Source organism: Enoplosus armatus, chromosome 10, assembly GCF_043641665.1.
Source record: "Enoplosus armatus isolate fEnoArm2 chromosome 10, fEnoArm2.hap1, whole genome shotgun sequence".
NCBI lineage: Eukaryota > Metazoa > Chordata > Actinopteri > Centrarchiformes > Enoplosidae > Enoplosus > Enoplosus armatus.
In genome coordinates this window covers 11,506,537-11,727,347 of record NC_092189.1, presented here as the reverse complement: position 1 = coordinate 11,727,347, position 220,811 = coordinate 11,506,537, and the positions used below count along the sequence as shown (strand labels likewise).

Here is a 220,811-nt window from a genome sequence, read left to right as displayed (position 1 = left end):
ATTAGTAATGGATCATAATATAGCTATCCTATCACAATTTCAGTCACGACAAAGTCAACAGAGATGGGGTGTGTTATTGAAGCTGTAACGGTGAATTGACAGTAATCATAGTAAGCATTGTACAACATGAATCACAGTGTCTCTCTTTAGCTGCAGGGAGGAATGATCAGGGTTTGTTGGTGTGTGTAAGAGAGGTGTGAGAGCGACTAATAGAAATGATGAGAGAAACAAACAAAGTGAAACGATGTGTGTCTGTGTATGAATTTCATTCACATATAGTTTAGTGTAGCTCCGTGAGAACGTCAGGTGTGTCTTTATTCTATATTTTAAAAACATCTAATTCAGCAAAAGGTTGTGATAACAGTGGCACAGTCATGGTTTACTTTGCACCAACAGACCATTAATCAAAACTGTCAATAAACAGGATGTACAACAAGCGTTGGTAACAGCAAAGGTACCTGATTGGTTAGCTAGAATCAATGTGACTGTTATGGACACTCTGATTGGCTGAGCATTGTGCCTAGAGACAAAGGCAGTGTCCGATAGATCACTGCTCTCACAGGGAGCACCCATAATTGATTCACTATCTCCCCTCTTGTATCCATGGTGACGCAGATGCAGCCCCCGTCAGTGCCCCTCCCTGCACACCCCTCCTCCGCACCCCTCTTTGTGAGCACTCAGTCCATATGCCAAGGACAGGGCATTTGCTTTTCCATAATCACAACCATACAAACTGTAAAAAAATTGTTATGTTTGACTGGAATCCATATATTTCCACATGTGCACATTCACCCATTTGATACAAACATTTAATACAACAGAGGACACACACAGTCTCTGAACACACCCTATATCTCTTATTATCTTTCTCTGTCTCCCACTCACACACAGAAACAGTCTGAACCAAACAATTTTTTTGTGGGATTAAGAATAAATCTAGCTTTATAGTCAGGCATGGATAACCTAGATTTGTCAATCAAACACTTCACTGGGGAAGAGGGCATGGGCTGTGTTTTATCAGATTGTAAAATGGGACAGGACCCGCTATCCGTGGATCAATACTGACACAGAAGCTCAATAACAATACCAGTCAATACACTACCACATACAGAGTGGCAACATGCTAAATAATTGAATGTATTGACACACAGACACACATACAGCACAAAAGAAGTGGCAAATCATTCCCACTTTTTGCCACAAGGGGGAGCTTTTTCACCCTTTTCTTTGTTCTCGAAAGCAGTTTCCACATGCACAGACAGACACACACTGATGACAGTGGCAGGCAATGCTATAAAGCCTTATATTAGATTAGCACCCTCACACACTCCAAACATTGTATCAGTGGTACAGATACACTACCAGCCTTGGTGTCTGCCACATATTTCCTCTGCCTGCGGAAATTAAAATGTCAACTCTCTCAGATGAGAAAGGAGATGTGGATGTATCTAACAATACCTGCACATTCCCACCCAGCCTGATACATATCAAGACAAAGAGGGAAAGACAGAGAGATAATACCACAACTGAAGATTATGCATAATATACAGCATCCTTTTATAGAGCAGTTACATATATTGTAGTTTACATCATTCACATACTAAGGACACATGCATAACTTTAAAGCATAGTTTATCCACACTTTGGTGTATATTTTTCATAAATCAGCAAATTATACCTGCAGATATCAATGTAGCATTGTGTAATGTCTATTTTTACTTTCTTATTAGTCATGCAGTAGTGAATGTGCAGCAGCAGTGCTGCATGAAAAGTGCATTGCAGGTGCAGGCCTGCTGCGCAAGGGCTTGGCCCATTTCTTTAAATATAAAAAAAGGTCTGAATAATAGAGGAGAGTGCTGGCCTGCAGAGAATCTGATGGTGGAAACGGTTGAAATGGTTTTGTGAGGTTGCTCCACTTTCCACAGAAAATGAAGATAACTATTTATATAAAAATGACTTGCCTACCAATCATTTAAGCCTGGGCTCTGTTGCTGCCGCTCTCCGAGAATAGCAAACACCGTCTTCCACTCTCATCAGCATCAAAACTTAAACATCTACATGGACATCACCCTAGCATGTGTGGCCACAGAAGCTTCTTGTAATGTGGTGAGGATGCTACAGATATAAGTGCAACATGAGTGTGCAGTTTAGCTTGCATGTGTGTGGTATGTTGGTTGAGTGTGTGTGTCTGTGTACTAGAGTGAGGTAGAGGGAGTACACACTCAGTTACCAGTTTACTACAGCCCTGCAATAATTCCTGTCTTCATGATGGTTATAATGTTCAGTTGTTGTTGAAACTATTTTACAGGGGTGTTGCTTTATCTTAATGGTCTTGTGGAGGCTGTAGTTTGTGGTGATGTTGAACTGTATTGTTATTTGACCACTCCATTTGGTGGTTAGTGTAAGTATTAGAAACGTGCAATACAATTCAAGAGCACCTCAAACTACAGCCTCCAAAAGACTATAAAGTTAAAATCAACAGTCCTCTCACTGGGGCATACATTGACTGGAATAAATTGCCACTGACAATAAATCATACAGCAAATATAAATACAAACAAAATACATTCATCTAAGAGGTGATAGAATTTAAAAAGATGACAGACATGAGAAATGAGGGTTAATAATCAGCTTTGACTTTAACAACATTAAGGTAGACAGCGCCAAAGCAAATACACAACAACAATAATAGGACATAAAAAATAAAAAATAAAAAGTTGCCTGGACATTAGCCTAGAGTTTAAGGGTGAGTGGCAACTTAGCTTACTCTCTGTGCTGTTGCCTTTTCAAAGCTACGCTTCATCTCATCATTAAGATGATTCCACCTAATCGCATTAGAAGAGCAACATAGTAGAATTATTACTTTACACACTTTACAGAGGCCTTAATCCAGGACAGCTGGGGATACTGACAGCAGTGGCAGAATGGAAAAGAGCCTTTGACAGGAATTTCCTATTTAAAACACCTGAAGGAACAGTGATTTTAAATAATTTGGTAATAACAAATAATTACTTTCCATACAGTTCATAGAGATCATATATATTGTTTCACAAAGGTAATATTTACTGCAGGGATACATTGCATTGTACAGGTGTGTAGTGTATTTTTTCATATACTTAATACATTATATGTTATAAGAAGCACCATCAGCACAATTGACTATTCCTGTTCTGAGTTAGAGGACAAAGCAAAGTGAATCAGGATTAAGACGAACATTAGGGAGTAAACAAGGGCTTAGGGAACAATTATACTCCGGTCTTATTGCAAAGACCCCATTTAAAGTAGTCTGTAAACAAGCAGACCAAACTCCTTGTTATTTTGGTATCATGTTTTTTAACGCCTTTCTTGTCTTGGCTTTGTTTTGCTCCTCTTCTCACATTAAACAGATTCTCACTTCATTATCTGTAATGTGATGCACAGATTTTCCAGCCCAGTGTCTGTTGTGGACGGTTTACTAGTTTTGGTGTGCATGAAAGATTTAGTTTATTCCATGTATCATGTGATACCTGATTTTGTATTCTATGGATTTTATCTGCTATTAAACCCTGCTGATATCTAAACTTTCAGAATAAACACAGCAACATATGGTGTGATACACTAACAGCGATGCACTGAGACCTGCAGATGCTACATGAGCCACATGAGATGAGATCCACAGACTCAGAAAGACGCACAAGGACAGCACAATTAATGTCATGTTACCGCAATTAAGATCCATACAAATCTGTGTATATTAAGCATTGGATTAAGGATTCGTTACATCTGCCACCACCCTGACAGTGTAAGGTATCAAACACTGTGGCTAATCACAGTCTTTGAATGTGTCACATGCACTTATATGACCAAAACTAATGTTAAAATGCTGGAAAAGTCGACGTCTGAAAGTAAGCAACCTTAAATGAATCATCTTTAGAAATTGTAACAAGAAAGCAGGCCAATAATGAAAACATCAGCGAGACAAAGATAGTCCTCCTGCATCTGAAACTTTGTGTTATTTTATTTTTAGTTCCACAAAAAGCATCATCCACTGACCTTCAGAGACACGCTTTAAAACAGATGATTAGAAATAATCTTTTTTGTGAAAATGGATATAGGATTGTACTTGAGCCCCAAAATAAGAAACCACTAATTATCTATCAATTAAGTTGATCCCAATTGCTGAGTGCATAGAGCATGGCATCAAACCAACAAAGGTTAGGGGCCAGATTGCAACCCATAGTACTGAAATACAATCAGCCTTATCTAAAAAAAAATCCCTTTTTAAAATAAGTGGTTGATATGAAAAGGAGGGGACCATGTGGGGTGGGGGGTATACATCACAACAAACCCTAACATCAAGCAAAAAACATACCCTAATCTGAAACAGCAATTTTCCTAACCTTAACCCCAGTAAAACTAAACTCAACTAAACTAAAAAGTTGTAGTATCATTTTAATACTATTGGAAGAAAATTTAAATATGCTGTCATTTTACAGAAAGTAGGTCACATTTCATTATGTGTTTATTTTATGGACGCACACACCCAGACAAACAAACTTTAGTCACATTGTTTGTCTTATATTCAGTTATATATGTTACATATATGGAAGATTTAAATGTGAAATTCTTGCCATCACATTTGTAAGACAAATAGGGGGGTGAAAAGCCTATTTAATTTATTTATTTAATATAAAACCATGCCTTGTCAGTATGTCTGACAGTTCTCACGCTGCATATAAAGTAGCCATTTACAATTTACAAAGCCAAGTCAGTTCAACAACAAATAGAGGAAATAGTCACTCTGAGTTCATATACAAGATACACAAACACACAGTAACAGAGTATAGGTTCAGATTCTTTTGACTTTGGCTCCAGGCCTGAGGCCGTGAAGAGGTTTGGTAGTGCATCTCATCTCCCTAGTTTTGCTGCAGTCATAAGGATGAGAGAAAGAGAAAGGTGCCCTGACATATTCAGCTCTACTCACAGCTCCAGTTTCTACAGAGAAAGGAGCTACTCGAAAGAGGAGAGGCTGTCTCTGTGGTCAGAAAGAGAGAGAGGAGAATGGAGGGTGCGTGTTGAAATACAGACTAATGGACAAAGCTATGCATTCCAACAGCAATTAGCAACCCACAAAGAAGAACAGACTTAAATGAAAAAGATAGGTGAGCGAGACTGAGGGAGAGAGTAACCCAACCTCCGAAAGCTGTCAGCCATTTTCTCTCCGCTTGCAGTAACATGGAGAGACAGGAGGGGGCATAAGAGAGAGTACCAGCTAGAGGAAATCAGGATGCGTAGGAGGAGGAGGAGAGGGGTGAAGAAAATGAGAGAAAGAGATTCTTTGTGTAAGGATGAGAATGAAGAGATATTAAAACAGAGAGATTGACTAGAGAAATGAACTAGCAGAGGAAAAGAAACCAGTGAAAGGTGAAGGAGGAGGAAAGCACACGAGGCGGGAAAAGTGGGGTAGTGATAACGAGAACAAAGGAAGGGGAAGAGGGAGAGCCAGTCGGTGGGAGGAGAGAGTGGGATATGAGTCAGGCTTACAGCATTAACACTCATCTTCCACACCCATGTCTCATTGTTTTATTCATACCCTGCACCCACTAAATAAGATGGCGGGAAACGTGGAAGGACATTTAGCGATGTTATATGTAAACACACACATACACACCCTAACCTCAGCTGTGTGTGGCTACAGCGCATCACATAACCAAATCTCCCTGATGCCATGATAGAATAATACTAGCACTAACCCTAAACGCCAAAGTTCCTGATTTCATTTATTTTTTATTTTTTATGACAGATGGTTCACCTAAAAATAAACACAGCAGACCAACTTCACAAAATGAAAAGCTACATGTGGGATGGGATGACTCACCCACTGTACAGAACAGCTCGCTGGTTCACACTCAGAAAGAGGACCAGAAGGAGGCAAATGATGGAGAAGAAAACTAATAAGACGTTTCAGGCTGTAGCTTTAATCAGTGTTAAAAACAGGCTTTCTCTCTGTATCCACATAACCATTTCAATGTCATGTGATCACACACACACACACACACACACAAACACTCTGGATAGCAGCACAGTGACTCCCTGTGCAGTCCTGACAGACCACAGATCAATTAATTATATTTCTGTAAATACATAAGCTGCAAATTGACCACATGTACCGTTTTTTTTAAATAGCTATTTTGTTGTAAAATAATCCATCACTGATGTCAGGTGTAAACTTGCACCTTTAACATTTTAGCTTTCAAGTAAAAATAAAAACAAAAATGTATAGTTATATACATATATATATACTATATATGTATAGTTTGACATTCAGGCTTGTTTTTTTGCTTTGAGATGCAGAATCAAAACATGAACCACCACCACATTTGGAGTCGTTATTTATATCTGACAGCGGCAATATGCTCTCTGCATGACACAAATATATCCATTAGCTCACATTGGCAAGTTATGCCCTGTTCGACCAGAACCAAAACAGATGAAACCTACTCTAAAATATAAACCAAGTTGCTTCTGCATTCGTTTTCAGACAGTTTCGTTCTAGTTAAAGCCTTGTAACTGAACAAACACACACATCACAGACAATAGCCTGCAACTGTCACTCTGCACTCCTGGCTAATCATGTAAAAAAGTCAGGACAACAATAATGTGTTGCAGCTACATTAAATAAGTCATAAACACACATAAGCTTGACTATACAGATTTATAGTTGTGAAGATCCAAACAGGCAACATTCAGAGAAATAAGAATGCACTGCAAAACAAGGCTGAGCAATTACCCAAGATGCGTAGTGGGGGCACTAGGCAAGGGCAAATAGCCACAGGGGAAAGAGGAACCCTGCAGCTAGAGACTGGATCCCTCTAACAGCCAACATCTGATCTCATCCACGCGTGGCCAGAAATAAATACAACATATGCTATTAATCAGACAAGTGTATGGCAATTGTGGCCATATACCCCATCTATCCCACAGCGAGCAGTGCAGGGACACTGCTGTAAGAAGGCAATCCTCTTAACAAGGCTGCATCCAATGTCGAAACAGCTGACACTCGACTTCCCTCACCCATTCATGCATTCTTTCAATCAGAGATCACAACCCCGCCCCGTAAATCTAGATCTCAGGACACTGGACACTCTTAGGTTAGCAACAGGTTGAACTTAAAGGGGATTTTCAATCAGTATTCACTAGTTCCCCACTTAATAGCTGGCTGTCTTGCACGCAGCCTTGCGCTGACCCCTTAGTCAGTTCAATCCTCCAGCCTGCAGTGATGACCTGAGCACAGCAGCAGATGTTGTGGCTGTATGAGCACTGATGCCAAACAAGAGCAGTGCAGACCCACATCTGTTCTGATCTCTGTTGATTCAGAAAAAAAAAGCGATTCAAACATAGCACAGAGCTAACTGCACCTAACAAAGCTATCAAGCACTGGTTCTTATATCAGACAAACAGATGCAGGTTGTTCAGCGCTTTTATTGTGTTAATATTGCTATTCCTGGTAAATTATTACATTGTTAACAGATCGGTTCATTCAAAAACAAAGCAAGAGAGCACGCCAGCATGATGCAAAACCCCGAGCAAAACTCATATCATCCAGCATGGATTTAAAGTGACACATAAAGACAGTGTGCACAAATGGTTTTCATTAGTGCAATGTTGTTAATGCTCATAGAAGTAGACCCGGTTAACACCCCAGAGAAAGGCCTCAGTGCCTTGATGCAGCTGCAGTGGAGTGATTCTAAAATGAGAGTGGCAAAGTCCAACCTATAGGACTCATCCACACAGCCATGAGTCAATGGACTGAGACATAATGAAGCTGAGGGCTTATATAACTGAGTGGTGGAAAGGAGAAAGGGTCAGACCTGCTCACCAGAAAGAGAGAGGGGTGAGGCAGAAAAAGAATTTACAGATTTTTAAAGAAATGTATTATTTATCTTTACTATTTGCTAAGACACAAAGGTAACCAGGTCAGGCTTTCTGGACGAGCTCACAAATATAACTGACATGTCTCTATCAACATGAAGAACCAGATTTGACCCATATACTTAAGAATACTGACTAGCCTGGGCCAATTTACATCAAAGCCACACATGGCTCTGAACCAGTCTCGTCATGTTCTAGGACAAATGACAAGAGCGAAAGGAGCTGTGCCAGGGAGTCTTGGCCCACAGTTGTGAATGCAGCCCACAATGAATTTTTTGGCCCACTGACTCTGATGTTGCCCTGTTAACCCAGAGGCAAAAAAATGTAGTACATCTGTATGTTGTGTTGTTACTAGTTAATTTAATGTCATTGCCAAATAGTCCCCATTAGAAACATAACATGGTTTCAAGTGTGGAGTAAAGTCAAAATGTATATGCTATAATACTGAGGAATATTAATTTATAGTTAGTCTAATGTGATACAGAGAAGAGACATTTCACGTCTTTGTCCCACCCTTCTCTGCCACTCTGCGTTTAAAGTACAGCACTACACAGAGATACACAAACAGCTTATTGACCAAATACTCTATACGCTGCACTGCAGCAGTGCCTGTCCTTGCTGACATTCACAATAACAAATTCCTGATTCACTAACACCAAATCACCTGACTGGTCTGCAAAGAGGAAAAGCTGATTCAAACACACACACACACACACACACACACACACACACACACACACACACACACACACACACACAAACACACACACACACACGCACACACACACTGACCAGCACATGAACAAACAGGGAGAGTGCATCTAGGATCAGCCCAGATAACAAAGAGTTCAGCAGCATCTGGACAGCCTGAAGTCTATGTGGCACAATACAATAGAACCTAATACAGCAAATGTGAATGTAACTATTAATGAACACAATGCTAATATAATAGTCAACAACCAAAGTTGATATACCACTTCCCTTCCTCCATCCAGAGAGACACATCAGCTTAATCAGTTAAAAATAACTCTCCAGTCAACTTTGTCAACTGTAAATGACTGATGATAAAAAAAATCAATACTCAGTGACACAGAAAATATAAATGCTTACTGGCACTCTGAACTAACCCAGTATGGTGTTATGTTATCAGATGTTAAAACCAAGCAAAGGACAAAATGGAAAAGCATTGCTCTAGATATACAGATATAATTGCCATTGTTTAAGTACTATTCAGTGAGTATTGTTGCACTGCCAGACCTAACTCAGGGCTATTTGGAGAAAATATACAAAAATATCAGGGTTGTTTCTTAAACCAGTCAGTATGGTCAGTGGCAGGCCTAAGCTGCTATACGTTACATTATATACATTGCTAATTACCTGCCTCCACAATTCAGCTGTATCAACGTTTTAAATCATGCACTGTGCTTTTTAGCCACACTGAATGCTTGTGGTTGTTTTTTCTGATAAGAAACTGCAACAAAGATGGGAAAAGAGAGCGTAGAGGAGCAGAATCTAATAGTCAAGTGGTGGGAGGGCTTATCTCAGTGATCATTGAGTCCAGCTGTACAGTAAGTGGCTTTAAATTACTGACCTGATCGAACAAAGGAAGGCAAGGTTTGCAGGAGATAGAAATTAATAGAAAGATATTTCACACAAAGAGAGAGAGAGCCAACAGAGGAACAGAGTATATAGAAACGTCAAGTTTGCAAACTAACACAGTTGAGAGAAGGGCACAGATAGAATAGTTTAAACTAACATCTTGGATAGAACAACCATGCATTAATTTAATGTGGTTTACAGAATACTGAACAAGAGAGAATGAGCATTGAGATACAGAAGCTATAATTAGTTCCACTATTAAACATCATTAAACAGCTACTCAGTGACATGAGCCTGTGTTATTGTTTGGTCAATTTTGCATGTTTGGGAGCAGTTGTCTGTATTAGTCTCATCTCGGTGGTGAAGGTTTGAGATGGAAGATTAAATGTATTGAGAAGGAAGTTGTTGGGTACAATCTTCATGTTGCATAACAGAGGTTACTGAGAAGAAGCTCTTAAACTGTGAAAAAAAGACACATCTTTATGATATTTTAAGACATTACATCTTCAGTCATTGCAGGATATCTGATTTTTTGTGATTGATATAATTGTCACAGTGGATGTGTCTTTCTTTCTCTCCGCGAGTAACAATATCACCAAGGGAGCATGCTCTCCTTATGCTCTGTTTTCTTGCTCTCTGCATGTCTTCCCCCTCTATCCATCCAGCCCCCTTTATGCTGTGAAAGTGCCTTTCTGTAAGGTTAGGTAAGGATTAGGCATATGTGAGTATGTGCGATATGGTGTGTGTGAAGTGTGAACATAAAGATATTAGATGTTTTCGTTGTACCCTACTGTGTGTGTAAATTTGATTACCATCAATGCTGCTGACCTCAATGTGAGTGGCGCCACAAAGCTGGAGCAATAAGAGAGAATGTGCCCTACTGACACACAACAGCACATGCAGCATCCACAGCCACAACCCTACAGGCATGAGGCATAGCAACACACAGCTAAAGAGCATGTGGCAGAACGACAGAGAGAGAGAGAGAGGATAGACTACAGAAAGAAAGACAGAAAACGATAGCGAGACAGAAAGGGGTGGCATATGAAAGAGGAAACGAAGGACAAACATAAAAGCGGGAAAAGGAGGCCAAGAGTGGGATGGGGGAGGGGGAAACTGAGAGTGATATCAATATGGAGGGTAAAGAAGGAGGAGAGGAATAGTGTGGAGACAGAGAGGGAAGGAAAAGCAGGCCACAGCATGAAACAGAACAGAGCAGAGGCAGAATAGAACAGGGAGTGCTACAAGGAATGGTTTCTTATAGAATGACATTCATATTGTAATCTAACAAAAAACGGCAAAGATGGGGTATGCAGTTTGTCGAGGGGAGTCGAGAATGGACAGTGAAATAAAAAGGAGATAATGCAACAGAACACGTTTTGAAAGGTTTACATCAAATGTGGGTAAAGGGGTAAGGGAGCTGGATGCAGATAAAGTTAGAAAGCAAAGGCAAAGAGTGGATCACAGGGAGACGAGTTTGCTTGGGAGGAAGCTGTCAGCATTTTTGTATGTGTGAATGCAAAAGAGCTGCCAAATAAAATAAGGCAACTTCTCTCAAGCGGCTGAAATAATAGCACCTACAGTACATACAGTCTTGTTGTAACAGCTGTCTCCTCTATCTCTGACATTTAGCTTGTCCTCCCTATGACACTGAATACGGTTTAATGAGGAAAATGCTCTCACCCACTTAACAAAGACAACATACACAGACACACAAAACACAAGGGTCATTGCACTGTGAATGATTTTCAGTGCAGACTCTCGGCATGCAAACACAATTGCACTGATCTACTGAGCCAGCCAAGCAGACATACAAAGCCAGTGGAGCAAGCAGCCACACCCCGCTTAAGAGAGCATACAGAATGAAAGTATTCTGTGATAGACATGCTGTACTCAGCTCATAGGCTCCTGTTTTTATAGTTCATGTTTCAGATCAAAATCAGGATCACAGTTACAAAACAAGAAATCCTAAATTGTGTTGATTGTGCCTGCATCAAGGCAAAAACAATTAGCATGACCAAACATAACGTCGTGATTCATCAGTTGACCAAGACACATCCCATACATTTCTGAATATAGCTCATGACCCCACTTGCAATTCATCCACTCCTCCTCGCATCCATTTTTCTCTCCCAAAAATGCCAGGGCAAAGTACAGTGATATACAGTTCAGTAAGAGACGAGTCTTTCTCACAAACGACCAGCTCACAGTGTAACCGAACACAACCCTGTACTTTTTATGTTTAATGAGATGCACCCATTTTTAATCACATCAATAAATCTTTTCTGGGCATCTGCTGTCCAGGCACAGCTTAGCACTGCTGCTGTATTGCAAAACACCCAATGCCTCACACACAAACATGTGCACATAAAATATGCAGACATGCGCACATACACACTGAGAGGACGTTATTGCTATCCAGCAGAGCACTTAATAAAACTGGACAGAGGAACTGCAGAGAAAGTGTGTTCATTCTCTCCTTCATGAAGCCGAGCTGCTGCTTTACTCTGAATCTGAACTGATACTCTCCCTTCTTGCATTCATACTCCACTCTGGCTTACTGCTTTATTTCACATGATGATCAGCTTTGAACAAAGACAAACTTAATGACAGTCTTAAAATACATGTTTTTCTGACAGTCATTTTCTAGGTAGGAAATCTAAGGTTGACCCAGTTGTTTGAAAGAAAAGATTATCTCCATACTATAAAATATCTAATTAGAAGCTCAACTATTTCCACCTTCACTGTTGCCTCCATATCTGCACCATCTGTTGCCTGATTTACAATGGAGATCTCCCTGACATAATCCATGTGTTTCTATCTAAATAAACCCATTTTCATTAAATATTGTGAGACGTCTATCGATGAGCCATACAAAAGCCACTTCCCCTCCCCCCTCCTCTGCTGCTCTCTCTATCCCTCCCTCCCTCCCTGCTTCATCCTCTTCCGCTGCTGTTGCTAAGACCGCTGAACGCATGCTAGTCTGTGGAAACCAGTAGACTCAGAGAGGTGGATCTCCTCGTGTGTTGCTATGGGCAACGCACAGTGTTCGACAGAGAATCAGCCCAGAAGCCAAGCATGCAGACCTTCACACATGTGGTAAAATATGACCTATTTTTTAGTCAGTCAAAAGGGCTCATCTGCACAGAAGCTTGTATAGTATATTATAATATATGACTGTATGCACTGTATGCACTCTTTTACACCACTGCCTAGTATTTTTCAAGTCCAAAGCACAACAAGCCAAACAAATGAAAAATGGTAAAAATATATGGCTTGCTGCTTTGCAGTCCTGTAATGAATGGAGATCCCTGCTGAAGCAAAGTGCCCCAGCCCCACCTGACTGGCTGTACATTGTGATTCACTGCACACCAGCCGCAGGCTCTCTCTCTCCCCCTCTCTCTGTCGTAGCTGCAGCCATTCATGGACCACTGAATCACCTCAACTACATCATCGAGCACAGACCTCAAGTAACTCTGTCTGTCGGTCAGTTACTCTCTTTACACACACGTAACAACCCTAATAGATAGGCGCACAGAGCAAAATATAGAAATAGTGCAAAAAAAACCCAAAACATAAAGCGTGTAAAACACACAGACCTCTGTACTCTCAGAGTTAAACACAAATTATATCTTTTAACATGTCTTTTTCAAATGACTATCTGGAAATGTATTTACTGAAAGAACATTATATCAGACGAGGAAGGCCAGATGCAGTAGCTCAAATGATGCGGATGTTAGGACAGTTACTGGAATAAACTATCCTTCATTGTGTGAAGGCATTTGTGAGGCATTAATTAGGTTTCAAAGCAAATTCATGATCTACTATGACACAAAAGCACATGGCCTTAAATAGGCACATTTAAACGTTTAAATAATTAATAGTCAAACTGGGTCAGTGCACTGAATACAAAGTTCTCAAAGGTCTGAAAGAAGTCAAATGTGATGAAATACTAAATAGACACAATATAACAGTTTAGAGGCATTCATATTCTGAAGGAAAGAGTGTGCTTTAGATATGTTCTCTTGTTCTTGAAAGCAACTGTCTCTTCAGTGTCACAAGAAAGCGTATATACTGCTATTTATGGAAACTTTTAAGAACTCATTTTACCAATATTTCACAACAATCCACATAACCAACACAAAATCTATATATTTTACACGCTTGTATAATTTCTTGGAAAATTTCATTGTTAAGTACATAGGGACAACACACAATTAAGGTAACAAAAACACAGCAAACTAATTGCAGTCCAATGTGTTATTTACTTATCAATTAACACTCTGGGCTGTGTGAGAACCAACCATACCACCACCTGTAAACTAACAACTTAACTCAGCAGTCTCATACCAACACATAATCTCCTCATTTCCCCCAGAAATTAATTTTAGGTCTGAGGTCCATTTCTATCCAGTTATTAGGAATAGGTGATGTGATTCAGTACTTTTGGCAATCATTGGGATCTGTATCTCCTCTATCACTGGCATTCATACCAGAATGCCTTGAAATAAAGTGACCTTTCTTACCTCTCCAGATGCCCTCCTCCTGTCAGGGAGCACCAGTGTATTCGCATGGCTGCCCGGGACTATAGTAGATCCTATACTCATTCTGGGTCCAACTAGCATGTACCGTTTGTCTCCAGATCTGTACTGGATGCTGTGACACAGCGTCCCGTCATAATTAGGCTCTTGTAGACATTTAGAAGTATAGTCTGTGCTTTTGGAGCACTGCATTGCAATCAGCACGATGATACTGATGAGAAAAAGTACTGAAACTGAGCCCAAAGTTATCATCAGGTAAAAAGTCACATCAGTCCCCTCCTCATCCTTTGTTGCACTTTTGACATCAGAAGCTGCAAAAGCCTCTTTGGGCTCCACAAGTTTGACAATCACAGTAGCTGTTGCTGAGAGCGAAACGTTGCCATTGTCTTTCACCAGTATGAGCAGTTTATGCTCAGCCTCGTCTGTCTCTGTGAATGAGCGAAGTGTTCTGATCTGTCCTGTATAGCGGTCCAAACCAAAGAGACTGTGGTCAGTAACTTCCTGCAGTGAAAACAGTAACCAGCCGTTATATCCTATATCAGCGTCATAGGCTCTGACTTTAGTCACCAAGTGCCCTGCGTTCACATTGCGGGGAATCTCCTCCACACCTTCAGCAGAACCGTTAGAGCTGACTGGATACAGGATGACTGGAGCGTTGTCGTTCTGATCCAGAATGAACACGTTCACTGTGACGTTGCTGCTGAGTGACGGAGTTCCAGAATCTGTGGCAACAACTTGGAACTGGAACGTTTTCAGAGTTTCAAAGTCAAAACTTTTCAGCGCCAAAATATCTCCATTTTCAGAGTTGATGTTTAGAAATGATGTAAATTGTTTGTGTTCATCCCCATTTCTCACAATGTTATATGATATGAGAGCATTATCACCCTCATCACAATCATGAGCACTCACTGAAAATAAAGAGGATCCTGCAACATTGTTCTCTATTACATAAAAAGTATACGGATTTGTTGAAAACTCTGGTCTGTTATCATTCACATCTGATACAGTCACACTTATTGTCCTATGAGATGACAAAGCTTGTTCACCAGCATCTTTAGCAATTATTGTTACGTCATACTTGGACTGATGCTCTCTATCCAGCAGAGATTTTGTGACTATAGAGTACATATTTTCTTGTAAAGACGGTGTTAATGTGAAAGGTACATCCTGACTTATATAACAGATTACCTTTCCATTTACACCTGAATCATTATCATTAACACTTATCAATGCTACTGTCGTTCCAGGTTTGGAGTCCTCAGGAATTGCACTTGAGAAGGATGTCACCTCAATCTCAGGTGCGTTGTCATTCAGGTCTACAATAGTTATTATTACACTTTTTTCTGTTGCTAGGGGGACTGGTCCTTTATCAGAAGCTTTGATGTCAATTTCATACCTGTCTTTTGCTTCGAAATCTATCAGTCCTTTAACAATGATTTCACCAGTATCAGCGTCAACTTCAAAAAGTTTACGTAATTTATAATTTACATTATCGCCGAACGAATAAACCACCTCCCCATTTAAACCGTCATCTAAATCCGTGGCATTTAATTGCATGATGGTTGTGCCAATAGGTGAATTTTCATTAAGCACCGCAGCATATGAGTCTTTGGCAAAAACGGGCATGTTGTCATTTACATCCAAAACATTAACAATAATTCCCAAGGTTCCTGATTTAGCAGGCTTTCCTCCATCAACAGCTGTCAGCAGTAATCTATGACTTCTTGCAGCTTCTTTGTCCAGCGGTTTATGCAAATACAAAACAGGAATTTTCCCATCTTCTCCTCTATCTTTAACCTCCAGACGAAAATGGTCATTATGACTGAGCTTATACAGTTGAATAGAATACACCTCGCTGTCTGGATCACGCGCGCCTTGTAGTTGAAATCGTGCCCCAGGTAAAGCAGATTCTGATATCTGTAAATTCGTCTCGTTTTCGGAGAAGGTGGGAGAATGATCGTTTACATCCAAAACCTCAATGGCGACGTAATGCACCTCTAACGGGCTCTCCAGCACAGTCTTTATGTTGACAATGCAGGTGCTGATCCGTTCGCACACCTCTTCTCGGTCTATTTTTCGGTTAACAAGTAAGATGCCATTATTGTTCAGTTGAAACAGGGGTTCGGTCGATCCGGAAACGATGCGAAATCCTCTAGCACTCAAAGCGCTGATATCCAGCCCTAAATCTTTGGCGATATTCCCAACAACAGCACCCACCGTAAGCTCTTCAGGAATAGAGTATCGTAGCTGTGCCGAGGCAACATTAAAAGTAAGATTCAAACAAGCAATGAGAGCGACCAGGGGCTCCAACCATGCTCTGCATCCTCGTCGAGCCATGTTGGATTAAAAATAAACAAAGCAAAACGATTACGAACGGTTAGAAATTAAAATGAGACTACACAGGAACTCCCATTTCGACCAAAATAACAATAGCTCGATATAAGAAAAATGTTGGTGAATGAGTCAAAGATTTGAAGCCCTCGCCCCAAAAGCACAAGTGCACCGTGTCGAGAAATGGCACAAAACTACTGACGTAGAGGATGTTCAACCGAGAGTCGTTCATTTTCACAAGCAGTGACACCATGCGAGCTGACGTTACAGTGCAGATAACTTTCAATGACAAAAACTTGTTTTTAAGTGGCTTTTGCAGTTCTTAAACGTTTCCATTGCCTGCTGAGGATGAAAGGAAAAAGGTCCAAACCATTTCAGAATATACAATAATTAGACGTGATCTTGAATGGATAATTAAAACCTATAATATGAAACGTATAATGAATAATAATAACTTTCATAGATCCATTAATTGGCTATAGCAGTTTTCTTACCTCTCCAGATGCCCTCCTCCTGTCAGGGAGCACCAGTGTATTCGCATGGCTGCCCGGGACTATAGTAGATCCTATACTCATTCTGGGTCCAACTAGCATGTACCGTTTGTCTCCAGATCTGTACTGGATGCTGTGACACAGCGTCCCGTCATAATTAGGCTCTTGTAGATATTTAGAAGTATAGTCTGTGCTTTTGGAGCACTGCATTGCAATCAGCACGATGATACTGATGAGAAAAAGTACTGAAACTGAGCCCAAAGTTATCATCAGGTAAAAAGTCACATCAGTCCCCTCCTCATCCTTTGTTGCACTTTTGACATCAGAAGCTGCAAAAGCCTCTTTGGGCTCCACAAGTCTGACAATCACAGTAGCTGTTGCTGAGAGTGAAACGTTCCCATTGTCTTTCACCAGTATGAGCAGTTTATGCTCAGCCTCGTCTGTCTCTGTGAATGAGCGAAGTGTTCGGATCTGTCCTGTATAGCGGTCCAAACCAAAGAGACTGTGGTCAGTAACTTCCTGCAGTGAAAACAGTAACCAGCCGTTATATCCTATATCAGCGTCATAGGCTCTGACTTTAGTCACCAAGTGTCCTGCGTTCACATTGCGGGGAATCTCCTCCACACCTTCAGCAGAACCGTTAGAGCTGACTGGATACAGGATGACTGGAGCGTTGTCGTTCTGATCCAGAATGAACACGTTCACTGTGACGTTGCTGCTGAGTGACGGAGTTCCAGAATCTGTGGCAACAACTTGGAACTGGAACGTTTTCAGAGTTTCAAAGTCAAAACTTTTCAGTGCCAAAATATCTCCATTTTCACTATTTATGTTGAGAAATGAAGCCAATTTATTTTCTTTGCTTCCATCTCTGAGAATATGATAGGAGATAAGAGCATTGTCGTTGTCATCACGATCAAAAGCTTTCACAGAAAACACGGAGACTCCTGGCTCATTCGCTTCAGTGACATAGAAAGTATAGGGACTCAGTGAAAACTGTGGTCTGTTGTCATTTACATCTGACACCACGACGCTTATTGTCTTTTCAGATGATAATGGAGGTTGACCAGCGTCTTTCGCAGTTATTGTCAGGTCATATTGTGACTGTGTCTCTCTGTCCAGAGGCGACTTGGTGACTAATGAATACATTTTGTCTTTTAAGGATGGTGATAAAGCAAAAGGAACATCCTCATCTATGGTGCAAATAACCTTTCCATTGAGACCAGAGTCCAAGTCATTTACACTGATAAGGGCAACTGTAGTTCCAGGTCTGGAATCTTCAGGGATGGAGCTGGAAAATGAGGTAATCTCAATCTCAGGTGCATTATCATTGACGTCAACTATCTTTATTATGACGCTTTTCTCTGTAGTTAGCGGAGCGAGACCTTTATCGGATGCCTCGATTTCAATTTCATACTTGTCCTTTTGCTCATAGTCTATAAGATCTCTGACAATTATTTCGCCTGTTGATGGATTGATATCAAAAAGCTTAAATAACTTATTACTCACACTGTTACCAAATGAGTAATACACCTCTCCATTTTGACCGTCATCCAAATCAGTTGCATTCACCTGTACGACAGTGGTTCCCACTGGGGCATTTTCAGATAGCGTAACAGAGTAAATATCTTCAGAGAAAATAGGTGTGTTATCATTTACGTCCAAAACCTTAACTCGAATTTTCATTTCGCCAGATTTTGGAGGTTTACCCCCATCCAGCGCCGTCAGCACTAAGGAGTGACTTCCAGCTGCTTCCCTATCTAAAGATTTTTGTAAAACCAATATTGGTATTTTACCATCTTCTCCTTTATCCCTAACTTCCAAACGAAAATGTTCGTTGTGGCTGATTTTGTATTGCTGCACCGAGAAATGTCCACTGTCTCGATCCCGTGAAGGTTTCAGCTGAAATCGTGCTCCGGGCAACACTGACTCAGAAATTTCCAACCGTTTCTCTTCCTCTGGGAAACTGGGAGAATGGTCATTTATATCCAACACCTCCACTTCAACATAATGCACTTCCAGTGGGTTTTCTAGCACGGTTTTTAGATTCATTAAACACGTACTGCTCTGCGCGCACACCTCTTCTCTGTCAATCTTTCGGCTCACATACAGGACGCCGTCGTTTTGATTTACATGGAAAAGGGGATCCGTGGTGCTAGAAACGATTCGATACTTCCTGTCTTTTAGCGTGCTTTTATCTAATCCCAGGTCTTTTGCAATATTTCCAACCACAGTTCCTTCGTTAACTTCCTCAGAGATGGAATATCGTATTTGCGCCGAGGCCACGCTCCACAAAAGCAGAGCAACCACGCAGCAGACCAAACATCCTCGCGCTCTTCGTGTCTCGTATCTTCTTTGTTCCATGGTTAAACCCGAAATCATCGGTAATCATTCACAAGATTAAAACTGCATTGCAATGATCGAATACAATAGTCCCATGTGTGAAAATATTCGTTCTCTTCTCACAACGACAGACATGAGGGCAAACAGACTATTTCCAAAAGCAGCAGTGAGCTCAGAAACGACTGTTAACAACGATCTGGGGAAGCTATCAAGAGGTGGAACCAAACTGCACTGACGACAACCACATGTAATGCTGACTTTTCCTATTACACTGACACCATGCGATCTAAATTCTTACTACAGAAAATCAAAAGCCCGTGGCACTTAAGCTGAATGGCATATGTTGTCTGTGTGTTTAATTATTTTGTATTTATCTCAAAACAGTAACCAAAAACGGTGGGGTGAATGGAAATAGATGAGGAGGCTGCTCACTCTTAACACAAAGCCTCCTTCTAATAAACAGAAAAAAAAAACCTTTCAAAATTTTGAGAATATTCTACCCAACACGTGGTAATATGTTTACTTCATAAGATTAAGTTTTATGAATTCAAACACTGAGATAAAGTCACTGTGGATTAATATAATTTATCAGCACTTACTGGAAAATGAGAGCAAACATGTTCAGCACCATAGACAGCGATTACACCAACCTCCCTTCTGTCCAACTTCATTTTGTAATATTATTCCCTGTCAAGTTTGCTTATAATGTATTATTGAAACTGGCTTATTTAACTTTTTCCATGCTGTCAAACCTTATGCATATTTATTGTTGCCTATGGTTGACTGTGGGCTAGGTATAGTAAAGGCGTGCTGATGGAGCACACTCATGTATCTAAAATCAGTCAGCTCTTGTTTTTTTGAAGAATGACTATCCTCATCTAATTACACCTGAGAAAATATGGTTTCAGTCAGTTATACCCGCAATTTTTAAATATCCTCCAACTGTAGAAAATGAGAATTAGGTAGAAAGACAGTATGAAAAGAAAGACAATGAGAGTTTCAGTCTGTTTCGCTGTTTATATTAACGTAGTCCAGGTTCATCTCTATATCATTAAAGAAAATGTGTCCTTAAACGACATAAGATCAAACTTGCCAAGAAAAACTCAAGAGTTGCCAATGAATCCAGTTGTTTTCAAAACCATACCAAGGCCCCAGGAAAGCATATAGTACAGTATATGTGCAGTGAAAAGATAATAAAATGGTCATCAGACACGCCACTGCTATCATAGAAAATAATAGAAATTGTGTTCAAAAGCAACTAATCTGAAATATGAAGTTAAGTTCACTTTTAAGTAATCAAAAGCTTTCTCTCCGCTTAATACAGATCATGATGTTTCCACTGTCATGAGTTTGATTTGCTTAAACAACTTAACCATGCATTAATTCTTTACTTTCTCCATTCATGTGTTGGAAAAAAAGTGAAACATGGACAATTAAAACTTTTCAGAAATGTACATTGTTACCGTATGGCTAACAAGTTTATTTGGCAGATATTGTTTGTTGAATATGAAGGTTTTATCTGGTACATTAATTATAAACACGTGGGTTTCCCCAAGATATATTTATTAGTGCCCAATGCTTAAATATAAATGTAATTCTTTGGAAAAACAAATGCTTGTTTAAATATGCCTTACCTCTCCAGATGTCAACCTCCTGTCAGGGAGCACCAGTGTATTCGCATGGCTGCCCGGGACTATAGTAGATCCTATACTCATTCTGGGTCCAACTAGCATGTACCGTTTGTCTCCAGATCTGTACTGGATGCTGTGACACAGCGTCCCATCATAATTAGGCTCTTGTAGATATTTAGAAGTATAGTCTGTGGTTTTGGAGCACTGCATTGCAATCAGCACAACGATACTGATGAGAAAAAGTACTGAAACTGAACCCAAAGTTATCATCAGGTAAAAAGTCACATCAGTCCCCTTCTCATCCTTTGTTGCACTTTTAACATCAGAAGCTGCAAAAGCCTCTTTGGGCTCCACAAGTTTGATAATCACAGTAGCTGTTGCTGAGAGTGAAACGTTCCCATTGTCTTTCACCAGTATGAGCAGTTTATGCTCAGCCTCGTCTGTCTCTGTGAAAGAGCGAAGTGTTCGGATCTGTCCTGTATAGCGGTCCAAACCAAAGAGACTGTGGTCAGTAACTTCCTGCAGTGAAAACAGTAACCAGCCGTTATATCCTATATCAGCGTCATAGGCTCTGACTTTAGTCACCAAGTGTCCTGCGTTCACATTGCGGGGAATCTCCTCCACACCTTCAGCAGAACCGTTAGAGCTGACTGGATACAGGATGACTGGAGCGTTGTCGTTCTGATCCAGAATGAACACGTTCACTGTGACGTTGCTGCTTAGTGACGGAGTTCCAGAATCTGTGGCAACAACTTGGAACTGAAACGTTTTCAGAGTTTCAAAGTCAAAACTTTTTAGTGCCAAAATATCTCCATTTTCACTATTTATGTTTAGAAAAGAAGCCAATTTATTTTCTTTGCTTCTATCTCTGAGAATATGATAGGAGATATGAGCATTGTCGTTGTCATCACGATCAAAAGCTTTAACAGAAAACACGGAGACTCCTGGCTCATTTGCTTCAGTGACGTAGAAAGTATAGGGACTCAGTGAAAACTGTGGTCTGTTGTCATTTACATCTGACACCACGACGCTTATTGTCTTTTCAGATGATAATGGAGGTTGACCAGCGTCTTTTGCAGTTATTGTCAGGTCATATTGTGACTGTTTCTCTCTGTCCAGAGGCGATTTGGTGACTAATGAATACATTTTGTCTTGTAAAGATGGTGTTAAAGCAAAAGGAACATCCTCATCTGTGGTGCAAATAACCTTTCCATTGAGACCAGAGTCCAAGTCATTTACACTGATAAGGGCAACTGTAGTTCCAGGTCTGGAATCTTCAGCGATGGAGCTTGAAAATGAGGTAACCTCAATCTCAGGTGCATTATCATTAACGTCAACTATCTTGATAATGACGCTTTTTTGTGTAGCCAGAGGAGCAAAACCTTTATCTGATGCTTGAATTTCAATCTCATATCTGTCTTTTTCCTCATAATCTATCAAACCTTTAACAGTTATTTCACCTGTTGATGGATTAATATCAAAAAGATTTAATAACCTACGATTTACAATACTGCTAAATGAGTAAACTACCTCTCCGTTCGTGCCGTCATCTAAATCAGTTGCATTCACTTGTATGACTGTTGTACCTACTGGAGCATTTTCATTTAGCATCACAGAATACACATCTTTAGAGAACACAGGTGCGTTGTCATTAATATCCAAAACATTGACTAGAATATTTATTTCGCCAGATTTTGGAGGTTTCCCTCCATCCAGTGCTGTCAGCACTAATGCGTGGCTTCTTGCTGCCTCCCTATCCAAAGATTTTTGCACAATTAATAAAGGTATTTTACCATCTTCTCCTTTATCCTTAACTTCCAAACGGAAGTGGTCATTGGTGCTGAGTTTATAGTGCTGAACAGAGAAAGGACCTCCGTCTGGATCTCTTGCGGGTTGTAGCGGAATACGTACTCCAGGTAACACGGACTCGTAAACCTCCAACGTTTTCTCTTCATCTTGGAAACTGGGAGAATGGTCATTTACATCCAGAACCTCCACTCCAACATAGTGTACCTCCAGTGGATTTTCTAGTACCGTTTTCAGATTTATCAAACATAAACTGCTTTGCACACACACCTCTTCTCTGTCAATCTTTCGGCTCACATACAGGACGCCATCATTCTGATTTACATGGAAAAGGGGATCCGCAGTACTTGAAACAATCCGATACTTTCTTTCTTTCAAAGTGCTTTTATCTAAACCGAGGTCTTTTGCTATATTTCCAACCACAGTTCCTTCGTTAACTTCCTCCGAAACTGAATATCGTATTTGTGCCGAGGCTACGTTCCACAAAAGCAGAGCAACCACACAGCCGACCAAACATCCTCGCGCACTTCGTGTCTCGTATCTTCTTTGTTCCATGGTTAAACCCGATATCATCCTTAATCCGTCACAAAAACGGTAACTGCGTTATAATGTCAGAATCCAACTCTTCCATGTGTGAAATTATTCATCCTTTTCTCACAGCGACGTACACGAGGGCAAACAGAGTATTTTCAAAGGCAGCAGTGAGAACAGAAACGACTGTTAACATCGAACTGAAAAAGCCAGCAAGAGGTGGAACCAAAATCCACCGACGACAAGCACATGCAATGCTGACTTTTTCTATTACACTGACACCATGCGATGAAAATTGTCATTGCGGAAAACCAAAAGCCAGTAGCAGCTTAGCTGAAATGTATATATTTATATTTTTCTTTTATCTAGAAATAGTGCCCACATAGTCAGCTGAATGAAAATGGATGGTGTGGCAGCTCGCTGACAACACAAAACTTCCTTTCAATAAAGGCAGAGAGCAAAACTTTTCAAAACGTCGAGAAGATTCTCCGCAACACGTGAGAATATATTGATATCATAATAACAAGTGATATGAATTAAAACAGATGACGTAAGTGAGTGGTTTGCTATATCGTTTACAATTAATGAACACGCACTGGGCAAACAGAGCCCTCACGTTCAGCACCATGGACAGAGATCTCAACGAACTCTACTCCTGTCCATCTACATTTGGTGATAGTATTATTATTCCATTGCAAATGTATTTGTTAACAATGCATAGATTTTTCCCATGATGCCTTACTTCTACCATGCGTTTCCGGAAGGGTTTCATTATGTGTTGCCTATCGCTGAGTATGGTATGGGTAGTAAAGGCGTATTATGCAATGCACAAGTGCATCTGATTATGGTCAGCTCATTTTGCTTGAGGCATGAGTCACCTCATCAAATTACGCACGAGCAACATTACTTCAATGGTCAGTTCAATCAACTCTTTAAAAATAACGTGCAAGTGTAAACAAGAGAAAAAGATGAAAGGTCATTAGATAAAGAATGTTAATTAATGAAAGCAAAACTTACAAGCATTCATCACTGGTGCAAAAGAAGATGCAGACAGGGAACCAGAGCGCAGAATCAAGTGTTGTTGAAGACAAGTCAGTATACTGATTGGACTTTTCAAACGAGTGACCAACCCAAGCAACTTCTAGAACTATTATATAAAATAATCTTTCACTGGTTATGCCATCCTTGTCCAGGTTCACTTATTATAGGAAAATGTGTCATTATGGGACAGCACACATGCCACAACTTCCATAAAAACATAAGTATGACGGGAAAAGCTTTATTTGAAATTCCTTACCTCTCCAGATGCCCTCCTCCTGTCAGGGAGCACCAGTGTATTCGCATGGCTGCCCGGGACTATAGTAGATCCTATACTCATTCTGGGTCCAACTAGCATGTACCGTTTGTCTCCAGATCTGTACTGGATGCTGTGACACAGCGTCCCGTCATAACTAGGCTCTTGTAGATATTTAGAAGTATAGTCTGTGCTTTTGGAGCACTGCATTGCAATCAGCACGATGATACTGATGAGAAAAAGTACTGAAACTGAGCCCAAAGTTATCATCAGGTAAAAAGTCACATCAGTCCCCTCCTCATCCTTTGTTGCACTTTTAACATCAGAAGCTGCAAAAGCCTCTTTGGGCTCCACAAGTTTGACAATCACAGTAGCTGTTGCTGAGAGTGAAACGTTCCCATTGTCTTTCACCAGTATGAGCAGTTTATGCTCAGCCTCGTCTGTCTCTGTGAATGAGCGAAGTGTTCGGATCTGTCCTGTATAGCGGTCCAAACCAAAGAGACTGTGATCAGTAACTTCCTGCAGTGAAAACAGTAACCAGCCGTTATATCCTATATCAGCGTCATAGGCTCTGACTTTAGTCACCAAGTGTCCTGCGTTCACATTGCGGGTAATCTCCTCCACACCTTCAGCAGAACCGTTAGAGCTGACTGGATACAGGATGACTGGAGCGTTGTCGTTCTGATCCAGAATGAACACGTTCACTGTGACGTTGCTGCTTAGTGACGGAGTTCCAGAATCTGTGGCAACAACTTGGAACTGGAACGTTTTCAGAGTTTCAAAGTCAAAACTTTTTAGTGCCAAAATATCTCCATTTTCAGAATTTATGTTGAGAAAAGAAGCCAATTTATTTTCTTTGCTTCCATCTCTGAGAATATGATAGGAGATAAGAGCATTGTCGTTGTCATCACGATCAAAAGCTTTAACAGAAAACACGGAGACTCCTGGATTGTTACCCTCGGTTACATAGAAAGTATAGGGACTCAGTGAAAACTGTGGTCTGTTGTCATTAACATCTGACACCACAACGCTTATTGTCTTTTCAGACGATAGTGACGGTTGACCACCGTCTTTTGCAACTACTGTTATGATATATTGTGACTGTGTCTCTCTGTCCAGAGGCGATTTGGTGACTAATGAAAACATTTTGTCTTGTAAAGATGGTGTTAAAGCAAAAGGAACATCCTCATCTATGGTGCAAATAACTTTCCCATTGAGACCAGAGTCCAAGTCATTTACGCTGATAAGGGCAACTGTAGTTCCAGGTCTGGAATCTTCAGGGATGGAGCTGGAAAATGAGGTAACCTCAATCTCAGGTGCATTATCATTGACGTCAACTATCTTGATAATGACGCTTTTTTCTGTAGTAAGAGGAGCGAGACCTTTATCGGATGCCTGAATTTCAATTTCATATTTGTCCTTCTCCTCATAATCTATTAAACCTTTAACAGTTGTTTCACCTGTTAATGGATTGATATCAAAAAGACTTAATATTTTTTTATTCATACTCTTGCTAAATGAGTAAACTACTTCTCCGTTTGCACCGTCATCTAAATCAGTTGCATTTACTTGTATAACTGTTGTACCTACTGGAGCATTTTCATTGAGCATTACAGAATAAATATCTTTAGAGAAAACAGGCACATTATCATTAACATCTAAAACATTTACTAGAATATTCATTTCACCAGACTTCGGAGGTTTCCCTCCATCCAGTGCGGTCAGCAGCAATAAGTGGCTTCCTGCAGTTTCTCTGTCCAAAGATTTCTGGACAACCAATATTGGTATTTTGCCATCATCACCTTTATCCCTAACTTCCAACCGGAAGTGATCATTTTGGCTTAGTTTATATTGCTGCACGGAGAAATGTCCACTGTCTCGATCCCGTGAGGCTTTTAGCTGAAATCGTGCTCCGGGCAACACGGACTCTGAAATCTCCAACGTTGTCTCTTCATCTGGGAAACTGGGAGAATGGTCATTAATATCCAGCACTTCCACACTAACGTAGTGTACCTCCAGTGGGTTTTCTAGCACGGTTTTTAGATGTATTGAACACGTACTGCTCTGCGCGCACACCTCTTCTCTGTCAATCTTTCGGCTCACATACAGGACGCCATCGTTTTGATTTACATGGAAAAGGGGATCCGCAGTACTAGAAACAATCCGATACTTCCTGTCTTTCAGTGTGCTTTTATCTAATCCCAGGTCTTTTGCAACATTTCCAACCACAGTTCCTTCGTTAACTTCCTCGGAGATGGAATATCGTATTTGCGCCGAGGCCACGCTCCACAAAAGCAGAGCAACCACACTGACGACCAAACATCCGTGCGCCCTTCCTGGCTCGAATCTTCTTTGTCCCATGTTTAAACCATTAATCCATCACAAGAACAATAACTTCGTAGTACAGATGAAATCCAACACGTTCCGCACTTTAAATATTCATTCACTTCATATATATCCAGAAATTTTCCAAACGGACCATCGACACAAAACCAGCACAGAAATGATCCTGCCAGCATCGAAATGAAAATGTTGTCAGGAGGTGGAACCACAGATAAATGACGACAAGCTCATGTACGCCGACTTTTTATATTACACTGACACCATGCGACCTCATATCTCACTGCAGAAATTGAAAGGATGTACTTCACATTAGGTCAAGCATAGTTTGGTTTTATGCCATAACGAACCTCTGAGCAAAGTTAGTCGAGTGTATGGAAAGAGATCAGGGGGCTGAGTCTGTAAACAAGTGACCATAAAACCGCCGTCAAAATGTGTTTTGAAGATCGTACACAAGACTAGTTAGTATTGTTTGTATACTATGGTTATTATTTTATGAATTAAGACACCGTGATCAGAAAAGAAATCTAAACACTTTCAGCACCAAGGACAGCGATCGCGACGTTTTTCAGTACAGTACACCCATTTGATGAAGGCGTTGTCACATCTTTTCAGTTTTTTGATAGTGCGAAGTCGACGTGATCGGGTTTGTCAAACTGTCATACGGCACTTGCATTTCTACGGGGTGCTATAGCGTCCTCTGTCATGTGTTGTTTCTGGTTAAGTGAAAGACTATACACACACACCAATCGGACATAAGTCAGCTTTCATTTGCTTGTCAGCCAATTTAAATGATCAATCTTGTTTAAGGAATGGAAGAAGGTTTTACGCGTGTATAATTAGACAAGATACCACATTAGCATAAAGTAACAACAAAATACCAAAGCAAAATAAAAGAGCTACAAGCATTGTTCATACTATTTCTCAGGGGAAGGATGTTAAACCGGCCACTGAGTCAGAATTGTTCTGATAGAGTTGATGAAGACATTGACAGAGTATGTAACTACGAAAATTTAGTCAACCTAAATTACTGTGTATTACTAGAAATAAGTAGTTAAATAAGTTGTAAAAAAAAAAAAAAGACAAAAGGTCATAATTGCAAGAGAAAATCAGGGAAGCCGACACACATCCTGTGCCATGCTATACAAAACAATACCGAGGGAGGCATAGTTGATATGTTTAGTAAACAAACAATACATTTAGTCACCATACAATTTGCACTTAAATATGCCTTACCTCTCCAGATGCCCTCCTCCTGTCAGGGAGCACCAGTGTATTCGCATGGCTGCCCGGGACTATAGTAGATCCTATACTCATTCTGGGTCCAACTAGCATGTATCGTTTGTCTCCAGATCTGTACTGGATGCTGTGACACAGTGTGCCGTCATAATTAGGCTCTTGTAGATATTTAGAAGTATAGTCTGTGGTTTTGGAGCACTGCATTGCAATCAGCACGATGATACTGATGAGAAAAAGTACTGAAACTGAGCCCAAAGTTATCATCAGGTAAAAAGTCACATCATTCCCCTTCTCATCCTTTGTTGCGCTTTTGACATCAGAAGCTGCAAAAGCCTCTTTGGGCTCCACAAGTCTGACAATCACAGTAGCTGTTGCTGAGAGTGAAACGTTCCCATTGTCTTTCACCAGTATGAGCAGTTTATGCTCAGCCTCGTCTGTCTCTGTGAATGAGCGAAGTGTTCGGATCTGTCCTGTATAGCGGTCCAAACCAAAGAGACTGTGGTCAGTAACTTCCTGCAGTGAAAACAGTAACCAGCCGTTATATCCTATATCAGCGTCATAGGCTCTGACTTTAGTCACCAAGTGTCCTGCGTTCACATTGCGGGGAATCTCCTCCACACCTTCAGCAGAACCGTTAGAGCTGACTGGATACAGGATGACTGGAGCGTTGTCGTTCTGATCCAGAATGAACACGTTCACTGTGACGTTGCTGCTTAGTGACGGAGTTCCAGAATCTGTGGCAACAACTTGGAACTGGAACGTTTTCAGAGTTTCAAAATCAAAACTTTTTAGTGCCAAAATATCTCCATTTTCAGTATTTATGTTGAGAAAAGAAGCCAATTTATTTTCTTTGCTTCCATCTCTGAGAATATGATAGGAGATATGAGCATTGTCGTTGTCATCACGATCAAAAGCTTTAACAGAAAACACGGAGACTCCTGGCTCATTCGCTTCAGTGACATAGAAAGTATAGGGACTCAGTGAAAACTGTGGTCTGTTGTCATTTACATCTGACACCACAACGCTTATTGTCTTTTCAGATGATAATGGAGGTTGACCAGCGTCTTTTGCAGTTATTGTCAGGTCATACTGTGACTGTGTCTCTCTGTCCAGAGGCGATTTGGTGACTAATGAATACATTTTGTCTTGCAAAGATGGTGTTAAAGCAAAAGGAACACCCTCATCTATCGAGCAAATAACTTTTCCATTGAGACCAGAGTCCAAGTCATTTACGCTGATAAGGGCAACTGTAGTTCCAGGTCTGGAATCTTCAGGGATGGAGCTGGAAAATGAGGTAACCTCAATCTCAGGTGCATTATCATTGACGTCAACTATCTTGATTATCACACTTTTCTCTGTAGTTAGCGGAGCGAAACCTTTATCGGATGCTTCAATTTCAATTTCATATCTTTCCTTCTCCTCATAATCTATTAAACCTTTTACAGTTATCTCACCTGTTGATGGATTAATATCAAATATATTCAATATATTTTGATTCATACTGTTGCTAAATGAGTAAACTACATCTCCGTTAGTGCCGTCATCTAAATCTGTCGCATTCACTTGTATGACTGTTGTACCTACTGGAGCATTTTCATTTAGCATCACAGAGTAAACGTCTTGGGAGAAAGAAGGCGCGTTATCGTTAATATCCAAAACATTAACGAGAATATTCATATTACCAGACTTCGGAGGTTTCCCTCCATCTGCTGCCGTTAGTACCAATGAATGGCTTTCTGCAGTTTCCCTGTCTAATGATTTTTGAACAACCAATATTGGTATTTTGCCATCGTCTCCCTTATCCTTAACTTCCAAACGGAAGTGATCGTTGTGGCTTAGTTTATATTGCTGCACGGAGAAATGTCCACTGTCTCGATCTCGTGAGGCTTTTAGCTGAAATCGTGCTCCGGGCAACACGGACTCTGAAATCTCCAACCTTTTCTCTTTCTCTGGGAAACTGGGAGAATGATCATTTATATCCAGCACTTCCACACTAACGTAGTGTACCTCCAGTGGGTTTTCTAGCACGGTTTTTAGATTCATTAAGCACGTACTGCTCTGCGCGCACACCTCTTCTCTGTCAATCTTTCGGCTCACATACAGGACGCCATCGTTTTGATTTACATGGAAAAGGGGATCCGCAGTACTAGAAACAACACGATATTTCCTGTCTTTCAGTGTGCTTTTATCTAATCCCAGGTCTTTTGCTATATTTCCAACCACAGTTCCTTCGTCAACTTCCTCGGAGATGGAATATCGTATTTGCGCCGAGGCCACGCTCCACAAAAGCAGAGCAACCACACTGACGACCAAACATCCGTGCGCCCTTCCTGGCTCGAATCTTCTTTGTCCCATGGTTAAACCCGAAATCATCAGTAATCCATCACAAAGACAATAACTTCGTTGTATAGACGGACTCCAATACGTTATTTGTAAAAATTCATAACGTGATATATATTCAGAAATTGGGGAAAACCGACCATCGACACAAGATGAGCACAGTAACAATCCTGCCGGTGTCGAAGTGAAAATGCTGTTAGGAGGTGGAACCCAATAGAAATGACGACAAGCTCATGTACGCTGAATTTTTATATTACACTGACACCATGCGACACTATATGTCACTGCAGAAATTGAAAGGATGTACTGCACATCAGGTCTATGGTAGATTCGTTGTCAGCCATTGCGAACTTCTGAGCAACGTCAGTCTGGTTTATGGAACTAGATCAGGAGGCTGCTGAGTCTTTAAACAAGCGACCACAGAAAATGAAATATGTTTCGAAGATCGTAGATAATACAAGTGAATAATTTATCTACTATGATTATTATCTTACGAAATAATACGCGATAACGTCTATAGTATCCGAAAACGAAGCCAAACCCTTTCAGCACCATGGACAGGGATCACGACGTTTTGCAGTTCTACATACCCCTTCGATGAAGGCATTATCACATCTCTTCAGATTTTTAATAGATTTTCACATTGTCAGACTGCACTTGCAATTATACGGGACGGTAAAGCTTACTTTTTCATCATGCCCAATGTGACAAGAGACGAAATTAACATAAAACAACAACAAAATACCGCAGCTAAATAAAATGGCTACAAGCATATTTCATATAATTGCCCAAGAGAAAGTGCAGAAAATCCAACCGGCCTTGAAGTCAGAATTACTCCGATAGGACTGGTGGAGCTATTGACAAAGTAAATGACTGCGAAAATTAAGAAATGAAGTGCTATTTAACTATTCAAGTCAACCTAAATTACCTTTGCCACAAATAAGTCCTAAAAATGACAGAGGGTCATAATTGCAGGAGGAAACGAGGGAAGCCAACACACCCTGTGCCGTGCTTTGCAAAGCGTTACCCAGGGAGGCATGGTTGATATGTTTAGTAAACAAACAATACATGTAGTCACCTCATAGTTTGGACTTAAAAATTCCTTACCTCTCCAGATGCGCTTCTCCTGTCAGGGAGCACCAGTGTATTCGCATGGCTGCCCGGGACTATAGTAGATCCTATACTCATTCTGGGTCCAACTAGCATGTACCGTTTGTCTCCAGATCTGTACTGGATGCTGTGACACAGCGTCCCGTCATAATTAGGCTCTTGTAGATATTTAGAAGTATAGTCTGTGGTTTTGGAGCACTGCATTGCAATCAGCACGATGATACTGATGAGAAAAAGTACTGAAACTGAGCCCAAAGTTATCATCAGGTAAAAAGTCACATCAGTCCCCTCCTCATCCTTTGTTGCACTTTTAACATCAGAAGCTGCAAAAGCCTCTTTGGGCTCCACAAGTTTGACAATCACAGTAGCTGTTGCTGAGAGTGAAACGTTGCCATTGTCTTTCACCAGGATGAGCAGTTTATGCTCAGCCTCGTCTGTCTCTGTGAAAGAGCGAAGTGTTCGGATCTGTCCTGTATAGCGGTCCAAACCAAAGAGACTGTGGTCAGTAACTTCCTGCAGTGAAAACAGTAACCAGCCGTTATATCCTATATCAGCGTCATAGGCTCTGACTTTAGTCACCAAGTGTCCTGCGTTCACATTGCGGGGAATCTCCTCCACACCTTCAGCAGAACCGTTAGAGCTGACTGGATACAGGATGACTGGAGCGTTGTCGTTCTGATCCAGAATGAACACGTTCACTGTGACGTTGCTGCTTAGTGACGGAGTTCCAGAATCTGTGGCAACAACTTGGAACTGGAACGTTTTCAGACTTTCAAAGTCAAAACTTTTTAGCGCCAAAATATCTCCATTTTCAGAGTTGATGTTTAAAAATGAGGCTAATTTATTATCTCCACTTGCTTCTCTAAAAATATGATATGAAATGAGAGCATTGTCACTTTCATCACGATCAGAGGCTTTTACTGAAAACACTGAGGCTCCAGGGCTGTTATTCTCCGTGATATAAAATGTATAGGGGCTTGCTGAAAACTCTGGACTGTTGTCATTTACATCTGATACTACGACGCTTATGGTCTTTTCATTTGAAAATAATGGGTCACCTGTGTCTTTAGCAATTATTGTGACATCAAATTGGGAAACAATTTCCCTGTCCAACTGTGATCTGGTTACAACAGCGTACATGTTTTCTTGTAATGATGGAGATAAAGTAAAAGGGACATCTTCTTTGATTGTGCAGATGACTTTACCATTCATTCCAGAGTCTAAGTCACTGACGCTAATTAGGGCCACCGTGGTTCCTATCTTTGAATCCTCCTTGATAGAGCTAGAAAATGATGTCACTTCTATCTCAGGTGCATTATCATTAACATCAATAACAGTTATAATTACACTTTTGTCAGTTGTTAAAGGAACTTGTCCCTTATCAGACGCCTGAATGTCAATTTCATAACTTTTACTTTCCTCAAAATCTATCTGACCGGTTACTTTAATTTCACCAGTATTTGGGTCTATGCTAAAGACTTCCATTAATTTTGAATCCACTTCGTTACCAAATGAATATATTATTTCGCCATTTGCACCCTGGTCCAAATCTGTTGCATTTACTTGTATCACTACAGTGCCAGCGGGAACGTTTTCTTTGAGTGTGGCGGAGTACACCTCTTTGGTGAACACCGGGGAGTTGTCATTAACATCAAGTACATCCACAATTATTTCTATAGCGCCAGACTTAGCTGGTTTTCCTCCATCAACGGCTGTTAGACGAAGCTTATGTTTCCCGGCTGTTTCTCTATCTAGCTGCTTCTGCAGAACTAAAAATGGTACTTTGCGGTCCTCGCCTCTATCCTTCACTTCTAATCTAAAATATTCGTTATGGCTGAGTTTATATTGCTGAATGGAGAACTGGCCTACATCGAGGTCGCGCGCAGCTTGCAACTGAAATCTCGCTCCTGGTAAGGCCGACTCAGAAATCTCAAGCCTTTTCTCTTTCTCCGGAAAAACAGGCGAGTGATCATTTATGTCAAGTACTTCCACTGCCACGTAGTGGATCTCCAGCGGGTTTTCTAGCACGGTTTTCAGATTGATCAAACATGGGCTGATCCGTTCGCACACCTCCTCCCTGTCTACTCTTCTTTTCACATACAAGATACCGTCGTTTTGATTCACCTGAAACAGGGGTTCAGCTGAGCCTGATACAATGCGATATCCTCTGTCTCTGAGTGCACTCTTATCTAGTCCCAAGTCCTTAGCAATATTCCCGACGACGGTTTCATCTTGAACTTCCTCAGATATCGAATATCTGATTTGTGCAGAAGCTCCGCTCCATAGAAAATCCAAAACAACCATGAAGGCAAACCAACACTGTCGCGCCCTCCATGCTTTGTATCCTCTTTGTTCCATGACTTGAAAGCGATAAAGAACAGTCCTTTTAACTACGTCGTGATATCAGTGACACTTAATCGGTCATGTCTGTAAACGATGCTCAAGATCTGTTTTTACAAAAACTGCTGAGTATAAAACACACTCGTTGTTGCCAGTCACGAGCTTACATTTCAGTATGCTGTTTGAGGAAAACGCAAGGGCTCTGTCGAAATAAAGCTCGTGACGTAAAGTGCTGCCAGATGCACAGAATCACTGAACTACACTGACACCAAGCGTTGGAATTGTTACTTACACAGATTACAGTAGTAGTCATTTAAGATATGAAAGAGAATCTTCCAATGTTCAGATGCATGATTTCCCCACATGTCAAAGGCTTTAGCACATGTTGCAACTTTGGTCTTTTTATTTGTATTCCCATTGAAGCCATGGGACAATATCACTTTAACGCTCGACACCGTGAATCACAGTTGTCAGTACATTGTAAAAGAACACATGATACGAACACCATTAAAAGCACATGATTAAAAATGGCATAGGAAATGCACCACGATCAAAACAAAAAAATCTGCTTTCAAATATGTTGCAATACAAAGTAAAGTGAATTATAAAGTTTGTAACAGTTTAAAATGCTGATTATGAGGAAAGTGTAGCTTTCCTGATTGACGATGAAAACTTTTCACACAAGTGTTAAGTATGCAGGGGACGGGAAAATCAAAAACATCCAATGCATTTATCTTACCTCTCCAGATGCCCTCCTCCTGTCAGGGAGCACCAGTGTATTCGCATGGCTGCCCGGGACTATAGTAGATCCTATACTCATTCTGGGTCCAACTAGCATGTACCGTTTGTCTCCAGATCTGTACTGGATGCTGTGACACAGCGTCCCGTCATAATTAGGCTCTTGTAGATATTTAGAAGTATAGTCTGTGGTTTTGGAGCACTGCATTGCAATCAGCACGATGATACTGATGAGAAAAAGAACTGAAACTGAGCCCAAAGTTATCATCAGGTAAAAAGTCACATCAGTCCCCTCCTCATCCTTTGTTGCACTTTTGACATCAGAAGCTGCAAAAGCCTCTTTGGGCTCCACAAGTTTGACAATCACAGTAGCTGTTGCTGAGAGCGAAACGTTCCCATTGTCTTTCACCAGTATGAGCAGTTTATGCTCAGCCTCGTCTGTCTCTGTGAAAGAGCGAAGTGTTCGGATCTGTCCTGTATAGCGGTCCAAACCAAAGAGACTGTGGTCAGTAACTTCCTGCAGTGAAAACAGTAACCAGCCGTTATATCCTATATCAGCGTCATAGGCTCTGACTTTAGTCACCAAGTGTCCTGCGTTCACATTGCGGGGAATCTCCTCCACACCTTCAGCAGAACCGTTAGAGCTGACTGGATACAGGATGACTGGAGCGTTGTCGTTCTGATCCAGAATGAACACGTTCACTGTGACGTTGCTGCTTAGTGACGGAGTTCCAGAATCTGTGGCAACAACTTGGAACTGGAACGTTTTCAGAGTTTCAAAGTCAAAACTTTTTAGCGCCAAAATATCTCCATTTTCAGAGTTGATGTTTAGAAATGGAGCTAATTTATTTTCTTCGCTTCTATCTCTGAGAATATGATAAGAGATAAGTGCATTGTCGTTCTCATCACGATCAAAAGCTTTAACAGAAAACACGGAGACTCCTGGCTCATTCGCTTCAGTGACATAGAAAGTATAGGGACTCAGTGAAAACTCTGGTCTGTTGTCATTCACATCTGAAACAACAATGCTTATGGTATTTTCAGATGACAAGGCGGGCTCACCTGCATCTTTGCAACATATTCTTACATCATATTGAGCCTGATTCTCCCTGTCCAGTGTAGTCTTGGTAACTACAGAATACATACGATCTTGCATTGACGTTGCCAATGCAAAAGGGAGATTGTCATTTAAAAAACAAATCACTTTCCCATTTAGGCCAGAGTCCAAGTCGTTGACACTAATAAGCGCTACAGTGGTTCCAATCCTGGAATCCTCGGGAATTGTGTTAGAAAATGAAGTGACCTCTATCTCGGGTGCATTATCATTAACATCTATAACTTTTATGAATATGCTTTTATCGGTTGTGAGGGGAGCAGATCCTTTATCGGATGCTCGTATATCTATCTCATAGGCTTGGTTTTCTTCAAAATCAATTTTGCCTTTAACAGTTATTTCTCCTGTTTTCTGGTTTAATCCAAATAGGTCCATTATATCACTATCAACCTCTTTTCCAAACACATATATGACCTCTCCATTTAAACCCTCGTCTAAGTCAGTTGCATTAATCTGAGTCACTGTAGCACCAACTGGTGTGTTTTCACTTAATGTTACTGAGTAAAGATCTTTCGTAAACATGGGAGAGTTATCATTCACATCAAGTACCTCTACATTGATTTCTATTGTACCCGACTTTGCTGGCTTCCCACCATCCACTGCTGTCAGTAACAGTTTGTGCTTCACAGCTGTCTCCCTATCTAACTGTCTCTGTAAAACAAGAAAGGGGATTTTACGGTCTTCTCCTCTATCTTTGACCTCTATACGAAAATGTTCACTTTGACTCAGTTTGTACTGCTGAATTGACAATTGCCCACTGTCTGCGTCTCGTGCAGCTTGAAGCTGAAACCGAGCCCCTGGTACGGCTGATTCTGATATTTCTAAATGTGTTTCTTTCTCTGAAAAGGCAGGTGAATTGTCGTTAACATCTATCACCTCCACAGCCACATAATGGATCTCTAGGGGGTTTTCCAGTACAGTTTTCAGGTTGATCATACACGCGCTGTTTCGTCCACATACTTCCTCGCGATCCACTTTTCGATTAACATATAGTATGCCGTCGTTTTGGTTTACCAGGAAGAGGGGCTCGGTGGAGCCAGACACAATACGGAAATTTCTATCCTTTAAGGTGTTTTTATCAAGTCCCAAATCTTTTGCTGCATCTCCGACAATCGTCCCTGCCTTACCTTCCTCAGAGATGGAATATCTGATTTGTGCGGAGGCCCCATTCCACAGAAGAACAAATAAAGGCATCACCGCAACCCACCCGCGTACTTGCCTCCACGCTGGAAAACCTCTTTGTTTCATTTTTTGTTATTTACAATAACAAAACTAAAATAATCATCCGTTCAAGGACTAAAATCCCATTGTCTTCTACACACACTCCATAAAATGTCCGGAAAATGCGTTAATCCATGAAAAACAATGTTATTGATACAGGTAAAGCCACTGATGTGATGCCTGTTGTCGACTGATTCAGGCGAAGGCTGAATGACACGTCGGCAAAGGGGGAGGGACCACGAAGATAAACGGAGGTTCTGTCCCTGTAGTCACACACTGACACCATGCGTTTTCTTCTAAAAATTGCATTGCTTTAAAATATTCAAACTGAAGACGTTTAAAATGTTGATTCATACTGTTCAAGCAGTAAATATTGTTATCAAATTGTATTTCAATCATAGTTGGTTGCTAAGAAACATGACATTTTATACCACTCTCATCTATTCAAGATTTTAGCTGCAGTTCCAAAATTTCGCACCTCTGACAGCGACGACACTATTCTGAATGCGATGTCTGATCCAGTGCTTTTGGCAAACTTAAATATGCATCTCATCTATTAAGAGCATTCACACCAGAACTGCCTTGAAAAAAACAAACAGTACTGCACTAAATAATGAACGAACACGTGAATAATACTACCAGCGAAAGCAAGTCAAGTTTTTCACACAAAAAAAAAATCCTTACCTCTCCAGATGCCCTCCTCCTGTCAGGGAGCACCAGTGTATTCGCATGGCTGCCCGGGACTATAGTAGATCCTATACTCATTCTGGGTCCAACTAGCATGTACCGTTTGTCTCCAGATCTGTACTGGATGCTGTGACACAGCGTCCCGTCATAATTAGGCTCTTGTAGATATTTAGAAGTATAGTCTGTGCTTTTGGAGCACTGCATTGCAATCAGCACGATGATACTGATGAGAAAAAGTACTGAAACTGAACCCAAAGTTATCATCAGGTAAAAAGTCACATCAGTCCCCTCCTCATCCTTTGTTCCACTTTTGACATCAGAAGCTGCAAAAGCCTCTTTGGGCTCCACAAGTTTGACAATCACAGTAGCTGTTGCTGAGAGTGAAACGTTCCCATTGTCTTTCACCAGTATGAGCAGTTTATGCTCAGCCTCGTCTGTCTCTGTGAATGAGCGAAGTGTTCTGATCTGTCCTGTATAGCGGTCCAAACCAAAGAGACTGTGGTCAGTAACTTCCTGCAGTGAAAACAGTAACCAGCCGTTATATCCTATATCAGCGTCATAGGCTCTGACTTTAGTCACCAAGTGTCCTGCGTTCACATTGCGGGGAATCTCCTCCACACCTTCAGCAGAACCGTTAGAGCTGACTGGATACAGGATGACTGGAGCGTTGTCGTTCTGATCCAGAATGAACACGTTCACTGTGACGTTGCTGCTTAGTGACGGAGTTCCAGAATCTGTGGCAACAACTTGGAACTGGAACGTTTTCAGACTTTCAAAGTCAAAACTTTTTAGCGCCAAAATATCTCCATTTTCACTGTTAACGTTTAGAAAGGAGGTAAAAAAATGTTCTCCGCCTCTATCCCTTAATATGTGGTACGAAATAAGGGCATTACTACCCTCGTCATGATCACGGGCTTCCACTGCTAAAATAGACGCTCCCGGGTTGTTGTTCTCAGTTATGTAGAAAGTATATGGATTCTGTGAAAACTCTGGTCTGTTATCATTCACATCTGACACAACAATGTTTATAGTTTTGTCTGATGTTAATGATGGTTCACCTGCATCTTTAGCAACAATTGTTACATTATATTGCGATTGCTGCTCTCGATCCAAACGGAATTTGGTTACCAGAGAATACATGTTATTTTGTAAAGATGGAGCGATTGTAAAAGGAAGCTCTTGGTTTATATAACACATAACTTTTCCGTTGAGGCCAGAGTCCGAATCTTTAACACTAATCAAGGCCACTGTGGTTCCCGGTTTTGAATCTTCGGGGAGCGCATGTGAAAAAGACGTCACTTCAATCTCTGGTTCATTGTCGTTGACGTCAACAATATGTATAATAACGCTTTTGTCCGTAGCCAGTGTCGCCGCAGCTTTGTCTGATGCCTGGATGTCAATTTCGTATCTGCTACATTCTTCAAAATCTATAGACCCTGCCACAGTAATTACTCCGGTCATTGAATTTAAATTAAAGCGTGCACTTGCCCGTGCATCCACGTCATTGCCAAATGAATAGACAACCTCACCATTTGAACCGTCATCCAAATCTGTTGCATTAACTTGAATAATAGTTGTACCAAGAGGAGAATTTTCTTTCAGTTGCACGGTGTAGGAATCCTGGGTGAAAACGGGGGGGTTATCATTGACATCAAAAACATCAACAATTATTGTCATGTTACCGGATCGTGGAGGTTTACCTCCATCAATGGCTGTTAGAAATAACACATGGGTCTTGACAGATTCTCTGTCGAGTGGCTTTTGAAGAATTAAACTCGGAGTTTTACGGTCTTCACCACGATCTTTCACCTCCAAACTAAAATGTTCATTATGACTCAACTTGTACTGCTGAACGGATAATGAACCACTATCAGCATCACGCGCACCTTTTAACTGAAATCTTGCTCCTGGTAGTGCAGATTCAGAAATCTCTAATCTCTTTTCATTTTCGGGGAAGCTTGGTGTGTGGTCGTTTACATCCAGAATCTCCACTGCTACATAGTGGACCTCCAGTGGGTTTTCCAACACGGTTTTTAGGTCGATTACACAAACCTTGCTTCGGTCGCACACTCCCTCCCTGTCAATTTTTCGGTTCACATACAAGATCCCGTCGTCTTGATTTACTCGAAAAGGAGGCTCTGTCGTGCCGTAGACAATACGGTACCCCCTCTCTTTCAGTGTGGTCTTATCAAGACCTAAATCCTTAGCAATATTTCCAACAACAGTTCCTTCTTTCACTTCCTCGTGGATTGAATATCGGAATTGTCCTGAAGCTCTGCTCCCAAACGTAACCAAAACCATCACACAGGCAACCCACTTTGTCTGCTCTTTGCATGTCTGGCGTCGTCTTTGTTCCATGATGTGAAGGTGAAACATTTAAAATAAAAACAGCTTTCAAAGAGCTATACTCATATACTAACGTAAAATCCTTCCGTCACATTCGTTGTCGTAATCGGACCATTCTCCAACACGAGATTATTATCTTTTTAAGATAAATTGTGTATTGAAGCCGTTAGCACGTAAAATGTTCTGACAATGATGGTTTTAGAGGAAGGGGATGGGTCTAGTTGCTATGACGAAAACATGTGGAAGCATTAGTTGTTTTTATACTGACACCAAGTGATCGAGAATCGCACTGCAGAACTGTATTTGAAATAACAGCAGAATTCAAAATTGGACTTTGCACGAAAAAGAAAGCGTTTTTTGACAATAAAGAAAAGCTGCTTGCCATATTCCCACTTATAAAGCACAGAGGAAGAAAAATGCCTTTACACCTTAAATTAACAGGTTGTCCATGCAGACATTAACTCTTACTTTGCGTCATATTACCGATTATTACCATGTTTCAAATAACCAAGTCGCGTTTTGCCAAGAAATAAGAGGGATTTGCTGAAGATTATTCAGCACCGCGGACAGCGACAGCCTGCACTCAGCTAAACTACCAGCGCATTTTAGACGTACACTATATGGAGATGTATAAGATTGCAATTGTAAAAATATATTTTTTTCTGGTACAGATATCATTATTTGATTCAGAAGGAGGTTAAATAGAGAGACGGAGACCGTCCAGCCATCTGTCACACCAGTGGGCAAAAGACATCCAAAGCTGTGATGCAACAGAAACTCTCCTTAATTGCTGGTATATTAATACTCAATTTGCACCCACATCTTGAAATGAGATATTGAAACTTGCCAGTCAATCTCACTGATGCACACCAACTGCCCATAATCCATTTTCCCAGTATCAGTTTTGTGTCAACATTTAAAAAAAACAAAACAGAAACAAATAGTTGGCTTGACTAAAAAGTAAGTTTTATGTAATCGGCAAAAGAGGAGCCTGATAGTTGTTTTAAAGCATTATCTTCCAATTTATCTTATAAGATAAAGCAAGTCAGGAGTGCTTGCTTTATAACCATGGCCATTAATCAATTCGATACCGCAAAAACAAACCAGAAAACACATTACATCAGTGATATGCGCACAAGCTTCAAACTCGAGAGCATGAAATTAAATTGAAATTTATAATCTGAGCTGTGTTATTTACACAAAATTAGGCAAGACAAACTTACAGGAGAGAGAGTCAAACTATTTATCTTACCTCTTCAGACGCACGTCTCCTGTCTGGGACCATAAGAGTATTCGCATGGCTGCCCGGGACTATAGTAGATCCTATACTCATTCTGGGTCCAACTAGCATGTACCGTTTGTCTCCAGATCTGTACTGGATGCTGTGACACAGTGTCCCGTCATAATTAGGCTCTTGTAGATATTTAGAAGTATAGTCTGTGCTTTTGGAGCACTGCATTGCAATCAACACGATGATACTGATGAGAAAAAGTACTGAAACTGAGCCCAAAGTTATCATCAGGTAAAAAGTCACATCAGTCCCCTCCTCATCCTTTGTTGCACTTTTGACATCAGAAGCTGCAAAAGCCTCTTTGGGCTCCACAAGTTTGACAATCACAGTAGCTGTTGCTGAGAGTGAAACGTTCCCATTGTCTTTCACCAGTATGAGCAGTTTATGCTCAGCCTCGTCTGTCTCTGTGAATGAGCGAAGTGTTCGGATCTGTCCTGTATAGCGGTCCAAACCAAAGAGACTGTGGTCAGTAACTTCCTTCAGTGAAAACAGTAACCAGCCGTTATATCCTATATCAGCGTCATAGGCTCTGACTTTAGTCACCAAGTGTCCTGCGTTCACATTGCGGGGAATCTCCTCCACACCTTCAGCAGAACCGTTAGAGCTGACTGGATACAGGATGACTGGAGCGTTGTCGTTCTGATCCAGAATGAACACGTTCACTGTGACGTTGCTGCTTAGTGACGGAGTTCCAGAATCTGTGGCAACAACTTGGAACTGGAACGTTTTCAGAGTTTCAAAGTCAAAACTTTTTAGCGCTAAAATATCTCCATTTTCAGAGTTGATGTTAAGAAATGTTGTCACTTTATTTTCATAAGCTGCATTCCGGAGAATGTGATACGAAATAAGCGCATTGTCTCCCTCGTCACAATCGGACGCTCTTACAGAAAACACAGATGCTCCTGGGGGGTTATTTTCGATGATGTAGAAAGTGTAGGGGCTCACTGAAAACTTGGGACTGTTATCATTCGTATCTGACACAAACACGTTTATAATCTTTTCGGATGTTAAGGCTGGTTCACCTGCGTCTTTAGCGACTATTGTAATATCATATCTGGTTTGTTGTTCCCTGTCAAGCCCTGACTTAGTGACAACAGCAAACATGTTATCTTGTATTGATGGAGTTAATGTAAAAGGGCTTTCTTCGGCGACATAACTGATTATTTTGCCATTCATTCCGGAGTCTAAGTCAGTAATGCTGATAAGCGCTACGGTTGTTCCTGGTCTAGAGTCCTCTGAAACAGCACTTGACAATGATGCCACTTCTATCTCAGGAGGATTATCATTTGTATCTCCAATTTTAATGATAACACTTTTATCTGTTCTGAATGGAATGATTCCCTTATCCGAGGCCTGTATGTCAATGTCATAGCTGTCTTGATCCTCAAAGTCTACACGGCCTTTCACAATTATTTCTCCAGTAACAGAGTCGATATCAAACAGCTCTCGAATTTTACCTTTTACATCACTGCCAAATGAATAAACAACTTCCCCATTGGGACCGTCGTCCAAATCGGTTGCGTTAACTTGGATGACCGTTGTGCCGATTGGGGCGTTCTCTTGTAGCACTGCTGAATATGTTTCTTTGGTGAACACTGGCATATTGTCATTAACATCTAGTACATCTATGTATATTTCAACTGTGCCCGTCTTTTGGGGATTTCCACCATCTACCGCTGTCAACACTAATTTATGGCTTCTTTTGGCCTCTCTGTCAAGTTGTCTCTGTAATTGTAGAATTGGAGTTTTACCATCTCTCCCCCGATCTTTAATCTCTAAACGAAAATGGTCATTCTGACTGATTTTATACTGCTGGACGGAGTTTGTGCCACCATCCGGGTCGTGGGCATTTTGCAACTGATATCGTGCCCCTGGCAGCGCAGACTCTGAGATCTCTAGCCTCTTTGTTTTTTCTGGAAATGTGGGAGAGTGGTCGTTCAAATCTGTTATCTCCACGGTGACATAATGTACCTCGAGTGGGTTTTCGAGAACAGTTTTAAGGTTAATTAAACATACACTGCTCTCCTTACATACTTCCTCTCTGTCTATTTTACGGTTTGCATAAAGGACCCCATCATTCTCATTTACCTTGAAAAGAGGTTCAGTCGAGCCGGACATAATACGAAATCCCCTCTGCTTCATCAAATTCAGGTCTATTCCCAAATCTTTAGCTATATTCCCAACAAAACTTCCCTCTTTGAGCTCTTCAGATATAGAGTATCTCAACTGTGCCGAGGCAGCTCTGAAAAATAAAACCAAAACCAAAACGGCGAGCAAGTGTGGTCGCTTTCGCCATGTCTCCCATCCTCTTTGTTTCATGTTTTGAGGTAAAAGTACGAATCCAAACGCGTCCATCATTCTCCACTTGTCTAGATGCGTGTCTCCATCGCAGCATGAAATATATTTTTGTCTTCTTGGAATGTATTTTACAAAACACAAGAACAGTCACCGTGTGCTTATTCCAAATCTGCGAGCTAAATGTTGTCTAACCAGACAGTAGGGGCGGACTCATGTGTCCCCTGCGCTGAGACGCTATTAGGCGTTATACTGATAAGGTACTGCCACCCTGTGAATGTGTGTGATAATGCATTTTATTATCTATACTAACTGGTACTATGTATGTTCAAGTGTTTTGAATGAGAAAGTTCCTCATGTGGGTTCAGTTAAAATCCGATTTCAGCACCATGGTTGAGGGCGGTAATGACAAAAGAAATCCTTAAATAAGCATATATAGCCAATATAAACAATGACTCACCTCTCCAGATGCCCTCCTCCTGTCAGGGAGCACCAGTGTATTCGCATGGCTGCCCGGGACTATAGTAGATCCTATACTCATTCTGGGTCCAACTAGCATGTACCGTTTGTCTCCAGATCTGTACTGGATGCTGTGACACAGTGTCCCGTCATAATTAGGCTCTTGTAGATATTTAGAAGTATAGTCTGTGCTTTTGGAGCACTGCATTGCAATCAGCACGATGATACTGATGAGAAAAAGTACTGAAACTGAGCCCAAAGTTATCATCAGGTAAAAAGTCACATCAGTCCCCTCCTCATCCTTTGTTGCACTTTTGACATCAGAAGCTGCAAAAGCCTCTTTGGGCTCCACAAGTTTGACAATCACAGTAGCTGTTGCTGAGAGTGAAACGTTCCCATTGTCTTTCACCAGTATGAGCAGTTTATGCTCAGCCTCGTCTGTCTCTGTGAATGAGCGAAGTGTTCTGATCTGTCCTGTATAGCGGTCCAAACCAAAGAGACTGTGGTCAGTAACTTCCTGCAGTGAAAACAGTAACCAGCCGTTATATCCTATATCAGCGTCATAGGCTCTGACTTTAGTCACCAAGTGTCCTGCGTTCACATTGCGGGGAATCTCCTCCACACCTTCAGCAGAACCGTTAGAGCTGACTGGATACAGGATGACTGGAGCGTTGTCGTTCTGATCCAGAATGAACACGTTCACTGTGACGTTGCTGCTTAGTGACGGAGTTCCAGAATCTGTGGCAACAACTTTGAACTGGAACGTTTTCAGAGTTTCAAAGTCAAAACTTTTTAGCGCCAAAATATCTCCATTTTCAGAGTTGATGTTAAGATTGAATGAGTGGAGTTTGTTATTCTCTTTTCCATCTCTGAGAATATGATATAGAATATGAGAATTATCACCCTCGTCGCGGTCTGATGCCCTCACAGAAAATAACGAACCTCCTGGAGAGTTGTTCTCAGTAACATAATATGTATAAGGGCTCGCTGAAAACTCTGGTCTGTTGTCATTCACATCTGATACAACAATGCTAATGCTTGTTTCAGAAGACAACGATGGCACACCTGCATCTTTTGCAACAATTGTAACATCATATATGGACTGCTTTTCTCTATCTAGTGGTGATTTTGTGACTATAGAATACATGTTGTTTTGTGTTGAAGGTGATAATGTGAAAGGAACATCTTCCTTAAATGAGCAAATAACTTTGCCGTTGAGGCCAGAGTCTTTGTCAAGAACACTGATTAATGCCACAGTGGTTCCCAGTCTTGCATCCTCTGTTATTGCCCTTGAAAATGATGTAACTTCTATATGAGGGGTATTATCATTCAAATCAATAATGTTCACCAACACACTTTTGTCTGTCCTCAAAGGAGCCGATCCTTTATCAGACGCCTGTATATCAATTTCATAACTTTCCTCCAATTCAAAGTCTATTAGATCTTGAACAATAATTTCACCTGTATTTGGATCTACACGAAAAAGTTCACGAATTCTGCTATTCACATTCTTGCCCAATGAATACATAATCTCGCTATTGGATCCTTCATCTAAATCAGAAGCATTTACTTTTATAATTGTTGTGCCAATGGGAACATTTTCTTCCAAAAGTACAGAGTATGTGTCTTCGTTAAAAACTGGCATATTATCATTGACGTCTAAAACGTCAACAGTAATTTCAGCTGATCCAGATTTACTAGGTTTCCCTCCATCAATAGCTGTAAGAAACAACTTGTGACTTTTCTTTGTTTCCCTATCCAACGTTTTCAGTAAAACTAATATCGGTATTTTCCCATCTTTTCCACGATCCTTGACTTCCAAACGAAAATGATCATTAGGACTAAGTTTATACTCCTGGACCGAAAACTGACCAACATCAGGGTCGTGTGCTGCTTGCAGCTGAAGGCGCAAGCCTGGTAAAACTGACTCTGAAATTTCGAGACGTGACTCTTTAGTTGAGAAGGTGGGAGAGTGGTCGTTCACATCCAGCACCTCTACAGTCACATAATGAATTTCAAGAGGGTTTTCCAGCACAGTTTTTAAATTAATCAAGCACACACTACTCCGCTCACAAACCGTCTCCCTGTCAATTATATGGTCAACATATAAATATCCATCGTCCTGGTTTACATGAAAAAATGACTCTTTTGAACCCTCAACAATACGACATCCTCTTTCTTTCAATGTCTTCTTCTCTAATCCCAAATCCTTCGCTATGTTCCCAACAACAGTTCCTTCTTTGACTTCCTCAGCAATGGAATATCTTATCTGCGCGGAAGCGCTGCTCCAAAGAAAAATTAATGAAACAATGAAAGCGATCCATCGCCATTGCTCTATCGATGCTCCAAGTCCTTTCTGCGCCATAACCAGCAGATTAAAATGTATCCCGATGATTCAGAATAAAGACTCCTTAATTAAATGAAAAATAGTTAGACCTAAAATAATATGTACAGTTTCCAGTGTATTGTCAAAATCGCAGATGCTGAATATTCGCTCTGCGAGTGCAGGATGCATCCAGGACTGAAATGTGAAAACCCATCCCACAAAGGGGAGGACCCATATCTCTGACAAAAGGCTTCTTTTGAAACACTTTTCTGAACACATACTGACACCAAGTGATCACTTTCCAGTTAGTTTGTTCCTCCACAAATATAACACAGTTTAAGGTTTAAATAATTTGAAGTAATATTAACGATTTCATTACGAAGCATACAAAGTGTAATACAGCTCTACGTGAGATTTCAGCACAATGGATAGCGACGTTATCACTCAGACTCGCCCGTAGATTCATTTCCCAAACAAAATAGTTTTAAATCAAAAAACAAACGAGAAGTGTGTGTGTTTGTGTGTCTGTACCAGTACCTCAGTTAAACCGTGAACGTAATGAAGAGACATATTATGGATTAAAAGGTAAACCAAACATTCGGCCATGCAAACAAGCTTACATCTCCAAATGCCCTCCTCCTGTCAGGAAACACTAGTGTATGCGCATGGCTGCCCGGGACTGTAGTAGATTCTAGGCTACCAGTCAAGTGTCCTACTTCACAAAACTATATTATGATGCCAAACAAACAGTACTGCACTAAATAATGAACGAACACGTGAATAATACTACCAGCGAAAGCAAGTCAAGTTTTTCACACAAAAAAAAAATCCTTACCTCTCCAGATGCCCTCCTCCTGTCAGGGAGCACCAGTGTATTCGCATGGCTGCCCGGGACTATAGTAGATCCTATACTCATTCTGGGTCCAACTAGCATGTACCGTTTGTCTCCAGATCTGTACTGGATGCTGTGACACAGCGTCCCGTCATAATTAGGCTCTTGTAGATATTTAGAAGTATAGTCTGTGCTTTTGGAGCACTGCATTGCAATCAACACGATGATACTGATGAGAAAAAGTACTGAAACTGAACCCAAAGTTATCATCAGGTAAAAAGTCACATCAGTCCCCTCCTCATCCTTTGTTCCACTTTTGACATCAGAAGCTGCAAAAGCCTCTTTGGGCTCCACAAGTTTGACAATCACAGTAGCTGTTGCTGAGAGTGAAACGTTCCCATTGTCTTTCACCAGTATGAGCAGTTTATGCTCAGCCTCGTCTGTCTCTGTGAATGAGCGAAGTGTTCTGATCTGTCCTGTATAGCGGTCCAAACCAAAGAGACTGTGGTCAGTAACTTCCTGCAGTGAAAACAGTAACCAGCCGTTATATCCTATATCAGCGTCATAGGCTCTGACTTTAGTCACCAAGTGTCCTGCGTTCACATTGCGGGGAATCTCCTCCACACCTTCAGCAGAACCGTTAGAGCTGACTGGATACAGGATGACTGGAGCGTTGTCGTTCTGATCCAGAATGAACACGTTCACTGTGACGTTGCTGCTTAGTGACGGAGTTCCAGAATCTGTGGCAACAACTTTGAACTGGAACGTTTTCAGAGTTTCAAAGTCAAAACTTTTCAGCGCAGTAATGTGTCCATTATCAGAGTTTACATTTAGGAAAGATGTTACATCATTTCTTCTGGCAATACGGTAAGAAATTGCTGCATTGTCATTAACATCATTGTCCTTTGCGTTTACAGAGAATATTGACGTTCCAGCAACATTATTTTCTGACAAGTAAAACTGTAATGGATTTTTCTCGAAATGTGGACTGTTGTCATTTACATCTGATATCTGAATGCTCAGAGTTTTAAACGTAGATAAGGGAGGTTCACCGCAATCGGTGGCTTGTATTGTTATTTCATATTGTGACACCTCCTCTCGATCCAAAAATCCCTTTGTGACAACTGAGTACGTGTTTTCCTTATAAGACGGTTTTAACTCAAAAGGGACTTCCTCGGTTATGCGTGAAATGATTTTTCCATTGACACCGGCGTCTTTATCCGTCACACTGATGAGTGAAATAATTGTCCCAGGCTTTGAGTCTTCAGACACTGTATTTGACAGTGATGTGACTTCTATTTCCGGTGGATTATCATTGACGTCTTTTATCTTTACAATGACTCTACACCTGCTTGTTAATGGAGGCGTTCCCTTGTCCGACGACTCAACATCTAGTTTATAAATCTCTGATTCTTCAAAATCCAACGCTCCTTTCAATTTAATTTGTCCACTTAAATTATCCAATTCAAAGATGTCGTAAATCTTACGTGCTAATGTTTTACTGAGGTTGTACTCTATTTCCCCATTAGTCCCTTCGTCTGGATCTGTTGCATTCACTTTTGTAACAGTAGTACCAATTGGGATGTTTTCATATACTTCTATTTGATAAGTATCCTGACTAAATATCGGACGATTATCATTAATATCAAGAACAATAATGGAAACATTAAGTGTCCCTGATCTTTGAGGTTTTCCTCCATCAACTGCTGTTACAAATAACACGTGTTTATTCTTTTGTTCTCTGTCTAACGACTTCTTTAGCACTAAAAATGGTATTTTGTCCTCATCACTTTGACTGATTTCTATTTCAAAGTGATCGTTTGGCGTTATTGTATATGTACGGATAGAATTCATTCCAGCATCAGGATCACGGGCCGCGTGCAGGTCGAATCGCGTTCCCGGAGATGTATGTTCTGCTATTTGAAATTGCTGTTCCTTCTCAGGAAAACTGGGGGAGTGATCATTCACATCTGTAATTTCCACAACTACATAGTGTATTTCCAAAGGGTTTTCAACAAGGATTTTCAGCTCCATTAGGCATGCACCACTCCCCTGACACAGCTCCTCTCTGTCGATTTTCTTACGGATCTGTAACGCCCCATTGTCCGGGTTTACCTCGAAAAAAGCACTCTTAGATCCAGACACAACACGGAACCGCCGATCAATCAAAGAGGTTTTGTCCAGGCCAAGATCCTTCGCAACATTTCCAACAGCAGTTCCTTCTTTCATCTCCTCTGGAATAGAGTATCTCAATTCAGCCAAAGTCTGCTTTCCGAAAATCAGCAGTACGGAAATATGAAAAACAAACCAACAATAGTCACTTGATCGACATCGTCTTTCGCTCCCCATCGTTATCCACCAACACATATACACACAGGAGCCTGTTTCTGCAGTAAGTCAAATGTGTATATCCGAACCGTTTAGTATTGCATGTTTAGAAAACACACCACATCGTCTCATTCGACTGGTATGCTCAAATCAAATGTATCCTCTGCTGTGAGGTATCCAACAAAAGCTTTGTTAGGGGAGGGACTGAATCCTTTATGGCCTTATTGATGTAACAGTGACACCAAGAGGGCAACATTTTAGACGATTTCAAGTAAAAAAGATAACATACCAGGTATACCTTGATCAGGAAATCCACCAGCTTGTGAAGAACCAGCATGATCACATAATGCTATGACCAGGGCTCTAACAACCTTTGGGCTATGTAGTTGTTATTTGCTCTCCCTGCTTCACACAGAAAAATAACAGTATGAATTAGTGAAATGCCTTGCTCAGCAAAAATAGTGAAGACTTCTAAGTTGTAATACAAATGACTTGTGAGAAAGTAAAACCACAAACCTATTTATTATGTGTTTTTCAGCTTTGCTCATATTCTTCCTTGAAAACAATAAAGCCAATGCATTTCAGCACCATGGATAGCGACCACGCGATAGAAAATTGCAGCCGTCTTATCCACTTCATTTGTACCTTTAATTGTTTTGCCTTTTGCACAATGATGACAAATACTTCCAACACAAATAACTAACAGCATATCAGTCTAGGCAGGTATTGTTTACAATTGTTTAACAATTATTGATGGAAGGTGGCAAAGCCCACATGTTCCCAAAAAGTGGCTACATTTAAGTAAGGCATTTGCTTTTTCTATTCTCTCACTGGGAGAGAATGGTAATTTATTTTGTTATATAGAAACACCTCTGGTGTTCAACAATGACTTGGAGAGTGTATAAGTGTGTTCAAGAGAGTCTATAAATGAGAGGAGCTAAGATAAAATTGTGTACCAGAGAGTAGCTATTGTCAACAGAAGCAGGAAGCTGAGTCCAACGTCATAGAAAGCTGACAAACCTACATCTGTTCTTTCTGGAAACAGAGGACAGCAGTTGTCTCAAACATTTCTCAACATAGTTAAAACACGTCCACAAACCTCAAATGATGTAATCCACATCTAAATAGAAAACGCCACACTTGCTACATATTAATGTCTTACCTCTCCAGATGCCCTCCTCCTGTCAGGGAGCACCAGTGTATTCGCATGGCTGCCCGGGACTATAGTAGATCCTATACTCATTCTGGGTCCAACTAGCATGTACCGTTTGTCTCCAGATCTGTACTGGATGCTGTGACACAGTGTCCCGTCATAATTAGGCTCTTGTAGATATTTAGAAGTATAGTCTGTGCTTTTGGAGCACTGCATTGCAATCAGCACGATGATACTGATGAGAAAAAGTACTGAAACTGAGCCCAAAGTTATCATCAGGTAAAAAGTCACATCAGTCCCCTCCTCATCCTTTGTTGCACTTTTGACATCAGAAGCTGCAAAAGCCTCTTTGGGCTCCACAAGTTTGACAATCACAGTAGCTGTTGCTGAGAGTGAAACGTTCCCATTGTCTTTCACCAGTATGAGCAGTTTATGCTCAGCCTCGTCTGTCTCTGTGAATGAGCGAAGTGTTCGGATCTGTCCTGTATAGCGGTCCAAACCAAAGAGACTGTGGTCAGTAACTTCCTGCAGTGAAAACAGTAACCAGCCGTTATATCCTATATCAGCGTCATAGGCTCTGACTTTAGTCACCAAGTGTCCTGCGTTCACATTGCGGGGAATCTCCTCCACACCTTCAGCAGAACCGTTAGAGCTGACTGGATACAGGATGACTGGAGCGTTGTCGTTCTGATCCAGAATGAACACGTTCACTGTGACGTTGCTGCTTAGTGACGGAGTTCCAGAATCTGTGGCAACAACTTGGAACTGGAACGTTTTCAGAGTTTCAAAGTCAAAACTTTTCAGCGCTGAAATATCTCCATTTTCAGAATTGATATTTAAGAATGCAGTTATATCACTTTCGCTTATTCCTCTGACAACATGAAAAGAAACGGCTGCATTCTCGTTCACATCTTTGTCCGTTGCGCTTACAGAGAATATTGACATTCCAGCAACATTATTTTCTGACAGGTAAAACTGTAATGGGTTTTGGCCGAAATGTGGACTGTTGTCATTTACATCTGATATTTGAATGGTGAGAGTTTTAAACGTAGATAAGGGAGGTTCACCACAATCAGTGGCTTTTATCGTTATTTCATATTGTGACACCTCCTCTCGATCCAAAAATTCCTTGGTGACAACTGAATATATGTTTTCTTTATAGGAGGGCTTTAATTCAAAAGGTACGGCATTGGTTATGAGTGAAATTATTTTGCCATTGACACCGGAGTCTTTATCCGTCACACTGATAAGTGAAATAACTGTCCCAGGCTTTGAGTCTTCAGACACTGTATTTGACAGTGATGTGACTTCTATTTCCGGTGGATTATCATTGACGTCTTTTATCTTTACAATGACTCTACACCTGCTTGTTAATGGAGGCGTTCCCTTGTCCGACGACTCAACATCTAGTTTATAAATCTCTGATTCTTCAAAATCCAACGCTCCTTTCAATTTAATTTGTCCACTTAAATTATCCAATTCAAAGATGTCGTAAACCTTACGTGCTAATGTTTTGCTGAGGTTGTACTCTATTTCCCCATTAGTCCCTTCGTCTGGATCTGTTGCATTCACTTTTGTAACAGTAGTACCAATTGGGATGTTTTCATATACTTCTATTTGATAAGTATCCTGACTAAATATCGGACGATTATCATTAATATCAAGAACAATAATGGAAACATTAAGTGTCCCTGATCTTTGAGGTTTTCCTCCATCAACTGCTGTTACAAATAACACGTGTTTATTTTTTTGTTCTCTGTCTAACGACTTCTTTAGCACTAAAAATGGTGTTTTGTCCTCATCACTTTGACTGATTTCTATTTCAAAGTGATCGTTTGGCGTTATTGTATATGTACGGATAGAATTCATTCCAGCATCAGGATCACGGGCCGCGTGCAGTTGGAATCGCGTTCCCGGAGATGTATGTTCTGCTATTTGAAATTGCTGTTCCTTCTCAGGAAAACTGGGGGCGTGATCATTCACATCGTTAATTTCTACAACAATATGGTGCATTTCCAAAGGGTTTTCAACAAGGATTTTCAGCTCCATTAGGCATGCACCACTCCCCTGACACAGCTCCTCTCTGTCGATTTTCTTACGGATCTGTAACGCCCCATTGTCCGGGTTTACCTCGAAAAAAGCACCCTTAGATCCAGACACAACACGGAACCGCCGATCAATCAAAGAGGTTTTGTCCAGGCCAAGATCCTTCGCAACATTTCCAACAGCAGTTCCTTCTTTCATCTCCTCTGGAATAGAGTATCTTAATTCAGCCAAAGTCTGCTTTCCGAAAATCAGCAGTACGGAAATATGAAAAACAAACCAACAATAGTCACTTGATCGACATCGTCTTTCGCTCCCCATCGTTATCCACCAACACACATACACACAGGAGCCTGTTTCTGCAGTAAGTCAAATGTGTATATCCGAACCGTTTAGTATTGCATGTTTAGAAAACACACCACATCGTCTCATTCGACTGGTATGCTCAAATCAAATGTATCCTCTGCTGTGAGGTATCCAACAAAAGCTTTGTTAGGGGAGGGACTGAATCCTTTATGGCCTTATTGATGTAACAGTGACACCAAGAGGGCAACATTTTAGACGATTTCAAGTAATAAACATAGCATACTAGGTATACCTTTCTCAGAAAATCCACCAGTTTTGAAAAATCAATATGATCACAGACGCATAATGCTATGACCAGGGCTCTAACAACCTTTGGGCTATGTAGTTGTTATTTGCTCTCCCTGCTTCACACAGAAAAATAACAGTATGGACTAGTGAAATGCCTTGCTCAGGAAAAATCGTAATAGTTAACACTTCTAAGTTGTCATATAGATAAAATGTAAGAGAGCTGAAATACTAACCAATTTACTGTGTTTTTTTTTTTTTTAGCTTTGCTCATATTCTTGCTTGAAAACAATAAAGCCAATGCATTTAAGCACCATGGATAGTGACCCCAAGCAGACTTGCAAATTCCTTGTCTTATCCACTTCATTTGTATCCTTAATTATTATGCCTTTTGCACAATGATGACAAATACGTCCAACACAAAAACTAACTAACAGCATATCAGTGTAGGCAGATATAGTTTAGAATTATGTAACAATTATTGATGGAAGGTGGCAAAGCCCACATGATAGCAAAAAAGGGGCTACATTTAAGGAAGGCATTTGTTTTTCTATTCTCTCACTGGGAGAGAATGGCCATTTCTTTCATTATACAGAAACACCTCTGGTGTTCATAATGACTTGGAGATGGTATAAGTGTCTTTAAGAGGTTCAACAAGTGATAGGATCAGATAAAATTGTACACAGAAGAGCGGCTTTTGTCAACAAAAGCAGGAAGCTGAGTCTAACATTATAGAAAGTTGACCAATTTACATCTGTTCTTTTTAGAAACCTCTCTTTCAGCATCTGTCTCAAACACTTCTAAAAGTAGTTTAAACACGTCCAGAAACCTCAAATAATGTGATAAACATCTGAATAGACAACGCCACACTTGCTACATATTAATGTCTTACCTCTACAGATGTTCTCCTGTCAGGCACCACCAGAGTGTTCCCATTGCTTCCAGGCACTATAGTAGATCCTATACTCATTCTGGGTCCAACTAGCATGTACCGTTTGTCTCCAGATCTGTACTGGATGCTGTGACACAGTGTCCCGTCATAATTAGGCTCTTGTAGATATTTAGAAGTATAGTCTGTGCTTTTGGAGCACTGCATTGCAATCAGCACGATGATACTGATGAGAAAAAGTACTGAAACTGAGCCCAAAGTTATCATCAGGTAAAAAGTCACATCAGTCCCCTCCTCATCCTTTGTTGCACTTTTGACATCAGAAGCTGCAAAAGCCTCTTTGGGCTCCACAAGTTTGACAATCACAGTAGCTGTTGCTGAGAGTGAAACGTTCCCATTGTCTTTCACCAGTATGAGCAGTTTATGCTCAGCCTCGTCTGTCTCTGTGAATGAGCGAAGTGTTCTGATCTGTCCTGTATAGCGGTCCAAACCAAAGAGACTGTGGTCAGTAACTTCCTGCAGTGAAAACAGTAACCAGCCGTTATATCCTATATCAGCGTCATAGGCTCTGACTTTAGTCACCAAGTGTCCTGCGTTCACATTGCGGGGAATCTCCTCCACACCTTCAGCAGAACCGTTAGAGCTGACTGGATACAGGATGACTGGAGCGTTGTCGTTCTGATCCAGAATGAACACGTTCACTGTGACGTTGCTTCTGAGTGACGGAGTTCCAGAATCTGTGGCAACAACTTGGAACTGGAACGTTTTCAGAGTTTCAAAGTCAAAACTTTTTAGCGCCAAAATATCTCCATTTTCAGAGTTGATATTAAGAAATGATGTCACTGTATTTTCATAAGCTGCATTCCTGAAAATATTATATGAAATAAGAGCATTATCTCCCTCGTCACGATCAGACGCGATCAAAGAAAATACCGAAACCCCTGCAGGGTTATTCTCAGTAACATAAAAATGATACCGGCTCATTGAAAACTCTGGACTGTTATCGTTTACGTCGGATACAACAACTCTTAATGTCTTCACAGATGATAAGGCTGGTTCACCTGCATCTTTGGCCATTACTGTTACATCATACATTGATTTGTTTTCCCTGTCAAGCTGTGACTTTGTCACGACAGCGTACACGTTGTCCTGTATTGAAGGTGTTAGTGTGAAAGGGACATCGCCTTTTACAAAGCTGATAACTTTTCCGTTCACCCCAGAGTCTAAATCGACAATGCTGATAAGTGCTACCGTAGTTCCTGGTCTTGAATCCTCTGAAATTTGATTAGACAGTGACGTTACGTCAATTACAGGTGCATTGTCATTTATGTCTTTAATCTTTACAGTTACGCTTTTGTCCGTCCTTAATGGAACAGCACCGCTGTCAGATGCTTGTATATCTATCTCGTAACTGTCATCCACTTCGTAGTCTAATTGTCCTTTCACAGTTATTTCACCTGTGATCGGGTCGACATCAAACAGTTCGCGCACCTCATTATTCACATTACCAAAGGAATAGCTGACATCTCCATTTAAACCATCGTCCATATCTGTAGCATTTACTCGTATGACTATTGTTCCAATTGGTGAATTTTCATTTATCTCTACAGAATAAACATCTTTTGTGAAAACTGGTGCGTTGTCATTCACATCTAAAACATCTATTAATATCACCATGGTCCCTGTTTTAGGAGGTTTACCCCCATCCAGGGCTGTAAGCAGTAGCTTATGGCTGCTTGAGGCCTCTCTGTCTAATGGGCTTTGTAATTGTAAAATAGGCACTTTACCATCTTTCCCGCGATCTTTCACTTCCAGACGAAAATTATTATTTGGACTTAGTTTATACTGTTGAACGGAATTCACACCGCCATCTGGATCGAGAGCAGCATGCAATTGAAATCTGGTTCCCGGTAAAGTGGACTCTGAAATCTCTATCCTTTTGTTGTTCTCCGGGAAAGAGGGCGAGTGGTCATTGACGTCTAACACTTCCACTGCAACATAATGGATCTCAAGTGGGTTCTCTAACACAGTTTTAAGGTTTATCAAACATACACTGGTCCGCTGGCATATTTCCTCTCGGTCAATATTACGATTTACGTATAAAATCCCATCATTTTGGTTTACCTGGAAAAGGGGTTCAGTGGAGCCTGAAACAATACGAAATCCCCTTGCTTTTAATATATTTGGATCTATTCCTAGATCCTTCGCTATATTCCCTACAGCAGTCCCTTCTTTGATCTCTTCCGGTATAGAATATCTTATCTGTCCCGATGCCTTGCTGAAAATCAAACTCAAAGCCACCACGAAGGCGACCCATTTCCTTCCTTGTTGCCAGGAGTCCTGTCCGCTTCGTTCCATTGTCTGGTATCAATAGATATATCCAGTAAATACCAAGTGGTCTACAGACTCTTTACATATCCATTAATTGAAGAAAAAAAATCCACGTCTTACAATGCGCTCGGTTCTTATGGACGAGAAAACTATTGAAACAAAATCACATTCGCAGGATAACGGTCTGCCCTCCTGAATGCTTCAGAGGCAGTCTCACAGACCTTTGTATGGAAAACCGACGTGATGCTCATTTCTGGTTGTTTAGTGCCACCATGCGATTCCACAAAGACGGATTTCTCTCAACTCATACTGACAATATAATCTTACAACCCAACACTGTACATGAGGAGGTGTTTCACTGGTTATCGCACACGATAACACGTCATTTGGACTCACACTCACAAATGATTAATCACAATATTGTATATTTCTTACTTACTCATTTTATATTGTAAGGTGAAATACGAAAATACGAAAAAGTATCAATAAAATATTATTCGTCCAAACACCTCATAGCATAGCAAAAAGGAACCAATGCTTTCTACTATATAAATAAAGGGATGGAAGTAATATATGTTTGTAATATGACACCCATTGTTGAAACAATGTTGAATGAGGAAAAGCTGATTTGTATTGATTCAGAAAGTGTTCACTGTCACTGAGATGGCCGAACAATTTGTATTTTTATGAATGAGATTCTGCACATCACCCTGAAAAATAATATTTAAACATGTCTTACCTCTGAAGTCGCAGACCTCCTGTCAGGGAGCACCAGTGTATTCGCATGGCTGCCCGGGACTATAGTAGATCCTATACTCATTCTGGGTCCAACTAGCATGTACCGTTTGTCTCCAGATCTGTACTGGATGCTGTGACACAGTGTCCCGTCATAATTAGGCTCTTGTAGATATTTAGAAGTATAGTCTGTGCTTTTGGAGCACTGCATTGCAATCAGCACGATGATACTGATGAGAAAAAGTACTGAAACTGAGCCCAAAGTTATCATCAGGTAAAAAGTCACATCAGTCCCCTCCTCATCCTTTGTTGCACTTTTAACATCAGAAGCTGCAAAAGCCTCTTTGGGCTCCACAAGTTTGATAATCACAGTAGCTGTTGCTGAGAGCGAAACGTTCCCATTGTCTTTCACCAGTATGAGCAGTTTATGCTCAGCCTCGTCTGTCTCTGTGAATGAGCGAAGTGTTCGGATCTGTCCTGTATAGCGGTCCAAACCAAAGAGACTGTGGTCAGTGACTTCCTGCAGTGAAAACAGTAACCAGCCGTTATATCCTATATCAGCGTCATAGGCTCTGACTTTAGTCACCAAGTGTCCTGCGTTCACATTGCGGGGAATCTCCTCCACACCTTCAGCAGAACCGTTAGAGCTGACTGGATACAGGATGACTGGAGCGTTGTCGTTCTGATCCAGAATGAACACGTTCACTGTGACGTTGCTGCTGAGTGACGGAGTTCCAGAATCTGTGGCAACAACTTGGAACTGGAACGTTTTCAGAGTTTCAAAGTCAAAACTTTTTAGCGCGGATATTTGTCCATTATCAGAATTTACATTTAGGAAAGACATTATGTCATTTTGACTCCCTTCTCTCACAATATGATATGAAATAGCTGCATTGTCATGCAAGTCTTTGTCCGTTGCTCTCACAGAGAATATTGAGTTTCCCGGAACATTGTTTTCTACCAGATAAAACTCGAAAGGGGTTTGCACGAAATGTGGACTGTTGTCATTTACATCTGATATCTGAATGCTCAGAGTTTTAAAAGTAGTTAGGGGAGGTTCACCACAATCGGTGGCTTTTATTGTAATTTCGTATTGTGACACCTCCTCTCGATCCAGAAATCTCTTAGTGACGACTGAGTACGTGTTCTCCTTATATGAGGGCTTTAATTCAAAAGGTACGTCATTCGATATGTATGAAACAATTTTTCCATTGACACCAGAGTCTTTATCCCTCACACTTAGTAGTGAAATCACTGTGCCAGGCTTTGAGTCTTCAGACACTGTATTTGACAGTGATGTGACTTCTATTTCCGGTGGATTGTCATTTACGTCTAATATCTTGATAATGACCCTACACTCACCTGTCAGTGGAGGTGTTCCTTTATCTGATGCCTCAACATCCAGTTCATATACGTCATTTTCTTCATAATCCACTACTCCTTTTACTTTGATCTCTCCAGTTAATCTGTCCAACTCAAAAATATCATAGACTTTCCGCCTTAAGGTTTTACCAAGACTGTATTCAATTTCGCTATTGGTGCCTTCATCGGGATCCGTTGCATTCATTTTAAATACTTTATTACCAACTGGAACATTTTCTTTGATTGCAATTTGATAAATCTCCTGACTAAATATCGGACGATTATCATTACTGTCAAGAACAATAATAGAAACATTTAGTGTGCCTGATCTTTGAGGTTTCCCTCCATCAACTGCTGTTACCACTAGGTTGTGTTTGTCCTTTTGTTCTCTATCTAATGATTTCTTCAGAACTAAAAATGGTATCTTTTCCGCATCGCTTTGACGGATGTTTACTTCAAAATGTTCATTTGACGTCAACGTGTATGTACGAATAGAGTTAATTCCAGCATCGGGATCACGAGCAGTGTGCAGTTGAAATCGCCTTCCTGGTAATGTTTGCTCAGCTATTTCAAATGTCTGTGCTCTTTCAGGAAAACTAGGAGAGTGGTCATTTACATCAGTAATTTCGACGATCACGTAGTGTATTTCCAAAGGGGTTTCAACAAGGATTTTTAGTTCTATTAGGCATGCACCACTACTGTGACAGAGCTCCTCTCTGTCAATATGCTTGTTGACGTACAATGCCCCATTATTCTGGTTTACTTCGAAAATATCGTCCTTACTTTCAGACACAACACGGAACCGTCGATCAATCAAAGAGGAGACGTCAAGGCCAAGATCCTTCGCAACATTTCCGACAACAGTTCCCTCTTTCAGCTCCTCTGGAATAGAGTACCTTATCTGAGCCAAAGCCTGTTTTCCGAAAAGCAGCAGTAGACCCAAATGAAGAACAAACCAGTAGCAGTCCGTTGTTCGAATTTTGCTGTCGTTCCCCATCGTTGTCCAACTACGTATTTACAGTACACACAAGTCTGTTAATGCGACAAACAATTATTTACATCCATCCCGCTGATTATTGCATCTTTACAGAACGCACAACGTGGTTTCATCGGCTGATGTGCTTGATTCAAGTGCTTTCTCAGCTCTACTAAGATGACAAACAAAAGGTTCCTGAGGGGAGGGACAAAGTCGTTTGTGGTTTCCCGATGTAATAGTGACACCCAGAGGTAATTACTGAGAGCAAACTTCACTGCATAATCGCTTTTTGACAACAAACTTTTTTCTAGAGGCGTGAGAACAGACATTGAGGTGTAACGTGTCTTGAAAAAAAATGTAGAATTTTAGCATGAACATTTAACATTATTCTATCTTTTGCTCTATCTTTCTCTCTGTGATGGTTTGCACTTACCAATAGGCTGATCATTAAAATAATACCATTCAATTTGGTCCTTTAACATTGCATTACTGTTTGACGTGTTCATGCATTCCAGCACCATGGACAGTAATCACAGGTCGCAGCATAGCCTTTCCCACTAATAAATAAAAAAGTTGTTCAATATTAAAACAACCAAGTCCACTCAGCTCAACAGAATCACTGCAACTTTTCAGTCAGTTATTGGTTAGAAGCTGGAATATTCTGAGACCCAACTGTCAAAAAGTCACTGCCCACATGTTCCCAAATACAGACTGTAATCACTCTATTTTGCTGGAAAAAAGTAAAATGTTCATTTCAGCACCAGGGACAGTGGTCACAATCATGGGCAAAGACTGTCCTCTTTACAAAAGATGAGCTATTTTATGTAATTCAAATTAATTCGTATTAATCATGAACGTGTATGTACATGAATAGAAACAAACAGTGAGACAATAGCAGAAAAGATGGTTGTTGATGGACCTGTTTAGCTACATCAAGCATTTTGCTACCCTGATTGGAATTTTTACATATCATCCTATGTAAATGAACTCTTTGTGTGATGAATGAGACAGTAAAAGACAATAGAAACTCAAACAAACCTATTAGAATCCATACAAGAAAGCAACACGCTTTACAAGATGTATTTGAGTTTGTCATGACTTATATTTGCTAATGTTCTCTCTGCAAAATGTTTTCAGAAGAAAACTTTGCGCAAAATACAAACAAATAATTGTATGCTTATAAACATATTGTATAAAACTTTTAAAAACTGTTTTTAGAGTCTTACCTCTACAGATGCCCTCCTCCTGTCAGGGAGCACCAGTGTATTCGCATGGCTGCCCGGGACTATAGTAGATCCTATACTCATTCTGGGTCCAACTAGCATGTACCGTTTGTCTCCAGATCTGTACTGGATGCTGTGACACAGTGTCCCGTCATAATTAGGCTCTTGTAGATATTTAGAAGTATAGTCTGTGGTTTTGGAGCACTGCATTGCAATCAGCACGATGATGCTGATGAGAAAAAGTACTGAAACTGAACCCAAAGTTATCATCAGGTAAAAAGTCACATCAGTCCCCTCCTCATCCTTTGTTGCACTTTTAACATCAGAAGCTGCAAAAGCCTCTTTGGGCTCCACAAGTTTGACAATCACAGTAGCTGTTGCTGAGAGCGAAACGTTCCCATTGTCTTTCACCAGTATGAGCAGTTTATGCTCAGCCTCGTCTGTCTCTGTGAATGAGCGAAGTGTTCGGATCTGTCCTGTATAGCGGTCCAAACCAAAGAGACTGTGGTCAGTAACTTCCTGCAGTGAAAACAGTAACCAGCCGTTATATCCTATATCAGCGTCATAGGCTCTGACTTTAGTCACCAAGTGTCCTGCGTTCACATTGCGGGGAATCTCCTCCACACCTTCAGCAGAACCGTTAGAGCTGACTGGATACAGGATGACTGGAGCGTTGTCGTTCTGATCCAGAATGAACACGTTCACTGTGACGTTGCTGCTTAGTGACGGAGTTCCAGAATCTGTGGCAACAACTTGGAACTGGAACGTTTTCAGAGTTTCAAAGTCAAAACTTTTTAGCGCGGATATTTGTCCATTATCAGAATTTATATTCAGAAAAGATGCCATGTCATTGTGACCGCCTTCCCCTCTAATTATACGATAGGACACTGCAGCATTGTCGTTTAAGTCTTTATCAGATGCACTCACAGAAAATATTGATGCGCTAGGAGCATTGTTTTCGATCAAATATAATTCCAGGGGACTGTGTGAGAACTCTGGCATGTTATCATTCACATCTGACACTTGAATACTCAAAGTTTTGGATGTGGAAAGTGGAGGCTCACCATAGTCGGTAGCTGTTATTGAAATGTCATAATGTGACACAGTTTCCCTATCCAGTGTTTCTTTTGTCACTAATGAATACATGTTTTCTTTAAACGATGGTTTTAATTCAAATGGTACATTCCCTGTCAGACTGCATGTGACTTTCCCATTCAGGCCAGAATCAAAGTCTGTAACACTTATAAGAGAAATCACTGTCCCATGTTTTGAATCCTCTGGGACTGTGTTAGATATTGATGTCACTTCTATTTCTGGTTCATTGTCATTGACATCTTGGATCTTTATTATAACTCTACAGTCCGTTGTCGTCGGAGGCTGACCTTTGTCAGAGGCTTGGACGTCTAACTTGAAAACATCAGCTGTCTCGTAGTCTATTTGTCCTTTTACTCGGATTTCGCCTGTATTTCTGTCTAGACTAAATAGCTCCAACATCTTAGAATTAATGTCACCTCCAAAGTCATACTCGACATCCCCATTAGTTCCCTCGTCGAGGTCAGTTGCTTGGACTTTTATTACAACCGTATCTAAAGCAACATTTTCTTGTAATATTACAGAATAAACCTCTTTCGAAAAAGCAGGTCTGTTATCATTGATATCGAGAACATTTATGGTGAGATTAAGATTTGCTGACTTGAGCGGTGTCCCTCCATCTATAGCGGTTAAAATCAAGCTATGGTTTTTCTTCTGCTCTCTGTCCAAGGGCCTCTGTAACACTAAAAAGGGGATTTTATCCTCTCCCCTATCTCTAATTTCAAGTTGAAAATGATCGTTTTGACTAAGTTTATAACGCTGAACGGAATTTATTCCAATATCGGGATCACGGGCGCCTGGTAATTGAAATCGTGCTCCTGGTAAAGTATTTTCTGCTATTTCTATTACCTTTCCTTTCTCGACAAACGTCGGTACATGGTCGTTGGCATCGGTTATTTCCACTGTGACATAATGGATTTCAAGTGGATTTTCAACAACGATTTTTAGATCTATTAAACAAGCTCCATTTCTATCACACAGCTTTTCTCGGTCGAGGTTCTTATGAACATACAAAACCCCATTGTTAGGGTTTACCTCAAATAGCGCATCCTGAGCCCCAGACACAATACGAAAACGCCGGTTCAACAAGGTACTGACATCAAGGCCCAAATCCTTTGCAACATTTCCAATGATAGCTCCCATTTTAACTTCCTCTGGAGTCGAGTATTTTATTTGAGCTAAAATCAGCTCACCAAAGCAAAATAGCAGAGAGAAAAGCAGAGGACGCGACCAAGACATCATTCTGCTTCTTTAGCCTTTGTCTCCTTTAGCGTAATCATTTGAAATGGCATCCACAAAAATCTTCCACGTTAAACACCTCCTGTTGTCCTGAGATTATATTTCAGAAAACCACAGTCGCGTAGGAAAGGTACCGATCCAAAACCGAAATGATGACATTCTTTGTGTTCGAGCTGAAATACACACGTTGAAAGGGGCAGAGTCTAATTCCAATGAAGCCTTAGAAATGCCCTACTGTAACACTGACACCCAGTGGACCATCCAATGTTTTCATTTGGTATGAAGAAGAAAGCGAATATAAAATGTGATTCACTGAACAGAAACCGCTACAGTACGAAGTTTCGTCTCTCGAAATGCTCCTCAGTCAATTAAATTCAAGTCGCTCTACATATTATTATGAGGCGAAAATATCGCTAAGCAGCCAGCACCAAAGGAAACAACCAGTTTGTAATAGCTTACTTGCACAGAAGCCCTTCTGTCACCGACCACTTAAGTATTAGCATTGCTACCGGGGACTATGGTAGAATGTAAGGTGAATGTTCAGCACCATGGATAGCGCAAGACCCTTGATGTTATTGTAGTAGCTTAACTGAACGAAGTAACTTTCCACGTGTCATTAAAATAAGAAAAAGCTCTCTCCAAGTCTAGATAATAAAACCCGATTTGAAAATCTCCACAAGTTGACCAAAATCACCAAGACTAGACTTCAGTATCATAGACAACGGTACAAACATATGTTATGCTGGTAATAGCGCTGAACTAAATAACCATAACACCTTTTAGAATTTCAAGAAAGGAATAACATTGAACATGGATAAAACCACGTAACAACAATTCAGATCTTTCACAAATAGCAAAAATGGCGTTTTAAAAACGAATCACCTTATTGACTTTGCAAGAAATAAGGAAGCCAAAATGAGTTACTATATGAAAGTGATAGATTAGCTATTAAGATCAGACATGGGTTCTTACCTCTCCAGATGCCCTCCTCCTGTCAGGAAGCACCAGTGTATTCGCATGGCTGCCCGGGACTATAGTAGATCCTATACTCATTCTGGGTCCAACTAGCATGTACCGTTTGTCTCCAGATCTGTACTGGATGCTGTGACACAATGTCCCGTCATAATTAGGCTCTTGTAGATATTTAGAAGTATAGTCTGTGCTTTTGGAGCACTGCATTGCAATCAGCACGATGATACTGATGAGAAAAAGTACTGAAACTGAGCCCAAAGTTATCATCAGGTAAAAAGTCACATCAGTCCCCTCCTCATCCTTTGTTGCACTTTTAACATCAGAAGCTGCAAAAGCCTCTTTGGGCTCCACAAGTTTGACAATCACAGTAGCTGTTGCTGAGAGTGAAACGTTGCCATTGTCTTTCACCAGTATGAGCAGTTTATGCTCAGCCTCGTCTGTCTCTGTGAATGAGCGAAGTGTTCGGATCTGTCCTGTATAGCGGTCCAAACCAAAGAGACTGTGGTCAGTAACTTCCTGCAGTGAAAACAGTAACCAGCCGTTATATCCTATATCAGCGTCATAGGCTCTGACTTTAGTCACCAAGTGTCCTGCGTTCACATTGCGGGGAATCTCCTCCACACCTTCAGCAGAACCGTTAGAGCTGACTGGATACAGGATGACTGGAGCGTTGTCGTTCTGATCCAGAATGAACACGTTCACTGTGACGTTGCTGCTGAGTGACGGAGTTCCAGAATCTGTGGCAACAACTTGGAACTGGAACGTTTTCAGACTTTCAAAGTCAAAACTTTTCAGCGCGGTAATGTGTCCATTGTCTGGATTTATATTGAGAAAAGACATAAAGTCACCTTGATTCCCTCCTCTAACAATATGGTAAGAAATGATTGCATTGTCGTTCACATCTTTGTCCGTTGCGCTTACAGAGAATATTGACGTTCCAGCAATGTTATTTTCTGACAGGTAAAACTGTAATGGATTTTGGTCGAAATGTGGACTGTTATCATTTACATCTGATATCTGAATGTTGAGAGTTTTAAATGTGGATAAAGGAGGTTCACCACAATCAGTGGCTTTTATTGTTATTTCATAATGTGACACCTCCTCTCGATCCAAAAATATCTTAGTAACAACTGAATATATGTTTTCCTTATAGGAGGGCTTTAATTCAAAAGGTACGTCTGAGGTTATACTTGAAATAATCTTTCCATTGACACCGGAGTCTTTATCCCTCACACTAATGAGGGAAATCACTGTGCCAGGCTTTGAGTCTTCAGACACTGTATTTGACAGTGATGTGACTTCTATTTCCGGTGGATTGTCATTGACGTCTCTTATTTTAATAATGACTCTACACTCACCCGCTGATGGAGGTTGTCCTTTATCTGATGCCTCAACATCTAGTTTATAAACGTCGTTTTCTTCATAGTCCACTACTCCTTTTACTTTAATCTCTCCGGTTAATTTGTCCAATTCAAAAATGTCGTATACTTTTTTCTTCAGAGTTTTACCAAGGCTGTATTCAATTTCGCCATTGGTGCCTTCATCTGGATCCGTCGCATTCATTCTAAATATTGAAGTACCGACTGGAACATTTTCTTGTATTTCAATTTGATAAATCTCTTGACTGAACATCGGACGATTATCATTACTGTCAAGAACAATAATAGAAACATTTAATGTGCCTGATCGTAGAGGTTTCCCTCCATCAACTGCTGTAACCAGTAGCTCGTGTTTGTCCTTTTGTTCTCTGTCTAATGACTTCTTCAGCACTAAAAAGGGTATTTTATCCTCATCGCTTTGACGGATATCCACTTCAAAATGTTCATTTGACGTTAAAGTGTACGTCCGAATAGAGTTAATGCCAGCATCGGGATCACGAGCAGTGTGCAGTTGAAATCGCCTTCCTGGCAATATTTGTTCACCTATTTCAAATATCTGTTCTCTTTCGGGGAAACTAGGAGAGTGATCATTTACATCAGTAATTTCTACAACTACGTAGTGTATTTCCAGAGGGTTTTCGACTATGACTTTTAGCTCAATGAGGCAAGTACCGCTGCCATGACAGAGCTCCTCTCTGTCGATTTTCTTAAGGACATAGAGAGCCCCATTGTCCTGATTTACCTCAAAAAATGCATCCTTAGATTCAGAAACAACACGGAACCGTCTGTCAGACAAAGAGTTGATGTCAAGGCCAAGATCCTTCGCAACATTTCCAACAGCAGTTCCATCTTTCACCTCCTCTGGAATAGAGTATCTTATTTCTGCCAAAGCCCGTTTTCCGACAAACAACAGTAGAGCCAAATGTATAGTAATGCAGGAAGAGACCCTTCTTCGAGATTGTGTTTCGATCCCCATTGTTATCCAACAGCACATTAATACTCAAAAACCCGTTACTGCAATCAATGTCTATATCAAACCCGTTGTGTGTCGCAAAATTACAAAATGCACAACACGATTCCATCGAGTGGCGTGCTCGATTCAAATGTCTTCTCTGCTTTTTTCAGGGTGCAAACAAAAGCTTTGTAAGGGGAGGGACAACGTTTCCTATGGTTTCTCGATGTAATACTGACACCCAGAGGTCTTTGGGAAAGTACAAGGCTATATACTTAAATTTAAAAACAAATCTACCCAATGTACCATTAACCTTTCAGCATTTAAACATCTGATCAAGGTATTCACTGTCTGTGGCAAACAAAATGTGGCAAAGGCGTATAAGTTGAAGTTGTTAGAAATAGTGTAGTTAATGGACTCCGTGCACAAAGAAATGTAATTAAAGAAATTATGTTATTTATGAACAAAAGAAGCAATTGCGTTTCAGCACCATGGATAGAGACGGAAACACCTGCGACTTCAAACTGTCCTATTAGTTGTATATTAGGATTTGAATGCATGTTTATTGAAATATCACAGACACCCGGGCAAATATAGTTTGCAATTCGTATATGCTGTTATCTTTGGGAAGAGTAATGCCAGATCATTACTGTACCATCGACGACGGTCATAATCAGGCAAAAACTATGGTGTTTGAAATGGATGATGGAAAATTAACGATTTGACCTATTTTAAATGTTTGGTATTCATCGGCTTACATGGAAAATGTCAAACAAGGGGTGAGTGAAGTATGGCCAAAACTACGGAGCCTCTTGTAGACACAACAAAGCAAATAAACTAAGCATTTTAGTTCACTGTCTTGAATCCTTTTCCTATGGAAACGACGAACACTGTCCGGCAAAAACAGAGTCTCAAAATGAAGTCAGACTAACCGGTAAGGATGCAAATAATAAGCATCACACCTAATCCGACATGTAATCTGATCGAGTTTGTACTAAAATGTTTGGTAGTGTCGGTTCTTTACTGCAGTGTGTACTAGGGCCGCTAGAAAGTGACAAAAGAAAAAATGCTATTGACCAAAAAGCAATGACAGAATGGAATGCATATAGACATTTTGCATATCATATTGTTTACGAGCTCTTACCTCTCCAGATGCCCTCCTCCTGTCAGGTACCATCAAAGTATTCGCATGGCTGCCCGGGACTATAGTAGATCCTATACTCATTCTGGGTCCAACTAGCATGTACCGTTTGTCTCCAGATCTGTACTGGATGCTGTGACACAGTGTCCCGTCATAATTAGGCTCTTGTAGATATTTAGAAGTATAGTCTGTGCTTTTGGAACACTGCATTGCAATCAGCACGATGATACTGATGAGAAAAAGTATTGAAACTGAGCCCAAAGTTATCATCAGGTAAAAAGTCACATCAGTCCCCTCCTCATCCTTTGTTGCACTTTTAACATCAGAAGCTGCAAAAGCCTCTTTGGGCTCCACAAGTTTGATAATCACAGTAGCTGTTGCTGAGAGCGAAACGTTGCCATTGTCTTTCACCAGTATGAGCAGTTTATGCTCAGCCTCGTCTGTCTCTGTGAATGAGCGAAGTGTTCGGATCTGTCCTGTATAGCGGTCCAAACCAAAGAGACTGTGGTCAGTAACTTCCTGCAGTGAAAACAGTAACCAGCCGTTATATCCTATATCAGCGTCATAGGCTCTGACTTTAGTCACCAAGTGTCCTGCGTTCACATTGCGGGGAATCTCCTCCACACCTTCAGCAGAACCGTTAGAGCTGACTGGATACAGGATGACTGGAGCGTTGTCGTTCTGATCTAGAATGAACACGTTCACTGTGACGTTGCTGCTTAGTGACGGAGTTCCAGAATCTGTGGCAACAACTTGGAACTGGAACGTTTTCAGACTTTCAAAGTCAAAACTTTTTAGCGCAGTAATGTGTCCATTGTCTGGATTTATATTGAGAAAAGACATAAAGTCACCTTGATTCCCTCCTCTAACAATATGGTAAGAAATGATTGCATTGTCGTTCACATCTTTGTCCGTTGCGCTTACAGAGAATATTGACGTTCCAGCAATGTTATTTTCTGACAGGTAAAACTGTAATGGATTTTGGTCGAAATGTGGACTGTTATCATTTACATCTGATATCTGAATGTTGAGAGTTTTAAATGTGGATAAAGGAGGTTCACCACAATCAGTGGCTTTTATTGTAATTTCATAATGTGACACCTCCTCTCGATCCAAAAATCCCCTCGTGACAACTGAATATATGTTTTCTTTATAGGAGGGCTTTAATTCAAAAGGTACGTCTGAGGTTATGCTTGATATAATTTTTCCATTGACACCGGAGTCTTTATCTGTGACACTAATGAGCGAAATCACTGTGCCAGGCTTTGAGTCTTCAGACACTGTATTTGACAGTGATGTGACTTCTATTTCCGGTGGATTATCGTTGATGTCTATGATTTTTATAATGACCCTACACTCACCTGTCAGTGGAGGAGGTGTTCCTTTATCTGATGCCTCAACATCTAGTTTATAAACGTCGTTTTCTTCATAGTCCACTACTCCTTTTACTTTAATCTCTCCGGTTAATTTGTCCAATTCAAAGATGTCGTATACTTTTTTCTTCAGAGTTTTATCAAGGCTGTATTCAATTTCGCTATTGGTGCCTTCATCTGGATCCGTCGCATTCATTCTAAATACTGAAGTGCCGACTGGAACATTTTCTTTTATTGCAATTTGATAAATGTCCTGACTGAACATCGGACGATTATCATTACTGTCAAGAACAATAATAGAAACATTTAGTGTGCCAGATCTCGGAGGTTTCCCTCCATCAACTGCGGTAACGAATAGCAAGTGTTTGCTCGTTTTTTCTCTGTCTAATGACTTCTTCAGCACTAAAAAGGGTATTTTATCCTCATCGCTTTGACGGATATCTACTTCAAAATGTTCATTTGACGTTAAAGTGTACGTCCGAATAGAGTTAATTCCAGCATCGGGATCACGAGCAGTGTGCAGTTGAAATCGCCTTCCTGGTAATGTTTGTTCAAATATTTCAAACGTCTGCTTTCTTTCTGGAAAACTAGGAGAGTGATCATTTACATCAGTAATTTCTACAACTACATAGTGCATTTCCAAAGGATTTTCAACTAGGATTTTTAGCTCCATTAGGCATGTACCACTACCGTGACAGAGCTCCTCTCTGTCGATTTTCTTGTGGACACACAGAGCCCCATTGTCCTGGTTTACCTCAAAATATGTCTCCTTAGATCCAGACACAACACGGAACCGTCGGTCAAACAAAGAGGTGATGTCAAGGCCAAGATCCTTTGCAACATTTCCAACAGTAGTTCCTTCTTTCACCTCCTCTGGAATAGAGTATCTTATCTGAGCAAAAGCCTGCTTTCCGAAAAACAGCAGTAGAGCCAATTGAAACACAAATAAATTGTACTCCCTCGTTCGACTTTGTCTATCTGTCCCCATTATTACACTACAACTCAGCAGAAACACAATGAACGATGTTACTGCGACAAAAAGTGATCTATGTCCAACCCGTTATGTATCGCATAGTTACAAAATGCACCACATAAATCCATCGGCTGGCGTTTGATTCAAATGCCTGCTCTGCTGTAGATGACAAACAAAAGCTTTTTCAGGGGAGGGACATAGTCCTCAACCGTTTCCCAATGTTACAGTGACACCCCGAGGTCTTCAAAGGAACGTAATATATGTATATGTATCTATATATATATATAGATATATATATATTTTTTTTTTTTTCAAGGATTTACTATGTCTTTTTGTCCAAATCATCGTTACTTCCTGTCGTAAAATTAGTATGTAGACACTGCAAAAGTATATTTTACACGGCGAGGTAAAAATGGTTGGATAGGATCATGAACGTAGAACACCATTTTAACATTTCTACAGTATTTGAGTATTTGTTGCGCTCTCTCTCTCTCTCTCTCTCTCTCTCTGGAAAGTTTCCAAAGCTTACTTGCTTTTAGGCAAGATTCTTATTCGCCCAAATTTTCCATTTCTAATATAGGTGTAGTGATAGTAAAAGTTATTTTGTTTCTCTTACATTATTATTGTGTATTATCTTTTGTATATCGAATGTGCTTCAGTAATCATGGAAAGCAATCACAATCAGGCTCACGTGTTGTGTGTTTTAATTCTAATATAGCGCAGTATTAATAGAGGAAAGCCCACACAAACTACTCGCACAACTCAATAGAAACAAATGCACACCTCCCAATCAATTGATAACAGAAAAGCTAAAGTGTTTCAGCACCACGGACAGCGGTCACATCCAAGAAAAGGGTTGCTTTTAGATCTTACCTCTCCAGATGCCCTCCTCCTGTCAGGGAGCACCAGTGTATTCGCATGGCTGCCCGGGACTATAGTAGATCCTATACTCATTCTGGGTCCAACTAGCATGTACCGTTTGTCTCCAGATCTGTACTGGATGCTGTGACACAGTGTCCCGTCATAATTAGGCTCTTGTAGATATTTAGAAGTATAGTCTGTGCTTTTGGAGCACTGCATTGCAATCAGCACGATGATACTGATGAGAAAAAGTACTGAAACTGAGCCCAAAGTTATCATCAGGTAAAAAGTCACATCAGTCCCCTCCTCATCCTTTGTTGCACTTTTAACATCAGAAGCTGCAAAAGCCTCTTTGGGCTCCACAAGTTTGACAATCACAGTAGCTGTTGCTGAGAGTGAAACGTTCCCATTGTCTTTCACCAGTATGAGCAGTTTATGCTCAGCCTCGTCTGTCTCTGTGAATGAACGAAGTGTTCGGATCTGTCCTGTATAGCGGTCCAAACCAAAGAGACTGTGGTCAGTAACTTCCTGCAGTGAAAACAGTAACCAGCCGTTATATCCTATATCAGCGTCATAGGCTCTGACTTTAGTCACCAAGTGTCCTGCGTTCACATTGCGGGGAATCTCCTCCACACCTTCAGCAGAACCGTTAGAGCTGACTGGATACAGGATGACTGGAGCGTTGTCGTTCTGATCCAGAATGAACACGTTCACTGTGACGTTGCTGCTTAGTGACGGAGTTCCAGAATCTGTGGCAACAACTTGGAACTGGAACGTTTTCAGAGTTTCAAAGTCAAAACTTTTTAGTGCGGATATTTGTCCATTATCTGAATTGATATTTAAAAATGCTACAGTTTTAACTTGACTACCTTCCTCTCTAAGTATATGATAAGTTAAAGCTGCATTTTCATTCAAGTCTTTATCCGAACCAGTCACTGAAACTATTGGGTGTCCTGGCACGTTATTTTCTATCAAGTAAAGTTCAATTGGATTTTGCAAAAATTCTGGCACATTATCATTCACGTCTGATACATCAATACTCAAAGTTTTGAATGTAGACAGAGGCGGCTGACCGCAGTCTGTAGCTGTTATTGTGATGTCGTAATGCGAAACTGATTCTCGATCCAAATTCTGTTTCAAAACTAACGAGTACATATTGTCTTGAAACGATGGTTTTAAATCGAATGGCATATTATCTGAAAGACTACATATTACTTTACCGTTTAAACCGGCGTCTTGGTCTGTAATACTAATTAGAGAAACCACAGTCCCAGGTTTTCGGTCTTCAGATACCGTGTTTGACAGAGATGTCACTTCTATTTGAGGTTTGTTGTCGTTTTTGTCGAGCACTTTGATGATCACCCTGCAATCAGTGGTCATTGGAGGCTGTCCTTTGTCAGTTGCATGGACGTCTAACTTATACACGTCAACCTTCTCAAAGTCAATTTCTCCCTTAACTCGAATTTCACCAGTGTCTTTATCTAAGCTAAACATATCATATATCTTCCGGTCAAGTTGACCACCGAAAAAATATTCAATGTCTCCATTTGCCCCTTCATCCACATCAGTTGCCATTACCTTAATTACGCTCGTCTCTGTATCTACATTTTCAGGTATTGTTACTGAATATACTTCTTGGCTAAATGTCGGATGGTTATCATTTGAATCGAGAACGATGACTGTGACATTCAGCTTCCCTGATCTCGGTGGATTTCCACCGTCAATTGCTGTCAGAATTAGTTTGTGCTCATGGTGTTTTTCCCGATCCAGAGACTTTTGCAGAACTAAGAATGGTATCTTGTCCTCTCCTCTCTCTCGAATTTGTATGCTAAAATATTCGTTTTGATTTAATTTATACACACGCACAGTGTTGGTGACAACATCTGGATCGTGCGCAGTCGGTAACTGGAAACGTTTGCCAGGAACAGTGGACTCAGAAATTTCTAATATTTTCTCCTCCTCTTGAAAGCTCGGTGAATTATCATTTACATCTATGATTTCAACTCCCACATAATGTATTTCCATGGGGTTCTCGGCTACCATTTTGAGGTTCATTAAACATGGAGAAACGCTTTCACATAGCTCCTCTCGATCGATGTTCTTATGCACATACAACACGCCATTGTTCTGATTTACTTCAAACTGAGCATCTTTACTTCCCGAAACAATACGAAACCGTCGTTCTTCCAGCGAACTGATGTCCAATCCTAGATCCTTGGCGACATTTCCAACAACAGATCCCACTTTTACTTCCTCTGGAACTGAATATTTAATCTGAGCTGAAACCCTTTCCAAGCAGCTGAGCATCAGAGAAACACGGAGGGCTAACCACCAGGACTGTACTCCTCGTCTTTGTCCCCCGGCTCCCATCGTTTCAGTTTTGATTAGTATATCCACTCACAGGTCCTCGGGAAAAAGTAAATTACCTAAGCTACAAAATATAGTGTTGAAATGTACCTCATATTTTCGATTTATCGATGTACAAATGCAACAACGGCAACACTCGTTTCGGTTGAAGGTACTGTCTCTCGTCTGTCGACCTGAACAAAACCTCTCTGGAAGGGGCAGGGCCAACACTATAACACAACAGTTTATGCTGATGTGACACCGACACCTTGTGGACTGGGCACATCATGACCTCTTTTTAAAGCAAACCGCGACATAAACTACGATACCAGTGTGTTTGCAAATTGTAGCTCCTTAAATACAAATGATTCATGTTTTTATTGACTATTTTTGAATGCAGGTTATACTGCTTTAGATTTGAATGATGTATATTCATTTCATATCTGTATAGTATGACAATCTATGAACAGACTCCGAAACTTGATTACGTTGGGTAATGTTTGCCTGTGTTGCCAGTATAAGCTAAAATTCAAACCACAGCTTTAGTCCTTGAAATCCATGAATGACATCCATAAAGTTTTAAAACCACACTTACATTCTGACTTGAAAATAAACACAATATGACCAAGCGTGACTGTCAGCACCATAGACAGCGCTATGAAATATGCCATTATGTTGGTACAGCTTCCCCCGAGGAGAAAGTATTCCTTAATCTGAAACTAAAATCCTAACTTGAAAATCACCACAATGTGATAAACACACTACGCTTCAACACCTTGAACAGAGCTAGGATGTAAACCATGGATAGCGCCACGAAATATGGTGTCATTTTTGTAGCCTGAACACTCATTTGCTCATTTCAAGAGAGACATAAAGAGATATTGATATGGCTTAAATGAAAACGGCATGAAATGTTTAAGATCTTTTACTGTGCATGGTGAACTTCTTTATTTTAAACATGTTTTCAACGGTCGTCATATCTGTCAGGAGAAGATTATTTCAATGTAATCTGCAGTAATCTTTTGAGTGCATGAAAAATAGCTTTGATTAAAATCTAAATATGACTCACCTCTCCAGATGCCCTCCTCCTGTCAGGGAGCACCAGTGTATTCGCATGGCTGCCAGGCACTATAGTAGATCCTATACTCATTCTGGGTCCAACTAGCATGTACCGTTTGTCTCCAGATCTGTACTGGATGCTGTGACACAGTGTCCCGTCATAATTAGGCTCTTGTAGATATTTAGAAGTATAGTCTGTGGTTTTGGAGCACTGCATTGCAATCAGCACGATGATACTGATGAGAAAAAGTACTGAAACTGAACCCAAAGTTATCATCAGGTAAAAAGTCACATCAGTCCCCTCCTCATCCTTTGTTGCACTTTTAACATCAGAAGCTGCAAAAGCCTCTTTGGGCTCCACAAGTTTGACAATCACAGTAGCTGTTGCTGAGAGTGAAACGTTCCCATTGTCTTTCACCAGTATGAGCAGTTTATGCTCAGCCTCGTCTGTCTCTGTGAATGAGCGAAGTGTTCGGATCTGTCCTGTATAGCGGTCCAAACCAAAGAGACTGTGGTCAGTAACTTCCTGCAGTGAAAACAGTAACCAGCCGTTATATCCTATATCAGCGTCATAGGCTCTGACTTTAGTCACCAAGTGTCCTGCGTTCACATTGCGGGGAATCTCCTCCACACCTTCAGCAGAACCGTTAGAGCTGACTGGATACAGGATGACTGGAGCGTTGTCGTTCTGATCCAGAATGAACACGTTCACTGTGACGTTGCTGCTTAGTGACGGAGTTCCAGAATCTGTGGCAACAACTTGGAACTGGAACGTTTTCAGAGTTTCAAAGTCAAAACTTTTTAGTGCGGATATTTGTCCATTATCTGAATTGACATTCAGGAAAGTTGTCATATCACCCTGCAGCCCATCACCTCTCACAATGTGGTATGTTATTGCTGCATTTTCATTCAGGTCATTATCAGCAGCACTTACAGAAAGTATTGATGCGCCCGGGGCATTGTTTTCTACCAAATAAAGTTCAAATGGATTCTGACTGAAAATTGGTCTGTTGTCGTTTACATCAGACACATGAACACTCAAGCTTTTTACAGTAGAAAGTGGAGGTTCACCACAGTCCGTAGCTGTTATTGTGATGTCATAATGGGACACAGTTTCTCGGTCTAAACGCCCCTTTGTGACAAGAGAGAACATGTTTTCCTCAATGGATGGCGTCAAATCAAACGGAACGTTATCCGAGATCTTACAAATAACTTTCCCATTAAGCCCCGAATCTTTGTCCGTAACACTGATGAGAGAGATAACAGTGCCAGGCTTTGAATCTTCTGGAACTACGTTAGACAATGATGTTACTTCAATGTCTGGTTTATTGTCGTTCACATCTTTAATTTTTATCACAACTCTACTTTCGGCCGTCCAAGGTGGCTGGCCTTTATCTGACGCCTGCAAATCTAGTCTATAAATCTCCGTGTCCTCATAGTCCACTTTTCCTTTCACTCGAATCTCACCAGTGACGCTGTCTAATGCAAATGTGTCATGCACTTTTTTCTTTTGTGTTTTTCCAAACGTGTATTCAATTTCGCTGTTCGAACCTTCATCTAAATCTGTAGCGTTTAATTTTATTACAAGACTTCCTATCGCGGCGTTTTCTTCCAATGACACAGTATATATCTCTTTGCTGAACACAGGGCGATTATCATTTGCATCTAGCACAGTGATAGTTAAATTAAGGCTCCCAGATTTCGACGGACTGCCCCCATCAAGAGCAGTTAAGACGAAATGGTGCTCTGCCTTTTGCTCCCTATCCAAAGGCTTTTTCAGCACTAAAAACGGTATCTTGTCCTCCTCGCTGTCTCTGATTTCAGTAGCAAAAAATTCATTCGGACTCAACTTATATAATCGAACTGACTGTGCACCGACATCTGGGTCTCTAGCCGCATGAATTTGGAAACGAGTACCTGGAGGAGTATGCTCTGCTATTTCCAGTCGCTGCTCGCTTTCTGGAAAAGTCGGTGAATGGTCATTAACATCCGTTATTTCAACGCCCACGTAATGTATTTCCAGTGGGCTTTCAACCACAATTTTCAGGTTTATCAGACAAACCTTTGTTCCATCACAGAGCTCTTCCCGGTCCATCATTTTTCCAACATACAACACTCCATTGTTTTGGTTTAACTGAAACAGAGCATGATTGGGCCCCGACACAATACGAAACCGCCTGTCTGTCAAAGTGCTGATGTCAAGCCCTAAATCCTTTGCAACATTTCCAACAGGGGATCCCACTTGTACTTCTTCGGGAACAGAGTATCTTAGCTGAGCCAAAATCCGCTCGCCAAAGCACAGCAACAAAATCCCGGCAACCCACCAGCAGTTCCCTCGACGCCTTTGTCCTCGTTCTCCCATTGTGAAGGAAAGAAATCAAGTCTTTATTTGAGGCAAATACTGTAATCCAATTGCTCACCGAACTCGTCCAATTAGATCCATTTCACGATTCTCAATTAGAAGCTCTCATACATAAATATCAACCGCTATTCATATTACTTAATACATAGCCTACGATGGGTACTCCGTCAGCATACCACCTCCATCAGATATGATCCAGAGATGGGCAGGGCTTGTTCAGAATGAGCAACACAAGCATTAGGCCACACTGACACCATGTGGCCAGTGGGCTGCAATACGATACTGTATCACACCTGTTTTGCTTCACAACCTCCTTCTCTCGGGACTCATATTGCAATCGAGGCATATAGCCTCCCTGCTGCCCATAGTCCAGTAGTAAAGGACAAACAGTAAATGAGCAGATTAAAACGCGCCCAGAGTCTCACTCTGTTGCGGTTGCTCAGGTCTGCCTCTTCCAGCAACAAGTTTTGTATTATGTTTCTCAGCGTCAGCAGTGCGACTCATGTGTGGTTATTGGACAATTAATAGGACAAACAATAACAGCTGTAATTGTCTGCACTGTTAAATGATATGTAACCCCATCAGCTTCGAATTATGTCAGTAATGCAATCGAGGTAGGATAGACAGAACAGGAGACACACATTGTAAATCTGCTCCACAGCTCTATTTTGTTCAATACACTATGGATTCACTTTTATTACTAACAAACATGTGGCTGGACATAACGATACTAACTGAATGAAGGATACAAACTCTATTCAGAGCAACAGGTTGAGTGATTATTCACTTATGTCTACCCGCCATTAGCTGTATTGCCAAATCTAAATATTTTTTAAATTCAGCACCATGGACAGCACCACTTCCCACCAGCAGGGTTGAAACAGCAAATAAAAGCAATAGTATTTCTCCAGATGGATGGTGATGACAAAATCGATCCTTAATATAGCATATACAGTTAATATAAATATTTACTCACCTCTCCAGATGCCCTCCTCCTGTCAGGAAGCACCAGTGTATTCGCATGGCTGCCCGGGACTATAGTAGATCCTATACTCATTCTGGGTCCAACTAGCATGTACCGTTTGTCTCCAGATCTGTACTGGATGCTGTGACACAGTGTCCCGTCATAATTAGGCTCTTGTAGATATTTAGAAGTATAGTCTGTGGTTTTGGAGCACTGCATTGCAATCAGCACGATGATACTGATGAGAAAAAGTACTGAAACTGAGCCCAAAGTTATCATCAGGTAAAAAGTCACATCAGTCCCCTCCTCATCCTTTGTTGCACTTTTGACATCAGAAGCTGCAAAAGCCTCTTTGGGCTCCACAAGTTTGACAATCACAGTAGCTGTTGCTGAGAGCGAAACGTTCCCATTGTCTTTCACCAGTATGAGCAGTTTATGCTCAGCCTCGTCTGTCTCTGTGAATGAACGAAGTGTTCGGATCTGTCCTGTATAGCGGTCCAAACCAAAGAGACTGTGGTCAGTAACTTCCTGCAGTGAAAACAGTAACCAGCCGTTATATCCTATATCAGCGTCATAGGCTCTGACTTTAGTCACCAAGTGTCCTGCGTTCACATTGCGGGGAATCTCCTCCACACCTTCAGCAGAACCGTTAGAGCTGACTGGATACAGGATGACTGGAGCGTTGTCGTTCTGATCCAGAATGAACACGTTCACTGTGACGTTGCTGCTTAGTGACGGAGTTCCAGAATCTGTGGCAACAACTTGGAACTGGAACGTTTTCAGAGTTTCAAAGTCAAAACTTTTTAGTGCGGAAATTGTGCCATTGCCTTCATTGATATTTAAAAAGGAGGTTACAGAGGGCCCCGGACTCTTACGGTTGAGTGAATATGTGACTGCTGCATTTTCACCCCCATCAGCATCATTCGCGAGCACTGAAAAAATTGATGTTCCAGCCTTGTTGTTTTCAGGCACATAAAATGTATACGGGCTTTCAGTGAACAAAGGACGATTATCATTAACATCTAGCACATCTACCTGTATCACCTTCGTAGATGACAGAGAGGGGCTCCCTAAATCCTTGGCCGTTATTGTAATGCTGTACAGATGTATTTTTTCCTTATCCAGGTAGTCCCTGGTGACTAAAGAGTATGACTGGCCGTCAGGGGATGGCTTTAAGTCAAAAGGTAAATGACCGGGTATACTGCAGACCACCTGTCCGTTCACACCTGAGTCAAGGTCTGTCACACCCATCAACGCCACCACCGTGCCAGGAGGCGCATCCTCTGGAATGCGACTTGAAAGGGATGTGATGTCTATTTCTGGTTGGTTATCGTTCATGTCATCCACTCTAACAACCACGTTGCAGTGTGTGGAGAGAGACACGGCACCTTTGTCCGCAGCCAGTACCTTAATCTCATAGACTTGCTTTTCCTCGTAATCAAGGCCTCCTTTCACCGTTAGTTTGCCTGTTTTACTATTCAAATCAAAAGGCTCAGATGAGAGTCCTCTGAGTTTACTCCGTAAAGAATATTCGATTTCGCCGTTCGCCCCCTCATCCGAGTCAGATGCATTTACTGTCAGCAGAAATGTTCCTGCAGGTGCGTTTTCCTTTATTGTTATGGTGTATTTCTGTTTATCACACACTGGTGAGTTGTCATTTACATCGGATACAATAACAGTAATATTAATAGTACCAGATTTTGATGGTTTACCCCCATCTGTAGCGGTTAATAGTAACCAATGTTGAGCTGTGTTTTCCCTATCCAAAGGTCGCTGCAATATTAGGAATGGAACCTTTCCATCGTCCCCGAATTCTTCAGTTTCCAGGCGAAAATACTGGTTATGGTTTAACTTATATGACTGTAAGGAATTCAAACCAACGTCCAAGTCGTGTGCTCCTTCCATTTGAAATCGAGATCCAACTATGGCGGACTCCAGCACTTCCAATGTGTAGTTTTCTTCAGGAAATTTCGGCGGATTGTCGTTTACATCGATTATATCTATTATTACTTTGTGCATCTCGAGAGGGTTTTCTACAACCGCTTTCAGATTTGTGATGCACGGAACAGTTTTTGCACACAGCTCCTCCCTGTCTACTCTCTGGTTCACTAACAAAAGTCCATCTCTCGGATTTACCTTAAACAGATCCTGCTTTGTTCCTGACACGACACGAAGATTCCTATCCGTCAATCTTCCAAGATCTAATCCAAGGTCTTTGGCTACATTTCCAACTGCCGTGCCTAATTTCAATTCTTCCTGAATGGAATATCGTATTTGAGCAGAGATTCCTTCCAAATTAGACACAATCAGCACAGCCAGACAAAAAGAAATCCACACATCCAGCCATCGTCCTCTGATGTCCGTTATCGCCATTTTTTGGCAAAAACCTTTTGATCAACAGTCTTAAATCCCTCCACAAAATTCTTATGGAATCTTCAGTTTCCTCGTACGGATAATAAACAATAAAGGTCTGCGGGAACCATTATTCTGGCAGAAGGATGAAGTCTATTTAGTCCGTTCTTTCAACCCGTCTCTTTGGGTTGTTACCGAATGCACATGTGAAATAGATGCCCCCTCTGACACACAACCACTGTGGTGATATATAGTGTAACAGCACCACCCATTGTCACTGTTAAGATGGTGCGGTGACGATCATACGCTTCCTTCCGGTTTAGCCCACAGTGTGATTTTACTGAAATATTACCCCGCATCTGCATTTAGGTTGTGGACGCTCTCAGTAGGAGTAGACGTTATAATCACTCCAGTTATGAAAAGATTTTGTTTTCACATTAGTGTGTGTGTGTGTGTGTGTGTGTGTGTGTGTGTGTGTGTGTGTTAGAGATTGGGTCTTACGATGGTATCCTGAAAAACACAATGAATATTTCCAATCGGAGAGCGAGGCATCGCTTTCCAAAATGTCTCGAATACCCTTTTTCAAAAATCATAAAATTACAAAATCACTGCTGTCAAAACAGTCGACCTTTAATTTTGTCACAGTTGATGTGAAACGTAAGCTCTCGTTATTTTTTAAGAAAGTAAATACCAGAGTTATTTTCTCTAGACATTTCAGAGAATAACTATTGACAACCAAGTGTGTCGAGATGGAAGTGGCCAATTAGAAAATCGGTATCGGGACAACAACAACAACAACAGTATAAATGTTCTCCCAAAGCTATACTAATTCAATTATAGTGAAAAGGGGATTTCCCTGAAAGAAACGTTGAACCCGAACCCAAATTAATCATTTATTTACACTTATATATACTTACACACAATTAATTGAAAATGACGGACCCGTAGAATGTAGCGTTACCTAATTGTTTATTGTGTTGGTTCTAATGTAGGTAAAGCTGTTGACATTCACATGCTGTGTGCTTAAACTCTGTGTGATCTACTCAGCACACTCCCACAATCTTTCTCCTATTGCAGAGGTGAGCAGTGACATCTCATGGATTAAACCTGCAAGTGCAGCTCTGATGAGTCCACTCATACTGTATGTCGTTATGTCGTGCTCTACATTGTTCATATGTGATTGTGTCTTGTGCCGTACCACACTCAATCAGTGCCTGGGATAATTAAGTATGATAGAAAAGAAAAAAAAAATACGATCACACCAACAGCAACGAGGAAACAAATCGACCTACATAGTAAAAACCGCAAATCACCAAATCACCGCACCCCTCCCACGTGGTACGGCTACGTATTGGTTCTGGAATTAGGCCAAACATATACGTGTACGTGCACGAGCGCTGCCGCATTCTGCAACACCTCCTCCCATTTCTCCATCGTTTCCCCCATGCTGCATCAATGCTACCAGATTGTTTCAAAGCACCTAGCTCCCTTTATTATCAGCCCTTGTAGGCAGAGGAGGCAGAGGTAGCGATAATATTTGAGAGAGAATGCTCATCTGATGTCTGCAAGCTGCGGATGATGCACTGCGAGGGGGAGAGAGGGGGAGGGGGGGGGGGGGGGGGGGGGAGTCTGAATATTAAATTACAGGCAGCTTCAGAGCACACCGCGAGCTCCAGCGAACAGACAGCACGTCGTCATGGCAACGCAGCTCCAATAGGCAGGTCGCTGTCCATGGTGCTGAAAGCAAGCAGGCCTCAGCAAGGAGGAAATCAGAGGGGGAGGGATGCAGGAGCTGTGAATGCTGCAGACAAAGAAAGTCGGCAACAGCCACATGCCCTGATGCTGTTAATTCTCTAAAACGTGTAAGATACATATTCCCCTCACAGTAACTCCCTTATGGCTTATTTGCAGGAATTATTTTGTAACGAAGGTATCAGGGAGCAGGCATGTACTTGCAGTCCAGATAATACTTGTTAAAGAAACACGTATAAAATATCACTCTTAAAATCAAAATGTTGTCTTCAGATAATTATTAAATGATGCATAGCAAATAAGACCCCAGATATATACTAATACATAAAATACATTGCAGCATGATGTATGGTGCACATGTGTTAGCCTACTCGTGCCAGCTGGTGGTTGTTCTTGTGTTTTGTTCCACGTTGGTGCATTGTTGTGTCATGTATCAGTGTGCTAGTCTGCCAGTGGACCACAGCAGCAGACAACAGGCAGTGTGAGAGTCTCCTTTCAGGGTCAAATGGTGATGAGAAAGGAAACTGAGAAATGTTTCTTGTCTCAAGCTGGTTCTAATCTCACTTTGCTCAAAAAAAACCCCACAATAGTATAAAAAACATATAAAAGCCTTTATTTGTGCTGTATTTAAAATACATTACAATGGCACACACCTCCTGAGTGCTAAAAAGTGCTGCTACTAAAATGTTTTGAGTATAGGGGATATTAAATCAAAATAAGTGCCTGAATGTCAAGCTCTCCTGCTCACAGATGACCTCATCCCTCTGGGGAGATGAGGTCATACACAGAGACAGACACACTCATTATTCCCTTGCAGAAAGACAACCCTGCAAACATACATTGTCTGCAACAGTATTAACACAAACCAACTAACAAGTTTTTGTTTTAATAAAATGTATTTTCATGCACTAACTATACACTCCTTCAGCTCTAGCACAAGTAATTTATTCATATATTTAGTGCTTCAGTTGAGACATAATGTGATTGCTCTTTTACAGTAAATGTTAGTTATTTTTAACATTGTGTTTCTTTTGCAGGATAAAGATAAAGATGGTCATGATGTCCTCACACATGGTGGATGTTCTGACTGTAACCAGTGAAGACAGCCCTGAAGGGGCACTTAGCCGGAGCCAGTTTCCACTGCCATCATACATCAGAGAGGTATTGTCATGGATGTTCTCAAATGCCTGCCTGTGGAAATGTCCCTGTTGTTTTGCCTCACACATATTTCGCACTTGAATTTCTTAAAATGTTTTAAAAATAATTTGATTCAATTAAAGAGGAAAGCTACTGGACTAGAACCCTTGGCCATTACGTAGTGCAACCATTAGTAACCCTCAATCTCAAGAAATGGATATGGATGGGAATAAAAACTATATAATAAGTGAATGCCTTTTATGAAAAGTGAAACTTTTCTGAAGACAGGATGTCTTCTAGTCCTCACTGGCTTACATGTCTGAAAGTGAATCAGAATAATGAAAATATATTAGTTATAATTCATACAAATACTTATATTATTATTTGAATGCATAGACGGTGAATAATTTTTCACACAGCACTATTTGGCTGAAGAGCACTTACAAAGGTTGCACTCTGGTGCACTTATTATTACCACACTGAATAGTTACATTAAGTGCAGTGTTACTGCAATGACACAATAGCATTGGGGTTGTTACAGCGCGTGCCACGTGCTCCTTCGACCGTTAGGTGGAAGCAGAAACAGAATTTTAAGCCTTTGTGTAGATTGTTACGCTTTGGTTTTTCAGACACAAAGATACATTTTTAACTAAAGCCAACTGACTATTTTGCTAAAATAGTTATAGAAGGTAAATATAATAACAGTCACATTATTAAGAATAATTTATTGAATTTGCCTTGCAGATATATTTTCATTATCATACTGCACTTTGAATTCAACATTGTAGGATGCAGCAGTTAGGTAATACAGTTCAGTTAAGCAATCAGATAGCACAGACCAGTAATGTGTGTACAATATGCAACAATACTATACAATATAGTATAGATTCCCATTGCCTTTATTATTTATGTCTTATATATCAAACTATGAAAGTTTCATTTGAATCAATACTTCAAAAAGTACGTAAGGGAAAGTCCAGAACGACTACTTGTGTTCTTGCAAAAGTGTGGCTGTAGAAGAAAGGCGGCAGCCACTTATGAGGCAACCAGTCTCTGCAATAGAATCCTTGGCTGTATGGCTGATAAAATGAAGCCTTCAACCACAAACACTATTTCAGGATACGTCTTGAGGAAACTAAGCTCTCACCTTACACTTGAGCCTACAGGGAAAGATCAATTACATCAGAGTTAACTTATAATATATGAAATACTATCATACAAACATATTTTAAATAGTGACGCAGTTCAACATTTACTGGTTCAATCAAGTTATGGCAAACTTATATTCATTTAGCAAAAGTAAATTATTTACCTATTTTGAATGTTATATCTTCAAATATCTGAAACCTTATGACTGTAGGTGCAAAGTATTTACTCTAGTATTGTCCTTGAGTACAATTTTAGGATACTTGTACTTGAATATTTAACATTTTGTGGAACATTTATACTCAGAAGGAAATGCTATACTTTGCATTATATCTGTCTATTTTCTAATACTTTTTCCTTCCCTCCTTGCTTCCTCCTCGTCTTTTATTTATCTCTCCACATTCTGTCCTTCAAATCAGTCGTACCTTTTATCCTTATTCATTCCATCTTTTATCCTTGCTTTAGTAAAACTGCTGTGCTGTTCCAAATGATCTAAAAACTTGAAAATCTCCGAAAGTCGAGATGCAGGGTCCAACCTGTGAATTCTTCCTCACCATGAATATATTTACTTTTTATACACAAGTAATGTTACATTTTACTACTAACACTTTGTGTTCATGAGTTGATGATGCGAGCTTGCAGTACAGCTGTCATTAACTCAGTGTGTGAGCCGGATGATTTTCAAAGGGCTCGAAAGCTGATGAATCAGCAAAATCAACAAATCTCCAACATTGCCATTTCCATACCTGCGATTCCAGTTGCGCCCTGATTTGTTTTAGAAATTAGCTAAATGTTTTTTAAACTGACATATCAAGTGAAGTAAACTTTAGCAAGTTAGTTAACTAGCTGACAAGGGTGGGACAAGCATTATAACGAAGTAAAGTAAGTATTTAACTTATTAACATTGTCATCACAATCCCTTGGTTTATATCCATTAAGATGTCAACACAACATTTCTTTTACAATAGTGCCACTGTGCCAAAGAAATTTTAAGCCTTTTGATGCAAAACTCAAGAAATTCAGACGTTCATCATTAAGTTTGTTGTTCTATTTAGTTTTTGTATTTAATAGATCATACACACCAGACCATAGCATACAGTAAGCTCATTACACAAGTTACTACATATTGCACCATAAAAGTACCACTGTACAAAAGCACTGACTGTATTTGTTTGCCTGTAAAATGTTACAACTTTTTGCAAGTAATGCAATGTGAGCTGTGCTAAAGAGTTTGACTACATGATGTCTGATTATGTTAATGTTTCACATACTAGTTGGCCCATAAATCTGATGGCACAAGAGTTCCACTGTTTTTGTTCACCTTAAAAAGTTCAGCAATGGTATTGAAAGAGAAAGGCATATTTATAGATACAAACATGTGATACTTGTCAGTCATATCTGTATCCCTATGTATGCGTTGCATATGCAGATACATACAGTAGTCAGTAATACACATGAGCACAGCTTTCATTGAGTGAAATCAACCACAACTAAGTGGTTTCAGTATTGTAAAGTAAACATTAAATCTTCATGTTCAGTTTTCAACTTGTTACACAACCTCAGAAGATGTTGAAGTTAAGGAACATCCATAGTTTGGCTTTTAAAATAAAAAAAGTGAAAGTACATGGTCAAGTTTGTGATGTATATACAGTAGTCATAAGGAGATATTAATCAATCCATTCTCAAAGAGTCACTGCATTCACTTGTGTTCAGTCACATCCCCTAGACTCATACTCCCCAGTAATATCCAGGTTAAGATAACATTCAATCACACTGTACACTTAAATTTAAACTGACTAACTATCTGAATTCACAGAAATTTCCCACTGCTGCCAGCCACTTTCCTCTTGCCTACAAACTAGGAAAAAGTAATGAGATTACAGATCTGTTGACTCTCAGTGAAGATCTTAGGACAGAGAATGAAAGTAGTATGCTGTTGTACTTCTTCAGTGCGGTCCCATTAAAATGTAATCTTCCATCTTGTTTTGAAAAATACTAAACAGTGAAGCCTAAGTACAGAAAATGGATTGCTCAATATCATGAAATATCTAAAGTTGTCAAAGTACTTTGATTATCCCATGCAAAAACAACTGAAAGGCAGATACGTAATAGCTAAAGGCCTCACATTTATCTGTTTTATGTACTGGATAACTTAATTTAATCTAATCTCTTTAATCTCTTCACTCTCATTCATATACTTAGGCCTAGCACACATATAAAGCACAAAGTCAAGTACAAAACATAAAACTGCTAAAAGCTACCACATTAATAAAATACTGATTCCCTTATGTTTCATACTTAAAAATCGTACATTGGTGCTTTTCTGACATTTAGTTAATTGTGCTGTTTCACTTCTGAGATAACTTGTATATTGTATACATCAATGCTGTTATGGAGAAAGACAAAGCACAGAGGTTAAACATGTAATATCCAACATGTGTTTCATTTTTAGAGAGGGAAAACAGTCTCTTAAAGGCATTTCAACATTGCTGTGTCCCCTCTAATAGTCCTTGTTGCGGCTTCTTTTGAATATCCATAGGTGTAATTCTTTTGTACAGTCTGTCTCTTTGTGAGTATCCATTCTTGAACATTTTTTTCTATGAAGGTCTTGAAGTGTGGTTGAAGCCATGCAGTCTTATCATGCATATTGAATGGACAGAGAGGCATTGTTGATTGGCTTTTCATGTGCTTAAAGAAAGAGAGGGGGAGGGTTGAGTCCTTGATTAGCCACCAGAGTCCATTTGGATTTATAGCATGACAATTGCACACTGCCAGGAACAAGGATCAGGTTGAGCAGGATGGACATGGGGTGGGGGGGTTTCTCCTTTCCACCGTGAAGCTTTCCTGTCAGCGTCAATCAAGGTACGCAGCTGGGGGTGTGGCCTTATGTGGAACTGCTGCTGCTGGTGGTGGATGCCTGCCGACGACACAAGAGAGTTAGATAAATCTGGAAAAGAACCCTGGCAGCCTTGTGACTGGCCAAACTGACATATCTCATGCAGCAGCCGAAGTCTGTCACTCAGACAGGGGCTTCAGGCAGAAGACAGAGTGGGTGGAGGGGTTGGGCACATCCTTGAACATGTAGTGGTGAGGTGGCAGGTCTATCAATGAATACCATGCTCCATGATTATGTGAAGGAGAGTGGTTGCTAGGTAACTGGGTGACTGGTTTCACTTTGCGCCTCTCCTGCACAAAGAATTAGGTCACAATTCACACTACAGCAGACAGGAAATTCAAAAGTGTTATTCTGTGTCTGTGTGAAGGCAGTAACACTAGAATTACAGTTTTAAATGACCAAATCATACAGAAACAGCACAGTTTTATACCACTTATAAACATTCAAAAATAGGATATACTCCTAATCTATTAGTGATGGGTCAGTAGGGGATGAACACAAATTAATCTTCACATGCACAGGATCCTTTTGAGAACATAGTGATTCAATTAAAGACATGTCAATATTTTCTTTATGTGCGTAACAGCAAAAGCCAGATTGTGAAAAAAGCAAAGCCAGCAAATGGCAACATTTAGTTAGTTGAAGTGAAGGATTTTTTTTAGAACTGTGATCAATGACCTTCAGGCAGAGCAGCATGTTGATGTCATCATTTTGTATTTAAAAATGAATTCTCTATGAGTCGAGAAGACACACATGTGGCTCATGGACCGGCTATACTTTACTCTCACTTTGTTCACCAAAAGTAATGACTCGGACAGGGATACTGTTTTAATACAACTTCATCTGGATCACCACTTTCACTTGTCTGCAATACTGACCACAGATTGCCAGACTCAGTATATTATCCATTATGATTATTGTGGCCTAATGTCTTTGTCCCCTGAGGCCAATCAAAATGATAAGGGCCTTATTAGCCTTAGGCCTGTCAAACTGTATGAAAAACTTAACAGAACATAATTCTGAAATACTGACAAAAGTAGTGTTCATTTCTGTGGTAGTTAGATTGCATAGATGCATTTTAGTGGGCTTTAAGGATGAGACTGTAATATTTAGTAACAGTAATCAAAATGTGGGCAGGAAGAAGTTAACACAGGAGATTTGACAAACTGCATGTGATGTCAACTGAGTGACCCTTTGCAATTAAAAAAATCTCTTTCTCCAAAAGAAATTAAACAACACAAAATCATTTTAAAAAATCCACTGAGAACAAAACTAACACAAAAAACATTTCAAACACTAAGTTCTGTAACATCACTCATAAAAGGGAATCCGGGGCGGGGGAGTGAGACTCCTGCATACCTCCAGCTGCAGAGTGGACTTCCCTCATTTAGGGTACTTTAGAGTGGGGAGAAAAAAAAACAAGCAATTCAACGGTCAGGTCATTACAAGCACAAAAAAGGATTATTAGTGTATGTATCCTATGATGACAGAGTTGGTGTCGGGGCACTATGAATTAAATGTTATCTTTGAACAATACCACAGACTTACGCATGGTTAGTGTGACCCTTTATAACAGATACTGCAGCTTGTTACAATCCATTTTTATAAAAGTGGGTTAACACAGTCTTATATTTAGCTATACAATTGTTCGTTCCTCCAGCAGCATACTTACCATCTTAGATAGATAGATAGATAGATAGATAGATAGATAGATAGATAGATAGATAGATAGATCAGCAGGTCAACATTCATGGAATCAACTTACATTAAATAATCATAATTAAATAATCTGCTGCTGGAAAAAAAGGTCACTTTAAACAGTGGGTTCAGCATTCTGCAGATATGTACTGTGGTGATGCAGCACAATGCTACAGACTCTGCTCAATCCTTAACTACTGACAGGAGATCTGCACCACACAGGTAGCTGAGCTCATGTGTGCTGAAATGTAAGACAAGGAAAATGTTGATTATTATATAGACTTGTTTTCATTTGCAGTGAATGAAACAATGAAGGCACAACCATTCCACTGATATATAGGCCACAAACCGAAGTCACACACAAATGTCTCTGAAACAGTTACAATTTAAAAGCCTCTTAAGCAAGTGCCACCCTGTAAAACAACAGCAGGACATTTTATGAAGCAGATGTGTCATTTTCAACCTTTTCTTCAGGTTGGTTGCTATTAATTGTTATATTTGTTGTTTTACTGGTGATTCTTTGCTGCCTATTTAAATAAGAAATGTAATGTCTTATTTTTACTTCCATTTTCAGATAACATGGTCCGCAAAGGTATGACTTTTCCACTGGTTGAATGTTAAAGGTGATATTGGGTGACGGGCTGTTAATTTTATTTTTAGGTGATACATGTAAAAATAAAAACGATAAACATTTTAAAGACATTTTTACAGTATCATAGAAAGAGATTGATGGGTTGTAATGCTGTTTAACAGCCGGTATGTAAAGACGTCACACACACACACACACACACACTCACACACACACACACACACACACACACACACACACACACACTTAAACCATTAGGTTTCCTTAGTGCAAAAGGCAAACACAGACAACATCAGAGATATAGCAAAAATTATTTGTGTGGTTCTACACTGTGCACCAACCTAACTTTTGTACTGATTTAGTGATTTTATTGTTGTTTTTCTGTTTGTTTAAACTGCAAAATGTATCAGGATTTTTCTTTTCTCCTTTTTACTTGCCTCAAACACTATTTACTATTTACCAATACACCATTAATTAAATAGTGCAGTGAGAACTGCTTTAGAAATGTTTCTTCACAAAACTAAAGTTAGGAATAAGGGTTTCTTTAAATTGCAGTAAAGTGAGCTGCCATTTGTACCTGCAGAGTAGAAGCTGCTGAGTCACTCGTGTCTGTCAGTCCTGTGCCTCTCGGTATACTGGACACGATGTATCTGGAGCCCTTTGGCACAGGCTGTCTAACCACCAGCTTTCCTTTCCTGGTTTCTGCCAGAAACAGACTGTACCAGTAGGCATCGTTGGAGACCAGAGTGGAGTCAGCGATGGTGGAGTTCCTCTCACTGATCACGCTGTTCCTGCAGGGAGGAGCCGCTTTGCTGGGCTTTGGTTTCTGACACTTGAGCACGATGGTGACCAATATGGTGATCAGCAGGAGAAATGACACCGAGCCCAGACCGATGACCAAATACAGGTTCAGGTCTGAAAAGATGTCGTATTCTAGAGGCACCTCAGTCAAGTCAGAGTAGGCCTTAACGGCAGTCTCCACTGTGGACAGCTTGATGGTGACTGTAGCGGAGAGAGCAGGCTGTCCGTTGTCCTTGGCAACGACAACCAGTCGCTGGTGGCGCGGATCTCTGTAACTGAACATCCTCATAGTCCGGATCTCTCCGTTGTATTGGTCCAGACTGAACAAGGTGGCGTCGGTCACCTGTAGAAACTGGTAGGTAATCCGGGAGTTGTGCACCGAGTCGGTGTCCAAGGCTATCACCTTGGAAACCAGAGAGCCTTTATCGGTGGATCTGGGAATCTTTTCCTCCACCACCGAGCCGTGCGCGCGCCACGGAGAGACAATAACCGGAGCGTTGTCGTTCTGGTCCACAATGATGATGTGGACGGTCACGTTACTGCTGAGTGGAGGAGAGCCAGAGTCTCTGGCCTCGATGTGGAAAAGAAACTCCTTCTCGATTTCATAGTCAAAAGTCTTTAGTGCGTAAAGATTACCGTTCTCTGGATTGATGGAGAACAGCATGGACATGGAGGTGTTGGCTATCTCCTTCTCTAGGATGAAATAAACTAGATACTGGTTTTCATGGAGGTCAGGGTCAAAGGCAGTGAGGGAACTGAGCAAGGCCCCCGGAGCGTTATTCTCCATTACACGTATAGTATAAAACGACTGAGGGAACTTTGGAACATTGTCATTAACGTCCAGCAGTTCTAACGTCATAGTTTCATTGTCAGATAAAGGAGGAGAACCTCTGTCTGTCACAGTGAACGTGATGTCATATTCAGGAACCTTCTCACGGTCTAATGGCTCTGACACCACTAATTCATAATAGTTATCAGAGGACTCCCTCAGTTTGAAAGGCATATTATCTGGAACATGAAGATCAACCACTCCGTTGTCACCTGAGTCTTTATCACTGACACTAACTACAGCTATCACTGTGTCTATCGGTTCATTTTCTTTTATTGGACTTTGAAATGACTTAATAGATATTTGTGGGTGATTGTCATTCATATCTGTCACCTGTATTGTCAGTTTACACTGTCCAGATAAGGAGTTAGGCCCCTTATCCCTGGCAATAACCTCCATTTCATAAAGCTTCAAATCTTCATAATTTATCATCTCTCTCACTCTGATTTCACCATTTTCTGGATTCAAGTTAAACATCTGTTGCGTTCTCTCTGATGTATACAAACTATATGAATAAACAATGTCGGAATTGGACCCTTCATCTAAGTCAGTGGCGTTTAGTTTGATTACTAGACTGCCAATCGGTGAGTTTTCCATCACATCTACGACGTATTTGTCTTTGTCAAATGAAGGGGCGTTGTCGTTCACATCGAGCACGCGAACAATGATGCTGGCTGTACCTGTGCGCGTGGGAACTCCACCGTCCACAGCAGTGAGTATTAGATTATGAACACCCTGCTGCTCTCTATCTAAAGCTTTTTTCAGAATCAAATCTGCAAACTTTGACCCATCTCTCCCGGTCTGAATTTCGAGTCCAAAGTGTTCACTTGAGCTCAGATGGTAATCTTTCACAGAATTCGTTCCAACATCTGGGTCTGCAGCATTATTCAATGAGAATCTCTCTCCAACGGAACTTGATTCAGAGATGTCCAAATGCATCGTTCCCCGCCGAAAATTAGGAGCGTTGTCGTTAATATCCGTGATTTCCACCTCAATATTAAACATTCGTATTGGGTTTTCAATTGTAGCGTCTAATTTAAGAAAGCAGTATGAAGTTGTTTTCGAAGGGCAAAGAAACTCTCTGTCGATCCTTTCCAAAATGAACAGCTCCCCTGTGTCTTTGTTGATGTCGAGATATTTTTTATTGGCTACAACGTCTACGCGCATTTTCCTCCCTTGCAGAGTCTTCACGTCTAATCCCAAATCCGTCGCTAAATTAGCAACAATCGAGGCTTCCTCCATTTCTTCGGGAACAGAATAGTGGGTGACGGTGGACACCGTGTTCATGATGGCAGAAAGAAAGAGAAATACGAAAACGTACCCTGTCCAGAAGTACAGTCGGATATGATGCGCCATAGTACAGATTCCGTATGTAAAGCCTTGAAAGGTGCTGAAACGTGGATAAACTGTCCTCTTGTTGAGTGAAAAAACGAAACGAGGATCTGAAAAGAAAGCGTTTCCTCAGGTTTAGACCAAGAGTGACGTCGGCGCAATACAATGTCTGACTCTCCTTCCTCCAATAAACTACCGTGAGAACGATGACCTCATCAGTGAGTGTCTTTTAGTGGAGAGCAGCGACGAAAATAGCCTTGTTTGAGCCTTTGCAACTTTTTAAAAACTAAAAAATGCTCTTATTTTAAACTAAGGAGTGCGAGTGGATTTAATCACAGTTTTAGAAACTAGAAATAAGTCTTTTGGTGACGTTTTCATTTCTGACTTCTAAACTTTTCTTCCCTATTAGGAGATGGAATCCTGGTAACCGGAGTAATTATTTTCTGCTTTCGTTCATTGTATAGGCCTATTTGCATTTGTCTAAAAACGTTTAGTTTATTTTTATCACACGTGTATACAGTGATTATGAAGGCATGTTTGACGATGTCATCTTTCCTTCTTGTTCTGTGAGTTTTACGCACAGTTGTCAGTGCGTAAAAACAGAGCCAAACATGATGAAATCAAAAGTGTCCGTGTGTGTATGATCAATAATTCGTACTGACAGTTACTTTTTATTCAATATGATATTAATGTGCGCCACATCTTGCCTAAATTCTCTTCCCAATACAGAATGTTTTCAGAAATATCCAGAGTGAAAAAACAAGAAAAAAACGATTTAGGAAAGAGAGAGTATACATGATTTATCAAATTGCTTGTTGAAATTCATAAAATGACATCAGTATTTAAAGAGAAACTAGATACCAGCCAGAGTGAAAAGACTTATCTAATGTTGTTAATGTGCATAATTACAATTTTACTTGTGATGCATGGTTCATTTTAGGTGGTTGTTAACTCTTTATTCTAAATAACTTCAAATAAGTGAAAAGAACAGTAAAAAATCTCAAGGGTTGACATGACAAGAAGGCCATGACTACTATGGCCACTTAGGAGTGGACTTGATGAATATTCACCTAGTGCATCTATTTGTAACACATTTAAATAGATCGTCTTCCCATACCTGCAGAGTGGACGCTGCTGAGTCACTAGTGTCTGTCAGTCCTGTGCCTCTCGGTATACTGGACACGATGTATCTGGAGCCCTTTGGCACAGGCTGTCTAACCACCAGCTTTCCTTTCCTGGTCTCCGCTAGAAACAGACTGTACCAGTAGGCATCGTTGGAGACCAGAGTGGAGTCAGCGATGGTGGAGTTCCTCTCACTGATCACGCTGTTCCTGCAGGGAGGAGCCGCTTTGCTGGGCTTTGGTTTCTGACACTTGAGCACGATGGTGACCAATATGGTGATCAGCAGGAGAAATGACACCGAGCCCAGACCGATGACCAAATACAGGTTCAGGTCTGAAAAGATGTCGTATTCTAGAGGCACCTCAGTCAAGTCAGAGTAGGCCTTAACGGCAGTCTCCACTGTGGACAGCTTGATGGTGACTGTAGCGGAGAGAGCAGGCTGCCCGTTGTCCTTGGCAACGACAACCAGTCGCTGGTGGCGCGGATCTCTGTAACTGAACATCCTCATAGTCCGGATCTCTCCGTTGTATTGGTCCAGACTGAACAAGGTGGCGTCGGTCACCTGTAGAAACTGGTAGGTAATCCGGGAGTTGTGCACCGAGTCGGTGTCCAAGGCTATCACCTTGGAAACCAGAGAGCCTTTATCGGTGGATCTGGGAATCTTTTCCTCCACCACCGAGCCGTGCGCGCGCCACGGAGAGACAATAACCGGAGCGTTGTCGTTCTGGTCCACAATGATGATGTGGACGGTCACGTTACTGCTGAGTGGAGGAGAGCCAGAGTCTCTGGCCTCGATGTGGAAAAGAAACTCCTTCTCGATTTCATAGTCAAAAGTCTTTAGTGCGTAAAGATTACCGTTCTCTGGATTGATGGAGAACAGCATGGACATGGAGGTGTTGGCTATCTCCTTCTCTAGGATGAAATAAACTAGATACTGGTTTTCATGGAGGTCAGGGTCAAAGGCAGTGAGGGAACTGAGCAAGGCCCCCGGAGCGTTATTCTCCATTACACGTATAGTATAAAACGACTGAGGGAACTTTGGAACATTGTCATTAACGTCCAGCAGTTCTAACGTCATAGTTTCATTGTCAGATAAAGGAGGAGAACCTCTGTCTGTCACAGTGAACGTGATGTCATATTCAGGAACCTTCTCACGGTCTAATGGCTCTGACACCACTAATTCATAATAGTTATCAGAGGACTCCCTCAGTTTGAAAGGCATATTATCTGGAACACGAAGATCAACCACTCCGTTGTCACCTGAGTCTTTATCACTGACACTAACTACAGCTATCACTGTGTCTATCGGTTCATTTTCTTTTATTGGACTTTGAAATGACTTAATAGATATTTGTGGGTGATTGTCATTCATATCTGTCACCTGTATTGTCAGTTTACACTGTCCAGATAAGGAGTTAGGCCCCTTATCCCTGGCAATAACCTCCATTTCATAAAGCTTCAAATCTTCATAATTTATCATCTCTCTCACTCTGATTTCACCATTTTCTGGATTCAAGTTAAACATCTGTTGCGTTCTCTCTGATGTATACAAACTATATGAATAAACAATGTCGGAATTGGACCCTTCATCTAAGTCAGTGGCGTTTAGTTTGACTACTAGACTGCCAATCGGTGAGTTTTCCATCACATCTACGACGTATTTGTCTTTGTCAAATGAAGGGGCGTTGTCGTTCACATCGAGCACGCGAACAATGATGCTGGCTGTACCTGTGCGCGTGGGAACTCCACCGTCCACAGCAGTGAGTATTAGATTATGAACACCCTGCTGCTCTCTATCTAAAGCTTTTTTCAGAATCAAATCTGCAAACTTTGTCCCATCTCTCCCGGTCTGAATTTCAATGGAGAAGTGTTCACTTGAGCTCAGATGGTAATCCTTCACAGAATTCGTTCCAACATCTGGGTCTGCAGCATTATTCAATGAGAATCTCTCTCCAACGGAACTTGATTCAGAGATGTCCAAATGCATCGTTCCCCGCCGAAAATGAGGGGCGTTGTCGTTAATGTCCGTGATTTCCACCTCAATATTAAACATTCGTATTGGGTTTTCAATCGTAGCGTCTAATCTAAGAAAGCACGATGTAGTTGTCTTCAAGGGGCATAACAACTCCCTGTCTATCCTCTCCAGAACGAACAGCTCTCCTGTGTCTTTGTTGATGTCAAGATATTTTTTATTGCCTACAACGTCTACGCGCATTTTTCTTTTGTTCAGAGTCTTTACGTCTAATCCCAAATCCGTCGCTAAATTAGCAACAATCGAGGCTTCCTCCATTTCTTCGGGAACAGAATAGTGGGTGACGGTGGACACCGTGTTCATGATGGCAGAAAGAAAGAGAAATGTTGAAACGTACCCTGTCCGGGAATACTGACGAGTTTGACCAGCCATTGAGGAAATCCGTATTTAAAACCTTGAAATTTGATGTTTGATGGAGAAAAGAGAAACCGTCCTTTCATTCAAAGATGAAAGTCAACGAGGGTCTTCAAGGAAAACGTTTCTTTATGCTGATATCAGCAGAGATTTGCGTGTAATATGTCTGCCTGTTCGGCTTCCAATGAACTATCGTGAGAGCGATGACTTCATCAGTGAGTGTGTTTTTGTGGAGAGCAGCGACGTGAATAGTCCCTTTTGAGCCTTTGCACCTCGTAAAATATCGAGGATTTCAAGGTTTCGTTACACAAAGTTAAATAATGTCTGAACATTTTTTTAGTTAAAAGAAAAAGTGTAATCAATTATTTGGCTTATGTTTTTTCCTGGTTTCTGATCTTGATTTTTCTTTGAGTGTGTGGGCAGGAACTACAAGTTTTCTTTCGGTTGTATTGTTTTTATAAGTGTGCACTGTTATTTTGTTACATTTTAATTACAAACATGCCACATAATATTCTCTCAGTGCAAAAATATAACGCCACAGCGCTCAGGTTTCACTTTTACGCGCCGATTTGTGTGCGTAAAATCATTCTAATGTGGTAAAAAAAAAAAAAAAGTGGCTTGAACGCGTATTGAGTCTCCATTTTAATGCATTTGCTAAATGCTCTCAGTAAATATTTTAGCTGTTTAAGTGATGTTGCCACACGCAGCACACACAGTTGCCTCATGACCTTTGCAATATCGAATTTAAGTCGAACCTAAATACCGTGTGCGAGAAAAAGTGATTTGTGGAAATTGCAAATGTCCAGTGGTTGCTCTAATGTTAAAAAAAAAAATAGTATTAACGTTTAAATGATATCTGGATGTAAACTTTGATTACAATCAGTATGGAGAATGTATAAATGTTTCTGTAGTTTACTCATTTAGAAAAAACTAACGAAAAAATGTGTATACCTACAAACTTTAAAGGTCCTGAAAATAATAAAAAGTTGGAAATCTTCAACATTGCAAGGTCAAACTGTGACGGTTATAAAATGTAGGGGTTTGCACGTTCATTTATGGTTATATTTGATGGACATTTTCAGAGAATAACATGCATATCACATGTTTAATTTAGGTTTTCCCATACCTGCAGAGTGGAAGCTGCTGAGTCGCTAGTGTCTGTCAGTCCTGTCCCTCTCGGTATACTGGACACGATGTATCTGGAGCCCTTTGGCACAGGCTGTCTAACCACCAGCTTTCCTTTCCTGGTCTCCGCCAGAAACAGACTGTACCAGTAGGCATCGTTGGAGACCAGAGTGGAGTCAGCGATGGTGGAGTTCCTCTCACTGATCACACTGTTCCTGCAGGGAGGAGCCGCTTTGCTGGGCTTTGGTTTCTGACACTTGAGCACGATGGTGACCAATATGGTGATCAGCAGGAGAAATGACACCGAGCCCAGACCGATGACCAAATACAGGTTCAGGTCTGAAAAGATGTCGTATTCTAGAGGCACCTCAGTCAAGTCAGAGTAGGCCTTAACGGCAGTCTCCACTGTGGACAGCTTGATGGTGACTGTAGCGGAGAGAGCAGGCTGCCCGTTGTCCTTGGCAACGACAACCAGTCGCTGGTGGCGCGGATCTCTGTAACTGAACATCCTCATAGTCCGGATCTCTCCGTTGTATTGGTCCAGACTGAACAAGGTGGCGTCGGTCACCTGTAGAAACTGGTAGGTAATCCGAGAGTTGTGCACCGAGTCGGTGTCCAAGGCTATCACCTTGGAAACCAGAGAGCCTTTATCGGTGGATCTGGGGATCTTTTCCTCCACCACCGAGCCGTGCGCGCGCCACGGAGAGACAATAACCGGAGCGTTGTCGTTCTGGTCCACAATGATGATGTGGACGGTCACGTTACTGCTGAGTGGAGGAGAGCCAGAGTCTCTGGCCTCGATGTGGAAAAGAAACTCCTTCTCGATTTCATAGTCAAAAGTCTTTAGTGCGTAAAGATTACCGTTCTCTGGATTGATGGAGAACAGCATGGACATGGAGGTGTTGGCTATCTCCTTCTCTAGGATGAAATAAACTAGATACTGGTTTTCATGGAGGTCAGGGTCAAAGGCAGTGAGGGAACTGAGCAAGGCCCCCGGAGCGTTATTCTCCATTACACGTATAGTATAAAACGACTGAGGGAACTGTGGAACATTGTCGTTAACGTCCAGCAGTTCTAACGTCATAGTTTCATTGTCAGATAAAGTAGGAGAACCTCTGTCTGTCACAGTGAACGTGATGTCATATTCGGGAACTTTCTCACGGTCTAATGGCTCTGACACCACTAATTCATAATAGTTATCAGAGGACTCCCTCAGTTTGAAAGGCATATTATCTGGAACACGAAGATCAACCACTCCGTTGTCACCCGAGTCTTTATCACTGACACTAACTACAGCTATCACTGTGTCTAATTCTATGTTTTCATTGACTGGACTCTGAAAGGATTTAATAGATATTTCTGGATGGTTGTCATTCATGTCTTCAACCAGAATCTTTATGGTACATTGTCCTGACAGACTGTTGGCTCCTTTGTCAGTTGCTATAACTTCCATATCATAAATCCTGAAATCTTCATAATTTAACATTCCTTTAACGGTAATTTCACCAGTAGAAGGATTCAAGTTAAATGTTTCTTGTGTTTTCTCTGATGTATATAAACTGTATGAGTATGTAACATCAGAATTTGACCCCTCATCTGAGTCTGATGCATTGAGATGAATAACAAGGCTCCCTATAGGAAAATTTTCCATTATTTTAACACTGTATATTTGTTTGTCAAATGTAGGTGCATTGTCATTGGTGTCTAAAACATGAACAATAACACCTGCAGTGCCAGAACGAGCAGGTGTGCCTCCATCTACAGCTGTGAGTATTAAATTATGAACAGCTTTCTGCTCCCGATCTAAAGTCTTTTTCAAAATCAAATCGGCAAACTTCGACCCATCTCTTCCAGTCTGAACTTCAATAGTAAAGTGTTCATTTTCACTTAGGTGGTATGTTTTCACTGAATTGCTTCCAACATCAGGATCAACAGCATTGCTTAATGAAAATCTTTCCCCAGCAGGCGTTGACTCAGATATATCCAAATGTATGGCGTCTCTTCGAAACTGTGGGGCGTTGTCGTTCATATCCAAAATTTCTAGCTCAATGTTAAATATCCGCAAAGGATTTTCAAGTATTACTTCCATTTTCAAGTAGCACAATGTCAGTGTTTTTGTACAAAGGTATTCCCTGTCAATTTTCTCTACTACATAAAGCTCACCCGTCTCTTTGTTCACGTCCAAATATTTTTTGTTGGCGATAAGGTCAAGACGCATCTTCCTCTGATTCAGTGTTTTGACATCCAGGCTGAGATCGGCAGCAAGGCTGGCCACAACTGATCCTTCCTTCATCTCCTCGGGTATGGAATAATGAGTGACTGATGCAGTTCCATGATGAACGAAAGAAAATAGAATAACAAACGCCACGCACCTTTTCCATGACTGCATTGTTACGTCGGACCGCATTATCGCTCTTCTTTTCACCGCTTGTAGCACGCCAGTCGATATAAAGCGCATGTCCGCTGATTTACAACTTCGCTATTAAGATCTCCGTCCAGCACGTTTTGTGGAAATTTAAATCAGTGAAAATTTGGACGTGTAAAACACCGAAGACGCTTTCTAGCCTTAAATGTGACTTTCAGCACCACGGAGCTGTCCGGCTGTTTGAAAGCTTTTCCGTTTTTACAGTGATTCAGTGTCATGGCGACCGTCTGTTGGTATTTTATCGAGTGAACAGCGCCACTCCTTCCAAATTGCAGAATGATGTATTTAAAATGAGGTAGCGTATTAAAGGAACCATATTTTAAAGTCTGAAGTTGAGCTCAAGATGAATGACTGCTGCATATATTGTTCAAAAGAATTATGTTGGTGAATTTTCTTTTGTCAACATTTTTTTCATAACATTATATACTCAGGTAGTATACATAATGTATGTAAATGGGAAGTTGAATGACAATAAACACCACAACCTACGGGAGAAGATTTAATTTTGGTCGTACCTGCAGAGTAGAAGCTGCTGAGTCGCTAGTGTCTGTCAGTCCTGTGCCTCTCGGTATACTGGACACGATGTATCTGGAGCCCTTTGGCACAGGCTGTCTAACCACCAGCTTTCCTTTCCTGGTCTCCGCCAGAAACAGACTGTACCAGTAGGCATCGTTGGAGACCAGAGTGGAGTCAGCGATGGTGGAGTTCCTCTCACTGATCACGCTGTTCCTGCAGGGAGGAGCCGCTTTGCTGGGCTTTGGTTTCTGACACTTGAGCACGATGGTGACCAATATGGTGATCAGCAGGAGAAATGACACCGAGCCCAGACCGATGACCAAATACAGGTTCAGGTCTGAAAAGATGTCGTATTCTAGAGGCACCTCAGTCAAGTCAGAGTAGGCCTTAACGGCAGTCTCCACTGTGGACAGCTTGATGGTGACTGTAGCGGAGAGAGCAGGCTGCCCGTTGTCCTTGGCAACGACAACCAGTCGCTGGTGGCGCGGATCTCTGTAACTGAACATCCTCATAGTCCGGATCTCTCCGTTGTATTGGTCCAGACTGAACAAGGTGGCGTCGGTCACCTGTAGAAACTGGTAGGTAATCCGGGAGTTGTGCACCGAGTCGGTGTCCAAGGCTATCACCTTGGAAACCAGAGAGCCTTTATCGGTGGATCTGGGGATCTTTTCCTCCACCACCGAGCCGTGCGCGCGCCACGGAGAGACAATAACCGGAGCGTTGTCGTTCTGGTCCACAATGATGATGTGGACGGTCACGTTACTGCTGAGTGGAGGAGAGCCAGAGTCTCTGGCCTCGATGTGGAAAAGAAACTCCTTCTCGATTTCATAGTCAAAAGTCTTTAGTGCGTAAAGGTTACCGTTCTCTGGATTGATGGAGAACAGCATGGACATGGAGGTGTTGGCTATCTCCTTCTCTAGGATGAAATAAACTAGATACTGGTTTTCATGGAGGTCAGGATCAAAGGCAGTGAGGGAACTGAGCAAGGCCCCCGGAGCGTTATTCTCCATTACACGTATAGTATAAAACGACTGAGGGAACTGTGGAACATTGTCATTAACGTCCAGCAGTTCTAACGTCATAGTTTCATTGTCAGATAAAGGAGGAGAACCTCTGTCTGTCACAGTGAACGTGATGTCATATTCAGGAACCTTCTCACGGTCTAATGGCTCTGACACCACTAATTCATAACAGTTATCAGAGGACTCCCTCAGTTTGAAAGGCATATTATCTGGAACATGAAGATCAACCACTCCGTTGTCGCCTGAGTCTTTATCACTGACACTAACTACAGCTATCACTGTGTCTAATTCTATGTTTTCATTGACTGGACTCTGAAAGGATTTAATAGATATTTCTGGATGGTTGTCATTCATGTCTTCAACGACAATTTTGAGTTTACATTGTCCTGACAGACTGTTGACTCCTTTATCAGTTGCTATAACTTCCATATCAAAAATTCTTAAATCTTCATAATTCAACACTCCTTTTACAGTAATTTCACCAGTGTTTGGGTTCAAATGAAACGTTTCTTGCGTTTTCTCAGACGTATACAGACTGTATGAGTACATTAAATCAGAATTGGAACCTTCATCTAAATCTGTCGCATTGAGATGAATAACAAGACTTCCAATGGGAGAATTTTCCATTACACTGACGTGGTAGCTCTCTTCTTCAAATGCAGGGGCGTTGTCATTTGTGTCTAAAACATGAACAATAATGCTGGCAGTACCAGAACGAGACGGAATACCGCCATCTACAGCTGTGAGTATTAAATTATGAACAGCCTGATACTCTCGATCCAAAGTCTTTTTCAGGATTAAATCAGCAAATTTTGATCCATCTCTTCCAGTTTGAATTTCTATTGTGAAATAATCACTTCCGCTCAAGTGGTATGTTTTCACTGAGTTTGAACCAACGTCTGGGTCAACTGCATTGCTCACAGAAAATCGCTCACCAGCCTGCGTAGCCTCTGAAATATCTAAATCTATCGTGTCTCTTCTAAAATGAGGCGCGTTGTCATTTATGTCCATTATCTCTAATTCGATATAAAATATTCTTTTGGGGTTTTCGATTATAGCTTCCATTTTCAGATAGCAGGATGTCTTGGCGGGACATAGAGACTCTCTGTCAATACGTTCAACAATGTACAGCTCCCCTGTTTCTTTGTTCACGTCCAGATATTTCCTATTGGTAATGATATCTATGCGCATTTTCCGTTCGACCAATGCTTTCACATCTAGTCCCAAATCTCCAGCTAAATTTGCGACGACAGAGCCTTCTTCGAGTTCCTCAGGAACAGAATAGTGTGTTACAGCTAACGTGGAATGTAAGGTGGCAACGATAAGAATAATTGTCCACACATACCTTTTCCAATATTCAGAACAGATAAAACCTTCCATTGTTACCCCAGATCTTTGTTTTCTTCAGTGTAGTCTGAACCGCTCCGCATAGGATTTAGTACTACTGTGAAAATTCAGTCAGATTCCCAAACGTAATGAAAGTACAGACGCTGAAAAATCCTTACAATCCAAATGCATTCGGCACCAGGAGCTGTTCATTCGCCTTTCCCTCCGCTTCATTGAAATGAGGACTGTCATGGCGACTGTGATGTCACATAAGTATGTATGTCTGGGAAACAGCGACGCTGCGTCCAAAAAACAGACCCTCTCATCAATGTTTGTAATATGAAAATTTAAATTAGACCTACTGTTGTGTACCATGAGCCAGCCTCAACCATGACACATTGTTTAGTATATTGGGGAAGTTTTTTTTAATCGTCTTATTTAACTGGTGTGGAGTGTGGTGAGTTTTAGTTTTTTCTTAAACCTTTAAGTTCTCTCTGACGTTGGTTCTTTGACTTTTTAACACGATTGTAATCAAATGATGTTGTTCTGCCTCAGATAATTTAGTGGGTTTTTTGTAGGCTTATTTCATTTAATATTTTATTGATATGCTGAATGAGTAGTAACCATGTGCCCAAACCTGAATAATATATTGTAAAGAACGGCAGTAAGGAATAATAGTTTTTAAAATGTTTTAAAAAAAACTTTTAATTGCTTCACTTTAAAATAATTTATTTATACACTGGGGTTTCTATTAAAATATGAATTAAATGTCAGGACATTTATTATACGATTAAAAGTAAAAACGAATACTTTAATTGTTTATTACTTTTACGCGTATGTTTCCTCTGTTGCATAAAACAAAAGAAAGAGGCGTAGGTGTGTCTTAAATGAGCACCTATTTGTTCTCAGTTACAAAACTAACAGAGAAAACAAAATTCAGAGAAAGTTTGCAAATACCATCATCCCATATCGAAATACAGAAAAATCCGTAAATGAACCGAACAGATCTCATATGGTATTACAGCCGATACAGGTGTTGGATTATGAGTGGACTTTATAGTTATTCACGAAGTATATCTGTGTGTAACTCATGTTAAAGTAAATATTGTTCCCATACCTGCAGAGTGGAAGCTGCTGAGTCGCTAGTGTCTGTCAGTCCTGTGCCTCTCGGTATACTGGACACGATGTATCTGGAGCCCTTTGGCACAGGCTGTCTAACCACCAGCTTTCCTTTCCTGGTCTCCGCTAGAAACAGACTGTACCAGTAGGCATCGTTGGAGACCAGAGTGGAGTCAGCGATGGTGGAGTTCCTCTCACTGATCACACTGTTCCTGCAGGGAGGAGCCGCTTTGCTGGGCTTTGGTTTCTGACACTTGAGCACGATGGTGACCAATATGGTGATCAGCAGGAGAAATGACACCGAGCCCAGACCGATGACCAAATACAGGTTCAGGTCTGAAAAGATGTCGTATTCTAGAGGCACCTCAGTCAAGTCAGAGTAGGCCTTAACGGCAGTCTCCACTGTGGACAGCTTGATGGTGACTGTAGCGGAGAGAGCAGGCTGCCCGTTGTCCTTGGCAACGACAACCAGTCGCTGGTGGCGCGGATCTCTGTAACTGAACATCCTCATAGTCCGGATCTCTCCGTTGTATTGGTCCAGACTGAACAAGGTGGCGTCGGTCACCTGTAGAAACTGGTAGGTAATCCGGGAGTTGTGCACCGAGTCGGTGTCCAAGGCTATCACCTTGGAAACCAGAGAGCCTTTATCGGTGGATCTGGGGATCTTTTCCTCCACCACCGAGCCGTGCGCGCGCCACGGAGAGACAATAACCGGAGCGTTGTCGTTCTGGTCCACAATGATGATGTGGACGGTCACGTTACTGCTGAGTGGAGGAGAGCCAGAGTCTCTGGCCTCGATGTGGAATAGAAACTCCTTCTCGATCTCATAGTCAAAAGTCTTTAGTGCGTAAAGGTTACCGTTCTCTGGATTGATGGAGAACAGCATGGACATGGAGGTGTTGGCTATCTCCTTCTCTAGGATGAAATAAACTAGATACTGGTTTTCATGGAGGTCAGGATCAAACGCAGTGAGGGAACTGAGCAAGGCCCCCGGAGCGTTATTCTCCATTACACGTATAGTATAAAACGACTGAGGGAACTGTGGAACATTGTCGTTAACGTCCAGCAGTTCTAACGTCATAGTTTCATTGTCAGATAAAGGAGGAGAACCTCTGTCTGTCACAGTGAACGTGATGTCATATTCAGGAACCTTCTCACGGTCTAATGGCTCTGACACCACCAATTCATAATAGTTATCAGAGGACTCCCTCAGTTTGAAAGGCATATTATCTGGAACACGAAGATCAACCACTCCGTTGTCACCTGAGTCTTTATCACTGACACTAACTACAGCTATCACTGTGTCTAATTCTATGTTTTCATTGACTGGACTCTGAAAGGATTTAATAGATATTTCTGGATGGTTGTCATTCATGTCTTCAACCAGAATCTTTATGGTACATTGTCCTGACAGACTGTTGGCTCCTTTATCAGTTGCTATAACTTCCATATCATAAATCCTGAAATCTTCATAATTTAACATTCCTTTAACGGTAATTTCACCAGTAGAAGGATTCAGATTAAATGTTTCTTGCGTTTTCTCTGACGTATATAAACTGTATGAGTATGTAACATCAGAATTTGACCCCTCATCTGAGTCCGTTGCATTGAGATGAACAACAAGACTTCCAATGGGAGAATTTTCCATTATTTTTAGATTATAACTCACTTTGTCAAAAGTAGGAGTGTTGTCATTAGTGTCTAAAACATGAACAATAATGCTGGCAGTGCCAGAACGAGCAGGTGTGCCTCCATCTACAGCTGTGAGTATTAAATTATGAACAGCTTTCTGCTCCCGATCTAAAGTCTTTGTTAAGATTAATTCAGCGAATTTCGACCCATCTCGTCCCGTCTGAACTTCAATATTAAAATGTTCACTTTCACTCAGATGGTATGTTTTCACTGAATTGCTTCCAACATCAGGATCAACTGCATTGCTGAGAGAGAATCTCTCCCCTTTCGGCGTCGCTTCAGATATATCTAAATGAATGGCGTCTCGTCGAAACTGTGGGGCGTTGTCGTTCATATCTAACATTTCTACTTCTATGTTAAAAATTCGTAATGGGTTTTCTAGTATTACCTCCAGTTTGAGATAGCAAGACGTTGACGACTTTGTAGGGCAAAGGTATTCCCTGTCAATCTTCTCAACAATATACAGCTCACCAGTCTCTTTGTTCACGTCCAGATATTTCTTATTTGCAATGATGTCAAGACGCATCTTCCTCTGATTCAGTGTTTTAACATCCAGGCTGAGATCAGTAGCCAGGTTCGCTACAACTGATCCTTCTTTCATTTCCTCTGGTATTGAATAATGAGTCACTGAAGTCGATATGTGTTGAACGAAAAAACAAAGAATAACAAGCAGCACGTACCTTTTGCAAGACTGCATTGTTTCAGAGGACCGCATTGTTGTGCGTGGGTTCACCGAAATTCGTGCAATATAATGTGCATTTCCAGTAATATTCAAAAAAATTTCACGGCCCTGAGGTTAAACATATTTTTATCATTTTAATCCCGAGGATATGTCGGCGCAGAAACAGAGCGATCGCGTTTTCGGCGAAGCGTTTCAGCACCACAGAGCTGTCCGGTTTCTTCGACTTGCCCTAATGACAACGATTCACTGTCATGGCGTTCATGGGCTGTTTTTTTATTAAGGAAACAGCGCCACCTTTTGCATTTTGACACACCTTGTGTTGAACATGAAGCACAGTGGAATGCATTTTAAGTATTAAATGTGGTTTTAAAATGACTTATTTTTTCAGATTTTGCTAGAGAGAATCATCAGACTGATAAAGATTTGTAATCTCAAAATGTCTATGATGGGACATAAAATGTCGCCTTAAATTGATAGATGATCAATTCAAAACCAAATGCACATTGGACTCTTACCTGCAGAGTAGAAGCTGCTGAGTCGCTCGTGTCTGTCAGTCCTGTGCCTCTCGGTATACTGGACACGATGTATCTGGAGCCCTTTGGCACAGGCTGTCTAACCACCAGCTTTCCTTTCCTGGTCTCCGCTAGAAACAGACTGTACCAGTAGGCATCGTTGGAGACCAGAGTGGAGTCAGCGATGGTGGAGTTCCTCTCACTGATCACACTGTTCCTGCAGGGAGGAGCCGCTTTGCTGGGCTTTGGTTTCTGACACTTGAGCACGATGGTGACCAATATGGTGATCAGCAGGAGAAATGACACCGAGCCCAGACCGATGACCAAATACAGGTTCAGGTCTGAAAAGATGTCGTATTCTAGAGGCACCTCAGTCAAGTCAGAGTAGGCCTTAACGGCAGTCTCCACTGTGGACAGCTTGATGGTGACTGTAGCGGAGAGAGCAGGCTGCCCGTTGTCCTTGGCAACGACAACCAGTCGCTGGTGGCGCGGATCTCTGTAACTGAACATCCTCATAGTCCGGATCTCTCCGTTGTATTGGTCCAGACTGAACAAGGTGGCGTCGGTCACCTGTAGAAACTGGTAGGTAATCCGGGAGTTGTGCACCGAGTCGGTGTCCAAGGCTATCACCTTGGAAACCAGAGAGCCTTTATCGGTGGATCTGGGGATCTTTTCCTCCACCACCGAGCCGTGCGCGCGCCACGGAGAGACAATAACCGGAGCGTTGTCGTTCTGGTCCACAATGATGATGTGGACGGTCACGTTACTGCTGAGTGGAGGAGAGCCAGAGTCTCTGGCCTCGATGTGGAAAAGAAACTCCTTCTCGATCTCATAGTCAAAAGTCTTTAGTGCGTAAAGATTACCGTTCTCTGGATTGATGGAGAACAGCATGGACATGGAGGTGTTGGCTATCTCCTTCTCTAGGATGAAATAAACTAGATACTGGTTTTCATGGAGGTCAGGGTCAAAGGCAGTGAGGGAACTGAGCAAGGCCCCCGGAGCGTTATTCTCCATTACACGTATAGTATAAAACGACTGAGGGAACTGTGGAACATTGTCATTAACGTCCAGCAGTTCTAACGTCATAGTTTCATTGTCAGATAAAGGAGGAGAACCTCTGTCTGTCACAGTGAACGTGATGTCATATTCAGGAACCTTCTCACGGTCTAATGGCTCTGACACCACTAATTCATAATAGTTATCAGAGGACTCCCTCAGTTTGAAAGGCATATTATCTGGAACACGAAGATCAACCACTCCGTTGTCACCTGAGTCTTTATCACTGACACTAACTACAGCTATCACTGTGTCTAATTCTATGTTTTCATTGACTGGACTCTGAAAGGATTTAATAGATATTTCTGGATGGTTGTCATTCATGTCTTCAACCAGAATCTTTATGGTACATTGTCCTGACAGACTGTTGGCTCCTTTATCAGTTGCTATAACTTCCATATCATAAATCCTGAAATCTTCATAATTTAACATTCCTTTAACGGTAATTTCACCAGTAGAAGGATTCAGATTAAATGTTTCTTGCGTTTTCTCTGACGTATATAAACTGTATGAGTATGTAACATCAGAATTTGACCCCTCATCTGAATCCGTTGCATTGAGATGAACAACCAGACTTCCAATGGGAGAATTTTCCATTATTTTTAGATTATAACTCACTTTGTCAAAAGTAGGAGTGTTGTCGTTTGTGTCCAAAACACGAACAATAACACTTGCAGTGCCAGAACGAGCAGGTGTGCCTCCATCTACAGCTGTGAGTATTAAATTATGAACAGCTTTCTGCTCCCGATCTAAGGTTTTTGTTAAAATTAATTCAGCAAACTTCGACCCATCTCGTCCCGTCTGAACTTCAATATTAAAATGTTCACTTTCACTCAGATGGTATGTTTTCACTGTATTGCTTCCAACATCAGGATCAACTGCATTGCTGAGAGAGAATCTCTCCCCTTTCGGCGTCGCTTCAGATATATCTAAATGTATGACGTCTCGTCGAAACTGTGGGGCGTTGTCGTTCATATCCAGAATTTCTACTTCTATGTTAAAAATGCGCACTGGGTTTTCTAGTATTACCTCCAGTTTGAGATAGCAAGACGTTGACGACTTTGTGTTGCAAATGTATTCCCTGTCAATCTTCTCAACAATATACAGCTCACCAGTCTCTTTGTTCACGTCCAGATATTTCTTATTTCCAATGATGTCAAGACGCATCTTCCTCTGATTCAGTGTTTTAACATCCAGGCTGAGATCAGTAGCCAGGTTTGCTACAACTGATCCTTCTTTCATTTCCTCTGGTATTGAATAATGAGTCACTGAAGTCGATATGTGTTGAACGAAAGAAGAAAGAATAACGAGCAGCACGTACCTTTTGCAAGACTGCATTGTTTCAGAGGACCGCATTGTTGTGTGTGGATACACCGAAATTCACCCAAAACAATGTGCATTTCCAGTGATATTTAAAAAAAATTCACGGCCCTGAGGTAAACCATATTTTTATCATTTTAATCCCGAGGATATGTCGGCGCAGAAACAGAGCGATCGCGTTTTCGGCGAAGCGTTTCAGCACCACAGAGCTGTCCGGTTTCTTCGACTTGCCCTAATGACAACGATTCACTGTCATGGCGTTCATGGGCTGTTTTTTTGTTAAGGAAACAGCGCCACCTTTTGCATTTTGACACACCTTGTGTTGAACATGAAGCACAGTAACATGAATTTCATAGATTAAATGTGAATTTAAATGTACTTCTTTATTTTGGGATATTGCTTAACGAATTACTAGATCGGAAAAGAGTTGCAGACTTAAGATGTCTATGATGGGGAAAAAATGTCACTTAATATTGATAGATGATGAATTTAAAACCAAATGCACATTGGACTCTTACCTGCAGAGTAGAAGCTGCTGAGTCGCTCGTGTCTGTCAGTCCTGTCCCTCTCGGTATACTGGACACGATGTATCTGGAGCCCTTTGGCACAGGCTGTCTAACCACCAGCTTTCCTTTCCTGGTCTCCGCTAGAAACAGACTGTACCAGTAGGCATCGTTGGAGACCAGAGTGGAGTCAGCGATGGTGGAGTTCCTCTCACTGATCACACTGTTCCTGCAGGGAGGAGCCGCTTTGCTGGCCTTTGGTTTCTGACACTTGAGCACGATGGTGACCAATATGGTGATCAGCAGGAGAAATGACACCGAGCCCAGACCGATGACCAAATACAGGTTCAGGTCTGAAAAGATGTCGTATTCTAGAGGCACCTCAGTCAAGTCAGAGTAGGCCTTAACGGCAGTCTCCACTGTGGACAGCTTGATGGTGACTGTAGCGGAGAGAGCAGGCTGCCCGTTGTCCTTGGCAACGACAACCAGTCGCTGGTGGCGCGGATCTCTGTAACTGAACATCCTCATAGTCCGGATCTCTCCGTTGTATTGGTCCAGACTGAACAAGGTGGCGTCGGTCACCTGTAGAAACTGGTAGGTAATCCGGGAGTTGTGCACCGAGTCGGTGTCCAAGGCTATCACCTTGGAAACCAGAGAGCCTTTATCGGTGGATCTGGGAATCTTTTCCTCCACCACCGAGCCGTGCGCGCGCCACGGAGAGACAATAACCGGAGCGTTGTCGTTCTGGTCCACAATGATGATGTGGACGGTCACGTTACTGCTGAGTGGAGGAGAGCCAGAGTCTCTGGCCTCGATGTGGAAAAGAAACTCCTTCTCGATTTCATAGTCAAAAGTCTTTAGTGCGTAAAGATTACCGTTCTCTGGATTGATGGAGAACAGCATGGACATGGAGGTGTTGGCTATCTCCTTCTCTAGGATGAAATAAACTAGATACTGGTTTTCATGGAGGTCAGGATCAAACGCAGTGAGGGAACTGAGCAAGGCCCCCGGAGCGTTATTCTCCATTACACGTATAGTATAAAACGACTGAGGGAACTGTGGAACATTGTCATTAACGTCCAGCAGTTCTAACGTCATAGTTTCATTGTCAGATAAAGGAGGAGAACCTCTGTCTGTCACAGTGAACGTGATGTCATATTCTGGAACCTTCTCACGGTCTAATGGCTCTGACACCACTAATTCATAATAGTTATCAGAGGACTCCCTCAGTTTGAAAGGCATATTATCTGGAACATGAAGATCAACCACTCCGTTGTCACCTGAATCTTTATCACTGACACTAACTACAGCTATCACTGTGTCTAATTCTATGTTTTCATTGACTGGACTCTGAAAGGATTTAATAGATATTTCTGGATGGTTGTCATTCATGTCTTCAACCAGAATCTTTATGGTACATTGTCCTGACAGACTGTTGGCTCCTTTATCAGTTGCTATAACTTCCATATCATAAATCCTGAAATCTTCATAATTTAACATTCCTTTAACGGTAATTTCACCAGTAGAAGGATTCAAATTAAATGTTTCTTGCGTTTTCTCTGACGTATATAAACTGTATGAGTATGTAACATCAGAATTTGACCCCTCATCTGAGTCCGTTGCATTGAGATGAACAACAAGACTTCCAATTGGAGAATTTTCCATTATTTTTAGATTATAACTCACTTTGTCAAAAGTAGGAGTGTTGTCGTTTGTGTCCAAAACACGAACAATAACACTTGCAGTGCCAGAACGAGCAGGTGTGCCTCCATCTACAGCTGTGAGTATTAAATTATGAACAGCTTTCTGCTCCCGATCTAAGATTTTTGTTAATATTAATTCAGCAAACTTCGACCCATCTCGTCCCGTCTGAACTTCAATATTAAAATGTTCACTTTCACTCAGATGGTATGTTTTCACTGAATTACTGCCAGCATCAGGATCAACTGCATTGCTGAGAGAGAATCTCTCCCCTTTTGGCGTCGCTTCAGATATATCTAAATGTATGACGTCTCGTCGAAACTGTGGGGCGTTGTCGTTCATATCCAAAATCTCTACTTCTATGTTAAAAATTCGTACTGGGTTTTCTAGTATTACCTCCATTTTCAAGTAGCACAATGTCAGCATTTTTGTGCAAAGGTATTCCCTGTCAATCTTCTCAACAATATACAGCTCACCAGTCTCTTTGTTCACGTCCAGATATTTCTTATTTGCAATGATGTCAAGACGCATCTTCCTCTGATTCAGTGTTTTAACATCCAGGCTGAGATCAGTAGCCAGGTTCGCTACAACTGATCCTTCTTTCATTTCCTCTGGTATTGAATAATGAGTCACTGAAGTCGATATGTGTTGAACGAAAAAACAAAGAATAACAAGCAGCACGTACCTTTTGCAAGACTGCATTGTTTCAGAGGACCGCATTGTTGTGTGTGGGTTCACGGAAATTCGTGCAATATAATGTGCATTTCCAGTAATATTCAAAAAAAAATTCACGGCCCTGAGGTTAAACATATTTTTATCATTTTAATCCCGAGGATATGTCGGCGCAGAAACAGAGCGATCGCGTTTTCGGCGAAGCGTTTCAGCACCACAGAGCTGTCCGGTTTCTTCGACTTGCCCTAATGACAACGATTCACTGTCATGGCGTTCATGGGCTGTTTTTTTTTATTAAGGAAACAGCGCCACCTTTTGCATTTTGACACACTATGTGCTCAATATGTAGCGCTGTCGAATTAATTTTAAATATTATATGTGGTTTTAAAATGACCTCTGTTTTGCATATTTTGCTGGACAGAATCATCAGACTGATAGAGATGTTCAATCTCAAAATGTCTATGATGGGACATAAAATATCACTTAATATTGATTGATGATCAATTCAAAACCAAATGCTCATTGGACTCTTACCTGCAGAGTAGAAGCTGCTGAGTCGCTCGTGTCTGTCAGTCCTGTCCCTCTCGGTATACTGGACACGATGTATCTGGAGCCCTTTGGCACAGGCTGTCTAACCACCAGCTTTCCTTTCCTGGTCTCCGCTAGAAACAGACTGTACCAGTAGGCATCGTTGGAGACCAGAGTGGAGTCAGCGATGGTGGAGTTCCTCTCACTGATCACACTGTTCCTGCAGGGAGGAGCCGCTTTGCTGGCCTTTGGTTTCTGACACTTGAGCACGATGGTGACCAATATGGTGATCAGCAGGAGAAATGACACCGAGCCCAGACCGATGACCAAATACAGGTTCAGGTCTGAAAAGATGTCGTATTCTAGAGGCACCTCAGTCAAGTCAGAGTAGGCCTTAACGGCAGTCTCCACTGTGGACAGCTTGATGGTGACTGTAGCGGAGAGAGCAGGCTGCCCGTTGTCCTTGGCAACGACAACCAGTCGCTGGTGGCGCGGATCTCTGTAACTGAACATCCTCATAGTCCGGATCTCTCCGTTGTATTGGTCCAGACTGAACAAGGTGGCGTCGGTCACCTGTAGAAACTGGTAGGTAATCCGAGAGTTGTGCACCGAGTCGGTGTCCAAGGCTATCACCTTGGAAACCAGAGAGCCTTTATCGGTGGATCTGGGAATCTTTTCCTCCACCACCGAGCCGTGCGCGCGCCACGGAGAGACAATAACCGGAGCGTTGTCGTTCTGGTCCACAATGATGATGTGGACGGTCACGTTACTGCTGAGTGGAGGAGAGCCAGAGTCTCTGGCCTCGATGTGGAAAAGAAACTCCTTCTCGATCTCATAGTCAAAAGTCTTTAGTGCGTAAAGGTTACCGTTCTCTGGATTGATGGAGAACAGCATGGACATGGAGGTGTTGGCTATCTCCTTCTCTAGGATGAAATAAACTAGATACTGGTTTTCATGGAGGTCAGGGTCAAAGGCAGTGAGAGAACTGAGCAAGGCCCCCGGAGCGTTATTCTCCATTACACGTATAGTATAAAACGACCGAGGGAACTTTGGCGCGTTGTCATTCACGTCCAATAGATGCAGAGTTATTGTTTCGTTTTCAGATAAAGGCGGCATCCCTGCATCTGTCACAATCAGTGTGATGTCATATTCAGGTACTGATTCACGATCCAAGGGCTCAGACACTATGAGCTTGTAATCCATGGGTCTTTCTGATGACTTGTTAAGGATAAAGGGCAGGTTCTGATTTATGGACAAGCTTACTTTTCCATTATCGCCAGTGTCTCTGTCACTTATTCCTACCAGAGCAATGATACTTCCTACTGGGATGTTCTCATTAACTGTGTTTTTCACAGACTGTATGGTTATTTCCGGATAATTGTCATTCATATCCTTCACGTGGACAACTACTTTACACTGCCCCAGTAAGGGATGCATCCCTTTGTCTCTGGCCTCAATGTGCATCTCATAAAACTTCATATCTTCATAGTCAATAGTTCCCTTCACGGTTATCTCCCCTGTGTTAGGATTCAATGCAAAGACACCTTGTGTTTTTTCTGACGTGTAAAGGGTGAATGAGTACACTGTCTCTGAATTCAGACCCTCGTCAAGATCCGTAGCGTTCAGCTTCGTCACCAAGGTTCCGATAGGGGAATTTTCTGTCATGTTAATTGTGTAAGTCTGCCTGTCAAACCGAGGGGGATTATCGTTTGTATCCTGTACTCTGACAATAATACTGGCAGTGCCGGAGCGCACAGGGACCCCGCCGTCCACAGCAGTCAGTATCAAATTATGAACAGCATTCTCCTCTCTGTCTAAAGACTTGGTCAACACCAAATCAACGTATTGAGTTCCATCACTGCCCGTCTGGATTTCGATGGTGAAATGATCGCCGTCACTGAGTTTGTATGTTTTAATTGTATTTATGCCAACATCTGGATCCACAGCATTCGGCAGGGAGAATCTCTCTCCCGGTGTTGCCGACTCTGAAACGTCGAGCTCTACTCTGTCTCTTCGAAAATGTGGAGCGTTATCATTTATGTCCGTTATTCCAAGTTCAATGTTGAAGATGCGTAAGGGGCTTTCTATGATAACATCAAGCTTTAGAAAACAGGAGGTTGTTTTCGGACAAAGATATTCCCTGTCCATCTTTTCCACGATATACAACTCCCCTGTCTTTTTATTGACATCTAGATATTTTTTGTTATGGAAAATATCAAGTTTTACCTCTCGTTGTGCCAAACCTCCAGGTTCAACTCCCAAATCCGCAGCGAGATTAGCCACAACAGAGCCTCTTTCCATCTCCTCGGCTATAGAGTACCGTGTCACAGACAAAGCGCCGGGCCACACAGCACACAAGACAAAGACTGTGGCCCAAAAAATCATCCTTCCGTCTGCAGGAAACAATACTCCAGTTTCTTAAAACGTTTGTTGTTTTTGTTGAGTTTCAAGATCTGACAAAATGTCTTAGGACATGTCGTGGGGTCCTGTAGTTAATTTAAACATAAAAAGCATATCTTCCAGAAAGCTGTGTCCTACACCCTTTATAAATGGGTGTGTCATGACTTCTAGGAGAGAGATGCATTATGCAGTAGTGGTGAACAGTGACACCATGTGACAGAGAAAGCACATATTGCAGTAACTGCTTTAGAATCAATTTTGTTGGCAAATATATATTGTATGTACTTTATTTTCTGACTAATAAGTTCAGTTTTCCCCCAATAACAGGTTCAATTTAAAGGCATGATAAAACTGATCCCTGTCAGGAAAAATGCCATGTGCTTCCTAATTACAACGCATTTTAAGGTAACCATATTTGCTTGTTTCTTGGTGAATAGTGACGAGATTAGTGGCACAAAAACCCAGACAGCAAGCAAAAGTATACAAGAGATTAGAATAAAACACATATTTGTGGGCAAAATCACAAAGAAAACGTGTCATTTGTGACATATTTTCTAATCCAATTTTTTGGGCAAAGAACATACTTGATTCTATTTGTATTTCAGATATATGACAGAACTTTGGGGTCAATTTGCAATGATCCTGCACTGTATTTTATCACGTTGCCATGGATTGCATAATATGCTGCTGTATTTCTGCAGCATACTGCCTCCCCAAGAGTAAAGCCATGCCATTTACTAGGAGATGTGAGGGATCCTAACCTTCACATCTCACCTTGTCCACCTTGGATACATGACAGTTCTGTCTTCTTTGAAAATGAAAGCTACTGCTGTGTTAAGTCATGTTGTAGCAAATATGGAGAACTGGAACAAAAACGATCCAACCTCATCTTATTAATTTTGCCGATGTCTACTCTTGGGGATGCCCCCAATTAACAAACTGAGGCCTAGGTAAATATTTTGTTAAAAACAGCAGCAAAATAGAGAAGAGTGAGCGTGAGGGTCTTTAAATAGGCCAACCATTTATTTTTTCTCTTTTAGATTTTTTTTACTTGATGACTTCTTACCTAAGGTTTCAACAACACATTTTCTCTTTTTAATGTAAGGGTGATGATTTTGTCAGCATCTTGTGGTGACAACACTAAAAGGTACACCTACAATATAATGCAATCCAATAACACCGAAATCTACAGAATCAAAAACTGCTACAGAGTTCAACCAACACCTGTTTGACACAGCCTCAATAAAGTGAATATTTTAAGCTTCACAAAATATTTAATTATTGACTGGATGGTTGTGGCATTGAATCATACATTGTAAGGTGTTACTATTTAATTTCCAAAACCTCTGCATGCAATTGTAACCCAGGTTATTTTCTGTAGCCCCAATTTACAGATGTTCCCTAAACGGCTCGCAATCCTCAGCGCACGCAGCTCAGGCAGGTGTGTGACAGAAGTGAAGTAAGAACGTCAGCGGAAATTCTTAGGTAAGATTTCCAAGAGGTGGAAGAGGGTGGAGCTGGTAGTATCGCCATGCGGGGAGAGAAACTGCTCAGCCGTAGACTTTCTGCTGAAAGAGACGTTACCGTCGGGACGAACTGACGAACTGGCGTTTCTTTAAGTTAAACTGAATATCCTGGTGAGTTAGCTGCCTAAAGCTAGCTGGTTAGCATTAAGACTTCGTTGCAATGGAGTTGAATCGTGTGTTATTTCACTTTTGAGAAATATGGTAAAGCAAAACGAGTCAGGATGTAACGTTTTGTGTGACGTGAAGTAAATCGGGTTGTTTGTAATGAAGCTAAGTACATGCAACATAGCTGCTGATCTAGCTCTAGTAAAGCACAAAAGGTCATTTGTGTGTATTTGATGGTGGTGGAATGTAACTAAGTACATTTACTCGAGTACTGTACTTAAGTACACATTCAAGGTACTTATACTACGAGTATTTTACTTTTATGCCACTTTGTCTGACAGCTTTAGTTGCTAGTTTCAGATTACAAATTTTCATACCTGTCCTGTTCAGTGAAAACCATGTCTCCAAATATGGTGATTTTGATTTTGATTTGTAGAATTAAGTTTACATACAATACTTATTTCATTATCATTTATAGCACTTTTAACTTTTGCTTTATTTATATATTGTCATGTGTAACATTTAAGTTGCTATTTCATGCCCACTCTGCCTAAGGGTCATTTTAGCGAGTGTAACAGACGTAGAGTAACACGTGCAACAGTAAGATAGAATCTGCTGTGAACCCTGAAGTTGTGTATTTGGGTACACTTTCTTGCTGTGTTGGTGTTGAAGAAATTGTAGCCCACTTATTACTCACAGGCCAGAAGGACTGGGGAACGCTTCCAACCCAGAAAACAGGATTACACTTTTATGCTTTTACTGAAGTAAGGTTTTGAATGCAGCACTTCTGAATATTAAATACCACGAGTGGTATTTGAAGTGTGGTTAAAGCTCATGTGTATGTGCTATAAAAAATGTAAAAAGGCCAGATGTGTATTATTTTGAAATTGAGATAGCAAAAGTGAAAAAAGAGACAATTTAGTTCAGAAATGTTTATTATAGTTATTGTAAAGGATTGTTGATGTACATTCTGATATGTTGGAAACATATATAACTGTTCTGCACACTTTGTTTTTGAGGGAGGAATCTTTCCGTTGACAACGAGCTGCCTCGTCTGCTGTCTGGATCGTCATCACTGCTCGTGGGTGCCTTCATCTTGTCTGGAGGGACAGGTAGGAACCAAATCAAAGGATATTTAACTAAGGAGGATTCAATTTGACTTGCCCTTTTATTCCTGAGATCTCAGGTTATCTTTTTTGTGGGGCTCAAGACTCAAAACTCAAACAGGGGATACATTTAATTTTCCTGTAAGGACAAAACATGTGGCACAGAGAGTTGAACATTTTCTCTATTCAGCCTTAATTTGTTATTAGTGTATATATTTCTTTGATTGTACATTTATTTGTTTCTAATTATATTTCCATGGTATATTTGAGTTGGTAAATGTGAGTCAAGTGGAGCTAATTTGGGTTCTAAAAAAAGAAAACCTTTATGAATATATTTTTCTATTATTTTTCAGTCAGTAGTCGTGTGTGTTTGATGTGTGCTGGAGCTCTTAGTGCTCTTATGTAGAGTCTGCTACTGCAGAATCTTCTGACCGAACCAAGTGAATTTAGTGAACCTAGAGAACCAAGTGAAGCAGTAACCAAACAGAACTGTCTAAGATATTCTGAAGAAGCCCAGATATTGATACCTTAGAAACTAAACCCGGGATTAACACCGTAGAATACACACGCACATGCGCACGCAATGCATTTTATTATCCGTTTGTCATGTTCAATAATGAAGTGCCTCAGTGGGTAGCACTGTCGCCTCAAGAGTCCAGCCCAGCAAACAGTGTTCTTTCTGTATCTTCATGGGTTTCCTCCGGGCGCTCAGGTTTCTACCTACAGTTCAAAGACACGCAGGTCAGGTGAATTGGCCACTCTAAATTGCCCATAGGTATGAATTTGAGTGTGAATGTGTTGCCTGTCGATGTGTGTTAGACCTGTTATGGACTGGCCTCTTGCCCATTGCACGCTGGTAAAAGTTTCAGCTCCTGGATAAGTGATGTAGAAAATTGACTGGGGGATGTTACATATTGTAATTGAGTTTTGTATTCATTTAAATTACGTGACAGGCTTTACACAGTGATTGCTTTTTAGAATTGAATAAGTCAGATGCCCTTGTGTAATCATGCTTAAAGAAATAAAAACATTAAACAACACATAAAAAACTTGAATTATTTTTTTGTATTTACCTGAATCCCTTGCTTGTTGTTGTTTTGTGAAAACAGGGAGGGAGATATATTGCATTTTGAGGTTTATTTTTTACACTGTTTGATTGCATTCCTCTCGCTTGGGGTTTTCTCTGCTGCTGAGTGTGCACATTTATGTATAACAGAGGAGCCAAAGGAAATTAAAAGTTGGCTAATGGCTACTGGCCAATTGTTACTTTAAATCCAACTGGAGCAGAAAACAAAGATAGTTGTTACAATACAAATTAATAATGGAACTTGAAATAATGGAATAGTGGAAGTTGTTTTCACCTGGACATATGACCTGATCATTGTGAGTATCAGCTCAGCCTAATTCTGACAATCTGTATGAGGCAGCCACTTTGACTATCTCATTGAACTAATCAACAGCAAATGAACAATAATGCTCAAGTGCAAAACTCTGCAGCTTTAGCCTCTGAGTACCAGTGAAAACCACCCTATATGCAATGCAAATGAAATTCAGTTTAATCTACGAAAATGCAGTATTACTTTTAAGCCTTGTGATCACAAAATATGTATGTTGCATGTTGGTTTTGACAAAGCCTAGTTTTTATGAAGACACAAATAGCAAAATGTATTCCTCTAAATAACTAAGTAATTGTTCCACTAACTCATTTTTCAGGTTGCCTTTGAGTATCAATTCATATAGTTTTTTACACCATGCTGTGGCCTGCAAAGTGAAAAAGTCATAAGTCAAATAGTAGTGGAGGTCAAGTATAAAGTAATATAAAGCATCCGCATAAAGTGCGATTATATCAAAATTGTGCTTGCGTGTTAATTCAGCTTGTGTGTGCAATGCCAGCAATTAAAGAATGAGACATTATTGAGACAGTATTCTTTAGTTTTGATTTGTTGATGCCAATTTAGAAACAGCACTGGAAATAGTAATTTGGCTGATCCTACAATGATGTCATGCCCCTACTGTATAGCTCACTGCAGTGCAATTTACTCTTGAGCCTGATTTTAGTCAAATTCAATTGATTGAGAACACATGATTTAAACGTCCAGTTGGCACACTATACTCCGTTTAATACAAACAAGGCACAACTTTGTAGTTTTTAATTTTTCAAAAATATAGCAGGAAACTTCCAGGGGATAATATTATGGGTTGAGAGCAGTTAACTAATTCATCAAAATCAAATTAATTACAAATAAAACAAACTCTTCAACTATATCCTGAGTTTTATTATCTTCTCATGTCACTTAGTGGGAACAAAGCACCAGGGTTTTTTTTGTTGCTCAGCTAAAATCATTCGTTACACTGTCGGCTAAAATCATCAGGGACAGAGGTTCTAATGTTTTTATGCCAATGAAACCCTTCAGAGCCTCTGTGTTGTTTTTCTAATGTTATGAATCTGAATACTCTTGTACACCTTGAACACAAACATTTGGCAATATGTAACTTGCTAAGATACTGTAAGTCGGACACACGCACACACCCATACCAAGAATAAAACTGTGTATGCGGTCTTTGTACACATGATCTGGATATTCATGTGCAAGAAGTGAAGTAAATTTGGCTAAATATTTCTAGATGTCTGTTTTATTTTCATATATAACAGAAACAGAGCTTTGATTTGATGACTGACAGCCAACACTACTAATGTGCTACTATGCTGTTGTATGTGAATTTATGTGTATCTTTCTCAAAAGAGAAAAGAAAGATAAGTTCCTCTGCCCCTCCTGCCTCCACTCGGTTGTTTGTTTTCTCTCTCTAAATGTGTTCAGCCAAGCTCCCTTTCTTTGTCTGACATTGTTTTGAATTACGTCATTGTAACCTCCCAGCCCCACACTCCCTGAGTTTACAAAGTAAAATGACATTAGTCTTCCAACCCAAGACTGTTGTGTGTGCAATGATTCTTACTCATTGATGCCCTCTGCTGGAGAAATCTGCTGCCAAGCCAGTGTTGGAAGACGGTACAAATGCTCATCATGGGCGCATTTATTGTGAAAGGTATGAATTATAGATTCAATTTAATCCAGTATTTAACTGCCATATAAGATAAAAACCAGAGTACACTGTTGTTCATGTGGTATACCTGTATTTATCTACAATTTCTTATGCTGGGATCTAAATGAGATTCCACATAGTATTTATTCTTTAACAAGCCCAAGCAGTAACATCAGTTTATAAAATATGATGCATTATTATAAATGAAAGTGCCCAACCATTTATAAAATAGTTAAAATGACTTCTACCACAACCAGCTGCAACATTCAAATGCCTCTTGCACATAAATACATCAGTAATCCAGTAATATGTGTAATAGGATAATAATACTCGTATTCATATACATATGAATTGCCATTTGTCTACATAATGAGCACTTTTACTTTTTATATTTTCTGTGTGGGTGGGCGGTGGATAGGAAGGTGAAGAAGAAGAAAACATTAAATTCAACATACTGCATCAGTTTTCATTGAGTGGTATCAGACGCGCCCTCTGGCGGACGACTAAAGAAATTGCAGCTGGCTAGAGAGGAAACAGTGGTCAAAACAATTTCAGCACCATGGTCATGGACAGCTCCCAATGCAAATAACCAACATGGTTAAAGGATGTGAAGTGACACAAGCTGCCCAGTGCTGCGCATCATGTTGTTGTACCGGGACAGACTGAGATAGAACTATTTTTCTTAACTTTAAAGTCATTCTGGCAGAGAGTAAGAACAATCCTACTCCTCTATTTTAGGAACAGAGCTCTATTCCACACTCATCTGAATGTAAGCCAAGCTGACCTAAATACGGCTGCCCCTTCAGCCGTCCCTATGGATCACCTTACCGCAGAGAAGGTTACCCTGCTCCCCTCCACGCTCTCTACGGACAAACGTTTCCTTATTAACGGAATTATTTTCAATCTGAGCCATACGACGACCTAATTACCCTGCTCATTTCTGGCCACTGGCCAGCTCTCATCTGTTGATGGTAGGAACTAATTCCCTGAGAAGTAAGATGTAAAAGGGCACAGAGAGAGGAGTCACGGGCCCCCTAGCTCACATCCAGGTGTGGCATTTGGAGCTGAGCCCCCCCCCCCCCCCCCCCCTCATTCCCCTGACGCTTGTATTCGTGTTCGTGGTCTTAATTAAAGTGATATTTCGAGAGAGGAGGTTCTGTTTGTTCAGTTAATGAACCCCACTATTCTCTGCGGGCAAATGGAAATGCAAGCACTCCAATTAGCATATGTTAGCATTTTACTATGTTTATTCCTCGCCGTGGAAAACAGCTTACCAAGGCGAAAAGCTTTCCACCCTTGTAAGAGTAGCGGTGGAACTTTTTCACCCCAAAATAATTGACTCAAGCTAATTAAACATAGATCTAGGAAACTTACATCTAAATGCTTTATGCATGTAGATCCACCGAGTCTGTGTTTGAGTGCGCGTGGGTGGGGTTAGGCCTTGAGTTTTATGAATTACAGCAGGCCCCACGTGCATGTTTAAGAGACATAAGAAAGAGCATATGAAAAAAATACTTTATTTCCATAAATGTATACAGTACATGTGTGGAGAAAACCCCCCGTCTTTACAGTTGTCTGCGTCATGTTGCAGCTTGCATATACATTATCATACTATTGGTCATATTCACATAAGCTCTGTTAGCAAACAAACATACAAAAAAAGACTTTGTCTTTTCATAAAACCAAAAATATAAATTCATAAGGATGTGCAAAATTATTGTCCACTAATGCTTTTTCAAAACATTTTGGATATAGTTGCTGCTCCAGTTTGATTGTCTAAATAATAATAATAATAATAATAATAATAATAGGCAGACGCATACATTGGCCATGTTGCAGTGGCATGTCAGATAAATAGCCATCAGACTTCATTTTCCTTCAGCATTTTAGTGTAAATGGATTCAATCATTATTTCTCTACTCAGTGAATTGCACATCCTCTGTGTTTTTCATACCACTTGTAAGTCATATTTTCATTAATTTATGTACTGAAGGGTCTCTTATCCATCATTTTAATCATCCATTCAGACACTCATTGATAAGTCAGTCATTGTACAGGTCATTATTTATAATTGCAGCCTCTCCCTGGGGGGACATCTGCAGACGTCGCTTCTTGCCAAAGGTGGAGAAGGAATTGTGGACGTCCAGCTCACTCCGCTGTACTGCGGGCCTCAGGGTGCAAAAGCCTGATGGTGTCCCAGGGATGTACACATTGTGGTGGTAGTCAGGTGGTGGGTGTGGGTGAGGATGTGGGTGAGGATGTGGGTGAGGGTGAGGGTGAGGGTGGGAGGGGACTGATGGCTGCTGCTGTTGTGGAGGAGGTGTGCACCGAGGAGTCCAGGGACGAGAGGGGACCCCACTGGTTGAAGGAGACATTTTATAATCTGTGACGTAGATAAGAAGAGAGGAGAGGAGAAGCAACGACTTCATTATACAATATTGACTTACTTTCATTTACACAACTCTTAAAACAACGTTAGTGCTTCGCAATCAAAAAAAAGAGGATAGCAACAAAAATAGAACGAACAGAGCCGTAATGATGGGATATGACTATAACCTGGTTATGTTAGTGACAGTGCAGACAAACCAATTAAGGAAAACACAGTGTCATTACATAAAAGCATGGAGGTGTGCTGTGTTATATTCATATTTGGGTGTACATAACATACTGTAAATGCATACAGTAACCCTAAATGTGTGTAGTTTGGCCTCTCTTACCTTTCACGCCTCTCATGTGAGTCCCCCAGGTCCAGTACTGTCCAGGTGCCATGGACGTGACATAGTTCTCTGGGTCTGCATGCATGGCCTTACGCATGAGGGTGCCATCCATGTTGATAGAGTTATAACTGCAAACAAGATACCAGTCTGTAATGACAACATACTTTACTCGTATGTAAAATTCAATATCTATATCAAGTGATTTTTATACCAACTGAATATGTGACTGTTACACTTGGACGCAATGTAATATTGAAATATATGATTGGTACCTTTTAATGGAGGAGTTCTGGTTCTTTGTGAGAGTCCAGTCTGTGTTTGGCTGCTTCAGCTGCAGGAAAAAGAGCATGACAGAATTTAATTTCAACTCAATAAAAATGACCCCCCCCCCCCCCCCCCCCCAGGTCTAGTTTGAGAAATGTCTCTCTTCAAAATAAGTTTCAATCAAACCGGTCTTCATAACAAACAATGGCTGCTCATTCTGTCCTCTTGCATCAGTAGAGGTCAGTGATACTTGACATGAGGAGCTGTCTATCTTTGTGTTTGTCCTGAAATGGAGACATGACTCTTCTCACATGGATCGCGGCTGCCGCCCTGTGGATGTTTGGCAGAACTGTTTTTTATTTTTTATTTTTTATTTTTATTAAGAGCGGAGGTGCTGTTGCCTTCAGCTACGACTCGCCTGTCACTTAGTTTTGCTTTTATCCTCTGTGGAGCAGCGGGAGGGGTGAAGGAGAGCACCCGAGTGATATTTATTCCGGGTCTGACTCTCATAGTATGGATTCCACGCTCTATTAATTCACTTAAAGTTGTTAACAAGGAGAATGCGACGTAAGCGTATTATTAGAATCGGTATTCAAAATACGCTCCTCGCCAACTACGCACAAAACCAATTAGAACCCCACCGGGATGAAACGAAACATGATTTTAATCTTCAAAGAAAACCGTGCCAGGGAGGAAATTAAGAAAATTACACACGTCATTGTTTTGTGGATTTTATGCATCATTTTACATTAATATTTGCCTGATGCTCCTCGAGCAAGGTTTTTAATTAAAAGTCTCGCAGAGAGCCTTGAAAAGTTTGCGGTCCTTGCAGCTGTGTACAACCGAAGACAGCTCAACACGCATAACACGTGCGCGCACCTGTCCTGCGTGTCTTACACGCTTGAATGTGTGTTTAATCTCTCTTTTCACCTTCAATTCGTCAACTTAAGCTGGCCTATGTACTTGCTCTGCGTAATGCTCAAATAGCTTCATTGTGATTTGCCTTTGAGATTGAATGTGTCACTGACGACCTCGCGACGACTCATGTGGGTGCGCTGAGGGACACCACCGGGTGAATTAGGGGAACCAATTAACGACAGGAAGGACACACTCTCTCCTGAAGGAGCGTAGCTGCAGGCAGAACAATCACCGTGACCTCGAAATCCCTCTTGTGGCCAGAGGTGTGTGTGTGCCAGTGACCGAGCTGACATTTCTCAGTCTGCCTGGTGGAGTCTGGTATCACGGCTGTGAGTCTTTGTCCCTCTGCGTTGTGATGAAAACGGGACGGCGACAACAAGCAACGCGCACGTATTTACGGTCTGCTGCCCCATCTATTAGAATTAGAAAACACTGGTGTAGACATTCTGCCTCCGTAAATTCTCTTTCTCCTTGTCTCCTTCCCCCCCTCCTTCTATTACACCCCTCCTCCTCCCCACCCTAGCTCGACAAATATGAAGCCACGTCTCTCTCTCTCTCTCTCTCTCTCTCTCTCTCTCTCTCTCTCTCCCTCCTCGCATTCAGAGGACACCGCCGGGTCCGATCTACAGGCGGCCCACGTCTCAGTCCAGCCATGTCCTTGCACCCCCTCCTTCTCCTTGCCCCCTCCCCTCTCGATGTCCTCCCCTGTCTCCCCAAAACCGGCCATTTGCCATTTTTCATCAATAATGGACAGCCCCCCCTTGCGAATACGCCACATTGTGTGTAGTATAATGGTTCGGCAGTGCCTGTGCCCTTGAGGCATAGTTAGTGAGGTTATCTGTCCTATATTGTTAGTTTGAGAACAAGAAGGCGTGTCGCAAATCCCGACTGCTCGTACAAGAATTGTCTGAACCCAAGGCAGATGAATTCAGAAAACTGCCATTCACCTTGTCAGTCACGTGTGTAACCTTGACTTTCTGTTCAAACTCAGGTAGATCTGCTGGAAGCTGGTGTGTGTGTGTGTGTGTGTGTGTCTATAACATGGAAAGTGTGTGGCAATGTCACTGGATGATGTAGACATTCATCTCCCAGCTCACAAACTATTATAATTAAGTTTATGGATTAAAAGGCTTTCCTTTTTTTGTTGCAAAAACGTGTCGTGAAGACACCTGGGAATGTTACCGAGACTGAACAGAGGAGTCAACTTGAGCTACATCTCCTCTTCCTCTCACACAGTAATTGATATCTCACTTCATTCTCTGAGAGGACACGGTGTGCGCACAGAATATGCTCCTTGCAAGACATTTTCATTAACATGTCAATTAAAATGTAATCTCACATCGTCTCATTTCATTTCCCGGGTGCCAAACATTACCACGGGCTGCACAATTAGGATAAATTATTGCCATGATTATAAAACCAGTCGAGACAACATACTGTGCAAGACACCTACCAGCTATAAGAGAGAGGGAAGAGAGAGAAACCCTGGTTTTGCTCAGTTTTTTGCTCAAGTTGAGTTTGAATGTGTCTGGCATGCGTGATGTGACCTTCATGGGAGAATGTCACAGTCTAGATTCTTGTCAGATAGAGAACTGAGATGGGTTTTGTTGTGGCAGTGAGTGAAAACAGGCGGATTTAAATGAACAACATACGCTCTCGCGTCTTATACTGATTTCACTGTACCTCATTGGGAGTAGTTGCTCCGTTGTTCACAGATGCGCTCCGGCTTTGCGCGTTCCACGAGTTTTCTGCGCTCTTCGCCTCGTTGTTCCTCGGTGTGCTGCCGGGGCTGCACGGCTTCAGAAACATAAAGTCACTTTTGGCAGATTCGGGAGTCAGGCACACTTTGTAACAATATGACTGGGACAGACTGCTGTTTCCGTTTACCTCCATGCAGTTCGTGGGCACTTTGGCCGCGGATGAAATCTGCAGGTTGAGGTTAGATTTTTTGAAAACCTCCGGGGGCGGCTCGGGCTGAAACCCCCCGCAACAGCAGCAGGCGAACGGGGGGAGGTTGTACCCGCTGATGGTCTCCCTGTCCTTGTAGCACTTGACCGCGGCCAGCACGATAATAGCCACCAGGAATATTAAAGATATTGTGCTCAGTGACACGATCAAGTAGAGAGCGAGGTTTGAGGGGGGCTGTGGGCTGAGTGTGAGGTCTCCGAAATCTGACAGCGACTCGGGCACGCTGTCTACCACTGTGAGGACAATGGAGACGGTGGCGGAGAGCGGCGGCTGTCCGTTGTCCTTGACTAATATTACCAGTCTTTGCCTTGTTGCGTCTTTCTCCACAAGCCGGCGAATAGTCCTGATTTCGCCCGTGTACAGAGCCACACTGAACAGCCCCGGGTCTGTAGCCTGCAACACCTGATAGGACAGCCGGGAGTTTTGCCCTGCGTCCGCGTCTAACGCTGTTATTTTGGTGACCAGGTACCCAGCGTCTACTGACCGCGGAACCACCTCTGTGGCCACGGTGCCGTTTTTGGGCAGCGGGGATACAATAACAGGTGCATTGTCGTTCTGGTCCAAGACAAAGACGTTGACTGTGATGTTGCTGGCGAGAGGGGGGAAGCCAGCGTCTTGCGCCTGTACCAGAATCTGAAAGTTTCTAAGTTGCTCGTAATCAAAAGAGCGCAGTGCGTAGATGTTGCCGTTGTCAGAGTTGATTGAGACGTAAGTGGACACGGGCATGCCCTGAATCTGACCCTCGAGAATAGAATAAGACAGATATGCGTTCTGGTTAGAATCGGGGTCGAATGCAGTTACAGAGCAAATGGAAGCGCCCGGGGCATTATTCTCGGTCACATAGACTGTGTATGAAGGTTGAGAGAACCGCGGGGGGTTGTCATTAATGTCAGACACTTGAACAAGGATTGTTTTCCTGGTGGAGAGCGACGGGGAGCCCAGGTCTCGGGCTGTGAGGGTGATGTTGTACTCGGACACCGCTTCCCTGTCCAGAAACTCGCTTGTCACCAGAGTATAATAGTTTTTAAAAGACGAGTGGAGCTGAAAGGGGACGTTGCTCGGAATCTGGCAGTCAACGTTCCCGTTCTCTCCCGAGTCCCGGTCCATGACGCTGATAACAGCGATCACCGTGCCCGGTGGCGCGTCTTCTTGGACAGGAGTGGACACTGATGTGAGGATGACTTCGGGCGCGTTGTCATTCACATCCAGTATGTCTACCAGCACTTTACTGTGAACAGCCACGGCCGAGGGTCCCCTGTCTTTCGCTTGCACATATAGCTCGTATACACTGGCTTTCTCATAGTCCACAACGCCCTTCACTCGGATTTCACCCGTGTACGGGTCCACGTTGAACAGTTCGCGCACCTTGAGGGGTGCGTGCCCGCTAAACGCGTAGGTCACCTCTCCGTTCGAGCCCTCATCCAGGTCTGTGGCGTTCAGCTTCAGCACCAGCGTCCCCCTCGGTGCGTTCTCCACCAGGCTCGCCCGGTAAACTGAGCGGTCAAATACGGGCACGTTATCGTTTGCGTCCAACACTGTAATAGTTATCAGTGCTGTCCCAGAGCGTTCCGGTGACCCCCCGTCAAAGGCGGTCAGAACCATTTCGTGCTTTTTCTGCTGTTCCCGGTCCAGTGGGGTGTCCAGCACGAGTTCGGCAAACTTGCTTCCGTCATTGCGCGTCTGGATGTTCAATACGAAGTGCTCGTTTGCGCTTAGCTGGTAGGAGCGCAGAGAGTTGGTGCCCACGTCCTGGTCCTGCGCGCTCTCTAACGGGAAGCAGGAGCCGGGCGCAGCCGACTCTGTGATGTCAAGATTAAACTCGCTCCACGGGAAACTGGGGGAGTTGTCATTCACATCTAAAATCTCCACTTCCACTCTGTACAGTTCTAAAGGGTTTTCAATGACCACTTGTAAGTGTAAAAAGCAGCTCGGGCTTCGTTCACACAGTTCCTCTCTGTCTATCTTTTCGTTGACAAAGAGAATGCCGTTCTCCAAGTTCACTTCTAAATACTGCTTCTTTGCGCCGGAGACTATGCGAAACCGACGGGCTGACAGCTTGGCCACATCCAATCCTAGGTCTTCAGCGATGTTGCCCACAAAAGCTCCGTGCTCCAGCTCTTCAGGGATGGAGTACCGAATTTGCGCAAGAACCAGGTCCACCACACACGCACACAGAAGCAGACATATAACCAGCCCAGTCACCGGTACCCAACTGCCTCTGGAGAGTCTGTGATCCATTTCAGCAGCGTGCGTAAAATCACCTCAGCCAGACATCCTTCGCCTCATGAAGCCATTCAGCCGGACAGCTAAAAAGCAGAGCTTGTCCCAGATGAAAAGATCTTCACGTCTAAGTTTGTAAACATCTATGTGCATGGATAACTTTACTGGATCGTTGAGCTGAGGGGACGGGAGAGGAGAGTGAAAGCACCTCTCTCCCTCTCTGTTGTGCTCCACGCGCAACACCGGTGGTGTGTGAACGGGGAAGGCTCGCGCTTTGATTTTCCAGTGTATTAGACGCTGGGAGGAACTGGTGGGGAGGCGTGTGTATGTGTCAGTGAATGTGTGTGTGTGTGTATGTGTGTGTGAGTGTGTGGGTGAGAGAGAGAGTGAGAGTGAGAGTGAGAGAGGGGGGGTGGGGGGGTGGACGTAGCTTCTCGCAGCTCCGTATTGGAGGACGCCTTGAGAAGTGCGACTCTAATTACTGTAGACGTTTAACCCTTTCACATCCTCATGTCTGTTCCTCTGACCCATTAAAGAGACGAGAAGGCGTAAGTTTGACACCAGACGTCAGAGCCAGATTTGGATTAGGGGACAAATTGTGTTGTGGGTGTCGTTTTCTAGGCTGCATTTAACAGATGAGGATGGACAAGGATTTGTCATGGTGACCACGGTGCCCTTCAGGCCCAGGATGACAGTGGTAGCTAACATTAGGCCTGTTTTACTCTGATTTATTAAAACGCTCATTATAGCTTCAGAAAAGGATAAACTATTCTTCCGGGGTTCCCCTATGACATGTTGGAGAGGAGAAAACCCCCAAAAACACGCGCCTGAGCACTCATTCGCTTTGCCTCAAATGGGCCAATGGCCTCTGCCAGTAGGCTCCTGGGATCCTATAATGCTTTTTAATGAGAGCCCTTTGAAGATGAATGCCCACATTGCAAAAAAAAAAAAAACAGTCCCATTCATTAATCATCACACACGAAATTGGGTTTTACAAAAAGAATCTTTGATGGGTCAGGATACTCAATTTTAATCAGTATTCAAATGAGTGTGAGCTACATTTAGCTCACATTTAGGATCTTAACATGATTACAGTGACCATCACCAACGGGCGATACACTCGTACAAATGCGCATTACACGATTTTAATTCACTTAAGTTGGCCTGAACGTGTATCAACACAATCAACATAAAAGCAATGTCATAAAGCCTTAATCATACTTGTCTGTAATCAGGTATTACAGTTGGGATTAGATAAATACCCGATAGGTGATGTGTTTACAGTTTAGATATGACAGACAGCGTGAATGCTGAGGGATGTTTTCGAGGACCAGACTACAAGTGACTTCAGTAGATGAAAGTACTACCACTGAGCACTATAGTTGTTATAGGACAAAGAGGACAACTCTGGCCTCTTTAGAGTGCGGCACATGTTTGTTCAGATCTAATCTTTTCCCTGTTAATCCTGGTCAGTTAGACAACCACTGAACCACAGAGAGTGAGAGAGAGAGAGAGAAACTAAAGGATGCCTTTGTGGATTGGGGTTCGTCTCCAGACAGACACGAGTGGCATCCTAATGCAAAACGGTGGCTTGAAATCTGAAAGTCTCTTCTCTCAGTTCTTAGGACTGACGACACAGCCTCGGCCCCCGGGCAGCGTTGGATTGTTAGGCTACTAAAAAAGAAGGGGGGGGGGGCGAGAAGGAGATGAGAGAGAGAAAGATACAAACATTTCTACTTCCTAGGGGCAGCGTTTCCTTTTACACTAGACGCTACATTTTCTGTTCAACTGCCCCCAAAACCTGAGGACTGCATCCTCTGTCAGACTTTGTGTTGATGTCCTCTGTGAGAATGATCGGGGAAACCAAGCGGCGTTCATGTCTAATGTTGCTGTGATCTTTTCACTTGAGAGAAATCAAACGTGGCTAGTGGGGATACTTCAACTTGGAGATAGTGGTTGTTTGTGACATTTCTCTTTGTAAGCTAAGCAAGAGAATAATAACTTTAGGAATCAGGGAATGGAGGTGGGATGTAGTTTCTGTATAATTCATGTTCAGCCTGGCATTTAAAGGAGCTGACTAACAAAGGTCACAACCTATCTCTGAATAAAAACTGCAATGCTAAAATGCTCATTATGGAATAAGATGTTACATAATAAGTATCACTTAAACTTTCCCTGGGCACAAACATGTTCCCCGACCTATCTCTCCAACAAGCAAATGCAACCGAAATGCAACACCCTCCCTTTTCAGGAAAAAAAAACTAAAATCCCCAGGTTTAAATAAGCAGAAAACACAATCTGCTTGCAGACTTAACCTCAAGCAGATGGTTAAGCTTCTCCAGAAATGATTACATTTCTGGAAAAGAAAAAAAAAATCACCACCACCAGTTCCATTGCTTTCCCCTTCTTTTTAATTAACGGAGTGAAGGATTAGTGTGCAGCTATCCGGGATCAACCGTTCTCCGACGGAAGAATACAAATGTTTTGTGATAAATAATCCCAAAGCACTCCGGTCGGCGGTCCCTCGGTGCCTGTTACATTAACATGCATTACACGGAGCATTAAGCCGGTCCCATCCGCCCCTATCGCCTCGCTCACCCCATTGTCCGACAGGGAGACAGCCATTACTTTCTCTGAACTACCGCTCAACAACCACCTGACCGTGACCCGTTCCTCCTCTCTGAAGAGCCACAGGGTGAGGAGCTGGCGGTTACCAAGGATGGTAGAGGACTAATGTTTGGAAACTTTTCATTCATTCTTTTACTCGCTTAAAAATAAAAAAGCATATGTTTCTTTTTTTCCCTTGAACAGGTAGAGCCTACATTTCATTTGACCCACAATGTGCACAAGCGAGGCCAACTGAATCATTTCATTTCGTTTGTGATCTTGTGGCGCCATCTACTGGATAATGTCCGATAGTGTAACAATGTGTGGAAACAAGTAGGCCTATTGTGGTCGCAGTGATGTCTCTCAGCAACAGGGTGTTGAGCAATTTAAGGGCCCTGAAAGCAAAGTGTAAAAAGAAAAAAAAAGGTTTTGCTTCTTTTACCATATCAATATAGAATCATAATCAACTCTATTGGCCAAGTATGTTGCCACACAAAGTGAATTGGAATCAGACTCTCAGTAGTTCTCAATGTACTTGTAACCCTGCAGATAATACATTTACAGGCGGATACAAATATAGACATACAAAGACAGCAAGCTAAGCATAAATAAAGATATACATTGATTAATATAGATTCTAATGTATCCAATCTATTTTACAAGTATGTTGTCTTTCAGACTGTTTGTGTCACAGTTTTAAATATTTTGATATAAAACTATTACTGATTAGTAATCTCTGTATACCAGTATGCTCAGCCACTAAAGAGATGATTAGCAGTATTGTTTGTATCATTGTTTTAAAAAGAAAATACTCCAGCACCTCCTGTCATCCCTGTAAAACATACGAATTGTGTGCAGAACAAAATGGCTGCCCTTCTTAACCTCGAGTTTTGACCCAATGGTCGTCCCTGGTCCACACTTTGAAAACCACTGACTGAAAGCACTGATTCATGACTGAATCATGACCCGCCTATTTAACCATTATAGTTTGAGTCACCCAAGTCATCAAAGAGTCTCAGACATAAAGGACTTTTAAACATAAAGACAAGTCATAGTCAGACCTCCACTCATTAACCACCAGTTCATGGATCTGAAACCTTCCAGAGAATAAGTTTATTGTGTATGTGTGTTTCAGCCTTTAGTCTTCATCAGGCTCATTTGGGAAAACATAACTCAAAGTACATTTGAAAACATACACACAGCAGCATTTATACACAAAACATATTGATTTGAACATATTGGACGTTTTGGTTTTAGTCCAAAAACATAAACAAAGTGAGAGAGTGAGGATGAGGTGTGTTAGTGGCGCTGGATGTGACAATTAGTCTATACTGCAGGCTACATGAATCTATTGGAATAAATAAGATTATATAATAATCACTGAAGGCCTGTCCTCCCACAGTGTGCCTCTCACAAGCACTTCATATATTAAGAATAAATAATAAAATAACTTGGGGAAAGCTCAGTAAAAGCTAATTAACTGAGATACCTCGAAGCAGAAATCAGTAGTCGCTTTGTCCCCATGAGAGGCCATTATTTATTGTCTGTGGTGGTTTTGGTCTTTTTTATCCGTGAGCTTAGTGCGCCATCTACCGGATATTGATCGGCACGACAGCCACTGTGAGCTGTAAATATTCTGCCATCAGATTTATTGTGTGATCAGTAACCTCTGTGATTGAGAGTAGCTTTCTGAATCGTTTCTCAGCCGTTGAGAAAGACTGTAGATTCACCAACTTTATAACTTTATAAGATATATAGTTTTATTCTTTTTTTAGGGTTACTACTACTACTGATGAAAATGTTCTCTGTCTACCCCGTTGATTAGTGAGCATTGTCCCAAACTAAACAAACTACATTCAATGAAACTAGACTATCAGCAGTCGTTTTAATGTTAGTAGCCTCGCCCACTATGAAAAATAGTTATTATTAGTGTGGGTCAGAGTATGTCATAATAGTACTACCTGTGTGCTTAGTAGTTGGCTTGTAGCAGTTGTGGTAGACCTATATTACAAGGCTACAGAGAAGCATTTGATAGATGTCCATCAAGATGAGTTAAAAAAAAAAAAAACAAAGCACGTTGCTCACAACGACAAAAATAGGACTTTACCAGACAGCTGTTCATCACAATAGACTGCTTACAATAAACGTAATATATTTCTGTTAAATATGAATTATCTAAACAGATTACCGGTTTATGTGCTTGAAAAAAGTCATCTCATTTTATTAAGTTTAGATCATTTTCGTTTCATATTTCGGCACATAATGGTGCACTTTCCCCACTTGACTGACTGAGCTACATCACTTTAAAGGAGTTTTATTCCAGTGGTGGAGAGCAGCTAAAACCACAGGAACACCGTGTTTAAAACATTGTGAAATGTTGAGCGACAGCGACTCCTACTGGAGACAAACTTCCATTACAACAACTACAGTGAAACAATATTTCTCGGGAGGATAAATCAGCACAGCGAAATGTCTTTTTATTGAATTAATTAATTAATAAATGAATTAAAAAAATCCGGAGTATATAATGCTGGGCGAAACACATTCTTGCAAAAGTCATGTGATGATTCATGGTGTGCGTTTAACCTCCTTTGTTACAATATCATAACACGACCATAGTAGGTTATTTCTCCACAGACATAACTTTTTGTTGTGATAATGAGCTTTTTAGCTGGTAGTTCTGAGATAAACAGTATCGGGCCTTAAAGTCTGGAGGGAACACGGGGGAAAAGAACATCTGACAGCGCCGGTGGTCGTACTCTGCAGCCCGTGGACCGAAGCTGTAGTGTGGAATCGTTCTGTTTATAAGAAAGTAACCTCTGAGCTAAACCGATGCAACAGACAGGCGAGTACAACGACTGTAAATACGCAGGAAAGCTACTGTTCAAGCCGATGACTGGGTGGCAGTGTCGGTCTGTTTCCGGGCTTCAATTCAAAAGTAAGCGACGAGTTAAGGACCCCGTGTTGAACGAAGCAATTAATTAAACGAATAAAGAAACAGAAGGTGGTTGAAGATTAAAACGTAGGGCTGACACGACTGGAGGCGGACGGAGAAGTGCCTCACTTCCTGAATCACAGGTCACGTGGTATGTGGTAACCCAGACCTGATGACAGACGGGTTTGAGGCTCTGGTCTGTTTTGTTTACTGACTGATCAGTTTATTCAGTTCGCCACAACAACAAAACAAACACACACAATTAAGCCTTTATTTCATCTCCTTTGATATGATTTTTATTTTATTACTTTTTGTTTGAAATACCTATCATCAAAAAATGTCTACAGCCGTTGTATGTATTATTTATATCTTTCATTATATTCTGCAATCCTAAAGATGAACCCGGGCGAGTTCACGGGATGCCCGGATTCACAGGCGTTTTGTCACGTTGTAATAACGTAACAGGCTACATTTCTGTCAAATATGAATTATCTGAACAGCTTACCGGTTTATGTGGGTGAAATAAATCAGCTCATTTTGTTAAGTTTTGATAGTTTTTAGATACCTCATATTTCGGCACATAAAAGTGCACTTTTCCCACTTGATCGACTGAGCTACATCACTTTAAAGGAGTTTTATTAGTTTCTCGGGAGGATAAATCACCATCAGCACAGTGAAATGTCTTTTTATTTATTCATTCATTTAAAGTGAGATCCGGAGTATATAATACTGGGCGAAACACATTTTTACAAAAGTCATGTGGTGGTTCATGGTGTGGGTTTAACCTCCTTTGTTGCAATATCATAACATGACCATAGTAGGTTATTTCTCCACAAACATACCTTGTCGTTGTGATAATGAGCTTTATAGCTTGTAGTTCTGAGATTAAGGGCCCTACAGTATCGGGCCTTAAAGATTGGAGGGAATAAGGGGAGAAAAACATCGGACAGCACCCGTGGTCGAACTCTACAGCCCGCGGACTAGAGAGTGGAAACGTTGATTGTAGAGAAGTAACCACTGAGCTAAACCGATGCGATAAACACCTGAGTACAACCACTATAAATACGTGAGAAAGTACTGTTCATGCCGATGACTGGCTTGTATGGTCTGTTTCCGAGCTTCAATTCAAAAGTAAGTAATGAGTTAAGAACCACGTGTTGAAAAAATAAATGAATTAAATTAACAAAGAAACAGAAAGGGGGTTGGAGATTAAAACGTAGGCCTGACGCGGCAGGAGGCGGGCAGACAGGTGCTTCGCTTCCTGAATGGATATAAACAAGTCACGTTGTATGTAGTAAGTCAGATGTGATGACAGACAGTTTTAAGACTTTGGTCTGTTTTGTTTACTGACTGATATATAACTTTTATTTTATCACTTTTTGTATGAAAGACCTATCATCAAACCATGTGCGTGACCCAGACACTGTCTACTGCCAATGTATCTATTATTTATATCTTTCATAATATTCAGCAAATCTTAAACTGAAACCGGGTGAGTTCACGGCATACCCGGATGGAGTGTAAAATGACGTCATCTTCTTAGGAAAGTAACAGGCGTTTTGTCACGTTGACACAGAAAATCCACTAGGAGGAGCTAAAGACCCGTACAAGGCAGGCCAATGCGATGTCAATCTATCCCCCTGTAAGGCCCATATATCTGATGAAGTATGTATATCTCATGCTTTACATACGTGATATATATTTATATTATCATTACATTTTAATTTATATATGTTTATATGTGTGTGGCCAATGAGTGTGCATGTATGGCCCCTGAGATTATTTTGATTACTTCAGCAGATGTGACTCTGTGTGTGTGTGTGTGTGTGTGTGTGTGTGTGTGTGTGTGGAGGTGAGACGGAGAGAGACAGAAGGGAAGTGAAGAGACAACAAAACCCAGAGATGTGATGAAAGGGAGGGTGAGGTTACTTCCACCTGCAATTAGCCTCACCTCATCACTCTCTGCAGTTTCCATAATAACCCGCTGAACTCTGTCTAGCGTGTCACCACAATATCTATCAGAGAAGATAAACAAGAAAAAGAGAGATGTAAGGGTGAGAGGAAAGGTGGGAGGTCACAAAAGATAAAGAGATAGGTGCAAGAAATCATAGGGGAGGAAGGCAGGTGAGAGGAGATAAGACAAGGCAAAGAAGGAAAGCAGAAACACACAGTAGCAGAGCAAGTGGTGAAGTGATAGGAAAATGAAGAGCATGGATAGGGGAAAGGAGAGGGAGGAAAAAGAGGGAAAGAGAGAGAATAGAGGGTTTCGTCCACATGCTCCTCAGCTGTGTAAACTGAAGGTCTCTGCTGCTTCTCGGATTCCCCAGAAGAAGGGGGATATTTATAGGAGGCTGGCAGTTGCAGTGAATGGACCCTTGCTCTGTCACACCCACTAATATTATTATTATTACTTTATATGCGCAAAAATGGAAAATGTCAGCAACCTGAGAGGCCTGCAGAGACAGTGCGTGCACGTACTGTGTCTCTCTCCCTGCTAGTGTGTGTGTGTGTCTGCATGTGTGTGTGTGTGTGTGCGTGTGTGTGTGTGTGTGTATCCCCATGTTCGTGAGAAACTGTCTGTTGGTGAGTCGTAGCATTTATATGAAACGGGCAAAAGAAAGAAGCGAGAGGACAGAATTAGAGAAAGAACAGAAAAACAGGGAGAAGTTGGCATGTATCGAGGGGTGTAACCTGATCTACTGAACTTATTAGAGCTGTCAAAGAGTGAGAGAAAAGAGAGAGTGAGAGAAAAAGAGAGAGAAAGAGAGAGGTGGAGCAAGGCTAGACAGACACAGACATGAGCACATATTCCAGCTCCAGATTATAAGATTCCCGCAAGTTGCAGACGTGTTGAAACAGACTACACACACACTCACACACAGGTCCACGTCCACCTGGTAACAGATGCAAACTCAGGCACACATGCAGAAACACAAACAGTCTGATAGACATAACAGACGTGCACGCGCATGCACACATGCTGGGGAAGAGAGGAAATTCCAGAGGGAACAGGTGGGAGTGGCGATAGCAATCTATCAGAATGACTTTGATCTTCCCCATGCCTCTGTCACCACCGCTGAAATACACGGGATGGATCAGGCCGGTCTCCAATTAATCATAATGTGCATATGCACGCCAAGATGTAATAACAGCACCACACCAAAACACTTGCAAAGTAAAATAGTAGTTTTGATGGAGCGAGTTCACATCAGGTTGTTGAAAATAAGTTCAAATGTATCCTAAGTTATGCAGTGCTGGCTGTCTGTTTGTAAGCCCACGCTTCCTTGTGTTCTGTCCAAAGTAAAGCAGAGATAGAACAACAGTGGCATCTCTTTTTTTTTTTTTTTGAGTGCTGTGTTCAGGGAGAGAAAGTGATCTGAAGGGGGCAGTGTTGAGGGAGGCTCCAGGGAGTTGGGTTAAACTACACCTGAAACATCACAAATAACATCAGGTGAATGTTTGGTTTCGATTGGTGAAATGAAACAACAATCATCGTCATTGTTAATACAGTCACATTTCATCGTTTAGTGTTTAGAATTTCTCGTGATTGTCAACAAGACGATCTGAGATTTGAGGGAGGGAAGAAAAACACGAGGAAGGGAAAAAGGAAGAGACGAGGGAGACAGAGAGGAGACAGAGACATGGCTCTGGCACAAATGCAGTGTCTACTGAGGACAGAAGTCAAAGCTCAAGTGTGTGTGTGTGTGTGTGTGTGTTGTGTGTGGTGTGTGTGGTGTGTGTGGTGTGTGTGGTGTGTGTGTGTGTCCTCAGGGTGACCTGAACCTTAGGGCATATTTAACAAAATCATTCAGTACAATGTCTCATCACAAGGAAGAAAATACCCAAATGTTCGTATTATCAGCCAAGATTGTGTGTGTGTGTCTGTGTGGGCAAGTGCCAATGCTGAGATGAGAGCGGAGAGCCCCTGCCTTAGGGGCCACAAAGACAGTTGATTGACAAGCCACATGAACATGAATGTGCCTGTGTAACACTCTCTGTATACCAAATCCTCATAATCGCACCACTTCTCCTCTTTTGTCCCTCCTCTCCACTCATCTCTACCTGCACTTCCCCTCTTTCCAGCCCTCTTCATCCTCTGCACCCTTCTACCAAACATCCCTCCTTCCTCCGCTTCTCTATTTCCTCTAGGTCCTTTTATTGGGAGGCGGGCGTATATTAATGACCCCCTCGGTAATTAGCTACTTTAAAGCATAAAAAGTCATGAATGGAGGCTTGCCCATGAACAGGTTTGCACATAAACACATTGGTCAGCTCACAGAGAACGCTGCATGGCCAAAACATGAGCAGCAATCGAGAAAACATGCAAGAAGGAAAAAAATTGTGACGGAAACCGTTTGCAGAAATTATTCATTTCCCTCCTTTTTTATGTTTTCCTTGTGCTGACTGTACACCCCTCCCTCTCCCCAGTCTCCCTCTTTCACTCTCACTCTTTCCTTCTTGGACATTCCTCTCCGTTTTGCATATCTCTTACCCCCCTTGCACTATAGCTCACCATTTTTTAAAACAAATCTCCTTCCCCCTCTCATTCTCTCTTTCTCTCTCTCTCTCTCTCTCTCCACCTCATTCCCGCCCTCCCCTCACTACCTGACATTGTGGCTCGATGCCCAATGAGTCACACCTCTGCTAAAATCATCAGAGGGAGGGAGGGAGGAGGGAGCAAAAGAAAGAAATCGTCAGGGAGAGAGAAAAAGCAGGAGAGTATGACAGAGAGAAAAATATAGAAAATAAAAATGGGAGGAGAGAAAGTTAGAGAGGCAGAAAGAGGGAGCCTCCGGGGAGAGAAAAGAGCATAGAGTGCGTTTAACTTTTTGACTCCAGTAGTCAGTGTGTGCTTGTCAGTAACAGTTAGCCTGTAGACAACAACACTTTCCACACACTGCTTAGGTACACACATGCATGCACCAATACACATGCACACACAGCCATACTCAAACATAGCCACACAATGACATCGTGCATAAGCCCACCTGCATGCTCTGCAGGCGCACACACACACACGTACAGCAATCAGACATGCAAACAAACCAGAGTAGAAAGTGTGGCTGCAGCCCTGCCTCTCTACATCAGCCTCCCCCACCCTCTCTAGCCGTTGCCCCTGGATACCACACAAACACTCCCTGTTGGGCAACACTGGGAGTCAGGAGAGGACGTACATGGGTCACACACCTCCCCAAGCGCTACGAGTTTGAAAGCAGTTACATGTGAGTGTGTTTGTGCATTTTGTGCATATGATTCAGCCGTGAGTTGCAGCCTTTTTTGCTTAACCAGTTTCTCCTTGTTGAAATGTGCCCGTGCACAAAAAAAACAAGTGAAAGTAGTGCTCATTTCCAACATGTTGCATGAAATATGTGTGATGAAGGTGGAAAAGGAGTGTGTGTGTGTGTGTGTGTGTGTGTGTGTGTGTGTGTGTGTGTGTGTGTGTGAATTGCCCAAGAAACAAGGGACCAAACAGAGGAGATAGACAAGTTCACCAGATGCAAACACTGACACAAAAAATCCAAAATGGAAGGGTTAATAGTAGAACAGAAAAGTGTTGTTTTCTACAGTAAGTCTCCCTCGTCCTCTGATTTTACTCATGACGACCCTTATCCCTGAACTGTGACCTTCGCTTGCTCGTCACAGTGGGGGCGCAGGCTTTAACGAGGCTTGTGTTTTATGAACCCTGAGGGATCGCTGCAAGCTGTGTGGATGTTGCTGTGTGCCACGTGCCTGTCATCATTCTGCAGGGTTGTTTTTGAGCATTTCTGTGCCTCAGTCAAGCAAGCGTCTGCTTCTGACACACTCTGTTTTGATGCTGAATTGATCAGTCAGTTGAAAAGTAAATCAATCAGTCCATCAATCAATTGGTTTTTCTGTCTTGAGGATCTTCTGTTTGGCTTATCACCACATGTCCAGATGGAAGGGAACCAAGAAGGTTTCATGTTTCCTTTATCTTGGGTTTTGCACTGAGGGATTCGTTTTGATTTTAGGGAAACTGAAAGACTACAGCTGAAGACTCTTTAGTACCTCTACAAATGGCACAATCTATTCTGCTTTGATGGGGTCAATCCTAACTGAAGCCCCGGGCTTAGGAAGCGGAACAGGCCTCTACCCATAGCTGTAATGTTTTTAAAGCCATACCAGCCAGCCGCAAAGCTCCTTTTGCCCTTTGTACAGAACACACCAGACAAAACCTTGGAAGCCATCCACTGCAAAGCACATTCCCAAAGTATTTCTTTTTTCTTCTTTTTACAAGTGTGGGATGGGGTCGAACAACAATTACGGTAAAATGTGACTAATATGTCACAGACATGCTGGTGTGTTTTTTTCTGACCTGCTCTTTCTTTTTTTCCCTTTTCCATCCATCCTCTTCTCTCTTCTTGAAAATTCTTCCCTTTCACTTCAAACCCCTGTAATTACAAACAAAAGCGCTGACTCTTCTCCAGCTGAAACAATGATAATGATGGAGAGTAGTAAGTGTGTGTGTGTGTGTGTGTGTGTGTGTGTGTGTGTGTGTGTGTGTGTCTGTGTCTTCATCAAAGCGGCGTTGACGTTGATGGGTGTAGAGAAATATGTGGAGGACAGAGAGGATTAACACAATCTGGGCATGAAGCCTCACAACTGAGAGAATGGTGCGTGTGCGTGTGCGTGTGTGTGTGTTTGTGTGTGTGTGTGCATATGTTGACTCTGTCTTGATAGCAACGATCCAACACACAGCTGCTCCCTAAGCTTGGCATTTAAATGAGGCAAACAGACACTTGGAGCAAATGGAATACAGACAGAGGCGGTGACAACACAGACAGATAGGAGAGATTTGAGGAGCAGCAGCAGACTCAAGAGCAGGTTGCACTTATTCTTGGGCTGTAAACAATGAAACGGTAATGAGCATGTAGAGTGTGTGAAAGAGAGAGAAAGTGACGTGACCTTGGAAATCATATTTCGCCTTTCAAACACAAAGAGATGCACATCATTTGACCTCGAGGAGCATAAAGTACATAGCTAACGTGTTCTTTTGTCGTGTCTGAACTTCACATCCCCCTACCAGAACCTGAATGTGCAGCTGAACATTAGGTACAATGCACCGAGTGTATGTTGCAGTAGTATCTAGGCCACATGTATGCATGGTTGCGAGGTAGAGAGAGTGTACTGCCTGGTTGTGTTTGGAGCGGGCCCAGGCCAGAGGAGCTCAAAGCACTGAATGTCATCATCAGAGCTGTCGGAGAGCCAAGCAGTAATCACACCCAGATCACCTACACACTCACGCCAACTTACAACACCAGTCACCCCAGAGTGGTGTGTGTGTTTGTCTTAAAAAAAAGGGAGACTGATTGAGAGGGAGAAAGAAAACGAAAGACAAGAAGTATATGTGCATGCAGCAAGTATGCATCCTGTGTTACCGTAAAAAGTGTGTGTGCTCAGACAAGCATGTGGTCATACTGAGTGAGTGAAGGCTGTGTGTGCTGGAGAGGAGGGTGTATTTTTTTCTCTCCTCTTTCTTCCTCCCTCTCTCCATGTCAGTCTTATATCCCACCCCTCTATTTTCCATTTTTACATGCAGCTCCAGATGTGAAGGCAGTGAAATATTAAATTACAGAAATGGGCTTGTTTCTGCACTTTGGCTATATCAAAAACAACCCAGGCTCTGCTCTCTCCTGACCTGACACACACACTTTCTCACACTTTCATAATCACATTTCAAACTGCGTATGAACATACACTGCAGGTGAAACGAGCAGCACAGGGTTTGTCAGTGGTTTGATTGTGTGTTGATTATTAGACTTACATATTATTTTTTCTCAATTTTAAAACAATGTTCATTTCAGAATAAAAACTCTACATACACACTGCATCAGTCAAGCAACGACCACCACAGCTGGATCCTGGAGCTCATGCAAAAGTGCCTTGAGGTGCAGTCTCTGTGAATGCCACTAGATGCTGGGGCCAAGAAAAGCCTTACTATAAACATTAGCAATGGATTCATGTTTGTTTCATGTTGCAGGTCTTTGCTCATGTCAGTAGCTGATAGGAAATAGATTGGACCCAAACTCTTCTATAGCAAAGCAATTCCAATTAAATGGTATATTTATAAAAAATGTGTTGTCTAAAGGTCAGAATCCAGTCATCCTTTTAGCTCAGCATAATAAAGTAAAGCAATTGTTTACTTTATTTGTTGTTGTTTATTAGTGAATTTGGATGTATGCATTTATCTTTCTGTTTGATCCAAACATGATCATTAGACTAAACATGAGCTGGATGTTGTGTTTGCAGAGAACAACAAGGGGCAGTGAAGTGGCACGTAGTGGACATATAAATCAAGAGAAAGAAAATATTACCTCTGACAAAGTCTTTTGTTTTCACTACATGGTTAATACAGTACTTGCATTTTCTAAATCAATTCACGACAAAATCAGACCAAGAGACACTCACCGTTTGGATGTTGAAAATGGATGAAAACCAGTGACATCAGTATGGTGGATGTCACTAACATTAGTAGCATAAACAATCATAATAATAAGTAACAAAAACAGTTATTCCCAGATCTGGAAGGACTTCTTGGAATAGAATTCTGTAAATGTCAGAGTTGCATTCCAGAATGCATTGTGACATCACAAAGGCTGTTGTGATAAATACACACAGGAAATGTTTATATGAGGAATATTTAGAAGTCAGTATACTCCTCTTCAGTACAGCAGAAAAAAATATATTATAGGAATTTGTTTTTAATTTGTGCTTAAAACAAATTGCACTAGTGAGTGTATTTTTATTCTTGCCACTTGTCGAAAGCAATTTGCTGCTCATAATCAATACAAATAACATGATGAGTCAAGTGCAGTGTGAAAGGTAAGCAACAGTTCCAGACTTTGATACTGACTACTCGTGGCTACGGTTTGATAATTAGATTTAAAGTTAAAGGCCAATACAAGATTGCAGACACCCAGTCCCTAACAATTATATTTGTCCCTGTTAAAGAAAAAGTAAAATAACAGATTTTGAAGTCAAGGAAGATGGGTTAAACCATAAACAAACAAACCCACAACAAACAAAAGATTGATTTCTAATATGTTTTAAACCCCCTCAGTCTGCTGTTGCTGCTGTTCCAGAGAACTTAATTTTCTCGTCTGCTTCATATCACATCTCCTGATTATACAGGAGACACACTGGCATCACAGGCTAATATAGCATTCCTAGCTAGCATTACAATGTTACAACATCCCCAAACATCTACGCACTCCCTTCTGCACATATTGTTCTGAGAGTGTAGCCCCCTGCTCACCTCCTCCATAAACCCTGAGCTATCCCGGGGATACACATGACTTACTGATTGAGTGTAGACAACCTGATAGCAGTTTAGGATCACAGTAGAGTTAACACACTGTCAAATGCCATGCAATGAGCACCTCAACAGGGGACAGATGAGAGTAACATGTGAGCGTATGCTGGGCGTGTGTATGTCTGCGCATAGTATATGAGAGGGGTGAGTGTGAAATGAGTGTGTATCTTGTGTGTGTGTGAGTGAAGTGTGTATACATCTGTTTGTGTGTGTGAGGGCTACCCTGCTCAGGGCATTGACTGAATTGTTTCCACATGTTTCTTAACGCAGAGTTCTGGGCGGGTTTGGAGGACAAGGGAGGAGAGGGGGCTGCTATAGTTGGTGAGGGGGGGGGGCGGTCAGGTTTCATAGCACCATGCAGCACATCTGGGCCGCGAGAGCAGAATTAGATTTCCCACGACTGAAAACACATAGCCTACACACACTCACATGCCTCTGCACACACCTTGATAAACCACAATCGGTACACAAACATCTGTGATGTGTAAGCAGCGATCATGTGCACATCCACTCCCACAAACACAGAACATACGTACAAACACACACACACTCAGCTACCACACACATTGTACAAGCAGCTACACAGTTCCTCATTTATGTTATGCAAGTGCAGCTTATTGTATCACGCTCTGTTGCTTTTTAACCCTGGTCTTTCTTGTCCTTAACACACACATGCACACTCTCATGCATGCCCACACACACACACACACACACACACACACACACTCAAACACCACTTCTTCCCTGGCACAGCTGTCCCAAATGCTGCGGGCACACGGGCGTTTCACTGGCACGACACATGGAAGGAAAATCTGAATGTGTTCTCACTAATCATTCCCCTATTCCACCCAGAGAGAGAGAGAGAGAGAGAGAGAGAGAGATGTGGACAACTAAAGGATGAGGACGCACAAGCTCAGGGATTGGACGACCTGTATAGCAGGTGTTGACAGGTGAGGAGGCAGGAGACAATGTGAGCGTCAAAGCGAAAACACGAGAAGAAAGAGAGAGTGACAGATCGGGATAAAAGCAGGTTAGAGGTGAATGGATAGGGAGAGCTGGTGGGAGAGAGAGAGAGAGAGAGAGAGAGAGTAAGAGAGAGAGAGACAGAGTGAGATGGGATAAATGGGGGCATGCCAGTACCATAAATGTTTAATTGCCAGCAGGTTTATTCATGTTAAGAGAAAGAGAGAAGAAGAAAGAGCGAGCTTAAACAGTACAAAATCTGTCTAGAGCCCCCAAATCTAATTTACACAACAAACAGAGAGAGGAGAGAAGAGAGGGCAAAAAACGGAGGGGAAGAGAAGGGGGGGAGTGAAGGAGAAAAGGAGAGGGAGAAAAATGCTAATTGGCTACAGTTGGGCATGTCTGGCCTGAGATGAAAGAGGAAGACGACAGAGAATGAGGGAGCAAGGAGGGAGGGATGAGAGTGCAAAGAGAGGAGCGAGGAGGACAAGGAAGAGTGTGGACTGCACGGCCTGATAGATAGATGGATGGATGGGAACACACATGGGTGAAAGAGTGTCATCTGTAGTTTATATCACATAATATGTCCCAGCCGCTTTTCTTTCTTTTCTTTTTCTTTTCCTCCCAAACTGTTACTTAAGCCTCGGTTTTTCTTTCCCCCAAAACAATTGAATGAATGAAAGCAAGGCTAAAAGATAGTAATGGCTTTCATTCACATAAATAATTGTGGAGAAACAGTGTTGAGACTTTGTTGTTGTGAATGAAGATGCTACAGCTGAAGGCCACTTCAATAGTCTCCTGCCACCTGTCAGGAAAAATATGAATTAATAATAATAATGTGTAATAATGACTTAATCGCCACCATCTCTCTGCTTAATTCACTGCTGTTCTTAACAGCACCCTCTGTGTATTCAAGAAATTACTTTTTAAATGGGGAAACCCAATTCAGATGTCAGTCATGCGATGGGGGTCACACATGATTGGCATTTGGTCAGTAGCTACTGGTCAGTGGGTTAACCGTTGAGATGGATGAGGGGAGAGGATGGGCTGCATGGTGTTGCATTTCACTATTCCAGTCTTATTTACACTGCAGCAGTATTTCTCCATCTGTAGATGCATAGACTTTGAATGGAATCCACAAATGAGTCAGATTGGACTTTCCCAGCTGTGCAGAGGTTTGGCGTTGTCTGCTGTACTGGTGCAGGGATACTGGAACTGTTTTGGCTTGGCGAGTCCTTCCTGAATTGAAACAACTAATAACCTCAACTGCTGCAAAAAAGAAAAAAAAAGGCTTAAAATTCTTCTGGTCCCTAGTGAAAAGTGTACCTCGTACTTCCTCTGTTTATGGCAGGACCCTCTCCCACTCACCTCACCCCATTTTGTCTCTCACTCTGTATATCTCTCCCATTTTGTCTCTCATCTCCTGTTCCATCACATTTTACACCTCCTCCTCACTGCCTCCCCTGTGTTTTCACTTAAGCTTATTGCTGTATTACCCCAAATCCCCCCACGAGCCACGTGTGGAGAGCCGAGCCCAAATGTCACAAAGAAAAACATGATACCAATTTAATAGGTCAGCATTGTCCAGAGAAAGGTCAGAGTGTGTCTTGGGCTCGGCCAGCCTTTGGCCCTGGCTGGATGAGGATGTGTGTGTGTGTGTGTGTGTGTGTGTGTGTGTGTGTGTGTGTTGTGGCTGAACCAAAGGTAGGGACATTCTTAAAAAGTCTCTCTCCCTGTCTTTCTCCCTCTGTAACGCAGACCTATGTCTCCAGGCTGATACAGCATCTGTGCTTTGTTAAACATATTACTGTTACGCAAGAATCTGGGGCAAAGAACAACAACACTTGCTAAATATTTTGTTTATTGAAGTTAAAAATGCATTCAATTGCGGTCAGATGAATCCTGCTTGAGAACCCTTCACTCTGATTAATCATGAAAACAAAGCAGCCTTTAAAATGAAAATAAACCCACGGCAGGCCACTGGTGGAGAAATCGCCTTTGGTGTGTACCTGACTAGGTTTGGACTCGGGCCAGAACCAGGCCAGGAAAGCAGGTCAGGGGGTGCTGTTCTGCGGGAGATCTGTTTGGAGTCTGCTCTGTGTGTGTTTTTGTGTTTAACGCGGTTTAGTCAGTCTCCGATTTACAAACATTTAAGGCCCCGCTGCTGCGCTGTTTCATTTTTCATTTAGTCGCAGCCCAAGGCTATGTCCCAGATTGGAGACTGCTACACAGCACACGGCTGCACTCTGCACCGCACCGAGCCGCTCCCCTCCTCATCGTCTGGTCTGGTCTGAGGAGATGAGGACCTGCCTGTGACCCCATAGCCTGCAACGCACACACACACATTCTTGCACATTTCTATATGCACGCTCATAAACCTAAGCAGACATATTTCTGCTCATGCACGCAGACACACACGAGCGAGCCAAGAAAACACAGACAGATAGGCAGACAGAACACACACACGCAGACAACATGCGGAACAAGCCGTCTAATTCCACTAATACAAAGAAATCTGCAGAGACAGACAGGTATGACACGGCAGCCACTACAAATACAAAGAGAGACATTACACACACTAGTGCACAGTTATGTATTTAGGAAGGTTTAACTCTAACACATGCAAACAGTTACACACACACACACACACACACACACACAGACACACCTGATAACCAGTCACATGCACACTACACACAAACATGTATAAACATACTCAGATGCATGACCAACACATTTGAACCTACCTATTGAAAATACGTATACACACAGAAACACACACACACACACATATATAGTGGGTACAAGTGTGTTCACACAAACACACACCTGTGGTTTCAGGCCAGCACACACAGAACTCTTTAGTCTTCGAGCTGTCTGTCCCACTTAAAGTGAGCGCTGCTTGTGAAGAGGACCTGACAGACAGAGAAAACACACACGCACACACACGCACACACACACTGCGATGAGTACACTGCCGGAGCAGAAGACCTGACTAAGCTGAATTTCCCCCTGCTCCCCTTTCCTATTTTCCATCTGCCTCAGCGTAGGAGAACCTGTGTGGGGAAAAATAATGCCCACCATACACACGCCACGCTTCACTTTCTCTACTCTCGCTGTGACACTCTTTTACACAAACACACACACACACACTCTCACACACACACACACACACTGCTAATCCGCTCTGTCAATCTCTACAGTTTCTCTCTGCTTTCTATTCGCTGATTTCTTTCCATGCAGCTTCTCAGTATTCTGTCTTCCCTCGTTCTCCCAATTTCCTAAACTCCAGCCTTATCTCTTTTCGGTGCCCTGTCTCCTCCATCTCCCCTCCTCACTCCCTCCATCCCTTTGTCGTTTCTGTGGTGCTGTGTGGTTGACCAACAGCCAGGGAGAGACAAGTGCAGGAGTGCCGGCCAAACTTGCCTGCCTCTCCGCCCAAATTACATGGGACAGTCCCAATTACCCTGTGGCCAACCAAAGCATTTCCTGGGTTAGCGCTGGTGACGCGTGCCCCCCCTTTGCTGTGGTTACAGGGGGTGTCATTAGACGCTTGTTTTACTGCAACCCCAAGAACGTGCCTGCCGGCCGCATCCACGCCACGGGAAGCAGGACTGCAACGTTCCAATAACTTTGCAGAGGCTGATGGATGACAAATGGAAGAACGTTAGGGGTAAGGCTGGAGCTTGTAGTAAATTCCTGCTGGCCAAGAGGGAGATGCAAAGGGAACATTGGAGGGAAAATAAGCTGCTATGACTTCTGGGAAGCAGATAAGTGTGAGCTGTAATGTTTTGTGGGATTCAAAACACTGGGATTGAATAAGGAGACATTTTTGGACACGCTATCCCATGATATGCAAGGTGCAAAGCACAGACATGGAGGGAATAGATAATATATTCTGAGAAGACAGCAATGCTGGAGGTTGGAAATTTGAAAAAACAGGTTGCAATAAATTATAGAGCTGTGAGAGATACAACTGATGCGAATGAGGAGAAGGTAGAAGAATCTTAAGTTCCATTTAAACATGAGGAAAAGTTGTGTTTTAGGCTTTATACCACGATCTTCATGCACACACATTGTAGGTGACCATGGACATAATGTGTGTGCAGGTCCATGAGTGTGACGACTGCTGGAAAACGAAGTAATAATTATTTACTTAAGTACAAAGTTTACACACTTTTCTTGAGTATTTCATGTTACTTTGTATTTCTACTCCACTGCTCCTTAGAGGAGAATATTGTACTTTTATTTGTCTACGTTTATTTGACAACTCTATTTACTAGTTACTTTGCATATTAAGTTTTTATATTCAAAAAATACCACCAGCTTATAAAAGTATGATGCATTGTTATAGATTTAAGAGCTCAAAAAAATAAAGTTGTATAAATATAAAGTTGAACATCAACAAGCTAAAGCATAACAAATGCTGCTTACACGTCAGTGAATTTGAAATAATAATCCAATAAGTGCATAGATATAATAATGTTACACTTGAAAAGGTCCCGTTCTGCAAAATTACTTTTGATTGGTTGAGTTCTCTTTGATAATAATACTTATGTGCTTTTACTTAAGTAACACTTTGAATGCAGAGCTTTTACTTGTAATGGAGTATTTTAACACGGTAGCGTTTCTTAAAGTAACAGAAGACAACTTTTCAACTTTTCCCCTCCCAGCATTTCCAAGTGGTATTATTTTTGGCGCTGCTGTCGCAAAGACAACCTGATCGCTTCCCATTTTTCTCAGAGCCCAACGAGTACCAACAACACAGGACACACTGCATTTGTTTCAAAATGTCCGTGAAGAAACGATCACTACCGCTTTGGAAATTAGAGATAAGAAAGAAGCATGTTCACTGAAGATGTAAAGTGAAACTGTCATAATTTTGTATTGAGTAATAAAGTAGTTTGAATATTGTTCCACACAACCAAGTAACTACTGCTAGCACCCTGGCTACTGTCCAAAGCCAGAAACAATAGTAAGAATCCTAATGTAGAAACCCAGATCTCAGTGCTCTGATAAAGGCAGAGTAAAACATCTGGTAGTATTAATAAATAGTCAGGTTTTGTTACTTACTGATCTAGTAGAAAGAATGACATCTGAATGTTGGTTTCTAACCCTCTGAAGTCCCGGAGCTCTCTCCATCGAGTAAATGCCTGTCTTGTTTTACCTCAGTTTGTATCAGTCTCCCTCTTTGCCTTCTTTTGTTACACCGTCTGCAATTTCCGCTACATGGGGATAGCTACCAGGGAAAACGCTATCCTTTATTGTAATAATTAAATGGTATAAGGTTTATAAGACCTTACCTAAAAGAGATTGATGTAAGTCTTACATCAATCTCTTTTAGGTAAGGTCTTACATTGTAAGAGAACAGTAACAGCGCTATCCTCTTTCTGTTTTGGTAGCAATGGCTGTCGCACTTCCTTTATGCCATAAATCGAGGCTTCATTTTCCCAGTGGCAGACAGAATTGCACAGTGAAAGCAAGGCTTATAGGGAACCAATCTAAACGGAGATGGTGTCATTATTCTATAGCCATTACATTGTACAACCAACATTTACTTAATAATCAGAAGTTAAAGCAAAAAGCATGTCTATTGCCACTTTAATAATTTGAGTACTTCGTCCACCACTGCACGAGACACAGCACGGTCTACATTATGTCATAGCAAAAATCCAAAATATAAACCAAATGAAATTTTTTTTTAAATTAGAACCAAACAAAGGAGAGTGAGAGTAGGGGAAGGAGAGAAAGAGATGGATCTTTTGGAGGAAAGTAGGCAAATGGAGAAAGGAAAGAGTAAGTGACTGACGCATGGAGTGGGATGAGGGTTTGGAGGGGGTGTCTGGCGAGAGGCAGAGTGACGTAATGGATGAGAGGAGAGAGGGATTAACTGAGTGACAGAGATGAAGGGATGCTCTCTGGTGTCACCCGTCCTCACTCTCACTCCGTCCATCATTCATCGGGAGCATCATGGGGCTCCAGAGTGTGGCAGCTGTGCATGGCAGCTGTGCGCAAGTGTATGTGTGTGTGTAATCAATTTGTTTGCATACATTTCAAAGTCTGTTTATGCTTGTGTGTATTGTATGTATTAATATTACCTCTGTCAATATTAATGTGCACCGTGTGTGTGTGTGTGTGTGTGTGTGTGTAAAAAGTGTTTTATGTATGTATGCAGTGTGTGTGTGTGTTTTGTATGTGTCTACTTCTAGTTGCCCATCTGGTGCTGCTATGCTGTGCTGTTCAGCCAGCTCTCTAATAGCTCCAATAAGCCTGTGGTTTGCTGCCTCATACACACATGCACACATACACATACACATACACACACACACACACACACACACATATATACACAGATATGTACACACTGGTGCATGAATACACACACATACTTACACAGAGTTAACACAAACCTTTACACACATGCTCCTCTCGCTGTTATTCTTCTTCCTAGAGAAAGAGGCCGAAAAATGACCATTTATTTACTTTGAGCTCAGGGGCTGCGGCAACCAGCCTGCCAGTACCAGAAAAAAAAGACAGAAAGAGTCAAAGAGCGAAACAGTGGAGGGAGTAGGAAGGCAAAAGGTAGGCGAACAACAAAAGAGGACAGAGGGAGGAGCAGTGGACGAACAAGAAAAGAATGAGCCAGAAGGAGCTACAGGTTGGGAGAGAGTTTGCTGGTGGATGTGGAGTAGCGAGCTGTGGTTTGGTCCAGTGCAGTGTTTGGTTGTGTTACAGTCTGGCTGTGGCTTGTGTGGGTTGGGCTGAAATGAACGTGGAAACAAACCCAGGCAAAAAAAAGTGGCTGAATTCACTCCGAGCACTTGAAAACACACATTACAAGCGCTTAATAAACGTATCTTCCGAGTGATTTTTCGTCCGCGTTGAAGTGTCTGATGAGACAAATTAAGGTTCACCTCATACATTTCAAATATTATGAGTCTTATTTATGTTTGTCCAGGTCTGCGGGAGGGAGACTGCTCCTGGCCCCGGCTGTTGGGGCTCCGTTTAGTAGCAGAGTGTCTTTCCAGCTAGCAGGTCCACACTGAGTCCAATTCCAACAAACTTATTGACATGCGGGGGGAAAATATGCCTTTTCAAAATATGCCTTACAAGTAATTTCTAGCCAGAGAAATATTTTTATGCATGTAAACAGGACAAATTATCAACTTAACTTTGACGTGATTCCCCTGGATGTGGTGGATTACGCTCAGATTCAAAGCCAGGTTGTTCCAGTTTATCCAACAAAACAGGTCTCTCTTCAACTAGATGTTTATTTGAATCCCCCTGGGAAAAGCCAGGTGTTGCCAGTGTACACAAGCCTAATGTGGTTTGGGGAGTTTACCTTAGAGTGCAGACTACAGGTGCTTGTAGGAGTGCGCTGCAGAGCTCAGAAGATAAGATGTTGAGATGGGAGGAGAGCGTGTGTCCCACAACCCCAATATGGTCAGAGTCAGCACGGAGATACAGACAACCAGATTGACTGACTGACTGACTGACTGACTGATAGATACACACACACACACACACACACACACAGACTGCCTGTCTACACTGAAGGCCAAGGTTGCCACAGTTACCTGCTCTCTCTTTCTGTTCCCTCTTCCGCTCTTTTTCATCCCTCTCTCTCCCTCCCTCGTCTTCTGTTAATCTGTTCCAGAGCATTGTGATCACATGGAAAAAAACATAGCAAGTGCACATATTTCCCCCTTAGCCAAGAGTGAAAAAAACACACACACAGGGGTGGGGTGGGTTGGGGTGTAGGGGAGGGAGGGGAGGGGGTGTATGATGGGGAGAAAAAAAAGGCGAAATAAACTGTTTATTCAAAGGCAGCGCTGAGCCCTTTTGTTGTGGTGGGGACCTGTCTTTTATTAGCAGCCTGAAAAGCCTTCAAAGGCTGGAAAGACAGAGGACATGCCAACAGACGAGTGTATACAAGGCAGAGGAGAGAGGAGGGGAAGGGGGGACATGGGAGAGAAAGGGGGGACGGTGAAGGGGACAGGGCAAAAAGGTTTAGAAAGAGGCAAACAAATACGGTCTGGGGACATGAATGGATAGAAAGGTCTTGGGGGTGGGGGGGTGGAGGAGGTGATGGAGGGTTGAGAACTTCAGATTGTGCCACTGGCAGTGAGGACACAGAGCGAAGGCCAGCGCAGAAGGAAAAGGGGGGGGGGGGGGGTTTGCTGGGACACTTCCAGATGGACCATAATATGGGGAAACTGTTCAGAACTGTTCTCATATGTTTGCAGCTTTTTACACTGGCAGGACTTTCACAGCGTCTTGTAACTGATTTTGTCAGTGTGTGTGCATGTGTGTCTGTTGGGGAGGTTAAGAGGAGAATGATGTTTTATATCAGATCTTGATAGTTTAAAAAAGTTCTGGCAAAGACTATTTGGTGTGTGTGTGTGTCTGTACCTAAATCTGCACACAGTTATGAGTGTGTGTTCGTCAGCGTGCTGTGTGGTAGGTGTCTGTGTGCATAAGTGTACATGTGTGAGGGAGATGGATGTATTTGGGGATAGCTTGGAGAGGCATGGGAGACATTCCCTCATTGCGTAACTTCATCTCTCTTATCTCTGCTCTCAAAGCAAACTGTCAATGCTGCGTTCCCATCTCTCTCTTTTTCTTTCTTTCTCTCTCTCTCTCTGGATCAAGTCGTCAGGGGCACAACCTTTTTGCTTTCCTCCCCTCTCATCCTGCTTTCCATCTCATCTCCTAAGTATTCAAGCTGTTTGTCTACTTTGGAAAAGTGCTGCTAAAGTGATGTGGCCACTATGATCCAACCTTAAAGCATTGTGTGTGTGTGTGTGTGTGTGTGTGTGTGTCTGTGTGTGTGTGTGTGTGTGTGTGTGTGTCTGTGTGTGTGTGTGTGTGTGGGTTGGTGCGTGCGCTCAAAATATGCTGATGGTATGAACCGTAAGTGTACGTATGTGCATAATGCGCGCAATCTATTTTAGTGTTTGTCAACGTGTTTGTGTGTTGTGTGTGTGCGTGCGCTCGCCTGTGCACGGTGACCGCTCTTGAAGCTGAATCAAAGTGCTCTGCTTTCAATAAGAGTCACAATCAGCAAAGTGGCAGCAAGCAATGACATCACTGCAGCTGGGTCCCCAGCTGGAGCACAGAAAGGACTTTGGCAAGTGTGTGTGTGTGTGTGTGTGTGTGTGAGTGAGTGTGTGCGGACGTATGTGTGTAACAGAGTCAAAGACCAGTGGACGCATAGTTTATTTGTAATATGCATATTTCATGCAATTCGTAAACTCTGTGGCAGAGCAAAATGCAAGCAGGTCCGTGCCAAAGTAGAACCTTTTCTCGCAGCCCTCGTGTGTGTGTGTGTGTTTGTGTGTGTATATGGTGGCTGAGAACGTAAGTGAGATTTCCAACCTCAGTCGTCCCCATCAGTCTCTCTGCACATTCTGTGCCTTGTTTCTATTGGAGCAGACAGTGCTGCGGTGAGAAAAACAACAGGAATTTCATCTGTCATTGATTAAGCCCATTAACGGTGGTGTCTGATGTCTTTTACACTCATTCCACACACACCGACATGCAGCTGCACTCACAAACACACAGAGTTACACGCACACACCCTGACTCCCCCCACACTGCACCGCTACCAAGACTACCATACAGTAACGGACACACCATGGAATATCATCAAGATCCACACCATTACTGTGTGTGTGTGTGTGTGTGTGTGTGTGTGTGTGTGTGTGTGTGTGTGTGTGTGTGTGTGCCTGTGTGTGTTTGTGTTGGGTGTGAATGGATTTTCACACGCTAAGTCATGCAAGCCGGAAAATACTGATCATAAACTTCCAACCAGCATGAGCAACCAACAACCCCACAGAGAGCCAACACACACACACACACACACACACACACACACCATGCTACTGGACACACAAGCCACTGACGCGGTTTACACACACACACGCACACACACACACACACAGAAAACTGTACTCATATGAACAAACCATGCTTTCAAACACACACACATACGACACAGCCACTGAAAACACACTGCTACTGAGCATACCGCGCAACCAGACACTCCAAACTCACTAAACAAATGTCTGATGTTGTCACTCTGGTATTTACCACTCCACCACTGTCATTTTATAAGCCAGCCTCGCTGCTTTGAATGTGCAAGCATTGTGATTTTAGCTGCGTGCTGAAAGTACAGCTCGCATAATGTGACAGTTATTGGTTGAAAACAGAGCTTAAGTGCTACGATTTTACGTCTCTGTTTTGCTGCAGAATAAAAACAATGGTGAAAAACTCCATGTGTTAGTGATCCACCTTAAGTGTTGATGTAGACATTGTGATTGTTGTCACAGACGACAGATAATCTGCGCTTTCTGTTCAAAGTGGTTTCTATAAAACCCCAAAGTCAGTGTCACACATATAGTGAAAACACCTCCCTGCAACCTCTCATATAATCTTGAAATTCAAATAATTCTACTGCAGTTCCAACTGTTGGAGCTTTTAGCCACATCTCACGGTCTTCCTCAACAGATGGAGATGACTCAGTTCTCACTTAAGTCTGGAACTTCAGTCTTCAAGTGGTTGTATAAAATGGGGAGGGGGTCTTTGTCACTTAATGACATCTCCATTTCAACTGAGCAAACTCCATCCACTCAGGAAGGCTGTGAGATGTGATTGAAAGCTCCAGAAAAAGCTAGTAAGTGGACCTTAAGTTAAGAATTCTTTGCCAAACTACTATTTCCAAAGTATAAATTAACTTCAGGCTCCGTTGAGGATATTATCTGCCATGCAGATTACAGGGAGCTGTCAAAAATGTCACTTTGGGATTAAATATTTAATACACAATTATAACAATTATAATACACAAGTGTAACTCTTTACAATGCCGGAAGATGTTCTTTATAGATCTACTTCGAGTTAAGAATATCAGGATTTAGGAGTTTAATCAAAAAAGAAGAAATGTTAATTGACAGGAGTAAAACTAAAAAACAACCTTGCTCAGCTGCCACTGCAACCTGGCCCCGGATAAGCAGAAGAAAATGGGTCGACGGAAAACTAAAAAACAATACAATAAAATTGAAAGACAAAGGTGGGTAAATGTTAAAAATACAAATGGGTGACAAATTAAAGATAAAAACAACATGTAGTGTTTTCGTATGATGTTGCGATACTTACAAGCCACCTTAAACAGCTTCAATGCTCCTTGGCCACAGTGTTCCATTGTGTTGAGATAGTGAACTATGAAGGCCACAGCATATGATTCACATCATTTTCATGCTCATGAAAAACCCTCTGTGGAAGCATCTGCATCCGTTATGTTTCTCTATCCAGGTTTCTTTAACTTGTCTGTAGCTTCTTAATTGCTGTGCAGCATTTGAAAATGTGTGGGAATATTTTTTTGGCTTTACTCAGCACAAAGGAATTCAGATGGAGATAATTAAGTTGTATATAATGAGTTTCCCTTTTCCATTTTCAGTGTGTTATCCAATATGTAGTTGTTTGGGTATTTATAGTCTCTGAAGTTTCCTTTCACTTCGGTCAGCTCAGTTCTCACTAGATCATTTGAGTCCAAAATAGTTCCCTCATCATAAAAATCATTTTCCTCTGACCAAGCTGAATACAGGCTATTGAGCTGAAGAGAATAATTTAACCAAATGCTTGTCTACCAGCTGTCACTACTTGATTCATTCATTTTTTTTTATTGCAGAAGCAAAAGGGAGTTATGACTTACAAGATATAAAAATAGAGCTTTCAAAACTCTTGAATTCACCATGACTGCAATTTAATCATCCAACAATCCAACATTGAGTTTTAAACCAGTCAGACAAGACAAAAATATTATCTGTATCATAAAATATATGTTGGCAAAGCTCTTTACAAGTGCTCCAGTCGGTGTATACTTTCAGCCAAAGAATAGGATAGAATAAGGTAAAACAGAGCTGCACAGCAGAGCAGAACAGGAGAGGAGAGTGAAGCCAACAGCAGAGACCTGGGGGAACAGAGCTGTGATGAGGGACGGCTACCAGAGACACCCAGCAACTCACATGGGTGTGCACAGCAACCCACACACACCAGTGCACATGGGCCATAAAAAACACACATGATTATACACATAGATACACAGGCCAGAAAAGTACAAGCGTGCAAAGACACATATACACACACACACACCAGGCCACGCTCACAAGTACCTGCACACATCCCACTTACAACACACCTACAGTGCACATGCATACACATCTTTTTTTCAGGACACATTGAACACATAAACTCATGCTTGTCATCGTGAATCCTTTCTTATCTCCATGTTTCCTTTCATTTCTTTCTCTTTGCTTCCATCTCTCCGTCCTTCTTCTTCTTCTTCTGTCAAATTCCAGAGCTCCATCACAGGAGACAGCCCCACGGCCCTGCCGCCGAAGTCCAGAAGCTCTGTCCAACACACTCGTCCCAACTCCAGAATCCTGTCATGTGCTATAATTTAGCTCTTTCCAGAACACTTTACTTTCCCTCTGACTGTCACTTCCCATATATCACTGTCATTCAGCTCATCTGTCAGGGGTCTGGGAAAGGGTTATGGGTGACTGACCAGAGATGTCATCAGATTCCTGTCTGAATCTGTCTTGGTTGTGTCCTGTGCTCATAACACACACACACAAACACATATCTAACCTAAGTCTGAATGACAAAGGGCAGAGGGTAAAGGCAGGTGGGTTTACGTAGAATGAGAGGTTGAAGAGAGGAAGGGAGAAAGTGATAGAAGCCAACAGAGAGAGTGTGAGCGAGAGGGAAAGAGCGTGAGAGAAAGAGAGAGAATGAGAAGAAAAGGGAGAATAAAACAACAGGCAAAGTGGGAGAGAAAAGGAGAGGGAGAAAGCCTCCGGAGTGCTTTTTCGCTCCAACGGGACAAAAGGTTACAGCATGACGGGGGTAGGTGTCAGGTGATGTGTGACAAGTCCAAATTAAAGATGACATAATGGTGGGGGCCCGGATGGGGTCCAAACCGGGGGCTGACTGAGACTGAGGGTGGGGGCAGACCGTGGCAACCAAGTCGATCTGGGCCATGCTGGGCTGGGCTAGGCTGGGGCTGGGCAGCAGGGGGCTACCCTGCAGGCTCCTCCATATGGAACGCGTTAGCCTAGCGATTGCTAATGAAATGCAGGCTGACGTCAGGCAGACACCCACCCATTGTTTTGCTGCTTAATTTGTTATAATATTTGTCTTACAAATGAGGATTTTGCCAGTACAGAGGAAGAATGAGAGACTAGGTGAACAGAGGTGGGCAAATACAGTAAGAGGCCAATGTTAAGGCAGCAAATGGGGTTTGTGCATTCGCAGTAAAGGAAGAGAAAAGCTAGGGGACTTAGCATAAGTGCTAACACAAGAAGGGCCAGGGCCTCAGCTGTCTAAGTGGGAGGTATAGTGACCAGGGGACTAGCATGGGTGGGTGCGCTGGAAAGGGAGGGACTGCTGTAAGAGGCTCAGAGTGTTAATTGCATATGGAAGTTTTTAGCATAAACAAACATTTCTGCATTACTCACAACAATTTGTTTTAGGAATGCATCATTCAGACTACTCCTGCAGCTGCCTGCCTGTTTTATGCATTCTCATTTACGCTCTTTCAGTGTTATTTTTTATAATTCTTTCTCTTCTCTCTCTCTCTCTCTCTCTCTCTCTCTCTTCCTCTCCTTCAAGCCCATTCACCCAGTTTCCAACATACAGAGAAGTCTTCCTAAAATAGGCTCAGTGGAGCAAGTTTAAGAATGCTTTTGTTATTCCAAAAGGAGTTGTGCTGTAATTGACCACCACCTGGGCATCTGGCAGAAGTCACAGTGAGCCGGAGAGAAGGGGATGCAGAGGGAGAGGAAGGAGCTGTGGATGGAAAGAATGAAAGAAACGACAAAACAGAGATGAACAAATGGAGACTGAGAAAAGAAAAGAAAGGAGGAGAGATTAATGGAGGTGGGGTGGGGGGGTGATGGAAAGTGTGTGTGCTATGCCCCTCTCTCTTTCTCTCTCTTTCTCTCTCTCTCTCTCTCTCTCTCTCGCTCTCCCACTCTGACATGTCAATTTCGAAGGTGCTTTATTGGCGTGAGTAATGATGAGAGGTGTTGCCAGGGTAATTACATAGCACATTAAAGGGTTTCATAAACATTACAGTTCCTCCTCTGCCCGGTGGCAAGGCTAAAGGGGCAGGGAGAGGAAAAAAACGAATGAGAGAAATGGACACAGTGAGAGGGATCAGGAGCAGCACAAAGGAGAGTGGAGAGGAGGATGGAAGAGTAAAGTGCACTTACTGGAGAGAAGGGGGAGGACGGGAGGAGTGTGGAAGAGATGAACAGAAAAGATGACAGGAGTGAAGGTTACCATGATCATGGATTCCATCGCTGAGCGCTTGAACATGAAACATGAAGAAAAAACAAAAAAAACAACATGCCGGATCAGGGTCCAACACAAGCCACAGCTGCAATTTACATCACTATGCATGGACAGCACAGGATAACTCTCTCTCTCTCTCACTCACTCACACACACACACACACACATGCACACTGTAGTCATGAAACACACACCTACACAACTTTGTGCATACCCTTGTTGACACAATCTTTGCATATACTCATAACCGTTCACACTGTAGCCACAAACCTCACACACTCAGCTGTGCACAGTCTGTCACTGAGGGTCTTGACACTCACACTCAACCAAACACACACAACCACAAGGACCATAATTAAACAAACACCCATCCAGTCGCTGAACGTTGCATATTTATGTACAACCTCATTGGTCGAAAGCAATTAACTTCTTCTTCTCCTCATCCTCATACAGTGCAATAACAGGCACTGTCAATCAGCATGCAGTTCCACTCCTGCAGGAAGTCACACAGGACTTTATGTGTTTACCACATAGTGTTGAAGCATCTTATCTTTAGTTTTGTGCATCTAAATGTCAAATAGTCCAATACTTAGATAGTCACTGTTGTTGTTGTTGAGATGTATTTCTGTCCTTGGTTTAATTTTACTGGGATGTTCAGAAGTTCTTGAATAGTTGGCCCCTACATGAGGTTCTGTCATGATTTCCTGATGATGCTGATATATGATCCAGGTGCATAAAGATGATGCCTTCCAAGTTTGATGTCTTTATGTTTTTTACATACCATTTCATCAATGCAAAATGTCCAAACTTCTACAAGAAGTCTTGCCAGATGAAACAGAGGTGAAGATGAGACGGTTTAGCTGCTGGATTGCATTTGTTGTTGGATTTAAGGTCAGTATTACGCACTTGGTCAATCTGAAAGGCACAGATGTTTTGTATTATTAGATATTTTGGCAAACCTCATCCACAACAATGAAAATAAACTCCTGAAGCCACTGAATAACTTCCATAATGAAAATGGTACCATGTATCCTGCTAAGAAGGCAGGTGTAGCCAGACGAACACGACTTCCTGAGCACAATTCACTCTGCAAAACCAGGCTTTGGCCTACCAATGACAAGCTAGATTACATGAATAATTACCCTGACACGAGTCCAAAGCAGCATCAAACCCTCCAACTTGAAAGTGTCAAAGTAAAGTTATTCAAGTGCCTCAGCTGGGCTATGTATAGAGACAACAGCTGCAATGGATTCTGGGACGGAGGAGAGTAAACTTTCATATTCGCTGGATTAATCTTGCTAAGCGAGAGAAGGGAGCAGGCTGTGCGCCACCAACATCGCCACTAATAAAAACAATATTTTGCTTTTCTCTTCATCTCGACCGCGCTCACTATCGCACAAACGGCTCTCCGCTAATTAATTCCTGCTCTTACTTAGCTGCAGCTGTCGGTTCTCTCATCTCGCAGACGTGGACAAGTGGCGAACAGGTTCTCATTTCAAAGCCCAGCACACTGTACACATTCCTTGACTTTGCATGGGCCCCCCTGTCATCAAAGGGCCTTTATTAAATGTCTCATACATTTACACATTGGGGAACAGTTTAAACTTGGCCCGTGATTAACAGCGTAGGGATATCTATCCCAGAGACCAATGTTAGTCTGACATCTCAACATCTGATGTGAAGTTTAACGTCCATGTCTGCAGGTATTAATCAAAGCCACAAGCCTCTCTCTCCCTCCAGTGATCCCACATATACACAGGCCTGCTTCCCTCCTCCCATCCCATCATATACAGCCCATACCTCATAGGCAAAGCTAATTGGACACAATCCACTGCACTTGACACATCTGAGAACTCCAAATCTGCAGCGTGTCACCACAATGATGGATTGCATTCATACTCTTCAAAGTTTTCACAATGTCTAACACTTTAGAGCACACAGCAGGGGGATGATATCGCCTGTCTGCCAACTTGTCTTTGACTGCATCCAAACTGAGAAATATCTAAACTCGACTCTTCACCCACACCTCCACCCACACACATGACAGTCATAATGAGTCAACAACTGGCCCGCGGCTCAGAACGCTCCGAGCCTGGCTTTAGGTTGCACTCCAGTCACCCATAACATAGAGTCCAGCACACCATGCCTCTCCTCCACGATGACCTTGGGGTCAGGACAGAATGCCCTCATATAATGAGAGTGCTGTTTGGGGATTTGTTGGGCTGTGATAGAGAAAGGGCAAGCACACGCAATGCACCCTGGGTCTTTGTCTGGGTGCTGACGGTATTGACGAGCGCTGATCGATGTTAATTGCTAGACAGAATGGCCATATTGACCAGGCTTGCTGGATGAAGAAGCCTGCAGGCCCAGTCAAAGAGAGAGAGAAAGAGAGAGAGATACGCAGAGGGAAAGCTGCTGGGCCCAGACCTACAGCAGCTACAGGGCCCCATACACACACACACACACACACACGGGTCTCATTCACTTTAATGAGTCGAGAGAGGAGCACAAAGGCATAACGTCCATCAATGCCAAGTCTATTCAACACAACAGAGGGTATATGCAAAAAATAGGTGTCCTGGTGTGTGTCTCTTTGTATGTGTTTGTGCACATGTGAGTGCATGCACATGTGCATTTATGAATAATGTGTCATGGCAAAGTTGGTCTGCATGAAAGTAAGACAGTTTTTGAGTGTGGAGAAACGGGAAGGGGACATTCATGTATGTGAGGATGTGTGTACACACAAGTTTGCGTGTGTGTGTGTCTTAGCTAAGGATCAATAGGCAGGAGCTGCAGAGGCAAAGACATGGGCGATCAATATGCTGGCTGCAAACAGAGGGAGGGACAGAGTGAGCAGATAAAAACAGCCGGGGAGATTAAAAAGACAGATAGGGAGGACAGAAAATGAATGAGAAAGAGTGATGTGGCAGGAGGAGAGAGAGAGGACGAAAAGGCCTGGTTGTTTAAATCTTTTCCCCCCTAACTTTATGTTATATTGAGGATAGGGTATGTGAAAAGTCATTTCCAAACCCAGGTAACATTGTGGTTGCATGAAATCCCACCTTTCTGCAAACTGAAACACCTGTCAAACATCTTCTACCGTCACCAACTCTACAGAAGGAGCAAGCTTTAAGTTATTTCAAGACTTGCTGCGGGTACAGTTTTGTTTGGTAAGGGACCAATCACAGTTACAACTAAGGCATGAATGTTTGAGCAGCAATATGTTATTTTAACTGTCTATGACTCCAGATGTGAATGGGGTTCAATTTAATTTTGTCCTATATTTTCTTTTCATATTTCAACCAAAACTTATGTTCATAGTGCTCTGCCAGATACAGTAAGTCTCTGTCTCCCAGAAGAATCTTAACATAAATATGTGTAACATAAATTTTACAGATTTATGGGAGTATTATCTCTGCATCAGGATCATTTTGGAAAATCTACTGCTACTGTTAAATCAGGCTTTTGTGTATGTGAATGGAGTTTGGGCTCTTCTGCCTGCTATTTCTTACTCCACTACTGTACCAAGATGTGCTACAGTCCCTGTTCTGAACTCTTCCATCTGGGCTTAAGAGTACCAGACGGGCCCATACCTCATCACCAGAATGTGGTTCAAATCCCTCTCCACAACATTTACACTCGTGTCCCTTGCAGCAGTGCGGTGAGCAGCGAAAAAAGCACCCAGACACAGGTGCAAAGACAGAGAGAGCCAGTAGTAGGAAAGAAGGCCAGAGGCTTGTCTATGGAGCATGACTGGAAAGGCATTCAACCACAGTACCCCTACCCAGCCCAGCTCAACCCTGTCCAGTTGCAGAAGTCTGTGTGTGTGTGTGTGATTTGAAAGTACAATGTTGAAAAGAATAAGCCTACACTTGGAGCCAAGATAACTGTCCCTGTTGTATGAGGCCAACCCCCTCCCACCTCTATTACACACACACACACACACACACACACACACACACACACAAATGTACTCTTTCCCTCTATTCTTTCTATCTCTGCGCGCTGGTGTGTGTGTGTGTGTGAATGAAAGGTATGGCAGGAGTGTTGTGTTGGCTTGGCTGACCGTCTGCGGTTGTGCGGCGGTGAGAGGGAGTTTTGGGAGCGCAGAGCGGGCGTTGCTGCCGAAATCCCTGAGAAATGTTCGTTTTGGATCCGTGTCCGTGCTTACATACCGCCCTACCGACTGTCTCTCATTCTCCGTTTCATTTTTCCCTCTTAAGGTTTAACTTAAAAGTTATGAAATGGGGAGTCAAAATACATCACTTGAAAGCGCGGCGGCTCTGAAGGGTGTGTGTGTGTGTGAGAGAGAGAGAGAGAGAGAGAGAGAGTGCACTGCCCTCCACCCTCCACCCTGAGTCCGGGGCCACTGGGGCTACAGGGGTGAGGTTATCTTGAGGGGAGATAATGGAGGGCAAGAAGTCCGCTTGGTTTTAGGACAGATGTTCACTTGACTGAAGCAGGTGTCTTTGTTTTAAGAAGATCTTTGAAAAAACAGAGAAAGCTTTTCCCACTTTCTCCTTCTGTCAGATACATTCCAAGAGCCCAATTCATTTGTTCTAAAATGCACTTCAAAATCGTCTTTTCGTTCGAGTTCCTCCCGATAGCCAACCATGACATCATTCATATTGTTTCAAATGCATTTTACTTTGTTTCAGGAATTTCCACAAACAAATGTTGTGAGTTGAAACAAGGCAGAATAACGCAGCTAATAGTCCAAAAGAAAATTGCCTGATTCGGGAAAAATATAGAAACAAGTTGGTTTGCATTGTAAACAAGTGAAATTATCTCACCTCATTAGCAGATGTTTTTCACATAGAACGGAACACTTGTAAAAATTGATTTTATTTTGCAGTGTAAGTTGGGTCGGCATCGCATAGCGACTGACTAATCCCATTTTGATCCAATAAGTGTGCATGTGCATGTGTGTGAGGCAGGGAGAGGGGAGAGAGAGGGAGAGCGAGAGAGAGAGGTGGGAGGGAGTGAGGAGAGGAGAGGAGGGAGGATTGATCAGCGTCTGTTAAAATCTTGTTCTGGTTTTTCTTGGAGTGAGGTCTGTGCCTGCCGACGCGCCTCTCCTGTGCAGCCCCCCTCAAGAAGAGCTTTTTATGGAAGGAAACCTCGGAATTTTTGAAAGGGAGAAGGAACTGCATAATACCAGTGAAGTGGATAAAAAACGTACGACTGGTTTCTTTTTGCGTTTTCTCCCCTGGTGCCTGAATGAAACAGAGAGGCAAATATAAGGGGAAGAGGCACGGTGCAGGTTCTGGGCTGGGAGTCGATCTGTCAGTGTGGTTTTAGGTAAACACGTTTCCAGTGCGCCCGTTTTAACTTTTATTTCTTCAGAAACTGGCGAGCTCGACTCCTCTCCACTTGCAGCGCGGAGTTCGTTTTTCTCGGAGCGAGGAGACTTTCGTGTTTTCCCCCTTCAGAGAAACTGCTTAAACTTTCTACGTTTAAAAAAATAAATAAAAAGATCGGATTGCATTTTCCCCCTTCAAACATTTTGGAGGTGATGTCATCGTGCTGTGTTTTGGCTGGTATTGTGTCGAGAGGGCGCAGGGAGGACTACTGCAGCCAGGCGGTAACCAGCGGCTGAGGCGAGCGGGGAAGTCCGGAAAATCAGGTGCAAAGTGCGGCTGTTATTTCTTCACTGTGTCGCGGGTGGCTGAGTCCGCCACCCAGTCACAGCTGTTCCCATCCTCTCCAGTCACCCCTCCCTCCCTCGTCTTTCTTTCCCCTTTATTATCCCCTCCCATTCTCATTCAGCACTCTCCATATACCCCTCTGAGCTGGACCGCTCCGGGACCTTATCACCCTCTCTCCCGGACACTGTTGGTCGGTGTCACCTGAGCCACAGACCCGTTGAGCCAGCGTGGGGGCGCAGTCATGACCGAGGCCGCCCTGCATTACCCTGCGCCCGCAGAGCCCCCGTCTCCAGCTCGCCGTTTGCTCCATCAGCCAGCCCAGGTAGCCCACCTCCAACAGCTCCTGACCCTGCTCTGCTGGGACTAAACCTGCCTCCTGCTCCTGTCTGTGCCGGAACAAACACTCCAGCACTTTCTTTTATTGTCTCACCTACTACATAATTCATTTTGGAGACCAGAGGCTTGCTGTTGCGCTGAAACGTTACGCATTGGATTACGCAGAAGATTACGCACGCGCCGCATCGGTCCGGAGGGCCGAGCATCACTCCGAGGGTCAGCAAGGTCGATTGGAGTTGATTATCTGTGACGCGTGAGCGCGCTTTCACCTGTTCCTCTCCTTGTCGGGGACGCGCAGCCTTTAAAGCCCTAACCTTCCCCCTTTGCTCCCCCGCCCATCCGTCTCTCCACCGGTCTGGACAGCTGTTAGAGGTTGCCCGGCGGTCACAGTGGCACAGTTACCCCGGCCTCACACCCCATATTGCCCGCGCCTGCACATTTACCCACGCCGGGGGAACCGGGGCACACCGCCGCCGATGCCAACGGGAGTGTCCGCTGACTCTTTGACTCTGCACAACATCCAGCGGATTCAAAACTCAGAGGGGGACTCTCCGGACTGTCGGACTGGCTCAGACCGAGCGCGGAGACTGTCTCTGGGCCAAGTTCCATAGTGGAGGGGGGAAGCAATGTGGTCCCTTCTTTCCACGCTGACCGTCTTGTAAGTCACTTTCATCACTTTGTCATGCAATATTCTCATGTATCCACTCAGGTCCTATCTCTTGTTTAAACTAGTTTCACGACAGGGCTAGCTTCAGATCAAGATGATGGAGAGGAAGGTTGCAGTGTCTAACGATTACATCACTCCTCATCAGTCCCCATAGAAAACATGCCATGGAAGGCCCTGTTTTGATTGGCTGACAGTTCAGGGTCACTGGGTCAGAGTCAGGGCCCTGTTACTCATAAAACCTGCCATAAACATCTCCATCACCATCTGCACTCACTTCAGGGATGGCCAAGCTGGCTTAGAAAAGGCCATTTTCCCATCGCCAAGAAAATGCTTTTTTTCCCCCCTATTGAAAATATTTCAGAAGTTGAGTCAAATAACACCGGCTTTATCTAGTGGGATAGGAAAATGATAAAATGCCAAGAGCAAATCTAAGGGAGGAGGATACAGACTCAGGGGGTTTGAGTTTGCCCATTCGAGGTGTGTCTTGTTAAAAGCCAAGGGATTTATTTTTCTTTCTTTGTGTCGGCTGTACTTCTCCCAGATGGCAGTCATCTCCAGATACTTCTCATTCCTCACACAACCTGGGCAGGGTGTGTGCTGCTGCCGCTGCTGCTGGTGTCTGCCTGACTTTCTCTCTCTTCGTCTGTGTCTCCCTCACACTCTCTCCACTTACCCACCTAACTGCCTACATCTGTCTTCCTGTCTTTGCCTGTACCCCATTTTTCCACAGATACTTGCTCAGATAAAAACTATGAATTAATAACTGATGAACGATGGCGTCCCTGGCAGTATCCGAGGAGGAGCAGTCTCACTGTTTAGTCTGCTGGTTTTAGTTTAGGTCTTTCAGAGCCAATCATCTCTCCATTAATTTCCTTCTTGCTTATCAGTTTTACCACAGCCCCTTCACTCCATCCAGGCTGTTTTACCAACTTGATCATACTGAAAGTCTTCAGCTAGTGAGAAAGGCCAAGGGCCTTTTGCCACAACAACCTGTTACTGCTCTTATCCTAAAGCCGCAGCTCTATGTCGAGGCTGTCTGCTTCCCTAACCATTGCTCCACCATAGGCCCTATTACTGCTGGTACCACTCACACGCCCACTAGCCTAACCACTATTCTTCACTGAGGCCCACTGCTGAACATCTGAAACTCTTGCATCGTGCCGAAGCCCACTGCTCCAGTGTCGGCCTACCACGCTAACCACTGCTACACACAGCTGAAACCGCCGCTCTGTGCTGAGTCCCACCAGGCCGACCGCTCTCACTCCACGCTGCTGCCCAGTCCTCTGTGCTGAGGCCTGCTAGTCTAACCGCAGCCTCCATATGGTAGATCTGCTGGGACGCAGGTTTATGATGTCAGACCCTTGCTTGTTTTGGCAGCCGGCCAAGGCGCACCGGGCTTTCCCTCTCTCCATACCTCCTTCTGTCTTTACTCTCCCCGACTTTTACTCTGGGCTCTCTTATTTCTCGTTTTCTCATCACCCCCCCCACCCCCCTGGCTGATCCTGTCTCCCTCTTTCCTCTCTCCTTCTCTTTCTCTCTGTGGCTGGCATAATATGGAGTGTCTGTGGTTTTTGTGGGAGCAGGGGAATCCAGTGCCGAGGCACTTTTCCTGCAGTGTCCTCGGCGGCAGTGCAGCTGTGGTGTTTTAACAGCTGAGAGTCCTCACAATGCACAGGCGCTCAGGTTTTTTCGGCTGCGCAGGCAAAATGTGAGGGCCAACACTCTACTGCATTGCCCAGGATATCTGCATCTATTAGAGCGACTCAGGGGCCAACACACGGCTATGGGAAAGAAATGTTGAGAGAGAGGAGGGAAGAGAGAAGGGAAGCAAGATGGTATATGTGTGTGTGTGTGTGTGTTAGTCAGGAGGAATTGACATGTGTTAAGATGTGCATGAGTTGAACCCCCCTCCTCTTTCATACCCATTATTTATCTTTTTGTCTACTTCTCACGCCAGACCACACTCTGTGGTTACACTACTGTCTCTCATTTGGCCACGTTTTCTCCCCCTTCCTTTGAGATATAATATTAGTCTTTTTTGACCCTCTGTCCTCCTTCTCACATCTGTGCATCTGCCCATTCTTTCCGATTTTACTCACCTCTTTAATTATCTGTCAGCCTTTTCTTGCTTCATCTCCCATCTATTTATTCTTACATCACCTTCCTCTGTCCTATCTTCTAGCTATCCCTTTGTGTACTTTTCAGTCTACCTCTCTCTCCTCCTCGCTATCTCCCTCTCTCAGCAGCACGTATGTCTTTGCTTTGGCCCAGCTGTCAGCTGCCTGCTCCTCCTGTACACACACACATACACCCAGCACACATCTGCACATCTGTGTGCATGCCCAAGACAGTGTGGAGGAGTTACCCTGCTAACCCCAAACATAAAGGAAGATAGGAGGCAGGGAAGGATAGGAGAAAGGTAGAGTGGACAGAGAGACAGGGAGGGAGAGATAAGGTAGAGGAGAGATAGGGAGGACAACAAGTCAGAGAAAGAGAGAGAGAGAAGAGGCATGCAGAGAGATAGCAAAAGATGAGGTGGGGAAAGACAAAATTCGTAGAATTGCTTTTCAGCCCACACACTTGGTTCTGAACTTCATCAAGTCTTCAGCCACTAATTCAGAGCAGTTCAAGGACTGCCAGAGTAGATTTTGCGCAACACAATCACTCCCTTACTAAAGCTGTAAATAACATTTGATAGGTCAAGGTCTAAACTTCAATTAAGCAATGTGATAAAGGGAGAAGAATTTTAATTGTAACTGTAACCAGCTGTTTGAATCATAAATGTCTCTGAAAGTCCAGATAGTCAGAAGGACACGTAAGAAATAAGAAATGATACATAAAAGTTATATTTTCATATGGACAATGCACATTAATTCTACATGCTACATCACCACGGTTACTCCCTACCAGTTGATTCTACCATAAATCAACTTTCCACGCGCTTTGGTAGCTCATGTTCTCACTTATTCATAGCATCTCTAAATGTAACCACAATCCGCTCTCCAAAGCCACATCACAGCAGACTGTACACCTGTAGTCCAGCCCAGCTGTCTACATACACAGAGCAGCCAAATAAGCCAGCCCTTTCCCTTAGATGTCCAAACCAAAACATGTTCTAGTCGTCTCGGCATGTTTGCCATTTCACCACGGTCCAATCAGGTCATTTGGAGGCCAGATTTTGGTGTGGCGAAAGTCAAGAATGGGTCAGAAAATGGGTTTGGACAGAAGGCTGGTAGCGTAACGATAAACACTGCTCTGGGTGTTGTCTGTCTGCCGATCCCTGGACATCTGCCTGTCTGTAGGTCAAGTCGCCATGCCAGCCACACACCCAGCAGCGTGAGTAATCACCCAATAAGGAAAAGGGTTGCTGAACAGAAAGAACATCAGAGAAGAAAGAGATGGAAATGATGGTGTCACGTATGACTCTTCCAACATTCAGTGTTGCTTGCATATTTCTAAAATCATCTATTTCTGCTTTTTCCAAGATGTATCCAGATGTTGCTGGTGATGTGCAATCCATTACAGGTGAGAGTCTGCATGCATGACACAAAGAGCGATCATACAGTATAAAAGACAAGTTGTATATTGATAATACATGCAATTTTTCAATCCTGGTTGTGACTCTCTGTATTTGGATGTGTGTGCACCAACCACTGGGTGTGTGTCTGCCTTGGTGTGTATGTGTGTGTGTGTTCCTAGCAGGTACTTGGTGTGGATGGGGTCAACTTCAGTGTGCATGTGGAGAACCAGACACAGGTGCGAGACACCATGAGTCGGCGACACCACCGGGTCTACCAGCTCTACAGCCGCACCAGCGGCAAACACGTCCAGGTGCTGGGACGCAGAATCAGTGCTCGAGGAGAAGATGGAGATAAATATGGTAAGACACACACACACACACACACACACACACACACACACACACACACACACACACAGTAGAACACAGGCAAACACTTTGGTACATGCGAGTGTATGCACAGTTAGATGCTTATTTGCGCATGCACATTCACACCAACTAAAGGCTGCAAGTACAAAGACTTGAAGGTTGACCAAGTGCATGCATGAATGGATACAGAATGCAACTGTGCAGGCACACTCACAAAAGCACACACACATGCCTCCCCAGGCTTTGGCAGAGGGGCAGTGGAGCTTGTCTTGGGAGTACAAAGACCTCATCGACTGGCTGCTGACTCAATGATTCACAAGAGAGCAAGAGAAAGAAAGAGAGAGAGAGAGAGAGAGAGAGAGAGAGAGAGAGAGAGAGAGAAGGTGTCAGTGAACAAAAGTGCGAGTTAGCAGGAGAAGCCTGGCAGGTAGAGTGTCAGGCCGAGTGTTAGAAACTCATCTCCTTCATCGATCCCTCCATTGATTTCTCATCCTCCCTGTTGTCTCCTCTGGATTTAAAACAGCAGCCCCCCCCTCCATCCCTCCCTCCCTCCATCCTCTAACACTCCCTCTGTCCATCCCCCACTCCCTCCTCCTCTCCGCCTTACTCTGCCTGTAATGATGTCTTCAACCACACAGGATCAATGGGCAGAAGAAAGCCAAGCCATAAAGCTAGAGTTCATATCCCTGTATGTACTCCAGTGGTGACTCAAATTGCACATCCCGTCCATTCACAAACATGTCAGGTTGCTAGCGTGCCACTTCAAGCCAAAGATGGGGTCATGGATGCAAAAGCCTGTCTCTTTATTGACAAACCACTCCTAAGCTGAACAACCCACCCAAAACTGACCAACTAGGGCGATGAGGTATTACACAGGGGAACCAAAAGCAGAGAGAGAGAGCAGAAATAAAAGCGAAGACGGGGCGGGTGCATGAAGGTATAAACATGAAGCAAAAGAGCAGAAGGGAAACGAGAGGAGAGTTGGGGGAAGAGAGAGGAAGAGGGCAAGAGGGAGGGAGGTATTGATTTCTCTTGACCCCTTTGTTGACTAAGGTCATGTAGGAACCATTTTAGGGATTTATTTTTAAACAGGCACAAGCGCTCTCTGATGATGTGTAGTTGGTGAAGCAATATTGCCTGAAAGGATGAACACGCATGCACCTGCACACACACAAATACACAGAGGTACACGCGCACGTGCATGCACCTTAACAAGAACAGTATCGCAGACACTCAGTCTGAGTGTTCTCCCGCTCCTCTTGACCCACCGTGCTCCGTCTACTCTTGGCTGTTATCTTTTTTACGAGGCCCATTTGTGGTCAGCGGCCTCACATCCATGTGTGTGACCAGGCTTATCTGACAACCATCTGTCCAGCCACAGACATTTACATCTGTGTGTGATTTATCAGCACGTTTAATAGCAACTATGAATCCTTAAAACTGTGATTCAATGTGAAGGCCTTATCGGGTTTAAAGCCAAATCTGATTTAATGGTGGCTGGTAATCTGTGCAATTAGTGTCACACTACTTGGCAGTGGGTTTGTTCGTGGGGGCTTGAATGTTGTTCTTTGTGTGATCTCACACAACATGAAACTAAGTGAGCTCTAAATGTGGGTTACCTTTATCTTTCTACCTTTATGTGATACAACCTAATAAACCAGTGAAATCCTGTAAACACAACATACTATGTTTCTCTGCATTGCCTGTGGCTCTAATGTCTGTCTGTCCCTCCGTCTGTCCCTTCACAAGCCCAGCTCGTAGTGGAGGCCGATACCTTTGGTAGCCAGGTGAGAATCCGGGGCAAAGAAACCAATTTCTACCTGTGCATGAACCGCCGCGGCAAGCTGGTAGGAAAGGTGAGACTTCTTTCTTTTAGAGGCATGTTTATCAAAAATATCTTATTATCTTATGGTTTCCTGACGAGCCTCTCTTTGTTTCTCCCAATGTGTGTGTGTGTGTGTGTGTGTGTGTGTGTGTGTGTGTGTGTGTGTATGTGTGGATACCTTTGGTTTCTCTGCTCTCTCAGAAGGCCAGTAATCGAAGCGCTGACTGTGTCTTCGTGGAAAAGGTTTTGGAAAACCACTACACAGCTCTGATGTCAGCACGCTACACAGGCTGGTATGTGGGCTTTACTAAAAGAGGCCGTCCTCGCCGTGGCCCCCACACACTCCCCAACCAGCAGGACGTACACTTCATGAAGCGCTTCCCGCCTGGGGAGCAGCCCGACCTCACCACACCCTTCCGCTTCACCACCGTCAGCAAGCGGGGCAAGAGGGTGCGCGCTACTGGGCCCCGCTAGTAGTGGCTAACGCTAGCACCCACTGTCTTGTCATCCAAAGCCTTGACCTGAGCCTGCCAATGGCTAACCCAGTCATCTCTTCTGTCGCACACGACTGAACGCCTCCCTTTGTTGGGACAAACATTGACCAGAAACTTGATGAATCATTCATGGGGTTTAGCTTTACACCTACTAATTTGCCACTACAGCCCCCTAGTTAGTGATCATTCCTCTCAGTTTTAGTTCCCTTACTGGACCAACTGGATCATTACTGGTCCATTGCTGGAAGCTCTATGGACCTGGTCTGCTTCCCTTCATAGGCCAAAAATACTGACAGGAAACCTGAAGGGCAGCCAGAGTCCCAGGCTCTACAAAGGCCTTTATTCCACAACCACAAAAACCACAAGGCCTTCATGTCTCCTGTTCTGGACCAGCTGGACAATGTCAAGTATGGGATTACAACTGGACCATACAGAGAGAACAAAGGTGGGAAAGACTGACTGAACAAGAAAGTGGGTGCTTAGCCTACGGATAAAGGGAAAACAGGAAGAAGACAGGAAAACGATGGAGTGGACAAAGGGATAGAGTGATCTGCACAGATCAAATGGACCAATGATGGATTGTTGACATGTGACGCACTTATTTGTCTCACTGCTAAACTGGTGGGAACCTCTGAGACTGTCGGATGAGTGGAAGGATGGATGACAAAAAGGATGAATGAGGAAATGATGGAGTGAGTGAGTGACTTACCGAATAAATGCATGTAAGAGTGTGTGTGTGTGTGTGTGTGTGAGTGAGTGCACCAACAACCATGAGTGAAGCTGGATCACGAGGGACTCTGGAAAGGGACCATCCAGTCCCTGCATGAACCCGTGACAACTCACCGCAGGGACTGAAGCTTTAGGAACTAGAATGTATAAAAACCAAGCTGCACCAAAAATAGCCAGCCAATCACAGCAAACCAAACCAACGACCGACCAAAGACAACTGGAGACCTTCTTCATGACTCCTCCCCACTCCCAGCCCCCCCCACCCCCCCACCCCACCCCCCGAGGACACTACACCCTCAGCTTATAGGTGCAGAGGGTGAAGAGCGCAGGGGCGAGCACGGCGGGGAGGGTGCCTTGTCGATTAGCATCGCTATAGAAACGACCCAGGGGATGATGCTCCCGTGCGATACCGTGGATACAGAATGCTGCTACCAGGACATTCAGTGGAACAAACCAAAGTCTCATGCATACACACAGGAGAAAAAATATTAAAGGGAACAATTTATTGAAAGTTATATATATTATATATATAAAAGAAGACAGAAACCCTAAATAAGCAATCCTACTATGATGGTTACTATAATTATTACGATAAAATTATTTCATTTATTTATTTCAGCTCTGTGTGCAGCAGTCTTTCTCGACTCAGTAAACCTTACAGAAACATTTCCTGTGTCTCCCAGCGTCTTTGAACTGCTTCTTCACATGCTCTCTTCTCTGTCAAGCAATATATTATAGAAAGAGAATCAAGTGCATCGAGGGTCCAGATGTGTTCGGCTGGCTTTAGTGCTCAATTATTTGAAAAAAAATTAATTGGCACTATAATTAATAATTGTTTATGTCATGTATCAAGCAAAGAAAGCACAACTTTTGCTTGTTCCAGCTACTGTAATATGAGTGTTAATGGTTTTCTGTTTTATATTATTCCAAATTGAAAATCTTTGGGTTTTGAGCTGTTGGTTAAACAAAACAAGCAATCTGAAGACATTTCCTTGGGCTGTGATGCGCAGTTACGCAGTAGGGTTGGGCGATATGATGATATATACCATGATCCAACATAAATTTGTCAACCATCAGATATTATGCTATAACATTTATACCAAGATATTTATCAATGTACCTTTTTTTTTGTTTTAGGTATTTCATTCACCCTCCAGTTATTTTATCCATAAACAACTTCTCACTTGAATTTACAGAAAATTATATATTATATAAGATATTTGATATAACATCTGCTATGATAGATTATGATAGATTTGATACATATTGCCCATTCCTAATAGGCATTTTTCACTATTCTTTGGCATTTTATAGACAAAAAAAGAAAATGAATTAACTGAAAAAAAATAATGGACAAATTAATTGCTAATGGCACTTACTTAGCTGCAGCCCTAGCTGGCTTCAAAATCATTAGAGAACATAATGGATTTGAAAATGTTTTCTGTGCGAGTATCAAGGGTCAATAGCAAACTGCCATGCAATGGAATGAACTTCATTTTCTTCCTCATACCAGATATGAAAGCTACTGCAAAACTATTAAATTCTTCATTTCCCACAATTCATCGTACAAACTGGGAAAAGTTCTTCGACCCCGGCAAAAACAGCAGGTAGATAGGTGCAAGCACTCAAAGGCCTCTAAAGAATGGATTCTGTAGTTTTCATAGTTCTTGTCAGTATGGGTTGAACTAAGTCTCAGACATTAAAAAAACACAAATCTAAGATGGACCATCAGGAAACCGGATTGCCTAAAAAAACTGCTGAGCACCAACTGTTGTGCAAAAATCAACAGTCATCTCCACATTATAAAGTCTTGCCATGAATACACAGCATGAAGGATCAGACAGAACAGTGGAAGGGAAACATGCAGTAGTGAGATAGAGTTTCATAGCTGCTTCTCCTCTCATCTATCCTGCTCTTATCCCCCCATCCCTCCCCTTCCTTCCCTATCCTAGCAGGAGGTCACTGAAGAGATGTCGCTGCCAAATGACCCAATCATGCCGGCAGACACAAACAGCTGACTCAGGGGGGAAAAAAGGGTTGTACCGGAGGATTCCTATTGCAAGGCAGCAGGAATCTGTGCTGGAGGGGGGTGGTATAAGGAGGAGACAGTGGGGTGGAAGGGAAACGGGGTGTGGGGGTGGGATAAAGAAGAGCGAGTAGGGGGTGGTGGGGCGAGTTGTTCATTTCTGGAACGTTGCTCCAGTTCTACTCGGGAATGATGGAAATATTCCGCGTAGCCAAACCCAGAGTGGAAGGTGTATGGTAATCATGTCGGGGAAGGAATGCCAAATATGTGCGTGAGAACGGAGCTGTGACCTGAGAGCTGCAGGAATTATGGGCCAAAATCCCACAGACCCAGAGGAAGCACACACACCCATATCCAACACATACACACATCATATACTAATGGTGCTCCACCAAGCACAAATCCATCCCACATAACTTATTCCTAGAATTTGAAACATTCTACTATATTAAACTAAACCCAGAAATTTAGAAACCCTCTCAGCAGGCAACTCCCCTCCTTCTCATAGTCGACAGAATACACACTGTACAATAACCAGACAGACGTATTATAGAGCTCGACTGCACTGGCCAGATCTTTGCTATAAAGGCACCACTTTAAGCATCTCAAACATACATTCCTCCTTCACAGTTACAGTGTTTACAAGACTGAGTATGTGATCTACTGTAACAGGTTATTTAGACACCAAACTTGGCTACCAAGCCCAAGTCTCACAAACAGATTACACTGTGGGAGATAGCTGAGTTTATACTCCCACCTGGTGGCCAGCCTGAACACACTGATACACTGAAAGATCATCACACAATACAGTGTACCCATCATGTGTTCGATGTTAAATTACTTCAAGTCAAAATTGTAAGAAGTAACAATTATGAAAATAAGTTTTTGCACACTGGAAAGTCTTACCGACAGGTGCATGGAATCAAAACGGTTGACAGTGAATTAGTAACACTAATGTGGTTACAAATGAACAAAGTTGACTTTGGTATTCTGACTTAGTGGATGCAAACTGGCGGCTTATTTTACTTTTTACAACTTTTGACTGTCAAAAAAAAAAAAAAAGATGACTTCTGCATACTTTCAATCACTTGTTCTGGCATATAGGTGGTCTAAATAAATTTTACCTGATGAAGATCTGAGGACGGAAACATTGTTCATAAAGTGAGTACAAGTGATTGATAGTAAGCAGGATTCTTTGGGGTTTTTGGTCAAATGTGTAAAAGGTCAAATAAAAGTAACTGTGTGTGATGCACACCATCTCTTGAAAACATGCAGAATGTGATGGAACAAAAGTATTATTTTAAAACTGCCTACCAAAGTAGCACAGCTGATACAAGAGGCTTAAATCTACTTGTCACCCAAATATCACTTACATCTAACTGCAGCTACAGCAGGTTTGTGTATTGAGTTCTAAACCTTTATGACATCACACATTCTATAAGTTCTTTACAATTGTTCTCTCACATTCTAATCAGGACTCAGTGAACACGTTTACATGTGGACTAGTATCTTGGTTATGATTGGGTTTTTGGAGTATCTTGGTTATACGTTGCTATTGGAAACACCATGTCCTGGTTTTGACAAACCTGGATATGCTACCTGCTTGGTACAAACCACGGTGGCCGAGATGGTGAGAGATCAAGACGCAAATGATCAGAAACACGTATACCGTTAGAATCATGAGTACAGGGATATAAATAACCAGGTTTCTCATGTTACATGTAAACACGATCTCTCGAAAAAGATCAAAACCAAGATAAGACTCAAAACCGGGATACTAGTGCACATATAAACACTCTTAGTTTTAAGTGAAGCGTGAACATTGGAAACTGCAATTTGACTAAAGGTCCACTCAAGGTCCACTCTACTAGTTTTTTCACTTAGCTTTCGATCACATCTTCCTCCTTTATCTTATTCAGCAGATGGAGTTTGCTCAGTCAGGTTGAGAAAAGAAAACTCCACTCAGAAGACCGCAAGATGCTGGTCTCCAGAAAAAGAGCAACTGGATCTCGAGTAAAAATTGTTTGATAAAAAAAACATCTTCCTGTGAACAACCAGGAATTGCACACAAAATTATATATCAATATCTAAATTCTTTCATGTCTCACAGCCACTGGTTCCCTGCTATTTGACTGAAGTACAAAAGGAACAGACTAAAAGGCCTACTGAGTGTTGGATCTACATGTCAGACAGAGGCATAGCAAATCCACCCACACATACACACACCGACAAGAACAGACAGACAATTAGACACTCATTCATGTTACAGTTGGCTCAACACTCCACCACTGTCAAGTACTTTATTCACAATAAGGTCATTTTCTTCTTTAAAAAATCATTTTTAATATACAACACAATTTTTGACAAGACAACTCCGTTTACAGCTAAATTTGAGCTCTTGAGTTCCAGCTTCTCTCATAACCAAAGCAAGCACGTAGATGATGGGGGAGAGAAGGATGGAGTGAAAGGGACAGATGAACAAGGGTCGAAGGTAGAAGAAAGAATGAGGAAAAAAGACAGTAAGAGAGAGAGAGAGAGAGAGGGGGAAAGAGAAAGAGGACTACGCTTAGTATGATTTTTGTACTAAGAACCAAAATACTCAAATAAAATAAGAAAATAACAGTAATAAAAAACAGTAAGAAAGTAAGAGTTAAAGAGAAAAAAAAAAGCAGAGGTGTACCGGGATGCTGTATCCAAGGCAACCTCACATGCATGTCTGTCTGTTTGACGCTTCTGCTCTGTTCTGCCGTTTCACAAGTCCACATACACAAACACACACTCGCGCAAACTTGAGTGTGTGCGCCCCCATATTCCAAGCGAGTGTGCATCTCTGGGGGGAAGAGGGGAGGGGGCGAGTGGGGGTGAAGAGAGAGACAGGGAGGAGTGAGAGGGAGTGAGAGGGAGCGGGGAAGTCATCCCCGACATGTTTCTCCCTCGTTCACTCCCTCCATCTCCCATCCTTCCCTCCTTTCCTAGAGCTGAGTAAAGAGTCTCTGTCTCCCGCATCACAGCTCCGGTCATCCTCTGTCCAACTGTGCCACTGTGTGTATGTATGTGTATGTGTGTAATATATATATAAATATATATCTATAAGCGATTCCATATCTGTGGAAACCTGGTTTGGCAGGGGTTGAAAACTGAGGAGCAGAAGCTGCTTGAAGTTTGTATCGGGGACAAAAGGGAGCTTGTGACTTATATAATGTCAAAGTTAATACTGTCATTAGTGTACTTTACAAAACATAAATTAGTAGTAGAAGGTGAACTTCTTGGGAGAGTTGCATTGGTTCTGTAGTAGGGAATCCTCATCAGTGTTGACCTGTGTGTGTGTGTGTGTGTGTGTGTGTGTGTGTGTGTGTGTGTGCGTGCATGTCACAGTACTGGCAGGCAATGGGCACAAGCTCAAGAGTCTGTCAGAACAGGCAGGGAGGTGGAGGGGCGGGGTGGGAGGTGGACAGAGAGATGACGAGGAGGAAGGAGAAGAGATGGGCTCCTTTCCATGACGGACACACCCATCAGCCAATCAGCCCTGGGCTCTTCCAAAAAAAGAGTGCGGTGGATGGCGCCACCTGGGGGGGGGGGTTTAGAAAAGAGTCTGCAATCACACATGGGTCTGCTCAGCAAGTATAAACGATTCTCTGAACTATGCACACACGAGCTTATGTGTGATGCAGAATGAAATAACAGAAATGTCTTATCAGGTAAGTGTGATTCTGTGTGTGTCATTGTACCTGCTATCTAGAAATGTAAGTGTAGGTGCGGGAGGGAGACCGCCCCTCTGACTGGCCATTGGTCGAGACGTTCAGGAAGTCCCAGATCAGAATGGTGTCATCGTGAGAACTGCTGATGATCTGAAACTCGTCAAACTGGAGACGGAACACGCGGCCAGAGTGCTCCTGAAAACACAATGAATTAAGAAATGATGTTAACATACTAAGTATACAGGCAGACCATGGACCCTAAAACACAGTTGAAAGTGCAGGTTGATAGACCAGGGCAAAATATTAATGTGAGATTGTCTGTTTCTGCTTCTGATATCAATTCTGTGTTGCACCCGACTGTCAATGTTCAGTACTGTTGGCAGCATCCAAGACATCACAAATCAATTCTCTGTTTGGGAAACGCTGGACTTCACCCACATGTTTATATGAGAGGACATTTTGAAACTTTGATTTGGGTTTACCTCTCCCCACCATCTTGGCAGTCCAACCTCAGATGCCATATATGGAGAGGTGTTTTGAATATTTTGTCCACTGCATTGATATCAATGAGGGTGGACTAAATATTCAAAACACCTCTCAGTATAATGCAATACAATTCCACAGCAACATGACCAATTATAATAAACTTAAATCTGCAATTCTCTAAACAGTTTCAACAAAAACTGTTTATTACATATGTCATGAAGGTATGGTTTATTGCAGTTTTAGCTAATTGTACCTAAAATAAGCAATATCTCTGATGTTTTTCAAAATTGCCAACAAGATACGAATTAGAAGAAGTGAAAACGAATGTGAAATAGAAAATCACATTGTATTTTGAGAGGTTGAGTTTTTCAGTCCTATACAATATCTAGAGTGGTTAAAAGGAATTGCAGCTCAAGACACTTGTCACCTGGCTGACAGAGGGAGTTCATGCACAACAAGGCTTGTTTTGCCACAACAAGGCAAAATCAGCGATACTAACCACTAGAGTGCGCAGACATAATGTGCTGGCGGGGGCTCGTGGGTCCAGGGCTGCCTGCAGGTCCCACACCTTAATCTTGCTGCAGAGAGAAACATGAGACGACACAACATCAGAAACAAAATGTGTCTCTGTGCACAAAGCTGTGTGTGTGCGTGCGAGACTGACCCGTCGTAGGCGCCACTGACAATCCTTTTGTTGTCGAAGCGAATGCAGCGCACCAGCTCCTCGTGACCTTCCAGCACTCGCAAACATGCCCCGCACTCTATGTCCCATAACCTGGAGGAAGTGAAGCGTTAGCAAACACATAAGGCAATACACAGTCCCTACACTGTTTATAAAGTTTTTAATATATAGAATATATAAGTCACACATCTTTAATCTCTCACACATACCGGATTGTGTTGTCAGATGAGCCGCTGACCACCAGACGATCTCTGTACTGTAAGCAGGCAATGCCCCGCTTATGACCATTCAGAGTGCGCACAAACTCGCAGGTGCTGGTGCTCCATACCTACAGGGGGGCAACACGGACAGCTTTGTAAAACAACGGCCTGTATTCATTCAGATGAGTTCAGCTTATCAAACATCCACTTTGAAACTTTAAGACTCACTAGGTGGGTTGGAAACTACAGAATAACTTTGATATTTCCACCTTTCTCTATTCAATCTTTCACACTGCATGTCGGCAGATTTCTTTCTAGGCAGGCTTTTAATCAGAGCGTCTCTGGTTTGAATTTATGAACGGCTACTCTTGTTACCTTGATGGTGCGGTCCCCTGAGGCAGACACGATATATTTGTCGTCAAAGTCGACCACGTTGACTGCAGCCCGGTGTCCCACGAGCACACGACGTAGGCTGATATCAGTAGGAGAGGCCATGTCCCAGACGGCAATTGAACGGTCCTTGGAGCAGGTGACCATCAGGCCGTTGGCAAAGCGCAGGTGAAGAACTGCCTCGTTGTGGTGGATCAGTGTGTTCAGTACCTCACCCGTTGTCACCTCCCACACCCTGCAGGAGGAGGAGGTAGAAGGAGAGGAATGGAGGGAAACAGGAGGAAGAGAAAACAGTAGGGAGAGATGACAGGGTGGCCGAATGATCAGGGCAAAGGTGACAGAGAGAGGAAAAGAAAAGGTGGAATGGGGCAGAAATGACAATGGGGATGGGGAATGACAGGGGACGGGTGTGAGACAAAGAGGGAAGAAAGGACAAAGGGGTGAGAAAAGTGGAAAAAGATAGGAGGAAGGAGTGAGTAGGAAAAAATAGATGGGGCAGTGGGAAGAGTGGTCAAAGTGAAAGAAAAGAAGGTTCAAGACGGAGAGTGGAAAAGACATGTAATGGGAGCAAAGGAAAAAGGAAAACAATGGAGACATGAGAGAGAATTGTGTTTATTAGTTTAACAATGGAGAGTAACTCAAGAGTTCACACATGTGCACGCACACACGCACACACACGCACAGGAATGGCTGTGAAGAACATGTCACTGAGCTGCACCGCTGGGCATTAGGAGTCAAATGCAGAACACACTGGAAAAGCTGACAACCAAGCCTACAAACAAAGTGCCTGTCAAGCTGTTGCTAAGGAAGTGAAATCACATTTTCCTTGGATACCGCCCAGAGAGTATGGCTGAAGTGTGAAGTAATAAGAGAATTAATGTTGAGCTTCTGTGTGCAGTAGCCAAGCAAGTGTCAACATACACGCACAAGCCAGGTCTGTAAATATCTGCAATAAAACGTAACGCACTATCTCTAGTAATGATACTAAATCTGGCTCATTATGAAATAATACACTTCAACATTTTTATACTCCATTTGATTTGATTGCTTCAACGTGATTAGGAGGGCACATTTTACAGAAATATGTTAATAATCAAATGATGGAAAATAAAATGTAGAAAATGAATTCTGACAAGTTGTTTAAATCCACTGTGCTTTCGCTGTTAGCTAGCAGAGATGCATTTACCATGAGATATTTTGCAATAAGTTCACGGCAGGTTTTGAAACAATAAAAACACAACAGCCACTGTTTCTAGTTATAAGAAAACAGGTCAGCTCCTCATGCAAACAGTACAGTATGCAGTTTTTGGCTGTGCGGATGAATTATTCATAACATTCTACAGATGCACTCTATCTTGAATGACTGAACAAACTGGCCGCTTGCATGAGGAGGGAAACATTTAAACCAGGTGGAGGGACGAGTGATTTTATTGAAAAATATCAATAGCAATCCTACCAATCCTTTTTTAAATTTCTGTCAAGTGACTTTTCTGTCATATGTCTTGACAAGATATCCAAAAAAACAAACAAACTCAGATTAGATGGGATTAGATTATTAACCCAATTAGATGGGAAATATCTGGAATCTAAAACATCCATGCCCTTCCATTTTAAGTTTGTTTGTAGAAAATTGCCCAGGTAAAGAGATACTGTTTGTTCAACTTATTAGCCAAACTATAGTCAAAGCTGCCTCTTTGTCCAATAGTCGTGGAGAGTGTATTGAAATAGAGTAGTGGTTATGGAGCCACACTGATCTCGTTTGGCTGTGACTGCAAAATGTAGCGGCCTTACAGGACAGTCTATTCTATTTATCTTTTTTACAATGTTTAAGTAAGCTGCAGCTTCTTTTATCTTAAAAATATGTATGATCAACAATCTATTTATCATTAACATGTATGATTTATCATCATTTAAATATATCCTTGTGTTTCTGTCCTAACCACACTGCTATACAATTTCCAGCATAGTAGTCCATTTCTAGTACTCATCTGCTTTTTGTCTCATTATGTTGCCAATGATTTACATTGTGTTCAAACAAATAGGTTAGAAAATAAAGATACATAACATTCATCCAGATATTCAGCCCAATTAACACCGACACCGCTTTGGGTCCAACTCCAAAATGTAGTGTGTTCCTTCTGTAACAAGATGTGCGTCGTACCTGACAGTTGAGTCAGAAGACCCGGTGACGATGACCCTCTCATCATACTGCAGACACAACACTGAGCCTGTGTGACCGGTCAGTATCTTCAGACACTCCAGAGACTGCTTATCCCAGATCTATGATTAGAAAGGACAGGAGTAGGAAGAGAAGGGAGGAAGATGAGTGAAGTAGAGGGAGAGGGCGATATCGACAGAGGACAGAGAAAGAGGAATAATCAGTGGTTGTGAAAAGGTTGCAGATTTGGGTCATGCCAAGAATGGCCTATTCTCACAGCAGTGCTCATGCCCCATTTCCCCACTGCTGTGCTGAGCTCTGTGTGTGTTCATAAGAGCCATTCAGCTCCTCTGAGTGTGCGTCAGCCTCCTTGAGAACAATAAGAAGACAAATTCACTCTTCTCCTCCCTCCATCCTCCACTCCTCTTCATCATCTGCCCCTCTTCTCCCAGCCAGCCAGATAAGTGGAAAACACAACGGGTCTGGAGCTGAGCCCTTTTATCCTATAATTCACTTGTGTTCTGTCTCCATGGTTTAGCTCAGCGCCATAGACAATAAGATGATGAGCCATACTGAGCCAGAAGAAAATATTCAATTCATAAATACATAAACCCAGGTTGGAAGAACACACACACACACACACACACACACACACACACACACAGTCATGATATTTTAAAAATGACAACAGAAGTTTTAGGTAAAAAAAGGCAACAAAAAGTAAACAAGTTTATCAATTTCTGACTAAATTAACAGAGTTTCTCACCCTTCTGCTGGTGCTGAACAGGTGCTATCAGTAATTAGGCAAGTAGGCAATGCGTTTTTGTTTCCAGGAACTGCCGGTGCACTGCCCGTTCATAGATTGTCCACTTAGACAATGATGACACAAGTGATTTTACATAAGAACATGCGGAAATTACACCTCACACAATAAAACTAACAGCCTTTCATTAATTTGTAAAGTACCTGCTCGTCCAAGATACAAATCTGAGGTAGTTTTGAACCAGAAAGCTTAGAGGAAGAGCCAATGGGTTGGCACAATGAAAACGATACCAATAAAGTGGGCCAAGTCATTATTTCACGGACTTCAGACTGTCCTTGAAGTTCAATACACACGTACCTTGATGGAATTGTCTCTAAGGCCACTGATGATCTTGTCATCGTCGTACTGGAGACAGTAAACCCCTTTACTATTTTCTGAACGGCACTGAATCCTCTGCAAGTTGTGTCTGCCACATCGCCAATTAGCCTCAATAGTCTGGAAGAAAGAGGGAGAAACACCAAGACAATTAACTTAACTTTATTAATTAGCTGCATTTTCCACATGCATGTAGCAACATTCGCAGCCAATTCTGTCAAAAAAAGCTGCTGCAAAGTGTGAATAAACTTAAATAAACTACATATTGAAACACTATTAGATCAACCAATGGGATATGTAGTCAAATTATACTTTTCCCACTTACTACTATAATACTTTTTTTTTTAAAAGGTCAATAAATAAGTCATGTGGTGCGTGTACTCTATAAAACAAAAACATTTATTATGTCAGTTTCAAATGAGAGTCCAGATGAGCTGCTTTATGTTTTATAGTTTATATGAGATATTATACTACAGTCCCTGCAGACAGCAGTGTTTTTAACAAGGTAGGAAACTAATACCTGATGCAATGAAAGCTGCAAAAAATTACTAAAATCTCCAGGAACAGTGTTCAGTTAATACTGAGATCCATCTTGCCGTGTCTTACCTCTATGTCTTGGATGATCTTGGGATAAAGGGAGTGATAGTAGGAGTTGGGTGGAACTTCTGACGTGCGGTTCTTGAACAGATATTTCTCCCTGGGGGAAGAACAATGACATCTGCTTCATATCCATTGGCATTTTTTTTTTTCAACCTACAATAGACACTCAAGACCAACCAAGTATAACCTTACTTCCTCCTTCTCCTCACCCGCCTTTCATTTATCCTAAATTAAATGCCAAAAACTAGAAGACTAACGAGCACACTGAAAACTGGAAGTAGTTTACCTACGTCCTCAGAAAGCATCTTCTTAATTTCTTCCAAAGTGTGTGCCATTTTTAGATCATAATGTAAAAGAAAATGTGTGTAAATGGGTATATGTCCATTCTTACCACTGGTGTCTCTCAGACAGGCCTTTCCAGAGTGGGTCAGTGCGGACCATGCGTTCGATGAGCTTCTTCCAGAGCATACCCTCAGAGATTACCCTCTGCCACTCCTTGCACACCAGCTCTGCCGAGCATAGCGAGCGTGCATCCAGAAAAGACAGGATGTTCTCCGCTATGTGATCCAAGCCTTGGGCTGGAGGGAGGAAGAGAAGGGGCTGAGTGAGTGCCTGCTGCAAAATTAATGGGATTTCATCTTGTCGGTTTATCTGTGCCTGGGGATCATTATTTTCAGCTCTTATTTTTCCAGAAGTAATCCGTGTTTGTTGGTATTTATTTCAAAAATTAAAAAATGCCTAAAAAGAAAAATTAAGATAAATACTACAAAAAAAAAAAACCTGAATGAAAATGTAGAAATACCATTTTTATCTTTTTGTTGTTGAACTTTTGAAATGCGTCGATTTGTAATCAAAATCACTTGAAATATATAAAATATAAATATATAAAATCAGGGAATTTCCAGGGAAATATGTAAAAAATGAAAATGATTATGAGTCTTAAGTGTGCCTACATGTTCAGTCAAACTGTGGTCAGGAATGATGGAGCTCACACTGGAGTGGTTGCTGCGAAACGTTGCATTTCTATCTGTATTTGTACCTGGCAGCGCAGTGATGAAGTCCCTCTGAAGCATGGGTTTGAGGTAGGAGTTGATGTGGCCGTGCTGGTAGTGGCACATACGTGAGATCAGGCGCTCGACAAACTCCACCTGGTCGGCCTCCGACCACTGGTCAAACAGGGCGATGCAGTGTTCCTTCTCCTTCTCATAGTTCCCCTCTGACGGACGCTTGCGGGACCCCACAACAGGACCATTACTAAGCTGTACAGATCAGGGGCACATGCACATGTATATTTAAAAAAAAGTATTTGTGTTATATTGAGAGTATTCTGAGAGATTCATGTGAAGCAAATCAGTCAAGTTGGGGCTCTCTTCTAGTCTTTGGGTGTTACATAGGAACTAATTTCAGCTGCATCACATTTTCTTGACCAGCATCTTATTTCTATATGAAGAGAAAATGTTAGATGGTGGCTTCACCTGTAGAGAGCATCACCTGTAGACTGCCACAACATGGTGTAAAGCTAAGATTCAGACTTAAAAATTAAAATTAATTTTTTGAAAAATACCATTTAAATTCAAATCTAGTTACACTACTGTACTACAGTAGCATAAACACAATATCATCTCTGTTGGATTAAAATGGGGACAACGTTGTTGTATTGGGCCTTATAAGAGTCTGTGTACAGGATCAAGAGGAGGCACTCATTGTTGCAGAATGGACTAGGTTAAAAATCAATTTTTATTGCTACGGGTTAAGGCTTGTTAAACCACTAGAAGCCTGCAATGGTGGGTGAGTGTGTGTGTGTTTGTGGGAATTGGAAAAATGCTTTACAATAAATGTTTGTGTCAAAAGAATTTGTCAACATCAGTGTGAGGTTTTTACTTGAACCGAGGCACGAAGGGAACAGGATATCCATTTAAAAAAAAATCTGATGTCACAGTATGTTATGAATCCAAAATAAAACCTATATGAGGGTTTCCCTGGGTGGGAGATTTAAATAAAAAGGTATACAATTCATACATTATATGTCATTCCTGCACAGCATATACATATTTGAAATCCTGTAAACTTAAATAAACTGAGCTGCAGAATTTCTCACCAAGCTGTATTCACGGATACACAAACAGTACCCACACACAAAATCAGATGCACACACACCTTGAGAACTGTGTTCTTCTTTGGCGACAGATCGTCCACGAGGTTCTGTGACTCCATCCCTGATGTGTTCTGTGGAAAAAGAACAAAACAAAGAGAAGGCGCGGGTTAGTGTTTTATTCTATTAGCATTTGTGTTAAAGGCACTGTGAGAGCCAGGGCAGCGGCGTGGACAGCGCTGGACACAAGAGTGCCACAAATACAGCAAAGGAAGGGTAACCATCATGACTTCTGAGGCGTGCACGCATAAACACCCGTGCATACACACACATATGGAGTGGAAAAAAAAAAAACTGAGCACTGCAACAAAAGGAATCTATTTGCTTGCTTGTCTGTGATGTGAGCTAAGTAGTCTGGACAGGAAATTAAACTGTAGCATCTTGGGTATGTCACTGACAGCAGCTCAGGCATGACTGTAATGAAACTAAAATCAGATAGTGGTCTTACAGCATATAGAGAGGACAGAAAAAAAACTGGGAGGTAACCGGACCCCACCCATTTCTAGCATGGCTTAAGTCTTACAATAGTTTGAGTCCTTTACAAGTGCATTGCAAACAAGCTAAAGAGACTGGAGTCAATTTAATAACAGGATTATGGCACAAATCACTTATTGACAGTTATAGAGTGAGAAGCTGACCATTTCTGCTTTAACACTTAATAAATAATAAGCACATAATAAAAATAATAAACGCTTATAACTACATGGTAAATAGTAGGTTCTTTATAGCATGTACACTTTTCTTTTTGGAAATAATGGACAGTCAGGCAGCAATATCATAATTTTACATTCATCATTACATACAGACATACAATAGCAACAAGGAGACCCGTTATCTTCTTAGGAGGCTTGATGATTACTGGTTTTAGTTGTGACTGGGGATACACTGGACTATTGATGTTAGAAAGCCATCTTGAACCAACATGTGTACATACTGTAAAATCAACATTTTCCTCAAACTAGCATATGCCTGAACTATGAAAACTCTGTAAAGCATACACTGCAAGCCCTCCAGAAATGAGCAACACCACTACAACCTTGTCAGAGCATAACTAGCTACATGTGAAACACACCAAAAAGGGACTAATTCATCATTATTATTATTTGCAGGTTTCAGGGTCATTGTTTCCTAAACAATGTACATTCCCTCTTCACAGATATTATAAACAAACTAATTTGGGGAAATAGGAAACACAAGGCCTTTACCTGGTCAATGCTATCACATATCTGTGTAGGTGATGACTGAGCCAAGGTCACATCCTTTGAAAATAACTATGTAAGCAAGAATAGAGGTCTCATTCATTAGCGGACTGAACCTAGGGTCTATCTTAAAAACATTATTACTAACTTCTTTCGATACTCTTCTCTAAGTAAAAGCAAGAACCCTTGCAAGAGCTGCTCCGGGTTTTGCTCAGTGCAGTTATCCATCCAACCTGGTGATGCTGCTACATATGGAGAGCAAAACCAGCAGATATTTTCGTTGGCACTAACACAACCACACAAACAAACAAACAAACAAACAAACAAAAAGGTCAGGTACCAAGACCAAAGCAGACAGGACAAGAAGCCAGAATGGGCTTGCTGGTGTTGATGATCATGCAGAGCAGAAAAAGAGAAGGAAGGAGAAATAAAAACAGACAGACCAGGTTTGGCCAGGCAGGCAGGCAAGCAAGCATGTAGCCTCTCAGAGCTTGAAGGAAGACCCCCCACCTCGGCCCTCACACCTCCAGGTAGAAGGGGAGAAAAATGTTACTCCTCAATGCAGGGTTATTCTCTGGTACCCCCTGCATCATTCCTCCACTCACACCAAAGTACTTAGGAAATAGTCTACTATTCAAACTTATCTGATTGTAAAAGTCTCCAGTTTTCATTGCATGGTACAATCACTGTTTGACTTTTTAAGCATCCTGGGGCCCAATTTAAATGCAAGAACTGTGATTTGACATGATTATAAAGAAGTCAATTACAGTTTATAAAGCTACAATTCTGTTTCAAGCAGAGAGAGTTTGAGGACGCACCAGAGAAGAACCTGAGAGCAGTGTGCTTCCAACAGGGAGGAAAGGACAACGGAAGGTGAGGAGGTAGGAGGGTGAGGGGGTGAGTGGGTGCTGTCTGCACCAAGGTGGTATGAGGAGTCGTGTGGAGTGGGCGAAGAAAAGTGAAGGGTGTGGAGATGACAAGGGAGGGAGGGAAGGGAGAGGAGGAGGAGCAGCAGAATTAAGAGGAGAGAGGCAGAACCTGGTTGTGAGCCCGGGTGGAGGGGATGCTCTGCAGGCACCTGAGTGCACACAAACTCTCAGCCACCGAGGAGCAGCCCAGCCAGAGAGAGCGAGGCACAGAGCACTGTGTGAAAGAGAGAGAGGAAGGGAGGAAGGGAGGAGGAGAACGAAGTGGACAGGGTGAGGGAGGAAGAGAAAGGGAAGAGCGAGAGACCAGAGATGGGAAGTAAAGGAAAAGTAGAGGGGGGGTTGATGGGGGAAGTTGGGAGGAGGAAACCAAAGGAGAGGAGTGAATGGATGGATCAATGAATGGACAGATGGATGGAAGTGGTGAGGAGTTGGTGAGGGACAGGACAGGTGGAGTGTGAAAAAGTGTAAGAATACAAAAATAATGGATAAATAAATAAATAAGGTTTGGTTTGAAATTGAGAGGAGGTGGGTGTGTAACCATCAAAAGGTGAGGAGAGAAGAACAGGGGAGGAGGTGGGGGATAGTGAGGGGAAAAACCAGTATTAGAGCTACACACACATTGGCACAGTGAGCGCAGGAACACACACTCCTTCACACACGAGATACAGACTGATAAACATACACACAGAAGCATTATTAGACATGAACGGGGTGGGGATAGGTAGAGGAGAGGGAGGGGCAATGGGATTAATTGTCAATTATTATCACTCTTGTTTTGACAGAAACCCCACCCGCTGTTCTGCCATCCCCACTCTCATGAGTGGTTAGTGAATAACACTGGGACAAAAAATAAAATCAAAGTAAATACACAGACACAACCCAGACGAAATTCAAATATTTCTTGTAGGCCTGTAGGATTATGGTTCCCAAACCCTGCACAAATGTTTCCTCCATTTTAATATGTGTGATCATTCTTCAATGCAAGGGAATAGAGACCAGGTGTAAATTCATAAAGTCAATGGGCTACATACAAAGTATTTGCTCTTGTCAGATAAATTATGTTCCATACTATATCAACACTAATAATCTCTTTTCAACACTGATTTCTTATTTGGTGGACACTTGTGCAAATTTCTGTTTTCAGATTTTATATTTAATATTTATTTATTTTAACTTAAAGACCCAAATAAAGATCGGACAATCAATGAAAGAGTTGGAAAGCAGTGTATCTATCTGTCTTCATCAAATTTATACCGATTAAAATCACTATGTGAACTTTTAAACATCTTCGTGAAGTCTGGTGAGTGTGTAATCTACTGGCTGGCTCCATTAGTACTTTTTCTCAATACTGGCATTTCATTTCTCTCAAAGATGGTCATTCACGGTCTATGCACATCCGTAGTGTTTGTGGATAGGACCCTTCGGCAAAAATTGCTGCTCACTCAGGTACATCTGTGTCCCACAGGATACGTTTGGTCAATATAATCTACTAAACAGTCTGACATATTACTTTATGGGCCTCACTTGCTTTGTCAATAGCAAGTATGGCGATACAATTGATTTGTTTGTTGGAGAAACTGGGGGCTGTACGGTATTTCAGATAGGGAGTGTGAATACCTGCCAAACGAATATAAACTGTAACTCCATCCACGTGTAAGTTCATTGACAAAACACATTTGTGCCTTATCTTAATTGACGTCTTCCTTACGACCACTTTGACCCCTGTAATGTTAATGTTAGCTATTAGTAAGCTAACGTTACCTTAGGTGGCTAGCTTAACAGGGTAGCTAGCTAATCATTTGCCAAGAAAACAATGTTACTTGTTGACCACATCCGACCATCTATAGAGGAGAACTACATTATAATGATAGTTTATGTTTCTGGTTACCAAAAGAGCTTCTACCACCCTGATCAATTGACTGTTTTGGTATGGTAATGGCTGTCAAGTATACCTAGCATTTTTAGCACGCTAGCTGTTAAGCTAATTGCTACCTCGCTAATCGTGGTAACGCTATGTGAATGAAAAGGCAATACACTTCCTTCTACGCACTTTAAAAATATAAACAGACAAGCAGCACATTGTTATGATTTTAGCTACATTCCGTTGTATTATGGAATCTGTTGGACTGTTCCACATATCTATTGCCATGTAGGTTGTCTTAACATAAACTAGATAATATAACATAACCCGTAAATTTACGTGGTTCATCGCCTTCTAGCCTGTGTTAGCTGGATGGCTAAGTATCGGACAGGGCCCGGTTAAAGTGGCGCAGCGTCACCGCAGTGAACGCTACCCCGAGAATCCCCGGCTGTCTTCGGCCGACGACTGAACATCAACCTTTTAATTTCCCCGCTGTTAACCAATATTATCCAAAACAACATATGTTTTACTTTCACCAGATGTTGAAGTATATATCGTGTTTATCAATCCGACAAGTATGCGGAGCATTCTTAGCTACATGTATCGATAATTTCAGGCCCTCCCTCTGATTTCTGGTCCCCCCTCCTTTCTCCTCCACCTCTCCCGACAAGCCGCTTCAGCCCATTCCTGCCGTCGAATCGAGCCGCGGCGCTTCTCCCAGTACAGGAGTGATACTGAACACTTCGGATGTTCAGGATGCCATAACGAAACGAATCTTACCACCAGCTCCAACGTTTTGTCCTCCATCTCCGGCTCCATGTTGACGATCCCCCCCGAAACTCGCTCTGAAAATGGAAACCCAGCCCTGCGTCGGCGGCCCGCAAATGCAGAGACGTCATTCACTTCGCTCAACCACACAGCTTTGGTAGGGCAGTGTCAAAAGGGTGGGTGGGGGATGGGAACGCCCATGCAATGAAAAAACGCTCTGATTGGACGGATTTTGTCAAAAGGGGAGTGTTTTCACAGCTTTGCCTTTTATTGATTGGCTAACCGTGCTACCAAGGCTTCCCCGGTGACTCCCCCAAACAAAAGGGCAAATGGATGAAGATGCTGTTGCTATCCTGAAGAGGAATACACTAAGGCAAAATCAATCATCCGCATAGCTTTGCTATGAGATGCTGCAGGATGTTGGCTATTTCAATATGTCATGTGTGATTAAAGGAAATGGTGTTTTAAATCCAGCGCCATAAAACAGTAACAGAGGTTGTGACACAAGGATTTAAGGTTCTGTCATGTTCCTATAGCTTTGTGATAATATGGTAGAATGGGTTTGTAGTGTATCAAATTGCATAATTTACTAAATCCACACAGGATGTTGCATGAATGAGCAGAGGGATACAAGTGGGTCACTAAGTTAAGTGAACTGCGTGATCAAGGATTGATGTAAGAGGACCTGTTCCAGGCTTTATTCTGCAAAGTAAACCAAAAAACTCAGTAACAGGCTCAGGCACGTCATACTTTACCTTATCTCACCTTTGTTGATGCGTCAATTGCGTGCATATGTTTGAATTACTCATATCCTCAAGTCTCAGAACTGTAATATTTTCACAGGACAGGTTTTAATGCTGTAAAGGGCAGGTTGTTTCTTTCCTTCCACAACACTATGCCTACTCTGAGAATTCATAATCGCAAGCTCCTTCATGCAGTTTCACTTCTAGCTAATCCTGTGAATCAATGTGAATATATTTCTTAAAGAATTGACGCGTTCGGTGTATTTAACAAGGTAATTCTTTAACAGCTCCTTGGTTATAGCTGTCTTCCCCATTTCTCCATAAAATATTATGAATGAAAACTCACCCTTATCTTCTAGTGTAGGAGGTAAATAAATGCCAACTCTCCTTTTCTTGATAACCAACTTATTATATTTAAAATTGTATCCACAGGATTGCATAGACAAATTCAGATTTTGAATGTATTTCTGATCACATGACGCTGTCACATATTTTACAAATGCAATCAAATATCTCACAGGTGGAATCTTGTAATTGGGATTTAGATTCTTCAAAATTTGAGAATTTAATTTTATCTTAATACATCATCTTATATCAAGGGGGACACTAATGGATACCTATATGAAAAAAGATCTGATTCCTTTTCTTTCTGCAATTCAAAATTAATTCAATTTCAACATGAGGAGGTTGATCCTGATGAACCAATTAGACAGCCAAATCCCCTAAAAGCAGTCATGCATACTTATCACTCACACAGGACTATCACAATATATTCACTTACAGTCAGGAAAGCAGAGAAAAGGTCAGCCTTTCCAGGAAGAGGACACGCACAGCACAGGATTGAGACCACAGCAGATGAGGAGGTAGCAATGGTTTTCAGCAGTTCAAATTTAATACTTTGTCCCCCTTTCTCTACAGAAACCCAGGTAAAAAAAATCCCCCACTCTCATAAAATACAACAGCAGCAGTTACCAGTAAAAAAATGAAATGCAAAAAAAAAAAGAGAGAGAAAGCGTAGAAGGGAGAAGAGAGAGAGAGGGTAGGGACATGATGAGGCAAGAAAGGAAAATATATTTTCTATATGTGAGGAGTGAGTCCAAAGTTTATCTTCAGACCGGGTCAGGGGCAGCGAGGAATCTGGGAACTTGCTGTTGTGTTCGTTCAAAATGGAGGGGAGGAGGAAAAAAAGAACAAAAATGAGTCGAGTCCAATCCAACTAGGGGAAGGAACCAGCACTCTAAGGCAGGGATTTATTCAGGAAGGGCTTTCTCCCTCTCTGGATGAAAGAAAATCTCACTCCTCTTCAGCTTGTGTGGATGTACTTTGTTGTGTGTACAGATGAAATGTATGTGCAAGTTTGTGTATGCAACAGGTAAATTGGAAGGTGTGTCTGTCATATATATGGTCAACACAGTTGCACCTCTCACTTGCTGCAAGAGAGGTGGCATTTTTCTTTCCTTATTTCTTCATTCATTCCTTTGCTTTTCTTTTTTTCTCCCAATATCAGTCCCCGACTACCTAGTAGTCATCCAAATCAAAGAACTCATCGTCCTCTCCTTGGTACTCCATGCCCTGGAAATCCACCCTGTACCGCAAGATACCTGAGGAACACAAAGATGATAGATTAACATGGGTAATATGATGGCTGGCTGGCTTATGTCATGTCTGGTTGGATCACGGCAGCATTAAAGGAAGAATTTGTATTAGGATAAGCTAATCCCCATTAGCTATGGGGGTGGGAGTATTTGTATCTGAAAAACGAATTCCTGAAATCCTCTTTTTTTTTTCCAAGTGCTACTTACTGAATTACAATACCAACACGAAATTGACTTTTAGGTGGAGGAGGAAATGTACAGGCAACGTATTTATTTATTTTCTAAAAAATGTACTGGCATTACATTAATTTGACTTTCCGTCACCAGCACTACATTTTAGACACTCAACGATTCCACAATTGTCCTGCTAGACCTTCTGCTTTTGCATTGTTAAGGCCTCTATCATACTAATGTCTACTGGACATCAGTATGAAAAGGCTTTACCTGCAGCAGGAAACTATTAAATACATTATATTATTTTTTCATGACACTGTTGTTCAAAGTTATGACACGGAGCAGCTGCCAAGATGAATCACACACACTCTTCAGGATAAACAAATGTTTGACACAACATTGAGACACTTGGAATGGAAGGGATAATGTACAACTTTACTGAACACATTGAATTTCTAGTGCCTTCCTGTCCTCGAAAGAGGAGAACATACAGTGCAAATACAGCACAGTAACCTGAGGCTTTTAATTTGCCTTCACAGTCCCTAATTTCTTTACCTCCCCGTCCACATGTCTCAGAAAAAACTCAAGAGGGTGTCCAAAGGACAGCAGGAAAGAGAATCAAGGGGAAAGAAAAAGAGAACAGAACTGGAACGGTCTGTCCCCTCTACTGTATCAAAATCCATATCAAGTGGCCCAGTCAAGTGCAGGAGTCTTTTACTCTGCTCTAGCCAGGGTTATATGTTAACAGTCTGTCCCTAAAAGTGGTCTGAAATCGCTTCTTTTAAGCAGAATTAGTCATAGCCATAAACTACTAAGTATAGGTTATAGTCCTCAGTTCACGGAGTTAAGCCGATGATTATTATTAGCCTGTGACATTCTTGCAATCACATAGCCGTGGCTATCAATGTCTTAATTGTTGCTGATCTCAGCATAAAATTAATTTAGGTAGAGCAGCTTGTATGTGATGTCTGCAGCGTGGTATACAACACATTTCCTGAAAAGATGCTTGTCTTTATCGTTTTATTTGTTTTATACAAAGCTGTTATGTGGTCAATAATGGAGAGGCTTATTTTGATTCATACACTATTCCAGGTAGCAGAGAAAAAGAGGGGGTAGGGAAGGAAAAAGTAAAGGCTTTTTAAGGTACCATTCATATTTTGCCCATGGACACACAGCACAGTGGATACCTAAGGATACATGGAGGCTTTAACCTGACCCCTCTAGTCGAAGAATAGTGCCTCTACATATTAAGTCATAGAAAAAAACTTAATGAATGAATGAAATAACCACTGAGCTACACATATGCTCCATTCTTCCTAACTTGATGCTTGATACTTGATTCTTCCTAACAGTGCACTCACCCCCAATGCCTCCAAAGCCCTTGACGAACTGGGACCCTTCCTGGCTCTTGTCTGTGACTATCTCCAGCGTGGCTCCAAATTTCTTGTAGTTGTTGGCAAACCACTCCAGGAGTGGCATGCTCTCGATCAGCTCATGTTCCTGCCCCGTCTACAAACACAATCAAGAGTCAGGAACACATGGCATGATGGGTAATGGGTCTAAGTTAATCACGGGCATCTGTTCTTTCTTCGTAGTGCTCACCTCCTTGTCTGTGAAGTGAGACTTGTCTTTCTCCTGCTCTGGCGTTAAGTACAAAGTCTTCTCATCTAAAAATCAAAGGAGAGACATCAAGATTATATATCATAACAGTATATTTATTGCTTTGTTTCTCAGCAAGGGTAGATGTGATGTTTGAGGCTTGTGTACCGTTCTCTGCTCCGTTGCTCTCTGCCCCATGCACACGAAGAATGTAACGCATGGTGTCTAAGTTCTCGTAGACTATGAGGATCTCCACTGCTCCCATCTCCAGGGCTTTGAGTGTGTCCTCCACACCAAAACAGTACTTCCCCGTGTCCTGACTGATCTCATCAAAGTACCGCCCTATAGAAAGGGACAACCATTAGGAAAATCTACCACAACAAAAGCTTGTGTTACCTTTAGCTATTAAAACGGTTGTTCCAGTATGTCAATCGCAAGACTCACCTATGAGCTTCTTCTCCTGGATGAACTTGACATTAGAGAGAACCTCTGCTGAAAGCTCAATAGCCTGGTTGAAACCATTCTCTCCTCCATAGGAGATGTCCACCAACTTCAGAACCTTGGCCTGTAACCTCTGTAGAAAACAAACACACACATAGGTTAAACATACTATAGATATATCTCACTAACAGCCATAAAGTGATCTAATTAGAAGCATGCTCTGGATAGCATACAAAATGTTACCAGTGTTAAAACTGCTATTGTTCGAGGGTTAGAGCACCCCAAGAACTGCCGACCTAGGCTTCCAATGAAGTCTGGGATATGCAGATAATTTTCAAACATGTTTGTTGTTGCTCATGTAAATATTCTGTCCTTTAACCAATATATTATATACTTTATATTTTGTCCTTCACAATATAAAGTGTTACCTAATAAGGCATGTAAAGGTTACTAATGTTGGGGTGTAAGTCAACCCAGAGACAAGAGCCAATTGCAGATTCCCTAAATGGCGCAGCTTAAATGATTTTGTAATGTGAAGAGGATTTTAAAAGAGGGTTGAGGGAAGTACTCTTCATTATGCTATGGCTGTACACAGTATATACAATGTTTAAAAGATCTATTAGCATTTCGAATAAACTGCTACAAGTGCGAGAGGTTAGCCCCACTGTATTTACCAAGAATACAAACAGACCTTTACCTAATGGATGCAGAAACTACATCATTCATTACACTAACTAAATTAATAGTATATCATGTTTTTACAAGGGCCTTCCTAATATCTATTTATTACTATTGTATATATATTGTAGTATGTATGTTTGTTTTCACAATTTTAAGGTTATATGGTTAATTGAGTTGTCTTGACTTAACTTCTTAGTTGATCTAATTTTGTATTTACCTTGTATGGAAAGATATTCACATTAATTAATTATTGATGTATTACATGGTAAATACTTTTACTATACTAAAATACTATTTATACTTTTTATCAGAACACACACAAACACACACTTACTGGGTCGAACATGTCAGACTGGCTGAGCTCGGTCTTGAAGTCGGCAGAGCCAGCTAAGACCATTCCTGCCACATTAACTTTGTCGTTGGACACAAAGAGCTGGACAGCCGTCTCAGCCACTTTTCTCACATAGTTATGTCTCTTCTCCATTCTTAGACGAGCAAAACGCAGAGCAGACTGCCCTCCTCTGCCTGACAAAAAGACAAAGATAAGAGACACAATCTTTAGAATGTTTCTTTATGGGCAAAACTAACCACAAACTAATACAGAGTCATTATGAATTGATTCTCTAATGAGCCCTGCTGTGTAGTTGAAAATATCAAAACTTCAGTGTTGTGGGAGCATTGTGGGTCAGTACCGTGCTTCTTGGGTAGGTCCACAGTGAACTTGTGTAGCACCTCCCTGGTGTTGCCCTGCAGTGTGCCAAACAGTGCCCCACTACCGTCGATCACAATAAAGCCAAACTTACTGTCATCAGAGAGCAGGGCTGTCAATGCCTGAGTTAGAAGAGAGGGGGGAAGAACAGATGAGAATGTGACTTAAAAGTTTATGTCCCAGTAATCTTCTCCACAAGAAAAATATAATATGCAGACACAGAAATCACACAAAAAGCTCTCACCTCGGTATGGAACTTGTTGTCGCAGAGGTACAGGGAGGTGTTGATTGGCTTAAAAGGCTCAAAGTCAATATTGACTTTCTTCTCCTTGCCTTCCTCTGTCACAATGGTGCCACAGTACACGACCAAACCATTGGGTGGCACTGGCAAGAGAGAAAAGTCAGAGGTCAATAGATTAGACAAATATCAGGTTTTTGTACAGATGCATAAACAATGAACAGTTACTGGAGGAGAGGCCAGCATCATCAAGCTTTCTCAAATATGTCAGCGTATATGTTGCTCTGAAAGGCCACAATAATATTCCATGACAAAATGTCCAAAGTGTATTTGTAAGGTATTACCTGGAATGTTTTTCTTTTATAATGCATGATGTGTGCACTAACACTGGACCGATGGGTAACACACACCCTTCTCACATGCCTATAAGCAACCTACTTTGCAATTCAATGCTATAACCACCACATCTTGTGTCAGTTAAATATTAAATCACAAGCTAAAAGGAGGTGCACAATACACCATACCCACGTATGTCAAAATGTCTAAAATTTGCAAGCTGAGAAAGATGTTTGACAATTACATTTATATGGTTTCCAGTTCAATCTAGACCTACTGTAACTGAAAACCTGTTCATGTTTATAAATCTGGACGTAAATATCCACAAGCACAAAAATCAGATGCAACCTTCTGTTAGCGATCATTATTTAGCAGCTTCTGTCACTGCCACAGAAATGATATCTCTTCATTAGTAACATCTGACTTAATGTCAACTACACACTAGATACTGGGAACATAAAGGTAATTTTTAAGTTATGACACCCTGATAGGAATTAATTCTGCCCAACTGCCCCTGAAAAACAAAAAACACATGAAGGTCAACAAGGTTTTGTTTGGATTTTCATTAACACATACCCTTGTTGTAGAGTTTTAGTCTTTGCTGTACAGAGGTGATGGCCCCGAGTACAGAGAGCCTGTTGACTCGACTCTTGATGTTGGAAGCAGTGCCAAACTCATCAGCCAACATCTTGGCCACTCTGGATATCTGGTCCTTGGGAGGGATGATCAGTGAGATCATACTGGTGCCATTACTATAGAGAGAGGATTCCATGTTAGTGCTTACATAAACACTTGAGCATCCATACACAAGATGCTGTGGGATGCAGTCTGACTACACACTATAAACATTAGCGCTTTATCTCTACTAGAGTGTAATAGGCTTCATACCACAACAACATTCCTATCTATGTCAAAATGACACTGTCATGATAGGTGTTGTCCATGCTATAATAAACTTTGGTTATTTGGAACAGCAACTTTGACCTGTTCATTTTATTACCTTCAAGATAACTCCACCTCTTACTCTCATCTCATTTTGTAAACACACAACCTTCCCTTCCAAAATATCACCTTGACAAGGACTGAAAGGTTGAGGGACAAACAGAGTGGGCTTTCAGTTACACAGTTTACTATCTCTGCCCTTGAAGCCGAGGACTGAGTTTCAGTTCCACTGCTCCACACTGTCTCTCCATTCACTATCTATCAAAAGACAAAGCATACCAGTACAGGCTGACACCACACACACAGACAGGTAGCTGCAGCTGGATGAATATAGGGCAAATGGTCAACTGTGTGTGACATGGCAGGCGGTGGAGCACAGGACAGCAAATTCTGCGCAGCACTAGACAGCAAGCTGTCGCAGAACAAGCTACAAGCCAGTGCAACACCCACATTTCACATGTCGTGTTTGATCATTCAAGAAGGCCACAATGTCCATACTGGTAAACAACTGATCCTGAATTATTTTCAGCTGACCATTTTGCAGCCGATAAAGCCGGTTTGTAACGCTGGGCAGCCCGGCTGCCATGAGGTAACGGACTTAGTTGACTCTTGAGGGAATAAAGAAGCCCTGTCATATGATACACATGTAAAATACCAGGCAAACATAATTTGGAGTTGTGGAATGAGTCTAACGGAGCATGTGGATATGCAACTGTAAGCTAGCCGGCCTTCCTTTCTCATCAACGTGCTTTCTTGTTACAGACACCCATGGCGGCCTCTTTCCAGAGATGACGTCTATTAGCGGGTCTCATTAGCAACACAGCTAACATTAACTTTACTTGCTTTATACCCTTTGTGGGACTTGAAGAAACATTCTGAGCAATGTCACCCTTAACATATAAACGTAAACAAATCAAAATACATATTCCTCCAAAATAACACAATGTTTCCAACCTCCAGACAGACTGAATGCGACGGCAGTTCGAGCTTAGCAATTAGCAAGCTAGCAGCAAAAGCTACGGGAAGCTAAGTTAGCTATGCTAAGCTAACCACTCCCAAATTCGGCCCCACTTATCCGATCTCCAGCTGTTGCGGCGGTCAACATTCACACCATCACCCAAAGCCGTAAACCCTAGTACCGTTGGTCCGGCCACTGCATCGACACACAGCTCAAATCGATCGCTTACCCACGGGCAGCTTCCAAACTTTTGATCAGCTTCTTGATTTTCCATATCTCCACGTTCCTGTCCGCCGCGCTGGGGTCGTCCGCCATCTTTCTGCTGTAATAGCTTCAGCACCTGAAAATACGTGAAAAAGAAGAGCAAAACATATGCGGTGAACCGGCCAGCAACCAGAATGACCGATATTCACAGTTTTATTAGTCTTACAAAATATTCGTCTAAACTAGCTGGACTAGGTACCTCTCCAAACTAGTGGCGCGGTGTCCGTTAAGGCACCTGACCAGTAGGCAGCTGGACTGACCGTAAGGGAAAGACTCTACCCGGGATGTCTCTGTTAGTAGAGCGCGCGGAGAATATCAGGCCTACAGTCTGCCAGGCCCTAGCGTCCACCGTGTTCTTATCTAATACGACCTACTTTACCCCTGTTCTCCTGGAAACCAACTGACAGCTTTTCGGACGTTAAATATATATCGGCATAAATGGAACCGGTACGGTACCTGCCTCGGACAACGCCGCTCCGCTCCGCTATCTGTCCGCTGCGCTACGTCGAGTCGGTGGTCCGAGGAGTGACGTTGCCTTCCCGACCGGTTTCTCTCTCCTCCACACGCCGCGCGTGGTGCTATCGATGGGACTCACATGTAGGAGGTGGTTAGAATTGTGGCGTTCACTTCCTGGAAACCACATAGAAACCAATGATAGCTCTTGGCGAGTACGTCAATCATAAAAATTCAAACAACGATTGGACGGGAGCTAAAAACGTCGACGAAGCTGGCTGGGCATCCGTAACGGGGGATCATGGGATTTGTAGTTAATGTGATGTGACTTAAAGACTTCAGTTGAATTAACAGGTTTGGCAAACTGACAGACATTTTTTACTGTAGCTTCTGTAAGCGTTTGTACTTTTAGCTAAATACACGTGTTCTTGGTGTAGTCCTTTATAGTCTACGTATTACATTGTCATTAGCCCACTTATTATATGAGAACTTCCCATAAATATTTTGTATGAAGAGTGACTCTTTTCAACCAAAAACAAGCAGCAACAATCAGCTGTTGTTCCACAGTTGTTAAAGGACATTATAATCCTTAGGTTTTACTCATGGAATGTATATACAGTGTATGATTTTACCTGTCAGAAAATTAAATAAACACTCATCACATAACAAACATTTACCTCTCTTGCTGGGGTGTTTTAAGGATATGTTCACTGTTTTTCAGCCCGCGCCATATTGAAATGTTTCACCTTGCTTACAATCTTACTGATATCTTTAATTTTGACAAACCAAACACTTTAACTCTCACTGGGCTGAAACATTGTCCAGTGAGAGAAACATTTGGCCTTCAAAAGACAGCAGTGGGTAAACTGAGGGCAGGGGGATTAACTGTAGTGACTCAGTTTTCTAAAATATTCAACAGTAGGCCTAGTCCCATGACAATTCAAGAAAAGCCATTACAGCAGAAGTTACTTAGTACTATTTATTTATTACTTATTTATGCTCTTCTTAAAACTTGACTCTGCTACCCACCCGTCTACTGTACACTACTGGCAGAGATGTGCTGTCTTTCACTTATCTTTTGTCAGGTTGCCACTTTAGAGGAAATAAAGATCAAAAGGGAAGCAAAAACTGGCACAGGTTTTGAATTTTCTTATTAATTATGAACTACATATCATTGGTGAGATTTAACTCCACAGATGTCCCATAAAATGATTATAAGTGAATATCCTTTTGTCACCAAAGTGATTCACTTTTGTACATACATGACATTGCTAATGAACATCAGAGACCCCTCCATTGTCTTCACCAGTTAATGTGCTCATCAGCCCAGATTTCAAGTTTAACTGCCACATTTTGTGATTCAACAGGTGTCTTGAATGTTACACATATGGGTTTTCCTTTGTATATCCAAGTCACCAGGGCTCAGCCATCCTTTTAGCCTACGAGCTGTGCGACAATGCGGCTTCCAAACTGCTGAGTGGGCCATTTCAAGCCAGAGAAAGGTCAGCTGTCCAAATAGTGTGACTGGTGGTAAGGAAGCCTTTCCTAAAAAAAACAAAACAAGAAAAACAAAATAAAAAAATCTAGCAAGATGTTTCAAGCCAGACGGCTCAGTAATACAATTACCTTCTGTTGTTGAGGTGGATGATGCAGATGGAAATTATTGGGTGAGATGCTGGTTGAGCTATGTGTAAGCCTAAGATTACAGTGTGAATACAGTGTAAGTATATTGTGGTTCTTATTAAGGGTTACGGGGTTTCTCTGCAACACAGCAATTAACTGCTGAGCCTTCTGTAGATATGGCGGGTCATATGTAGAGAAACACATCAGTTTGACCTCCTTTCTCTGTTTTGTCTATGACATTTGGTCCTTTTTACAGGAGAAAAGAAATTGTGATAGAACACACTAACTAACACTATAACTAAACATATTTTCAAGTGAAAGGTTAATGTTCACTGTTAATGCAACATTCATGTTAATGTTTTTAAAGTATATGCTATATATGTGTTGTGGTTTTCATCCTATCCGCCTTTGGACACTTGATTATTAGAATAATTACAAAGCTAATGTAGAAACCCCCCCCCCCCCCCCCCCACGTCAATTATGCTGTCAGGAGAGCTGTGCTGAGCTTTAGGTCTGAGGTGTCCCTTTTCCTGAAATGTTTCCATTTCACATTATCTTTCTAAGTAAAGGTATGTTAGAGGTATATTTACAGAAAATATTTTTCAGTTGGAGGTGGATGTGAGAGCCTAAATCAGAACCAAAAATGGAAAAAATATATACAAGACACTTTGTCTGACGTATTTCCCTTCTCACTGGAAGATCTACACAGAAGCATCCTGTATTTTTCCTTTTACATGGAGCAGTGAAAGGATTGGGCCTATACACATTTAGACCACTAGATGACAGCATTGGTTAAAGGACAAATTCATGGCTTCTGCAACATCACTTCTTATTAGTTGATGAAGGAGCTTATCTTATCCCTGGAGCTTGTGTTTTTTGTATTGCTCGATGGGACACTCAGAAGTCAGGTCTTGTGTATTTGTTGTACTAATTGTGGCATGTAGTCTGTTAGACTTTATTAGGTTGCCATATGCTGGATGTTATTCAGTGTCTTTAGTGAATTGTGATTGTTTCTATCAGAACAAACATCTGTTTGTGCATGAAGCAACAAACCCAAGGATTATCCCCGTAGTATTACCCATCTCTGTTGAAATGGGGGCGTGGGAGGAGGTGGGTGGAGCTTCTGTCTGGATTTGGCACTCACTGGATGGCTATCATGGAGAAAAAGTGATATAACAGTTTGTGCAACTGATTGCCTCCAAAATTGTCCAGCACCAGTATGAGCGCCAATTCATCACCATCTGTCGCCCATCAGAGCTGTAATGATCTGTCTCGTGGAAATGGATGGTGCTTGCTGTGCTGTGGATGGGATCAGCATAAGGGGTTATATCAGGGGTTTCAATCCCTGTTTTCTTTTGCCTGTGGCCCAAATATTCTCACGATCCCAGCTGTTAGGGAGATGTTAAGTTGTTGTACAAATTTGAGTTAGTTATAATTTAGTATTCCGTTTTCAGCTTCAAATAGACATTGAAACAATCACATTTCAAACCTACTTTTCTGCCTGTCACATTTAATTGTTTCTTTGAATGTGTGGTATGCACACGTATCTACAAGAATGTATATATAATGTATATATAAGAATATATGTATGTTGCCTCTTTTTACTCTGTTATACGCTCTTTACTTGAACATACTCAGATATTTCATTAAACTCAGGTTTTGATGCACCCATACATTTGAGATGTTTCATGCTTTGTGTTGATGCTTTTACATTTTGTCAGTTTTTATACCCTTGACCAGAATAAATATTTAATTAAACTGTATTTTTTGAAGTTGTAAAATAAACTTGAACTTCTTGATAGTACTTACACACTCAAAACTGTAACCTCTAAATTAAATAGTTTTTGAATACTGGTACTTGTATGTCTCTTCATAACTAATAATTCGTCTCTAAAGAATGCTGACTTCTTTTGAATGAATCAGTCTGAGAAAATTGTATGTGGCTTTTCTATGGAGCGGGTGAGTAATTGCACTCATGTACTCAATTTCATAACTCATGATCACTTGTTAGCCACCTGCATGAAGTGCTCAATACATGTGCAAGTGTAGCCTATAGCGCTGTGTGTGTGTGTGTTTATGTGGTGAACATAGGTATACATGTAGGAGAGTTATAGAGAGCGTGACCTGAAACAGATGCCATCAGGTTCACAGGGGTCTATTTTCCCATCTGTGGCCATCTGCTTAAGGAGAGTTGAGGGGAGCGAGGGTTGAGTGAAGGTGGAAGGAGGGACTCTCAGGGGTATTCAAGGACACAGTCTTGCTTGTCATCACTAAGAAATGTGTGCAGGATAAAAAGGCAGCAGGAGAGAGGATGCATCAGGCATTTCCAGGAAGAGGCCGGCAGTTCTACGTTAACACTCTGACATGGAGGTTGTGAAATGTCTTGGCTGCACCAACATCTCAGACCTGTAAAAGTTACTCAAAAATGAATGACTAAAGAGAGTTAAACATCAAACAAATCAATGCTCTGTGATACCTGTTTCCATGACTCCTGTAACCTTGCTGTCACTGACATGTCAAAGCTTTGATGCTTCCCCTCCCATGAACACTTCATCTGCTCCTCAGTGTATGCTGTGCTGCTCTCAACACAGATGAGGAAACCTTTGAACCCCTCAGAGGGAATTAAGCAGCACATATTCTCTGCTGACTAGCTAATCTGTGACTCAGTATGTGTCTGTCTCTCAGGCTCTCTTTCTCTGTCCTCCCCAGTGAAAAAGAGGATCATAATCGTCAGCACTTCAATAGCTTGCTTATGACTTAAACCAATCTTCTTAGGGCGTGCTGTAAGGGTATGAGAATGTGCAACTGTTGGTGCCTGCCAACCATCTGGTGCACTACTGTGAGTTTTTGGTTCTGGGACAAGTGCAAAGATTTGGGATTTCAGTAGCAGGAGTGTTTGGGTGAGCTTGTTTTCTTTTCTTTTTTTTTTCAAATCTCAGAGTTGACATTCTTTTCACATCCCTGGCTCTCTTAATGCTCTCTACAGAGGCAGGAGATTTACGGATCTGCGTCCTAATATTAAGTGGATTAATCAGGAGTGGAGAGTCGAGGTTGTCATAAATATAAATGAGTTCTTTTGAGGCATAGGGCGAGACATGCTGCATGTCCACACTGTGTAGGCTATTAGGAGTTTATCAACACAGTGGATTAAGACCAATAACCTCAATTTAAAGGCCAGGACACACAGTCAATCTTAATGATGCATTGGAAAGGGGTTAAACCCAAAGGTAATATGGACCAGCTGGCCTACCTACACCACTCACTGACCCAGGGCATAATCCAATTGTCTTTCACGCCTCAGGGAGAGAGGAGTTCAGTGTATTTTTTTTTTGCCCCATTTTCTGTTTCTGTAATGCAGACTAATAAATACTAAAAGAAAAGCAGAACTGCTTGAGCAAACAATGTGCTGCCTGTCAATGTTCGCCTGGAGAATAGTGCTGTATTGCAGTCAACACATCCAGCTGATAAAGCCTGGATGTCACCAATCACTCCCCAAGGAGAGATTACCAGATGCTCCCATCAATCTCTCTGCTTTCCCAGGGCCTGATGGTATATCCCTTTTTGCCAGCAATCTGTATTGGAAAAACAGAATGAATGTACACATTCGTACATGCATAAAAACATATATTTGTGTATGCAAAAATGTACCAAATGCAGCTGCTCTGGAACATCTGTTCCATCAATGCCTGCCACATGCATAAACACTGCAGTTCTCACAATTAATTAATTAGCACAATTAACAAATGGAAAATTAAGAGAATAATGGAAGTACTAACTTGTTACAAATTAGTTTACTGTTTACTGTATATCCTTCCTCTTGTGTTAGCTTTCTGTTGCTATCTCTTATGTTAACGGGTCGGTTTTGACCCGTGTCTTAAGTCAGCCGTAAAATACCCTAAAAACAATTATTTATCATCCAATTTGTTTCTTACCTCTTGGTTACCTTGTTAGGCTTCCTTATCCATGAAAAGATTGGTTTTAATATTTTTGGTGTGGCCCCCTGGGCCTTTCTTTTGACAGCATACCCCTCGTTTTCATTTAAAAAAAATGGTAAAATGAACCTCTAGAGAATTATATAAATAAATAAAAGGTTGTTATGTTACCTGACTATCAATGAGGGGTATTAGAACACATCTCTTAAATAAATTTGTTTTATTTATTTATCTATTTTAATATTATTAACTATAGTAACATATATGGTGTTACGGGTCAATTTTGACCCATATATATTTACTTCAAGAAAAAGGCAAAAAAAAGGGGCATTTTCCACGGAAAGGGACAAAACGTTCATCTACTGTCACCTCTGGCCCCGGGTTGAACATCAGTGGAAGGAGCTGCACCCATCTCTCCCAGACATCCCTGATGGGAGCAAGCTTGTCAGATTTTGCTCTAGTATCTCTGTTGTCAAATCTGAGGACTCTTGATATCATTCGAAAGGTCTGAAGTGACATTGTTGCCCGGAAAATATTCCTGCCTGTCAATGCATCCCAGAGACTATCAGTGGCCCCATTGCTGGATCTGTACACTCCAGCAAGAAGAAGAACACCAATATAAGCATCCAGGTATTCCTCATCAATGTCATTCCACATGTCGCAGTGGACTTTTTTTCCTTCAAGGTTTGTTATAGCAATGATGATTTTTTTTTAGTGAATGTCGTGGGAATTTCAAAAAATGTCTTGATGTCACTTACTCTCGTCACAGCAAATCTTGTGATCCCAGGGGTCATTTTGATGACCTTTGTAGCAGCTGCCCTACCATGTATGTCAGGAGGTACTGAGCTCCAACAGATGTTACCACTTTTGGATTTGGAATCAGTAGGAGCGGGAGCAGCTTCAGCACCGGTGACCTCCTCATCAGACTCATCAGATGTGTCTGTGTCTTCTGGTTGACACTCCACATCGTCTTCCTCCTCAGAGACCTTCTCATCTGTATCGCTATGCTGCTCTGTGTCCTCTGCCTCATTTTCAGTAAAGATATGATCCAGAGCTTGGCTTACTGTAAATCTTCTTCTCATTTTTGCATGCTGCAAACTGGAGATGTGTACTCTCCAAGTCACCAACTCTAAACTGAATTGAAACTGAAAATTGTTTTGTTTGTTCAGGGAAGGAGACAAACAGGTAAAGAGAGAAGCCCCTAACTAAAGCTCAAGTGGTTGGGAGAGGAGCTGGCTGTTGGCTGATAGTGTGTTTATGATTTCAGTTTTGGCACTAATCATTGTTTTATAATCTTATATTATAACTGGGTCGAAACCGACCCTAACAACACGAAGGTCATAATTTTCACCAGAGCATTTTATCATTTAGTGAAATTGATTTTTTGAATTTTATTTTGTTTTAATAGAAGTTCCTGACAAAGTCAAAAAGCCTTGATGCAATAAACAAATTTATGTGGTACTTATATACATTTAAAACCTAAAAATGGGTCGGTGCCGACCCTAACACAAGAGGAAGTATATACCAGAAAAGAGCACCCGTGCAGAAACATTTACTGTGGTGGTATCTCTGGGCACCAGAGATGCTGAGGTCTTGGTTGTCACTCCCCAGTAAAATCAAGTTTTCATACCAGTAAGGCCAGTACATACAGTAATCCATGCCATCGTTCATGCAGCGCAGCTTTAAACCAGGCTGAAATCATTATATTGGAGCCACCACCATGACAACCTCACAGATAGACTGATAGGGAAAGGAAGATGGGATGGGGATAAAACAGGGGAGAAAGACGGTGGAAAATTGATTTTCTTCTAGCTGCATTAATCAAATTGACTGCAGAAAGGGCATTATCAGTACAATGGATTTAATACAGCGTATTAAATGAAGACAAAGGCGTGTCTGGTGAGGCGAGCTTACTTTGAAGGATGATCATGAGAATGATCAAAAGTCATTGCCATTTGGGTGACATGCATACGTCTCAGAGTGAAATCATTTGTAAAAAAACTTCTCCTTTATGCATTACTAACATTACCTTAGTATAAATGAATAATAGTGTGGGTTGTATTTTTCCTTTTTAAACTGCAGCTGTGTTTCAGCAGGAATGTGCTCAAGTCAATGTATGCAACCTACATGTATGTGCGAGTCTGTTCTGGTGCATGCAAACATGTCAGTTGTGCAGTATGTGTGTCTGCTGCTGGCACATGTAGACCACTGTTGCTGAAATGAGGACACTGAACAGACAGCATCGGACAATGTATTCAGACAAACACTGAGGAACTGTCACAGCAAAACCAAAGCATTCAGCTCATAAAATCAGCATTTCATTAGAATTTCAAAATTGTTACAAAAAAAACATATTCGCTACGCTTGCCGTGTTTGTGAATGTTTACATCTGTGTGTGCCTATAGCCCCAGTCAGCATTACTTCATAGCCAAAGAGTAAGACAACAGCCAGGCAGGATATGGTAGCTCCCTGACGACATCATGAGAGGGCAACAGGGAAGACCAGTCTGACTGTGAAGCTGAGAGAAGGAATGAGATTATGCTCATTTGCTGTATTTGTCTCTTAAATGAGCAAATCAATATCTTTCATTCAAAAATACAGAAGAGAAATTGATGGAAGTGAGTCAGTGAAAGAGGAGCGCCTTGTAATAGATGTCAGCGAGCCCTGGTTGGAGGTGAAGATTGAGTGAAGAAGAGAGAGTAAGCTTCACAGGAGGGAGACAGAAAGGGAGGAGGGTAAAACAGGAAGGTGGGGAGTGGTGCTTTTAATAACAAGCTTCATAACTGTAGCTGTAGAATTTTGTAGGAAAACCTGAATTCTTCTTGGTTAACAGGAGGGACAAGAACAACACTGCATGCTGAGCCAAAGCTGAGTAATTCCACTCATTCCACAATATTTAAATTTTTCAGCCAGTGTTAATATTAATGAGCTACTGATCCAAATGTATTTGTTATCAGCAGACATATCACTTCATAGTGAACTTAACATGAACAACAAACACAGTGCTAAAGATGGTGCTTTAGATTCTTTAATGAGAAGACGAACCATGGCCGGTAAGATAGCTGTTTGTCAGAGTGGAAGAGAGTACTTGTGTACTTGTACTGCATTAGATATTTCCATCTTAATACAATGGGTTCCCTGGTTCTTCCAAGATGTGTTGCTTAGCTATAACAAAACCCAAAGAGACAAATGCCATTGCTAACTTGAATGAAAATTTTTAGCACATCAGGAGCAGCAGACTCCAGAGACACTGACACAAAGGACTGAAGCAGCACAAATGTCAACATGATCAAGATAAATTATTAACCTTCTGTGTTGTGCAAGATGTATGTACAACTTGACCTGGCCATCCAAATGTCAGTGACAGTGAAAAAACGCATCTTCACTTTTTCTGTTTCTTGGACTTTCTCCATCATTCAAGATCCCCAATATGAAAAAAAAAATAGCATCTCAGAGGCTGAGAGTGAGACAGTGATGCCTCCACACTGAAGAACCCTAAAAGGAGCCCAGTGGTGAAATACAGAGAGAATGTCTGAGAGACAGAAAACATAAACCAGAACCTGGCCTTCCTGGAAGAAACATACAATATTTATGACAGCACATACAGTAAGCTAATATTTCTGGCCTCACAGACTGAGGCCGAAGGATCTGACCATGACATGCAGACACAGAGAGGAAAGTGACGACGAGGGGAAAATAAAAGGCAGAAAGAGAAAAAGCGATTTTCAGCAGGGTTGAGGAGTTTCTGTAGGAATATAAAAGAGTCTGTTCAGTAATTGTTAAAAGTTATAGCTGTTGATCTAGAGGGCCCAGGAGGGTCACTCCAGACACATAGGCAAAAACATGGGCTAATGCCACGGTGGAATGAGACACTAGACTCTCTTGTTAAATGGCTGCTGGTTCAGCAGTGATGTAAGTGGAGTCTGAACACATTTTAACATTAAAAGTCCTCACAGGTCCACAATTTCTTATCGTTGCAATTGGTAAGACACATGTTTTCTAAAGAGCCACATAAATATTCAACACTCTGGCTCCTTTGTTGTTTCTGTTCCTGTTTAGCTCGCTCATCCTGTGATGACAAAGAGGATGACATCATCCCTGTTGCCAAAATCCCCTGATGTGTCATCATCTGCAGAGAAATAAACACAGACACAGAATAACACATTAACTTAGAAAGAGGCTGGCAGATTGCCTGTGACTTACGTTACAGCCCATATTTAACCCATCATCTCCTTGGGGGGAAAACAGCTATGAGAGTTTGAGCTCAGAGGTAAAAGGAACACCAAACAAACACACACAAAATAACAGAAAACAACACCTAAGAATGAAATGCAATCCAACAAAAAAAGCATCACAAACTGCAGCCTGGAAATATCAACCTCTCTGACAATGTAAAGTATTCCTGCTGTTTTGTTTACCCTAGAGTTAGGAAGCACATCTTTTTTATTTGGGAAACATTCAATACGCTTTAAGGCATGAATTGTAACTGAAAATTAGCACACCTCTAAACAAAGATACACTCAAGAGAATCCCCACTGCATAGATAGTTTTTTATTTAACAAATGGCTTCCTGTAATGTGAACGTGTTAATACAGCAATTCTCACACAAAATCTGCACTCTAGACTGAAGCCTTATGCAACTCAGCTCATGGTTTTGGATTCTCTAGTCAGTTAGTCCTCTAGTTAGTCCTAGCCCACTAGCTCACACAAGCAGATTAAATGCTACATACACAGCATGACATTGTGAAGAACAAAGTAAGTAAAATGTTCATATATTAAGCCAAAAAGACCCTGATTTTTTACACAAACATTGGCAAAAAGTGAGTTCATACGGGACTTGCTTGAGTCACACCCCTCACAATATTCATGTAGCTTCTACTGGATGTGCAAGTGAAGTTAGAAAAATGTTTGCTAATATGTTCCAGATCTTGATCAGTTCATGCACAGTACATTGTACGTAGGCTCATTCCTGTGTTTGTTTTGGAGTCTTTGGGGCCCTCTAGTGGTCAAAAAATGCTTAGGGGACTTTCAAAAACTCAATGTTCTCTGTGCTATCCACACATCACTTTGTGATTTTTTACACTTGTAACTGCGATGTTCACCATGTTCAAGTATAATGTTTAAAGAGAAGCTCTGCAGGCTGTCTCCAGCTGTCCAGATCACACAGGCAGAAAGATGACAGTCTCACAGCACACCACCTGGATCAAAGAGCTAGCTCTGAGAGACAGACATATTATGCAATGGTTGTGGCAGGACAATTCCCGGGTTACAACAGTGGATGGATGGTGGTATTTTATTTTTTGAATGCCTGGGAAAGGGATGGCTATCATTTGTATTTTTGAATTTAGTGACGAGTTACGTATGGTCAGAAATTTGAATAATGTATCGCATATGACAAAAAGATCTTTGCATCTTTAAAAAAACCTTTGTCTTTTAATCTGTATTGAGAAGTTTTTTACACTTAGTTCAAGTCACTGTTAGCTGGTGTTGCCTTGTTTTCTGGAGCCTATCAGTTCTTTTGTCGTATTTGTCCACAGTTGTGACACTGGGTTGGCTTAAAGTAGCCCTCCTTGGTACAACGAGGAATATAGGAGCATAGAAACAGAGTGGAGGGAAACAAAAACATGAAAGGGAGGAGTGTTTAGCATATTGAACAGTGAAAACGACAGAATAGAACCACACACGCTTCTGTGCAGGTCTCCTCTACCTGTGGCTAAAGGTATCATACCCAGCAATCACTCATGACTGTGAAGGCTGCAGGACAACAGCATGGACTGCATAATTGAAAGCAGCCAGTCACCTTCAATAACCATATATCTACACGTTTACACACACACACTCACACAAAGCCATTTCCAGAGGTGTGTATTGTTGAGACAAAAAACCTGCCCATGCTTATCTATTCTGTTCCACTAGTGCCTGTCTTTCCATGGCGTGCCCTGGAAACCCTTTTCTCCCATCATTCTCTCTGCATCAGGCTGGAGGAGGTAGCACAACCACTTACGTTTCCATCACTTTCTCTCCAACTCCAGCAGAGAATGTCCACTGACAATGTCCTATTTTTGGGGGGTTTCAGGGTGTGGAAATGAGTGCAAGTAAAATTTTGTGCACCACCATGCCTGCAAACCTTCAACACATATACACTGCTGCATATTTCATTTCTCATTTCTTCCTTCTTAACTCCTACCTTCATCTCTTTACCCCCCCCCCCCCGACCTCATCAGGCCGTCCTTGAAGGAGTCACAGGAGTTGAAGAGGGGCTTCGTGCACAGCTCAAAACAAGTGACAAAAATCGTTCAATCATGTCTTTATCATTTGAGGGGCATCTGAAAAATCTGATCTTTTCTGCCTCTACCTGATCTCAAGAAGGTCATACATGCTTTTATATCATCTATTGTATGTACAGTATATATTATCTTCAGCTGGCACAAAACGCAGCTGCTCGGCTTTTAGAAATGCTAGAAGACAAGATTGTATAAGCTCTGTTTCAGCCTCTCTTTACTGGTTACCAGTACATTTTAGAATTGATTCTAAGATTTTACTGATTACCCTTAAAGCACTTAAAGCTCCCAGTTACATTGCTGAATCGCAGCCTCAGACCCTCAAGACTAAAGGTTACCAGGCTTTTTAAAAAAAGCTAGCACACAGTTTTATTTCCAACATTTCTTATCTGTTGTATTATTGTTTTTATCTTATACTATTGTTGAGTATTTTATTCAATTTATTTTTGTCTCATTTTAAATGTTTTAATCCTGGTTCAATGTAAACCACTTAGTAACTTTGTTTTGAAAAGTTCTGAATAATTTGTTTATCATATTTATTATAATTATTATTATCATTATTACATGTATTATGATGTTAGTGTAATGTCTTTTGTTGGAGTAAAGCAGATTTTAACATGTATTCTTCAGCAAAAAAAAAAAAAAGAAAGAGAAAAAAGAGCTAAATGGCAAAACCATTTTTCACAGCTTATTTATTTGCATGCCATGTGGACACCTATTGTGGTTTAACTATGACTTGTGCCATGTACCAATGATTCAGCTAAATAGAGCCCAGAGAGCTCAATGTAGCACCATTTTCCTTTTTCATTCTTTCGCACTAGACAGAGCTCACATTGGAATATGGCTGAATTATGGTGTTTAAAGTTTATTACACAGGACAGAGTGAGACTAATGTTAACATCACGTTACATCATCATCACACATCACAAGTTCTATTCCATGTGGATTCTCAACACATTAAATATCAACAGATAAAATAGCACACAGAGACAAAAAAAAACACACAAACCTCATGCCGTTACACACACACTTGTATTGCATCCCACTTTTCCTTCAGCTCCCCAACCCCCCTTCTGATTGCACATTCAAATGAAATGTTGCGTTTTTCCTATTCAAAAATGCATCTCTGTCAAGTGACTTTTTAGCCCTCCCCTTTCCCTAAACACACTTGGCATCAAGCGTAAACAGTCAATAGAAACAAGATGAACAGTAGAGGGCAGTAATACAAAACAAAAAGCATGCAGTCATTACAGTAAATAACTCAAGAAGTAAAAAAAGCCACACAACCCCCCCACACTCTCGCCATAGCTATATAAAAGATTTCCAATGTTGGTTGGCAAGAAGTGGCATTCCAATTCATGGTCTAGTTATTTTACCACGACGTCCAGCATGATGTTATTGGGGGCTACTGAAAACTGAGAGGGACTCCGAAATGAAGGCAAAGCCCTACAGTCACAGTTATACTCACACACACAGAGTACTCACATCCAGCGGCGGAGTCAAAGCTGTCAGAGGATTTCCGGTCTCTGTTGGTGTCCAGGTCTGCATCAAGACTGTGTACACACACACACACACACACACACACACACACACACACACACCCTCTGTGTAACACAGAAAACACACAGTCTGTTGCAAAGTCTTGACTGTTACCATAGGAACACAATCTGATAATTATATCTGACCTGCATATCTAGCTTGTGTGTGAGAGTCTCTCCTTTGATCGGCAGCACTAATTGATAAACAGGGACGGCAGCATGTGAAGAAAACACAGGAAGAGACGTGACCTGACCGTGACACGTGTGTGTGTGTGTGTGTGTGTGTGTGTGTGTGTGTGTTAGGCATCTCAGTCCATGGGGTACAATTCTAGTCATGTATGGTAACAGCAGGAACTGATTGTATTAGGAATATTATAGTAAATGCACTTTTAGCATATTGTACGGCTGCTCTTAAATTACTGACTGTCACATATTTGGTTTAACTATTCTAACAACAAAAAGCTTATTGATTAATAAAAGCAGTTTATCATTGAAACATCCATATTTTCTCAAATATAACAAACAGAAATGTGATTAAACAAGAAGTGGATTTGATTAACTACAGTAATTTACTCTGCTGCTAAATAGAAGCCATTTGACTCAAGACATGATTTAAGTCGAGACATCTACCAAACTCCTGACTCAAAACCTGAGGTACATGTCTTGTCCACTTTAATATTCCCTTTCGCTCTTTTTTCATTTTCCCCCTTTGTCAGTCTTTGGTGTTTGGACACAAACTTAATTTGTTCCCTTTGACACTCACTCTCCTCTTCCCTCCTGTGATTCTCCTGCTGCTCTGACTTCTCCCTCTCTCCATCCTTGCCTCTCCAATCTCTTTAGACTTTGCACTGTGGCCCACAATGAGTCTCGGAGGAACCCTCTTTTCTGTTTCACTTGGCGTGACCCAAATTGTTTTGGACAGGAGCGGCTCTGCTGCCTGTGATGGAAGTCCTTTTTGCTGGGCAGTGAGTCAGAAAGTTGGAGCAGAAAACATTTGCACACTGGGAGGTACATACAAAGGGACAAGATACACAGAGACAACATGTCCTGTTAACTGTTTCTTTCAGCAGCACAGCAGGGTCAGGCCGGCTTAAAGATGTCAGAGTCAGACACTCGACTGACATCAAAGTTGTTCCACAGGGAATACATGGACATGAACACTTGTACATTCAGAGCACAAGGGGCGCTTAGTGGTTAACAGGGACCTTCAATAGAGGCCCCTTTGAGGGAAGGCATTCACCCTGCTGAAGTCATCTTGAATGAGACTCTGTGTGCCAAACGGCCCTGAGGGGACTAGACTGTGGCTGATCCTGCACTCTTTGAGATGACAGAGCAGAAATACAGTTCTGTACACAGATCCATAAATATATTAGTATTCTAAAAGATTAAAGTGCAAAACTACTCAAATGGATCTGAGATCTAATCTGCTACAATAAAACAGTCAATAAGAGAGGAGAGGGAAGAAATAAAAGAAATGGAAAGCGTTTCTTAGTTTCTAGACCTTGTTCAATCTATTTTTCACTTAGGGCAGGAAGAAGACACTGTAACTGGAGGCCAAGGACACACAGACTGCGGTGCAACTGTTTATTATGAAGTTAATGATGGAAAGGTTCAAGGGGTTGTCGAAAGAGTCCGATGAATATTTTGATTTTTGAGGCTAACGTCGATATTTGAGAGTTTTAAAAAAATTCAATGACATTAAACATAAACAAACATGTTTAATCCTTCATTTTGGTTAGTAAAGTATTGGCTAGTGACTAAGCCGTACATTTGACAAATTAGACGTGTAAGCCAAAGTAAACAAAATATAAACCCAATAAAGCCTTGGAAATTGTAAAGCTTATGCTGTTCAGACTGGACCACTGACGAGTTGATTTGAACTTTATGATCATTTGTGAAGTCTTTGCCTCATGTATCATAGCATGTAACATACTGACAGTCCTTTGCTGGACAATCATTCACACCACAGCACATATATGTGCAATTACAATAAATAAGGTATCTTTATTTTCCTACTTGAGGAAATTACATCAACATCAAATCACCATCAGCAGTTTGAATAGGATATAGTTAAACATGTCTTCCTAAAGCAGAGAGCAAACACCGCATGTGAAAGAGCTTTCATAAAACAGGAAATGGTGAGGCGAGTAACTCATCTTTGCAGTCAAGATGTGTAGGTCATCCATCCGCCCTTTATACAGAAGTGTCACCATCAAATATAAGAATGGAGCAGAGAAAAGGAGAGGGGAGGGTGACATGGGGATGGATAGAGCAATAGAGAGAGAGGGAGACCATGGACACAGAGAGAGTAGTGCTGGGGATCTGATTCCAACTATGCTTGTTGATTCTGTTTAAAAAACAACCTGGATTCAATTCTAGTCATATTATTTGAGTATAAAAAGAAAATGACGACAGAATGAAAGCCTGTCATTTTCTGCAGATTTAGGCCGCCAATGACTGTCATCTGTCATAAATGACAAAGCTGTTTGTGAAGGTAAAATAAGTTTTTGGATGTGCCAGTGTCAGCAGACACAGGGGGCATTCTCACTGGGACTAGTGAAATCAAAAATGATACACCATGCAGTGAATACTCTGTTATATTAGACAAACTTACAGTGATTACATCTTTCTTATCTATGTCCAGTCAGCTACATTGTAAACACAATAAGTTTGTTTACTCATGTGCTACTGGTGATTTAGACACAGCACAGTTAAGTCCAACCTTCACTTTCACAAATTGATTAGCAGAATCAATGTTTCCTAATTAAGCTGCATTAATCAAAAACATGCTGACAGGTACACAGCTGTCACATCTCACTGACTAACAAAGTTGTTATGGAAACATGTTAGCAAACAACTGCCAACTTACACAGACATTTGAATTTCTTTTGAGTCGTGTTTTTGGCCGCCTGATAGATTAAAGTCCAGCATTCATCCTCTTTCAGCTGCGTTTTGATTTAAAAAAAGTAACTGGGACTAAATAGATTAAAGATGATGGGAAGGGTAGAAGGTGGGGAGGTAGTAGAAATTGAGAAAGAGAGGGAAAGCCATGCATGTTTGTGTGTGTGAAGGCACTTGTTTGTGTGTCTCAGGGCTTCACATGAACCCAGGAGGAAGCTGTAGTAAACAGTCAGGCAGGAAGGCTGTGTGTTTCTCATCAAACACACACTATTGATCAGAGCCACAAGTCAGATATCAAACACGGATCATGGCTGGCAATCACCCTCCTGCCTTTCCTTTCTTCTTTCTTCCCTCCATCTCCCCCACTCCTCTTTCTTTCATGCAGTATTTGTTAACTCAGATCAATAAGGAATGGCAACAAACAAAGCAAAGGAAACACAATATGTTTCTCTTACACACACACACGCACACACACACACACACACACACACACACACACAGAGACAGACACATTCATATATTGGTTTTGGTCACTTTTGAGGACACTGTGTTCACTGGAGACTAAACTAACTGAAACACAACTGCAATAAAGAAAGAAATACCAAAACGCCATACCAAAACAGTCAATTAAAACATGTAAATTAGAAATGACCTGACCTGATCTGCCAGATAGGTACGAGCCAATCACGGCATTTTTCAGTTTATTAGTGTATCACTGATGCCGCCAACACGATTCTCCAGACTCAGTCAAACACTCAAAAAAAAAGAAAAATACCTACCTCCTCAGACAGTGACAGTGAATGAGAACTTGAATGAGAAGGTTACAAAGTCATATTGGACAAAAGGAAAAATTTAACAAACCTTTTCTGATCAAGAAAGTTGTCTTTTATCTCTAAAGTTTCTCAGAGCTTCTTACAGTTCTTTAATAATTTGGAATTTCAAGAGGCACACACCAGTTCTGGTGCACTGACGTGAAGACTTTGCAGTTGCTATAATCTTCAGACGTGTTGTAACAGTAAAATGGATCAGTTCTGAGCGTTCAGATACACAGACAGATAAATAGATGCATAGATACATACATGCATACATGCAAACATACAGTAAATGCATCCATATCACAACAGAGACAGATGCTTCAGAAAGATAGAGGAGGAAGTTTTTGTCATCTCTGATATCAAGGACACATCCATATTCATGAATATGGCATCACTCAGCAGCTTTGACACACACACACACACACACACACACATACACACACACACACACACACACACACACACACACACAAATTAAGTACCCCCTGTCTCTCACTCACACAAATTGATTATCTGGCCAGCTAATGCTTCATAAATTGTGTCTCAATTCCATACTGCACACTACTTTGTTCTGTCAGGAAAAAAAACACAACAAGATTTAATATTCTTAAATTCACTTATGTGTTTTATGGATTGACCAAATGGTTATACAGTTAGGTTTGGTGGGAAAGGCTCTGGTCTTTTAGGTAGCTCCCACATAATCCAAGCAGCCACTACTGTTCTGCTGAGGGAACTATTCTTCCTTCTTAGTTAAATCACCAAAACCAAAAATACCACATGACAAGGACTTTGGGGTGGTGAAGGGAGCTGCGGCAGCAAACGGCAGCAACATATATCACTTACATATCATGAGAAGTATATCTAAACAAGGTTATCAAGCCACCAGTCTATAAATCAAACAATTTTCTGAACATAGAGTTACTTGCCAGTCGTCTCAGTCTTGTGTGGTGGTCTGCTGAGATCCTGAGGACATAGTCCCTCACATTTCACTTAGATTGTCTTCCCAGAAAGACAGCTCAACAACTCCAACTTACACTGCAAAATTATGCAAAGAACCATGGGTCATTCTGTCATCTCTGTTACAGGGAACCTTGGATAAAGGCACCGCTTATCACATCTGTGCCATATCACATACACAGTTATGTCACTCACACTTGAGTCTTCACAGACAAGGTGAGAGAAACATTTGCTGAGACTGGATTGGATCTTTGGTGAACAGATTTGTCCATAAAGCAGCCATGTAGACACACCATTAGACACAGAGGTGCCCGGTGATATTCTATTATTCACTGCAGCACAAACCTAATGTAATGCAAAAAGCAAGATGGACTACTTCAGAATGTAATTCAACAGTGAAAATCTCCTTTCAGGTAAGTGAGGGGTAAGAAATAGTTGGGACTAATTGGAGAGTTAAATCTAATTACACAATCCCTCCAGGAAGACTAAGGAGGACTGAGATGGGTTACAGTATATGTACATTCTGCCTGTGAGGAGCCGCTGACAAGTTTTACTATACACAAACATGCTTCACAAAGGCTTAGCTCTCTCCAAACAGTAGTTTCAGTACCAAACATTCTCATTCAAGACCATAATTTGTACCTCTTCACCTATTTTTAGTTGCTTTCCAATGTTGCTAAATTAAATTTGTTGACAAAAGAACAGAGCTGTTCACAGCATATTGAATTATATGTCTAGGAAGGGAGAAGGTGACACCCAGGAGATAGATGACCTCCCGCAGTCACTGTCGGCATACTGAAATTCACTTTGTGGGTTAATTTTGTATTAATGAAAGACTGTTTAACACTTATTTATATCATATAAAAGGATAGAAGAGGAGAGGAAAGAACAGCAGAGGACAGAGTACCCCACACCTTACTCGATATGGCACCTTTGCCAAAGACTGAAGAGGAAGAAGGTTTAATAAAAGATCCACTACTCTGGTGTCTTTTATGGTAGAAAAATAAATATATAAATTTTTAAATAGCATTTTTGACAAAATATTAGGATTACACATTTGAAATGGACTGAGAATTGAAGTAATGAGGCAAAAGAATAAGGTCGAGGTTATCTTTCCTGGGCTTGAGAGAGAAAGAGTGAGGGAGTAACAACAGCCAGGGTGATGCTTATACACATAATCTGCAACTCTATTGTGCAATTGAGTGTCTGCAACATCATGTTACTAGACTAGAGTCTTAGCGGGGTACATTTTCTCTCAGGATGTTGGTGTAAATAAATGCTGTTATATTAATTCTGTGCTTTCGAAGTTTAAACCTGCAGTGGGTCTTTTTTTTGTTTACCACAAGGGGGCAGAAAGAATCCCAAAAAAATACTGCTTAATATAGCTTTAAAAGCACAATCCGAGGGGTTCAAGGGGTTGTTATGTCGCCAAACTTTAAAAACACAGGATTGAACCCTACCATCACTCCTACATTGATCGACTGGTCTTTGACAACAGAGACACATGTAGTGATGTTTGTAAACACAGGAGTAAAATAAGCATTTTTAATTATGATCAATAAAAAAGAACAAAAATGCAAACCCTTTGATTTTTTTGCTTATAGACCTTCCCATAATGCCTCCATGACAGCTGATTATCATAAAAGCTGTGTTTTCATGACCTAACATTGATAATGCATCACGTGCTGATGTTACCTGTGGGTTGGCTGCTTGTGATGGATGCAGATGGCTGTCTGGTCGTCATGGATGATGAGGAGGACAGTGCACCTTCAGACAGGGATTCTTCATACCACCGGGACCTACAGATGAGCAGCATGTCAGTATAAATGTCAAGAGCTGACATGAGGGACCTACTGTAGCCAAACAAAGTAACGTTGTAACCTTTATCTTGAACTGGGGCCATGTGTTTTCAATTTTCGACCTGGCAGATCTTCTTAAAGCACAACAAAACAGAAAGAAACTAAAGTAGACGTGACAGAATATGAATAACTAATGTATGATGTTTTCTGTAATATAGGAAGCGTAATGACGACTTCTTCTTCCACATCACTCTCCATGGCGATGTTATCTTTGTGGTATCGAGGCACAGCTGTCTGACGTTCAGTGTGACAGAGATCAAAGCAGCTTGTTGACTCTGAGCATTATGTCATTTCACACTAGGCTAACAGCAAAACGCCACTCTCAGGTGACAGACGAAGAAGAACAGAAAACAAATGAAGGCGGGAGAAGTTTTAGAAAGAGACAGCGACAAGAGGGGGATTAAATAGAGATGTAGCTGTTGCAATGTGCAAACCCTGGAGTGTAACAGCTACAAGACCATAGAGGAAGATGTACTATCAGCTTACAAGAGAGGAAGCCAGTGGACAGGGTGACATGTCCACCTCACCACTACGTTAGTGTGGATTTACAAAGAAAATAAAAGGAGCCACTGCCTTAATGCATGTGGTGTGGCGATGTTTTGGGTTGTTTTTTTCTTTTTTTGTTACTTACATATACAACAAGCCACTGTGTAAAAGTCATTAGTATGTGACTGCAAAACTTCATAAGCCATGTCTCCATTAGGGGCCTAATGGTTTTTTTTTTTTTCAAAAGCCACAGCTGGTGTCTGATGTGAACATCAAGTAATTCACACACTGCGCTGCTGTTTATATGCTAGTTATTACTGTTAAATCACACAATTAAATCTCCGTCAGACATGATATCTTTTTTTTTAAATCACATAATCTCCTTCTTTCCCCCTTTTTCTGAATCTTACCTGTTTAAAAAGCAAAATAAAATAAACATGAATCATTAAGTAAAACCATGTACACACATACTATTACTACATCACAGCTTTGCATTACTCAAGCTAGTATGTCTTGAGTACCTTTTTGTGGTCACTAGGTATTGGGTTTCATACAGGAGCTCAGGGAAATAGATTACTATTGTAGAATAAAGATGGAAGAAACGTTAGGAGGTGACAGAAGGAAAATGAAACCCACACACACACAATAAAGTTGTCAAAGCTTATTTATGTACAATCAAAGAAACAGATCCATTGGGAAGGAACACTTGGTCATTTCCTTTCTCTATGTGACAAACTGTGTGGAGGTTGGAGGAAGTCAAAACTTCACAAGCAAAATGCGTCACATTTTCAAGAATAAGGCTAAGTGATATGTCAACCTTTCTCCTGATGCTTTGGTTTATTAATTTATATATCAGTATAATTAGAATAATTAAAACAGATTCAGTTAAATCCTGAATGTGAAATGTCTCCTTATGCCACGGATTGAATGATGTCTGCATATATATGGTGAATAAGGTAAGCTTGGAAAAGTCAAATAATCAGAAAAGGAAGGCTGAGAAGAGAAATGGCTGCATGACTGAACCACAAAAGTGGGGAGAGAAGAAAGATGTAGTGACACAGATAAGAGGAGAAGAAGAAGAACGGGAGAGGTCAGGAGAGTAGACAGGAGTGGGGAGGAAGGGTAAAGGAGATAGAAGAATAATAATAACTGAGACACAGGACATTTCCATTTAAAACTAGAAATTATAATTATATAAATCCACCACACTCAGCAACCTC

The 220,811-nt window shown here is 41.8% G+C and overlaps 32 protein-coding genes across 33 annotated transcripts; 1 reads left to right on the top strand and 31 right to left on the bottom strand.

The window, feature by feature from the left end:
- Positions 1-13,386: 13,386 nt before the first annotated feature.
- On the bottom strand, positions 13,387-16,387 carry LOC139291736 (protocadherin alpha-8-like). The gene is made up of 2 exons (XM_070913842.1): positions 14,036-16,387; positions 13,387-13,461 (listed from the first exon to the last, which is right to left on the bottom strand). The coding sequence occupies exons 1-2, from the start codon at positions 16,385-16,387 to the stop codon at positions 13,387-13,389; spliced, it is 2,427 nt and encodes an 808-aa protein (XP_070769943.1).
- A 470-nt stretch (positions 16,388-16,857) lies between these two features.
- LOC139291735 (protocadherin alpha-6-like) lies at positions 16,858-19,233 on the bottom strand. The gene has a single exon (XM_070913840.1). It carries the CDS (start codon positions 19,231-19,233, stop codon positions 16,858-16,860), a length of 2,376 nt encoding a protein of 791 aa, XP_070769941.1.
- A 1,598-nt stretch (positions 19,234-20,831) lies between these two features.
- Positions 20,832-23,204, bottom strand: LOC139291734 (protocadherin alpha-8-like). The gene has a single exon (XM_070913839.1). The coding sequence runs from the start codon at positions 23,202-23,204 to the stop codon at positions 20,832-20,834; it is 2,373 nt and encodes a 790-aa protein (XP_070769940.1).
- A 1,255-nt stretch (positions 23,205-24,459) lies between these two features.
- Positions 24,460-26,835, bottom strand: LOC139291731 (protocadherin alpha-3-like). Its single transcript, XM_070913837.1, has one exon. The coding sequence runs from the start codon at positions 26,833-26,835 to the stop codon at positions 24,460-24,462; it is 2,376 nt and encodes a 791-aa protein (XP_070769938.1).
- A 1,200-nt stretch (positions 26,836-28,035) lies between these two features.
- LOC139291730 (protocadherin alpha-3-like) lies at positions 28,036-30,408 on the bottom strand. The gene has a single exon (XM_070913836.1). The coding sequence runs from the start codon at positions 30,406-30,408 to the stop codon at positions 28,036-28,038; it is 2,373 nt and encodes a 790-aa protein (XP_070769937.1).
- A 1,077-nt stretch (positions 30,409-31,485) lies between these two features.
- Positions 31,486-33,807, bottom strand: LOC139291729 (protocadherin alpha-3-like). Its single transcript, XM_070913835.1, has one exon. It carries the CDS (start codon positions 33,805-33,807, stop codon positions 31,486-31,488), a length of 2,322 nt encoding a protein of 773 aa, XP_070769936.1.
- A 766-nt stretch (positions 33,808-34,573) lies between these two features.
- LOC139291728 (protocadherin alpha-3-like) lies at positions 34,574-36,943 on the bottom strand. Its single transcript, XM_070913834.1, has one exon. The coding sequence runs from the start codon at positions 36,941-36,943 to the stop codon at positions 34,574-34,576; it is 2,370 nt and encodes a 789-aa protein (XP_070769935.1).
- Positions 36,944-37,482: 539 nt separating this feature from the next.
- On the bottom strand, positions 37,483-39,961 carry LOC139291727 (protocadherin alpha-3-like). Its single transcript, XM_070913833.1, has 2 exons — positions 37,601-39,961; positions 37,483-37,497 (listed from the first exon to the last, which is right to left on the bottom strand). Exons 1-2 carry the CDS (start codon positions 39,959-39,961, stop codon positions 37,483-37,485), a joined length of 2,376 nt encoding a protein of 791 aa, XP_070769934.1.
- Positions 39,962-41,192: 1,231 nt separating this feature from the next.
- Positions 41,193-43,559, bottom strand: LOC139291726 (protocadherin alpha-3-like). Its single transcript, XM_070913832.1, has one exon. The coding sequence runs from the start codon at positions 43,557-43,559 to the stop codon at positions 41,193-41,195; it is 2,367 nt and encodes a 788-aa protein (XP_070769933.1).
- A 166-nt stretch (positions 43,560-43,725) lies between these two features.
- On the bottom strand, positions 43,726-46,359 carry LOC139291725 (protocadherin alpha-8-like). The gene is made up of 2 exons (XM_070913831.1): positions 43,996-46,359; positions 43,726-43,764 (listed from the first exon to the last, which is right to left on the bottom strand). The coding sequence occupies exons 1-2, from the start codon at positions 46,357-46,359 to the stop codon at positions 43,726-43,728; spliced, it is 2,403 nt and encodes an 800-aa protein (XP_070769932.1).
- A 65-nt stretch (positions 46,360-46,424) lies between these two features.
- On the bottom strand, positions 46,425-49,519 carry LOC139291724 (protocadherin alpha-8-like). Its single transcript, XM_070913829.1, has 2 exons — positions 47,156-49,519; positions 46,425-46,430 (listed from the first exon to the last, which is right to left on the bottom strand). Exons 1-2 carry the CDS (start codon positions 49,517-49,519, stop codon positions 46,425-46,427), a joined length of 2,370 nt encoding a protein of 789 aa, XP_070769930.1.
- Positions 49,520-50,500: 981 nt separating this feature from the next.
- On the bottom strand, positions 50,501-53,009 carry LOC139291723 (protocadherin alpha-3-like). Its single transcript, XM_070913828.1, has 2 exons — positions 50,643-53,009; positions 50,501-50,515 (listed from the first exon to the last, which is right to left on the bottom strand). The coding sequence occupies exons 1-2, from the start codon at positions 52,995-52,997 to the stop codon at positions 50,501-50,503; spliced, it is 2,370 nt and encodes a 789-aa protein (XP_070769929.1). The 5' UTR covers positions 52,998-53,009.
- Positions 53,010-54,147: 1,138 nt separating this feature from the next.
- Positions 54,148-56,514, bottom strand: LOC139291722 (protocadherin alpha-13-like). The gene has a single exon (XM_070913827.1). It carries the CDS (start codon positions 56,512-56,514, stop codon positions 54,148-54,150), a length of 2,367 nt encoding a protein of 788 aa, XP_070769928.1.
- A 697-nt stretch (positions 56,515-57,211) lies between these two features.
- Positions 57,212-59,581, bottom strand: LOC139291720 (protocadherin alpha-8-like). Its single transcript, XM_070913826.1, has one exon. The coding sequence runs from the start codon at positions 59,579-59,581 to the stop codon at positions 57,212-57,214; it is 2,370 nt and encodes a 789-aa protein (XP_070769927.1).
- A 1,193-nt stretch (positions 59,582-60,774) lies between these two features.
- On the bottom strand, positions 60,775-63,114 carry LOC139291719 (protocadherin alpha-8-like). The gene has a single exon (XM_070913825.1). The coding sequence runs from the start codon at positions 63,112-63,114 to the stop codon at positions 60,775-60,777; it is 2,340 nt and encodes a 779-aa protein (XP_070769926.1).
- A 954-nt stretch (positions 63,115-64,068) lies between these two features.
- On the bottom strand, positions 64,069-66,441 carry LOC139291718 (protocadherin alpha-8-like). The gene has a single exon (XM_070913824.1). It carries the CDS (start codon positions 66,439-66,441, stop codon positions 64,069-64,071), a length of 2,373 nt encoding a protein of 790 aa, XP_070769925.1.
- A 1,011-nt stretch (positions 66,442-67,452) lies between these two features.
- Positions 67,453-69,919, bottom strand: LOC139291717 (protocadherin alpha-3-like). Its single transcript, XM_070913823.1, has 2 exons — positions 67,562-69,919; positions 67,453-67,461 (listed from the first exon to the last, which is right to left on the bottom strand). Exons 1-2 carry the CDS (start codon positions 69,917-69,919, stop codon positions 67,453-67,455), a joined length of 2,367 nt encoding a protein of 788 aa, XP_070769924.1.
- An 804-nt stretch (positions 69,920-70,723) lies between these two features.
- LOC139291715 (protocadherin alpha-8-like) lies at positions 70,724-73,135 on the bottom strand. The gene has a single exon (XM_070913820.1). It carries the CDS (start codon positions 73,133-73,135, stop codon positions 70,724-70,726), a length of 2,412 nt encoding a protein of 803 aa, XP_070769921.1.
- A 1,030-nt stretch (positions 73,136-74,165) lies between these two features.
- On the bottom strand, positions 74,166-76,532 carry LOC139291714 (protocadherin gamma-C3-like). Its single transcript, XM_070913818.1, has one exon. The coding sequence runs from the start codon at positions 76,530-76,532 to the stop codon at positions 74,166-74,168; it is 2,367 nt and encodes a 788-aa protein (XP_070769919.1).
- A 167-nt stretch (positions 76,533-76,699) lies between these two features.
- On the bottom strand, positions 76,700-79,869 carry LOC139291713 (protocadherin alpha-8-like). Its single transcript, XM_070913817.1, has 2 exons — positions 77,509-79,869; positions 76,700-76,801 (listed from the first exon to the last, which is right to left on the bottom strand). The coding sequence occupies exons 1-2, from the start codon at positions 79,867-79,869 to the stop codon at positions 76,700-76,702; spliced, it is 2,463 nt and encodes an 820-aa protein (XP_070769918.1).
- Positions 79,870-86,898: 7,029 nt separating this feature from the next.
- On the bottom strand, positions 86,899-92,052 carry LOC139291712 (protocadherin beta-16-like). Its single transcript, XM_070913816.1, has 2 exons — positions 89,644-92,052; positions 86,899-87,069 (listed from the first exon to the last, which is right to left on the bottom strand). Exons 1-2 carry the CDS (start codon positions 92,050-92,052, stop codon positions 86,899-86,901), a joined length of 2,580 nt encoding a protein of 859 aa, XP_070769917.1.
- A 522-nt stretch (positions 92,053-92,574) lies between these two features.
- LOC139291710 (protocadherin alpha-C2-like) lies at positions 92,575-95,554 on the bottom strand. The gene is made up of 2 exons (XM_070913815.1): positions 93,146-95,554; positions 92,575-92,592 (listed from the first exon to the last, which is right to left on the bottom strand). The coding sequence occupies exons 1-2, from the start codon at positions 95,552-95,554 to the stop codon at positions 92,575-92,577; spliced, it is 2,427 nt and encodes an 808-aa protein (XP_070769916.1).
- A 1,087-nt stretch (positions 95,555-96,641) lies between these two features.
- Positions 96,642-99,068, bottom strand: LOC139291709 (protocadherin alpha-C2-like). Its single transcript, XM_070913814.1, has one exon. It carries the CDS (start codon positions 99,066-99,068, stop codon positions 96,642-96,644), a length of 2,427 nt encoding a protein of 808 aa, XP_070769915.1.
- Positions 99,069-99,571: 503 nt separating this feature from the next.
- LOC139291708 (protocadherin alpha-C2-like) lies at positions 99,572-102,004 on the bottom strand. The gene has a single exon (XM_070913813.1). It carries the CDS (start codon positions 102,002-102,004, stop codon positions 99,572-99,574), a length of 2,433 nt encoding a protein of 810 aa, XP_070769914.1.
- Positions 102,005-102,855: 851 nt separating this feature from the next.
- Positions 102,856-105,476, bottom strand: LOC139291707 (protocadherin alpha-C2-like). Its single transcript, XM_070913812.1, has 2 exons — positions 103,068-105,476; positions 102,856-102,867 (listed from the first exon to the last, which is right to left on the bottom strand). Exons 1-2 carry the CDS (start codon positions 105,474-105,476, stop codon positions 102,856-102,858), a joined length of 2,421 nt encoding a protein of 806 aa, XP_070769913.1.
- Positions 105,477-105,883: 407 nt separating this feature from the next.
- On the bottom strand, positions 105,884-108,367 carry LOC139291705 (protocadherin alpha-C2-like). Its single transcript, XM_070913810.1, has one exon. The coding sequence runs from the start codon at positions 108,365-108,367 to the stop codon at positions 105,884-105,886; it is 2,484 nt and encodes an 827-aa protein (XP_070769911.1).
- Positions 108,368-108,798: 431 nt separating this feature from the next.
- On the bottom strand, positions 108,799-111,255 carry LOC139291704 (protocadherin alpha-C2-like). Its single transcript, XM_070913809.1, has one exon. The coding sequence runs from the start codon at positions 111,253-111,255 to the stop codon at positions 108,799-108,801; it is 2,457 nt and encodes an 818-aa protein (XP_070769910.1).
- Positions 111,256-111,726: 471 nt separating this feature from the next.
- Positions 111,727-114,120, bottom strand: pcdhb (protocadherin b). The gene has a single exon (XM_070913806.1). It carries the CDS (start codon positions 114,118-114,120, stop codon positions 111,727-111,729), a length of 2,394 nt encoding a protein of 797 aa, XP_070769907.1.
- A 7,964-nt stretch (positions 114,121-122,084) lies between these two features.
- LOC139291701 (protocadherin-10) lies at positions 122,085-128,019 on the bottom strand. Its single transcript, XM_070913805.1, has 4 exons — positions 125,497-128,019; positions 122,904-122,962; positions 122,632-122,759; positions 122,085-122,272 (listed from the first exon to the last, which is right to left on the bottom strand). Exons 1-4 carry the CDS (start codon positions 128,017-128,019, stop codon positions 122,085-122,087), a joined length of 2,898 nt encoding a protein of 965 aa, XP_070769906.1.
- Positions 128,020-164,801: 36,782 nt separating this feature from the next.
- fgf18a (fibroblast growth factor 18a) lies at positions 164,802-171,030 on the top strand. The gene is made up of 5 exons (XM_070913100.1): positions 164,802-164,833; positions 168,328-168,367; positions 168,542-168,722; positions 170,481-170,587; positions 170,758-171,030. Exons 1-5 carry the CDS (start codon positions 164,802-164,804, stop codon positions 171,028-171,030), a joined length of 633 nt encoding a protein of 210 aa, XP_070769201.1.
- A 5,032-nt stretch (positions 171,031-176,062) lies between these two features.
- On the bottom strand, positions 176,063-190,201 carry fbxw11a (F-box and WD repeat domain containing 11a). Of its 2 annotated transcripts, XM_070912872.1 has the most exons (14): positions 190,079-190,201; positions 187,547-187,651; positions 185,315-185,383; positions 184,197-184,416; positions 183,549-183,735; positions 183,164-183,254; positions 182,540-182,677; positions 181,423-181,541; positions 179,247-179,496; positions 178,881-178,999; positions 178,654-178,764; positions 178,489-178,567; positions 177,534-177,698; positions 176,063-177,371 (listed from the first exon to the last, which is right to left on the bottom strand). In XM_070912872.1, exons 1-13 carry the CDS (start codon positions 190,115-190,117, stop codon positions 177,537-177,539), a joined length of 1,689 nt encoding a protein of 562 aa, XP_070768973.1. In that variant the 5' UTR covers positions 190,118-190,201; the 3' UTR covers positions 176,063-177,371; positions 177,534-177,536. The 2 variants fall into 2 exon arrangements, with proteins under 2 accessions (XP_070768973.1, XP_070768974.1); XM_070912873.1 differs by lacking the exon at positions 187,547-187,651.
- Positions 190,202-191,649: 1,448 nt separating this feature from the next.
- Positions 191,650-199,310, bottom strand: etf1a (eukaryotic translation termination factor 1a). Its single transcript, XM_070913051.1, has 11 exons — positions 199,203-199,310; positions 198,712-198,822; positions 197,159-197,334; positions 196,253-196,392; positions 195,992-196,130; positions 195,634-195,824; positions 194,622-194,751; positions 194,346-194,519; positions 194,181-194,245; positions 193,940-194,087; positions 191,650-192,410 (listed from the first exon to the last, which is right to left on the bottom strand). Exons 2-11 carry the CDS (start codon positions 198,795-198,797, stop codon positions 192,328-192,330), a joined length of 1,332 nt encoding a protein of 443 aa, XP_070769152.1. The 5' UTR covers positions 198,798-198,822; positions 199,203-199,310; the 3' UTR covers positions 191,650-192,327.
- Positions 199,311-220,811: the final 21,501 nt, after the last annotated feature.

Bases quoted from the DNA above. Each gene is read 5' to 3' on its own strand.
- fbxw11a (XM_070912872.1), bottom strand. From the start codon at position 190,117: ATGGAGCCGGAGATGGAGGACAAAACGTTGGAGCTGGTG. The intron at 181,542-182,539 runs GTACGTGTGTAT...TTCTAATCATAG, and splicing joins TTAGAGACAATTCCATCAAG to ATCTGGGATAAGCAGTCTCT. The intron at 179,497-181,422 runs GTACGACGCACA...CTCCTCCTGCAG, and splicing joins TCTTCTGACTCAACTGTCAG to GGTGTGGGAGGTGACAACGG.
- LOC139291717 (XM_070913823.1), bottom strand. From the start codon at position 69,919: ATGGGGACAGATAGACAAAGTCGAACGAGGGAGTACAATTTATTTGTG.
- LOC139291725 (XM_070913831.1), bottom strand. From the start codon at position 46,359: ATGGCGCAGAAAGGACTTGGAGCATCGATAGAGCAATGGCGATGGATC. The intron at 43,765-43,995 runs GTGAGTCATTGT...ATAGCGTCTCAG, and splicing joins GGAGGAGGGCATCTGGAGAG to CGCAGGGGACACATGAGTCC.
- LOC139291715 (XM_070913820.1), bottom strand. From the start codon at position 73,135: ATGGGAGCCGGGGGACAAAGACGAGGAGTACAGTCCTGGTGGTTAGCC.
- LOC139291701 (XM_070913805.1), bottom strand. From the start codon at position 128,019: ATGGATCACAGACTCTCCAGAGGCAGTTGGGTACCGGTGACTGGGCTG. The intron at 122,963-125,496 runs GTACAGTGAAAT...TTTTTCCTGCAG, and splicing joins GAGCAACTACTCCCAATGAG to CTGAAGCAGCCAAACACAGA. The intron at 122,760-122,903 runs GTACCAATCATA...TCTTGTTTGCAG, and splicing joins CAGAACTCCTCCATTAAAAG to TTATAACTCTATCAACATGG.
- LOC139291718 (XM_070913824.1), bottom strand. From the start codon at position 66,441: ATGGGGATCGAAACACAATCTCGAAGAAGGGTCTCTTCCTGCATTACT.
- etf1a (XM_070913051.1), bottom strand. From the start codon at position 198,797: ATGGCGGACGACCCCAGCGCGGCGGACAGGAACGTGGAGATATGGAAA. The intron at 196,393-197,158 runs GTATGTGTTAAT...CTCTCTTGCCAG, and splicing joins ACTAAAACTCTACAACAAGG to TGCCACCCAATGGTTTGGTC. The intron at 196,131-196,252 runs GTGAGAGCTTTT...CTTCTAACTCAG, and splicing joins ACAACAAGTTCCATACCGAG to GCATTGACAGCCCTGCTCTC.
- LOC139291735 (XM_070913840.1), bottom strand. From the start codon at position 19,233: ATGGAACAAAGAAGATACGAGACACGAAGAGCGCGAGGATGTTTGGTC.
- LOC139291727 (XM_070913833.1), bottom strand. From the start codon at position 39,961: ATGGAACAAAGACGACGCCAGACATGCAAAGAGCAGACAAAGTGGGTT.
- LOC139291728 (XM_070913834.1), bottom strand. From the start codon at position 36,943: ATGAAACAAAGAGGTTTTCCAGCGTGGAGGCAAGTACGCGGGTGGGTT.
- LOC139291731 (XM_070913837.1), bottom strand. From the start codon at position 26,835: ATGGGACAAAGAAGATTCGAGCCAGGAAGGGCGCACGGATGTTTGGTC.
- LOC139291734 (XM_070913839.1), bottom strand. From the start codon at position 23,204: ATGGAACAAAGAAGATACGAGACACGAAGTGCGCGAGGATGTTTGGTC.
- LOC139291707 (XM_070913812.1), bottom strand. From the start codon at position 105,476: ATGCGGTCCTCTGAAACAATGCAGTCTTGCAAAAGGTACGTGCTGCTT.
- LOC139291704 (XM_070913809.1), bottom strand. From the start codon at position 111,255: ATGCGGTCCTCTGAAACAATGCAGTCTTGCAAAAGGTACGTGCTGCTT.
- LOC139291722 (XM_070913827.1), bottom strand. From the start codon at position 56,514: ATGGAACGAAGCGGACAGGACTCCTGGCAACAAGGAAGGAAATGGGTC.
- LOC139291713 (XM_070913817.1), bottom strand. From the start codon at position 79,869: ATGGCGATAACGGACATCAGAGGACGATGGCTGGATGTGTGGATTTCT. The intron at 76,802-77,508 runs GTGAGTAAATAT...ATCGTATTGCAG, and splicing joins GGAGGAGGGCATCTGGAGAG to CCCACTGGCCACATGGTGTC.
- LOC139291723 (XM_070913828.1), bottom strand. From the start codon at position 52,997: ATGGGGAGCGAAAGACGATGTCGATCAAGTGACTATTGTTGGTTTGTT.
- LOC139291712 (XM_070913816.1), bottom strand. From the start codon at position 92,052: ATGGCGCATCATATCCGACTGTACTTCTGGACAGGGTACGTTTTCGTA. The intron at 87,070-89,643 runs GTACAAATGGCA...TTCTTTGTGCAG, and splicing joins CAGCAGCTTCTACTCTGCAG to GAGAGGCGCAAAGTGAAACC.
- LOC139291710 (XM_070913815.1), bottom strand. From the start codon at position 95,554: ATGGCTGGTCAAACTCGTCAGTATTCCCGGACAGGGTACGTTTCAACA.
- fgf18a (XM_070913100.1), top strand. From the start codon at position 164,802: ATGTGGTCCCTTCTTTCCACGCTGACCGTCTT. The intron at 164,834-168,327 runs GTAAGTCACTTT...GCTTTTTCCAAG, and splicing joins CTTTCCACGCTGACCGTCTT to ATGTATCCAGATGTTGCTGG. The intron at 168,723-170,480 runs GTAAGACACACA...TCCCTTCACAAG, and splicing joins AGAAGATGGAGATAAATATG to CCCAGCTCGTAGTGGAGGCC.
- LOC139291719 (XM_070913825.1), bottom strand. From the start codon at position 63,114: ATGTCTTGGTCGCGTCCTCTGCTTTTCTCTCTGCTATTTTGCTTTGGT.
- LOC139291709 (XM_070913814.1), bottom strand. From the start codon at position 99,068: ATGCGGTCCGACGTAACAATGCAGTCATGGAAAAGGTGCGTGGCGTTT.
- LOC139291729 (XM_070913835.1), bottom strand. From the start codon at position 33,807: ATGGTTGTTTTGGATTTTCTATGGAGCGGAGCTTCTGCACAAATCAGA.
- LOC139291726 (XM_070913832.1), bottom strand. From the start codon at position 43,559: ATGAAACAAAGAGGATGGGAGACATGGCGAAAGCGACCACACTTGCTC.
- LOC139291736 (XM_070913842.1), bottom strand. From the start codon at position 16,387: ATGGCTCGACGAGGATGCAGAGCATGGTTGGAGCCCCTGGTCGCTCTC. The intron at 13,462-14,035 runs GTAAGAAAGGTC...GTGTCTATTTAG, and splicing joins GGAGGAGGGCATCTGGAGAG to TATTTCATCACATTTGACTT.
- LOC139291720 (XM_070913826.1), bottom strand. From the start codon at position 59,581: ATGGGGAACGACAGCAAAATTCGAACAACGGACTGCTACTGGTTTGTT.
- LOC139291705 (XM_070913810.1), bottom strand. From the start codon at position 108,367: ATGCGGTCCTCTGAAACAATGCAGTCTTGCAAAAGGTACGTGCTGCTC.
- LOC139291714 (XM_070913818.1), bottom strand. From the start codon at position 76,532: ATGGGAGAACGAGGACAAAGGCGTCGAGGGAACTGCTGGTGGGTTGCC.
- LOC139291730 (XM_070913836.1), bottom strand. From the start codon at position 30,408: ATGGGACAAAGAAGATTCGAGCCAGGAAGGGCGCACGGATGTTTGGTC.
- pcdhb (XM_070913806.1), bottom strand. From the start codon at position 114,120: ATGATTTTTTGGGCCACAGTCTTTGTCTTGTGTGCTGTGTGGCCCGGC.
- LOC139291724 (XM_070913829.1), bottom strand. From the start codon at position 49,519: ATGTGTTGGTGGATAACGATGGGGAGCGAAAGACGATGTCGATCAAGT.
- LOC139291708 (XM_070913813.1), bottom strand. From the start codon at position 102,004: ATGGAAGGTTTTATCTGTTCTGAATATTGGAAAAGGTATGTGTGGACA.